The 271,110-nt window shown below is 42.3% G+C and overlaps 3 protein-coding genes and 1 pseudogene across 11 annotated transcripts; 3 read left to right on the top strand and 1 right to left on the bottom strand.

Annotated features, from left to right (window-relative positions):
• The first annotated feature begins 84,797 nt into the window (after positions 1-84,797).
• On the top strand, positions 84,798-87,611 carry LOC308256698 (protein FAM204A-like; annotated as a pseudogene). The gene is made up of 3 exons: positions 84,798-84,940; positions 86,153-86,398; positions 87,193-87,611. The product of its transcript is annotated as a protein FAM204A-like (transcript).
• Positions 87,612-104,907: 17,296 nt separating this feature from the next.
• LOC308256024 (RNA-binding protein with serine-rich domain 1-like) lies at positions 104,908-106,097 on the top strand. Its single transcript, XM_080683930.1, is given in 3 exon segments — positions 104,908-105,155; positions 105,158-105,702; positions 105,704-106,097. Coding segments are annotated over 3 exon segments (915 nt in total). The 5' UTR covers positions 104,908-104,977; the 3' UTR covers positions 105,896-106,097.
• Positions 106,098-109,612: 3,515 nt separating this feature from the next.
• MSH6 (mutS homolog 6) lies at positions 109,613-130,247 on the top strand. 5 transcript variants are annotated; one of them, XM_080683254.1, is made up of 11 exons: positions 109,617-109,997; positions 116,398-116,597; positions 120,457-120,623; positions 123,069-124,749; positions 125,164-125,613; positions 127,271-127,539; positions 128,701-128,818; positions 129,069-129,158; positions 129,499-129,653; positions 129,753-129,952; positions 130,075-130,247. In XM_080683254.1, the coding sequence occupies exons 1-11, from the start codon at positions 109,753-109,755 to the stop codon at positions 130,154-130,156; spliced, it is 3,657 nt and encodes a 1,218-aa protein (XP_080539380.1). In that variant the 5' UTR covers positions 109,617-109,752; the 3' UTR covers positions 130,157-130,247. The 5 variants fall into 5 exon arrangements, with proteins under 5 accessions (XP_080539377.1, XP_080539379.1, XP_080539380.1 ...); XM_080683251.1 differs by having other exon boundaries at positions 109,613-109,997; positions 123,069-125,613; XM_080683252.1 differs by having other exon boundaries at positions 109,677-109,997; positions 116,418-116,597; positions 123,069-125,613.
• FBXO11 (F-box protein 11) lies at positions 130,214-222,083 on the bottom strand. 4 transcript variants are annotated; one of them, XM_080683257.1, is made up of 23 exons: positions 221,073-222,083; positions 160,602-160,729; positions 160,383-160,464; positions 158,338-158,482; positions 156,637-156,766; positions 155,372-155,455; positions 155,163-155,295; positions 153,407-153,513; positions 153,213-153,324; positions 153,022-153,128; positions 152,801-152,938; positions 142,326-142,543; positions 139,712-139,797; positions 138,756-138,850; positions 137,599-137,721; positions 137,426-137,511; positions 136,438-136,514; positions 136,204-136,347; positions 133,738-133,848; positions 132,638-132,745; positions 132,227-132,335; positions 131,662-131,760; positions 130,214-131,545 (listed from the first exon to the last, which is right to left on the bottom strand). In XM_080683257.1, exons 1-23 carry the CDS (start codon positions 221,302-221,304, stop codon positions 131,416-131,418), a joined length of 2,784 nt encoding a protein of 927 aa, XP_080539383.1. In that variant the 5' UTR covers positions 221,305-222,083; the 3' UTR covers positions 130,214-131,415. The 4 variants fall into 4 exon arrangements, with proteins under 4 accessions (XP_080539383.1, XP_080539382.1, XP_080539384.1 ...); XM_080683256.1 differs by having other exon boundaries at positions 158,338-158,479; positions 221,073-221,920; XM_080683258.1 differs by having other exon boundaries at positions 160,602-160,711; positions 221,073-221,920.
• Positions 222,084-271,110: the final 49,027 nt, after the last annotated feature.

Raw genomic sequence — 271,110 nt, 5'->3', positions numbered from 1 at the left:
AGCTGCTGCCAAACTTTGCTCAATTTGATGATGCCCTGCGGTCTCGGGCTGGGGGCCCCAAGACACGAGTCTCCTCATACCGCGTCTCTCGGGCTCCAGTCCGAAGTTTAAGTTTCTTCTCGCTTGCTTCTCCTTCCTGGATCCATACGCAGTGCCAGGTCTCGGAGGGTTCCTTTGGGGGAAATGATCCGGTTTGGGGAGGAGTCGGGGCGACCGAGGAATGAGGACATCTCCTCCCTCTCTCCACTGAGCGGGGCGGCCCGCGTCAGCACCGCGGACAGCGCATCGGTGCCGCAGCCGCGGGGCGGTGGCTCCAGGGCTGCAGAGACCCACGGTGCCGGGAGAGGCCAGTCACCTTGCTGCCCTGTGTTCCCCAAACGCTCTCGCTTCCTTTCTACCTCTTATCTCTCCCCAATCGGGAGCAGGTGCAGTCACTGAAGCAGCGTGCTGACAGTGCGGGGATGCTGAGGAATAGAGACAGGGTTGGAGTCCAACACGAATAGGGGCCCCAAGGGCCACGGGAGGAGGAAGCGTCCAGGCCCACCCTGTTGCTTGGACCCAACAGCCCGGGGTCGAGAGCCTGGATAAGAACCTGGCTGCGGCAGGGTGTTAGAGGAGGTGTACAGAGAACTCATTGACTGCCCCCCCTCACCCTGTGCCTGCAGGTGAGGGGTGTACTCTTGAGGCGGGAGGAGGGATGGGAGCATCATCGCTCCCTCTGCCCTGCGGCTACTAGAGAAACGAGGGCACTCTTTGCTATTATTGCAAGAGTTCTCTGCCGGTGGGTTGCAGGCTGGGTCACAAAGTTCTGTGGTGAGGAACACCCCTTTTCTGTCCATTCTCCTTCCACAAGAGAGGGAGACCCTGATGATGATGAAACGACACAGATGACAGAAGATAAAAGATAATAATGGTGCCCTAGCTGGTTTGGCTCAGTGGATAGAGCTCGCCCGCGGACTGAAGGGTCCTGGGTTCCATTCTGGTCAAGGTCAGGAACCTCGGTTGCAGGCTCTATCTCTGGCTCTGGTTGGGGCTCATATGGGAGGCAACCAATGGATGTGTCTCTCTCACATTGATGTTTCTCTCTCTGTCTCTCCCCCTTCCTTCCACTCTCTCTAAAAATCAATTGAGGATTAACAAAAACAAAAAGATAATAATGGTGACTGCTTAGATACCCTAGGTCAGTGGTCAGCACACTGCGGCTCTTTGGCCCCTTGAGTGTGGCTCTTCCACAAAATACCACGGCCTGGGCGAGTCTATTTTGAAGAAGTGGCATTAGAAGAAGTTTAAGTTTAAAAAATTTGGCTCTCAAAAGAAATTTCAATCGTTGTACTGTTGATATTTGGCTCTGTTGACTAATGAGTTTGCCGACCACTGCCCTAGGTAGGTGAACTGTGGCAAAATGCAAACCTGGCCTACCACTCCAAATACCTGGCTGTCTGGTCTCCATCCTAAAAAACACTCAAGCTAAGGTCGACCCAGACTGGCAACAGTGTCAGTCCCCTAAGGATCAGGGTGCTCACAGTGGTACCACCACTCACTGGGCCCTCTGACCCTATGTCCCAAGTGGATACGGGGGGCTGGGGGCGCGGGTAGAAGGAGGAGGAGCTGTCTGAAAGCTGAAAGGCATCTGACTTGGAACATTGATTTTTTTCAAACCAGGACACGCTGGAGTTTTGGATCATCCTAGAAATGTTTCCAGTGTGTAGATGGAGCCAACTGCTTCTGTGTTAGGGAGGGGACCGATAGGGAAAGACTTCACCACCACCGTAGTCAGAACCAGGCATCTTGGCACTGGGTGGCATGTGGCTAGTTTTGCAATGATTTTCTTAGAAAGGGGCAGAGGAACCTTTGTGTGAGGGGGGAGAACATCTCATCAGTGGTGGGAGCCTTATACAAGCACAAATTATTGCCACTGCAGCAGACTATTATTACTATTGGCAAAATGTACTTCAATCTTCAGTATCTATCTATCTATCTATCTATCTATCTATCTATCTATCATCTCTTCCCCAACCCAAGACTTTGGCTCCCCTAGGCTCTTCACTGGTATCATCCCAGCCAATTCCCCCATCCATGCATACCCCCATCTTTACAAGCTCCTTCAGGCAGGGAGGATGGCACAGACATGAACCTGAGGCCAGATTCCACTTGACTGGCCAAGCTCTGACAGAAGCCCTGAGAAATGTCACTCTAGAAGCTTGCCCTGGAGTCTCTGATGCAACTGAAAGACCTCCCAGACTCCCAGGACAGGGACAGAGTGCTTCCCTGCAGTGTTCTGTGCCTCTAGACCAGCTCCTTGCCCAGTTGGCAGGGGCCTGCCTCATTCCCCAGCTTGTTATTCTAGCCTGATTAGCGTCAAACCTCTGGCATCAATTTCCACTCTGAATGACCTAATCCATTTTTATAATAGCAAAATGATGAGTTCCCTGCACATAAGCATAGGTCCTTTGGGGAACCAGCCCCATGATGAATGACACTTTTGCCCACTGAAGCAACATTTAAGTCACTAAATTCCAGCTGGCTATCCTAATGCTTTTGCTACAGCCCTGAATTGCTACTATAGCTTCCTAAGGATAGGGGCTAGCAACCTCAGGCCTCTCCCCACGTAGGTCCATCTTGCTTGCACCTGCCAGTCTTTGCTGTGATCATGCCCATTTGATCTGATTAAGTGACTGATGTCCCTAGACCACAGTCTCCAATGGCTCCCCCAAATCTATAAAAAATTTAGTCCTTTCACACTAGAGGTTATGATTCCCAACAAATCATTCCAGCTTCACCTTCTCCTACCTCCTACTTATCCCCCAGGTACTCCATACTCAGCCCAATCACCAGCCCTTTGCTTCTCTTATTGACCTTGACAGAATGCCATCTTCTTTCTCCTCCTCTTCAAGTATACTAGTACAGCTCCACTTAGGCTAGAACTTTCTGCCAATAAGCTTTTTCTTTGTGGGATATCTTGACCCAAACACATTGATACCCTAAGATCATTTAATTCTGCCATGCCCTCGAGAACTTTAGGCAAGATGTGAGTTCCCCCTTGGGGAGCATGCCCATGCCTTTCTCTTCCCCCTCTGCTTCCTCCACAGGCACACATCTCCTAAACTAAGGGACCTCCTGAGACTTGCAACCAGGGGAGCAATGGGCAGCGGCAGCTCTTTCCAGGCTAATCCCCTAAACCTGTTCCTAAGGCCCCCTTTTTTCTGACTCTCCAGTGAACCAACAGCAGCCCCACCTTGGCTCACTTCTTTCCCATAACATTTTTTTAAAATATATTTTATTGATTTTTTACAGAGAGGAAGGGAGAGGGATAGAGACTTAGAAACATCGATGAGAAAGAAACATCGATCAGCTGCCTCCTGCACACTCCCTACTGGGGATGTGCCTGCAACCAAGGTTCATACCCTTGACCGGAATCGAACGTGGGACCCTTGAGTCTGCAGGCCGACGCTCTATCCACTGAGCCAAACCGGTTAGGGCCCCATAACATTTCTAGGAAGCCAAAGCAGCCCTGCCTAGTCTCTCTCTCCTGCTGCTTCTTCTCTCATCTCCAAGGCCCTTCCTTGTTTCACTGTCTTCAGCTTTAATAAACATATCCCCCCCCCCAAAAAAAAAAATAACTTCAGACAAGACACCTAAATTATAGCCTCTCTCTCTCTCTCATAAAAGAAAATACAATGGCAGAAGTCTTAACCAGGAAAACAGTAAGATCAAATGCATTCAACTGGCAATTTTACTCCTAGATATATACCCAACATAAATCAAAATATACATCACACAAAAATTTATACATGTATGTTCATTGCAACATTTTCATAGCTAGAGGCCCGGTGCATGGATTCATACAGCAGTGGGGTCCCTCGCACCCATGCAAGATTGGGGCTAGGGAGGGACCGCAGGAGGGCTCCAGGGCGTGTCTGGCCCATCTTGCCCAGTCCCAATCGGCCGGATCCCAGCAGCAAGCTAACCTACTGGTAGGAGCATCTGTTCCCTGGTGGTCAGTGTGTGTCATAGCAACCGGTCAAACGGTTGGACACTTAGCATATTAGGCTTTTATTATATAGGATTGCCCCAAAGTGGAAGCAATCATATGTCCATGATGAATGGATAAGTACAATGTGATATAACAGCGATTTTCAACCAGTGTGCCACAAGAATTTTTAAAACTTGCAACTATTAGTCAGGAGCACTGACCTCTTTTTCCGTTAGACTGTCAAATAAAAAAATTAAAACAGCCAACACAACAATAGCCATCCAGTGTGAATAAATCAAAATTATACCTATTTTCTTTGGTCAGATCAGCAAAAAAGGTAACATGTATATGTGTGTGTGTGTGTGTGTGTCTATTTATTTTTAATGTTTTTTATTGACTTTTTCTTTTAAGGGAGAGAAATATCTATGATCAAGAGAGAAACATCAGTTGGCTGCCTCCTGCATGCCCCCCAATGGAGATCTAGCCCACAGCCTGGCATGTGTCCTGACAGAGAATTGAACGGCCAACCTCTCAGTACATGGGATGATGTTCAAACAATTGAGCCACACTGTCCAGGGCAAAAAATGTCATATAATTTTTGGTGTGCCACAGAATTTTAGTAATTAGTTTATATGTGCCATGAGATGAAAAATGTTGAAAATTGCTGTGATATAACCATACAATAAAATATTCAGCAATAAAAAGGAATGAAGTACTGATACATGCTACAACATGAGTGACTCTTGAAAGCATTATACTAAGTGAAATAAGCCAGTCACAAAAGATGACATATTATATGTTTCATTTGTATGCGATGTCCAGAATAAGAAAATCCATAAAAACAGAAGTAACTTAGTAATTGCTAAGGGCTGGAGAGTTGAGAAAGAATGGGAGTGACTATTAATAGGTATGAGGTTTCTTTTGAGGGTGATAAAAATATTCTAAAATTGATTGTGGTGATGATTGCACAGCTCTGTGAATATGTTAAAAAGCATCAAATTGTATTGCTAAATGGATGAATTGTATGGCTTGTGAATGATATATCAATGAAGCTGTTAAAAAAACAAATACAAATATGAGCAAATCTTTTCTGAAAAAAAAAAAAAGAAAATAGAAAATAATTTATCCCAAAGAAAATGCTTTCTTTAAAATAGAAACATAGAAACAATTTAATTGTGCTAAAGAGAACATTGATAATGAAACTAAAGGACTTTGCTCCAGAAACTACTTTCTCTTAAAAATTAATCTGTGTTGGTAAAATTTTGATGGAAAATTATGCATTCCAGGTAGCAGATGCAAAATGTCCTGGGTGCTTCTAAAGTCTTTGATCTTCCATATGTCAGAACTTCACTAATATTCATTGTCTGCATTACTTATTAACAGTTAGTTGTGTAACAAGATATAATAGTTTATATAAATGTCATATATATATATATATATGTATATATATATATATATATAAAATAAAAGTATAATATGCTAATTAACCAGATAGCCAAACAACCTTCCAGACGTCATTCCGGATGTCCTTCCCGACAAAACCGCAGCGGTGGGGGCCAAGGCAGAGGTGGTTAGGGGTGATCAGGCAGGCAGGCGAGCAGTTAGAGACGATCAGGCAGGCAGGCAGAGTGGTTAGGGGTGATCAGGCAGGCAGGCAGGTGAGCGGTTAGGAACCAGTGGTCCCGGATTAAGAGAGGGATGTCCGACTGCCGGTTGGACTGGCAGTCGGACATCCCCCGAGGGGTCCCAGGTTGTGAGAGGGTGCAGGCTGGGCTGAGGGACACCCCCCACCATGCACGAATTTCATGCACTGGGCCTCGTGTGTGTGTGTGTGTGTGTGTGTGTGTGTGTGTGTGTGTGTGTGTGTATTGGAGAATTTGATCATTTCTATTCTGTGTAGGGTCGCTTGAGTTGCCTTCTTAGTTGTGCAAATGCACAAATCCTCCTTTTTCCATTCTCCTGAAATCAGGGTTTCATAAGACCTTTTATGTCTTCTGTGATTTGGCAAAAATTTCCTCACATCATGTTTTACAGAGCTGAGAGCTGGTGGCTGAGGAGGAGTGAACCAGCTTTTCCTAGGGCCTTCTGGGACGGAAGGAAAAGATGTCTGATCTGTCTTCCTTGAATTCAAATTGGTGCATATGTTTTTTTGAGGTCAGAGCGGTTAGCTGAGGAAAGATACGGGCAGTGTCTAACGGCAGCCCCGGAGCTGGAAGAAAAGTTCCTTGAAAAGAAATTATTGAAGAAGGGGAGTCTGACTCAAAGCGAGGCTCAGACAAGGGTCTACATGCTTTGGTGGCAAAGGATGTAACTGATGCTGGGTGGCCCATAGGTCCATCTCCCTGGCACTGTGTGGGATTCGAAAACAAGAGCTGAGCCTAGACTTCTGACCTGAGAGCAGAGCTTCTGTGGTGCCTAAGGTTGCCCTTCATGGAAAAGTGCATCTGAACAGCCACAGACAAGCAATGGCACAAACAGTGCAGAGGCGCTTACTACAGCAAGGGTGGCCTGGCTCCTTCTCTCTCCAATTGACATTTGGAGGAGGCAGTTCCTTCTGGACTGAGTATAACTCTACTCCCTTATCTTCTATCTAGATGTTCTATACATTATTAAAAGTGGGTATGAAAGTCTCCAATTATTATTGTGAAACTGTCTATATCTCCCTTCAAATCTCTCAGGGTTGATTAATATATATATATATTTTTTTTTTAAAAAAGACATTTTTTTTTTATTTCAGAGAGGAAGGGAGAGATAGAAACATCAATGATGAGAGACTCATTGATTGGCCGCCTCCTGCATGCCCCCAACTGGGGATCAAGCCTGCAACCTGGGCATGTACCCTGACTGGGAACTGAACCGTGACCTCCTGGTTCATAGGTCAATGCTCAACCGCTGAGCCACACTGGTCGGGCAATTAATATATGTCGGGGCTCTGTTATTTGGTGCATATGTTTTTATAATCATGAGGTGACTGTGAGGATAGAAGCCACATTGATGAAATGAGCTTGCATAACAGAGGAAAGCCCACCTCTAGTCTTCTTTTACAGGAGAAAATGAACCTTTATGTATTTAACCCATTGTTGCCACTAGTATCCCAAATATTCAGAAGTCCCAGCTTGAAATCAGTTTGCTGTAAGAATTTAGACCTTCAGATGTGGTGAAACAGGCCTGACTCCTTCATCTGTTTCCTTTTTCCCCTCCCATTCCCGAATATCCCCTCTTCTCTCAGCTTTCTTATGCCTTGTGGTCTCTTTATGGCTGACTTTCCTATCAGGTCGATTCTTCCATGTTCTTGCAATTGAGAGAACTGAAATGTCAGCAGCTATTCTAATTCAAAAACACTAGGTTATCAGAAATAAAAGCAAAAACAAAGCAGAGAAGGAGGGCACGAGGAGAAAGATGCTTTGGGATTGCCACAGCTAATGTCTCATTGTTCCCATGAGTCAGAGGTCTAAGAATATTGAACTGATCTTTTGAGATGAGAGCATTTGTTTCAGCGAGGCCACTCTAAGAAAGAGGACTGAGCCCAAGAGGAAAGCGGAATGGAAGGCGGCATTGGAAACCAGGCAGTTTTTGGAAGCAATTGTTCTCATAACCAAACTATTCTTCCTATTATTAACTTGTCTGCAGGTTGCAAAACACAGGCAAAGACAAGGGATTTGTTCATTAGACATCAATTAAAACTCCTGGGCTGAAGATGGGTCCCAAAACAGGTCACACTCCGCTTAAAGCACTGACAGGGAAATGTGTTAACTCTTTCCCTTGCTGTGGCCCAGAGATGAGCCTTGGTTGGTAGGGATATTAGAGGGTGGGGGGAGTGAGGGTGGTGTCCAGAAAAATAGGATTAATAAAAACAGGTGTGGGGATGGGGTGGGGAGAAGAGTCTTGGGGACCCCTTTCAGGTATTACATAAGTAAATGGGGTTCAGGGGAAACAGTGTTACCTGTGGAGATAAATTCTTCTCTACAGATAAACATGAGAATGTGGTCAGCCTGCTTTGATTTCTCCCTCTCTCCCTCCTTCCCTTTCCTCCTTTCTTTCTTCCTTGCTTCATTCCATCTATGCAACAAATAGTTCTAAACATTTATTCGGTGCCAGGCAATATGCTATTAAAGATCCTGACTCATTACAAATTGCCTTTATTTTAGGATGGGGCAGGAAGGAGGGCGGGAGCGCATTGAGGGCAGTTAGAATCGCAGATAAGGAAGCGTAGGCCCTTCAGAGAGGCAGTCAGCGCTGCTCACATCCTCAGTGCATTTGCAATCTTTTTTCTTTTTTTTTTGCATTTGCCATTGTCACCAACCCAAATGCCCACTGGGCTGGCTGGGCTTGAAGTAGACTGTATTCTACCTCCACGTGGTCATAGGCCTTCTACATCCAACATCTGGGCACTGAGCCTGGGAACTTGCAGGCTCACCCGACTTCCCAGGTGAGTCTCCTGCACCATGGCATTTGTGGGCTTGGGCCCTTGGATCAGTTGAAATGGCCCTTATAGGGTTAGAGTCTGAAAAAATACTTGGCCATTTTCCTGTGTTGTGAGGAAGGTAAATGAAATGGAAAGCGAGGTCCAGGGCCAGTTTTACCACTCTCTTGCTATGTGACCTTGGCTAGTCTCCCTCCACCCTCCCTTCCTTCATGCCACCTATGGGTTATTGCTTGAGCCAGATGTACCAATAAATATCACCTTCTTTGCTGCAGAATCATAATTATGACCAAGTAACCTGGATGCTCAGCTCAGGGGCAACAGGGGGGATGTCATTAAAACCTTTCTTATGACTAACTCAATGAGACACCTCTTCAGAGTTTGAAGAAAACATCATTTTTATCCCAGACTCTCCTGACCTGCTGTCAGGGGGGTTCCTGGAGGCCACGGAACCTGGGATTTTGGCTCTCCCAGGAGTATAGCCATGAGTATGCATTTGCATCAGCTCCAGGGCCCCTGAGGAGGGCGGCCTGCAGCCCCAGGGAGTGGTAGTTTCCAGACTCTTCTGCTCAGCATTTAGCTCACTGCCTTGTAATAGAACAATTGAGATTTGAGAGATAAGGGAGAATGAAAAAGGGGAAGGAAGGGACCAGCCCTAGAAAGGTTTGCCAGAAAGTTCCAGTCTCTTCCCCGCTTGTTGAACAGGGAGAAACATGCTGAGTAAATGCCATCTTGCAGGTTGGTTACAATCTGGGAGGTGTTTTCTCATTATACAAGTCCTCATTGTGTTATATGTAAAAAGCATAATATACTATAGCCTGAGAGTAAAAGGCCAGCGAAGCACTGGCTGGATTCACCTTGGGAACTGTGGCTGCCCTTGACATTTCTCATGAGCAGATTTTATCAGGAGTAAAGCCCAGATGGGGGCTGGGGAGGCCCCATGAAAATGCCAAGATTCCTGTGACTCTCTCCTCTTCTCCCTGCCCTGCACAGAAACGATATTTCGAAGGGCTCATTTGCTCATTTCTTTTCCCAACAAGTATTATGGGACACCAATCACATGCTAGGTGCTGGCTATAAGAGTCAAATTGTTCCTGCCTTCACAGAGCTTTGGGCCACTGGGGAATAAAAAAATCACATATAAATGAAAAACAAACATGTGACAATAGCTATGAGGGAGAACTGCATAGTTCTGTGAAAATGCAGATAGGGGAGTTGGGCAGGGCCAAGATGTGCAGGCACTGAGCAGGAGGAGGGTGTGTGAGTTCCAGAGAGAAGCTTTCTAGCCCTGGTGTGTCATCTTTAACACAGCCATCATCCGCCTTGCTAAAGACCAAACTTGGACTGCTAGCAATAAGAAAAGTCATCATGTCCTAGCTGGTTTGGCTCAGTGGATAGAGCGTCAGCCTGCGGACTGATGGGTCTCGGGTTCGATTCCGGTCAAGGACACATGCTTGGGTTGTGGGCTCAGTCCCCAGTGGGGGTTGTGCAGGAGACAGCTGATCAATGATTCTCTCTCATCATTGATGTTTCTCTCTTTCTCTCTCCCTTCCTCTCTGAAATCATTAAAAATATATATTTAAAAATAAATAAAAGTCATCATTAGGATTGTTTGTAGTTACACTATGACTAAAATAAATCTTCAAACCTTTTCATGGACACAGGCTCACTGGTTCATCATAAAAACCTTCTGGGGAGGGGCTTCCTTTTGGTGGAGAGAGAAATGTGCCCTGCCCGGCTGGTGAGTGGCCTAGGGGACTGAGCTGTTGGTCATTTCCGCTGGTGAGGGAGAGGGAATGGGCTGAACATTTTTAAAAATGTGCGGGTTATATTTGTTTTTCTTGTACTTGTTACTTAGATTGTTCCTGTTACTCTTTTTTTTTTTTTTAATATATTTTATTGATATTTTACAGAGAGGAAGGGAGAGGGATAGAGAGTTAGAAACATCGATCAGCTGCCTCCTGCACACTCCCCACTGGGGATGTGCCCGCAACCAAGGTACGTGCCCTTGACCGGAATCAAACCTGGGACCTTTCAGTCCACAGGCTGACGCTCTATCCACTGAGCCAAACCGGTTTTGGCTGTTCCTGTTACTCTTGAGTAGAGTGGCCCGGCCCTGCGAACATCAGAGCCACTGAAGACTTCACTGTGGCCATTTCAGCAGAGAATAACAAAGACAATTAATGGAGTTGCTTATGTTGACTGCACTTCAAACAACTGACTCAAACTCTCATCTTCAGCCCCAAGAGACCCGTATGACACACTATTATGTGGAAATTACAGCAACCTCCTTCACCCCAAGAGGTGACAAACATCCTTGTAATCAGAGAATTCTCAGCTGAGAAACTTAGATGTGCTTTGCAAAAATGGATTGGGGAACCAGTTAGTCTATGAAAAGTTCTGTAAATATTTCCCCTGGATGAATAAGGAAATCCCCACTCACTCATATTACAAAAGAGAATTTCAACCGCATTGCAGACAAATTATGTGAATAATTTTGTATTAGCTAACATTCTCTTAGAACAGTGGTCGGCAAACTGTGGCTCGCGAGCCACATGCGGCTCGCGAGCCGAGGTTTGCCGCTCTGTTGACTAATGAGTTTGCTGACCACTGTCTTAGAACATACTATATTGCTGGCACTATCCTAAATGCTTTAGGTAGATTAATGCATTTAGTCCTTATAATAACCCTATGAGATGGATATTCCTGTTGCCCAGATTTTATAGATGAGGAAATTAAGGCACAGAGAGGTTAGGCAATTTGCCCAACATTACACAACTAGCAAATGGCTGAGCTAGAACTCGAGTCCATCCAACAAATGGGGCCCATGGGGCTGTGATTAGTGGACAGGCAATCAATGGGAACATGTGATTTTGGCTGAAACATTCCCAGTGGGGGACACAGCACACAGAAGAAAATGTGCCCTTAAGAGGATCTCACAGGAAATTAATTTGTGATTGTGAAAGGCTTTCTGTTGTGCAGTTGCATTTTCCCCTCAGAGAGGAGATAGTCTGCATGGATTATTTTCATACATTTGTGAACTGACCAGGTGGGCCAGGTTAAGGGTTGGGAGCTGGTGGGGAATGGAGTGAAGCTTAGCGGGCTGGGCAGAGTGAAGGTACAGGCATTGAAGCCATCACACTGGAGTCAACATAAGCGCCTTCACTAACTGGGGCTTGTCTTTGTTGTTCTCTGCTGAAATGGCCACAGTATTGTCTTCAATGCCTGTACCTTCTAGTGTTTTCATTAGTCAACTCCCACCAGCCCCCATGCAACTATAGTCTTCATCTGCCTCCTGCCCTTCCCACCAGCACACTAGACAGATTCCTCTCACATTACAGAACGACTGCAAATCACCTCCCTTGTCCTCTAGAGAGAAGTGCCCTGTTTCTTAGGCAAAGAGCTAGACAGTGATGGTTAATTAAATTTTCAAGTAAGTAGACAGTGGCTTCCTTGGTTCCTGATGCGGGGAGAGGGGGTGTCAGCACTAATTATTTAAAAAGAGCACCGTAGAGACTCAGCAAGCAAGTTGGATGCTTGCCTGGCTTGGGCCCAGACAAAGGCTTGGTACCCACATACTCCTTGCCCCAGCCCTATTCCCACATCCTTACTTCCTCAGAAGCTCAGAAGAAGGGCACTAGAACTCCTGCCCTTTACATACTGTTGATGTTGGCCAGGGGATGAGGGGATGGGGGCAGAGGGTTGACTACCTGACCCCCAGGCAGTTCCACACCCCAAGATTCTGTGAGAAAAGCTCTTTTTCTTCCTTCCTTCCTTTCTTTTTTTTTTAAATTTAAATTCTTTATTGTTTAAAGTATTACATAACTTTCCTTTTCCCCCCTTTGACCTCTCCCCGCAGCCCCCATCCCCCAGCACATGCCCTCACGCCCCCCCCCACCCCACATACACAATTTGTGTCCATTGGTTATGCTCATATGAATGCATACAAGTCCTTTGTTTGATCTGAAAAGCTCTTTAGGCCCAGCCAGTGTGGCTCAGTAGTTGAGCTTTGACTTATGAACCAGGAGGTCACAGTTTGATTCCCGGTCAGGGCATATGCCCAGGTTGCAGGCTTGATCCCCAATAGCGGGTGTGCAGAAGGCAGCTGATCAATTATTCTCTCACATCATTGATGTTTCTACCTCTGTCTCCCTTTCTGAAATCAATAAAAATATATTTAAAAAAAAAAAACACACAGAAGAAGAAAAGCTCTTTAGGACCGCAGGCCCCGAGGGTTTTGTGCCATGTGGCTTCCCCTGCCCTGGGAGACACTCGGGCTCTCATCTCTAAAGCCATCTGTATCTCCCCACAGATGTGCCCTTCCCTACAGAAGGTGGGCCACAGCAGGCACACAGCCTCTACAAAGAGGACTCCCTTTTGATTGGTTCATTGATTGTGTGTGTCAGTATCAGGAGTGGGCAGGTGTGCAGCAGACCCCTGTCCCAGCATTATTCTTATCCCTCTGGCTTCCAAACACTCTGCCAGGTGCAGGGCAGGATAAAGACCTAGAGAAGGTGGATTTCCGTGTGTGTGTGTGTGTGTGTGTGTGTGTGTGTGTGTGTTGGGGAAGAGGGGCTGGGGACATCCATCCATCAATCCAGTAAGACCCGCGCAGCCTCCTCTCTGGCCCCTCACTGCTCTCTGTCCCTCAGGCCAGGGGTATGAACGGACAAGGGCCAGTCTGTACGAAGGGGAAAGAGAGAGCAGAGTCCATCAGAACCTTCCTTCACACTCTGCAGGGAGTCAGGGGTCTCTGCCCGTGAAAGACCCTCCCATCATGCCGACCAGGAGTCGATGTTGCCCTTCTGCAGAGGCAAAGCAGATGGCTGCCTATGCGGTATTCATTAAGGCTTAGTAAAGGGTCCAGAGCCACCCTCAGTCTATGCCTCTTTTGTGCCTGATATCCCATCATTAGCAGTTCTCACCTTTGGGTTTTAATGGTTTAGATGTTTATGGAAAGAGGAGAGTGTAACACTTGAAGACGCCTGTCTTCTGGCATTGTGTTTCTCCTGGAGGAGAAAGGCCCTGGGAGGCACACAGCTCCCCTCCCAGGCCTGTAGCAGAGGGGAGTGGAGGCCCCTCGATCGACTGGGGCAGGTCTGTAGGAGACTAACTTATTTTGCTGTGAGTGGCACAGCAGTGCATGAGGAGCAGAGAGGCAGGGAAAAGCAGTAGGCTTGTTGTGAGTGGCTGCTGTGAATTTTAATTCAATTCCGTTTAGCTGGCTTATTGAATCAATGTTGGGGAAACACAGTGCTCTCCTGGGAGGAGAGGTGTTTGTTATAAATAGAAGGTATTATCTCTGCCAGGCAGTGGGGGGACGTCCTGTCACTCAGCAGAGCTCAAGGCAGTCTGGAGCCCAGCCGTGGGCTGCAGGGCTGCGAGTTACTGCTTTCATTTGCTTGTCCCAAGACAAAGAGCCCTTCCTCCATTCAGGGCTCACCATCAGGGACCTGGGCAAGCCCAGCACCCTCTCTGGGCCCTTAGCCCCTTCTCTGCTGGGCACATTGTGCCACCTGCATTCTCGGGGGCACTTGATAGGGTCCTAACCCTGCCAGTGAACTGACAGGAATCAGAGATTAGCACTCTCCACTCAAACCCTGAACAAGAGTGCCTCCCCTGACATGCCACCGTGTTCTATATTTATTTAGTTAGTTAGTTTTAATATATTTTTACTGATTTCAGAGAGGAAGGGAGAGGGAGAGAGAGATAGAAACATCAATGATGGGAGAGAATAATTGATTGGCTGCCTCCTGAACACCCCCTGCTGGGGATCGAGCCCACAACCCGGACATGTGCCCTTGACCGGAATCAAACCCGGGACCCTTCAGTCCGCAGGCCGATGCTCTATCCACGGAGCCAAAGCAGCTAGGGCCATGTTCTAGATTTTAAATAGCTTTATTGAGATATAATCTACAAAGCATACAACTCACCCATTTAAGTTTATGATTTGATGTCTTTTAGTGTATTCACAGATACATGCAACCATCATCACAATTTTAAAACGTTTTATCACCCCCCAAAAAACCATTGTACCTTTTAGATTTTACCTGCCACCCACTCCCACCCCCCACCTCCCCTGCACTATCTCTGTAGATTTGTCTAATACGGGCATTTTGTGTGAATGGAATTGTATAATATGTGGTCTTTGTGCCTGGCTTCCTTCACCTGCAATACGTTTTCAAGGTTCATCTATGGGGTAGCATGTGTCAGTGCTTCGTTCCTTCTTACGGCCAAATAATATTCCATTGCCGGATACACTACATTTTGTTTAATTTGTCACTTGATGGACATTTAGGTTGTCTCTACCTTTTGGCTATTACGAACAATTTTTTTTGTGTGTGTGTGCGTGAACATGTTTTTATTTTTCTTGGCAATATATCCAGGTGTGCAATTACTGTGTCAGGTGGCAACTTTATGTTCAATTGTTTGGGGAACCCCACCTTGTTCTTAACAACTGTTGTCAATGGTTAAATGAGGGCCTGCTAAGCAATCATTCAAGAAATACTTATTTGGCTTTTTCTATGTTCCGAGCACTGTTCTGGAAGCTGGGGAAACAGCCCTGAGCAGAGGTCAGTGGCAGCTTTGCCATATAGAGAACTTGGAGCTTTTTCCCCAAAAATGTTATATTGAGGTGTAATTTACAAACAAACAACTGTACATATATAAAGTGTACAACGTCACGACATCTAACATGTGTGTGTATCCATGACATGATCACCGCAGATAGTGAACATCATCCCCCGAAGTTTCCTGGTGTCCCTTGGTAATTCCTCCCTCCTTCCCCTTCCTCCCCACCTATCCTCAGGCAACCACTGATCAAACTACAAATTACCAGGGGTGGGCAAACTTTTTGACTCGAGGGCCACAATGGGTTCTTAAACTGAACCGGAGGGCCAGAACAAAAGCATGGATGGAGTGTTTGTGTGAACTAATATAAATTCAAAGTAAAGGAGTGGAGGGGAGAGCAAGAGAACCGGATAGAACAGCCGGATCCGGCCCGCGGGCCGTAGTTTGCCCACGGCTGAATTAGACACATTTTCTAGAATGAAACAGTGTGCTCTTTAGTGTGGCTTCTTTCACTTAGCATAATTATTTTGAGGTTAACTTTTATTGTTGCTTGTCCTAATAGTTTATTCCTTTTTTATTGCTGGGTATATATGGCTTGTCCATTGAATGGATGTATGACAATTTGTTTATCCATCCCCAGTTGATGGACATTTGGGGTATTTCTAGTTTGGAGCTATTATAAATAAGGCTGCTATGAATATATGTGCACAAAATAAGGCTGCTATGAACATATGAATATTTGTGTGTGTGTGTGTGCACAAGTCTTTGAATAGACATATGCTTTGGTTTCTCTGGAGTAAACACCCAGAAGTGGACTGGATTTTATGGTTTAACTTACCAGAAACTAACAAGCAGTTTTCTAAAGTGATTGTACCATTCCCTACACCCCCACCAGCAGCGTATGAGGGGTCCAATCACTTCACATCCTTTCCAACACTTGGGATGGTCAGTCTCTTTAATTTTACCCATTCTAGTAGAGATGTAATGATAGCTCATAGTGGTTTTAATTTGTATTTCTCAAAGGTTATTGATATTGAGCATCTTTTTATGTGTTTATTTGCCATCTGTGTCTTCTTTGGAGAAGTGTCTGTTCAAATCTTTTTTTAAAATTTTTTATTCCTGCCCTAACTGGTTTGGCTTAGTGGATAGAGCGTCGGCCTGCAGACTGAAGGGTCCCAGGTTCAATTCCGGTCAAGGGCATGTACCTTGGTTGCGGGCACGTCCCCAGTAGGAGGTGTGCAGGAGGCAGCTGATCAGTGTTTCTCTCTCATCAATGTTTCTAACTCTCTATCCCTCTCCCTTCCTCTCTGTAAAAAAGCAATAAAATATATATATATATATATTTTTTTTTAAAAATATATTTTATTATTTTTTTACAGAGAGGAAGAGAGAGGAGAGGGATAGAGAGCTAGAAACATCGATCAGCTGCCTCCTGCACACCCCCTACTGGGGATGTGCCCGCAACCAAGGTACGTGCCCTTGACCGGAATCGAACCTGGGACCTTTCAGTCCGCAGGCCGACGCTCTATCCACTGAGCCAAACCGGTTTCGGCTAAAATATATTTTTTAAAAAAATTTTATTCCTCACCTGAGGATATTTTTCCATTGATTTTTAGAGAGAGTGGCAGGGAGGGAGAGGGTAGAGGATTGAGCCTACAACTGAGGTATGGGCCCTTGAGCAGAATTGAACCAAGGACACTTCAGTCCACAGGCCGAAGCTCTATCTACTGAGCCAAACAGGCCAGGGCTGTTCAAATCTTTTGCCAATTAAACAAAACAAAAAAAAATGGGTTGCTTGTTTTCTTACTATTGAGTTTGGAGAGTTCATTATATATACCAGATATAAGGCTTTTATCAGGTATATGATTTATAAATATTTTCTCCCAATCTGTGGCTTATCTTTTCATTCTTTTACATGTCTTTCAAACAGGAAAATTTTAATTTTGATGAAATCTAATTCTTTTGTTTCTTTCTTTTTTGAGTCATGTTTTTGGTGTTACAGAAAACTGCCTAACCCAAGGCACGAGATTTTCTCCTGTTTTCTTCTACAAAGTCTCTAGTTTTAGACTTACATTTAAGTCTGATCAACTTTGAGTTAGTTGGTGTGTTTTTTACATGGTCAGAGGTATGGAGTGAAGTTCATTCTTTTGCGCCATTTGTTGAAAAGACTGTTCTTTCTCCTCTGCATTACCTTGGCACCTTTGTTAAAAATCACTCATCCATATACATTTATTTCTGGACTTTCTATTCTGTGCCATTGATCTATTTGTCTATCTTTATGCCCATACCACCCTCTCCAGATTAACTTTATAGTGAACTTGAAGTCAAGCAGCTTTCCTCCAACTTTCTCAAAGCTGGTTATTCCATGTAAATTTTAGAATTAGCTTGTCTATTTCTACAAAAGAACCTCCTAGGATTTTGATTGGAATTTCATTGACTCTGTAGAAAAATTTGGGAGAATTTACATCTTAGCAATACTGAGTCCTGTGAGCCATGAACACAGTATATCCCTCCATTTGTTTGGATCTTTGATTGCTCTCAGCCATGTTTTGTAGTTTTCAATGTGCAGGTCTCTGCAGGGTATCTGTGCTCTCACATATCTTAACATGGAATGGTTACCGACTAGGTAAGCTGCAGGTCTGTAGCAATAGTTATTCTGGCTGACTGATAGAGCAGAACACCTTCTGGGGCCACTTGCTGGGAGTAAACATGTGATATCAGCAACTGCCCATTTTCCTTGCCAGAGAGAGCCCTGGGGCTGCCACGTGGGGATTGATGAGCCCTTCTGGCTGCCATCCTGCAGAACTGCAAGATCAGCCTAAATTCCTTGGAGCTTCATACCCAACCCAAGCCTGGCACTCGGATCCGCAGAAACAGGGCTGAGCCTGTCTTGCAGAAAGCCTGCGCCTTCCTCACAGTCAGCTTTGGGAACATCTTTCCTGACACGGCTCGTCACCTCAGATCTGCATGTGTCCACTGAGTCATTTTCTTGGAGACTACTCTGAGTTTTTCCAGGAAAACACCCACAGATGAGAGATAGCCAGATCAGTGCCGTTGATGCCAAAAACCAAGAAGTAGTGGTGTCAGAGTAAGTCTGGGACCCAGAAGAACTTCTGGGGATTCTTCCACCGAATGTTTCTAAGATTAATTAGTTCCCCTCACCCAGGCCCCATCAACTCATGCTGGGTTAAAGCCATAGATGCCAGGCTGGCCTCTTTGCCTCTAGATTCTCAACTGCAAATAATTTCTTCATGAAGTGGGCTAGTTTTATCCTTATACTTCACTATCTGCATCAAATTGATCTTCAGCTCAAGAACCATCTGTGACTCCCCAGGACCCTCAGGGTGAGGTCCAAACTTCTTGGCTTGATAGTCAAGGAAGCCAAACAGCTGGTCCTTCCCTATATGCCCCAAATACTCTATTCTAGCTAGACCAGTGTTCTCACTGGCCCCGGCATGCTCCCACCTCTAAGCCTTTGCTCATGTGTGCTCTGTCCTGCCTGTGCCTACACACAACTGCCCAAATCTCATCTTTCCTTAAAGATCAGCAGGCAGGGCTCCGGGCTGCTGCTATCGCCCAGCCGCAGACCCTGCTCAGCCTTCTGCAGGTCACGCCATATGCAGGCTCTGTGGGGGTTGGGCTTGCACCCTCTCCAAGGTTGTACTGCCTGGACTGGGGTTTTCCCCAAGTGTGAAGCTGCAAGAAGCTGCTTGAATTTTCCTCCTTCTCTCTTTTGATTCCTCAACTTACATGCGAAAAGTGTCAGTCATAGGTGTGAAGGCTGATTAAGTCTGGGGCTGGTGCTGATACAGACACAGCGGCAGGATACTGGATTAAATGAGTGCTGCAGTCCTCTGCCGACTCGACACCCGGAGGAGCAGGTGACACCATCGGGTGTTCGGGAGAGCACTGCCCGCCCAGGTGTAAGCTCTTCTTTTAGCTTTCCTACCTGGAAAGCAATCCCCAGCCATTCTTGCCAACCTATTCACTCACTAAGCCAGAGAACATATTTTGTTATGAGGGATTTGAGCATGGTTTTCTGCTCTCAAAGGGCCTCCCACATCAAGTCCAATAACTCTATCACCTGAACCCCACCATACGAGGGTAGAGGGTCTTTTTGGTAGAGTAAGGCACTGCCCTCTATATGCTCCTGGTCTAAGTGCCTACTGGTAGCTGTGAGAGTGGTGAGTTATAATCTCCATCCTCATATATATATAAAAACCCAGGGTCCGTAATGACCGAAGGCTCGACTGGACACCGGAAGTCAGTCCTGCAGCCAGTGCTGAGTTGCCATGGCGGTCCAGCACTGACTGCCAATGGGGCTGCGGATCAGGCCTAGAGAGAGGCCCAGAGAGAGAGACAGGGTCTAATCCACAGCCTCTGTGACAGCTGTTGATCAGCCCTTGCCTCTCTCTTTCTCTCTGGGCTTCATCAGTAGCCATGCCTCTCTTTCTCTCCCGGCCTGTGCAGGGACTGCTGATCAGCCCTGCCTCTCTGATCAGGCCCAGAGATAGGCCCAGAGACACTGACTGGCATAGAAACCAACAAATCAGAACCAAATCTGGGTGAACTGCGAGGAGGCAATGGCTGCCTAGGAGGTGGAGCTTCTGATGCTGACTGGCATAGAAACCGACCAATCAGAACCTAATCTGGGTTAACTGTGAAGGCAGAACCTAAGGTGGGGGCTGAGGAGGGGTTTTAAGGGCAACAGCTGTTTGGTGTAAGGTGTAAGAAAGTGGTTCAATTTTTTAATGACCAGTTTGACAGTATGGTACATATGGCTGGCTCTCAGTCCAGATATAGGGATTATGTATTTTTGTCTGCCAAGAGCATCTCCTCCTGCTGAAAAAGGCTTTCCCCCCCAATTAAGCAATCCTATCCTATATAATCTATCTATACTAATAAAAGCGTAATATGCTGCCCTAGCTGGTTTGGCTCAGTGGATAGAGCGTCGGCCCGAGGACTGAAGGGTCCTGGGTTCAATTCTGGTCAAGGGCATATGCCTGGGTTTCTGGCTCAATCCCCAGTAGGGGGCATGCAAGAGGCAGCCAATCAATGATTCTCTCTCATCATTGATGTTTCTCTCTCTCTCTCTCTCCCCACCCCCTGCCTTCCTCTCTGAAGTCAATTAAAATATTTTTTTAAAAAAGGGTAATATGCTAATTAGACCTGATCGACCGGCCATTTTTCCAGACATCCAACTTCCTTCCGGACAAAGCCATGGTGGTGGGGGCCGAGGCAGACGCAGTTAGAGGTGATCAGGCTGGCAGGGGAGGGCAGTTGGGGGTGATATCAGGCCAGCAGGGGCGGGCAGTTGGGTGCAAGATCAGGCTGGCAGGGGAGGGCCTTTGGGGGCGAGATCAGGGTGGCAGGGGAAGGCAGTTAGGGGTGAGATCAGGCCGGCAGGGGAGGGCCTTTGGGGGCGAGATCAGGGCAGCTGGGGAAGGCAGTTGGGGGCAACCAGGCTGGCAAGGAAGGACAGTTGCGGGAGAGATCAGGCCAGCAGGGGAGGGCAGGTGGGGGCAAGATCAGGCCAGCAGGGGAGAGCAGTTAAGGGCGAGATCAGGTCAGCAGGGGAGAGCAGTTGGGGGTAAGATCAGGCTGGCAGGGGAGGGCCTTTGGGGACGAGATCAGGCCAGCAGGGGAGGGCGGTTAGGGGTGATCAGGCAGGCAGAGGCAGTTGGGGGCAAGATCAGGCTGGCAGGGGAGGGCAGTTAAGGGCAATCAGGTAGGCAGGCAGAGAGGTTAGGGGCAATCAGGCAGGCAGGCAGGCAGAGGGGTTAGGGGAAATCAGGCAGGCAGGCAGAGGCCGTTAGGGGTGATCAGGCAGGTAGGCAGGTGAGCGGTTAGGAGCCAGCGGTCCCAGATTGTGAGAGGGTGTAGGCTGGGCTGAGGGGACTTGCCCCCCCCCCCACACACGTGCATGAATTTCATGCACTAGGCCACTAGTTTACAAATAAAAACACTGACACAGCTCCACCCAAGTCCACCAGCTTCCTCTTCAACCAGATGGCTCTTCCTAAGCCCTTCTATGTAGATATCCCTGAGCCACCTCCAAACCTCAGTATACATGAGTTTATCTGGCCTTTCCCTGGGTGGGAGACAGGTTACAGGCCTGTTCTAGTTGGTGGGTTTCTGCATCTCAAGTTCTGGGCACAGAGGTGATGTTAAGTTCGTCACCTATGTCCTGTGCCTCAGTGTACCTGTGAGCAGGTGTGCAATGAACAGATGCAGGCCACTGCTGTTTGCCCCTCTTGGGCATCTGGTAGACTTTGCATCATGCATCTGGCACTGGCTTAAGGAGCTGTGTGGGTGGTAGATGCCAAGTGCTGCATTTGGCTTGAGGTCTCCCGGCCTGGAAGAGCTACTGGCATGCTTCCTCCCTGCTGCCTCGCCCTGAGTGTGACCTGAGAGTCAAGTGTCTTTACTGGGCATTTCATTTGTTTCCAATTCTTACACCATTATTATAAATGAGCAGCAAGTAGCATCTTTGTGCATTCTGTCTGTCTTTGAAATGGCCTCAGTGGGAGCCAGACAAAGACAGGAGGGATGTTAGAATCCAACTGAATTTAAATATATTCAAGAGGTGTGGCCCTGCCAGTTTGGAAGAGCATGAAAAGAATTCAAAATAGCATTAGAGGAGTTTCAGTGGAATGAAGAAGGAATGGGGGTGGGGGTTCAAACCGAACTTGATAATTAGGGAAGGTATAATCCAGGGCCCACAAGCTGAGACCACCCCATTAGGAGAGTGTGAACTGGGAATCACAGAGTTTCAGCACAGCTACTGTATAATTGGGCTCAAATTGTCCCTATTGTCATGAGAAAAATCTCCATAGGAGTCTATAGCTCCAGATCTCATGTCCCAGCCCCAAATGTGGTCTAGGGGTAACCTCAGCCTAGCAAGAAAGCCATCCCAGTTTTCATGGAATAGTAAAATCATTGTTCCCTTAGTGAGTTAGAGTTTTTAACCCAGGAAATTCTTAGAATTAAGTATGACCGTGAAAAAAGCAAATCAAAATCATGTATTAGTAAGCTTCTTTTATTATAAAGATTAGACATATCCTATATATATTTGTGTTTTTTTTGTTTATTTTGTTTGTTTTTACTATATTTTAATTGATATCAGAGAGGAAGGGAGAGGGAAAAATAGAAACATCAATAATGAGAATTATTAATCAGCTGCCTCCTGCGCACCCACCCCCCCCCCCCCCAACTGGGGATTGAGCCCAAAACCTGGGCATATGCCCCCGACCAGAATCGAACCGGGACCCTTCAGTCCGCAGGCCAACGCTCTACCCACTGAGCAAACGGGCTAGGGCTGTATATTTGTTTTTTAAAGTGTTTGCTTAGATACTGACAGATTAGCCCAGGATCCCTCTTTCCCTGCCCCTCCCCTGCAGTAGCTTTAAAACAGTGACAGTGTTAATGTTGCCCTGTTCCATCAGGCAAACTGGGGCCTGCTCATTTCAAGGGGAGGCGTGCATGGGACTGGAAGCACTGTTGTGGGCCGCCAGGGCCACCCAGCTTGCCCTGACAGTCCCTTTGAAGCTATTTAGGTTTTTATTAGCCATTTCCTCCAGTTCCTTCCAGCCTCCATCCACCCCCCCCCAGTGCCAAAGTCCCATTTTTAGGCTTTATTATATAGCACCTTTCACGCAGGCACCTTAATCTATATCAGGTAGCTATTGCTGCACAGTAAACTATCTGTAAACATAGTTGTTTAAAGCAATGACCACATATTTTTCTCATGAGTCTTTAATCTAGGCAGGACTTGGAGGAACAGCACATCTCCTCTGCACTTTGTTTTAGCTGAAGGCTGACATGAAACCCCCTGGAGTCTTACTCTCATGTCTGGCAATGCATCCCATCCCAGCTGCAATGCATCCCAACTAATTCACCCATACATTCTCCCTGTGGCCTCGGTGGCCGAGTTCCAAGGCTACTGAACAGAGAGGCAGATGGAAGCAACATTGTCTTTCCTGGCCTACCCTCATCCATCATACAGCGTCACTTTCTCCACATTCTTTGATGAGTCCTCACAGAGGCCCACACAATTTCAAAGGCAGGGCAGGGGAAATGGACTCTAGCTCTCAGACTAGCCATACGGTTCCCGAAGACCATGTGGGACCAGAGATATTGCTATAACTGTTTTTGGAAACTATGATCTTACCCATTTCTGCACAGGTCTGTCATTGGCTATGGGCTACCCCGGGGGATGCAAACTGTCAGCTGGGAAAAGTAATGACCAGGGCTGTCTGCCTAAGAGAGTCACTGGTGGGCTGTTCAAATAAAGGCACATGAAAGTTGGGGAAGGGGTGCACAGAAACTCCTAAGAGTAGGTCTAGGAACTCTGAGAAGCGCTATTTCAGGATAACAATACAAACAACTGATGAGTCAGAAGTCAAGGTGAATTATATCCCTATCCCTTATCTCATGTGTCCACAGGCATCTCAGTCTCTTAAGAAACACTAAGTGACAGAAAATGTGAACCCAAGATCAGCTAGAGACTCATTTGTAACCAAGAGCTGGCCTGACCTGGCCTGTCTATCTCTCAAATCCCATGGTCTCTGACCACTGAAGGGATGGACCAGTGGCCTTCCATTAAATCATGCTGTTACTCACACATGACTCCTTTTGATCCGACGTAAGCTAAAAATCAACCACTTTTTTTTTTTTTTAACTCATGGTCTTATATGCAAGCAAAATGAAGTCTTTGTCCACTGAACATGTTGTTTCAATAAGGTTTTGATAATAGCTAACAAGATACAGATATGTTTTCTTATGTTGATCTCACAATAACTAACATGTAGAGTGGGTCTTACCCCCATTGTACAGATGAGGAAACTGGGGCCCAGCAAACAGTTTGTCTAAAGTCAGTCAGCCAGTAGCAGACACAGCTGGGACTGAAAGCCAGATTGGACTGGCCCAAAAGCTGTGAGGATCCAAGGCAGAGGAGAGAAGGGGGCCAATAGTGTCAGAGGGAGGCTGGGAGGACTCAGACAGCAGGTGTAACATCATTAGGCTGTGAGCATCTTAATGCGCAGCCCCAGGATTTGACAGAGAAGCTCTCCAATTTACCCTCCAGGCCTCATGTGTGCTGCACAGTGGTTGGTGCTCTGTAAACAGAAGGGGGAAAATCTAGAGCAGTGATTCTCCATCTTGGGTGTGCCTCAAGGGCTTGTTGAAGCACAGGTTGCAGGGCCCCATCCCCACAGTTTCTGACTCAGTAGGTTTGGGCTGAGGCTGAGATTTGTAATTAAAACAAGTTCCCAGCTGCTGCTGCTGCTGCTGCTGCTGCTGATGATGATGATGATGATGATGCTGGTCTGTGGACCGCACTTTGCAAACCACTGACCTACTGTGTGTCTCGGGACAGGATATGCACCTGTAAATGAGCATAGAGAGCTTTGTTAGATGGGGTAAGAAGAGGCTGCTGTGGTAAAGAGACCCAAGGAGAAATCAATGGCTTCAAGAACATAGACATTTCTCCCATAGTGATGGCTGCAGTGGGTGCTGTGGGGCACCCAATCTCCCCTCCAGGACTGAGGCGCCATTTCCCCAGTTTCCTGAGGAGGCGTTGATTGTTGAGGGCTCATAGCTGAGTCCCTCTCTGGGAACTGCCCTTGGTCAAAGGAAGCTGCCTCATACAAGCTACACCTCTTGCAGGGGCAGCTTGCATGTAAGAAGGACTACTGGTAGATATGGAGGACAGAGTCCCCCCCACCTGTCCCAATCTAGGACAGCTCTGAAGGGCCATCTAGCTCCAGAGTTCCCTGCTGGGCCAGCTGAGTCTCTCATCTCACTTCACTGCCGTTCAGCTTCTGCTCTGCCACTGGCTGGTGCTGTTCCTGACAGTGCGTTCCCGTGACCTCCAGGGCAGAATCTGTTCCTGAGACATTGTCCAAGGTGAGCATTCCTGGTTGGCAGGTTCTTTCCTTCTTGTTTCTTTACCATCCCCTTGGCTTTGCCATTGGCTGAAGCCAGGCTGCAGGCTTCTCCATGCTCCAGTTTGTAGGAACTGGAAAGAGAACATAGAGGAGGAGGCTCTGTTTGCCTTCCACCACCAGCCTAGAAGTGGCATGCCTCACGTCCACCATCCACTAAGTCTCTTAAACTTAGTCATATGGCTACACACCACCCCAGTGAGAACCTGAATTAAGATGTTGGCATTGTGAGTGGAAAAGGAGGCAGAGTTTTCAGTTTCCAGGGATGCTGGGAAGTAGCATGCAGCTGGGCAGCCACACCAGGCTGTAACTCCTACTTTGGAAGAAGCGGAAAAGAGATAGTGGTGGACAGTCAGAAGTCTCCATGACAACCTCTAATTATGAATGTGTGTGGCCCTAACTCCATGCCCCACACAACTCGGCAGCAGGAGCAGCAAACATGAGTCAGTTACCAGGCACAAAGGCCCCTAAAGCATTGCCATTCACAAGGACAAAAGCCCCAGCGTCACTTGGATGTCGCTCAGGGCGAGCTCTGCCTGCAAAGCTACACTGCAGATTTTGTGCACTATCTGGAGTGCTGGCTGTAACTCCAGTCATTTCTCTTCCGTTCAAGAAAGCTTAGCCGAATGTAAGTGAGATAAAGTGACCTGATAGGGATAACCTCCAATAGGCTCGATGAAAGGAAATTTATTCCCAAGCTTCAATCTTTCATTATTAGCCACAAATGACTTGTAAAAGTCTTCCCTGTGATCACGACACACAGTTGCCTGCTTTCGCCTGTCCCCTTCCCCCTCCAGGAAGCGGGTAGAGAGGGTGGCCTTGACAGTGCTCAGGTGAGGAACTGGCTTATTGCACTTGGATGGGGAAGACGGTCCTCAGTGGTCCCAGCAAGTCTCACCAGTAGGCCTAGGGCACAGGGTCACGTCATACTAATGCTGCCATTCCTTCTGCCCCCGCCCCTACTCGGCCTAGAGTCCATGGCCCATTTTATTATGCTTAGGTTGCAAGTACCCTTAACTTCCTTGCCTCCCTCCCCCTGTGCTGGAGAGGCCGAATGCTGCTGGGAAAGATCATACACTGGGGCTGACTGTGCTGCCTCTTTCTGTTTATGATCCCAATCTCACATGTGCACTCACCGCCATCAGGCAGCCTGTCCACCTTCCTCAGGAATCCCTGTCCTGCCCGCCCACACAGTGTGCCACCCCTCCCTCTGCTCACATCCCTGTTCCCTCTCCTCCCCAGTCATCAGAGGTACTCTGTCTTCACAGAGGAAGCAAACCTTTAGAGGGAACTCCTCCACAGACCCAATGCCACCAGCGCCCATCTGCCCCCATCTGCCACAATTGGAAGAACTATCCCTGTTCCTATCTGAATAACAGCTTACCCTCAAACTTAGCAGCTTAAAACAGCAAACATGTGTCACTTTACACTGTGTGGATAGGTAGGTATTTGGAAGCAGTTGGTCTGGATGGCCTGGCTCTGGGTCTCTCAGGAGGTTGTCAACATGTGGCTGAGGCTGCATCATCTGAAGGCTTGACTGGGGCAGGGAGACCCACTTCCATGATGTCTGCCTCACTTGCCTGCCATTAGTACAGGCTGTTGCCTAGTAGCTTCAGTTCATCACCACGTGAACCTTTTCATAGGGCTGCTGAAGTGTCCTGACCCTTAACCTGGCAGCTAAAGTCCTCCAGAGCAGGCAATCCAAGAGAGTACAAACCAGAAGTCCCAATGTCTTCTATGACCTTGCCTGGGGATTCACACTATGTCATTTCTGTCCCATCCTAGTGGTTACACAGGTCAGCTCTACCTATGGAGGAAGACTAATGGGGGAACAAGTACCAGGAGGTTAGGATCATTGGGGGCCATTGGAGAGGCCAGCTACCAAGGGCTGAAGTCTAGTGCCCTGTATGTACATGTGAACCCAGAGAAGGGGTGAATAGGATTGGTTTTATGGGAGAGGCTGACTTGCTCTGTATCCTGAAGAATGACTAGACATGGGAGAGTTGTCGATGAGTGGAGGGAAGGCAGGCCAGGTGGGAGCACAGCATGAACCCAAGGCCCCGAGGCAGGACCTGGGCATCATGAACTTGTTGATCAAAGAGCGGAGTGGTCTGGCTGGGGCAGAGAGTGCACATAGTGAAGTAGATGTCTGACAGTGCAGTTGGGGGATATTGAATTAAAGAGAGCTTTGGGAGCCAGGCAGTGGCATTCGTTTTGTTAGTAAGGAACAATGATGAGTGCTCTGATGACCGACTATGATGAACTTGAAGAAGTCTAATCGAGGGGCAGTGTGTTGGATGGCTTGGTCTGTGGAGAGACTAAAGGCAGTGACAAGAGCCTTGGCCCAGTGAGAACCTGAATTAAGATGTTGGCGTTATGAGTGGAAAAGGAGGCAGAGTTTTCAGTGTTGTTACAAGAAGAATCAACACTACCCCAAACGCCCGGGAAATAGAGGATGAGGCAAAGAGATGGGTCTGAACCTCACTTTTCATGTACAAAGGGAGGGTTAGCATCTGTCCCCTCCGTCCCCAGGACTGAGTTGAGCATCATGTGATATGGTGGATATGAAACCACTTTGATAGAAGAGAAGTTGTAGATGCTGAAAATATTACTATTGTAAGAACAATTCACTTGGTGGGAGCAGTGTTTATTTTAGGACAGAAGGAGGTAAGGTTGGGAAAAGAATAGAGACTATTTAGGGACATGTCTGTCCAACTCTCCACCCTGATAGATCTAAACCCCAGAACATCTCTCTTCCCCTCTCTTTGTCTGTGCCCCACTGTTCTCCCAGTTACCCAGCTACCATCTGGGCCTTTGACTCCATGTGTCCTAGGGTACTGAAATCTTCCTTCCCCTTCCCCTCTACCACACAGCAGTCCGTAGACTGTGCCAGGGGAGCATGGCCCTGGCCAGCCCAGCCAGCTACTATTATTGGCTGAACAGCCTGAGAAACTGGGTCTCGTGGAGCCTGAAGCTGTACCCAAAGTGGCCTGCTCAGAGGAGAGGCTGACCCAGACAGCCGACTCTGACCTGCAGCATCTTAGCCTCCACATCTGCCTCATCTCTCCTGGCCCACTTAGCTCCTTGCCCCAAATTCATTTGCAGAGAAAACCAAGCTATTTCCTCCTTGCTGTGCTCATTGCACAGAGTCCTGTGGTTACTTATTCTCATGTTAATAATAATGAGATTCTGGATTTGTATTGTCCCTTTCATTTCCAACTACTTTCACAAACATTGACACTAAGGGGCATATAACAAAGGATAGCACCTTCGTGTATTAAGTGCCAGCTTCACAACTTACCAACTGGTTACTTTTGTCCTGTAGGCCTCAGTGTCCCCATCTGTGAAATGGGAGAGCAGCAGAACCTACTTCATGGAGTGACTGTGAAAACTGAATGAGGCTGGGGTGACTGACAGGTCATGGCCGTGGGGCAGAGCTCCCTTTCAAAGTGCCTACAGGCTGCTTGGAGAGACATGTGCAAAGGAAAAAGTCTGCTTCTGGGGGCTGCCTAGGCTTTTGTTAATAAATTTCCATCAGGACGTTTCCGCCACTTGCCTTTTTTTAGAGACAAGAAGAGAAGAGGAGAATTGAAAACATTTCCTATGCTGAAATGAAAGGTACTATTTAATCTTGTCACCATCTGCCTTCACTCCAGGCTGGAAGCCCATAGGCCCTTGCCTGTTTCCTAGCGACAGGGCAGGCACACCTTCCCCTTAGAGAAAAACACCCACTTTGGAAATGGTCTTGCCCCAGGCAATTGAGAGACTCTCCAGATCAGGGGGGCGGGCCTGCCTTCCCTGGATGTGTGTCTTTAAACAGGCCACCCTGTTCCTCCTTCCCAGGGTCACCCTGCAGCAGGGCCAACCCTTCATTTGCACCCTGAGGTACACCTCGGTGCCCTAAGCGCCCGCTCCCGCCCCCTTCCTCAGCAAAACTCACAGGCTCTCTTCCTTCCCTAGGCTTCCATAACAAAATACCACAGATGGGTGGGTTGCAACAACAGAACTTTATTTTCTCACAGTTCTGCAGGTCACAGGTCCAAAATGAAGGTATTGGCAGGGCTGCTCCCTTCCCGAGACTGAGGGAGAGCCCGCTCCATGCTCCTGTCTAGTTCTAGTGGCTCTGGCACCCCTGACGTTCCTTGGCTTGTCGATGGCATCACTCTCGACCTCCATCCCCCTCTGTGCATCCTGTCTCTTTTATAAGGACACTGGTCTTTGGATTTAGGGCCCATCCTAATCCAGGATGATCTCATTTTGTGATCCTTACCTTAGTATATCTGCAGAGACCCACTTTCCAAAAAAATAAGATTGCATTCTGAGGTTCCAGGTGGACAAATCCTTTTATGGGGGGTGGGGCCGTTAGTCAACCTCCTGCGGAGGTGATCATGTCACCAGGCTCCTCCTGTCTGGTGTGATAAACTACAGTTAGGAACAGCATATGGGATGCCTCTCAATCCACAGCCGGGGGGTGTATATTTTGAAAGTGGAGCTCAGGACAGGGTGACCCCTTAACCAAAGAGGACGTGGCCCCCAAGGCTGCATATCTGATGCAGCGATCCTCCAGGGAAATGCTCTCCCACCAGGTATCTTCCTGGTGACTCTGTTTAATCCAGCCCCAGGCAGCGCCCCTGCCTGTGCAGCTGTGCAAACAGGAGTCACACCTGCACTGTCCTGGCAGGAGGGGCTCCTGCACCACCTCCCACTTCCTGCTGGGCTGTAGGAGCCCTTCTTCCTGGGGGGCTGGGGGCTGGGAAGTAAAGACCAGGGCAGTGCCCCCCAGTGGTTCTGGCCCACGGGGAAGGGGGTCCCCTCCCCAGGCTCTTTAGCTCCCACTCTAAAACAAGACAGCCACCTGCAGATCTGGGAGGGTTTCCAGTTCCCCAAATATCCCCCTGACTGATGGCTGAAACCTGACCACCTGAAATCTATTCCTTTTAGTTCTTATTTTTATTTTTTTCAAAACATCATATGCAACAACAAAAAACTATCACAGGCATTTTTATAGGTGATATATTCTCATAGTTCCAGATTCCAGAGGAACAAAAGGATATTCTGTGAGAATTGTCCCTCCCACTCCCGCCTCCCATCCACCCTGTTCACCTCTCCAGAAGCCACTGACGTTTCAGTCTCACATATTCTCCAGAAATACATATAGTCATAGATCTTCTTTTTCCCTCCTTTCTGCATTTTTAAAACATCTATATTTTTTATTGATTTCAGAGAGGAAGGGAGAGGGAGAGAGAGATAGGAACATCACTGATTAGAGAGAGATAGAAACATCAAATGATTGGCTGCCTCCTGCACGCCCCCGATTGGGGACGAAGCCTGCAACCTGGGCATGTACCCTAACTGGGAATCCACCCGTGACCTCCTGGTAATAGGTCGACACTCAACCACGCCGACAGTGCTTTTCTGCATTTTTTTAAAGTGGCTGAAGTATCCACAATATGGAAGTACCATAACACATTAACCCTGTTGAGGGACATGAGCTGCTGCCTCTGCTTCCTGCTACTATAAACAAGGCCATAGCGAATAACCTTGTGTATGCATCATGTCACGTGTGTGGGAACACATTTCTAAGAGAAATTGCTTGAAGTAGCATTGCTGGGCTTCCCGTGCCTTTGCCATAAACCTTCCAGGCTCTCCAGCCCTGGACTGAGTAGCACAGTCTCCAGAGCCTGGCAGGTTTATTTTAAGATAGTGCATGCTCTGCAGGGGAACGTGAAGCCTGCCTGGGTGGAGTTACCGATGCAGCATATTAATTTGGGTGCGTGAAGACCATAGAATTTTTAAACTGCTGTTGAACCTGCCGCAAGTTCTTGAAGCTTTCCTCCTTGCACAGCCTGTGTAGAGGACTGGGAGCGCAGGTCTGGGGCCTGGCTCTGCTCCATGTGACCTGGGCAAGTCACACCCCCTCTCTGAGACTGTGGGTACCTCAATCCCTGTCACTCCTTCTTTCCCAGACTTGAGAATGGGTAGCCATCAGTCAAGGGGATATTTTCCAGAGCTCATCAGTCAGGGAGATATTTTCCAGAGCTCACTGCAAGCCATACCCCAACAGCAACCACACCCTGTTTATTAATAATAATCATCTATATAATAAAAGCCTAAGTGACCATTATGGCAGAACGACCAGAAAGAACAATTGGTTGCTATAATGCTCACTGACCACCAGGGGGCAGACGCTCAATGCCGGAGCTGCCCCCTGGTGGTTAGTGTGCTCCCACAGGGGGAGCGCTGCTCAGCCAGAAGCCAGGCTCATGGCTGGTGAGCGCAGCGGTGGTGGCGGGAGCCTCTCCCGCCTCCACTGCAGTGCTAAAGAGCAGCAAGCCAAGCGGTAAGGAGCAGCGAGCGGGCAGGTGGTAAGGAGCGAGGGCTCTCGGACTGCAAGAGGGATGTCTGACTGCCGGCATAGGCCCGCTTCCATGGGGAGTGGGCCTAAGCTGGCAGGTGGACATCCCCCAAGCGGTCCCGGACTGTGAGAGGGAGCAGGCAGGCTGAGGGATCCTTCCCCCCACCCCTCCAGTGCACGAATTTCGTGCACCAGGCCTCTAGTATCATATCTAATAAAAGAGTAATATGCAAATTAGAGTTGCTACACCCACAAGCCACACCAATCAGTCAATCAGGAACGAGTATGCAAATTAACCCAACCAAGATGGCTGCGGCCACAGAACGAGCAGGAGGCTTGGGTTTCCTCGGCAAAGGAGGAAGCCAAGCTTTCCGCACACCCTGGTGGGCCCAGGCCTCCACTCAAGGCTACAAAGTTTCAATTATAGAAGATAAATAAATCCCAACCAAAATGGCAGCAGCCACAGAGTTGGAGAGAGTAGGAGGCTTGGGTTGTCCCTGGTGATGGAGGAAGCCAAGCTCCCACAGCCCTGGCCTGCCTTGGCCTCCACTACAAAGTTTCAATTATAAAAGATAAATAAATCCCAACAAAAATGGCTGCGGCCACAGAGCAAGCAGGAGGCTTGGCTCCGCTCAAGGCTACAAAGTTTCAATTATAGAAGATAAATAAATCCCAGATACCAGGACCTCCACTTGGGTCACCGGGGGGCATGGCCGGCCTGCAAACCACCACAGGCCCCTCGCCCAGGCCCACCATGCCTCAAGGGAATCCCCACCCTGATCCGGGACACCCTTCAGGGCAAACCAGCTGGCCCCCACCCATGCACCAGGCTTCTATCCTATCTAATAAAAGAGTAATATGCGAATTGACCATCACTCCAACACACAAGATGGCTGCCCCCATGTGGATACAAGATGGCTGCCACAAGATAGCCAGCAGGGGAGGGCAGTTAGGAGGGACCGGGCCTGCAAGGGAGGGCAGTTGGGGGCGACCGGGCCTGCAGGGGAGGGAAGTTAGGGGCAATCAGGCTGGCAGGGGAGCAGTTAGGCATCAATCAGGCTGGCAGGGGAGTGGTTAGGGGGTGAACAGGCTGGCAGGCAGAAGCGGTTAGGTGCAATCAGGAAGGCAGGCAGGCAAGCAGTTGGGAGCCAGCAGTCCTGGATTGTGAGAGGGATGTCCGACTGCCTGTTTAGGCCCGATCTAAATGGGCAGTCAGACACCCTCTCCCTCAAGGGCTCCCAGATTGGAGAGGGTGCAGGCTGGGCTGAGGGACACACACCCCCACCCCCCATGCATGAATTTCATGCACCGGGCCTCTTGTTTAATAATAATGGCCATGAAATAGAATGAACCCCACTTCAGCCTTCCACTGTGTATTTATTTCCAATTTTAGGTCCTTGGCTCTCTGAAAGGAAGATGTGGTTGAGGGAACATCTTCCATTCTGGGATTACCTGGCCTGCCAGGGCAGTGCAGACTCAGGCGGGCAGATCTGTGAGGCCCGGCCCTGCAGACTGTGAGGGGTGGAAGAGGGTTGTGTGGGAACTGCAAGGGCAGGTGAGGGTTGGGGCATCTGTGAGAGAATTTGCTACCTGGAGGCCTTGAATATTGACAACTAACATTTTCCTGGTACTTTACGAAGTGCTTTCTCATACACTTTCTCAGTTAATGCATGATTCAGTCAGATTCTTAGTAACAGCCAGTTTAAGCAGACAAAGAATCTAGTGACTATTTTTAGGGGCAGCTCAGAAATCAGGCGGGAACTCATGGAAGACAAAGCAGCCAGAAGCTCAAATCACTCGCCAGGAATGAAGAGGGGAGGACCCCACAGCCTCAGACACTAGCTGTAATTACAGGCAGCAAGGCCACTCCAGGCTGGACACAGGACCCCAGAGGCTGAGGGGAGCTGCCACCACAGACTGTCATCGCCATTACCCACCTCAGCCACCCATGCCAACTCTTTTAAGTCACTGACCCCAGAATCAACACCCCTTCTTCCCAGAATGCCTGGAGTGAAGCCTGGGTCACAGCCCCCAGCCTGATCACCCGAGCTGGAAGAAAGTGGGTGGTCTTTTCAGCTTCTTGAGTGGGAAGCCAGCCAGCTGCCATAAAGGTTTGTGGAGGGGGACCCCTCCATCCTAAGGAGGGGAGTCAGACATAGGGCAGCAGAAGGCCACTATTCACAGCCGTCTGCACTATCCTGGGGTTGGGCGAGCACATCCTACTGGTTGAGGGATGCTAGGGATGGGGGCTTTACCTGATGCATGACTATCAGGATCTCGATATCAAGAGCTCTGTGTAGTTCTGTCCTGGAATTGTAGTTTATTGCTCACAATCAACATGCCATGAGGGGGTTATTGGTTGATGCCCCATCTTTTCACCATCCTTTCCAATGTTGCTAATGATGGTGGAGCCTGGAGCACAACCCACATCCATTTGAAACTTACACCCCTTAAACTGTCATAATAACCCCCTTTAAGCAGGAAAATGATGCTAGGTTTGTTTGTCCTTTGCAAAATATTGGCTGGGAAACAAAGACCTTCAGTAGAAAAACAGGACGTTAGAGACCCGGGAGAAGCAGCTGAGGGACATCTGGCACACTGCTGCCTGGGGCTCAGCCACTGAGGGGCGGGGTGGTCACTCTTCCAGGCTCAGCTTCGGCACCACCTGGAATCAGCTCTGTAGGAACAGCATGAGGAAGGGTGCCTGCGCTTCACTGTGCCGATGAAAGGACACAGCTCTGTCTGCACTTCATGGGCCCCAAAAAGAGCAGGTGGCAGGGGCTTCTGAGGGTTAAGATGGGTAGAGCCTGCCTAAGAGGGAGACAAGGAAGGAGGCAGGTGGGGAACTGTGGAGCAATGGTGGGGAGGCAGCAAACACTTTGTGTATTCAGGGCTTAGTGATTTGATTGAAGGTGCCAGTTTGTGGGGGCCAGGAGGGGAGGGCATGGTGGGAGTTAGCTTGGGGCTGCCTTCTGGAGGTATTTCAATGCCAGGCTAAGGGGTGTCTCCTTGGATCTTTGGGCTTGAGGAGACACTTCACCATGAAGGTGTGTGAGGTTGTCCGTGTTTTAGATTTTACCAGGCCTGCCTGCCTCCCTACCTCTCCTTCCTTTTATTGACTCTTCCCCACTGAGAACACCTACTGAAAATCAGTCTTGATAGAGGTTGCAAAAATCACATTGAGACCCAGACCCACATTCTAGGAGCCCACATCTGGCTGGAGAGATCATAGGCAATAAACACCCTTTAATGAGGTCTAATGGGAGCATAGGACAAATCTGGGAGCACAGAGGAGGGAACCCCCAAATTAGCCAGGCTTCTCAGAGCTGGGGTCACTTGGACTGAGTCTTGAAGAATGAGTAGTTATCCCAAGCAATGAAAGAACTAGAAAACATGTCTGATGAAGGGAAGGGTCATTGTCAGGGTTTCTGAGACCCTGTGGTGTGTGCTTGTGGACGGGGTGGGTGAGACAGTAGAGATCAGACTAGAAGTACAGAGCAACACCAGATGGTAAAGGGCCTTGACTGCATCACAAGGGACTCTGCCCTTATTTGTAACCCATCAAGGTCAAATACACACCTTTTCCCTTCTGCCCTTCACCAACTTCTCAATTCTTTGTCTCCTGAATGATTAGCTAAGATTAGAACTGTTTGTCCCCCTGACATTATCTAGAGAGGGATAAACACTGCCTGTTCAGCTGAGACTTCTGCTGATTGCACAGCTCCAACTATAAATCACCTGTAACTTGTTCACTCCTCCCTATAAAAGTCTAAACCACTGAGACACTCTGATCTTTGCATCCCGGGTGCTCTATTATGCTACAATAGCCTAAATAAAATTAATCTCCTTACTTGTCTGCTTTTTTATCCCTGAGGTATGCTTTTTGCAATGTCCTATCATTTTACCTTCACTCCTGGGAGCTTCTGAAAGGGCTCCTGAGAGATGATGAGATCTGGGCTTCATTTTTTACAAGTGCCAGCAGACTCATGAGGTTTAGTAACATATCCAAGATCACACAGCAAGACAGGTCTTCCATAGAACAGGCGTGAGCAGTGGGATTGAGGAAGACACCTCTAGAAGAGATGTGACCCCTGACCTTGCAAATTACCTCCCAGCCTCTGGATCAGCCACTAGGACACAACTTTGTTTTGGCCCCGCCCAATCCATTCCTACCAACCTGTTTTCAGGGTTTGGAGGAAACTCTTTCTTCTAGTTGGCTAGTTCAGCCCACTCACATAAGCTACCTGGCATCTCCCAGCCCCACAACTGCAAAATGGGTTCTACCTATACACATACCCCTCAAGACAAAGGGCCGAGGGACACTCTTTGTCTCTCGAGCATGCCGGAGCCTTTCCCCTTCTTCCCCCAGGCGTGTTACCTCTGCTTTCTTTCTCCTGAGTTCCAAGGGCCCTTCTTTAGCCTCTGTAACTTGTTTCCTGAGCCCATGCAGCTCAGCTGGCTCACTTCTTTCATGGCTCATGTCTACCTCTGTGACTTTCTAAATAAACTTTTGCTTGTATTTGAGTCTTGGCTCTGAATTCTTTCTTAGCCAGAACTCAAGTACTGAGGTTGCTGAACCAAGGCCCAATCACCGGTAACATTCTGGTGCCATTTTACTGCTAACAGTTTCATCACTTGCCTAAGATCACACAGCTGGTGAATTAGCACCTCAGCCCAGGGAGTCTTACTCCAAAATCCCTGTTCTTAACCACTGAGCCTGTGCCACCTAACACCCCCCTACTACTGTGAGATTATAAACTCTGCCTCTCTCCTCCCTCAAGAATATAGAGAAGCCCTGGGCAGGACCAGCTGTGGAATGGGAGTTCAAAGCCATCATAAGATGACTCCTTAGGGGAGAGAGTGACCTCAGTTCACACCTGGCCTGTACATTGTCCCGTGCCCTTTCCCCAACCAGGCACAATGTGGCTTTGCTAAATAATACTACACCCGAGCCCTGGCTGTGTGGCTTAGTTGATTGGAACGTTGTCCCATCCACCCAAATGTCTCAGGCTCAACTCCTGGTCAGGGCACATATCTGGGTTGTGGTTTTGATCCCCAGTTGGGGCACATAATAGGAAACAACCAATCAATGTCTCTTCTCTCTCTCTCTCTCTGTCTGTCTGTCTCTCTCTCTCAAATAAATGAAACATATCCTTGTAACGGAGCGCGTCCCCCGGAGATAGACCACCGAGACCAATTGAATCAAACAGGGAAAAGTTTATTGCAGATTCGAATCTGGGCCCCGCCGTAGCTGACGCAGCAGCAGGCAAGTGCCGCAGGCAAGTGCCTTGGCGAGAGCGCCGTTGAAAGGGGCAGTCCCTTCCTTTATACCCCTTCCCTCTATAACCGTTGGCCTGGCATTCCCTGATTGGCCCTTTTGAATGACCCGCGAATGTGGGACCCCTTTGTCCTGGACTTTTCCTAATATGGTTCGCTCGCGCAGTGAGGAAGTTCTACACCGGACCTTTCCCTATATGGGTTGTTTGTTACAGAGACAGCCCTGTAATGCCTCTGGCAGGTAGGGGAGTGGTGGTCAGGCAGAAACTATTTCTTTTATTTATGGAACGGGGAGTTCTATAGTGCCTGCGGTGGGGGGGGGGGGGGGGGTGACCTTTCCAAGTGGTTGTTTTAAATTTTTCTACTCTGACTCTAGACCCCGAGGTCTAGTCCCTTCCTGCCCTCCACAATCCTCAGATTAGGATAAAAAAAAATAACAATAATACTATACTCGACATTTGTAGAGGGCTCCATACTTTCTCTGTGTATTTTCTCATGTACAACCTAATTTAATCTACATAGTTGTCCAGGAAGTAGACAGAAATCATTGCCTCCTTTATGGATGAGGAAATTGGAACTCACAGAGCCTGTGGCTTGCATGGGTCACCTAGCTCCGTGGTTGGCAAACTGTGGCTCGCGAGCCACATGCGGCTCTTTGGCCCCTTGAGTGTGGCTCTTCCACAAAATACCACGGCCCGGGCAAGTCTATTTTGAAGAAGTGGCGTTAGAAGAAGTTTAAGTTTAAAAAATTTGGCTCTCAAAAGAAATTTCAATCGTTGTACTGTTGATATTTGGCTCTGTTGACTAATGAGTTTGCCGACCACTGACCTAGCTGGTAAGCGGCAGAATTCTGAACTGGAACATAAGATTTGTTTTCTTTCTACCCCACCTTTCAAGCTAACTACTTTAAAAAAGCAGTACCACCACCCCCTCAAAAAAGAGCTCACTCTAATTTTCTTTCCACGTTGAAAGCACAGGCCCATTTGCAAACAGCCGTGAGCTGGAAATAGCACAGTATCGGGGTAATCTCATCGCGTTCCAGGGCAGGGCTCCTCTGCTCAGGCATTAACCACTACATAATCTTGGATTTGTCCTTCCGGAAAAAGGACTCTGGTCTGGGTAATTGTTGCATATTCATCCCCAAGGTCCTTTATATATAAATACAGAGTCAAAGGCCAAGCTCTCACTGTTCTTATTAACACTGTTCCTTGCAAAAAAAGAAAACAGCCTTGGATTAGTTTATTCGAAAAGGCGAGTGCAATCAAAAACCACTTCAGCTACAGAAGAAACAGATGGAACAGAGCAGTGAATCTCCCTGATCCTAACTGACTTCTTTTCAATTTCTCTTTTACTCAAGACCCTCTTCCTTGCAAGTCACTGATTGATGTCACTGCCTTGTATCCTGGGACTTTCTCAGCACCTGCATCCAAAGCTCAGAGGTGAAGGGTATCCGTCCGTCTCTCACAAGGGGTGCTGCTTCTCCCATAAAACGTGAATTGAGCACTTACTGGTTCCCATGCTAGGGGAGGCCAAGACATGGTCCTGCCAGCAAGGAACTCACAGGCAAGTATGCGGGGATTGAGCTGAATCCGTGCACCTCCCCCGAGGGGTCCTGGATTGTGAATCTGTGCACCGGATCTCTAGTTCCTTAATAATGGTTAAACCACCCATCTCAACCTGCCCATCTGATTCTCTAAATGTGTGACTGTCATCCCCAAAGTCCAACTCCTAGACCAGAATGAATGAGCCGGCCGGGGTGGGAAGCCCATCTCTTCCCTCAGCATCCACCAGAGCCTGGCCTGCTGGGCTCTCACTTGCCTAACAGCTCCAGCCTCCCTCCCTCTGAGCCATCTCCTAGACCAGGGGTGGGCAAACTTTTTGACTCGAGGGCCACAATGGGTTCTTAAACTGGACCGGAGGGCCGGAACAAAAGCATGGATGGAGTGTTTGTGTGAACTAATATACAGTAAAGGAGCGGAGGGGAGAGCAAGAGAATCCTCCGCTCTTTCAGCTCTGCGGGCCGGATAGAACAGCCAAATGGGCCGGATCCGGCCCACAGACCGTAGTTTGCCCACAGCTGTCCTAGACTCTCCCAGAGGAGCCAGGCACCAAGCACAAGAGCCTCTGGCAGCTCAGAGCCAGGTTTGAAAAATGACAGAACTGCCCAAAGGGCCTTCTCCTTCCTGCTTCCCAGAAAGCTCCCTGAGATCAATGATCTGACATGCAGGACAGTAAGCCACCAGAACACCCAGTCCAAGAGTCCAGAGAACAGCATAGCTCTCCTGAGAGGCCCAGGTTCCCAAGGCCAGCTGCGCAGGATTCTGCACCGGGCGGTGCAAAACAAGCGTTCTTGTTTTCATGTGAACTACATCACCTCTCTGTGTTGGCTTTGGAGGGGTATTGCTGGAACAGAAAGAGCATTTAACCTGAAGTCAATCGATGCACCTTGATCACAGGCCAAGGGCACCTGGGTGCTAGTTCTGTTCACTGGGGAGAAGGTAGAAGACAGAGAGGAAGGAAGGAGGGTAATACAGGGAACTGCCCTCCCACCAGAACCTGCAATTCCTGTGATTCCTGTGATCTTCCACCAAGGATGCCTCTCTAGAAGGCAAATTGGATTTTTTTTCCCTAATATTTCATTTGCTTCCAAGTTTTAATTACCCAGTCCAAGCTTCTGGTGAATATGAGATGAGCAAGACAGTCACACAGGCAATGTCATTCCAGCAAGAATTAAGAAACTGGAGCTTTAATTAGCAGTAGAGCCTCATCTCAGAGCAATTCAAGCTTCCACTTAGGCTTTTTCAAATATTGTATAAGTGGGGCCAGTAACACCCGCCACCATGTTCACGCCAGCTCTTGCCCAGGGCCCAGTTTGAGAATCAGTGTCTTAACTCTGAGAAGTGCTGCTTGTACTGCAGCCCTTTTGTTTCAGGCGGAACAAGGAGACCTTGGTTCTTGTCTTCTTGAAGGAACGATTTCAATCCAGAGACAAAGTGTAGAAAAGCAAGAAAGAATTTATTGACCGCAGCGAAAATTTACTTAGGACAGTGAAACAAGGAAGGGCCTAGAAGAAGCAACAGCAGAGCTTGGGCTGGGCTGCTTTGGCTCACTGGGAAGTCAGAGCAAAAGGGGGCTTGGAAACAGGTTCAAGGAGTTAGCCCGGGACGAGCTGCCACTGCCCATGGCTTCCCTGGTTGCAAGTCTCATGGGGTCCCTTATAGGTTAAGAGATAAGTGCCTGTGGGGGAAGGAGAGGGGAAGGGAATGGCAGGGGTGTGCTCCCCGGAGGGGGAGCACTCTGGCACCTTCATTTTCAGGGGTTTTAAAGGCTGGGCATTTAGGGGAGGTCTTAGGGGCAGATTAATATAATATTTATCAGCTTTATGCTGATGTAACAAATGAGATTTATTCTCTTAATTTGTCTGACCTTGGGTATGGCTGGCAAATGGCACTTGATTGGATTTCTGTATCTGTTTCCTGAGAGGGTGATTTAAGCTATCCACCCTCTGGTTGGGGAGGTGTGCAAATCATTTACTCTGACGTGTCCTTGGTTTAGGGAAGACAGGATTTACCAGGTGGCTGCACACTGCTGTTTAACTATTTGTCTTAGTTTCCCTATTCCATTTGCCCTGGAATTTTCCCAGCTTCTTACTATGCTAGAACACTTTGAATGTTCACGGTGTCCTAGGGTCCTCCAACCACCTGTCTCAGGTTGAGTCTTGATCTGGTGTGTCCCATTCCTATAAATTCCAGCAGGTTCCTCATACCGCCCACCCCCCCCCCCAAGGATGCTGGTAATGGGAAGGTGTGTGTGCAGTTGAGGGGCTCAGGTTTCTTGATAAAGTTAATTTTATGACTAATCAAATCCAAAAAGATGTGGAAAATCCTAGCACTGATTTGCAACACTCTTTACAATACTCCTCACACCTTCGGGTCACCCAGAGTGTTGTTTTTATAGGAAGAGGAGCAAAGCAGGCTGGAGATTTTCTCCAGTGAGAGGGAGTGAGGATGCTTGGGTTTCAAGTTCCTGCCCCTCCTTTATTTACTGTGTGACCTTGGGTACATCACTCAACCTCTCTCAGAGCCCCATTTCCTTACCTGAAAAACTGTGTTGTTTTGAAAATCAAAGGAACATTTCATGTAAAGCATTTAATCTCTCAAGCAATATTAGCCATTACTGTATGTTTATTACATACTAGAGGCCCAGTACACGAAATTTGTGCATGGGTAGGGTCCCTAGACCTGACTGGTGATAACAGCCAATCGGGGCCTTCCTTCCCCCAGCTGCCGGCTGCCAGCCAGGGCCTTCCTTCATTCCGCGCTACCCCCTGGTGGTCAGTGCACGTCATAGCGAGCGGTTGAACTCCTGGTAGGTCGAACTCCCGAGGGGACAATTTACATATTAACCTTTTATTATATAGGACAATGTTCTTTACCTTCCCCCTTGGACCAGGGTTCCTGCAGAGCTGAGGAGATGTCCTCTCCTTCTTTACTGTCAATCATACTCGCTCCTTCCCTCAGGCCCAGTGCCAGACTCAGTGTGATGATGAAGGGGTTCAGACTATGCCACTGTAGGGGCAGAAAAATAATTTTCCCTCTACTCATGAGTTCTTGGCTGAGACCTGTGAAATAAAAGACAAATGAACAAGAGAGAAACAAACAGAAGTTTATTAACATGCATACCTCATGTATAAATGGGAGATATGCAGGAGAAAATGAGTAACTACCTGAGGTGGCTTAGAATTTAGGTATATACCATCTTTGTAGAGAAAGGGCAGAGGGAAAGTAGGCCTCTTGGGGGAGAGTAAATGATTTTAAGGGAAGATGAATGGGCCCTTAGAAGACTAGATGGGCAGTAGGATCGTTTGTGACAGTTGTCTGGGTGTGGTGTCCACCTCTAGTCTTCTCTCCTGTGATGAGAGTCAGTCTTCCCTGGTTGGTGAAACTCCCAGAGTGGAGATCTAGGACATAAATTGAGTTCCTTCTGGAGGATGACTTAAGTAGATAAGGGAGTTCAGATAAAGCCTCTCCTTGTCTTTGCTGGTTTTCAAGTGCCTATAGCTCAGAATAATCAACATCCCAGAGCAAGATATTTGGGGGATAGTGTGTTCTGCTACCCTTCACCATAGTGGCATGAGGATTATTTTGAGTGAAGACATTTGAGAATGAACAGCTTCAGAAGGAAGCTTTTTCTGAACTTCCTTTATCTTCCTAAAAACAGTCTCCCAAAAGAATTCAGCTGTCACAAATCCCCTCCTCAGGACTTTTATAACAGGGAAGATTGACTTTGATCACTAAAGGGAAGAAGTCAGCACAAGTCAGCACCTGGATAAGAAATCACCTAAACAGACAATGTGATAAAACTATCACAGTTCCCATCTAGTCTCCTGAGGGCATATTTATTTCTTCTAACAGTCATTTGTTCTCCCAGCAGTGTCCCTCTGCCCCTCCCTCTACCCTATTAAGATGGTATACAAGCCCCAGATTCTAACCACCTCCTCGAGTCACATTTTTCGGTGAACTCCCTTATATAGGTAAGTGAATAAAAATCTATTTTTTAATGAGGGAAGAAGTGAGATGGTAAAGCTGATAAAAGAGCATTCTAGGGATCAGGGCAGGTAAGGTAGAGAGGGAAGGGGGAGGTAGGTGTGGCAATAAAAAAGCAAGAGGAAGGATTTTTATGGTGATGGATTTGTTCTGCACCATGACTGTATCAGTGTCAATATCCTGGTTGTGACAGAGCACTATAGTTTAAAAGATATTACCATTGGGGGAAACTGGATAAAGAGCACATGGAATCACTACTATTTCTTACAGTAGCATGTGAATTTACATATAGTGATCTCAAAACATAAAGTTGGATGTTTATAGACAATTTAATAAAGAAATGTTAGAATAAGAATGCTGAGTTATACATAAAAGTTGGTTAATGTCCTATGAGGCAATAAACAATAACATTTGAGGTTATTTTTTCTCCTATATGTAAATCATACACATTTCTATTGGACCCAAATCTTCAGGTTAGTATGCAACTTCACAGAATATGAGCCCTTAATTAATAGTAAATAGCAAAGCCAAATAATGGTATATTTTCTTTAAAACTTAATCTTTAGTCCTGGCCAGTGTGCTCAATTGGTTGAGCACCATCCCATGCACTGAAAGGTCGCCAATTCTATTCCCAGTCAGGACACATGCCCGAGTTGCAGGCTCAATCCCCGTTTGGGGTGTGTGCGGGAGGCAGCCAGTTGATGTTTCTCTCTTACATCAATGTTTCTCTCTATCCTCCCCACTTCCTCTCTCTCTCTCTCTCTCTCTCTCTCTCTCTCTCTCTCTCAAGTCAATAAAAACATGGTTTTTTAAAAAACAAAACATCCTTTAAAAGAACATGCTATCATCAGGGAGGAAAATCTTTTCCTCCACTCTCTTAGGATCACTCTTTAGGGGCCTGTGAATTAAACTGGCAAGTGGCATATTAGAAAGAAAGACATTTTTATTCATGTATGTATCTGGGAGTTCATAGAAAAATGTGACTCAGAAGGTTAGAGTTGGGGCTTATATACCATCTTAATAGGGGAAGTGGATGAGAAAAAAAGGGTCCTTACGGGAAAACAAATGACTTTTAGGAAAGGTGAATAGGTCATCAAGAGAATAGACAGGAGATATGAAAGCTTTGTGACAATGTCTGTGTCGGTGATTTTTTATCCCTGATCACAGAGCTCCTAGAGGAGGAAATTTATAACAGCTGAATTCTTTGGGAGGCTCTGCTTTTAGGAAGATAAGGGAGTTCAGGAAAAATAACCTCACAGTAATGTATTCTAGATCCTTTCCCAGTCATCTTCTTGGCCTTATACAAGTTTAAAATATAGTATATGCCTGGCCAGTATGGCTCAGTGGTTGAGCATCGACCTATGAACCAGGAGGTCAGGGCACATGCCCGGGTGACAGGCTCAATCCCCAGCAGGGGGCATGCAGGAGGCAGTCGATTTCAATGATTCTCTCTCATGATTGATGTTTCTATCTCTCTCTCCCTTCTTCTCTGAAATCCATAAAAACATATTCTTTAAAATTATACACACACAACACACACAGCAGTCCCCTTATCCATGGTTTCAGTTACTCAAAAATATTAAATAGAAAATTCCAGAATTAACCTGTAAGTTTTAAATTGTGTGCCATTTTGAGTAGCCTTATGAAATCTTATGCCATCCTCTTATCCCTCTGTCCAACATATCCACAGTGTATACTAGCCCCACCCAGTAGCCACTTGGTAGCTATCATGGTATCTTAGTTTTCAGATCATGACTATCAAGGTACTGCAGGGCTTGTGTTCAAGTAACTCTTATTTTACTTACTAGTGGCCCCAAAGTGCAAGAATGGCAATGCTGGCAATTTGGACATGTCGAAAAGAAGCCGTAAAGTGTATGGGTGTATAGGAAACAACGTAGTACATATGAGTAGGGTTCAGTACTATCTGCAGTTCTAGGTGGGTCCGCTGGAGGTGTTGGAACACACCCTTCCCAGATAAGGGTAATACTGTGTGTGTCTGTGTGTGTGCAGGTGCACGCATTTTTCAAAACACCAAGTCCTGAAATTCCAGCTTTGAGGACTGCCCACCTCCCACACACTTAGTGATTACAGGCCCAGCCCTGGCCCCCACCGGCCAGCACTCCCTCCCACCTGCGCTCATCACAGCCCTATTATGTTCACCCACAGGTAACCCTCCTCAGTTGAAGTCTGTCTGGTGGGGCTGGGTACCAATAGTCCTTCTCTCTGCACACACCTTGTATGCTCAGGAAAGAGAAACTGAAACCCTTTTCACTAAGTCTCTCAAAACAAAGGTGATACCAATCCAGCAAGACACGCATTGCCCAACTTCCATGGGGAAGATTACTACACAGAAATCATTCCCTCATTCCACCCCTCCCTCTCTTCCTCCCTTCCCCCTCACCCCCCGCCCTTTCAGGAAAGCCCACTGGATTCTCTGTCCTGCCCGGGTGACCCTGGGCACCCTCATCACTTCTTCCCAGACTTGCCCACACTGTCGGCTCTCCCCAGTGTCCAGATCAGCGTCGGCTCACTGGCCTCTGGGCATCCCAGCCTTGAAATCAAAGAGAATCTGTTAGAAAAATTAATGTGTCCAATAACTGCTGCCTGTATTTTTATTAGAACAAACTTGCTCAGGAGTGGGGAAGCTGTCCCTGCAGGCAGCTTTTCCCGACAAGTATACTGTCTCCATCTTACTTCTGAGATTAAAGCGGCCTCTTTATTAGAAAGAGGTGATTCCAGTAGAGGTTTTTCTTCCTCAGGCACTGCTCATGTCCAAAAGGTCCCAGTTACCCCGCGTCTGCTCCTCTCAGACTTCCGAAGGGGAAAGGATGTGGAAGCTCAAGGGCGGGCCTCCTGCTGGGTGGTGCCTCCGGAGCCCCTGGCCTGCCTTCTGTGCACCCAGGGGCACTGCGTCCTCCCTGGATCTTGCTCAGGGCCTGGAAACATAGGCACTCACCAGGCAATGATATTCAGACTTATCTGATCTGTTGTACCCAGTCCATTCCTGGATTCGCTCCCCGACCCAGGTCTCTCAGATCCACCCTCAGTGCGGATAAATAAACGACACTTCTCTTTTGGGGGATTCTATTGCTGGTATAGGGAAATGTATGGGGTGATGTATACATTCATTACTTTGTTTATGATGGTGGTGTAGGGGAGGAAAAAGATTCCCTCGAATATCCTTAGGGTCCCTGGCTGGGTCTGAAAATTTAACTGACAAAGACAGATTCACTGGAGAAAAGCATACACGTTTATGTCTATAAGTTTTATGTGACATAGGAGCCTTCATGAGGAAATGACAACTCAAAGAAACAGTTAGACCTGAGTGTCTTTATTGGAGAGGGGCAGTCAAGGCATTCGCTAGCCAGCTTCGCAGGAATATGGTATGTCAAGGTATGACGTCAGGATAGGAAACCCGGGGACACGGAGCGAGGGTTTTCCGTGTTCTTGTGTCTTAGGAGACAGGATGCTCCTTCCCTCCAGGACAGGAGGGCACCCCTCACACCAGGATTTTACCTGTTTCAGGAAGAAGAGTGCCATTTTCACAAACTACTTCAGCTTAAAATATTCAGTATGCCAGGGTGCCATATTTAGGGGTAGCGTGTCCTGAACCGCATCAGTGGCTTCAGGGGCATATACAGGTAAGAATGATCAATCTGAACACTTTAAATATATGTCAATTATACCTCAACAAAGATGTTTTTTCAAAAAGTAAGTATCGCCCTGGCCTGTGTGGCTCAGTTGGTTGGAGCATCGTCCCGTTCAGTTCCCAGTCAGGGCACTCATGCCATATGAAAATGGCTCTACTGTATCCCTTGAAAAACAATGTATGTGCTTACAACTTTGATAACCTGCTTTTTAGGATAGAGGGGTAGGAATGAGAGAACGAGTCTGCATTGAACAGATTTGCCTTTTCAAGAAGCAGCTTTCTAATCTTCATCTTGTAGCCTTTGGCCCCAGTTTATCCTGTGCAGGCAGCTCATTTAAATGCCACCACCCCCCCGCCCCCACTTCACTTCTCTACCAGAAATAATAGAAGTTAATCACTGAGATTACTGAAGACCTTTATCAGCCTGGAAAAGGCCCTAGAGGAGCTGACATAATAAATTTTACTAACTAGCCTTTATCTTCCATTAGTTCCCCCATTTATTTACCTTTCCAAAATTTGCCAGCCCTAGAAACTCAAAGTCCTTTGTCTTTGTCTTGTCACTTCTCTAGAAATGTATTGTTCTTTTGTTAAGATGCTGCATAAGCCCAAGTTCTAACCACTCCTTTGAGTTACTCATCACTAAGTTTCCTCCCACACGATGTGCATTGTACGTGTTATTAAATCGCTTGCTTTTCTCTTGTTAATCTATATTTTGTCAGTCTCATTTACAAGGCCACAGCCAATGAACCTAAGGGGGGTGGAGGAAAAAGAGGTTTTTTTTTTTTTTTTTCTCCTTGACATCACTGACTTCCTTTGGGACTAGGGCAAGTCCCTTGAGCTCTCTGGACCCTACCTTCCCTACTTCCCAAATGACAGCCTGGGTGAGATCCATGCAAAGGTCCCTAATAGGGGTTCTATTTGCCTGAGAACATAAGGAAAGAAAGGGGCTTATATTATATTGTTATTATTTTGTGATCTCATCTCCTTCACTTAAAAGAGCAACCACAGCAGATACACCAGGCCAGAATCCTGACTTTTCAAACTTGCTGATTCCATCCCAGATAGGTTGGTCCTCCTACTATATTTTTTGCCCACATTATAGCTTCTCTCTCCATTAATATTAATTTAACCAACGTATACTGAGTGCCTAATACGTGCCAGGCACTGGGATACAAAGATGAGGACTCTCAGGTCTGCTTCAGAATTCATTCATGGGACATGACCCATCTATGCACAGACAGCTGCAATGCAAGGTGAACAAGTTGGTGAGAGATCTCTGCTTGGGTAATGGAGCAGCAGAGACCAAGCATGGGCTGGGGGGTCAGGGAAGGGATCCGGGTCCACTTCCTGGTTCATTTTCCTAGCCTCCCCCTTCCTCCTTCCTGGGTCAGTGAAAGTGCTAATTCCTTGACGGGGGACCTGAAGCAGCCTCTTTTGGACTTCAGCCTCTGTTCTCTGGCTGAATTTTCTGCCTCCCACCCCCACCTTCAAGTCATCAGCTGTGACTCACCTGTGGGCTCCTGAACGTTGCAAGCTTCCATGGTGAGGCAGGAAATGAGTTCTGAGTAACTGGGAATAGTCCCCAGCTCTGGGATTTGGGTCAGGAAGCATCCATTCTGTCTGATCGTTGCTTCCTCTAGACTGGTAAGTTATTCTAGCAAACTCCAGATGCTCTGCAGTGAGATGTTCCAAATAATTAGTATTTTTTCAGAAATTACCTTTTAAAAGTATATGTGCCTTTACTGGCTTTTTTTGTGGCAATTTCCTCCCCCAGCAGGAGCCATGTATAATTTTAGATGAAAGTAGAAAGAAAATTATGATTCCATAATCATAAGTCTAGTTTTAGCAATGGACCTACTTCGGAGAATCTCAGCCTCCCTGAAGCAGGCCCCGGGTGCACAGAGCAAAGCCGCTGAGTGCAGGCAGGATTTGGGCAGGATACACACACAATTCTGGAAGGTGCCCGTCTCAGGCCTGAGACATGATCCACTGCTTGGAAAAGGAGAGCTGTGGACAGATCTGCTGATTTTGAAAGTCTACAGACAGATGGGGCACAACTAGCATAACCACTCAGATATTATTAGTCCACTAGAGGCCCGGTGCACAACATTCATGCACTGGGGGAGCCGGGGGAATGTCCCTTAGCCCACCCTGCGCCCTCTCACAGTCTGGGACCCCTCGGGGGATGTCCGCCTGCTGGACCTCCCCCGAGGGGTCCTCAGCACTGCTATGGAGGCAGGAGAGGCTCCCACCACCACCGCTGCGCTCACCAGCCATGAGCCCGGCTTCTGGCTGAGCAGCACTCCCCCTATGGGAGCGCACTGACCACCAGGGGGCAGCTCCTGCCTTGAGCGTCTGCCCCCTGGTGGTCAGTGTGTGTCAGAGAGACCAGTCGTTCCGCCATTCTGTCAATTTGTATATTAGCCTTTTATTATATAGGAAGATCATTCCATTTTCTGTGGCAACTCACTGCCCTTCTGGGTTTCCTCTCACCTGAGAGCCTGTTGCAGCCACTGTCAAGGCCTCACTATGTCCAGAAATCACAACACCATCAGTACTCACAGAAACCAGCTGGCGGCTTCCTCCCCATTGGTGGCTTCCCATTGCCAATCAAGGGAGGGACCCAACAACTATTCTCATGCCCACAGATTGACTTTCAGGCGTTTTTGTTGTTGTTATTTGTCATTATTATTCCCTTTGCCCAAGGGGAAAGAAAAAGGACCGACTATGTACTGAATGTGTCCTTCCCCCAAATTCCTATGTTGAAGCACTAACCCCCAATGTGACTGTATTGTGTAGACAGAGCCTTTACAAGGTAATTAAGGTTCAATGAGGTCGTAAGTGTGGACCCTAATCCAATAGGGCTGTATTCCCTTATAAGAAGAGAAAAAAGACACCAGAGTGCTTTCTCTCCACCAGGTGAGGACCCAGCGAGAAGGAGGCCATCTGCAAGACAGGAGGAGGCTCTCACTAGGAAACAAACCAGCCAGTTTCTTGATCTTGGGCTCCCAGTCTCCAGAACTGTGAGAAAATTACGTTGCTTAAGCCAGCTAGCCTATTATTATGGCAGCCTGAGTAAAGGAATACAGGGCCATTTATTCTTTCATTCTCTATTTATTGAGCATCTTTTTTGAGGCAGTATGAGGTCTAGCCTTGCAATTGACAGATCTGGATTGAGTCCTGTAGGACAGGAAAAAACGTTTTCTCCACCCTCCTAGGTTCTGTGGCTGGAGGCCTAAAAATCAAACTGACAAAAGACAGTTAAAACAGGAGGAAAACAGAGTTGATTAATGCAAACAGTATGCATATACTTGGGAGAAACTCAGTGACTAGGAGTGACACAGAGAAGTGGTTAGAACTTGGGCCTTATATAGCAATTTAACAATGTTGTAGAGAAGTGACAAGACAAAAGAAAAGATGTTTAGGCTTTTAGAGATGGCAAACTGTGGGAAGGTAAATATATGGGAGGAAACTAATGGAAAATGAGGGCTATTTGAGTACGATTTCTTATGCAGATTACCTTTAATGCCATCTCTGGGCTGATAAGAGTCTAGAATTGTCTCTGGTGATTAAGAGAAGTTGTTCTCCTCTTCTGGTATGGAAAAGAGAGACACCTTTACAAATGGAAATGAATATCCTGCTTTTAGCCAGTTAGGAGGAGGGCAGAGAGTTTTTTTCTCCCTGTATCTGCTGTTTCTTAATTGCCTTCAACTCACAATAATCCTTATACCAAAGTGACATATTTCTAGCTCCCTTCGTTCCTGACTCCACCAGCTAAGTGATCTTCTCCAATTTGGCCTATCTGAGCCCCGGACAGGTTTATAAAATGGATTAAATTAGAGTATTTTCTTCACAGAGCTGTGATGAGGAGTAAATGAAATGTTGCATGGACACTTTAGAACAGAGCCTAACATAATTTGCTATTTTGAGAGGAAGGATGGTACAGACGTTAACATGGCTTGACCCTCAGCTCTGTCACCATGTGACCTTGGGCAGATTACTTTTCCTCTCCAGGCCTCAGTTTCTTCATCTGTAAAATAGGAAATATACTTCATAGGGTGTTGAGTTATGTAAAAAGTGAATAGATGAGCCCAACCGACATGGCTCAGTGGTTGAGTGTCGACCTATGAATCAGGAGGTCATGATTCCTTTCCTGGTCAGGGCACATGCCTGGGTTGTGGGTTCGATCCTCAGTGTGGAGTATGCAAGAGGCAGCCAATCAATGGTTCTCTCTCAGCATTGATGTTTCTATCTCTCTCTCCCTCTCCCTTCCTCTCTGAAATCAATAAAAATATTTTTAAAAAAAGATCTTTCTTTTTAAACAATTAACTAATTAATTAATTAAAAAGTGAATATATGTAAAACACTTGAAACAGGACCTGGAGTACAGAAAGTTCTGTGTAAGCTTTAGCTGGTCCCATCATCCAGGGCTCAGGGGAGGGGAAGTCAGCCAGCAGCACCAGCAGGTGGACCTTTCTGGCTGAGGTCAGCAGAGGGGACAGCGCCCCCTGCTGTGAGTCAGGACCCCTCAGTGAGTGTTCCCACCTGCCACCCAGGGTGTAACCTTGGTCAGTCAGTCCCTGGTCTCATTTCGCCTTCTGTGAAATGTGGGGACTGGTTGAGAGGGTCTCAGAAATGGGGCTCTCATCTATATATATAAAAGCCTAAGCAACTGTTCGACCATTCGACCGGTACCTATGACCTGCACTGACCACCAGGGTGCAGATGCTCAACACACAGTCATGGAAACATGGAACAGACTGATGACTCTCAGAGGGAAGGAGAGAGGGGGAGGGCGAGAAGAGATTAATCAAAGATCTTATATGCATACTAGAGGCCTGGTACATGGATTTGTGCACCAGTGAGGTCCCTCCACCTGGCCTGCGGGGATCGGGCCGAAACCAGCAGTCTGACATCCCCCAAGGGGTCCCAGATTGCGAGAGGGCACAGGCCAGGCCGAGGGACCCCGCCGGTGCACGAATTTGTGCACCAGGCCTCTGGTATTCAATGATGGGACAGAAGCAGAGACAGGGTCTAAAATGACAAAGCAGAAATCCGAGTGACGTTTTGGAGCACCCAAAGGTGGACCAGTGAGCAGGAATGACTGCTGGCCTGGTGACAGCCACCCACTCACGTTGCTGGGGAAGGTTGGGTGCTCCAGTGAGGGGTCTCATTTCTGCATCGGACTGAAAGAGATGAGATGCCCCATCCTCTCCCACCACCTCCACATCCCAGCTCTTTGCCAGCACGCAGCTGTGTGGCACAGATACTCCTTCCCTGCTGTAAAGATCTAGTTCCCTGCAGGAGCGTAAAATATTCATGCTGTGAAAGGCCTGGGAAGCGGTAGTAAATGCCTCCCAGGGGGTTATTTGTGCCAGGGGCTTGAGTTTGGGGGTGTGAGGGCAGGGGGAATAAACTGCCTCTTCCTCTGGGAAATAATGCTAGGAGAAGCAGGACAAAACTCTCAAGAGGACCCAAGGCCCAAGACAACCCTGAGCAGTGGCTCCCTAAGGAAGGGCCCAGAAAAAGCCAGCTGAGGGCCACAGGGATGGGCTGTGAGAAGTCTTCTGAGATCACACTTCACGGTAACCTGGAGGACCCAGGAGATAGTGGGAGGTGGCTGCCTCTGAAGGGGTTAACCTGCCAGCTGAACCAGGAGGAGGCAAGAAGTAATAAATTAAATTAAAGCTGGGGAGATCCTCCCCTGGAGAAGGAGCAACCTGGAGGACTAGAATCCAGTTCATTGCTTTTACAAGGACAGAGCCAGTTGCTGGATATACAACCAAAAATAAAATGCAGCCCTTGTCCTCCCCGGTTAGATTAAAAACACAGTCCCAGACATACAATTAAAATACAACTCAGCCCGGTGGCAAAAGACAGCACCGAACTAAATGTCCAGGAAGAGAGGACTGAAGTAATAACCTCTGTGCACCCACCCAGAGGAACACCAAGCAGTTATTGAAAAGAATGAGGTGTCATATCTGCAAAGATGTACAAGGCCCATGAAGTGGACAAAGCAAAGGATGTAATGATTTGTAGAGCAAGGTCCCATTATGGAAAAACAAAGAGAACATGTGTGTGGGGGTGTGTGCTATGTGGTGTGTGTGTGTGTGCACATGCACATACATAGCTAGGCATATAATATTTCTTAGAAAAATCACTAGAAAATTAAAATGGTTATCACTAAATGGCACCAGGTTGCCTAGGGAAGAACACTATAATTTCTTATTTGTACCTTCCTTCATTGCATGAATGTTTTAATCACCAACAAATTGTGTTCATCTATTCAAGCTCCTATAAGAGAATATCATAGACTAGATGGCCTATAAACAACAGAAATTTATTTCTTACTGTTCTGGAGACCGGGAAGTCCAAGGTCAAGGTACCAACAGATTTAATGTCTGGTGAGAACCTGCTTCCTGGTTTGCACATGGCTACCTTCTTGCTGTGCCCTCACATGGTGGAAGGGATAGGAGAGCTCTCCGGGGTCTCTTTTACAAGGACATTAACCTCATTCATGGCCTCATCATCTCCCAAAGGTCCCACCACCTAATACCATCACCTTGGGGGACAGGGGTAGGATTTCAACTTATGGATTTTGGGGAGACACAAACACTCAGACCATAACACATATATCACTTTAATAATTTTAAAATAATTCAAAAGATTAAAGTAATGTGATAAATGCAATGACAGTAATGTACACAGAACACTTTTGGGGAGTACAGAAGTGGGAAGTAGAGGGGCTGGAGTCTGTAAAAGAATTTTTCTATGAAATTGAAGAAGTTGGGTAAGAGCTTAAAGTGAGGAAGTTTTGTCTTCTTTTTCCCCTGGTGTTAAAGAGGTTGGGCAGGCAATAATGTGTGGAGAAGCCAGGGGACAGGGCATGGAAAGGTTACCAACTTTTTCAGGTAAAGGAGTTTTTGAAGACCCAAAGACACCCTGGGCCAGGGTCGCAGATACCTGTAAGAGCATCAGGATGCAGATTATAGTCAGGACCAGGAATGCTTAGGGCTTTCTATTTTAATTCTCTTAGCAACCTTTAGAGATAAGCAGTATCTTTGTTCATCAAACGATATCATTAAGAAAACGAAAAGGCAGCCCAGCTGGGGTAGCTCAGTGGTTGAGCATCAACCTATGAGCCAGGAGTTCTTGGTTAGATTCCTGGTCAGGGAACATGCCCAGGTTGCAGGCTCATCCCCAGAAGGGGCTGTGCAAGAGGCAGCCAATCAATGATTCTCTCTCATCATTGATGTTTCTCTCTCTCTCCCTCTCCCTTCCTCTCTGAAATCAATAAAAATATACTTTTTTAAAAAAGAAAGAAAATGAGCCCTAACCGGTTTGGCTCAGTGGATAGAGCGTTGGCCTGCAGACTGAAAGGTCCCAGGTTCGATTCCGGTCAAGGGCATGTACCTTGGTTGCGGGCACATCCCCAGTGGGGAGTGTGCAGGAGGCAGCTGATTGATGTTTCTCTCTCATCAATGTTTCTCGCTCTCTGTCCCTCTTCCTTCCTCTCTGTAAAAAATCAATAAAATATATTTAAAAAAAAAAAGAAAGAAAAAGAAAATGAAAAGGCAAGTCATGGACTAGGATATGTCTGTATCCTACTCCATATTTGTAGCTCACATTCCGACGAAGGATTTATATCCTGATTATATAAAGAATTAACTCATACATCAATTTAAAAAAACACACAGTAAAAATAGTGAAAACACTTAGACATTTCCAAAAGATATGCAAAGGGCCAATAAGCATTAGTATATATGCAGTGGTCGGCAAACTCATTAGTCAACAGAGCCAAATATCAACAGTACAACGATTGAAATTTCTTTTGAGAGCCAAATTTTTAAACTTAAACTTCTTCTAATGCCACTTCTTCAAAATAGACTTGCCCAGGCCGTGGTATTTTGTGGAAGAGCCACACTCAAGGGGCCAAAGAGCCGCATGTGGCTCGCAAGCCGCAGTTTGCCGACCACTGGTATACAGCATCATTAGTTATCAGAGAAACACCAATTAAAACCATTTTACACTCACTCAAATTATTAAAACTCAGACTGACAATAACAAGTGTTAGCAAAGATGTAGAACAACAGGAATTCTCATAATGGCTCATGGGAGTGTAAAAATGATATAACACTTTGCAATTTCCTATAAAGTGAAACATACCTACTCTATGATCCAGCAATCCCACTCCTGGCCCTTACCCAAGATAAATAAAACTATCCCATTATTAAAAAATTATGGCCAAAAGTTCATAGCGACCTCATTCCTACTAGCCTAAACCTGGAAACAACCGCTGCCCTTCAACAGGTAAATGGAGAAACAGTGTGGTATATCTATACAATGAAATACTAAACATCCAAAAGGAACAAAATGTTAACATATGCAACAACATGGAGACACCTAAAAAACATGTTGAGTGAAAGCAGATAGAGATGAAAGAGAGCATAGTGTATGAATCTATTTCTATAAAATTCTAGAAGAGACAAAAGTGAATCAGATGATTGAAATCTCATCAGTAGGTGCCTGGAAGGGGGAGAGGGGTGACATAGATTAACCACAAAGAGTCAGGAAGTAAATTTCTAGGGAAAGTTCTGTATCTTGACTGGGGGTAGTGTGAACGACATGGGAGTATGCATTTGTCAAAATACAATGAGTATACAGTATACTCTAAATGTTCATGTTATTGTTTGGAAATTATACGTGAATAAGTTTGATTTTTAAAAAGATGTATTGAGCATCTACTTGATACCAGGTTTGTTAGCTGTGAAGAAAGAATGAACAACGAGGAACTAGTGAAGACATACAAAAGAAATAACTGACAGGGTTCCCACAGAAATGAGAAGGCAGGAGACCCATAGCCCAGATGGAGGAGTTGGGCACGGCCAGTGCAGTAGACAGAGAGGCAGAGTCATGGAAGAGAGAGCTGACAAGAACAGGTAAAAGTCCCTGGCCCATTTGGCTCAGTGACTAGAGCGTTGACCAGGAGTGGAACCCGCAACCCTTTTGGTTCTCAGACCAAAGGGTTGTGGGTTCCATTCCTGGTCAAGGGCACATTCCTGGGTTGTGGATTTGTTCCCTGCCCCAGCTATGGATGTGTGCAGGAGGCAACAACTCAATGTGCCTCTCACATCGATGTTTCTCTCTCTCTCTCTTTCCTCCCTCCTTCCCTCCCCTCCCCTCTACTGTCTCTGAAAAAGCAATGGAAAAAATATCCTCTGGTGAGGATGAACAACAACAAGAGAAACAGATAAAAGGATTGTCAGGCCATGCCATGCACCCAGCTGAGCCTGGCTACCTGCCATCTGTGATCTCCCCAAGGAGGGGCTTCCCCAACATTGGCCCGTAACCTGAAGGAAGGAGCAGGGAGAGGGTACAGGTTGGGATCTGTAGAGCAGGTGGCTTGGAGAGGAAAACTGGTCAGGGTTGAGGGCAGTAGTTGAAATGATACACAGGGGCTCACCTGGAAGGAGAAGGAAGTGAAGCCCGGAGGGCAGCAGATTGAGAAGATGGAGGCCGAAGGGGCAGGGGGAACAGGGGAGTGGACTGAGGCGGGAGGCTGTGGTCGGGCTGGATTGGAAGGGAAGATGTCTGATCTGCTCCTCTTTCGCTTACAGACAATTAACGATTTCTTTGACACTGTTCACTTCAGTGAACTCCCCACATTTCTTGAAAGCCTATTGTATAGTAATCCAAACTGTCTTGTAAAGGGAAGTGTGTGTAGGCTGCCTCCACCTAGCAGAAAATAAATTCTCACGAGGCTGTATTCATACAGCTATCTGCCCACCTTGGCAGCAGCTTTACGCTGCATTTTTAAATGGAGAACATAAATACCCACCCCAAATTCAAGTTCTCATGCCCTTTTGCAGCAATTTCACTTCTAAGAATTTTTCCTTACTGGTGTGCTTGCACATGTGTGCATGCCCTTCTGGACAAGGCTATTCGTGCTGATGCGTTTGTTATGGCGACTGTAGAAGGGATAACTCCACCTGGAGGCAGGTTAAATAAGCAACGGTCCTCCCATGCGTGAATTACCTCTGCATCCATAATAAGGACAGGAAAATTATTTAAGTACTGATATAAACTGATTTCAAAGGTGTAATGTTTAAAGTAAATATGAAAATAAGTGGCATTTTACCATTTGTGTAAAAGTTTAAAAAGCATGTGCGTGTAGAAATTAGAAATTAGTTACTCCTGGGGCAGGTCTGTGCATGAAGAACGGAGGAAGACTTGTTTTTTCCTGTGTACTCTTGTATAGCTTTTCTTTTTTGGTACATTGTTTTTACATTTATGATCTTGTGTCACTTTATTCTTAACATTTTGAGAAAATGGGAGAGAGAGAGAGAGAGAGAGAGAGAGGGAGAGAGAGAGAGAGGGAGAGAGAGAGAGAGAATAATGAAGCCCTTGTTAATGTCTGGAGGAGAGGGGGAACTTCAGCCTAAGGAATGAAGCTCTAATGGTGGAATTTTAGGACTTGACCCTCCCAGGTCCCCTCAGTGGTAACTGTGCTGCTGTTGACCTTTAACTTTCTCCTGGAATGAATGCAGGACATGTCCCCAGTTCTAATTAACTGGACAGCAGAAGGCTAGCCTGTGGAAATGGAGCCCACAACTTATCTCTGTACAGATACCTAACCTACCCAGTACTCAGCTGCTTGGCAATGTCACTACTCAGAACTCAGGTAAGCCCAGGCCCGTGTGGCTCAGTTGGTTGAGCGTCACCCTGTGTACCAAAATGCTGTGGGTTCCATTCCCAGTTAAGGCACATGCCCAGGTTGTGGGTTCAGTCCCTGGCATCACCACAGATGTCACTAAAGCTCAGGCATTTCTCCGATCCTCACCCAGAGCCCATTTCCCCTAGTGGGGACCCACTTGACCCCTCTCTAGAGCTGGTATGAAGATTATTTTAAACGTAAGACAATGGAGATAGAGCAGGTGCAGAAAGAAGCCTTTCTGGGGCTTCTCTGTCTGACCAAACGGCAGAACCTTTGGAGAATGAAGCTCCCTAAGTCCCCTCCCTGTGGGAGCTCTACTCCGAGGACCCACCACTCTCACTGATGAGAAACTGCACCAATAAACATCTTCACAGATTGTCAGACCTCCCACCTTTTCCCCTAAAAGTCCATTTGTCTTCCCTAAAAAAACATATAACCCTTTGTTCCTCCCCTAGAAGCCCTTTCTCCCCCTCCCCTCCCCTATGAAGTTGGTCTGTAAGCCCCTATTTCTAATGTCCAATGAGCCGCTTCATCTGAATGCTTGTGGGTAACCCTTGTTCTCTTTTCTCCCGTTACTCTGTCTACGGTCAGGTCACTTGCAGGCCCCTGACCTCTGGACCTCAGTCAGCAGAGGGAAAGTTTTCTCCCAACACCTTCCTTGCGGGGTTTTCACCAAGCTTGCGTAACAGGTCTCCAAGCCCAGAGTGGGAAAGAGTCAGCAAACTACAAGGGGAGAGGGATGTTACCTCAGACAGAGAGAGGCCTTCCTTCAGCTTAGCTTCACAAAATGACAGTGGACAGCCTAACTGTTGAGGAGACAAAATTATCTATTAAAAAATAAAATAACCTCTAAGAAGTCCAGGTCATTGAACACTCCTCCACACATCTTCTTGGATGTCACGAGGCCACTGGTGTCTGTAACCAAGGTTCTCATTTTAGCACAAAGAGCTACACTCTCCTCGGGGTTCTCTGATGGAGGAGACAGGCAAGAGCAGTGAGTGCACTTCAGAAGGTCTCTGTACAAACCTTTAAAGCTGTCTGAGGCTTAAGGGATAAACTGCATTGCCTAGAAGTCTTGGATTTTACAGAATGACTTATTTCCCCAAGATTTTGCATCAGATAAATGGGAGGGGGCAGGAAGGCATGTTCAGTGCTTAGAGATAAAATCACAGAAGGAGCAGCAGCAGCAGCCGCTTGCCTCTGTGGGGTCTGCCAAACAGCCCGGCCAGGGAGACCATCCTGCCCAAGCAGCTGGAAGACGGGGTCCAAATTCCTGCTCAGCAACAACCCCGAGATATCAGCCACTTAACTCTCTGGGCCTCTGTTTATCTTCTGTGCCATGGGAATAACAACCTGTAAGCGTCCAGTGTTGCCAAATCATTGTCATAATTTAATTCAACTCAACTCATTTTAACAAACATATGTTGAGAATCTACAGTGTGCCCTGCAAGCGGCTAGGCAAGCCTTGTAGGGAACAGAAAAATGAATAAAACACCGTCTTTAACCTCAAAGGGCTCATAATCTGGCGGGACCAAATTAACAGGTGGGAAAGTGATTTAGAGAGGAAACCCTTCTCTACAAAAGAGAAGTGTCAGTACTTTTTTTGGATGCTTAGAGTTTGTAGTGATATGATTATCAAAGGAGCAGCACAGCTTAAGCGGCATTCAGCATATTAAAGCCCCTGCACCTAATTGGCTCACAAATTGTTCTTCGCCCATTCATACTGTCTGCGGCTGCTTTCACATTCTAACAGCAGAAATGAATATTTAGCACAGAGACTGTATGGCCCTAAAAGCCAAAAATATTTTCTATCTGGCCCTTTACAGTGGGTCAGCTGCCATCACTGTCATTGGCAGAGACTCAAAGGTGGGCAGAGGAAGCAGAAAGCTTCCTGGTGGAGGAGGGGAGTCTACAGGTGTGCTCGAATTAGAGCTTGTTGCCATGGGGAGGCTGAGGATGAGCTAATGAGAAGTGGCAACCTATGTGATTGGTTAGGGACCCATATTTGGCTTTCTATGGTTGGTCGTCAATTGGAAGCAGGGACAAAAATTAGGGAAGCTGTCGATTATGAATCCATCTTTGCTGTGTGGGGTCGTTGTTGCTGGATGATTGTTTGGTGGGTAGAGATAGTGGTGTAACTTCCTACTCGTCTGACTTATTGATAGCAAGCTGGCTTCCTGGGCTGGTTACTGTAGATAAGGAGTTGGTTTCCTGGGCTGGAGGCTGCAGATAATGGGCGGGAGGTCTACTTTTATACATGGTCTAGCCATTGTCTATTTGTATATTTAGTCTCTCAACAGAAAATATTCGCCTACTTCTGGAGTTCAGGATAAGTACTTAAGTGAGTGGGTTCTGGATACTTGAGTAAGTTACTTAGGTCTCTGTGCCTGAGTTTCCTCCTCTAAAAACTGGGGGTCATCGCAGTTCCTACCTCACAGGGTTTTAGAAAGATCAAGTCCACATACAATGCTGAGTGCCTGATGCATAGTGAGTCTCAGAGAATGTTTTTCACTGTATTATATCATCTCACAAAACTTAGAGCTCCCTCAAGGCAAGGTCTATGGCTTTTGTTCCAATAGGCCCGGTAGAGGGTTGGCACATAGTAGTTGTTCAATAAGTATTTGATGAGTGAATGAATGAAACATGGGAAACGAAGGCTGGAGGGGACATTGGTAGCCCATCTCAGAGAACAATCTCTCTGATTACTTTTAAAAATTACTAGGCTTGGGTCTCCCATTTCCACCCTGAAATCCAGGCCACAGCCCTGTCCGGAAGCTCAGGGGAATCGGCTCCCCACCCACTCCACCGAGGAGGCCCGGTGAGTAGACAGTCTCTGACTCTCCGTGGTAGCGACTTTACTAAATTATTCAGGTGTTCTCTTAATTACCAAAGGCCTTAAACTGCCTCTCTGTGTCTTGGGAGCCTTCCCACTCCTGCATTTGGTACTGTGGAAATTGGTATTAATATCTGCAATCTGACTCAAAGCCGATATGATCCTTCAAATTAACAAGAAACAGCAGCCAGGCAAGATGTCTCTTTGACCTACATCTTTGACCTTGACAGAGCCTGTCTGGTAGGGAAGTGGGGCCTTGAAATTCAGCAGCTGCCGCAGGACTCTCTCCAAACCTCCCTCTGCCTGGGAGCAGCACCCCATCCAAGCCCACCACCCAAGAGTCCATCTTTCTTGTAAACCTTCCCAAGAAGGAGCTGCAACTCCACCCTCCAAAACCAAAGACTACTTGCTCCTGCCGATTCTATCCTCTTAAAGCCTCAGGAATCAGTCCCCTCCTCACCAGCCCTCTGCCTTTGCCATATTTCAGATCCTTATAACTTCTCCCTCGGGCTATAGGGATGTCCTATCTTCAGTCTTCCTCTGCTCCATCCAGGTCCTGGTCCAGGTCACTTTTCAGCCCTCCAAAGACTTCCCATCGCCGACAGGTTCAAGTCCAACACCCTTAAAATGGCCTCTACAGCCCTTTGCTGAGCTCTCCTAGCCTGCTTAACCCCTTTTCCCTCCCTGCCTCGCAGGTACTCTCTAGAGCTGCTACGCTGTCCAATATGGTAGCCACCAGCGCATGCGGCCTTTAAATGTTAATTAAAATAAAATCAAATTTTAAATTTAGCTTCTCAGTTGCACTCTTTACATTTCAAGTACTGAATAGCTACAGGGTGCGTAATGGACAACATAAATAGGACATTTTTCATCGACGCGGAGAGTTTCACTGGACAGCACCCCTCTAGAAAAACCCAAAGGTTTGTGTTTCTCTGTGCACATCATGCTGTTCCACTCTGCTAGACCTTTGCTTATGCCCCTGCGCAAAAGACCACCTTCTCACCTGGGTGATGCTTCAAGACTCAGCTCAGCTGTCACGGTCCCTGCCCTGGAGGAACTGACATTTTCATAGAGGAGACAGATGTGTCAGCTGCCTCAGGCTAGGAAAGTGCTGACACATCTGTCTCCTCTACAAAATTGTGAGTTCCTCCAGGGCAGGGACCGTGTCTTCATGGGCCCTGTGCCCTCCGTGCCTGGCCCAAAGCAGGTGTCCATGTCTATTGGCTGAACTTCCCTGAACAGAACTCGCAGTGCATGACCACGGGGAGTATTTAACTATGACAGTGAAGACTCAGGTAAAGGGAAACTAGCCAACAGGAAAGGTTACTTAATGGTTTGGTAATTGGGGAGTTCAGAAGTGGTTCTTGCTTTCTGCAAAATTGGAGCCAGGGGCTCAGAGTATGTTATCAGGGCCCTGGCCCCTCCCCATATCTCAGGATTACCCTCTCTCGGCAAGATGACCACAAGTTGCCTTGGTTCTAAATATCCCCAATTTTGCTCAGCCAGTGTGGCTCAGTAGTTTAGCATCGACCTATGAACCAGGAGGTCACAGTTTGATTCCCAGTCAGGGCCCATGCCCATGTTGAGGGCTCAATCCCCAGTGTGAAGTGTGCAGGAGGCAACCAATCAATGATTCTCTCTCATCATTGATGTTTCTATCTCTCCCTTCCTCTCTGAAATCAGTCTATATTTGTATGCCCAATTTTACAACCTCTGTGAAGGGAGAAATTCTCTCTCCCAACTTCTATCTAGCAGTCTCCAGGAACATGCTGTCTGGCTTTGTTTGGGTGATGCACCCTCCCTGAATGAGTCAGGGTGGCCTGCAGAAAGGAGTAGATGCTTAGTTCCATCATCCTGGCTCCATGTGTGTTCCGGGGGTGGGGATGGGATGCCGTACAAGGTCATCATGACTGAAAACTCCCCAAGCCACTTGGAGAAGGAAGGAGTCACTCAGAGGAATCAGAGAAATGCTGGGAGACAGGAGGGTCAGCCAGCCTGGCTGCTCGCCCTGAGAGCTGGACTCCTGTGTGCTCTCTGTTGCCCTTAGCACTTTCCCCATGTAAACCAGAGCCTCAGGGGAGTCCAGCAACCCTCAGGTTTCAAGCCACCAATTTGTAGTCAGCAAACTGAAAAATCCTCTGCCCTGAAAATACAGTTGATGGACCTTCTGAGGACACTGGCTGGACTCTGGAGAGATCCCTAGAATTTACCAACTGTGGTCAGTGCCACAAAAGCTGCTGAACCTACGTTTTTGTTGTTTCTTTCATTTTAAGAATTAAGGTATAATTTATATATAGTAAAATTCACCCCTTTTAGTGTCTAGTAATGTGAGTTGTTTTTGTTTTGTTTTTTTAAGAAAGCTCTTGGCTTTTTCTTTAAAATACTAGAGGCCTGGTGCATGAAATTCGTGCATGGGGGTGTGTGTCCCTCAGCCCAGCCTGCACCCTCTCCATCCCTCTCATAATCCAGGACTGCTGGCTCCAAACCACTTGCCTGCCTGCCAACCTGATCACCCCCTAACCATTCCCCTGCCAGCCTGATTGATGCCTAACTGCTCCCCTACCAGCCCAATGCCCCTAACTGCCCTCCCTTGCCGGCCTGGTCACCTCTAATTGCTCTCCCCTGCAGGCCTGGTCCCCCCCAACTGCCCTCCCCTGCAGGCCTGGGTCCCCCACAACTGCCCTCCCTTGCAGGCCTGGTCCCTCCCAACTGCCCTCTCCTGCTGGCCTGATCACCCACAACTGCCCTCCCCTGCCAGCCATCTTGTGGTGGCCATCTTGTGTCCACATGGGGGTGGCCATCTTGTGTGTTGGAGTGATGGTCAATTTGCATATTACCTCTTTATTATATAGGCTATTTTTATTGATTTAAGAGAAAAAGGGAGAGAGCTAGAGAGACAGAAACATCAATGATGAAAGAGAATCATTGATTGGCTGCCTCCCGCATGTCCCCCACTGGAAGGGATCGAGCCCACAACCCAGGCATGTGCCCTTGGCCAAAATTGAACCCAGGATCCTTCAGTCTGTGGGCCAACGTTCTAACCACTGAGCCAAACCAGACAGAGTATAATGTGAGCTTTGACTATAGCCTTTTACCACAGCAAAGTATAGAATAGTTTCATTTAACCACAAAAAAATTTGCTGTGTCCCTTTGTAGTAAACCTTCCCCCCAATCCAGTACCTGGCAACCACTGATCTGTTTTCTGTCCTATAGTTTTGCTTTTTCCCAAATGTTACATAAATGAAAGCATACCCGTATGTAGCCTTAAATCTGGCTTCTTTCACCTAGCCCAGTGGTCGGCAAACTGCAGATCGTGAGCCACATGCGGCTCGCGAGCCGCAGTTTGCCACTCTGTTGACTAATGAGTTTGCCGACCACTGGCCTAGACTAAATGTTACCATGTAGTTGGAAGCTGTGAGGATTAGGCAATTGTGGCATATTGTGTGCAAAGAGGTAAAGGGTACTATATAACAGTGGTCAGCAAACTCATTAGTCAACAGAGCAGCAAACCACATGTGGCTCGCGAGCCGCAGTTTGCCGACCACTGACCTAGCCTAAGGCAATCGAGATTCATCCAAGGTGTTCTGTACATCAATAGTTCATTCCTGGCACAACAATATAAAAACTACAACTAAAAGACAAAACGGACACCATCCAGAACCAAAGGAAAGCTGGCTGAGTGGAAATTCTACAACTAGAAAAAAAGAGGAAAGCACATTGAGACTCAGAGGAGCTGCAAAAGGCTGAGGTACAGAGACTCACACGTGGAGAGGACAGGCAACTGTGTGCACAGGTGGCTGAGAGCGCGGCTGGCTTTCTAAAGCGGAAGGGAGAAGGAAGCTCCCGACTGCACTGAACTCCAGTCCCGGGCGAGACGCTGGGAAACCAGACTCACTTGGGGGAAAACTGGACTGTCAGAAAAAGAGAAAGCACACTGAGACTCGGGAGCTGCGGAAGGCAGAGGTCCGGAGGCGCGAGCGCGCGCAGAGAGGACTGACTGCTGAATGCACGGGAGGCTGAGTGCGCGGCTGGCTTTCTAAAGCGGGAGGGAGACGGAAACTCCCGACTGCACTGAACTCCAGTTCCAGGCAAGTTTCTGGGAACCCCGACTCATTCGGGGAGAAACTGGACTGTCTGGCAGCAGGCGAAACTCGAGGGCGCCTTCCTCTCAGAGGTGCTTGCAGCGAATACCGAGGGTCACTGAGACCCAGGGGCCTCATAGGGCAGGGCTGACAGGAAACCAAGGCTGTCTACTCTGCCCTGAAACTCCACCCCATCCAACCTGAGCACAGAGGCTTTTGCAATTTTGCAAGTCTTGTCTCATAAGAGTGTCTCCAGCACAGAAGTTCTCCCATCGTAGACACAGCTGATCCTCACAGCCAATTGGCCTGGAGGTCAATTCCTACCAGTGATACCAACAACAATCAAGACTTAACTACAACAAGGCTGAGCACACAGTCCACAAAGGGGTACACCAAGAGTGTCGACCTCAGGTAACTGGGGAGGCTGAGCCACTGTGCCCTTGAGGACACCTAGCACACAAAGCCACTCTACCAACTCAGGGAAGCAGCGAAAATGCAGAGACAAAGAAACAGATCACAAATGAAAGAAATGGAGGAAAGCAAATGACTGGATATATAGTTCAAAACCACGGTTATAAGGTTTTTCAAGAATTTTCTAGAAAAGGCTGATAAATTTCGCGAGACCCTCGAGGATATGAAAAAGGACCAACTAGAAATTAAGCATACACTGACTGAAATAAAAAATATTATACAGAGACCTAACAGCAGACTAGAGGACTGCAAGAATAAAGTTAAAGAGTTGAAATGCAAAGAAACAAAAAACATTCAGCCAGAAAAGCAAAAAGAAAAAAGAATCCAAAAACTTGAAGATAGTGTAAGGAGCCTCTGGGACAACCTCAAGCGTACCAACATCAGAATTATGGGGGTGCCAGAAGAAGAGAGAGAGCAAGATACTGAAAACCTATTTGAAGAAATAATGACCGAAAACTTCCCCCACCTGGTGAAAGAAATAGACTTACAAGTCCAGAAAGTGCACAGAACCCCAAACAAAAGGAATCTAAAGAGGACCACACCAAGACACATCATAATTAAAATGCCAAGAGCAAAAGACAAAGAGAGAATATTAAAAGCAGCAAGAGAAAAACAGTTAATTACCTACAAGGGAGCACCCATACGATTTTCAGCTGATTTCTCAACAGAAACTATGCAGGCCAGATGGGAGTGGCAAGAAATATTCAAAGTGATGAATAGCAAGAACCTACAACCAAGATTACTCTACCAGCAAAGCTATCATTCAGAATTGAAGGTCAGATAAAGAGCTTCACAGATAAGAAAAAGCTAAAGGAGTTCATCAACATCAAACCAATATTATATGAAATGCTGAAAGGTACTCTTTAAGAAGAGGAAGAAGAAGAAAAAGGTAAAGATAAAAATTATGAACAACAAATACATGTCTATCAACAAGTGAATCTAAAAATCAAGTGAATAAAAAATCTGATGAACAGAATAAACTGGTGAATAAATAGAATCAGGGGCATAGAAAGGGAGTGGACTGACAATTCTCGGGGGGAAAGGGGTGTGGGGGGTGTGGAAAGAGACTGGACAAAAAGCATACACCTATGGATTAGGACAGTGTGGGGGGTAGGTAAGGGCAGAGGGTGGGGTGGGAACCGGGTGGAGGGGAGCTAGGGGGGAAAAAAGAGGAACAATTGTAATAATCTGAACAATAAAGATTTATTAAATTAAAAAAAAATAGTTCATTCCTTTTTATTGCTGAACTAGAGTCCTAATGCATGAAATTCGTGCTGGCTGGGGCCTTCCTTCATTCTGCGCCACCCCCTGGTGGTCAGCACACATCGTAGCAAGTGATTGAACTCCTGGTCAGTGGAACGCCAGAGGGGACACTTTGCACATTAGGCTTTTATATATATAGATAACGTTTCATTGTATGGATGCACCGCATTTTATTTATCTATGCTCTGCTTGAGAGGCACTGGGTTGTTTCTAGTTTCTGGCAATTATGAATAAAGCTGCTATAAACAGATTTTCATTTCTCTTGGGATTTTCGGGTGTTATAGTAAAATGTTTAACTTTATACAAAACTGCCAAACTGTTTTCTGATGAGGCTGTATTATTTTGCATGCCTACTAGCAACACAGGAGCATTCCAGCCACTTTGCATCCTCACCGGAACTTGGGTTTGTTAGGCTTTTAATTTTAGCCATTCTAGTAGGTGTAGTGGGTCTCATTGTGGTTTGAATTTGCATTTCCCTAATGACTAATTATGTTGAACATTTTTGCATGTGCTTTTTTGCCACCAGCATATCTTTGGGGAAGTGTCTGTTCAAACATTTTACCCATTTTTAAAAGTTGAGTTGACTGGGTATTTTTACTATTGAGTTTTATGAGGTCTTTATATAACTGGATTCAAGTGTTTTATCAGATACATGTTTGCACACATTCTCTCCCGGCTGTGGCTTGTCTTTTCATTCTTTTAACAGTGTCTTTTGAAGAACAAAAGTTCTTAATTTTGATGAAATCTAGAGTTAATAATATTTTTTATAGATTATGCTTTTAGTGTTATATGTTAAACATCTCATCCTAACTCAAGGTTTTCTCTTAGTTTTACATTTATGTCTAGATCCATTTTGAGTTCAGTTTTTATGGGGTATGAAGTATGGATTGAAGTTTGTTTGTTTGTTTTGTTTCCTTTTTTTGGCATATGCCTATCTAATTGTTCCAGCACCAGCATCTTTGCCTCTTTGTCAAAAATCAATAGACTGTGTATATGAGGATCGACTGCTGGACTCCCCAGGCTGTTACAAGGTATGTCTCTCCTCTCTCCACTACCACCTTGTCTTGACTACTGTTGCTTCTGATAAATCTGGAAATCAGGTAGTGTGAGTTCTCCAACATTGTTCTTTTTCAAAATGGTTTTGGCTATCCCAGTCATTTTGCCTTTCCATATAAATTTTAGAATCAGCTGGCAGGCACCAGAGGAACCCGGAGTCTCACAGGGGCTGTCTGACCAGGATCCACTCCACTGTTCATGATTCATCAAGACGTGGTTCCAGCCCTAACCGGTTTGGCTCAGTGGATAGAGCGTTGGCCTGGGGACTGAAGGGTCCCGGGTTCGATTCCGGTCAAGAGCATGTACCTTGGTTGCGGGCACATCCCCAGTAGGGGGTGTGCAGGAGGCAGCTGATTGATGTTTCTCTTTCATCGATGTTTCTAACTCTCTCTCCCTCTCCCTTCCTCTCTGCAAAAAATCAATAAAATATATTTAAAAAAAGAAGACGTGGTTCCAGTGTAGGGTGCTAGTTGGTACAAGACTCTGGAACCAGAATGCTCGGACTCCAATCCTAGCTCCAATTCTTACTAGAACGTAGGAAGGCTACTTGACATCTCTGTGCCTCAATTTCCTCTCCTGTAAAATGAAGAAAGTGGTAATGCTTATTTCATAGGATTTTTTTGTGTGGGGCCTGTACTAACACGTGGAAAACAGCACAGTACCCAGCAGGTAAGTCTTGATAAGTCTTAGCTATTATTTACATTGTGGCTACTTATCCCAGTCTTTCCCCTCCCCTCCCCACTCCCGCTAACGTTGCACAAACAACGAACTACTGATGTTTCTTCCACGGGCACTTGGCATGTTCTCAAGCCTTTTGATAGCCAGCTTATCACATTGCCATGGCCCTTCTGCAAGTCAGTGTACAGAGCTTCTTGGCTGTTTCACCTTAGCTGTTCCCCCTCATTGTGACAATTTGTAGGTCATCTGCTTTGTGAGCCATACACTCTGGCTGGTAGTAAAAGGCCAGGCTGAGCTCTGCCAACTGTGTCCCATGCTACCCAGGCTAAAGGGCAAGGCACAGTTAGGGTCCCCACCACTGCTGGCCAGCAAGGCCTGTGCCTCCCCTGTCAGACTGGCTCCATTCTTCCTCCATCAGCTTGGCATATCCCCACGGGCAAGAACGTGTCTGTTTGGCCCCATCAGGGACTTCTCAGCAGTGACCAGGAGGTTGAGAGAAAAAGTCCCAGTGTCCCTGGTCTACCACAGATCCCCAGCGGGGTATTAGACCTTTCCCACTGGAATGGGATGGCTGAAGGTTGAGGGCTATACCTACTCCTATGCTGAATACATTTTTTTACTAAATATTTTAATGATTTTTACAATCATAGTTGTGAAAGGGATTGCTTTTTTACTGCCTTCTTTAAAAGAACTCATGGGGCCCTAGCCGGTTTGGCGAGATGGATAGATCCTCAGCCTGCGCACTAAATGGTCCTGGCTTCTATTCCAGTCAAGGGCACATGGCTGGATTATGGGCTCCATCCCCAGCATAGGGCGTGTAGAAGGCAGCTGATCAATGATTCTCTCTCAACATTGAGTTTCTCTCTCTCCCTCTCCCTGAAATCAATAAAAATATGTTTTTAAATATTTTTAAAATAAAAAATAAATTTAAAAAATAAGCCCAGCCAGTTTGGCTCAGTCATTGAGCATTGACCCAGGAGCAAAGACATCACCGGGTTCGATTCCAGTCAGTGTGCATGACCAGGTTGCAGGCTTCATCGATTAACCGCCTCTCTCCCTCTCCCTTCCTCTCTCTCTAAAATCAGTAAAAACATATTTAACAAAATAATAAAATAACTCACTGGGTATCATTTAACTTTTTTTTTTTCGGTAGAAGAAAATGGTTTAATGTGTACTCTGTGTTCACCTGTACGCCCACACAGTGTGAAACGTGACTTGGATATTCCGTGTGGAGGAAAGGGCCTGGAAGGGAACGGTACCCAGGTCCCACGGCAGCCGGAATGCGGCCCTGCCAGCGCATCCCCCAAGTAGCACAGTGACCTGCAGAAACCTGGAAATGTCTGGGTTGTTTGTCTCTTTCTTCAAGGGTTTCAGTCTCCCAGCACCGATTTCCCAGGTGAGGTTTGAAGTTCGGAGCAGCTGGGGCCCCTTTGGTTCCTCCACATCCACGCCCGGCTGGGAGGCCCCGGGACCATCTGTGCCCAGGAGATCTCCCTCTTCCAGGCGGAACTCAGTCTTGGCTCCCTCCGCCACGTGAGGCGCTTACAAGCAGCGCTGGGTTGGCAAGTCCCAGAGTCGCTACCACATTTCTCTCGGGCCAGCGGTTCTCTCTGCTCTGGATGGGCTAGTACTCGCCAAGGCCCAGGGAATCCCGAAGACACTGGGGTTGTAAGAACATGGACTTAGTGCTGTGTAACTAGGAATTGAGCCTCAGATAGTGGGGCACATACGGTGGAAAAAGAAAGTGTACCCTGCATCCCACAATCCAGGACCTCCTGTTTCTCCAGCTCACGGATTTGTCCCATCTGTGCCGAAGACCTCCACCAGGGGCGCACATTCCACACAACCACTCCCTATCCACAGGGCACCGGCGCTGCGCGGTGGCGTGGCTGTGGCCTGCGGAGAGGGTCCTGGGCCGTGCTGTACTCTGCAGAGGCTTGCCCTGCTCTGGGTGGCGTGGCTCCGCTGTGCGATGCCAGCTCCCCGGGCACTTCTCTCAGCAGAGAAGCCACCGGCTCCTGGACTGTGAAAGCAGAAGGCAAAGCAGACACTCTCAGTACCAAAGCCCAAGGAGAGATTCTGCCCTGGGTGGTAGGCAGCGTTCTGGGGAGGAGAAGGAGGCGGAGGTGGGCAGAGGGAGGAGGGGCCTCTTGGCAGGTCCCACCTGCAGCCCCTTTGGAGGCAGATGCCGCCCTACAGTCGCCCCGTGTGGAAGTGGCAGGAGTGAGCCTCAAGTTGCTGCTGGGCCCAGTCCCGGGCGAGCCAGAGCCTCTTTCTGGGGGCGTCCGGCCTCCCGTTGGCCCTGCCCGCCTTGTGCCAATAGGTCCCACAGACGCTCCGTTGTCTGGGCCCGCGGCTCAACAGCTCTGTGGAAAGGCCAGCCCACGTGTTCCTGCTGGAGAGCTGCTCCCAGCGCCATGAGCATAGCAGGCTGCATGGAGGTGGAGGGGGTGCCCTGTAGTGGAGTAAAATTGTACCACATGCGTTTAAAAGAGCACGTTAATCAATTGCATCCGAAAGGTAACCACGGCTGCCTCGTTTGCCCGAAGCTGCCTCAATTGCCGAAGGTGCCTTGATTAACGACCATTTAACTTCTTGATGATTCAAAGCCCTAAGCATGTGCACCAGTGGCTGTGCAGTGATGTCATGATGGGCCATTTAAGGAACTCGGGCTGTTTACAGAACAATGTCTACCAACAGAAATTGCCCTCACGTCCTGCATAGGTCCCTATAGATTACGTGCATGGGCTTCCTCCTCTGTCTATGCTTACTTGTTCCAGGGCCCACCCCTTTGTGTCTCCAAGCTGAGAAATGAACCTGAACACTAGCAGGATTCCATTATGAACGGCAATAACAATGAGAAAGAAACAGCCCCTGAGAGTGGGGCGCTGGTCTGAGCTGGGCGCGGGAGGTCTGCTGTTGAACATAAATAAATACTCTCACAGAATATTTATTCTGCCCAGACCTCCTTGTGAGCCAGGTGAGAGCTTGACAACACACAAGACTGCTCACCTGGCATCATGGCTAAGCACGCCCCAAACAAGAATATGGTCCAAACCACAAAAACATCCTTCCTAATCGTCTAATGCGAGTGACTGCTACTTCTGTATCAATTACAGCTTTTGCTTCATTTCATTCCTCCCATTGTCCAGGTAGGAAATATTAAGATTCCCAGTGACAGAATTACCTCTACTTTGACCCTATCTTATTCAGAGCAAACCCCGCTTCTTTGAATAGTCCCCAAAAATCACTTAATACAAATCCTTAATAAGCCCTTAGGATACAGTTCTGCGAGGTGTGAGATACACTGCCTTAATCCAAAGAGGAGGCCCATCTGGTGTGGCTCAGTGGTTGAGCATCAATCTATGAACCAGGAGGTCATGGTTCAATTCCCAGCCAGGACACATGCCCAGGTAGCAGGCTCAGTCTCCAGGAGGGGGCATGCAGGAAGCAGCCGAAAAACGTTCTCTCTCATCATTGATGTCTCTCTCTTCCTCCCTCTCCCTTCCTGTCTGAAATCAATAAAAATATGTTTTTAATTCAAAGAGGAGGATCCCAGTGGAATTACAAGAATGACAGCAGGGCCCTAACCAGTGTGTCTCAGTGTCAGCCCGCACTCCGAAGGGTGGTGGCTTTGATTCCCAGTCAAGGGCACATACCTGGGTTGCAGGTTTGATCCCTTGCTCCAGTAGGGGCACGTGTGTGAGGCAACCAATTGATGTGTCTTTCTCACATCAATGTCTCTCTCTTTCTCTCTCTCTCTCCTCCCCCCCGCCCCTCCCTCTTTCTTCATTTCCTTCCACTCTCTCTAAAAATCAATGCATAAAATATCCTCGGGGGAGGATAACAACAACAACAAACAAAAATGACAACTGGGCCATTGGGAAGCTTTCCGTGTCTCTCAGGTCTCAAAACTTCGTAGAGACCTGGTTATTTGTGTACCTGTATACATTTTGGATCAATACAAAATCCAATTGGGAACATGAACTCTCCCTCTTGCACCCTTCCCCCGCCCCCGCTCCAGCATTATCCTGAGAGGGATGTGCTCAATTCTATTGCATTAAGAAGAAGAAAAAAATTAACTTCTCAAAAAATTATTGTTAGAACAATGTCTACCAACAGAAATTGCTTCAATAATGGAGCCCAAAATAGAATGAACAAATAAAGCTGTGAGACGTCTATGGGTTTAGTTTCAGCAAGTGTTCCCCACTACTTAGAAGACATAAAAATGATCTTTGCAATGAGCGGGTAGTGTTTTATTTCCGTAAGGGAAGTATTTATCATTTAACCCATTTTATTTCCTTTATGAAACAGGAAGTAAACGTCTCACTCTTTCAGAGGGTGGTAGCCATATAAAAATGCATTTGAGTGTAAATGTGAGGCTATTCTGTTCATTATAGTCAAAAGTTTGAAATCTGAGCTAATGTTTTAAATGTAAGAAAAGAGAATTGAGCCCTGGCCACTGTGGTTCCAGTTGGTTGGGCGTTGTCCCCATGAGCCCTGCAGGTTCCATTCAGGGGACATGCCCAGGTGGGAGGCATGCAGGAGGCAGCTGATGGATATTCTGCTCTTGCACAATTTCTCTCTCTGTCCCTCTCCCTTCCTTTCTCTCTAGAAATCAATAGGAATATTAAAAAAAAAAAAAAAAAAAAAAAAAGGAAAGAGAATTGATAGTACAGACAATTGCTTCAAATCAGTCCTCTGTTCTGAGGTCGTCCAGAATGTATTTAGGGCCTTTTCAGCACAAAGGAAGTTTGCATTTCATCACTAGTTGGAGCTGGGAGCCAGCTAGGACCCCAGCCAGGGTGTTACTCACTCTTCTCTTACTATCTCAGGACCTAGTGGATCAGGAAGAAACCCAGACTGTAAGCCCCTGGTAATTTTCCATTCTCCTGCAGACTGCATTCCCAGCTGCTACGCCTCTAATGCCTAGTATCTGCCTACGAACAGGAGGAAATCATTATTTTCTCCTATATGGCAATGTTTTCCTTTTCATTCCTTATTGAGCTATCAAGTCCTGGTATTTTCTGGGGAAATCACTTTAATCTCTTTGGGGATGTCTTGCAAGCCCCTGGAGGTGATTAAAGTACACCCAGGCAATATTTCACTACGGAATCAGGATGAGCTGTTAGGAAAACTCATTTGCTGTTTCACTTGAATCTCTCTCTCCAGCGGCCCTCGGCTGCATGGCCTGGCTGACAGGCGCAGCCTCCTGCTGCCTCTGCACAGTGGCCTTCCCTTTTGTGCTTCCACGGGCTGACTCCTAATCCCTGCTACTGTTTCACTGCTGGTGGCCGAGGCTCTGGAGCACCGCCGTGGAGCACGACACCCCTTTCGGGGGTTTCTGCAATTAAAGACACAAGAAAATCCTGCCAGAATCAAAGTGGGAAAATACCTTTTACTTTCTGCCCTTCTAGGTTCTCTGCTGGGTCTCTGTAACAAAAGACAGATTAACAAAAGAAAAGCACACACATTTATGTCGTGTAAGTTTTAAGAGACGAGGGAGTCTTCCGAAGGCAATGAAGACCCAAAGAAGCCATCAACATCGATCTATTGGCCACTTCTCCAACGCCCGGCTGGAGATCGGCAGGCATATGCATCGACCAGCAGCCCTTCCGAGCCAGGATGACAAGGCACAACCAGCTGACCCACCCAGCCAGGGCTCAATTATATTTAAATGAGCCAGGGCAGGGAGTTGGAACTTCCTGGGTGAACAATGGGAGCCATTCCTGGCCTCCCTGTCGTCAGAGTGCCCTCTGCCCCCGCACCCCGACTTTGTATGTCAGTGCAGGGGTCTTCGTCTGCAGGCATGGGCTCAGGGAGACCTGCTAGGGAGCTCCCCATGAGTTAACTGGAAAGTCAGAGGTAAAAAAACAGAACCCAAGGCTCTCTCCTGTTGTTCACTCTGGATTTTGGTGGGTCTGCACAGTCTGAACACCTGGGCAGACCCAGGGATAGAAGGGAGGCTGTGGTGATGGGTTCTGCCCATTCTGGGGGTCGGTCTGAGCCTGCCTGGAGGCCTGGGCTTGGTCCCTTTTCTCCTCACCCCCTCATGCAGGAATGGAGACCCAGGAGCAGCCAACCTTACAACCAGGGAGGTAGGAAAGGTGCCTGTGGAACACTGGCTCCTTGAAATGAGCGCCAAAACGATCTTGAAGACCAAATTAAGTTTGTTCTCACTGTGTTGAGGCAGAACACTACCGGAGTCTCAGGAGCATCTTGGAGGAGGAAGGGCAAAGGCTGGTTGAGGTGGGTATTTTCATGTGGGGACTTGATTAGAACTGAGTGAGGAGGAGAAACCAAGATGGCGGCATAAACACCTGAACTTGCCGCCTTGCACAACAATTTCAAAACTACAACTAAAAGACAAAACGGACATCATCCAGAATCACAGGAAGACTGGCTGAGTGGAAATTCTACAACTAGAAGGGAAGAGAAAAGCACACTGAGACTCAGAGGAGCTGTGGAAGGCAGAGGTACGGAGGCATGCACACTGGCAACTGAGTGCGCGGCTGGCTTTCTCAAGCGGTAGGGAGACACAAGCTCCTAACTGCTCCAAATTCCAGTTCTGGGCGAGACTCTGGGGACCCAGACTCATACAGGGAGAAACTGTACTGTCTGGCAGCGGGTGGAACTCGAGGGCAGCTTTCTCTCAGAGGTGCTTGCAGCTATTACTGAGGGACACTGTGACCTGGGGGCCTCTTAGGGCAGGGCTGATGGGAAGCCATTGCTGTTTGCTCCACCCTGAGACTCCGCCCCATCCAAGCTGTGGCAGAAGCTTTTGCATATGAATGGTCTGGTCCTTTGAAATATAAACTTACCTAACAAACTGCAGCTCAGTCAGAGAGACCCAGAACATCCAAAAGAAGGCCCAAGGCCCCGCAGCAGCTTGCATTGCTTCACAGCTGGGCCTCATCTGGGCACTTCCAAAACCCAAACAAAGAAGAGGAATCTGCAGATCTCTCCATAGCTCCTGCTGGGTGGCCTCAGGCAGAGGCTAAATTAGCACCTCCTTGGAGATCCAAGAGCCAGTGTACCCAGGGGTCAGAGTAGGACCATCCAGATTACAACTCCTCAGATCCATAAGGGACACACTCAGGGGGGCAGACTTAGTGAGCACCAAAGCCCCACTGAAGCAAGTCTTGCCTCTTAAGTGTGTCTCCAGCACAGAAGTTCTCCCATCATAGACACAGCTGATCCTCACAGCCAATTGGCCTGGAGGTCAATTCCTCCCAGTGATACCAACAACAATCAAGGCTTAACTGCAACAAGACTGTGCTCACAGCCCACAAAGGGGTGCACCAAGAGTATCCACCTCAGGTAACTGGGGAGGCTGAGCCACTGGGCCCTATAGGACACCTAGCACACAAAGCCACTCTATCAACTCAGGGAAGCAGCCAAAATGCGGAGACAAAGAAACAGGTCACAAATGAAAGAAATGGAGGAAATATACTGGATACAACTGGATATATAGTTCAAAACCACAGTTATAAAGTTTTTCAAGAATTTTCTAGAAAAGGCCGATAAATTTAGTGAGATCCTCGAGGATATGAAAAAGGACCAACTAGAAATTAGGCATACACTGACTGAAATAAAAAATAATATACAGAGATCCAACAGCAGACTAGAGGAACACAAGAATCAAGTCAAAGATTTGAAATACAAAGAAGCAAAAAACACTCAACCAGAAAAGAAAAAAGAATCCAAAAAGTTGAAGATAGTGTAAGGATCCTCTGGGACAACTTCAAGCGTACCAACATCAGAATTATGGGGGTGCCAGAAGAAGAGAGAGAGCAAGATACTGAAAACCTATTTGAAGAAATAATGACTGAAAACTTCCCTCACCTGGTGAAAGAAATAGACTTACTAGTCCAGGAAGCGCACAGAACCCCAAACAAAAGGAATCCAAAGAGGACCACACCAAGACACATCATAACTAAAATGCCAAGAGCAAAAGACAAAGAGAGAATATTAAAAGCAGTAAGAGAAAAACAGTTCGTTACCTACAAGGGAGCACCCATACAACTGTCAGCTGATTTCTCAACAGAAACTATGCAGGCCAGAAGGGAGTGGCAAGAAATATTCAAAGTGATGAACAGCAAGAACCTACAACCAAGATTACTCTACCCAGCAAAGCTATCATTCAGAATTGAAGGTCAGATAAAGAGCTTCACAGATAAGAAAAAGCTAAAGGAGTTCATCACCGCCAAACCAATATTATATGAAATTCTGAAAGGTATTCTGTAAGAAGAGGAAGAAGAAGAAAAGGGTAAAGATAAAAATTATGAGCAACAAATATATGTCTATCAACAAGCGAATCTAAAAATCAAGTGAATAAAAAATCTGAGAAACAGAATAATCTGGTGAATATAATAGAATCAGGGGCATAGAAAGGGAGTGGACTGACAATTCTCAGGGGGAACGGGGTGTGGGGGGTGCGGAAAGAGACTAGACAAAAATCATACACCTATGGATCAGGACATTGAGGGGAGGAGGTAAGGGCAGAGGGTGGGGTGGGAACCGGGTAGAGGGGAGTTATGGGGGGAAAAAAAGAGGAACAACTGTAATAATCTGAACAATAAAGATTTTTTAAAAAAAGATAACTACAAAAAAAAAAAAAAAAAAGAATTGAGTGAGGATCATGTTGTAATGGTTGAGAACTGATGAACCCAGCAAGGCTAGGGTTTTAAGGCAACGATTTTGAAGAGTCTTGGGGAGTAAACGGTCTCTTGAGGTTTCAAACTGTTAAAAAGTAAAATGAAGCATGTTAAAATTTAAAAATTTACTTGAATAAAATGGATTTGATTGGGCAGTGCCAAACCGGAAGTGGTTAGAAGCCTTCCACTGCTGGGAGCTGGAGGAAAATTTTTACAGGAAAAGTGGAAGCAGACTAAGGAAATTATTGATTGGCTAGTTTGTGATTGCTGTTCTTAGGTTTCATTTCACAACCTGAGGCATTTCCTGGCTTCGATTTCGCTCTGCTTATTCAGGACTCCTCAGCATGCGCGCCACCTCAGTCTACTGGCCTCCTCGTTTATTTATTTGACTTCTCACTATTGAAGAGTTGAACAGTTTGACATCCATTTAAATCAGAGTTTCTCAACTTCCACACTTTGGACTTTTGGGGCTGGCCTGTGCCCTGAAGGATATTTAACATAATTCCGGGCCTCTAGCTTCTAGATGCCAGTAGCCCTTCCCACCCATAGTCATAAAAACCAAAACTGTCTCTTGCATTGCCAAATGTCTCCTTGGGGATATGTAAAGTTAAATGGACCTTTCAGGAAGCTCCTAGCATTGACAATAAAGTTATTTGTAACTTTTATCCTCCTTGGCAACCCCTAGCCTCCAGGCTCTGGCAGCCTCCTTTATGGTCAGCTTTTAGCTAGAAGTTACCGCATCTGTCAAATCAAGCTTCAGTGGCATCTAAGGAATGAAAAGAAAACATGCTAAGGTTTATGGAGCCCATACATGAACACAATAGACTTTCTATTACCCCATGAAGAAGTGCCATGGCCCATTTTACAGACTGAAAAACTGAGGCTCAGAAAAGTGAAGAGGATTGCTCCAGCGGCTTAGTGAATGGCGATGTTGGAATCTGATTGCTTGGGTCTGCCTCCAGATTGGGTCGCCAGATTTAGCTAAACTTTGTGTGGGACGTATTTATGCACAAAAAGTACTCAGAGTGTATCTGAAATTCGAATTTAATTACGTTTTCTTGTATTTTACCTGATAATTCTACTTCAATACCCCTTCTCTGATCCCACAGCATCGAGGCAAGGAGTGTGGGGGTGCTGGCAGCTGAATTGTTGGGTGGGGGGCAGGCCGGGGAGCCCAGGAAGCGTTGGCGAGAGCGGAGGTGGGGTGAAGCCCGGCCGCGTGGTCTCTGGTTTGAGCGCCTGGAGAGGAGTGACCCCTGGTGGCCGCGCGGCGCCCTGCAGCCACAGCCAGCCCAGGCTCTGCACTGGGAGAGGGCTTCGGGGCGGACACCTGTTCTGTTTCTAACCTCTACCCCAGAGCGGAGGTCCTCCCAGGGACTATGGGAAGGAAGCCAGGAAGGCGGGCCCCACTAAGAGCCACCTTGGTGCTTTTTCCAAGCCAAGCAGTTGGACTGGAGGTCCATTCCCGGACTGAGCCCGCCTCTCTGTCGCCCCCAGGCGGCTGGTCTGCAAAGAGCAGACCCTCAAGCCCCTAAAACTTTAAGGACCAAATGAAGGACTGCTGAAATCTATGCCTCCCTACAGAGCGCTCTGCCCACTCCAACGTGTGGAGAGTCAAATCCCAACTGAGGGCGGCACTGGAGGGGAATTCTTTATTAAACTCAGCGGGAGCCGGGGCTACGGTGGAGTCCTATAGTTACCTTTGTGTAAATCTGCTTTTTAGTAGATAGATGTGTTTATTGCCATACAGGCTCCACATGTCCCCTTGTGGGGACTCATTCCTATCCCAGACTTTCCCTGTGCCAGGATATGTCCAAGTGCTGAGGGTCGCAAACATGATCCACGGTGGCCTGCTTTCTCGGCTGTGAGGAGACAGACCTGAGCGCAGTCACACGACAGGGGGGCCTCCCAGCCAGGCCCTTCCCTCTGAGAGCTGCAGAGGCCAGAATCACTTGGGAAAGTGATGGGGGTGTCTCCCCAGGAGCCCCTCCTCTGCCTGGACCCGCGGACCTTTTGCACTCTTTGTTTATGTATTTGGCCAAAGGCCTCAGGGCAGTGCCAGCTTGGCCAGGATGCATCCTGCTGTGTATGGCCCAGGCTCTGCAGGACTTTGGAGGGCCCACACTCAGTGCTGATGCTGCTCCTTCTCCTTCCCTCCACATTCCCTCTCATCCTGCTCTGTGCAGGAGGCTGACGCCTCCCTCCTCCTCTGAATGCAGATTGGGTTCAGCCTGAGGGGTAAGAGGGTTGCGCCCCCCCCCCCCCCCTTCTCACTGCTGGTCTGAGGGTTGTCAGTGGCTGCGTTTCTCTACCTGAGGCCACAGCTTTGTGGATGACCTCCCCTGCCTCCCCCATTTCTGGTAAGGACTCTTTTCCTTGCCCTTTCAGAGATACGGGGTAAAGAAAGGAGAGGGTGCTTAGTTAATCAGTAACCGGGAGAGAACAATGAGCCTTTCTAAAATCTAAGACAAGCCATGGGTACAGTCAGGTCTGTGTTCCACAGCTTCAACACCAAAGATCAATGACCACAGAAAACAGTGCCTGTTCTGAAAGCATCCTGATAAAAATCACCTCAAAGAGTTTTGAAGTGATTTAATTATTCCTAAGCCCTGTCCCCAGTCTCCCTGATGCCAGGGGGCACAAGGGCCCAACCTTCCCTTCCCCATACATTCCTTGCATTTGATGTAAAAGTGTTCATCTTTGAACCATATGTACCTTAATTGGTTCACACCAGATGTACTTTTGGCTTCCTCCTCTGCCCATGTAAGCACCCCAACATTTTCAAAGTTGGAGCCACTATTTCAAGGTTTCTTGAAACTCTGCTCTTGGGCTATGGTTCTCAGTTGGCCCAAATAAAAACATTCTAATATTTTAAGAGATTCGGATTCTTTTCCTTGATACGGGTAGTGGCTTGAGAAGAAACATTTCCTCTATACTCTCTTAGGTTAAGTTCCTGAAGGCTTGCAAATTAATTTTTTTTAAAGATAGGAAAACAGTCACACAAGTTTTATTAATATTTATATGCACAGGAGTTCACAGAAAAGAAACATGGGGGGGGGGGCAGTTTCAGAAGAAGCCACCCAAAGCTGTGCTTCTGTGGTTCTAACATAAGAAACATTCAGCTCTAGCCGATTTGGCTTAGTAGATAAAGTGTTGGCCTGCGGACTGAAGGGTCCCAGGTTCGATTCCAGTCAAGGGCACATGCCCAGGTTGTGGGCTTGATCCCCAGTGGGGGGCATGCAGGAGGCAGCCAATCAATGATTCTCTCTCCTCATTGTTGTTTCTATCTCTCTCCCTTCCTGTCAGAAATCAATAAAACTATATTTTAAAAATTAAAAAAAAAGTAGAGCCCTGACCGGTTTGGCTCAGTGGATAGAGCGTTGGCCTGCGGACTCAAGGGTCCCGGGTTCGATTCCGGTCGGGGGCATGTGCCTTGGTTGCGGGCACATACCCAGTGGGAGGTGTGCAGGAGGCAGCTGATCGATGTTTCTCTCTCATCGATGTTTCTGACTCTCTGTCCCTCTCCCTTCCTCTCTGTAAAAAATCAATAAAATATATTTTTTTAAAAAAAGTAGAAACATTCAAACCTGTAAAGAAATTTTTGTGAGTTTATTTGAGCCAAACTGTCAACAATTGCTGGGAAGCAGAATCTCAACACATTGTGGCAAGGCTCCAGAGAATGGAAGTTTTTCATCTTGTTTAATACATTACAATCAGCCTTGGCTGGTTTGGCTCAGTGGATAGAGCATCAGCCTGCAGACTGAAGGGTCCCATGTTCGATTCTGGTCCAAGGGTATATGTCTGAGTTGCGGGCTCGATACCCAGTAGGGGGACGTGCAAAAGGCAGCCAATCAGTGATTCTCTCTCATCAATTGATGTTTTTGTCTCTCCTTTCCCTTCCTCTCTGAAATCATTAAAAATATGTATTTTTAAAAAAACTTACAATCAAAGGAGGAGATGTAAGTGGGTTACAAGAAATCCATTAGTGTTAGATTAGGGAGGTGGGGGTGGGGGGAAAGCATGGGGGGAGACAAGGTAGGGGAGTACCTCTGGGACTGGATAAAAAGTAAAATGATAGATAAATACTTCTTTTATGTAAGTGGGCATAGTATAGTTAACAGTCAGCAATTAACATGATAACAATAACAATGAGGGAATTTGTGGTCTTAGCCCTGGTGCCATTTGTTGTGCCCTGAGGGGTCCGGAAACAGGGAAGTTACAAGTTACCCTGACATTCCACAGGTATGTTATCTTCAATGCAAAAAGACAATAGTCTCAGTAAAGATCGAAGTTGATTTTTGTTAGGGAAGATACGGGCCTAGGACATGACTACCCACTACAAACTGCTTTTTTAATGAAAAGGTTTCCATTTCAGACTGTCCTTTGTGGTTACTGTAGGTCTCTGAGTTTGCAAGCCCCTCACTCAGGCCTCTCCAGCTAGTCAGGTTAGCACGTGGCCCCTTTCTATCCACAGTGGCAAGTGGATTGTTTTGAGCTAAGAGCAATTTTAGTTTCAGGCTCAAGAGAAACTTCTGCCCCTCCCTTTAATTACCTAGAACAGTGGTAGGCAAACTCATTAGTCAACAGAGCCAAATATCAACAGTACAACGATTGAAATTTCTTTTGAGAGCCAAATTTTTTAAACTTAAACTTCTTCTAACGCCACTTCTTCAAAATAGACTCGCCCAGGCCGTGGTATTTTGTGGAAGAGCCACACTCAAGGGGCCAAAGAGCCGCATGTGGCTCGCGAGCTGCGGTTTGCCGACCACTTACCTAGAAGACTTGAATTAGGGTCCTTGTCCATAATAAGGGATGATCAGAGATAACCTTTTTGACCCACCTTATATGACAGGGAGGAGGTTTATTTACTAAACATCTGCTCTCTTATCCTGCAATGACCCTTTGCAGGCCCCAAAGCACCTTCCCTCTTCCCTAGCTCAGGGTGTCTTACAGACAGTGTTCTCTTTCTGTCTCTGAACCTCTCATGTATGTGGGGTTCCCATGTATATGTATTAAATTTGGTTATTTATCTTGCTAATCTGTCACGTGTTAGACCAACCAAAATAATCTGGAAGGTAGAGGAACGTTTGTTTCTCCCCCACAAGGGAAACTCAAAGAAGTGGTTAGACTCTGGGGTTATATACCATTTTAACAAAGGAATGAAGAGGGTTTGGGCTTGAAGGGATGATAAATTGTGGGGAAATGACAGGAAATATCTGAGGGAAACCAGTGGACTATAAGGTGGCATATTAGTAAGTTTTGTTTGTGCAGATTCGTCTCAGTGCTGATTCTGTCTCTGGTGATGAGTCAGTCTTTTCCTGGGAGAGGGGATACCTTCACAAGGGAAATGTATGGCCTTTTAGGCGAGAAGAGGAGGGCAGGGAACTTCCTGCGCCTGTTGATTCTCAATTGCCTTCAGCTCAAAACATCCTTATGCTAAAGTGGAGTGTTTTGGGATAGCATGTCCTGATCCCCTTCCCTTTTTTTCCCTTCTTGTTTTATTTTGAGAGTACTTTCATTAAAGCTGGGGACAGAGAGACAAGGAAGGGCCTAGGAGAGAAGAAGCAACAGGAGAGAGCGCAGGTGGGGGCTGCTTGGGCTCCCTGGAAATGTTACGGGAAAGAAGTGGGCCACTGGAGAGTCACAGAAAAAGGGGGCCTTGGGGACAGGTTCAGGGGGTTAGCCCAGGACAAACTGCCACTGCCCGCCGCGCCCCTGGTTGCAAGTCTCCTGGGGTCCCTTAGAGGTTAGGAGATGCGTGCCTGTGGGGGAAGAAGATGTGTAATGTGTGTGTGTGTTGGGGAGGGGTTCAGCCATGCCCATTCTCCCACCTTCCAATGCTGTAGAGGTGAGTTTCTTCTCCCACCTTTGTTCTCTGGGGGCCAGCAAAAGGAGTCCCTTCTGTCTTAGGGTCTGAGCAGACCTAAGAGGCTGCCCTCACGAGGCTGTGGCTGGTTTCCAGTCTAGGCCAGGCTGGCTGCCTGCAGGAAAGAATGGCTTCCAGAGAATGCTGAGGTGGAAGCCAGGGGCTTGCTCAGGCCCACCCTCAGCTTTGCAAATCCCACGGATGCCTTCTGTCCTCTTCTCCTCCCAACATGGTGAAATCCTTTCAGAGGCTCATGGAGAGCAGCTTAGAAAGGGAAAGGGAGACTGCGAGAGTGTGGGAGGAAGGCAGCGAGAGATCCGCTCCTCCTTTTTTCCTCCTTGCTGGAGGCAGGGCCCTGGACTGACTCAGGGGAGTGTGTCTCACACCCAGTGTTATTTCCCCCATGAGTATGAGCAGAACCTGTGACTATGAGGGAATATCACTCCTGTGTTAGGTCGCTACTCCACTGACCTTGAATTAACCGGAAGGAAGACCATCCGTCATGGGCATGTCCTGATCAGGTGAGCCCTTTTAAAGAAGGCGAGGCATCAGAGAGAGCCTCTCTCGCTGCCTCGGGAAGGAAGCAAGCCACCGTGTTGTGAGGGGGCCTCTGGAGGGGGCATGTGGCCAGGCCCTGGGGCAGCCTCTAGGAGCTAAGAGTGACCCCTGGCCAACAGCCAATGAGAAAGCAGGGACTTGCCCTAACTGGTTTGGCTCAGTGGCTAGAGTGTCGGCCTGCGGACTCAAGGGTCCCAGGTTCGATTCTGGTCAAGGGCATGTACCTTGGTTGCGGGCACATCCCCAGTAGGGGGTGTGCAGGAGGCAGCTGACTGATGTTTCTCTCTCATTGATGTTTCTAATTCTCCCTCTCCCTTCCTCTCTGTAAAAAATCAATAAAATATATTTAAAAAAAGAAAAGAAAGAAAGCAGAGACTTTAGTCCTGCAACTGTGGGCAACTGAATTCCACCAATAACACGAGCCTGGAAGAGGGCCTTGAAACGGGTGAGATCACAGCCCTGGCTGACAGAGACCTTGATTTCAGTGGGTGAGACCGCCAAAGGGCAAGGGCGCCGCACAGAAACTGTGAGATAATAGGTTTGTGTTGTTTTAAGCTGCTAAGTGTGTGGAAATTTGTTATGCAGCAACAGGAAATTAATACAGGCAGTGTCCATGGGCCTTACTCTCATCCTGGGTACCTCCATTTCAGAACATTCCCACTAACGCCTGGCTTTCTTCCTAGCCAGAAAGAGCAAGAGAGCTAACAACCTACAGAAAGTCCCCGCCCACCCCACCCCCAACATGGGATGTGCTAAAAGGAAGGTCCCCTCAGCCCAAAGGAATCTGCCATATCTCCTGCCTGGCTCTAGTGTCTAAAACTCACCAGTACTCACGTGGCCAACAATTATTCATTGAGTGCTGTAGCAGTTATCTATCTTCACAGCAATGCTGTATAATAAATGACACAAACACATGGTGAGCTAAACGTATAATTAGTGTTATCTGTAGGTCTGTAGGCTGGCTTTTTGGGTTTTGTGGTCTCAGATGGCTCCCTTATGAGCCTGAAGTCCGCTGTGGGTCAGGCTCTGCTCCTCTTGACTGGCTCCCTGGCATATCTGGGAGTCAGCTGGCCATGGATGGCCTCCTCTGGGCTGACTCAGCTCTGCTCTACATTCCTCTCACATCCTCTCAGCAGATCAGCAGGGTATATTGTCAAGAAAAATAAGCCCAATTGTTCAGGAGGACAAGTGGGAGTGCATATGTGCTTTCCAAACCTCTGCTTGCAGTCATGTTTGCTAACATCCTATTGGCCAAAGCGGGCACACATTGACCCCAGACACAAAGTGCCAGGGGCCTATACAATTACGGGAGGAAAAGGAGGCCAGTGATGCAATCAACATGCCACAAAGGCTAAATATACACAGGCATTGTTCTGGGCTCTGAAAGGGAAAGGCTCTGAGCGTAGCTGGCAAGGCTCTGTACAGTGAGCGAGGACAGTGATGGCATGAAAGGACCAGTGACAGGATATTTGGATTGTTTTCCAAGTGTAATGGGAATCCACTAGAAAGTTGTAATGGGGGTGGGGTGACCATGTGATCTGATTGTGCTTTTCCCTTTGGCTGTTACATTGAGACTGGATGAATGTTAGGGAGACAAGAGCAAAGGCAAGGAGATGAGTTAGCAGAGGGATACTAGACGTGGTGGAGAAGGGATGGGACGGTTTTGTGCTGTGTTTGGAGGTGGAGCTGGTAGAAATTACTGAGGCTTTGGATGTGGAGATTAAGGGAGGAGAAAGAATCAAAGTTTCTGGCTTGAGCAACTGGGTGACCAGAGAGGTGCCACTTACAAAGACAGAGTAGAAGCACAGGACAGGTTGGGAGGAGGGATCAAGAGTGCAGCGTTGAATGTACAGTCATGCACAGCCTAACGACCTCTCAGTCTACAGCAGACAGCATATGACAGTGGTCTCATAAGATTATAAGGAAGCTAAAAAATTCCTGTCACGTGTTTATGGTGATGCTGGTGTAAACGAACCTGTCATGCGGTCAGTTGTATAAAAGTACAGCTCATACAATTATGTTCAGTGCATAATACCAGTGATAATGATAATAAACGACTATGTTACTGATTTATGTATTTACTATACCATCCCTTTTATCATTATTTTAGCGAGTACTCTGTCTGCTTATTAAAAAATTGTTTGTGCCCTAACTGGTTTGGCTCAGTGGATAGAGCGTCGGCCTGCGGACTGAAGGGTCCCGGGTTCGATTCCAGTCAAGGGCATGTACCTTGGTTGCAGGCACATCCCCAGTAGGAGGTGTGCAAGAGGCAGCTGATCGATGTTTCTCTCCCATCGATGTTTCTAACTAACTATCCCTCTTCCTTCCTCTCTGTAACAAATCAATAAAATATATATTTAAAAAAAATTGTTTGTTGTAAAACATTATCCTGTGCTATGCAGGCACCATCCTCAGATATTTCACATTTACCACGTCTCTCTTTTTATTGATTGATTTGAGAGAGGGAGAAACATCGATTTGTTGTTCCACTTATTGATGCATTCACTGGTTGATTCTTGTATGTGCTCTGACCAGGGATGGAACCCACAAGCTTGGAGTATCGGGACAGTGCTCTAACCGAGCTACCTGGTCAGGGCTACCATGTCTCTTGATTGCATCATTTTCTCTTGTGCTTGATTTAATCTTGGTTGTTTTATACAGATGCTGTATGGGCTTGTAGCCTAGGAGCAAGAGGCTGTATCATATTGCCTACGTATGTAGCAGGCTATACCATCTAGGTTTGTGTAAGTGTATGGTGTGATGTCCGCACAATGATGAAATTACCAAGTGATGCATTTCCTTAGAACATATCCCAGTTGCTAAGCAACAGGTGACTGTACTAAGTGGGAGGTGCTCGTGAGACAACCCAGCCTTTGGACATAATGGGTCTAGGACTGCAGAAAGAAGACTTGCCGAGAGGTTGGGTCTTGCAAGACAGAAAACGAGTTGGGTCGGGCAGAATCTATGACTTAATAGATTGGTGGATCCTGGAGGCAAGGGTAGTGAAAGTCTTGATGAGCAAGCTGTAATCTCTCTCTCTCTCTCTCTCTCACTGCTTTTAGAGGCAGAGAGAGAGAGAGAGAGAGAGAGAGAGAGAGAGAGAGAGAGAGAGAAACATCGATGTGAGAGAGATATATTGATTGATTGCCTCCCTCAAAGGTCCCAACTGGGGATTGAACCCTCAACCTAGGTATGTGCCCTGACCAGGAATCAAACCCTTGACCTTCCAATGCATAGATGACATTCCAACCAACTGAGCCACACTGGCCAGGGCAAGCAAGCTGTAATCTTGACAAATCAACTGCTTAGTTAGTTTAGAACCTTATCTTTTTTAGGAGCTGATATTTCCTGAAGCAAGCAGCCGAATTATTTTTGCTTGGTCCTAGTATTATTTAACACAGGGACAGGAAAGTGTGTTCATTCAGTTCTCATTAAGTAATGGAGTATCCTCAGGCAAGTGCCTTTTTAAAAAAAATAAAACTATTATATTGTGTTTATTCTGCTGGGCAGTTCTCAGTCCTTTATGGATATTAACTCATTTAATTTTTACAACAACTGAGTGAAATGGCCACTGTTATTTGCCCCATGTTGTAGATGTTCCCCTTCAAACACAAATTAAGTAGCCTGTTTGAGGTCACACAACTGGTAAATGGCAATAAATCTGGGCCCCAGTGTCCAAACTCTTAATCTTTCCCTTGTTTAGCTGCTTCGCTTCTCAGTTTTTCCTCATATAAAATGAGGGGGTTGGCCCAGATGATAATGGCTGGGAATTGGGGGGAAGGGGAGGTATAAAGAAAGAATCACTCATGACACTTGTGAAAGTTGGTAAGGCAGACTTTATTCAAGATGGGCTATTACAATGGCGTTTTGTAGTAGGGGAAAGATCCTGCTCAACCTTGAACACGATAAGGAAAAGTAGAGATTTATCGCCTATGTGTGTGTGGGAGGGTGGGATCAGTGGGTAGACAATTACTAAGAGGCAGGGTCTTTCTTTGCTTAAATGACGGGATTTTTGTTGAAGGCAGGCCATAGCGAAAATATATCAAGGTGGTCAGACAACAATGGGGGGATTCACTAAACCGACTCAGCAGGATCCTTGATAAAAGTGGACAATGCAAAGATGAACTGGAAACCCAAAAGTCAGGGCCTAGTTGAGAAGAGACTTCAGAGGAGAGTTTGGTCAAGGAAAGAATCTCTGTTAGGAGGAAAAAGGTTTCCTCTTTCATCTTATGTTAAGAGACCGGGGCCTGCAGCTGCCAGAAGAAAAGATATGGAGTGGGCTGCTACCTCCTGGCTTAAACGAAAGTGGTGTTGAGTTGAATTCTGAAGATGAAGACACATTAGACTCTGGACTTCACTTACAGGAAGATGGGACCATTACAAAAGCAGAGATCTCAGATTTCCCTACAGATGGACTACAAACTAAAGCAGAAGCACATGCAAATGCCTATAAAGAGTGTTCTTCTGGAATTCCCTTACTTATGTGGAATAAATTTCTTTTTTTTTTTTTTTTTAAATATATTTTATTGACTTTTTACAGAGAGGAAGGGAGAGGGACAGAGAGTTAGAAACATCGATGAGAGAGAAACATCGATCAGCTGCCTCCTGCACACCTCCTACTGGGGATGTGCCCGCAACCAAGGTACATGCCCTTGACCGGAATCGAACCTGGGACCCCTGAGTCTGCAGGCCAACGCTCTATCCACTGAGCCAAACCGGTCAGGGCTATGTGGAATAAATTTCAAGAATTGCATAAAAACACTGTGAACTTTAAGACTCAGAAGGAAAAAAAGAAAATGCTTGTTGTGGAGCGAACACGAGTAAACGACCACTGGGGTCCAGACCAAATTAAAATGTAAGGAGCCTTTAAATAACCGGCCGGCTGACTGCTCTCTCCACGCAGCCAGTCCAGAGAGCAGCCCCGACCCTTTGTGTCTGACCGTCTTTAAACCCATTCACTACATCCTGTTTTTGCAGAGCAAACAGTCTAAAACAATTTAAAACAAAGCAGTTCTATCCAATTAAAAAATACACCTGGCATGGCATTGAGGTTATGGGCATATCTGGTCTCTGGCCTACAAGGTCAGACAGCTAAGTTTATCTTCCTCATTATTCAAGCAGGCTAAAGCAGGCTAGAAAGCGAAGTTAATTTTAGAATAAGAGTCCGTCTAAAAAAAAACAGTAGAGAATTTCAAACAGTAGTTTTACAAAATAGGGGTTAGTCTTCTCACTAGGAGGAAGCATGCTCAAAAATTCCCACTCTCCAACATGCTCTAGGAAAGGAAAATTGAAGAATGAAAAAGAATCTGATAGTGAACAGTCCTCAAGTGAAACCCAGTGAAAGGAACTTAGTATTTTAGAGTCAATGACAGGTTTTACCTGTTAAAAAGGAAAATATTGAGAAGTCGGGCCTTGAAAAGAGCATAAACCAGGCTATGGAAGAGTAAAATATAGAGAAGGCTGAGGAACTCAGCCACCAACTATATACCCAAGAGCTTGAATGTAAAATTGCCAAAGTGATTGCCTGCCACAACTTTGTAAAAGCCCAAAAGGAAGCTGAAAATTCAAAGATTGCTGGGGAAAAAAAGAAGAAACTTGCATGGGGATTTGAAGCAAAGAAGAGATGAGAAACCAAAAGCAACATGGGATATATGTCACTTGCCAGAGTTCTTAAAGACACTTGCATCTTTATCTGAATTTTAACTTGAGTCTTCAATTGGTCAATTTACTGAAAAGGTTTTACTGCTTATGTTACATATGTCAGGAAATTGATAGAAGTGGGAAAATTAAGCATAAAATGTGAGAGTTAATTATCAAATCTTTTCAATCTTTTTCTAAAGAGTTCATTCTAGCCCTGGGTAGTTTGGCTCAGTGGATGGAGTGTTGGCCTGTGGACTAAAGGGTCCCGGGTTCAATTCTGGTTAAGGGCACATGCCCGGATTGCGGGCTCGATTCCCAGTGGGGGACATGCAGGAGGCAACCAGTCAATGATTCTCTCTCATCATTGATGTTTCTATCTCTCTTTCTTCCTTTCTCTCTGAAATCAATAAAAATATATTTTTTTTAAAAAGAGTTCGTTCTATTGAAGTGAATGGAATGGAGTGTTCTGTTATTTGTACAAGGAATCTAAGTACACATAAAGGGAAAAAATAGGATTTTATTTAGTTAGTTATTTATACGGTGTGGGGCAAAAGTAGGTTTACAGTTGTTCATATGGCAAATAATACAATAATAAACACTATAAGAATAAACTCTGTTTTGTGTACTGACCTACAGTATAAAATCAATTTTACTTTCCATCCATTTGGTATAGCATAGTCAATGAGCTTAGGTACTTTCTTTTTTTAAAAAAAATATATATTTTATTGATTTTTTACAGAGAGGAAGGGAGAGGGAAAGAGTTAGAAACATCAAGGAGAGAGAAACACTGATCAGCTGACTCCTGAACACCACCTACTGGGGATGTGCCTGCAACAAAGGTACATGCCCTTGACCAGAATCGAACCTGGGACGCTCTATCCACTGAGCCAAACCGCTTAGGGCTTAGGTACTTTCTTATCTATACTCAGTGTAACTGCACTTATTTAGGAATTGTGTTTTTAAGATTGGAATTTGTTTATAATGGATTAATCACAGTGCAAGAAGGTCTCAACTGATATTATCTTTACAAGTGACTATTTTAATGTTACAAAAGTAATCTTTGGTTTTTTATTGGATGAAGTAGAGTCAATACTTCACAGTCACATAATAAAAGCAATTGATTAATTTTTGTGTACCTTCAGAGAGAATGTTGAGAGAGAGAGAAAGAGAGAGAGAGAGAGAGAGAGAGAGAGAGAGAGAGAATGGGCAGTTTATTTATGGATGGATCGAATTCCCATGGGCGTGCTCTGTGAATGACTCAAAGTGTTGCAGAAGACCAAAGAAAAACCAAGCAATGCTTTAAAGAAGAGGAGGGACACTGTTTAATACACCGGCAGACTCAGGGAATAGCTTTCCAAATCTGAGTGCAGAAACATGCATGGAGTTTCTTTTTATATCTCCCTGTGGTCTTTGTCCCACAAATATGGATTATGCTTCCGGTCCTTTTCACAGGCCTTGCAAGAAGGCCCACAGGTGTTGGGGGGGGGTCTCCAGGCCATATCTGATGGTCTGGCCTGGCGCCAGCGTTAATAACCCTCCCTCCGGGGCAGTGCACTGTTCACAGTAACAGGTTCTGCAAGACCAGTATCTGGGAAGGAGGTAGTGACTTAATTATAGGTTATCAAGAATGTACACTGAGCTTGCTGGCATGGATTCAGATCACTATCCCCCAAATATCATGGTTACATTGGAATTATCCTTTTTTAGCCTTCTCAAAAGGAGTGGTTAGAACTTGGGGCTCATCTAACTTAGTTGGGAAAAGTGATGGGGAGAAAAGGCTCCTATGGGGAGAACAAATAGGTTTCTTTAGGAAAGACAAGTGGGTTTTGGGGAGAACAAAGGGAGATAAGAATGTTTGCTTCTGTAGGTGCATGTGGTCTCTCTGTCTTCAGAGCCATAAAATATCCCTGGAGAGGGGATTTATGGTACATTTGCTCTTGTTCTTTCTCCTGGGAACAGACGCACCCCAAGGAAGGAATTTATGGCAGTCCTCACTTCTCAGAAGTTTTTGCTTAGTTCGATAAGAGAAGTTTTGAGAAGGCTTCTATCTGCTTCTGTTGAATCTCAAATGTCTTCAGCTTAAAATAATCTTTATATCAACTCTGGGGTTCCAAGTGGGTCCCCATAGGGCTTATCCAGTTCCATCTTTCTTTGGTTCACCGTGAAATGGCAAATGACAACCTGAGATATATCGCAGAACCAAATGCATGCCATAGCTGCTGGGGCCACAGCTTGGGGAGGGGGGTGGGATTTGGGACCTGAAGAGGCTGTTCTTTGAAACTGACACTCTCCTTATGGGAGGTGAGTGTGTGTTCAGAGGAGGGGCTGGGCTGGGCAGGAACTTCAGTTGAGCTCTCAGAGGCTTTTTGGATTTGGATTGGTGAAGGGAAGTGGGCAAGAGCATTGCAGGGGCAGAAACAGCACCAGGAGGGAAGGGATTTACACTTATTGGGCACACATTTTATGCTTGGTAGCCATCTATACTTCATCTCATTCTATCCTCCCAATAATCCTGTTGCCGGTTCAAAGTCCATGAGCCCCACACTTCAAAAGGCCAAAACTCAAAATGTCAGAATTTGAGTAAGGAAATGTTTGTTATCAAGAAGGCACCAACAGAGAAGACAGGATCTCTGATCCTCAAGTCCATCTTTTAAAAGTATGGAGTTTAGCCAAAACCGGTTTGGCTCGGTGGATAGAGCGTCAGCCTGCGGACTGAAGGGTCCCAGGTTCGATTCCGGTCAAGGGCATGTACCTTGGTTGCAGGCACATCCCCAGTGGGAGGTGTGCAAGAGGCAGCTGATCGATGTTTCTCTCTCATCGATGTTTCTGACTATCTATCACTCTTCCTTCCTCTCTGTAAAAAATCAATAAAATATATTTTTAAAAAATATTTAAAAAAAATAAAAGTATGGAGTTTAGGGATCTTTTATATCAAGGGCAGGGAAAATGGGAAAGGCTATTTTTATAAAAACCCAAACCTGAAAAAACAAAAACCCCAAGCCTGAAGCAGGATTCCTTTGATGATTAGCACGTCTAAAGAAGGAGCTATTATGCCCTGGGCAGTTTTGCTAAGTGGTTAGAGTGGTTCGGCTCTGGGACAGAAGGGTCAAAAGTTTGATTCCCCATCCAGGGCACATACTTTGTCACATGAGGCACTTTCTTGCACTTCATTTTGCTCTGCTTGGGGCTCTCACCCCTCCAGGTGATTATGCTGTTATTCTCATTACAGGTCTCATGATTAACTGCCTTTGGGTTCCAGTAAACCACCTCGCCCAGTTTCCACTGGCCCCCACCTGCACCTGGTCTGACCGGTTACTCTGACTGACCCTTACAAGAGATATAAATATCCCGCTCCCCCTACTCTGCCTGCTGATGCCATTTAGGTCTCAGCCCTTCTGCTAGTGCAGTGGTCGGCAAACTCATTAGTCAACAGAGCCAAATATCAACAACAGTACAACGATTAAAATTTCTTTTGAGAGCCAAATTTTTTAAACTTCAACTTCTTCTAACGCCAGTGCTAGTGTAACTGGACAATCAATGGGTTCACAACTGCCTGTCACTGCTTAAGCCAATTAAGCAGGGACAGGGTTGAATCATGTATGAGTGTTTATTCCAATACTGCTGGCAGTATAGGAGAGCAGTAGGTCATCCACAAAAGTCTGCTCTGCACCGCACCATAAGCCAGCTGCTTATATTGAGTAGAAGGACAAAGATTACATGAGGAAGGAGGCAAAAGGGTATGCCAAATGGGCAGCTTACAGATATGGGGATTTGCAAAGTCCTGCAGGTATGCAAAGGCTGGGGGTCCTCAAAGGGCTGGTGGCTCTGGTTTCTCCAACAAGGTTGTTAATCTTTCCATGATAACAAACAGCTCCCGGATGGAGAGGATGGGCCGAATTTCCAGGTGAGCTCCCAGGTCCCAGGTATAACTTCCAGTCAGGTTAGAATGTGCCTTCTTTAATCAGAACAAAACAATCACGCTTAATAGAGCATGGTTAATATTTCTTACAGTTATAGCTGGTCTCCAATATTCTATTTCTGCCCCTATTACTAGCAGATGTAATAGTACACTTAGAATTCTTTACCCCCTTTTGGCCTCGTGTATTCCTCCTTCAGCGACCCTAACACGTCAGTTGCAGGTTCCCCAGCCTTAGTGCGGGCAGGTGAGGGAGGCAGCCAATTGATGTGTCTCTCTCACTTCCATGTTTCTCTCTCTCTCTTTTCCTTTCACTCTCTGGAAATCAATGGAAAAAATATCCTTCGGTGAGGATTAAAAAAAAGGGGGAGGGGGCGCTATTATGAAGGCCCTGGGAACAAAGAAGGCTTGAATAAGATGGAGCCAGAGAGAGACTGAGCATTTCATTCTGTTAACAACCCTATAAGGTAGACATTAGTTAATTCCCATTTATCAGATTTGGTAACCAAGGCACAATTTACCCAGGTTGCCAGAATTAGTAGGTGAGGTCAGCAGGATTGAAACCAGGTCTGTATGGCTTCAAGGTGGGGATTATCCCAGAACAGTGAAGACAACGGGCAGGGATGCAGAGAGCTGGGAAGGGAGACTGTGGCCGGACCTTGGAGATCAGAGGCTGAGACCATATTCAATGTCAAAGCGCCACTCTAGTAATTAGAAAAGCACCTGGCAATTCCACCCAGGGTGTCTCGAGAGCCAGAGACAGGCTGGTGCTAGTTGTCCCAATACAGGTGTTCACTGTGGTCTGAGATAACATGGAAGTTCCCGAGAAAGCTAGCCACAAGCCAGAGAAGAAGGCGGGGAGTGGGGGAGGGAGTGCCTCCAGGCTGTGAAAGCCCTCTGCCTGTCTTTCCTCTCTCCAGGTGATCTAGGCCCTGCCCATCCCCAGCTGGTCACTCAGAGCACACAGCACACCACGGGCACTAGGGAACACAGGCCCCTTTGCTTTCTGCCTCCCTGCTGCTGGAAAGGCAGGCTGCCGTTGACATCGCCTTCTACCTGGCTGCCACAAAGTTCCTCCCCAGCTGCCACAAAGTTCCTCCCCTCCTTATTTCTCGGAATGAGAAAATGAAAATTAATAAGAAACGAGAAGTTAAAAATATGCCCTGCTATTCATTGGGCTGGGATAACAAAGAAAAGGCCAGCTACAATGTAAAACAGGAAACACTATTTTCTCCCAAGGACAAGCTGCAGCTGCAAAGTGTCTTGAGAACTACTTATTTCTTTTTTTTTTTTAATTGTAATTGAATTTATTGGGGTGACATTGGTTAATAGATTATATCTTTTGTTAATGTAAAAAAACCCATTGAAACCTGTAAAGAACTTTTGTGAGTTTATTTGAGCCAAACTATCGACATATGCCGGGAAGCAGAACCTCAAGGAACTGAGATAACGCTCCGGAGAATGGTGGGTTACATTTGTATTTATACATTGCAATCAAAGGAGGGACGTAGGTGGGTTACATGAAATCCATTGGTGTTGATTAAGGAGGTGGGATAAAGCAAAGTGGGGAAACCCCTGGGATTGGTTAAAAAGTAAAATGATGGACACATACTTAGGTGGGTGCAGGAACAATTAACATGATAATGAAGGAATTTGTGATATCTGTCCTGGCATCCAGCACATTAGGTTGTGCCCCAAGGGGTCCAGAAAAAGGGAAGTTACAAGTTACCCAGACATTTCAAGGGTATGTTATCATAGATGCAAAAAGACAGATAAGCTCAGTTAAGGTAAAGGTTGACCTTGTCAGTGAAGATACCGGCCTAGGACGTAACTGCCCACCATAACTGCTTTTAGTTAAAGTTTAATTTCAGCCCATCCTTTGTGGTTACTTTAGGTCTCTGAGTTTGCAAGAATGCCATACAGGCCTTCCCTGCGCTTGTCAGGTCAGCATGTGGCCCCTTTCGTCCACAGTTTCCAGTGTACAATTCTATAATACATCATCTGTATATTGTCTTGTGTTTTCACCACCCACTGCTTTCTTTACTCACTGAGAAATCTTGCTCTCTAAAATCACAGACAAACAGAAACTTCGCTGTTTATAACTGTATTAGAGGCCCAGTGCACGAAATTCGTGCGGGGGGGGGGGGGGTGTCCCTCAGCCCAGCCTGCACCCTCTCCAATCTGGGACCCCTCAAGGGATGTCCGACTGCCCGTCTAAACGGGCAGTCGGACATCCCTCTCACAATCCAGGACTGCTGGCTCCCAACTGCTCGCCTGCCTGCCTTCCTGATTGCCCCTAACCACTTCTGCCTGCCAGCCTGATCATCCCCTAACCACTCCCCTGCCAGCCTGATTGATGCCTAACTGCTCCCCTGCCAGCCTGTTTGCCCCTAACTGCCTTCCCCTGCAGGCCTGGTCCCCCCAACTGCTCTCCCCTGCAAGCCTGGGTCCCCCCCACTGCCCTTCCCTGCAGACCCAGTTATTCCCAACTTCCCTCCTCTGCCGGCCGGGTCACCCCTAACTGCCCTCCCTAGCAGGCTTGATCGCCCCCAACTGCCCTCCCTTGCAGGCCTGGTTCCTCCCAACTGCCCTCCCCTGCTGGCCATCTTGTGTCCACATGGAGGCAGGATCTTTGACCACATGGGGGCAGCCATCTTGTGTGTTGGAGTGATGGTCAATCTGCATACTACTCTTTTATTAGATAGGATAGAGGCCTGGTGCATGGGTGGGGGCCAGCTGGTTTGCCCTGAAGGGTGTCCCAGATCAGGGTGGGGTTCCCTTGGGGTGTGGGGTGGCCTGGGTGAGGGGCCTGTGGTGGTTTGCAGGCTGGCCACGCCCCCTGGCGACCCAAGCAGAGGCCCTGGGATCTGGGATTCATTTATCTTCTACAATTGAAACTTTGTAGCCTGGAGCGGAGCCAAGCCTTCTGCTCCCTCTGTGGTGGCAGTCATTTCTGTTGGGATTTATGTATCTTCTATAATTGAAACTTTGTAGCCTTAAGCGGAGGCCAAAGCAGGCCAGGGCTACAGAAGCTTGGCTTCCTCCATCGCCGCGGGCAACCCTGCTCTCTCCAGCTCCATGGCTGCCGCCATTTCTTTTGGGATTTATCTTCTATAATTGAAACTTTGTAGCATTGAGTGGAGGCCTGGGGCAGCAAGGGCAGGCGGAAAGCTTGGCTTCCTCCATTGCCAGGGAAACCCAAGCCTCCCTCCTGCTCTCTGTGGCTGCAGCCATCTTGGTTGGGTTTATTTGCATATTCCCTCCTGATTGGCTGGTGGGCATGGCTTGTGGGTGTAGTGGAGGTACGGTCAATTTGCATATTACTCTTTTATTATATAGGATTAGTGAAACATCCCACTCTTTCCTGGAGCCCCTAATCCACTTTGACCCAGAGAAGCAGCTTCGAATTACAACCCAGGTAGACAACATTAGATATGAGATTTTTGGACACTCCATTCCACATCTATCTTAACGTTGTAGTTGCTAAAGAAATGGGACCTCAGATCCACTTTGCAATCTAGATTTGACTACACACAGCTTTGCTTTGAGTCTACTCCACCCTGTCCCAAAGCACACCACTTTTTCTTCTGTTTTCCTTTGTTTGGTCAGATGCCCCATGGTTCCTCACTGTGCTATAGAGTGTCCTTTGCAACTGACCAAAACAACCTGCCTTTGTCAGACTATAGGCTTCTCCCTGGTGACTAAGGGCTGACTGGGCTAGGACAGGACCCTCACACAATGCCTGTTTCCAGATTTGACTTTATCTCCCAAGTGAAAGAATGAGAGAGAGAGGCTGAAAAACCAGGACTACAGGCTTCATTAGAGGAGAAGGACCCTGCCGGGCTGTCTCGCAAGGGGAGAACAGGCACACGTGCAGAGGTGAACATGCCTTTTGAGGGGAGGAATGGGAAGGGTTGGGGCTTAGGGTACTTAGCACGTGCTGATTGGTGATTTCATATAAGGCAATGATTAGGCACTTAGGTACTTAGGAATCAAAAGCTTAGCTAGTTGGCAGGTGCTGATTGGTGGTTTAATGTACAGTCCATATAAGGTGCCTGGTTAGGTGCTCAGGAATGTCCAGGCCGCAGGTGCAGGTTACATCATACTCCGTCCATCAGTTGGAGGAAGGGAGGGTCTATCACCAAGGCCCAAGGAAAAAGATTGTTAGGTCAGCCTGTTCCTTGGACGGGTGGAGAAGGAATGCAGAATACTGCATTCTTTTGGAAACCCACAGAGTTTTCTTTATATAATTCTCTCCCATTTATCTGGTGTTCATAGTGGGGCAGGCATTGGGCTGAGGGCTTTAACAATGCCATTTCACTCAACCCTCATCACGACTAGGTGAAGGAACTGAGGCACAGGGAGAGGTTAGAAAACTTGCCCATCAGTCATGCAGTTAGTAAGCAGCTCAGCTAGGATTTGAACACATGAAGTTTGGATATAGAGCTTGAGGACAGAATTTGAATATACCACTCTTAACCACTAGGCCCGAAGTTCCTAAACCTAAACCTCTGGTGCTCTTAATATCTCAGTACTTTCCCCACTAAACTCCCAGGCCACAAGAAGTACTTAATAGTTTCATTTATTAAGTGTTAAGTTCATATAACTTAATAAGCACTTACAATAAGTTAGTAGCTGTTTGAAAAAATACATATAAACTAAAATATATTTTTATTTCATCCTTAAGTAACCCATACATAGTGTCAACCAATGGTCATCGATTCCAATTCAGCATCAGCAGGAATCCCCAATTTGGGATGCAGCAAAGAAGAAAATTTGATTAAGTGTGAATAGCTCAATTGTGATATAGCATAGCTACAGAACAGCTCAATAGTGTTACAGCTCAGTTATGAAGCTACATGGCTGTGGAACAGCACAGTTGTGAAGTTGCCCCTGGGCAAGGTGGCCCTACCCTGCTCTGCTCTGCCCTCCTCTGTTCCACATTGGTCTGCACCTCTCCGCTCTGGTCCAGTGAGGCTTCTTTGTCCTTTCAGCTCCAGGAGAAGAAACGTGGTCTTTCGGTGTGTACTCCCAGAGCCAGGGGGCAGCTGATTTAAATAGATAGAAGTCCCTAATCCTTGAAGTGTGATGAGTCCAAAAAGCACTCTCCTGACTGAGCAGAATGAAGCAGTCCTGATTGGTTGGTGAAGATGCTGATGCGGGGGTAGGGGGTGGGCGGGGGTGGGAGGGAGGGAATATAGCTGCACAACTCTGATTGGATGGGGAAAGTCTCGGTCCTACTGGTTTAAATACAGTTCCAGAAACTCCTTTAGAAGGGCTGGCTGAGATGGCAGGAACATAGTACATAGTACAGGAAGGCAGTTCCATGCAGGATTCAGAAGGCAGGCTTCTGTTTGGAAATGACTGCGAGGCTCTTTTTAAATTTGAGCCCAGTTAACCACCAGGAGCCCTTCTTGGTAGGTAACTTCTTTCCCAGTGTCCATAATAGTAATGGGATATGTGTGCTGCTTGGGCACGGCACAATTTCTCAAAGTTTGGAATGAGATTTGGATACCACACCCTCATTCCATATTAATTTTTCTCATGGTGCTTGCTTTTAAAAAAAATTATCTTTATTGTTGAAAGTATTATAGATATCACCTTATTTTTTTGGTTTTTATCCCATTGACCCCCTCCACGCTGCACCCACCCCTCCCAGGCCTTGCCAGCCCTATTGTCTGTGTCCATGGGCTATGCATATATGCATATAAATTCCCCAGGTTAATCATTCCTCATTTCCCTCACCTCTACCTTCTCTCTGAAACTAGCTTTTTATCACAGAAACACCAAAAGCTCAGCTTCACAAAGGTATCATGTTAAGCAGACCCATTCAGAACACTAGATTTGTATAAAGATTATTTTAAACTGAAGACATTTGAGATTCAACAGAGCTTCCTTTATCTGAGTAAAAGCAGCAACTTCTGAGAAATGAGGACCATAAATCCCAGAGGAGTTTCATGGCCACAAAGAAGACAGAAAGACCACTCACACCAGCATAAACAATTATCACACACTTTTTTGTCGTCAGTTTGTCCCCCTTAAAGCCCACTTGTCTTTCCTAAAGAAACCTACAGGGCACAGCCAGTGTGACTCAGAGGTTGAGCATTGGTCCATGAACCAAGAAGTCACTGGTTCAATTCCCAGTCAGGGCACATGCCCAGATTTCCGGCTTGATCCCCAGTGGGGGAGAGTGCAAGAGGCAGCTGATTGATGATGTTTCTCTCTTTCCATCCCTCTCACTTCCTCTCTCTCTAAAGATCAAAAAAGGAGAAACCAAGATGGCGGCATAGGTAAACACCTAAACTGCTGCCTCGCACAACAATTTCAAAACTACAACTAAAAGACAGAACGGACACCATCCAGAACCACAGGAAAGCTGGCTGAGTGAAAATTCTACAGCTAGAAGGAAAGAGGAAAGCTCACAGAGAATTGCAGGTACGGCAAAGGGGCTTTGTGCGCGCAGAGAGGAAGGGCGGCTGAGAGCCTGGCTGACTTTCTCTGGCGGAAGGGGGAAGGAAGCCTCCGACCGCACTGAACCCCAGTTCTGACTGCACTGAACCCCAGTTCCGGGCGAGCCCCTGGGGACCCACGCTCTTACGGGGGGAGTCTGGACTCTCGGGCGGAGACTCGAGCTGGGAAAGGCAGAAGTCTGAAGGCGCACGCGGGCCAGTGCGCACAAAGGCTGTGGAGGTTGCCACAGGCTTTCCCTAGTGGAAGGGAGTCAGAGGATCCTGACTGCACTGAGCCCCAGTTCTGACTGCAGTGAACCCCAGTTCCAGGCGAGCCCCTGGGGACCCACGCTCTTGTGGGGGGAGTCTGGACTCTCGGGCGGAGACTCGGGAGCCGGGGAAGGCGGAGGACTGAAAGTGCGCACGCGCGCGCGTGCCAGTGTGCACAAAGGCTGCGGAGGTTGCCACAGGCTTTCCCTAGTGGAAGGGAGTCAGAGGCTCCTGACGGCACTGAGCCCCAGTTCTGACTGCAGTGAACCCCAGTTCCAGGCGAGCCCCTGGGGACCCACGCTCTTGTGGGGGGAGTCTGGACTCTCAGGCGGAGACTTGAGCTGGGGAAGGCGGAGGACTGAAAGCGTGCATGCGCGCAAGGGCAAGGCTGACAGGAAGCCAAGACTGAGACTCTACCCCATCCAAGCTGAGCACAGAGGCTATTGCAATTTGGCAAGTCTAATCCTATAAGGCTGTCTCCAGCACCGAACTTCTCCCAGCATAGACACAGCTGATCCTTACAGCCAACTGGCCCGGAGGTCAATTCTTCCCAGTGATACCAACAACAATAAAGACTTAATTACAACAAGGCTGTACACACAGTCCACAAAGGGGTGCACCAAGAGTGTCCACCTCAGGTTAACTGGGGAAGCAGACCCACTGGGCCATATTGGAAACCTAGCACAATTATCTACCTTACCAACTCAGGGAATCAGTGAAAATGCGGGGTCAAAGAATCAGATCACAAACGAAAGAAATGGAGGAAAACAAACGACTGGATATAGAATTCAAAACCACCGTTATAAGACTTTTTAAGAATATCCTAGAAAAGGCCGATAAATATAACGAGACCCTCGAAGATATGAAAAAGGACCAACTAGAAATTAAACATACACTGACTGAAATAAAAAATATTATACAGAGACCCAGAAACAGAATAGAGGAACACAAGAATCAAGTCAAAGAATTGAAATACAAAGAAGCAAAAAACACTCAACCGAAAAAGCAAAAAGCAAAAAAAAAAATCCAAAAAGTTGAAGATAATGTAAGAAGACTCTGGGACAACTTCAAGCGTACCAACATCAGAATTATGGGGGTGCCAGAAGAAGAGAGAGAGCAAGATACTGAAAACCTATTTGAAGAAATAATGACCGAAAACTTCCCCCACCTGATGAAAGAAATAGACTTACAAGTCCAGGAAGCCCACAGAACCCCAAACAAAAGGAATCCAAAGAGGACCACACCAAGACACATCATCATTAAAATGCCAAGAGCAAAAGACAAAGAGAGAATATTAAAAGCAGCAAGAGAAAAACAGTTAATTACCTACAAGGGAGCACCCATACGACTGTCAGCTGACTTCTCAACAGAAACTATGCAGGCCAGACGGGAGTGGCAAGAAATTTTCAATGTGATGAATAGCAAGAACCTACAACCAAGAGTACTCTACCCAGCAAAGCTATCATTCAGAATTGAAGGGCAGATAAAGAGCTTCACAGATAAGAAAAAGCTGAAGGAGTTCATCACCACCAAACCAGTATTATATGAAATGCTGAAAGGTATTCTTTTTTTTTTTTTTTTTTAATATATATATATTTTTATTGATATTTTACAGAGAGGAAGGGAGAGGGATAGAGAGCTAGAAACATCGATGAGAGAGAAACATCGATCAGCTGCCTCCTGCACACCTCCCACTGGGGATGTGCCCGCAACCAAGGTACATGCCCTTGACCGGAATCGAACCCGGGACCCTTCAGTCCGCAGGCCGACGCTCTATCCACTGAGCCAAACTGGTTTCGGCGCTGAAAGGTATTCTTAAAGAAGAGGAAGAAGAAAAAAGTAAAGAGAAAAATTATGAACAACAAATACATATCTATCAACAAGCGAACCTAAAAATCAAGTGAATTAAAAACCTGAGGAACAGAATAATCTGGTGAATATAATAGAATCAGGGGCATAGAAAGGGAGTGGACTGATCATTCTCAGGGGGAAAGGGGTATGGGGGGTTCATGAAGAGACTGGACAAAAATCATACACCTATGGATGAGGACAGTTGGGGGGAGGTAAGGGCAGAAGGTGGGGTGGGAAATGGGTGGAGGGGAGCTATGGGGGAGAAAAGGAGAAATAATTGTAATAATCTGAATAAAGATTTATTTAAAAAACTAATAAATAAAAAAATAAGAAATAAATAAAAATATACCATATTTGACAAAAAAAAGATCAAAAAAACTTTTTTAAAAAAAATGAAACCTACAAGGTGTCCCCCCACCAAAATGTATATACTCTTTTTAATCTACCTATCTATCTATCTATCTTATTGATTTCAGAGAGGAAGGGAGGAGAGACGGAAACATCAATCATAAGAGAGAATCATTGATCGGCTGCCTCCTGCATGCCCCCTACTGGGGATCGAGCCCACAACCCGGGCATGTGGGTCAAAATCGAACATAGGACCCTTTAGTCCGCAGGCCAACCAATGCTCTCTCTCTATAGATACTCTTTAACAGTTAATAGCTCAATTTTGAAAATGAAATGTATTTTAATAAAGTCTTTATAATTATTCGAAGTGTATGTATACATTTTTGGGGGGACACCTTATATTTGTCCTTCCTATAGAAGCCTTTCCTTCCCCTCTCTTTCCTGTAATAAGCCCCGAATTCTAGCCACCTCTTTGAGTTACTCATCACTGAGCATTCCTGCATGTATTGGTGTTACATTCAAAAATAAACTTTATTTTCTTTTGTCAGTTTAATTTGCAGATTCCCCAAACTGAACCCAAGAGGGGAGAAGACATGTTTTTTTTTCCTCCCCAACAATGTCATCAAAAGCAATGGTCAACTACATGAAGTCAGTAGTTTTCTGCAGTGCCTCACAAATGTCAAGGAGTTTCCCTTGAGATTTAAATATACTGTACTCGAAGGTGTCCCTGTGAATTTACTCTTGTTCACTGGGGTGCCTTGGTGCTCAGTTTGGGAACCATAGTACTATCCTAAATCCTTATCAAAGTAAGCTAACATAATCTATGAGCTCGCTGCGACTGCCAAGCTGTAACTGCTTGTTTCTCAGCAGTCTCCATCTTCTCTGGGTGTGTCTGTCTGGCTCATGGCTCTCTCCCCTGTGCCCACATCAGTGCCTGGCACAGCTAAGAACTCAGTTGAAGGAGGTGTCACATGAGCTTGGGGAGCACAGGTGCAGATCACACACTGTTAACTCTTGAGAGATGTTTCACCCTCCCAACTCATGAGTCATCCCAGAGTAAGTGTGTCCAGACTTTTGGATATAAATACTACTAACTCCTGCTCTTCTGGCTCCTTTCCCTCCAGACTTTATGGAGACCATATTCTCCCTATTTCCACACTCTTTTTTTTTTTTATGTAGAGAACAACACAGCTGAATTAGGTCACTGTTTATTATACTGCAGCCTATTCTCAACACAGCAGTCCGCGTCAGATTAGGTCACACATCTGCTCAAAACTTGCACCGGCTCCCCAGTTTACTCGGAGTCAAAGCTAAAAGTCCCGTAAGGACTTGGATGAGCTGCCCTTGACTTTCTTCCCTCAATTCATGTCCTGCTGCTCCCCCGGCTCATTGTCTTTCAGCTATTTGGGCCTTTTTGCAGTTCCCAAACTCAGGATGTTTCCTCTACACTTAGGAGTTGTTTTCTCTGCCTGGGAGGCTCTTCACTCAGACATGTGGAAATAGTTAAGACCACCCCAATGGGAACAAGCAAAGGCTGTTTCTTCAAAGCATGCTACAGCAAGGGAGTCAGCGACCATCATTTGTGTTTGGCAGTGACTCAAAGGCATTGCCACAGGGGTTGTTGTTTGGCTCCCTAGACCGGTTGCTACAGATATGGCTGACTTCCTGAGCTAGTTGCTGCAGGCTGAAGCCGAACCACCTCTGTGCAACCAGTCCAGGAATCACTCGTCAATGACTGGTCAGCTTCTTTATATTTTGTTCCCAAACCAGTCACAGAGCATACTCCCCTTTTAGTTAGCCCACCTGCAGCCATGCCAACTACCTCCAATTAGGGCACATCTGAAGCCTTCTCTGTGTTCACTAGGAAACTTTCCTGCTCTCTGCCTGCCTTCGAGTCTCTGCCAAATGCAAGTGATAGTAGCTGACTTTCTTGCTGTGGCAAGCTCTGAATAAGTATCTTGTTCTGTTCATTTTTATTTGGGTGCTGTTTATATCTATACACAGTATATACCTCTGGAGTTGGCTGGGTGATCTTGCCTATTAAGGGATTGTGTGTTTGAGCCTTATCAGAGCAGAGGTTCAGGCTATAATAAAGAACAAAAGGCATTTATTTGAGCAAAAAGATTGGCATTTACTAGTATTTGAGCAACCTAATCTGCGTTCTGGAGAGGACAAAGAAAGGCAGGGTATATAAAGCCAAAACCCACAAAATGTAATTCTTCCAAATAAATGAAGGATTGCAGGCCAATATGCAAATAGAGGGGGGCTGCAACTGCAAGAAAGAAAATAAAGTCCACATATGTCCATGAACAGTTGTTGTGCCAGGATGTTTATGGCTCCAGGATGTTTATGGAGTCGAGTTTAGCAAGTTAATCGTGGCTCTGAGAACTGAGGCTCAAGGTGTGCCTAGGCCCCTAATAGCTTCCTATTTTAAGTGACTCTCTTAAAGATTTTTAAAAATTGATTTTATTTTATACTAGAGGCCTGTTGCACGAAGATTCGTGCAAGAATAGGCCTTCCTTCCCCTGGGTTCACTCCCGACCACCAGGAGCCTGCAAGTCCTCGCTCCCGGCTGGAGCACCACTCCTGTAGCTCCCTCCGCACTCCTCCTCCCTGTCAGAGCAGGCGTCCCACCCCGCCATTCCGTGCCTGCGTATGCAAATTATCCTGCCATCTTTGTCAGGTTAATTTGCATACTCACTCCTGATTGGCTGTGGGTGTAGCGGAGGTACAACCAATTTACATGTTTGTCGATTAATATTATTTTTAGAGAGAGTGGAAGGGAAGGAGGGGGTGGGGAGAGAGAAATATCTATGTGAGACACATTGATTGGTTGCCTCCAGCATGTGCCCCACCTGGGACCTGCAACCTGAGTACTGGTATGTGCCCTGACTGGGAATTGAATCCGCCAGTACAAGAGGAAGCTTCAACCAACTGAGCCACATTGGCCAGGGCCTTTAAGTGACTCTCTTAGCAATTTTTATTCCATTTTATTTTCTGCATTATCAGATGATTCTAAGATACATAACTTCTTGTCTAACTCTTTAATAAAATTCGTGGGCAGCATCTTTCAACTTAAGAAATGTCCAAACCTGTAGGAATTTTTTTTTAAACATTTCTTTTTTTAAAATATATTTTATTGATTTTTTACAGAGAGGAAGGGAGAGTGATAGAGAGTTAGAAACATCGATGAGAGAGAAACATCGATCAGCCACCTCCTGCACACCCCCTACTGGGGATGTGCCCGCAACCCAGGTACATGCTCTTGACCGGAATCGAACCTGGGACCCTTCAGTCCGCAGGCTGACGCTCTATCCACTGAGCCAAACCGGTTTCGGCAGGAATTTTTTTTTTTTAAATATATTTTTACTGATTTTAGAGAGGAAGGGAGAAGGGAGAGACAGAAACATCAATGATGAGAGAGAACCACTAGGGACCGAGCCCACAAGGCATGTGCCCTTGACCGGAATCAAACCCAGGACCCTTCAGTCCGCAGGCCGAGCTCTATCCACTGAACCAAACCGGCTAGGGCCTGTAAGAATTTTTATGAGTTTATTTGAGTCAAACAATTTCCAGGAAGCAAAATCTCAATGGATTAAGAAAATGCTCCAGAGAATGGCAGTTTGCACCTTATTTTGTACATTACAAGACTATCATATTAAGTTGAACCAAATGAAATAGGATTTTTATACTTCAAAAAAGGTTAGATATTGACAATTTCATACAGTTCACCCTAATTCAAAGTTGTTGTGAGGCTTAAAGAAATAGTGTGTTGGGAGCCATCCACTGCACAGAAAGGTTGCCGGTTGGATTCCTAGTCAGGGCTTATGCCTGGGTCCCTGCTGGATCCCCAGAAGAGGGTGTGCAGGAGGCAGCTGATAGATGCTTTGTTCTCACATCAATGACTCTCTCGCCCTTCCTCTCTCAAAAATTAATTAAAAATCTTACAATTATGTTAAGTATAAGATCTATAATAATAACAGCATAATATGTTAATTAGACCGGACGGCCAAACGACCTTCTGGACGAAGCCAGGGCTGGGAGAGCCAAGCCCCATGCGCGAGTTTCATGCATTGGGCCTCTAGTTTGTTAGTAACAGGACTTCAGGAACAGCTTCACAGGATTTAAATCCCCACTCCATCACTTTCTAGCTGATCTTGGGCAAATGACTTGAGCCATCTGTGCCTTAGTTTCTTCAGTCATAAAATGGAGATATAGCCTGGCTGGTGTGGGTCAGTGGTTGAGCATTGACCTATGAACCAGGAGGTCACAGTTTGATTCCCTGTCAGGGCACATGTCTGGGTTACATGCTTGATCCCCAGTGTGGGGTGTGCAGGGGGCAGCTGATCAGTGATTCTCATCATTCCTCTCTGAAATCAATTAAAAAATGTATATTAAAAAAAAAAAAAAGGAGGCCGACCTCAGCGGCTGAGGAGAGCGGGACGAAGTCGCGGTGGCGGGAAGATGCTGCGCTTTGGCGTAAATTGCAATCGATTAGGGATCGGATCGTTTCTCTGACTCAAGTTAGAAGTGAGAGTTCAGATAAGTGAGGCCGCCATTGCTGCTTTGAACACCTCAGAAGGGGAGAATGGATTTATCAGGAGTGAAAAAGAAGAGCTTGCTAGGAGTCAAAGAAAATAATAAAAAGTCCAGCACTAGGGCTCCTTCTCCTGCCAAACGCAAAGACCGTTCTGATGAGAAGTCCAAGGATCGCTCTAAAGATAAAGGGGCCACTAAGGAGTCAAGTGAGAAGGATCGTGGCAGGGATAAACTCGAAAGAGGCGCAGCGCTTCCAGCGGTAGCAGCAGCACCAGGCCTCGGTCCAGCTCTACCTCCAGCTCTGGCTCCAGTACTAGCACTGGCTCAAGCAGTGGCTCTAGCTCTTCATCAGCATCAAGCCGCTCAGGAAGTTCCAGCACATCCCGAAGCTCCAGTTCCAGCAGCTCCTCCGGCTCTCCGAGTCCTTCTCGGCGCAGACATGATAACAGGCGGCGGTCCCGCTCCAAATCCAAACCACCCAAAAGAGATGAAAAGGAAAGGAAAAGGCGGAGCCCTTCCCCTAAACCCACCAAAGTACACATTGGTAGGCTCACCAGGAATGTGACCAAGGGTCACATCATGGAGATATTCTCTACCTATGGGAAAATTAAAATGATTGACATGCCTGTAGAAAGGATGCACCCCCATCTATCTAAAGGCTATGCATACGTGGAGTTTGAGAATCCAGATGAAGCGGAGAAGGCGCTGAAGCACATGGATGGAGGACAAATTGATGGCCAGGAAATCACCGCCACTGCTGTGCTGGCCCCCTGGCCCTAGGCCACCCCCCAGGCGATTCAGCCCTCTCAGGAGAATGCTACCACCACCTCCCATGTGGCGTCGGTCACCCCCACGAATGAGGAAAAGGTCACGCTCCCCGCGGCGCAGGTCCCCCGTGCGTCTGCGATCCCGCTCCCCCGGCCGCCGCCGCCACAGAAGCCGCTCCAGCTCCAATTCCTCCCGATAAGCAAGCCACCGAAGCTCTGCCCCAAAACTTATATCCCATCCAACTCAGTTCTGTCACTTTTCTAGCTGAAGGACAGTCAGTAGGAAACAAATCCTCACTCAGGGGCAGGCTTCCAAAGGAGCATTGAGACGTTTCCTCTGAAGGCCAAGTTTGGCTACAGAAGTGTTGTTGATTTGGGGTTGTGCCTATGAAGATGCTCTCCAGTTTCATGGCTATAAAGTTCCCACGTTTCCAGTCTCTGAGAGTCAGTTTAGTGGCAGAGTCAACAGGAACAGAGCAGGGTTCCAGGTGGCAGTGCCGCCCCGCCTGGGAGCACATGTTTCCATTCCATAGATGACCTAGGGCCTGTCTAGTAGCCTGAGGATCCTTCAGGAAAGGGCATGCTTTTGTGCAGCTGCTGTTCCTATTAACCTGGCTGTGCTCCCCTGCTTGAGTTCTGACCTCTAGAGAAACATCCCATGTTAGCTGCTGTAAATGGTTGTTTTCACATGTACTCATGTACATACATCCATATGGCACATCTCCTTTTTCTCTAAAATTGGTGAGCAAATTGAGAGCTCTGCAAGGTCATCACAGACCTTCTCCCCCTTCGTGGTGGTTTTTGGGGTTACCTTGACAATGTGTACATTTCTTTTTCAGCTATTATTGTACAGTCAGTACTATGAATTTTCTGTTTTGAATTTTTTTGTAACTTTGTAGCATTTTAGATAAAGTGTTTATACTTTGTTGTGTAGAGTAAAAGAATTGTGTTGAATAAATCTAGGATTAGAATGCAAAAAAAAAAAAAAAAAAAAAAAAGGAGATATAAAGTAGGTCCACAATCCCTTACCTATATAATTCAGAAACACCAAAACCTCTGAAAACCAAAAGTTTTGTGGCAAACCCCTTTGGTAGCAAACTTTGATGTTAGCTGACCTGAGGCCATTTATACCTATACTAGTGGCCTGGTGCATGAAATTTGTGCATGGGGGAGGGTGGTCCCTCAGCCCAGCCTGCACCCTCTCCAATCTGGGACCCCTCAGGGGATGTCCGACTGCCGGTTTAGTCCACAGGGATCTGGCCTAAACAGGCAGTCAGACATCCCTCTCACAATCCGGCCCCTCTGGCTCCTAACAGCTCACCTGCCTGCCTGCCTGATGGCCCCTAATCACGCTGCCTGCTGGCCTGCCCCCCTGTCGGCCTTCTTGCCCCCAACTGCCCCCCCACCAGCCTGCTCGCCCCCAACTGCCCCCCCTGCTGGCCTGCTCGCTCCCAACTGCCCTCCCCTCCCCACCTGGCCTGATCGCCCCTAACCGCCTCTGTCTCAGCCCTGCCACCATGGCTTTGTCTGGAAGGACGTCGGTCTAATTAGCATATTACCTTTTTATTAGTATAGATGGTTAAAAAGAAACAACCCTAGACAGTTGCTCAGTGGTTAGAGCGTTGAGGACCAGAAGGTCACGGGTTTGATTCCCAATCAAGGGCATGTAGGTACCTTGGTTGCAGGCTCAATCCTGGTCTAGTGGGAGCACGTGTGAGAGGCAACCAATCCATGTGAGAGTCTCACATGGGTATTTCTCTCTCTCTCTCTCTCTTCCCTTTCTCCCTCCTAGCTCCATTGGCTCGGTAGATAGAGCATCGGCCTGCAGACCAAAGGGTCCTGGGTTCCATTCCGGGCAAGGGCACGTACCTCAGTTGTACGCTCCTCCCCAGCTCTGGTCGGGGCTCATGCAGGAGGCAACCAATCAATGTGTTTCTCTCACATTGACATTTCTGTCTTTCCCTTTCTCTAAAAATCAATGGGAAAATATCCTTGGGTGAGGATTTAAAATAATAGCTCTAGCCAGTTTGTCTCAGTGGATAGAGTGCTGGCCTCTGGACTGAAGGGTCCCAGATTCGATTCCAGTCAAGGGCACATGCCTGGCTTGCAGGCTTGATCCCCAGTAGGGGTTGTGCAGGAGGCAGCCGATCCATGATTCTCTCTCATCATTGATGTTTGTTATCTCTCCCCCCCGTTTCCTCTCTGAAATCAATACAAATATATTAAAAAATAATAATAAATTAAAATTAAAAATAAAAAAATCAATGGAAAAAATTTCCTCGGGTGAGAATTAAAAAAAAAGAAAAAGAAAAGAAACAATAGGCCCAAAATGCAATCACTTGTGTTAAGCTCCACTTTGGCAAACCAAGGCTTACTGCTTAACAACCTAATTGCAATTTCAGTCTTCCCCAGGAATGTAATCTTAACAAAGCAGTCTGAAATTGCCTGGTCAGTAGAATGATGTGATCCTCCTAATAGACCCGATTGTCCCCCAAAGAAGATGAATAATCCTTTTTAATTTATGACATCCTTTTCTCCATTCCCTGGCTGTTAAAAACCTTTCCCTTTCTGTAGCTCTCTTGAGCTTTGTACTTGCTAGATGGAATGCTGCCCAATTTAGGAATCATTCAATAAAGCAAATGAAATCTTTAAAATTTACTGGGTTGAATTTTTAATATATTTTTTCCATTACCATTTATCCCCCCATACCCTTTTCCACCTCCACCAGTTCCCCTTCCCCCTCTCCCCTATCACCACACTAGGTTTAATTTTTGTTAAAAATATTTATCTCACTTAGTGTGGGTCAGCATGTTTTGCTGCAGAAATGTTTGATTTCAGGGCGTTGCCCAATCTCTCTGGGGGTGTCACATACCTATGCATGGAGGGGAGAGTACCTCTCAAATGTATCTGAAACAAACCTGATTTTATTATTTGCTTAGCAAAAAAACCAACCAAACAAAATAACGTGTGGCAGAGCACAGCTTCCCCTAACAAAGCAAAGAGGTGATTTTACATAGGCTTTTTTTTTTTTTTTTTTTTATAAAAATACAGCTGTTGCTGATTGCGTTTTCCTGAATTCTGGGTTCCATAGTTATTAACTTACAACTTGGGATTGTCAGTCTTCTAAATTCTTTCTCGAATTTGGAGGTTAGGAACTTTTTATTCACGCCCTGTTACTTTTCTAAAACCTGAAAAAAAATCTTGCATTCTGAGACACACATGGCCACAAGGTTCGGATAAAGGACTGTGGACCTGAAGTATTTAGCTCCTAGGTTGAGAGGATTATGTTCCCAGAAGAAAGCTAGCTGGCAGGTTTTATCATAAACACGTAAAGGACCTGCTACTTGGGATTCATTTAACAAATATTTACCAAGTGCCTACTATGTGCAAAGGTTTGCGAATACAACGTGAACAGATTTGATATATTGCTTACAAAAGTCTGAGTCTTATTTTCCGGTTCCAAGCGCAGGATTTTTCAATCAGGCGCTGGTTGGAAGGCATTTCCCTGCAAGGGTCTCTTTCCGGGCCCTTCGGTTTGCCCCCAAGACCTCACTCTTGCCTTCAGGCGGTGAGAACAGGAGGCACACGCGAGCCAGCCCCCAGCTCGCAGCCCCCACGACCATCGCTCTCCTGGCAGAGAGGAAAGGCTTTTCGCGACCCGTAGCCCCGTAGCTGCGCCCTGCTTCCGGCCGAGGTGTTCCAGTCCAGACCAGCCCCCCGCGTCTGCGCGCCAGGCTCAAGGCCGTTCCCATCTCGGGGGCTGGAGCGGGGATGGGGTCCGGGGTTGGGGGTGGGGGACACGCGGGTAACGGCGCACGGCGCAGCGCGCCGGCCCCTCCCCTCCCCACGTCGCCTTGAGGGGGCGAGGCGGGCGCGCGTCACCGTGACGCCACCCGCGCACACCGAGGCGCCAGCCGATTGGCGGCTGCGGCCAGAGTTCCTCCAGCGCAGCGCGCTCCTCCCTCCCAGATTTCCCGCCAGCAGGCGCCGCGCGGTTGATGCTGTCCCTCTGGTCGCTCGCTCCGATAAGAGCGGTTGGGCCTCGCCGTCTGTCGCCATGTCGCGACAGAGCACGCTGTACAGCTTCTTCCCCAAGTCTCCAGCGGGGCTGAGTAATGCCAACAAGGCCCCAGTCAAGGCCTCAGGTGAAGGCGCCGCCGCCGCTGCCACCGGGGCCTCCCCTTCCCCCAGCGAGGATGTGGCCTGGAGCGAGGTCGGGCCTGGGCGATCCGCGTCGCCGCCCGAGGCGAGGAACCTCAACGGAGGGCTGCGGAGGTCGACAACTCCTGCGGTTTCCTCCAGGTAGCGGGGTGGGGTTGGGGCCGAAGGCGGGGGCTCGGCAGCAAGACCACGGAGCTCAGGGAAGGGAGGCTCGCTTTGGGGACCTGGGGGGTGTGCGGCCCGGCCCTGGGCTCGGAGGAGGTGGGGCTGCTCACTCGGCTTGAAAGCACGTCGGGGCTGAGTTTGTAGCATTGGGAGTGTAGATTGTAAACAAGGTCGGAGGAAATGGGCTGCAGGAGGAAGAGGGGGAGGGGAGACGGCCGAGTTGGAAGGAAGAGGTTGGGGGTCTGGGTGGAGGAGAGCAGTGCTAGCTGCTCGAGATACGGGGAGAATGGAGAGATGGGAACACTGGGGGCTGATCCAAGAGGGGAGGAGCTTTGCATGTTCCTTTTTGGGGTGCATACCCAACACGAGGCCGGAGGTGGTGCTTGCCCGTGGCCGGGGAGGCGTGACGCAGAAAAAGGAGTGCCTGCGGGAGGGTGAACGCTAGCATTCTGGAGGGTGTGCGTGCGCGGCGTCCAGTTCCCCTTTAGAAACTGGGATAGTGAATTGGGGCTCCAGTAGACGTTCGGGGAACTCAACTTGATGTTTGGGTATGAGACTCCGATGCCAAGACGCTATGGGGGCGATGGACCCTCGGCCTGGTTTTTGAGTTTTTGTGTTGTGCGAGAGTTCGGAGTTGGGTGGACCTCTAGCTGAGAGCGTCGGAGGTGTGTCACACCGCAAAACCAGGGGGCCTGATTGGTCCCAGTGAGTTGTAGGGACTGGATTGGGGGAGCAGAAAGTGCTGGGATCCGCCTGGGTTATCCCGTAGGCAGGTAGCATGTACACCAAAACAAGTGAAAAATTGAGAATCTATTAATTAAAAAGCTTTTTAATCCTCACCTTAGGATATTTTGTAATTGTTTTACAGGAGGGAGGAAGCGAGCGAGGGAGGGAGGGAGGGAGGGAGGGAGAGAAACAAACATCTGTGTGAGAAAGAGAGACGCTGGCTGGTTGCCTCCTGCACGCACCCTAACCAGGGCGGGAGCGAATCTGCAACCCAGGTACCTGCCTGAGACCAGGAATCAAACCCTTGACCTTTGGGTGCGCAGGCAGATGTCTGACCACTGAACAACATTGGCGAGGGTGAGAATCTTTTTTTTTTTTTTTTTAAGATATATTTTTATTGATTTCAGAGAGGAAGGGAGAGATAGAAACATCAATGATGTGAGAGAATCATTGATAGGCTGCCTCCTGCCCGCCCCCTACTGGGGATCGAGCCCACAACCGGGACATGTGCCCTGACTGGGAATTGAACTGTGACCTCCTGGTTCATAGGTCGATGCTCAACCACTGGGACACACTGGCCGGGCTAATTTTTATTAATTTCATTTTCCCTCCATCACTATTTATCTCCCCTGTACTACCTTCTCCACCTCCAACCACCTGATAATCTATTTTGACACACGGGATGTATGGTCAAGTTGAAGAAAATGTTATTTTATAAAATAGTGCATTATTTGTTGACGGTTCTATGGGAGGATGGGATACCATAATTTTTTTGGAGTTGAGTGAGTCCGTAAATACTTGATCTGGCCCTGGGCAGCCATGTACCAACGGGATTGTAGGGGAAGCCTGCCTGGAAGTGTCCTGTTTTCTGGGCAGTTCAGTGCTATTCCAGGGTTTGGCTGCCCTTTTGTCAGAGTAGAGGGTGATATTTTGAAAAGCTCACATTTACTGTATCCCAGGTGTTGTTTTAGGCATAAAGTGTAATGGTAGCTATTTGAAAGTATGAAGAAACAGAGGTTCAGGGGATATAAAGTGTCAACATAAACATTCAAACCTGTAGATAATTCTTGTGAGTTTATTTGAGCCAAACTATCCACAATTGCCAGGAAGCAAAATCTCAACTGATTGAGATAATGCTCCAGAGAAGGGCAATTTTGCACCTTATTTTATACATTGCAATTAAGAGAAGCACATGGGTTACATGAAATCCATTGGTGAAAAATTAGGGAGATGGGAGAAAGCAAAGTGGGGAAACCTGGGTATGGATAAAAAGCAAAATGACAGACACCAACTTCTTTTACATAGGTAGGTATAGAATAGTTAACAGTCAACAATTAACTCAAGCCTGGCCGGTGTGGCTCAGTAGTTGAGTGTCGACCATGCAACAAGAGGTCATTGGTTAGATTCCCAGTGGATTTTGGGCTCCATCCCAAGCAGGGGATGTGCAGAAGGCAGCCAATCGATGATCATGTTTTTCTCATTGATGTTTCTCTCCCTCTCCCTTCCTTTCTCTCTAAAATCAATAAAAACATATTAAAAAACAGAAAAAACACACAGACAATTAACTCAATAACAATGAGGGTTTGTGGTCTCCACAGAATGGTGCCTGTGTTTTGATTGGTCTGGAAAAAGAAAATTACTTTGACATTCCAAAGATACGTTGTTATTGTAGATGAAAAAAACACACCCCACAATTGAAGACTCAGTTAAGCTAAAGATTGACCTTTATCGGGAAGATACAGGCCTAGGACATGACTATCCACCATAAACTGCTTTTAGTTAAAAAATTCTAATTTCAGATCATCCTTTGTGGTTACATGAGGTCTCTGAGTTTGCAAGACTGCCACACAGGCCTTCCCTGAGGTTAGCATATGGCCTTTTTTCCTCCATCAAAGAACTCCAAAATCCACGAGTTGATTAGTGGTTCTGAGTAGTTGATTTGAAATGTCCTCTAAGTTTTTGATGTTCTACAGCTTTTTCCATAGTCCAAGTATAATTATGGTGTTGACGTCATTTAAGCAACTCTTTTGAAAGTTTATATAGTTGTGTGAAGAGTAGCAGGATGTGCCTTCTCAGAATATGCATCTTTAGCATAAGAATTTTGACCTGATTATTTTTGAGAAATAGCAGACATAAGAAAAACTAGAAGTTACTCATCTGTACAGGAAATTTACATTTATAAAGGAAATCTCCATTTGTAAGGATATTCCCCTCTGTGTACCAGTAAGAAGGATGACTAAATTGTAAGACTGTTACTGGAGAAGGCACCGACTTAAATCTGCATAACAACCTTACCCTTGTTAACTGTTCTTTTCTTGGTAACCTTCCTTAATTAACTGCCTCTCCATCTTTCTTTTGTCTGTAACTGTAGGTGATATTAAGGTGGTGACTTGGGCTGTCCCTGGGAGTTACTGAGTTTTCCTTAGTATCTCCCATGAATACAGGAGGTCTTCATGTTAATAGTCTTTTGTTTGCCTTTCTCTTGTTGATCTTTTATTACAGAAGATTTCAGCCAAGAACTCAGAAGGGTAGAAGGGAAAAATATTTTTTCCTTCTCTACAAATGCACCCTCCTTAACAGACAGTTTACTTGAACATGACTAGATTATTCCTGCATCCATGTTAAACAGACACATTTATTGTATGGTTGTGCTTTATGTATTGTGTAGGGAGCATATGCTATTTTTTCTTCAAATTATAGGAAAGTTTATTTAGAAAGTTATAGAGATAGTAGAAGTGAGCCACCTGTGCTGCATAGGCAGAAGAAGGGCCCTTGAAGCTTAGAGAGAGAAAGGCAAGGGGAAGGAGAGGGTAAAGGGAAAGTTAGAAGAGAGGGAGAGCCTATTTGTTTTTTGAGGTCTGACCTCAAATGTTAGTAAGGACCTCAGGAGACCTTTAAAAGCATAAACAATGTAAAAGCATAGCATTATTTACACTTGACCTTCTACTATAGGGACCATTTCCACAGTATTTAAGAAAGATGGGTATTTGATACTAGATTTAAAAAAAATTGTTTTTTAAATATTGATTTTAGAGAGAAAGGGGAAAAAAACATGGATTTGTTGTTCCGCTTATTTATGCAATCATTGGTTGATTGTAGTATGTGACCTGACTGGGGATCCAACCCAAAACCTTGGTGTATTGGGATGATGATCTCACTGCTGAGCTACCTGGCCAGGGCAGCTTGTGCTTTTCTGTGTAATAGGCTTTGTGGTTAAGTGGCTCTCTGCCGAAGTGAAGGGAAAGCCTGTTTGACTGTGGGGAGGCCTGTAAACAAACCATTCCTCACAGTGATGCACAGTGATAAGGGTCTTTGTCTCATGTTAATTAATAGATATATTAGTAAGGAAGAAGCTATGATAAGAACTTTGAATTGTGCAGACAGAGCTTCCTGGTTGAAGATGACCCATGTGATTAGCTGGTGGCAATATTTATAAACTACTAGAGGCCCGGTGCACAAAATTTGTGCACGGGGAAGGGGGGGTGTTCCTCAGCCCAGCCTTCACCCTCTCCAATCTGGGACCCCTCGAGGGATGTCCAACTGCCCATTTAGGCCCGATCTTAGGATATCCCTCTCACAATCCAGGACTGCTGGCTCCCAACTGCTTGCCTGCCTGCCTTCCTGATTGCCCCTAACTGCTTCTGCCTGCCAGCCTGATCACCCCCTAACCACTCCCCTGCCAGCCTGATTGATGCCTAACTGCTCCCCTGCCAGCCTGTTTGACCCTAACTGCCCTCCCCTGCAGGCCTGGTCCCCCCCAACTGCTCTCCCCTGTAGGCCTGGTCCCCCCCAACTGCTCTCCCCTGCAAGCCTGGGTCCCTCCCAACTGCCTTTCCCTGCAGGCCTGGTCGCCCCCAACTTCCTTCCTCGGCTGGCTTGGTCACCCCTAACTGCCCTCCCCTGCAGGCTTGATCGCCCCCAACTGCCCTCCCTTGCAGGCCTGGTCCCTCCCAACTGCCCTCCCCTGCTGGCCATGTTGTGGTGGGCATCTTGTGTCCACATGGGGGCAGGATCTTTGACCACATGGGGGCAGCATCTTGTGTGTTGGAGTGATGGTCAATCTGCATATTACTCTTTTATTAGATAGGATAGAGGCCTGGTGCACGGGTTGGGGCCACCTGCTTTGCCCTGAAGGGCGTTCCAGATTAGGGTGGGGGTTCCCTTGGGGCATGAGGTGGCCTGGGCGAGGGGCCCGTGGTGGTTTGCAGGCCGGCCACGCCCCCTGGCTACCCAAGCGGAGGCCCTGGTATCTGGGGTTTATTTATCTTCTACAATTGAAACTTTGTAGCCTGGAGTGGAGCCAAGCCTTCTGCTTGCTCCGTGGCAGCAGCCAATTTTTGGGGGGATTTATGTATCGTCTATAATTGAAACTTTGTAGCCTTAAGCAGAGGCCTGAGCCAGCCAGGGTGTGCGGAAAGCTTGGCTTCCTCAATCACCGGGGGCAACCCTAGCCTCCTGCTCTTTCCAGCTCTGTGGCTGCCGCCATTTCTGTTTGAATTTATGTATCTTCTACCATTGAAACTTTGTAACCTTGAGTGGAGGCCTGGGCCTGCAAGGGCAGGTGGAAAGCTTGGCTTCCTCCATTGCCGGGGAAACCCAAGCCTCCCTCATGCTCTCTGTGGCTGCAGCCATCTTGGTTGGGTTTATTTGCATATTTGCTCTTGATTGGCTGGTGGGCGTGACTTGTGGGTGTGGCTTATGGGGCAATCAGGCTGGCAGGGGGTGCAGTTGGGGGTGAGCAGGCTGGCGGGGGGAGGGCCAGTTGGGAGCAAGCAGGCTGGCGGCGGGGGGCAGTTGGGGGTGATCATGCCAGCAGGGGCAGAGCAGTTAGGAGCGAGAAGGCCGGTGGGGGGCATTTGGGGGTGAGCAGGCCAGCATGTGTGGGGGGGCAGTTGGGGGTGATCATGCCGGTAAGGGGGGGCAGTTGGGGGCGAGAAGGCTGGTGGAGGGGGGGCATTTGGGGGCGAGCAGGCCGGCAGGCAGAGTGGTTAGGGGTGATCAGCAGGCAGGCAGGTGAGAAGTTAGGAGCCAGCAGTGCCGGATTGTGAGAGGGATGTTCGACTGCCCGTTTAGGCCCGATCCCTGTGGACTAAACCAGCAATCAGACATCCCCCCGAGGGGTCCCAGATTGGAGAGGGTGCAGGCTGCTGGGCTGAGGGACCCCCCTCCTCCATGCACAAATTTCGTGCACTGGGCCACTGGTAGTTAATATAATTAGCAGATTACATAGTGGGCAAGTTTGGTATTTTATTAATAAATACTGTGGCTGCTTCCTGACATATACCATATTGGAGTAAGTATAGGTATGATTTGTAATTTGGAGAGCAATATGTACATCGAGTCTATACCTTTTTCTTGTCATCAACATTCTACCAAAGATTCTGAGAAAGTTTTTCATCTTAATAGCAAAATTCATTATACTTATGTTTGGCTTATGTCTTCTGTATTATGATACTTGCTTATTGTTTAAAAAAATAACTTGATTATTTGATTTTGAAAAATCATTAAGTCTAGAATGTCTATACTTGAATGTTAATGCCAGAAGACTTCAGAGGAGTCTTAATACCTTCCTTGGAATTAATTATTCATGAACAATTTAATGAAATTTAACCAAATATTAACCAAGTTATGTATTTCCTTTTGGCAACAGTTCTTGTGACTTCTCACCAGGTGATTTGGTTTGGGCCAAGATGGAGGGTTATCCCTGGTGGCCTTGCCTGGTTTACAACCACCCTTTTGATGGAACATTCATCCGTGAGAAAGGGAAGTCCGCCCGAGTTCATGTACAGTTTTTTGATGACAGCCCAACAAGGGGATGGGTTAGCAGAAGGCTATTAAAGCCATATACAGGTAAGAGAGTCACTTTGAAGAGTGAGAGAGTGTGTGTGTGTATATAAGTATGAGAATGACAGAGCCCACACATGGGAAGTGTCAGCATCTCCCATACAGTGAATGAAGTTAAGTATATTTTACTAAAACGAGTTGTAGCAGTGGTGGGGCAAAGGTTTTAGCATGGGAAAAGGATTAAGATGCATCTGGTCTTCAACTAGTTGGTGTGTGGAATGGAATATTTGTGTTCTTTAAGTGACTTACAGCAATATCATCCCCCCCCTTTTAAATATATTATTGATTTCAGAGGGGGAAACATCAATGATGAGAATTATTTATTTTTTTAAAATATATTTTATTGATTTTTTTACAGAGAGGAAGGGAGAGGGATAGAGAGTTAGAAACATCGATGAGAGAGAAACATCGATCAGCTGCCTCTTGCATGCCCCCTACTGGGGATGTGCCCACAATAAAGGTACATGCCCTTGACCGGAATCGAACCTGGGACCCTTCCGTCCTCAGGCCGACGGTCTATCCACTGAGCCAAACCGGTCAGGGCAATGATGAGAATTACTAATGGGCTGCTTCCTGCACATCCCCTACTGCCCTGACTGGGGATAGAACTGTGATCTCCTGGTTCATAGGTCAGCACTCAACCACTGAGCCACACTGGCTGGGCATATCATGCCCTTAAAGGAAAGATGATATAATCGGATCTTAAGATTTGGACCAAAATATCAAATTCAGACATGAAAAGGGTAAATTAAACAATATCTTAAAGTATGAAAAAGAAAGGCAATGCAATCAGGATACATAGCATATAGATGAACGGCATTCTTTAGGACAAATGGAGATGTATGCTTACCTGGCCTTCAAAATCCTTACTTATGCCCTGGCTGGGTAGCTCAGTTGGTTAGACCAGTGGTTGGCAAACCGCGGCTTGCGAGCCACATGTGGCTCTTGGGCCACTTGAGTGTGGCTCTTCCACAAAATACCATGTGCGGGTGCGCACGTACAGTGCGATTGAAACTTCGTGGCCCATGCGCAGAAGTCGGTTTTTAGCTCTCAAAAGAAATTTCAATCGTTGTACTGTTGATATTTGGCTCTGTTGACTAATGAGTTTGCCGACCACTGGGTTAGACCATGGTCCTGATACACCAAAGTTGCTGGTTCGATCCCCGGTCAGGGCACATACAAGAAATAACCAATGAATGCATATATATGTGGAACAACAAATCAATGTCCCTCTCTCTCTCTCCCTCTCTCTCTCCCTCTCCCTCTCTCTCTCTCTCTTTCTCTCTCTCTCTCTCTCTCTCTCTCTTTCTCTCTCTTCCTCTCCCTCCCTCCCTCCCTCCCCTCTCCTTCCTTTCTTCCTCCACTTCCTCTGTCTCAATTAAAAAAAAAAAAAGGTTAAAAAAAATCCTCACCAGTGAGCACATCTGAGTTCACTTTTCATATCAAACTTCTGGAATTTGAACTTTCTCTTCTCAGGTCCAGCCATATTTCACAGGTACCAGCAGACTTACAGGTGTGTAGCTTCACTTGGGTTAGTTTTGTGCACCCTGTCAAATCTCTTGAATTATATAGTGCATGCATAGTATGATTGTGTAACACAGTGACTGTACACTCACGCATCGAACCTGAACAAGTGTTTATCCTCAGATTTTCCAAGTTAGGACTTTTTTTTTAAGAGAGAGGAAGGGAGAGAGACAGAGAAACATTGATGTGAGAGAGACATCAATCAGTTGCTTGCACATGCCCCAACCGGGGATTGAACCTGCAACCTGGGTATGTACCCCAATTGGGAATTGAACTCACCTTTGGTGTACGGGACGATACTCCAACCAACTGAATCATACTGGCTGTGGCCAGCCTAGGACATTTTTGAACTCATTGTTTTGGAATCAGAAGAGACAAAATTAAATAAGGCCCAACAATTTGGGCAGCTTGTGAGTTGCAAGACCATATCTTCCCTAACCAAGGACACTTGAGAGCAAATGGTTTGTTTGTACCCTCCTTTCTAACCAGAAAATACATAGCTTAAATCATCCTGGTTTGGGAAAATAGAGAACAAAGACTCAAGGCCATTTGTGTCAGCTAAACCCAAGGACAGATGAAGTTGGGGAATAAATAACAAAACCCCCATTAAAGCCAGAGAGATCTAAGATAAAGTAAAACAGTAAAATAGACCAAACTATTATCCAAAACACCCCAATATACTCATTTTGATGCATTAGCACATTAAAAATGCATCTGGAAAGCTGATGAATAGTCTACTGAAAGTCTTCCCTAAGATTTCTTGCCCTTGCCTGCAGAAAAAAAAAGAAAAAGATAAAAAGCCTTCAGGACAAAGACTCAATGTGGGCTCACACAAGAGCCCACCTGTGGCCCTTCCCAGGCATGAACTTTTTATTTCTAAGGGTCCCCATGAGACACGTAGCCAGGGGAGCAGTGGGCAGCGGCAGCTTGACTTGGGGCTCACCCCCTGATCCTGTCTTGAAGACCTCCTTTTCTCTGACTTTTTCCCAGTTAGCTAAAGCAGGAAATTTAGTCTGTTCCACTAATTTGCTGTACCATCTCGGTCAACAAGGTAATTTCTTAAAAAAAATTTTTTTAATTGACTTTTAGAGAAAGGAAGGGAGAGAGAAAGAAACATCAATGTCAGAGAGAAACAGCAATCAGTTGCCTCCCGAATGCACCTGAACCTGAAACCTTGGGTATATGCCCTGACCTGGAATCAAGCCTGCCATCTTTTGGTATATGGGAGACGATGCTCCAACCAACTGAGCCACAGTGGCCAAGGCCAAAGTAATTTATTTCTGATACTGTTTACTCACATAAAATGAGTGAGTTGGACCTTACGTTGAATGAGGTTTTTTCCAGGAGTAATTTTGAGATTCTAAACACAGCTTTGGCAAATGAATTTAGATAGGTGAGGGGTCAGTACAACTGCAATAGGCACATTGAGGAAAGTTGAGAGCCTCTCTACAAATGAATTTGATTGTTGCAATTTGTAGCTTTGGTTCAGCTTTTTAGAGAAATGGGAAACCAGCTTTATTTTAGGCAGCCCATAAAAGTTGCTAAATCCATGAAAATTTAGGATGTCCTATTAGTTTTGGTATACAGAAAGCGGTAAATAATGTGAAGTTTGGATCTCTTAAATTTAGATTCAGGTTTGTTTTTAAATTATAGTTATATTTGGGCAGAAGAAAACAGACATTTCTAGTTATGATTCTTAGAAAAGAACCAAGTAATTTTGTACCATTAACTTTTTTGCTCAGTTAATATTACAGCTTTAAAAATTAAAGTTTTTATTGATTTCAGAGAGGTAGGGAGAGGGAGAAGATGGAAACATCAATGATGAGAGAGAATCACTGATAGGCTGCCTCCTGCATGCCCCCACACTGCAACCTGGGCATGTGCCCTGATCGGGAATTGAAGCATGACCTCCTGGTTCATAGGTTGATGGTCAATCACTGAGCCATGCCGGCTGGGCAGGGTAAACTTATTTTTAATTATCATAACTTAATTTAACAGTGTGTGTAGTCTTTGCCTTCCTGAAGTAATTTTTTTTTTAAAAAGGGTCTCATAACAAATCCCTTTACATCTCATGCCTCACCTGAAGAGGTATATCTTACCTGTTTGTTTAGGCAATAGTCCCAGGTCATTAGAAGAGCGACTACGTGGTCCTGGGTGATACAAGTGCAAGGAAGTAAAATAGGTAATTTCAGTTTCACTGGTAGTTTTACCCTGAATAGTAAAAATAATGGTATAGTAAAAGTTATACTTGATTGTTGTTATTCTTGTTCATTTGGGTAGGTGGTGTAGGTTGAACCAATTATCTAGCCAACAATTCTTATTTATAAATATATATTTTTAGGTTCAAAATCAAAGGAAGCCCAGAAAGGAGGTCATTTTTACAGTGCAAAGCCTGAAATACTCAGAGCAATGCAGCGTGCAGATGAAGCCTTGAATAAAGATAAGATTAAGAGGCTTGAATTGGCAGTGTGTGATGAGCCCTCAGAACCAGAGGAGGAAGAAATGGAGGTGAGACATTGCAAACAGTTATTTCTGCTAGTAGAACGATGGAAAAGGGGTGGCATATTAAAGTGACATTCTCTTGTCTTACTTCTGCATATACTTTAGTACTCATGCACACATACTTCTATACTTTCCTGGATTGTAGGGTAAGTTAGATTACATAGTCTCTGCAGCCTAGCACCCCATTTTATTAATGTCCTCAAGCCTGCTGGAAGACACATGCTATAAGAGGTGGTAATAAGTAGAGAGCTAGGTCCGGTAAGGACATAGTGATAAAAATTGGTCATGGTGTCCGATAATAAGCTTAGGAAATTCGTTATCCATTTATATGCTCTAATACTTTTTGTTGTATAAGGATAGAGGTTGAGTAACCTTGAAGTACAACCTTGGTTTCAAATGATAATGGTCACTATTTGATGGAATTAAATCCTGTTAAGAAAATGAACAAGTGATTTGTTCATTTAAAACATTTTCTAATTTAGTAAATTAATGACGTATGTGTTTCAAAGAGATGCATCTATAAGCTTGATTTTTGTTTTATTCTGTTTTATAGATGAGGGAGTATGTGAGTTAACATAATGAGTATTTTAAGAGAAATGAAAGAAAAGTTTAATTTTGAGGTTGAGACCAGGGGTTCATAACATTAATCAGGTTTAGAACTGGATGGATAGTAACTACAGAGATCACATAGCCTTATGCATGTGATAGAGATCCGTAAGTAGATGTGCCTTGCCTAAGAAGATACTGTTGGTTTGTGGAAGATCAAGGGGCCTAGAATCAGTGTAGATTACTTATTGCTTTATTATACTAAAAAATATATAAAAGGGGCCCAGTTGGTTGGAGTGTCGTCCTGTACACCAGAAGATTGTGGGTTCAATTCTCAGTTGGTACATACCTAGGTAGTGTTTTTTTTTTCTTTTGTAAATATATTTTTATTGACTTCAGAGAGGGAGAGAGAGAAGTAACAATGATGAGAGAGAATCATTAATTGGCTGTCTCCTGCACGCTCCCTAGTGGGGATTGAGCCCACTACCTGGGCATGTGCTCTGACTGGGTATTGAACCATGATCTCCTGGTTCATAGGTTGATGCTCAATCACTGAGTAATACTGGCTGGCTAGGTTCTACGTTTGATTCCTGGTTGGGGTGTATAAGGGAGGCAAATTGATAGATGTTTCTCTCCCCCTTATCTGGATATATCCTTGGGTGAGGATTGAAAAAAAAAATTGGTATATAAAATGGTAAACAAACTACATAATACGTTTATCTGTAGAAGAGGTAACCCTGGAAGATAAACAGAGGGAGACTTTTAAAGATTTTATTTCTATAGCTATGACTAATGAATACATCAATTACTAGAAGCCCAATGCACGAAGATTCATGCAAGAATGGGCCTTCCTTCCCCTGGCTGCCGGCACTGCCTTCGCTCAGGCTGGAGCCACCTTTCTGCTTGGGCCTGGAGCTGCCTTTCCGCCTTCCGACGCTGCCCAGAGGCCCGGAGTGGCTGGGGTGGTGCGGAACACCTGCCTCACCGCCCTGCCGCCACACCCCCCCCCTTGCCCCCGCCGCCGCTGTGGCACCTGTGTATGCAAATTAACCTGCCATCTTTGTCATGTTAATTTGCATAGTCACTCCTGATTGGCTGGTGGGCATTGCGAAGGTATGGTCAATTAGCATGTTACTCTTTTATTAGGTAGATTGGCATTTGTGATATATATGGTCATGCTTCATCACTATTGTGTAGGATAGAACTGTCATGACAGAATTGCTTAATCTTGTAGTGTGATACCTGTTTTAATGTTAGGTAAAACAAATTGATATTCCTTGAGAAAGAGAATTGTTTCTCATTTTTTAAGGTTGGCTTTTGTGGAGAGTGGCTAGCATTTGGACAGGTTCAGGCCTCAGACTGATGAGAGGGCATGGTCCTCTTGTGGCAAAGTCACATATAAGTCCCAGCTTGGAGGGCAAAGCCCTGCCATCCCAGCACAGTTATAGCCAAAGGCTATGGTTGTAAGCTTGACCTTATGGTCCGACCCTGTGATCCTAGGTGGCTGAGGGATGTGGGCTGTGGGAGGTGCAGCAAGTGCTGCCAAAACAAAGTTTTTTATGAGTTCAGAGAAGTGCAACAATAGGAAAGAAGAACATTGTAAACATCTTGACCACTCCCTTGTTTTGCTTTGTGTGATCTGACTATAAAATGCTTACAGGCTTGTGTCACTGTTTCCTCATCCAGGCACAGTGATCCACCTGGCCCCAACTATATTCTCTTGTCTGTTTTCTTTAATCCTTCACTGCCCCCCTCTCAGGTTCACCACTGACCATGCTGGATGTGGTTCATGTGGCGCCTGGCTTTGCCACAGGTTTTTCTCTTGGTATATGAGAGGTATTCACAGCAGTATTGTACTTTTCCAATTATTGCTTTGTTTTTACATGCTCTTTCCTTGCCTGCCAGGTAGGTGCAACTTATGCATCAGATAAGAATGAAGAAGATAATGAAATTGAGAGCGAAGAGGAAGTGCAGCCTAAGGTGCAAGGATCTAGGCGAAGTAGCCGCCAAATTAAAAAACGGAGAGTCATATCAGACTCTGAGAGCGACATCGGTGGCTCCGATGTGGAATTCAAGCCAGATGCTAAGGAGGAAGGAAGCAGTGATGAAATAAGCAGTGGAGTGGGGGATAGTGACAGCGAAGGCCTGCATAGCTTTGTCAAAGTTGCTCCAAAGCGGAAGAGAATGGTGACTGGAAACTGCTCTCTCAAAAGGAAAACTTCAAGGAAGGAAATGCCCCCTGTCAGTAAACGAGCAACTGGCATTTCCTCAGAAACCAGGAATACCTTGTGTGCTTTCTCTGCCCCTCAAAATTCTGAATCCCCAGCCCACATTAGTGGAAAATGTGATGATAGTAGTCGCCCAGCTGTTTGGTATCATGAAACTTTAGAGTGGCTTAAGGAGGAAAAGAGAAGAGATGTGTACAGGAGGCGACCCGATCATCCAGATTTTGATGCATCTACACTCTACGTTCCTGAGGATTTCCTTAATTCCTGTACTCCCGGGATGAAGAAGTGGTGGCAGATTAAGTCTCAGAACTTTGATCTTGTCATATTTTATAAGGTGGGGAAGTTTTATGAGCTGTACCACATGGATGCTCTTACTGGAGTCAGTGAACTAGGGCTGGTATTCATGAAAGGCAACTGGGCCCATTCTGGTTTCCCTGAAATTGCATTTGGCCGATACTCAGATTCTCTGGTTCAGAAGGGCTATAAAGTAGCACGGGTGGAACAGACTGAGACCCCAGAAATGATGGAGGCAAGATGCCGAAAGATGGCACACATATCTAAGCATGATAGAGTGGTGAGAAGGGAGATTTGTAGGATCATTACTAAGGGTACACAGACATACAGTGTGCTGGAAGGTGACCCCTCTGAGAACTACAGTAAGTATCTTCTTAGCCTTAAAGAAAAAGAGGAAGATACTTCTGGCCACACTCGAGTATATGGTGTATGCTTTGTTGATGCCTCACTGGGAAAGTTTTTCATAGGTCAGTTTTCAGATGATCGCCATTGCTCAAGGTTTAGGACTCTCGTGGCACATTATCCTCCAGTACAAGTCTTGTTTGAGAGAGGAAATCTCTCAACAGAAACCAAGATGATTCTGAAGGGTTCATTGTCCTCTTCTCTTCAGGAAGGTCTGATACCAGGCTCCCAGTTTTGGGATGCAGCCAAAACTTTGAGAACTCTTCTTGAAGAAGGATATTTTAAAGAAAAGTTAAATGAGGACAGTGGGGTGGTGTTACCCCCTGTGCTTAAAGGTATGACTTCAGAGTCTGATTCTATTGGGTTGACACCAGGAGAAAAGAGTGAATTGGCCCTCTCTGCTCTAGGTGGCTGTGTCTTCTACCTCAAAAAATGCCTTATTGATCAGGAGCTTTTATCAATGGCTAATTTTGAAGAATATATTCCCTTGGATTCTGACATGGTCAGTGCTACAAGACCTGGTGCTGTTTTTTCTAAAGCCAATCAACGAATGGTGCTAGATTCTGTGACATTAAACAACTTGGAGATTTTTCTGAATGGAACAAATGGTTCTACCGAAGGTACCCTACTAGAGAAGATTGATACTTGCCATACTCCTTTTGGTAAGCGGCTTCTAAAGCAGTGGCTGTGTGCCCCACTGTGTAACCCTTTTGCTATCAATGATCGTTTAGATGCTATTGAAGACCTAATGTTTGTGCCTGACAAAATCACTGAGGTTGTAGATCTTTTAAAGAAGCTTCCAGACCTTGAGAGGCTATTGAGTAAAATTCATAATGTTGGGTCTCCCTTGAAGAGCCAGAACCACCCAGATAGCAGGGCTATAATGTATGAAGAAACTACATACAGCAAAAAAAAGATTATTGATTTCCTTTCTGCTCTGGAAGGATTCAAAGTAATATGTAAAATTATAGGGACTATGGAAGAAGTCATTGATGACTTTAAGTCTAAAATTCTTAAGCAGGTCATTACTCTGCAGACGAAAAATGCTGAAGGTCATTTTCCCGATTTAACTGTAGAACTGAACCGATGGGATACAGCCTTTGACCATGAAAAGGCTAGAAAGACTGGAGTGATTACTCCCAAAGTAGGATTTGACTCTGATTATGACCAAGCTCTTGCTGACATAAAAGAAAATGAGCAGAGCCTCTTGGAATACTTGGAGAAACAGCGCAGTCGAATTGGCTGTAGAACTATCGTCTATTGGGGAATTGGTAGGAACCGTTACCAGTTGGAAATTCCTGAGAATTTCATCACTCATAATTTGCCAGAAGAATATGAGTTGAAATCCACCAAGAAGGGCTGTAAACGATACTGGACCAAAACTATTGAGAAGAAGTTGGCTAATCTGATAAATGCGGAAGAACGGAGAGACGTATCATTGAAGGACTGCATGCGACGACTATTCTATAACTTTGATAAAAATTACAAGAATTGGCAGGCTGCTGTAGAATGCATCGCAGTGTTGGGTAAGATTTTCAACAAGCTTGCTTTCTAAGGCTTTGGTTAGTAAAGTCCTGTGTTCCAGTTGTGCATTAAAATTTTTAAGTCCATTGGAGAGTCCCCATTGATGCATATCCCTAAAACACAGTAAGGTTATTTATATTTTGACAACTATAAAATATACTTGCCTCCTCACTAGACAAAATGAGTAGGTTGGCCATAGTCATGTAAGTTGGTCACTGGAAACTTAATAGTAGCCTTCTGGCCTTCAGTCTTAAAAAGTTTTTTTTGTGTGTGTGTGTGTGTTAATCCTCATCTGAGGATATTTTTCCACTGATTTTTAGAGAGAATGGGAGGGAGGGAGAGAGGGAGGGACAGAGGGAGGGACGGAAGGAAACAGATTTGAGAGAGACACATTGATTGGTTGGCTACCACACATGCCCTGACTGGGAATCGGAACCCAGGCCATTCTGGTGCACAGGCCAAAGCTCTAACCCTTGAGCAACACTGGCCAGGGTTGAGACAATTTACATTGAATTTTTAGTTTTTCATGAATACCGTTTTTAATCTATTTTTTGTTGTGTTAATTTAAAACTATCCCTTAACCCAGGGGTCCACAAACTACGGCCCGCAGGCCATATGCGGCCCGCTGAGGTCCCGCTGGGTGCAGCTGCCTGTCCTGCTTAGCAGCCGACTTGTCCCAGGCCCGCAGTGCGCATAGGAATTTGTTTATAATTTTTTTTTTTAAACTATAGTCCAGCCCTCCAGCGGTCTAAGGGACAGTGAACTGGCCCCCTGTTTAAAAACTTTGAGGACCCCTGCTTAACCCATCACGTAATTTTTTTCATGACTTTTGCATTTTTTGTATTTCAATGAATCCTGACGTGCCTTTTCAAAAGATTTTAATCTTCCCTTTTTCTTAGCCTGAATTGTCACTTTCTTTCCTACAGTTGATTTCTAAAAGCACTAATACATGTATTTGTAATTTTGTAATCTTTTAGCTTCATAAAATTTTCTTTGTATTTCATGGCCAACTTATTTGGAGCCCTACTGTTTTAGTTTAGGGTTTTTTTTGTGTGTGTTGTGATCTGAACCCAACTGTCAGGAATAGAATAGTATATTTTTGTATTTTGTGTGCCACATTTTTTCCTTAAGCCAATACAGTTTCAAAGTTTGGTGGATATATTAAAATCCTTCCTTTCCCTAGCCGGTGTGGTTCAGCTGGTTGCAGTGTTGTCCTGTGCACTGAAGGATCATGGATGGGAGGCAATCTATTAATGTTTCTCTTTTTCTCCCTCTCCCTTCCTCTCTTTAAAATCAACTGAAAGAAAAATCCTCCCTCAGCACAGGTGTTCAAAATTGGTGAATTAATTTTCCTCTTACAATTGTACCTATGTCAGAATGTTCTGCTTCTCCCCAAAAGTGATAATTTCGCTTCAGAATTATAAAGTCCATAATGAAACCACATACTGTAACACTTAGGCTAATGACTCATGGACAGTTAATGAAAGCACTGTATTGTGCAGTTAGTGATGTCACTACTGTTTGTCTAAACTGGAAGGAAGTAGAACACACCACCCTCACTGAAAAAGCATTTTTGGAAGACATTTTATAGAAGTTGGCTCTCTGATTATCAAGAAACCTCAAAAATGATGAACCTCACTCTGACTCTTTCTTTAACAGATGTCTTATTGTGCTTGGCTAACTATAGTCGAGGGGGTGATGGTCCTATGTGTCGTCCAGTAGTTCTGTTACCAAAAGAAGACACTCCTGTCTTCTTAGACCTTAAAGGGTCCCGCCATCCCTGCATTACGAAGACTTTTTTTGGAGATGACTTTATTCCTAATGACATTCTAATAGGCTGTGAGGAGAAAGAGGAAGAAAATGGCAAAGCTTCTTGTGTGCTTGTTACTGGACCTAACATGGGAGGCAAGTCTACACTCATGAGACAGGTAAACTGACTTCAGGTTTTGCTACAGAAAGTTACTTGTAACAGTTTAAGAATGAATGTATTACATATTTAGGCCATCCTTTTCCAAATAGCACATGAATTACATAGTATTCAATCAGTGACTTAAGGAATCAAAGGGAAACTCATTTTGTTACAAAATTGAGAATTGTCTTTTTCTCATGAATCACATATCGCTATCTGCCTGATGTTAAGGGAAGAATATATTAAAAAGGCAAGGGAGATTTTAGGTCATGATTTCTTTATAAGATTTTTGATTTGAATTAATTTCCCCTGAAGGTTAGATGCATATAATGAATGAAAATTATGCAAATGTTTCAGGAAAGCCCTTCAATTAGACTTACAGGAATTCTTACAAAAGAACCACGACAGACTTATTCAGATAGAAAACCAAATAAAATTTGTGACCTAGTAACTGTTGGAAACTGCTTTTAGGGGAGACAAATATATTTTTGTCTTTATACCCGGGATTGGCCTATGTGATAATTTACATTTTTAATGGGTTGTAGAAAAAATGAATATGTAAACAAAGACACTGAGCCCTTGACAGAAATGTTTGTGGACCCTCCTGCTCTTCTGTACTATATTATACTTAACGTTCACCAGATTTGCTAACTAGAGAGAGACATACAGTGTTGTATAGTGATTTTCAACCTTAAAAAAATGTGGACAATTTGCATACCCATGCTAATATATTGTTTTGATTTTAGTGTCTGTTGCCAAAACACTTTATTTTTAATAAAAATAATCAAGTCACAAGAGTTGAACCAAAATGTACAGGGAGGATTCCATCATCTGAAATGAATTCATTTGGTTTGGAATTGGTTCTAGGCGTCGGTATTTTAAAGAGCTCCCAAATGATTCTATCGTATAGCCAGAGTTGAGACTCAACTAGTGTTGTGGGTTGATATACAAAAGCTCTGAGATTTTAAAGTTAGGCCCCTAAAGCCTTTTGCCCTCTAAGCGGCACTTTTCCTACTTAGGATTTTGAAGATTTTTCTTTTTTTATAGTGTTGGACTCTTCCTACATGTTTCTTAGGAAAGATTGTTTAGTTTGGCTTATTGTCTGTTTCTCTATATGCCTATCTATCTTATGATATTCTTTAAACCAGTTATAAAATACCTTTTCCTCCCTCATTCACAGGCTGGCCTATTAGCTGTAATTGCCCAGATGGGTTGTTATGTACCTGCTGAAGTGTGTAGGCTTACACCAATTGATAGAGTGTTTACTAGACTTGGTGCCTCAGACAGAATAATGTCAGGTGAGGTTTTTTTTTTGTTTTTTTTTTATTCTGTATAAGGCTTTGTTATTTGATGTTTTATTTTATATTTTTTGGTGTTATGTGAAGCAGAATGCTTTCAGGCTATTCAATTAGTAAATTGCTCTAATTTCTTGAGATTTACCTGGACAGCTCATGATAACATTCGAATAATATGAATCTAAAAGATGAATTACTGTTGCAGTAGGATTCTTAAAATGATCACCCATTTGTGACTTTTTTCCCCCCCAAGGTGAAAGTACATTTTTTGTTGAATTGAGTGAAACTGCCAGTATACTTACACATGCAACAGCACATTCTCTGGTGCTGGTGGATGAATTAGGTAAGACATTAAAATTTCCATTTGAAGGCTATCTTTAAAACAAATTATTTTTAAAAAGAGTATTAATGGACTCACCTTTGTACCATAGACCCACAACTGAAGATGAGATATCCCTCAAGTCTGATAAATTTCTTAATCCTATCCAAATTTAGTTGCTGTAATACGGGGATAATGAGGCTATTTAAGGAGAACAGGAAGTTTCTGAAGACCTGTGATACTTGAGCAGTATCACTCCAAGGGCTAAGCTACCTATTTGGCTAAACAGGGCCTAAATACGAAAACTATCCTGATTTTTTTTTTTGGCATTACTTTGTAATTTATGCTTATTTTACTTTCACAGGAAGAGGTACTGCAACGTTTGATGGGACAGCGATAGCAAGTGCAGTTGTTAAAGAACTTGCTGAGAATATAAAGTGTCGTACATTGTTTTCTACCCACTATCATTCATTAGTTGAAGATTATTCTCAAAACGTTGCAGTGCGCTTAGGACACATGGTATGTGCAAACTGCTTATTCAGAAGTTGATTAGGTTTCTGAGAATCCAATTGGATACTTCCATTGCTAGCATGTGAATGTAATATTTCTCATTTTTAGGCATGCATGGTAGAAAATGAATGTGAAGATCCAAGTCAAGAGACTATTACCTTCCTTTATAAATTCATTAAGGGAGCTTGTCCTAAAAGCTATGGCTTTAATGCAGCAAGGCTTGCTAATCTTCCAGAGGAGGTTATTCAAAAGGGACATAGAAAAGCAAGAGAATTTGAGAAGACGACTCATTCACTGAGATTATTTCGGTAATTATAATTGGATATAATTTTGCCATGCAGCTGACCTTATTAAAACAAAGAGGGATATGGGTGATGCCGTGTGGAAAATGTGAACTAAACCCCCCCCCCCTTTTTTTTTTAATTTTAAGGGAAGTTTGCCTGGCTAGTGAAAGGTCAACTATAGATGCTGAAGCTGTCCATAAGTTGCTGACTTTGATTGAGGAATTATAGACTACATCAGAAGCTTTGAGTTGGCTTTTTTGACAAAGGTGGTAAATTCAGACAACATTATGATCTAATAAACTTTATTTTTTAAAAATGACCATTTTTCCATTTTCTTTCTAGGAAATTAAACCCTTTTAATTCTTACCTACCTTCTACATAATGGTTATTGAATACTTCACAATATATTAAGTCTAGATGTTATGGTACATGCATACACTTTCAGGCTGTTTATACCCACTGTCACCAATACACATAAATGGGGGAGGGAAGCTATGAAACTGTATAGGGCTGTATATATACTTGTCTCAGCTTAATGCAGGAAATTGTTTTAATTTCCAGCCGTTTGTCTAAACTGTTCAAAAAGAAAAAAAAACTATGAACAGAGTTCAAATACAGGACTGTTTTGAAGAGACTTTCTAAAGTGTACTTTAAAACATAGTAGTTTTTACCTTTCACAAAACTGAGTTACAAGAATACTTTTGTTTTACAGTGCATCCCTTCCTAGGAAGTCTCATTAAAACACTCACTTTTCTAGGGGTGATTTTGAATGCTGCACAGGGAAGGGAAGGAAATAATAGTCTTAACTTTTCTTAAAGGATACCAGAAACATTGCTGGATATAATTTAAGATTAGTGTTTTCTCTTTCATAGAAAGAACGTACATACTGGGACATGAGTACAGTTACAGCAAGTCTAGGTGTGCTAACAAAACAGGGCACATTCAAGTACAATAAGATTTTGCTTGAAATTAAAAAACAAACTACATGAGATTAAAGCATTAAAATCATATTTCTCAATCTGAATACATGTTAAAAAAAAATCAAAAGTAACGCAGAAGTGCTAGCTCACATTTTTTACCATATTACAAAAAGCAATTGGTACCCATGTCCATAAAGGCAGCAACAAAGCTGCTTGTCTATTGAAGAGAGTACTACTGCAAATTGGACTGCATTCAATGCTAGTTGTAAAAACACCAGCTTTTTTTCAGAAGTTGGTATCTGTACAAAATTGCAGTTTTTTTTTTTTTTTTTCACTTCTGTCCCTTCAAATGTCTTTACACAGTAATGCTAAAACACCCAGCTTTGAGATCCTGAGTCAATATATTGCCACTTTCTTTTTGGTAGCTTGAGCTTCATAGTGTCAACTGACCTCATGTATCCATTTTTAATACAGTCTCTTCCTGTAGCATGGGCAAGTACTAAATCTTCTTCCAAAAATGTTTTAAGTTATGTTAGAATGGCAGAACTTTTTCTTTAAGGAAGGAATTCAGTTGTGCTGCAATGTATTAGATTCTATAGGTGGAGCAGAGTCATATAGTGTATCTGTATCATGTGTAGGCTCACCAGCTAATGTACAAGGATTAGACAGTGTTCCAGCACCACAGTCACAGAAAAACCTAAAGCAAAATGAAAACCAAAAAATTAGGAAGGGGGGATAATTGGGTAACAGAATAGGCAAGAGGGGGAGGGGGGGCATAATTGGGTGATAAGAACAGGCAAGTATGCTACATACCTATCATGTCTAATAAATTCTACATCATGTCCCTGATGGCACTTCTTAATGCAGTTCACACATATGGCATTTCGATCTGTGGTGTTACAAGTGTGACATCTAAAAAATAAAAACATTTTTCTTAAACGTGTTATTCAAAATAACTATATTTTGTTTGTATATATTACCCTATGAGCTTTGGCTTACAAAAGAGACTAAAAATTTTTGTGGCTCTAGCCCATAGTTCTGTAGAGACTAAAATTAATTAAATGGATTTTCTGCTGAGGAAAACAATTATAGAAAGGCCGTTGAAACTTGCCTATTCAGCACTACTGAAACAATTTTGGGGAGAGGAATCAACATCCACTCCACACTTAAATGGACTTGTGCTTTTTCTGATATTTATGGTCTCAAACAGGATCATCCAATAGACCATAGAACTCAATGTGGACAGTTAAGTTATATTGTCTTTCCACTGGCAAATAACCAATTTACTCTTTCCTTTACTCACACATTTAACGGGGTGGGGGGAGGGGAATCACCATCTTCCTCCTTTTCTGGACTAACAAGTAATTTAGAAATATACCTGTAGAAGTCATGCATGGGATAGCTGGTATAACTTGATATTTTATATAAACATTGGCCTCTACTAACAGCCTTTTCTATGGCATCTTGATTGTTCATTATTTTGTTATCTGTAATAAAAGAAAAAAAGTGAAATTCTAGAGGACAGATTTAATCTTAAAAATATAGATTATAGGATTATTTTAATAAGTCAAAAGGTAACTAATGAATAAGCAAAGAAATGGATTTTCCTTGTACAAGACATTCTAACTAGAATTAAGTCAAAACTTTTTTCTATGAAAATAGTTTGAGCTGTTGCTAACTTTGTAGAGTGACAGAAGGAATTGAGTTATCGAAGCACACTGGCTTTTGAATATTATCTTTTCATGGCATAGTGCATGTATTTATAAGCAGAATGTAGACTCCAACATACCTTTCATTGTCACATTAACACCAGATGCTAAAAATAAGCCTCCAAACCGGTTGTTAAAAATCTGATTGCCTTCTAATGTTGCAGTTGCATGATTTGTAATTTCAATACCTGAAGTAAAATTTAAACAGCAGATGCATCACTATCTAGTTTCTTAAAAGGAACTTAATTCTTAACTAGGGAATAAAGTACAAATGTACTACTTTTAATAATGACATTTTAAAATTTCTTTGCAAACTAAGAGAACAGTGCCTAGGAATATGATTAGGTAGCAGCTGGTTTATATGCTGAAAAGGAACTAGATGGTTATTTGGATTATTAAAAGTAAATGCACTAGCAAAAAGTTGAAATATATATGCACTAGAGGCCTGGTGCATGAATTTGTGCACCAGGGGGTCCCTTGGCCTGGCCTGCAGGATTGGGCCGAAACTGGCTCTCGGACATCCCCTGAGGGGTCCTGGATTGCGAGAGGGCGCAGGCCAGGCCAAGGGACCCCATTGGTGCATGATTAGGGCCAGGGAGGGACGCAGGAAGTTGGCCGGCCAGAGGGACTGCAGGAGGGCTCCAGGGTGTGTCCGGCCTGTCTCAGTCCTGGTCAGCCGGACCCCAGCAGCAAGCTAACCTACCAGTGGGAGCGTCTGCCCCCTGGGGTCAGTGCATATCATAGCGAGCAGTTGAGCAGCCTTAGCATATCATTAGCATATTACTCTTCAGTTGAATGTATGACTGGACATTTAGCATATTAGGCTTTTATTATATAGGATAATACTTGGATTTAATTTACCAAGATGTAAAAATAATGTGTTTGTGAGGTCAGAGGGCTAGAATTTTTCTGTATTCCTAATAGCAGTACAAAGGTTGCATTTATTCTATTCCAATTAATGTTTCATAATTACTACTGAACAGCAAAGAGCAATATTTCTTACAGTTTGTGGAAGAATCCAGAACTTGGATTAGGTACTCTCATTGTTAACGGACAGGCATTCTGCCACTTTGGCAGCACACTTGGCACACCTTTAGTTATTAGGCAAAAAATACTAAAAACCAACCATTTTTAATGTATAGAAAAAAACAAGCTACAGGTAACAGAAGAAAATACAAACCTGCAGCAAATCCATCAAATATTCTGTTCTTCCGTAAGACTGGATGACTATTAGTGCTGATGAGAACACCTGCTTGAGCATTCCTGAAAATATCATTTTCTTCAAGGAGACCTATAATAAAATATTTTCTCAGATTAAAGCTAATGCATATAACAAATTTTAGTAGCCTTTTTGGTGGCATTTAGGTTTTTTTTTTTTTTTTTAAGTTTCTTATTTAACTGCATTGTAAAATTCACAGGATTAATTTTCCAGCCAAAAAGAAAGTTCATTAGTAATTCAGCATTTAAGGCAAGGTTTAGGCAAAAAATTGCAGGTATACATTCTAACTAATAAACTTCAAATTCCATGGTTGCAGGGACCATGTCTAGTTTACTCACCACTGCATCGTCTGTGCCTGGCACATAGATGATTCTCACTGAATGCTGCTGAATTACAATTAATTCCTTTGAAATATTTTTAGAACCTCTGTACCCTCGTTTCAGTTCAAGTTCTGATTATTTCTGGCCATTATTACTATGATTCTTTGATCAATTTCCTTTACTCCAGTCTCAGCTGCTGCTGTATTTTCCCAGGTTCCTACAACTCTTTTATCATGTCCCTTTCTCTGCTTAAAAAAAACCTTTCATAATAAAGTATGAAATTAACTTGCCATTTAAAGCCTTTGAAAATATTCCCCCCCAAGCTACTTATCTCATTTACCTATGTTCTGAATATTTAAATCCTTAATACCTTGGGTTTATATTATTTCCTCTTCTGGAATGTCCTGTACTCTATCTTGCTAATGTCACTTCCTCTGGAAAGTTTTCAGTTTTCTTTAATCAAATTATTAATTCTCTTGGCAGTTTAACAATTGCTAAGAGTCAGCCAGGAATCAGACTTCAGGTCTTCAAATATTGATTCCACCACTTAACTAGCTCTGAGTGGGCAAATAACTTACTTCTCATGGTCTCAGTTTCCTTTAAAATGGGCACAATATCACCACATACAATTATTATGAGGATTAAATTAATACATATAGAAATACATTGCACTAAATATTAGCTAGTATTGCTCCTATAAAACCTACTTATGTACAGTGAATTGTAGTTAGTTGTGAACTAGTGTTTCTCTGCTCCCTAAAGATGTGAAACATGGTCTTATTTTTATAGATATCTGACCCACCTGGTACTGACCTCTGAATTCCTTTTCCCCTGAAAAGAGTGTCCCAAGTTCCTGCCTCTATTCTTACACATGTCCACTAACCTCAAGTGCCATTGCATTGCTAAGATGTCCTAACTCCATACTGCATATACAAAGCCTTTTATGATTTGGGCCTAGTCCCCTTTCTCCAGCCTTAACTTCCAGTACCTCTTGTCTTACTAAATAAACCAGTTTTATTTAGACATTTGTTTACAATGTGCTACTCCATTAGACTGTAAACTTTCTGGATGTAGTACTGTTTTATTCACCATTATATCTTTAGTATCTGTATCACAGTGGTTGGTACAGAGGTGTTCAATTAGGAATAAAAAAATGAAAGAGTGAAAGAATGTTTTCTAAACCTGGAATGGCCTGCTTCCCACACGCCCTCCCACCATTTTCCTGTGAAGACTCAATTTTCAAGAGACATTTCAAGAATGATTTTACTCCATGAATCTTTCTCAGCACCTTGCAAATAAAACCACCATTCTGTAGTTTCCTCATTATATCTTTTAAAGACTCCTAACAGAGATATGTTACTTTATTGATTTACTAGATTATAAACTCCTGGAGAGAGTATGTCTTTAAGAAAATCATCCTTGCTTGGTTGCAGTAAATTTTGTTGATTAAATCTTGGTATGTCATAATAACTAGCTATCTTTCCACATAAGGTGAGCACACAATGTCGGGTCATTGATATTTCAGGAATGGTGATAAATTTGCATTAGACATTCTTTCCCAGTCTTTCTTCATGAACATGAATTTTCAAAGGGCAGGGACTGTGCAACTTTTGCCTCAATACAAAGTGAGTTGGCCTTTATGGATACCAAACCCGGCACACCTTAGCTTCATTAATTCCATTATCCAACAAACATCATTGTAAAATAGATACAAAGCAATACTTATCTATTACAGACATTTTCATATATTTACAGACCAATTAAGTCCTCAAACCTAGTTCTATAACTTGACTCTCAAGTTTATTATAATTATATCACTCTTCTGAATAATAAAAAGTCCACAGAGGCTGTGAACAAATTCTGCTACCTTAAAAAAGCCTTACTAACTAACAAACTGACATACTTATGGTGGTACAGAAAGAAAAGAAAAATACTGTAAACATCTGTTTCCTTTAACTCTAGGCACTAATCTCCTAAACCATCTCAAGACTTGATAAGAAAAAAAATTGAGATTCATGTTAACTGGCAATGCCATTGATGGTTAAAGATATAAAAGAAGAATAACTGAAAATTGGGGTTTTTACTAATGCAAAATTAACAACAATACCTCGACCCCCATTAAATATACAGATGCCACCATCTCTTCCATCATGGATTTTATTTCTTCTTAGTGTAGGGTTACTATCTGTCTTAATCCAGACTCCAGCCATTGCATTGTCAAATATTTCATTGTCTTCTATACAGCCGAGACCTATAAATGCAAAAATTTAGGTTATGTTACTTAGAAAGTATATTCCTGAAGACTATTAGCACTGCGAAACAGATGAAAGATTATACGTACCGGAGTTATAAACTAGAATTCCACCATTCTGTCCTCCCCAGATTTTGTTGCGCCTAATTTTGGGATTGCTTCCAGTCCTATGAATAGAATAGAAAACAATGCCATTTTAATTGCTTCTGTTCCTATATGCCATGAGGTAACAGTGAAAAAATACACATTAATCATAGATTTAACTATAGCCTGGCTGGTATGGGTCAGTGGTTGAGGTTGAGCGTCAACCTGTGGACCAGGTGGCCATGGTTTGATTCCTGGTCAGGGCACATACCTGGATTGCAGGCTATAGCCCCAGTGTGGGGCGTGCAGGAGGCAGCCAATCAATAGTTCTTTCTCATCATTGATGTTTCCATCTCTCTCTCCCTTCCTCTCTGAAATAAATAAAACTATACTTAAATAAATAAAAAAAAAAAGAATTAACTATACAATGGAATCCTTCGAAATGCTCTGAAAGTCTGCCAAAGAAATTCATTTAATTTAGCTTAATTTTATTTCCCACAGAACACACTTAACTATACTTTATGTTATTACTATAGTTTCTTATCATGTAAACTAAATGGAGGGGGTAAAAATAAATTATTATTATGTACTCCCCCTTATGTAAAATGAAGGGTTCAATTATATGATTAGGACTACTATAGTTCCAAAAACTGTTACAATATAGGGAAGAGGGGTTTAAAAGACTATTAATTTTATACAAACAGCATAAAAACAAAAGCTTCCATTTACGAATGCCTACAACATGTCAGGCATAGTTCACAAGTATTTTATATAGTCTTCCATAGTATCCAAGTTTGATAGAGTACATTGAATGCTGGCCTCAACTAGTCCAAGAAAAGTTATAATCTGACAATTTAAGGCAAGAGTATGGCAGAGTGTGAATTACAGACACACAAAGGTATAAAGACTGAGCAATGAATAAGAAAATTTCTTCTACATACTCCACGTATTTCTCATTCCCTCCCCAAAAAAAGCCAAATGTGAAAACATTTACCTTATCTGAACCCCTGAATACATATGATTATAGATATCATTGTCTTCTAGCACTCCATGTCCATTGTCATAAAAATAAACACCAACCTAAAATTAAAAAAAAAAATTAATTCATATGACAAAAGTGTTTAATAAAACAATGATTTCTCATACAGGAATCCAAGATAATCTTACCTGCTTGCCACTGTGTATCCTGTTTCTTCTCAGTACTGGAGTGCTGCCAGTTGTCACCCAGACTCCAGCCAGAGTATTACTATAGACTTCATTCTCTTCTATTACACCTTGTCCTTTCTCATGCTAAATAAAAGATACACTCATTACAATATCCATTTTGTATCAGCAAAATATAGTTTATAGTGTATTCCTCTCTTTAAAGACAGTTTTAACAAACTTAAAAAATTTTGTTATCAAGGTAAGGAGGCAATGATAACATTTTTATGTAGCCTCTAAGTTTAGGCCTCTAAAATGTTTATACTGTTCTTTATGTGGTTATGTACTTTTAAATCTATCATAAGAGCAGTAGCATGCAATTTTTTTTTTAGCAAAATCATTTATTTCATTCTAAGATATAGAGCAAACTGAAGATCTCTCATTTTGTAAGTTAACAGTTATTTCACATTATCACTGGTAAAGTTACTTCAAAATGATAAGGTTTCAGGGTTGCTAAAATTTTTATTTTTAGCAGATTAGAGACACGAATATTTCTAGAACTGTAAATAAAAATAAGTCACAAAAAACTTTCACAAAAATCTTTCAGAAATTAGGATCCTATTATTTTCTTACTTGAATCAGTTGTAACAGTTTCAGATACCATGGTGACCAGAGGACATACACAGGTTTTAAAATTTTGGGAGATGCTCAATTATATTGCAACATAAATTCAAAAGAAAATTGGCCTTTCAGAAGATAAAAATATTCAAGTCTAGTATTATTAGTATTTTCAGTGTTATTACTTTTGGAAAATTTCAGAGATTCATACAGTAGTCACACTGGCAAAATTCCAGTGCAACAAATATAACTCAAGACTGACAATCAGTTGTTACTTCATATTGCCAATTATAATAAAAATCTTTAATATAAAGGTGTATTTCCTATGCCTAAATTTAGTCAGTTAATTAAATTTTATAGAACACTACACACACTATAAAATTAAGTCTTTCATATATACTGGCAGGGAGAAAAGAATCTTATTCGTTGTCTAAATATTAAAGACAGTTACAGATTCATACTCTAAAAGTTGGACTATCTTAAGCTAAACATAATTCTGCCCCCTCCTCCCTACTCCTCTGGTTTTGATGTATGAAATTCTAGAACTCTATTCATTAACTTACCACATAAATCCCACCATGCTGGCCATCATGAATTTTGTTATGTCGAACAATTGGACAACTATTTGTCCTAATCTGAATTCCTGCTAATGCATTTCCTATTTAAAAATAAAAGTTACAGTATCAACATATGGAGCCTAGCGAAACATAGTAAAAGTCTTACATTCTGTAGTAATTTCACAACTCTGTGAAATATGTAATATGTAATATTCAGAAAGATACTTATGGCCCATGAGTAATACAAGACAAAACTGAAGGAACTAAGTGTAAAAAAATAAATGCAAAGGATTGTAGGCATTATAAGTATAGTGGTTAAGGGTAGAGACAATCGGTTAGGCTGCATAGTTTTAAATCCCAGGAATTCTGTCTACTTCCTATGTGATTTTGAATAAGTCATTTACCATCTCTGTACCTTTGTTTCTTGATCACTAAATGTAGCTATTTAATAGTATTTACTTCACAGGGTTGATGTGAATATTCTATGACTTAATTTAGATAAGGTGCTCAGAATAGTGCCTGACACTGAGTAAACTTTATGTATTATCAGGTGTTAGCAAAGGAGAAAGTCCAGGAACATATCAGTGTCTAGCACATAGACATCAGTAGTTTGCTAAGTTTTAATGAGGATTATTTTCCCTTCCTAGTAGTACCAAAGTAACAAACTACCATAGCAATAATTTATTAATTATCAAACAATGGAATAATTTAAGGAAACTGTAGATACTCCTTGAATCTATCTACCTTATTTCTATTTTGATCCCTGGTATCTGGCATAGTGCCAGGTACATAGTAGGTATTTAGTAAATGTTTGTAGGTGAATAAATATCACAGAAAATCTTTAATGAGAATTTAAAAAATTGGATCAGTTCTACTTGGATAGTGTCAAACTGTTCCATTTTGCTACTGTGAGGTAGAGAAGTCAAACTCTAAAATTTTATAGACCAAAGCCACATGCTTACCATAAATGTCATTTCCTTCAATAAGGCCTCGTCCATCACCAAAGATGTAAACTCCCCCTTGATTTCCATTAAATATAGAATTCCCCCTATAATTACATGAAATAATAAAAATAAGAATCTATTCAGCAAACTTACTTGTTTTATACAATTAATTGTAAGGTCACTCATGGTCATGTGACCTTGGAAAATTATTTAACTTCTATGATCCTCAGTTTCCTAATCCATCAAATGAGGTACTCAGACTAGATGATTTCTAAATTCCTTTCTAGTTCTAAGACCTAAAGCTTTGGAAAAGTCATCTAATATCTGAGACAAAAGAGCATTCTTGAAAATTCTCCTTAGAACAACTAACTCATTCAAAATAATTTTTATAAAACTGCTCTAGACGCATTTGTTGAATACTAACAAGATGGAAATTCCATATTATACTTTCTATGAAAACCAGTGGAAAATAAAATTTGACAAAAATACGTCATGGTCTTTTTTTAAAAAAATATATATTTTATTGATTTTTTACAGAGAGGAAGGGAGAGGGATAGAGAGTTAGAAACATCAATGAGAGAGAAACATGGATCAGCTGCCTCCTGCACACCCCCTACTGGGGATGTGCCTGCAACCAAGGTACATGCCCTTGACCAGAATCGAACATGGAACCCTTCAGTCCGCAGGCCGACGCTCTATCCACTGAGCCAAACCCAGGGCACGTCATGGTCTTTAATTAAATTATAATAGCTCTGTACAACAGTCTTAACCAATGCCGTTAAGACTGGATCTATTGCCCTAGCCCAGTGGTTGGCAAACTGCGGCTCGCGAGCCACATGCGGCTCTTTGGCCCTTTGAGTGTGGCTCTTCCACAAAATACCACGTGTGGGCGCGCACATACAGTGCAATTGAAACTTCGTGGCCCATGCGCAGAAGTCGGTTTTCGGCTCTCAAAAGAAATTTCAATCGTTGTACTGTTGATATTTGGCTCTGTTGACTAATGAGTTTGCCGACCACTGCCCTAGCCGGTTTGGCTCAGTGGTTGGAGTATTGGCCCATGGACTGAAGGGTCCCAGTTTCAATTCTGGTGGTCAAAAGCACTTACTTTGGTTGCAGGCTCCATCCCTGGCCCCAGTCGGGGCATGTGCAGGAGGCAACCAATCGATGTTTCTCTCTCCCCCGCCTTCCTTCCACTCTATCTAAAAAATCAATGGAAAAAATATCTTCGGGTGAGGATTAACAAAAAAATAAAAAAGACTGGATCTATTTGTTTCCTTACTGTGGCCAGAGGGAGTGGCAGAAACTATTAAAGAAAAGTGACAGGCCTGGCTGGCGTGGCTCAGTGGTTGAGTGTCAATATATGAACCAGGAGTTTCACAGTTTGATTCCCGATCAGGATATATGCCCAGGTTGTGGGCTCAATCCAAAGCAGGAGGCAGTCGATCAATGATTCTCTCTCATCATTGATGTTTCTATTGCTCTCTCCCTCTCTGAAATCAATAAAAAAAGAAATAAACACACATCAGGTTTAAGTTTTTACTTTTTATTATTCTTAGTCGCTCTGATCAAAATCTTTGAGACAGTTTCCTGAGTTATTCTATTGGCGGACTCTTAAGAAAAACCCACCAACCAAAAAAAAAAAAAAAGCCCTGGCTGCTGTAGCTCTCAGTTGGTTGGGTGTCGTCCCATGCACAAGGAGGTTGCTGGCTCAATCTCTGGTAGGGGGCATGCAAGAGGCAGTTGATTCATGTTGAGCTCTCACATCAATGTTTCTCTCTCTCTCTCTCTCTCTCTCCCTTTCTTTTTTAAAAAAAATATATTTTATTGATTTTTTACAGAGAGAGGAAGGGAGAGGGAGAAAGAGTTAGAAACATCGATGAGAGAGAAACAGAAACATAGATGAGAGAGAAACATCAATCAGCTGCCTCCTGCACACCCCCCACTGGGGATGTGCCTGCAACCAAGGTACATGCCCTTGACCGGAACTGAACCTGGGACCCTTGAGTCCGCAGGCCGACATTCTATCCACTGAGCCAAACTGGTTAGGGCTCCCCTTTCTTTAAAAAATCAATAAACTATTCTTTAAAAAAGAGACAGGTCATTCTGGTTCTAAGAGAAGGCCACAGCCCTTTTTTTCTCATCTACAATGCATTGTGATGAATTTAAAGTTAAAATCACAGCATTTAGAATTGTTCAGGAAGTAATATCGTACACAGCTTAGATCACTGATAAAAACTGAACAGGACACACACAAAAAATAAATGCAATAGCTATGCTCATTCAGATGTACAGGCTTTTACTAGGAAAAGTTATTTTATAGTGGTCGAGTATCTAGGGAAACATTAAGAGCTAAAGCTAAGTATCTTAACTTTTCTTTTTTCTTAATATATTTTTATTGATTTCAGAGAGAAAGGGAGAGGGAGAGAGAGAGAGAAATATCAATGATGAGAGAGAATCATTGATCAGTTGCCTCCTGCATGCCCCACACTGGGGATTGAGCCTGCAACCCAGGTATGGACCCTTCAGTCCACAGGCCGACGCTCTATCCACTGAGCCAAACCGGCTAGGGCTCTTGACTTTTCTTACAAAACAAAGTAAAAAAGTAATTTCCACTCATAATACTTATAAATACCTTATCGTTGGGTCACTATTTGAGGTAATCCATACACCTGCAAAGTTGTTTGCATAGATTTTATTCTCTATGAACTGTCCTCTTCCTTTTTCGTGGACATATATTCCTCCAGTCTGCCCATGATGAATTTCACATCGAACCACTGTGGGGTTAGCATAGGCTTTTACTTCAAAGCCTGCTATCCTGTTTCTGTGTATGTTGCAACTTTCAAAGTAACCCTGAAGAAATACAGAAATTAAACCTGTAGGTAAGGCTAGTTTCCTAGAAGAAACATAAAAAAAACTCACATTTTTAAATGTACACGTCAAAATTAAGTATCAGAGATGTTCAAGAGTAGGAATAAAACAAAGATATTTACTAAATTTCAAATGATAAACATGGAAGGAAATATTTTAATTTCAGTACAACAAAACTACAAATACTCTAATTAGTCTGAATATATTCAACACCAGGAAAGAAAAATAGTTAAGTATGCATTTCCTTCAACAAAAGATTTATAAGTATTAAAGACACTAAGTCCTTGTAGCCTTAAAACTGTCCCAAGAAATTAACTTCTAAAAAGTTGACATAAGGATATAAGCAGAGCCTACAGAAAAAGACACACAAAATAACTTTCATCCTAGCCACATAATAGTGAACTAGCTAAATAAAATGTTTTTGAAGACTTATGCTCAAGGTATACACACTATCATGTTAAATGAAAAGAACAGTATATTCTTCAAGGTAGTATACATTAAATATGACCTAAATTTTACTAAAGAAAAACAACCTGAAGGATTAAACAAAAACATGAAGGTATGACCATTTGAGTAGTGATATTTATTTGTATCCTTTATAACCTCTCTGAATTTCTTAAATTTTCTACAATGGATGTTTTACTTACTTTTGTAATGAGGATGAAAGTACTCTAACACTGCCCTGGCCTGTTTGGTTCAGTGGATAGTACATCAGTCTGTGGACCAAAGGGTCCTGGGTTCGATTCTGGTCAAGGGCACAAACCTCGCAGGCTCCTCCCCAGCCGGGCTCTGGTCAGGGCATGTGCAGGAGGCAACCAATCAATGTGTTTCTCTCACATCGATGTTTCTCTCTTCTACTTCCCTTTCTCTTCTACCTCTCTAAAACCAATGGAAAAATATCCTCGGGTGAAGATTTAAGGAAAAAAAAAGTACTCCAATACTAATATCTTAAATTCTAAGACTCAATCAATATTGAATATTAAGAGAAAAAATAAGACTTATAAGATGGCATTTCTAAAAAACCATTTTATTTCCTTTGTCTATCCCTTCAACGGAATGTGTTTGAGCTTGTTTTGGCAGCACATATATTAAAACTAGAATACAGAGATTAGCATGGCTCCTGAACAATGATTATACACAAACTAGAGGCCCGATGCATGAAGATTCATGCAAGAATGGGCCTTCCTGCCGAAACCGGTTTGGCTCAGTGGATAGAGCATCGGCCTGTGGACTGAAGGGTTTGATTCCGGTCAAGGGCATGTACCTTGGTTGCGGGCACATCCCCAGTGGGAGGTGTGCAGGAGGCAGCTGATCGATGTTTCCCTCTCATCGATGTTTCTAGCTCTCTATCCCTCTCCCTTCCTCTCCATAAAATACCAAAAAATTAAAAAAAAAAAAAAAAAAGGGCCTTCCTTCCCCTGGATGCTGGCACCGCCTTTGCTCCAGCCCGAACTGCCTTTCTGCCTTCCCATGCTGCCCAGAGGCCTAGAGCTGCTGGGGCTATGTGGAACACCTGTATCGTCGCCATGGCGATGACACAAGTGTCCCACCCTGCCCCACCCCCAGCCACTTGGTGCCTGTGTATGCAAATTAACCCACCATCTTTGTTGGGTTAATTTGCATACCCACTCCTGATTGGCTGGTGGGCGTCGCAAAGGTACGGCCAATTTGCATCTTTCTTATTAGTGTAGATTTGTTAAATGTTCCATATTTTGTGCAGTGCCCCGACATCCTCACACCCTTTGATTAGCTCAGAAGAAATATGTGGCACTCAATAGCAAAATTGTGACTTTTCACCACACACATAGACTAAACGTGCTCCCTTTAACACTATGTATTTTCTTATGCTACCTTCCATGTGTTGGCCTGTACTATTTCTATATTTTGTCATATCCATTTGCACCTGATCATAAGCTCCTGAAGAGAACTATTCAACTATACAAACTTTACACACACACAACAAGCACTCAAGTAGGATGTGACAAACTTGCCACAGAAATCTAGAAGAGTTTAAAACAGGATGTAATTTTGACTACTACTGTAGTACAATACATATTTAATGCTTTAAAAACATGGACCTCTGAGCATAACATTCAGAAGTAGTTTTCAGGTTTCATTTTACAGAGATAAAGTGTAAATTATTTCTAATTTACCACTTTACATATGGATTATAATTTTTTTTAAAATTGAGGGTTACATAAAAAATAGCTTCTTTAAATATGAAAAATTTTTTTCTTCTTTGATTTTATACCTAATAAATGTTCACTGGGTGAAGATACAGACTATTATGGCAAAACTGAACATCAAAGAAACAAAAACAAATTAAAAAACAGGATAAACTAAAAGAACTTAATGTTCTATTGAAACAAACATTTTTCTGATGTTTTTATCACTAAGAAGGGAGCTCAATTAGTCTCTCAGTCTCTCTCTGCCTAGAGTTAAATGACTTACCTGATTAGTAAACCTGGGAAAGAATAAACTGGGTATGCTCAATTCAGCTTCACCCTTTTCCTCATGGAAGAGAGAAGATAGTATGCCTTCTGCTACAACTCACAAACACTGCCTATGACTAAGTGGGCAAGCCTATTTAATTTTGGGGTTCAGTTAAACAGACCCAATTTGGTTTTCATTCTAAGCTGTATCTTCCAACTTTAAGAGCAATAAAGATAATATTTCAGCCTACTCTTGTTACTTTATGGCTTTATTTCTTAATTTGTTAATGCAGCGAGGAAAGGTATGCTACTTAAAAAAAAACCACGTATTTTCATTGATTTGAGAGAGGAAGGGAGAGGGAGAGAGAGAAACATCAATGACAGAAAATCATTGATTGGCTACTTCCTGCAGGCCCCACACTGGGGATCAAGCCCACAACCCAGGCATGTGCCCTGACCGGGAATCAAACTGTGACCTCCTGGTTCATAGGTCAACGCTCAACTACTGAGGCATGCCGGCCAGGCAGGGAAAGGTTTGCTATTTATTGGGCTTCCATGAAGATTCCAGTAGCAGGCTACTGTTATGTACTGGCTATCCAAGTTAAACATATAGTAATACTACAAGTATGCTTTGCTGTATATTTACTAAAAATTATTCAAATGTGGGAAAGCTCTTTCTCTGTTTTCTTTAGGCTTTAATTTTGTACAATGGGAGTCAACTAGATTCACAAGTTTATTTAGGCAAAGAGCAAACCACTCTCTTTATTTTCCCTCAGCCAGAGGCCCATACTTTAAATTCTTTCAGCTACCTCCATTTTTTTTGGTTAATCCTCATCCGAGGTTATTTTTCCATTTATGTTTAGGCAGAGTGGAAGAGAGAGGGGGAGACAAAGAGAAACATCGACGTGAGAGAAACACATCGATTGGTTGCTTCCTGCATGGCCCCAACCAGGCAGGGCCTAGGCCGGGGAGGAGCCTGCAACCGAGGTACGAACCCTTGATGGGACTTGAACCTGGGACCCTTGGTCTGCACGCTGACGCTCTATCCACTGAGCCAAACCGGCTAGTGCAATCTAGCATTATATTTTTAAGTAAAGATTTGTATTGCTGTATCTTGAGTTTTCAGTATTAGGTATTATTTACTGACTTCCTATTATGGAAGATGAGAATTTAACTTTCCTACATTTCTATTCCTCATCACAAACATTCATATGCTCTTCCAATGTAGTTACATCATAATGTGGTTAGATTAGTGTGCTAGTCAGAGCTGAGCTGTCAAGTATAACTATATATTCTTTGCTGCACAATTTTTTATTTTCCCTGTAGTAGTTATTTTGTCCTTCTCCTTTGCTTAAATCTCTAGTGATAATCTATTCTAAACTTGCTACCAGTTGTTTAAATTACCTAACATATTTACATTCCACATTAGTTTTACCAATTTATCTTCCTAAATACAAGCAGGTTTTATAACCTGCTCTAATGTGGACTGGTTACCCTGGTCATAGGCACAGGTCACTTACCATATTTATTTTTATTTATTGATGAGAGAGAGAGAGAGAGAGAGAGAGAGAGAGAGAGAGAGAGAGATGGATTTGTTGTTCCACTCATTTATGCATTCATTGGTTGATTCTTTTTTAAAAAAATATATTTTATTGATTTTTTACAGAGGAAGGGAGAGAGATAGGGAGTTAGAAACATTGATGAGAGAGAAACATTGATCAGCTGCCTCCTGCACACCCCCTACTGGGGATGTGCTTGCAGCCAAGGAATATTCCCTTGACCAGAATTAAACCTGGGACCCTTCAGTCTGCAGGCTAATGCTCTATCCACCAAGCCAAACCGGCTAGGGCTGGTTGATGGTTGATTCTTGTATGTGCCCTGACCTAGGATCAAACCCGCAACCTTGGTATATCAGGACTATGCTCTACCAATTGAGCTACCCAGTCAGGGCCATATTTAATTTAGATTATGGTTAAAAATGTTCCCTACATCTACCAACAATGCAGTTTGTAATCTCTATCTATTGTTTTAGAGTAACTTTCAAGAAGAGAAAGCAACAAAAAAGTTTTTTCATGTCTTAAAACCATAGGCCTCTGCTATAACTGTGACTTTATTACATTCATAAAGAACCACTGGTTGACTTATAGTTTTATAATTTTACAAGGAAACCTATTTCATTATTATTCTGGGTTAAAGGGCTCTAGTTAATGTAATTATGCTTTAAAATACATTTTAATGAAATGCATGTGTTTTGTTGAGATGCCTTTAGCGCAAAATGGTAGAATTTAAATGCAATACAGACTGTAGGTAGAATTTAAATGCAAATCACAAAAGCTCCAATAGCCCTAAGTGGTTTGGCTCAGTGGATAGAGCGTCGGCCTGTGGACTGAGGGATCCCAGGTTTGGTTCCGGTCAAGGGCATGTACCTTGGTTGTGGGCACATCCCCAGTGGGAGGTGTGCAGGAGGCAGCTGATCAATGTTTCTCTCTCAACGATGTTTCTGACTCTCTCTCCCTCTCTGTAAAAAATCAATAAAATATATTAAAAAAAAAAAGTTCCAATATTTATGCAAAACTCCAAAGGCATGAACATTTTACCCCATTTATAATGTGATTTACTGCCCTACCAGAAGATACAAGATTGCTAATAGTTTATTCTATATTTAAAATAAAAGCTCATAAAGTTATAGGCAAAAGCATTTCTAAGTTTCTGCCAGACACATTACTGCAAATTATTACTCTATCAATTTAAAAACTTAACATTGATATAAAAGTAAAAGATGAGACTAAACACTTTTTATTTAAAAATTTCTGAAATGAAATATTCTTTATTAAATATAAAGGCACTCAATTATTTCTCTTAAAACTCTCCAAACCCACTGCCCAAAAGAACAAAAAGGAGAAAAAAATATGCTATTTTCATTGAAATAAACTTCCATAACTTCAAACTATAATCTATAAAATACCTGCTAAATTCTATGAAATCTGGATAAGGAAAACAGGGTGCTGAGAGCACAAATGTTACCTTAAACATTCAGCCAGATAGTTTCTTCTAAGTCACTGAAGATTCTAATAAGCCTACCCAGTGACCTACTAAAGTGATGAATAGAACACAGGAGAAGAGGAAACAGAGTAATATTTTCATAGAAATAACTTCAGGCATAAGAAGTAAATCTGAAGAAAACACTACATTATGTGTAATTTCTGTCATATAAAACTTAAGTTTCCTATCTAAGGAAGAATATCCAAAGCAAAGTGAGAGAAGAGAAAGGATGGCTAGATTTCAACACAGAGAATCTGTCATGACTTAAATTCATAAACTTAGAATAAATGTCTCAAAAACTCTATTTTATTATTATTTTTATTGATTTCAGAGAGGAAGGGAGAGGGAGAGATAGAAACATCAATGATGAGAGAGAATCATTGATCGGCGTTCTCTGCATGCCCCCTACTGGGGATCAAGCCCGCAACCCAGGCATGTGCCCTGACTGGGAATTGAACTGTGACCTCCTGGTTCATAGGTTGACACTCAACCACTGAGCCACGCTTGACCAGGCTGTCTCAAAAAATTTATATCAATTTGGCATCATTATGGCATTTTAATTTTATTGAACAAAAATAACACTCTTCAATGGAGTTAATATTAAACAAAGATAATTGGGGAACTGAACATTATTTTTAGCAGTGAGATTGACATTGTGGTTATGTGAGACAGAAAAAAGAAAGAATCCCTAGTTTTAAAGATACATGCGGAAATATTTACAGATGGGATAATGATGTCAGGATTTGCGTAAAAAAAAAAAAAAAAAAAAAAAAAAAAAGACCAACAAAAAACAGAGAATAAAGAAGAGAGTAAGGAGTGAGCAAAGAGGTATAGATTAAACAGAGTTGGCCATGAATTGATAGTTGTTGAAGGTGGAGGTGGGTATATGGGGATTAATTATACCGTTCTCTCGAGTTTTACCTATGTCAGAAAGAGTCCATAAAATAAAAATACATTAAAAATTAGAGATAAAAACCAACTGAAAACAAAACAGAAAAGGAGACAAAATTATGGAGATAATAAAGAACATAGATTTGAAGAAATCACACAAAACTTTAAGTAAAAGAACACAGTAATATAGATAATAGAAGATAGCCAAGTTTCTAAAGGAAAGAATAAACATATGAACAGAGAAGCAAATCTCCACCAGAAAGGGATCCCCCGCTCTGTGCCAAAAAAACCCAAAAAAAACCAACCCACAAAAAACCTTGGACTTATCTTAAAAATGACTACAAAATTCAGAGGGAAAGAAAGTACCGGTATAATAAAAACTAAACACTCAACCAAGTTTAAAGTTAATGGATAGGCCACTTTCAAGTGGCAAGAATTTAAGGCTACAATACCAGAAACCATTAAAAAAAAATAAAAAACGTCTAGCTCTAGCTGATTTGCTAAGTGGATAGAGCGTCGCCCTGCAGACTTGAAGGGTCCTGGGTTGGATTCCAGTCAAGGGCACATGCCCGGGTTTTGGGCTCAATCCCCAGTACGGGGCATGCAGGAGGCAGCCTATCAATGATTCTCTCTCAGCATTGATATTTCTCTCTCCCTCTCCTTTCCTCTCTAAAATCAATAAAAACATATTAAAAAATAAAATAAAATAAAAAACACCTAGATGACAAAGCTCAGCCATTCCAAGAATAAATCAAAATAAAAAATTCAGCAAAGGCCCTGACCAGTTTGGCTCAGTGGATAGAGCGACGGCCTGCGGAATGAAGGGTCCCAGGTTCGATTCCGGTCAAGGGCATGTACCTTGGCTGCACGCACATCCCCAATAGGAGGTGTGCAGGAGGCAGCTGATTGATGTTTCTCTTTCATCGATGTTTCTGACTCTCTATCCCTCTTCCTTCCTCTCTGTAAAAATTCAATAAAATATATTAAAAAAAAAAATTCAGGAATGGAGAAACTCTGATTAAAGGTCTGAAGATAAATAAATATAGAGTAGCCTAACCACTTTGGCTTGGTGGATAGAGCGTCGGCCTGTGGACTGAGGGGTCCCAGGTTCGGTTCCGGTCAAGGGCATGTACCTTGGTTGTGGGCACATCCCCAGTGGGAGGTGTGCAGGAGGCGGCTGATCAGTGTTTCTCTCTCATCGATGTTTCTGACTCTCTCTCCCTCTCCCTTCCTCTCTGTAAAAAATCAATAAAATATATTTAAAAAAATATAGAGTAAACATAGAGCGATAACTATAAATGTTATAAACCTTTACAGAAGACAAATGAGAATATAAATAATGGGGTAGAGATAGGTTAAAAAATCTTTTATGATTCATTCTTATAAGTACAGAAATTTAAATCCTAAGTATGTAATAGATAAAAACCATTTCAGAGAATAAAAATATAAATATAATTAAATAACATAAAGATAGAGGACAACACAAAAATTAGTTTAAATATTTATTCTGATGTTCCTTGAAGTTCTATAGAAACCATGTCAAATTTTAAAAAGGTTATTTTTAGTGATGCCCTACCAATCATGGGGTGCAACGCAAAGAAGACAGCCAAAAGAATAGAGTTAAGTCCTTACTACAATTTTAAGCAAGATGACATATAAAGAAACTAATTTAACCACTGGCTGACATAAGCAAGAGTTAAGTTTCTACAACGTATTTCTGGTTACAAAAACATGACCAAATTTCTAAATTAAGACACAAAACACTTACTTTAGACACTGAAGTAAATGTGAGCTATACATACATCTAAGAAAGATTAATAAAAATAAGATGATTATTTCCAACCTGCTTATTCCAGTTTAGGGTCACAGGTGGCCAGAGCCTACCTGTAGCTCATAGAGCAAGGAAGAACCAAACCTGGACAGGATGCCCTTCCATCTCAGGGCACACTCACGATTTAGACACCAATTAACCTAATATGCACATCTTTGCGACATGGAAAACCAGAGCACTAGGAGAAAACTCATGCAAATTTGGAAAGAACATGCAAACTCCACACAGACAGTGGCCCCAGCCTGGAATCTCCCCTTCCCCCTCATCAACATTACAACAAAACAACATTATGCGAGGGCCTGCCATATCCTTGGAATAGAAGAACATTCTACCAAAGGATTTTAAAAGATTGTATCGCAATACTAAAACACACAACAGACCCAACATATACTTTATTTTGACTCTTCCCTTACAAATCTATATTATCTTAATAAATCTCTTCATTAATCCTTAATGGGAATATTTATCTGTAGCACTGCCTAGAGTTGTTTAAAAAAAGTTATAAAAATTTCAAACCCAAATTTATAAAAAATAAACTGTATGGAGTGTGTGATGAGGAATAAATGATGACGATGAACTTTAGTAAGTAAACATCATCATAGGTCTTTTAAAAATGAGGGAATTTACCCAGGTTAAAATTATCTTGGTACCTCAAATCATTTGTGAATGAGACCAGGGGCATGCATAAATATGGTACTTGAATAGTACGTTAACTCTGGGGCAGTCTAAGGCAACACAGGCAAATAAATACTAGCATAGTATAGTTCCATTACAAAGTAAGACACCATTTAGGAACTATAACCAATGCAGGCCTCTAAGGGAGGGCAGAATCTCAAGATTCTTATGTTTTGACATCCTCCAAACCTTTGCTCAAATTCCCCAATTCCCACCTCCTTGGAGAAAGCAGTACAATTTGCAACAAAATGTCAGTTTCTTTATTCTAGCTGGAAAGGGCAAATGGTCATCTCCACTCTGCTTTTTTATCAACAGGTCTATGCTACAACCCAAGTTGTAAGTGAACGGTTTCTCTCAGGTTACAGTTACCCCACAAATGATGAAGACTGAATGGTCTGAAACCATTTACCAGTAGTTCGAATCAGAACTTGATAAAAGGGTAACTCCTCATAGTCTCGTTCAGTTTTAAAAAGAGTTCTGCATTAGAGTTTTAGGTACAAATGCTGAAAATAAAAAATTTCCTTCATTAACTGATTAATTTGTGTAAGTGCCTCCAATGTTCCCAAGTTGCTTGACTAATACTACATAATAGAAACAAAACTTCACCATAATCCTATGTACCACCATGTCACCACCCCCTCCTCTCCCATTTCATAAAAAACGTTGCCAATGCTGTAAGTAGGACTTGAAAATTACCTCAATGAAAATTAGACATTAAATGAAAAGTATAACAGACAACCAAGAACATTATTTTGAGTTCGTAGCCTAAGAGAGCTCAAAAAGGCTGTTCCTAGAAAATTGTGTAAAACGACATAGTATTATTTAAAACATATCATCCATAGAGATGCCTAATTAACTGCTGCATAACAATATTATAGCTGATATTTTATTATCACTGTATCTCTTACTAACGTTCTGCCAGTTAAAAAAATTTTTTTTTCAGGAGTAAAATGGAAGTCAAATTAATAATGTAACCATTAGTTCTCAAAGTGTAGTTGATAAACAACCTGTATTAAACTCACATATGATGCTTATTAAAAATGCATATCCTGGGTCTGATCCTTGAAAATTCTGATTTATAATATATGGATTTTTCTGCACACTTACATTTCAGAACTACTGGATTAGACATGAATTCCTCTCAAATGTCACATCAATTCCCTAAGGACTCCATCTTTTCTACATTATTATAGTGTGAGAACCATGAATTTATAGAATATTGCATACTGATTTAAAAATATAATGCTGAAATCGCTTTTAAACCTATACCATATAATAGAAACAAATAATTTGGTGGTTATAAAATCTTGAAACCTATTTGAAATCTAACTAATATGAGGTCAGCTTTTCTATTAAAAATGTTCTTACCATGCCATGATCAAATGTGAACACACCAACATCACGTCCATGATGAATATGATTCCGTCTAATAATTGGGTTTCCATGATTTTTAACCCATATCCCAGCCAAAGCATTATTGGAAATTTCATTATCTTCATATATTCCCTACAACAAATAATCAGAAATAAACATTAGTAAAACTTGAAAAAATATTTTAAAAGAATAAAACAACAAAGTTAAAGAAATACCTGTGCATGATCTGTTATATAAAGTCCAACATTTTCACAGTCGCTGATATTACAGTGCTTGATAGTGGGACATGCTCCTTGACCACTAACACATACTGCAGAGCCAACTGTAAGGAAAATACTTTATTTAAGAACTTATTGGGCCACAACACAGAGACTCATTTTATAACAAAATATAAAGAAACACTAACCTGTACATGTACTTCTGATGATACAGTGATCAATAATAGGACTACAATTTACTGTAATCTCTAAGCAGTGGTGTGCATTGTGGTGTTGAGCAGATTTGTCATCAGGGTTAAACTGAAAAGTAGAAATTTTGTTAAATAAACAACCACTGCTTTAATGATTTCAACATATTATTTTAAATCTTAAAATTTCTTACCCTTATTGTCATATATCCAACATAAGCATCCTCAGAACCTTCCATAAAAACAAAGGTTGAATCTCTAGTGTTTTCAATTATAACTTTGTCTGCTACTTTTCCAGGTGCTGTGGAGAAGATATTTAAAGCATATTACCTTTATCAGACAGATGAAATGGAAATTTAAAAGTAACTTTAAAAAATACACTTTAAAAATACAGTAATACTTTGCCATAAAACTAGTAATGTAGAACTTTTTTATTGTTTTAAGTTGGGTATTTTTCAGAGGGCGAACTTTTAAAAGTTATTACTTTTAAATAATGAGAGGACTAATACTCATTTAATTGATAACTATATTTCACTTGCCGTCATATTTAATGTAGATATTATTTGAGTATCATATTGAAATCCATGTATAATACTTCTAAGAAGGTTCAATTGCAAATAGTACTTATTATCCAAAAGAGACCTATTTATTTACATTTATTACCAAAATTGGCCTTAATTTGGAAAGTAATAAAAATCTATAGGCAGAAATTTTCTACACTCTCCCTCCTCACTTTTCTTCATGATGGAAATGGGGGAGGAAAGCAGAAAGGGCAGTAAATGCAAACTTTATTAACAAGTAATAATTATTAGCCATCTTAAAATGGTCTATGTACTATATCCTTAAAAAATCAGAGGGAGCCCAGCTGGTGTGGCTCAGTGGTTGAACATTGACCTATGAACCAAGAGGTCACGGTTTGATTCCTGGTCAGGTCACATGCCCAGGTTGTGGGCTTGATCCCTGGTGTGGCGTGTGCAGGAGGCAGCCGGTCAATGGTTCTCTCTCATCATTGATGTCTCTCTGCCTCTCTCTCTCTCTCTTTCCCCCTCTCCCTCCCTCCTGTCCTATTCTTCCTCTCTTAAAAAAAAAATCATAGCATATGATTTGACTGATCAGTGCTCAATAAATATTTTATTACATTTACTCTTAGAAACTTGAGCATAAAAGCAGCTTTTTTAAAAAAAATATATTTTATTGATATTTTACAGAGAGGAAGGGAGAGGGATAGAGAGCTATAAACATCGATGAGAGAGAAACATCGATCAGCTGCCTCCTGCACACCACCCACTGGGGATGTGCCCGCAACCAAGGTACATGCCCTTGACCGGAATCGAACCCGGGACCCTTCAGTCCGCAGGCCGACGCTCTATCCACTGAGCCAAACCGGTTTTGGCATAAAAGCAGCTTTTATATAGTCCAAAAATATTTTAAGATAAAGCTAACAAACATTTTTCTTTCCTTAATGATTAACTAAGGCAGCTGGACAAAGTAGTGACCAAGAAACATTTACATTTAAAAAGAAAATATTTTTATTGATTTCAGAGAGGGAGGGAGAGGGAGAGAGATTGAAACATCAATGATGAAAGAGAATTACTGATTGGCTGCCTCCTACATGCCCCACACTGGGGATCAAGCCTGCAACCCAGGCATATGCCCTGAATGGGAATCAAACTGTGACCTCCTGGGGTTCATAGGTCGATGCTCAACCACTGAGCCATGCCAGCTGGGCGAGAAATACATACATCTTAAAAAGAAGTAAGACATATCTGCAATTTCTGAACTCTCATGTTTTCATTTCTATCACATAAAATATGCATGATATTTAATTCTTATTCTTTCCTACCATTAAGGTGTTAACCAAGTTACCTAAATTTTAAGTCACTAGCATTTTATAAACCCATCATGTAAATAAAATTGGTAAAATTCTAATAAAAATGCATTTCAAAATACCTGCACCAATCATGGTGATTGGAGATTCAATATATATCCATTCATCAGTATATATTCCAGAATGAACAAAGATAAGTCCATCAAAATGAGCTTCTTGTACCCCGCCAAGGGCATCTTCAATTGTATCATAATACTAGAAAAAAATAAGTGTCAATATAGAACTGAAAAATTACCATTTTAAATCCTATAAAAATACAGATCAAACATACCAACATATTTTCTCTTCCTTTATATCTTGCAGGGTTACTGTAGAAATGTTCAGCAAATCCTGGCTTTACATGTGCACCTTTATACTTAGTGTCCAAAAAAAAAAAAAAAGAAAAGAAAAGGACATTACATTTTAAACTAATTTTGTACTGTATATTTTAAATAAAATATATAAAAAAATCCATTATTTCAACTAATTTTCTGTTGCATAGTGCAATGTAAAAGGTGTTCCAGATTTTATATTATTTAGTACTATTCAGTAAGAAAGGACAAGGATTCTCAATCTCAGCACTACTAATACTTTGGAACAGACAGTTCCTTTGTTGTGGGGGCTGTCTTGTGCATTGTAGAATGCTTAGCAGCATTCTTGGTCTCTACCCAGTAGCTACCAGTAGCATCTTCTTCTCCAGTTGCGATAACTAAAAACGTCTCCAGAAGTTGTCAAATGTCCCCCGTGGAGCAAAATCATCCTAGTTGGGAGCCATTTGTAAAGGACTACATAAAAATTATGCTAAAAGTAAAAATTTAAATTTAAAAATTTAAATTTATTGAACACCAATAATTTAAACAAAAGTTCAAACAGACCCATAGAAAGTATAACTGCTTCTAGGCTACTGATGTTTACTGTCAATGTTTAGATTATTATGTCAGCAGTGAAATTGTTGAGTATTTTGTTGGCTGATAAATGTGCACTGGCTTGAAACCTATTCTTGAAATTAATTAAAAAACACACACCAACAAACTTAATTAGCTCAACTGGCATGGCTCAGTGGTTGAGCGTCGACCTATGAACCAGGAAGGAGGTCATGGTTCGATTCCCAGTCAGGACAGACACATGCCTGGGTGTTGGGCTTGATCCACAGTGGGGGGTGTGCAGGAGGCAGCCAATCAATGATTCTCTCTCATTGTTGATATTTCTCTCTCTCTCTTTTTTCTCCCTCTCTGAAATCAATAAGAAAAACAAAAACCCTTAATTATTTTATTTGATGTCAGGTTAAATGTCTGTGTTTGCTCAGTGATAAATATTCCTTTGTAGTATCTATTACTTCATCAGGGTCATTACACCTGTCATCATGAGTGCAGCAAAATGTCTCTCTCAGTAAGTCATGGAATACCTGGAACATTCCCCCTTTTCATAAGGTTCACAAGATAGGTTTGTATGACAATATAAATATCTCCGTGCATGAGTTTAACTTTTTTAGAAAGGAAATTTTATCTCCAAATATATAATATACATAAGGCAATATTTTCTATTTCTACTTCATACCAACTGCTGGAAACTCTCTTTCCAAGGATTTGGATGTTCATATTCTTCTGGATTAATCTGGTAGAATTTGCCAGGTTCAGGATGCATCATAGGACGGGTATATTCAAATACTTCCATATATAATCGTTTCCTGAAGGTGGGAAAGGAATTAAAGAGTTATTCATAAGTAGCCTTTTAAATAACTACAAAAAGTTATTTGAGGACTAAAGTAGTTTACCTTTAGCACCATACAAACTATTGCAAAACATAGAAAAGTACAAAGAAAGGAGATAACCTATACTTTCAATACATTATTATTAACAGTTTACTATATTTCCTTTCAGTCATTTTTATCTACAGTTAGTTTCATTTGTTATAGTTTTGATTTATATAGCATACAAAACCAAAATATTGTATCCTGCTCTTTTCACTTTTTATGTATTGGTTTTAGAGAAAGAGAGGAGAGAGAAAGAAAAGAAGGAGGGGGAGGGAGAGAGAGAGAGAGAAAAAGAAACACTGATTTGCTGCTCTACCCATTAATGCATTCATTGGTTGGTTCATATATGTGACTGACTGGGGATTGAACCTGCAATCTTGATATATAGGAACAACACTCTCATCAACTGAACTACCCAGCCAGGGCACTTTTTACAACATAGCATTTTCTCATGCTATTAAAAACTGTAAAAATCACTTTTCGTGACTATACCCCAACCCTCCAAGCAGACATTATATTGTGTTCACTTAAGTCCATTTCCTTACTGCTAGATCTAATTTCTAATTCCCCACCACCATTAACTATGACATTATGAAAAATTTGTACATAAAGCAAAAAACTTTCAGAAGTGGAATTACTGGGTCAAAGGGCATGCATATTTCAAGGTCATAAATATAACTATCCAAGTATTTTCCAAAAGTGATATATAAAATTCACATTCTCACTAAACTATCAAATTTAATTAGTTAGCTGTTTTAAATTAGACTTAGTTTTGTGTTTTTTAAAAATATATATATTTTTATTGATTTCAGAGAGAAAGGAAAGAGGGAAAGAGAGAGAAACATCAACAATGAGAGAAAATCACCGATTAGCTGCCTCCTGTACGCCCCCTACTGGGGATCGAGCCTGCAACCTGGGCACGTGCCCCTGACCGGAATGAAACCTGGGACTCTTTAGTCCACAGGCCGACACTCTATCCACCGAGCCAAACCGGCCAGGAGCCTTAGTTCTGTGTTTGTAAAAAAATATATATTGATTTCAGAGAAGAAGGGAGAGGAAGAGACAGAAAACATCAATGATGAGAGAGAATCATTGATCGGCTGCCTCCTGCATGCCTTATACTGGGGATCAAGCTTACATCCTGGGCATATGCCCAGACAAGGGAATTGAATCGTGACCTCCTGGTTTATAGGTTTGATGCTCAACCATTGAGCCTCAACGGCCGGGCTTAGTTCTGTTTTTTAAAAGCAATTAAATGAAAAACATTTTACACACTCAGTTGCTATTAACTGATAAATAGCAGAGAAAGTACTTCATTTATTGTTTTATAAATATCACCTCAAGTGACAACTCACATTTGTGATAAACAGGTAACTTAAAATTTACAAGCAACCTAATTTTAATCTTATTTAATTATAATCAACACTTCAACCTCCCTACCATTTCAAGCATTTTGGGCACCAAATAATATATCTCAAGATAGTAAGAAATAAAATTTAACTTACCACAAAATTGGATCATTAGCAAGCTCACTGAAGCGTTTACACACACAAGCTGCTCTACAAAGATCCTGTTCCAGCAAGTAAGAGAAGATTTTTAGAACCACTTCATCTGGCAGTTTCTCCTGAAGATACTGTTCAGCAGGTGCTGCTATACAGAGATTAACAAATAAAATATAAACAACTTATTTATCGTGTTAGTAATGACTTCCCCATTACTTAAAAAGCATAATTTTCGCTCTGGTCAGTCAGTGTAGCTCGGTTGGAGCACTGTCCTGTGCACAGAAGGGTGGTGGGCTTGATTCTAGGTTAGGACACATACAGGAAACAGCCAAACAATGTTTTTCTCTGTTTCTTTCCTTTCCCCGCTCTCTAAAATCAATAAAAACATATCCTTGGGTGAGGATTAAAAGTAAAATAAATAAAAACCATAATTTTCATTTTATCTAATAGCTTTTACTTTGTGATGACAAATCTTTTTTTTTAATATATCTTTACTGATTTCAGAGAGGAATGTAGAAGGAGAGAGAGAAACATCAATGATGAGAGAAAATCAATGATTGGCTGCCTCCTGCAACCCCCACACTGGGAATTGAGCCTGCAACCCAGGCATGTGCCCTTGACTGGAATCAAACCTGGGACCCTCCAGTCCACAAGCGGACGCTCCTTCCACTGAACAAAACTGGCTAGGGCGACAATCATTTTATAAACATTTTCTTTCATAGATGACACATTTATTTTTTTTATCTTGACATTAAGTATTCTCATTAGCTATTATGTACCATTTCAGAAACTGGTGAAAATATACAAAAGGTTTTTTATTTTTGGGTTAATTCTCACCTGAGGATATTTTATTTCCAATGATTTTTTTTTTCCCTTAGAGAGAGTAGAAGGTAGGGAAGGAGGGAGAGAAACATCAATGTGAAAGAGATACACTGATTGGTTGCCTCTCATACAACCCCGATGGGATTGAACCTACAACCCAAGTATGTGCACCCTTGACTGGGAATCCAATCCTTTCGTGGGCAGGCCAACGCTCTAACCACATTACAACACTGGCCAGGGCACAAGGCATATTTTATTTTTTTAAAACATATTTTTATTGATTTCAGAGAGGAAGGGAGAGGGAGAGAGAGATAGAAATATCAATGATGACAGAGTCATTGATTGGCTGCCTTCTACATACCCCCTACTGGGGATCAAACCTGCAACCCGGGGAAAAGGCCCTTGACCAAAATAGAACCTGGGACCCTTTAGTCCACAGGCAGATGCTCTATCCACTGAGCCAAACTGTCTGGACCACAAGGTGTTTTTATTTTTTAAATATATTTTTATTGATTTCAGATAGGAAGGGAGAGGGAGAGAGAGATAGAAACATCAGTGATGAGAGGGAACCACTGATCAGCTGCCTCCTGCATGTCCTCCACTGGGGATTGAGCCTGCAACCTGAGCATGTGCCCTTGACTGGAATTAAACCTGGGACCCTTCAGTCTGCAGGCTGATTCTCTGTCCACTGAGCCAAACCAGCTAGGGCAACACAAGGTGTTTTTATATAACAAACTCAAAGAGGGAGAGGTCAGAGTTGTCATGTTTATCTATATATATAAAAGCCTAAGTGACCAAATGACCAAAGCTGCCCCCTGGTGGTCAGTGCACTCCCACAGTGGGAGCATCGCTCAGCTGACTGACGGATGCCAGAAGCAGGGTTCATGGCTGGCAAGTGCTGCTGTGGCAGCGCGAGCCTCTCCCAATCGGGACTGACTGGACTCAAGCCCATGGTGGCAGGCACAGTGGGGCTGGGATGAGCGGGAACGGCAGGCAGGAGTGGCAGGCGGCGTTGGACTGCGGGTTTCGGCCCAATGCCCACAGGCCACGCTGAGGGACCCCACCAGTGCATGAATCCATATATCGGGCCTCTAGTTCTATAATAATCACTTTCTCAATCCCAAATGAAATACTAAAGTACATTTAATTTAATTTTAATATTTTGGTATCAAACAAAATAAAAAAAGTTACTTGACCCTGTCCCTTAGTTTTCCCATAGGAAATACCTGCCAGATCTTGTGATTTTCCAGATACTCTTGCACGTTTTGCACGATGACCAAAGTTTTCTGTCGTTGAAGTAGAGGCACCCTTCAAAAACAAAATTAAAACTAATTAAGCAAATATTTTTATTTACTTCTAAAAAATGATGACATTCCCTTTCCTTTTTTGTTTGTTTCCTAATAATTCTTTCATTACAAAAAGAAAAGCAGTGACACTTAATTTACCTCCATACTGCTCTTTGTAGGACACGCTGTTCTTTTCGGCAAAAGAGTTTTTCTACGAAGCTGGTAAGGACTGTTTTGTGCACCAGGACCTGATTCTTCTGCAACCATATCTGCAGGTACATCATCATCTGTTATAAACAAAAGCAATATGAAAAATGATATCTATTAAAAAAAAGAGCTCTTATGGATGCAGTAAACTTTTTTATTTTTAAATATATTTTTATTGATTTCAGAGAGGAGAGAGATAGAAACATAAATGAGAGAGAATCATTTGGATCAGTTGCTTCCTGCATACTTCCTACTGGGGATTGAGCACGCAACCCGGGCATGTACCCTTGACCGGAATCGAACCTGGGACCTTTCAGTCCGCAGGCTGACGCTCTATCCACTGAGCCAAACCGGCTAGGGCTGCAGTTAACTTTTTAAAAACTTCCTAAACATTTTTTTGTGGTGGTGGTGGTGGTAAATACAACTTTTATATAAAATTCCAGCTAACTAGATGATAACCATCTGAATGAAATGTTGGCTTTTTATTTTATTTACTTCAAAATAAATTCCAAAATACACCATATATTTAAATACAAAAAAGGAAACAAAATCACTACAAGAAAATAGAAAAAAATATTTTTTTATTACATTAGAGAAGTTCTTTCAAGGTTATGACATAAAACTTGGAAGGCATAAAAAACAAACAAAAACAGGCATTAAAAAAAACAAAAACAAAAAAAACAGGTTCACTTGATGAGGGGCTTGAGAGAAGGGGAGTGAGTCATGGTTAGAACCCAAGAGGGATGGGAAGGGCAACCAGGCAAGGGGTGTCAGAGTCAAAGTCAGGTGAGTGAGGACAATGCTGACAGAGGGACAGCTTGGTATAAAATACCAGATACCAAGAAGGATGAAAAGAGCATCCACATAGAGAGTGGTCTGGCACAGGGTGTTCGAGTTCAAGAGGGGAAAAGAGAAGTCTGCATTGAGGGTAGGGTGGCCCTGGAATGAAGAGTCAGAAAGAGCAGGGAGAAAAGGGTGTCACATAGCAGTGGGGATGGTAGACCTGGAAGACTGTTATACACAATACAGGAACTAAGCAAATAAATAAGATAATGGAAGCTAGATATCTTTTGTCAGAGAGGAGAGTTAAAATATAAAAAGAGAGAAAACTAGAATAAACTCTATGTTGTTAGAGTAGAATGGAAGGTATCAACATAGAACTAATGATTTTTAATAGATATAGAAATGATTTTAGATGTGTGTACGTATATATATTCCCTAGCTCTGTCCACTGAGAGAGAGAGAAAGAGAGAGAGCTAGAAGCAGTGACACTCCAATACCAATGAGCGTGAGTAGCATTTGGAGCTTGGCTTCTGAATAACATTTTCTTCTTCTTTTTTTTTAAAATTTATTTTTATTGATTTCAGAGAGGAAGAGGCAGATACAAACATCAATGATGAGAGAGAATCATTGATCGGCTGCCTATTGGGGATCGAGGCCACAACCTGGGCATGTGCCCTTGACTGGAATCGAACCTAGGACACCCTTCAGTCCGGAGGTCAATGCTCAATCTACTGAGCCAAACCGGTTAGGGCTTCTTCTTTTTTTAATCCTCACCCAAGGATATTTTTCCATTGATTTATTTTTTAGAGAGAGTGGAAGAGAGAGGGAAAGACAGAGAGAAATATCGATGAGAGAGAAACACATCGATTGGTTGCCTCCTGCATGAGCCCCAACCAGGAACCGGGCCGGGAAAGAGCCTGAAACTCAGGTACGTGCCCTTGACCAAAATCGAACCTGGGAGCCTTCGGTCCACAGGCCGACACTCTATCCACTGAGTCAAACCGGACAGGGCTGAATAACATTTTCTATAAAAGAAATAAAGGTTCTTTGGAGAAATGGCAGATTCCAGATTGGGGAAAATACAAGATGAGCCTGAAATACCTTGTGGTAGAAATAATGATGAGGACATGTCAAAAGGACACAAAAGTCAGCCTGAATACTCACCCACTAACAAAATTATGTTGAGCATCAAAATTCATGATAGTAAAGGAATTATAACCCACATTTATGAACAGCAACCCATAAATTCATACTGCTATAAATAAATGAATAAATGGAAATTTGATAAAGAATGAGATGTTTAAAAAAAACTTTAGAAAGGGGAAGACAGTAACTCTATAGTAGAGATGTCAATCAGATAGTACCTTAATCAAGTGATCAAAGTAAATATCATCATTAGTAGGACAAACTGAAACAGTGTGACACCCAATAGCAGCTATATTCTACAGCATAACCTAAACCGAATTGTGAGGAAACATTCGACAAACCAAATTTGTTCTAATTTGTTTTGAGTCATCTTCAGAACTGTCAAAGTTCTGAAAGTCAAGGAAAGTCTGAAGAACAGTTCCCGACTGAAGGATACTAAAGAGATACGGCAACTAAATGCAATGTGTGGTTCTGAACTAGATCCTTTTGCTGAAATGTGGCTATTAGGACCAATAGTGAAACTTAAATGTGGGGTCTAAAGATTAGAAGACAATAATGTGTCAATGATAACTTTCTGACTTTTATAGCTATAGCATGTTTATTTAAAATAATATCCTTGTTTGTAAGAAATACAGACTAAAAATTAGGAGGTGACAGGACAATAGGTTGGCACTTATTCTGGAAAGAAATCAGGGGGGAAAAACTAATTCTAAGTTAGATTGTTTTTAAATAAATAATACATTTGAGTAATACATAAAACACTAGAGGCCTGATGCACAAAGATTTGAGCAAGAATGGGCCTTCCTTCCCCTGGCTGCCAGCACTGCCTTCGCTCCCGCCCAGAGCTGCCTTTCCACCTTCCCATGTTGCCCAGAGGCCCGGAGCTGCTGGGGCAGTGCGGAATGCCTGCGCTGTCGACATGGCAATGACGCAAGCGTCCCGCCTGCCCCCTCGGGGGCCTGCGTATGCAAATTAACCCAGCATCTTTGTTGGGTTAATTTGCATACACACTACTGATTGGCTGGTGGGCGTTGCAAAGGTACAATTTGCATCTTTCTCTTTTGTTAGTGTAGATTAAAAATTCTGCTTGGAAAATTAACACCATAAACAGTTAAAAGAAGCAACACAATTAGGAAAAAACCTGCAACAAATGTCACACAAATGGGTAATAATTTCCTTGTCTACAAATAAATAGGGAAAAGATCAATAATTCAATAGAAAATTGGGCCAAGGCAAGGACATGGGCAGATAATTCAGAATTAAGAAACTAGAAATGAAATGCTAATAGAAATGAAAATGAGATATTTTTCACATAACAAATTATGAAAGATAAAGTTTGGTCACATATTAGTATTATGAAAGGATAATGTGAAGGAAAAAGAGTTCTTAATTGCTCTAAGAAGAGCAATTTGGCAATAGCTATTATTACTTAGCAATTCCATTTCTAGGAATTGATTCTGCAGCTATATTCACACATATGGGCAATGTAGTATGGACCAAGATTTTTATTGCATACTGTTTCCAATACTAAAAGGTAACAAATGTTCATCAATAAGGGTTTATTAAATAAATGATGGCCTAGCTATACAATAAACTATTAAGTGGTAATTACAAGATATAAGCAGTTCTATATAGACTAATAAGGAACTATCTTTAATATACAGTAAGTTTAAAAACCAAAATATACAGTGTTTTGTGTGTGTGGTTTAAGGTTATACATACATATTCTTACATGTGTATATGTTTACTAAAATATAAACTCCATGATGTAGGGAGCCACCCACTGGCCAAAGATGAGACAATATGAGTATCATCCTAGCTAATAAAGAGGGAATATGCTAATTGACCCTCACACCGTGGCAGAGGCGGCACCCACAGCCAATAAGGAGGGGATATGCTAATTGCTGCCACGCCCTCAAAGATGGCAGCACCCACAGCCACAAGATGGTGGTGCTCAGTCCCCTCAGCACCGCTGGGGCAGCAGGCGTGTGGCAAGGCCTGTTGGTATTACAATACCAATCTCAGTAATAATTCTAAACTTTAATAATAATTCTTTTTTTGTGAAATTTCTCTACCTAGCTATATTTTACAATAATAGAGGTGTTTTGAAAAGATGAGGGGTTGTAACAGTGTAATATTAAAAAACAGAGGTTTTTCCAACAGCAGACCTTGGGCAAAATAACATTTTTAAGTCTAAATTTTTTCAATTATTAAAGACGAGAACGGTATCTTGTAATTCCCAGGACTACTGGGCTACTGAAAGGATGTAAATAGAGTAACATATGCAAAACACTCAGCAGTATGTCTGGCTCACATAAAGAGTTCAATAAATGTTTTAGCTATTATTTCATTTAAATATTATTCTATTAACATCACTTTTAAACAAAACTTGGAAAATCAAGTAAGTTTTCTATATACTGCATGCAATGTAGTAAAAAATATAGCCAGTAAGATATAACTGGATATTTGTGGAGTCATCCATTGTAGTTTAATATATGGTTAGTTTCTATAAATGTTTCATGTCTGCTTGAAAAGAACATCTACATTCTATTTTTTAGAGTAAAGTTTAAATATATCTAAAATATCCAGTCTATTAATGCTTGTTCAAATATTCTATACCTTTAGTTTTGTTGTTGTTGTTGGCAGTGGTAGTTTCACTGTCTATTGTCTTTTGAAGAAAATTTCCTATAAAACTTCCTGCTCTATCTGTAGATAATCCATTTAATTTTAGTATGTAAATCTTGCTTTATATACTTTGATGTTATTTGGAAATACAGGGACAAGATTATTATTTCTTCCTGGTGAATTACTCCTTTCATCATTATTCTTAATAATGCCTTTTGCCTTAGAAATCTATTTTGGGCTGATAATATTTTCCTAACAGCTTTTAGCTTTGTTTTATATAAGTACTTTTTTTAAACCTGTATATATATTTTTTGTCATCTGTTGTGAATATTATTTCCTAGTTTGTTGCTTGACTCTTGCTTATTAGTATTTGATAAGAAACATTCATTGTTTTTTGGTTTCTTTGTTTTAATTTAGCAAGGCCTTTGCCTCCTCAATATCATATAAATATTTTATATTATTCTTCTCATTCTTTTTTTAAAAATTTTTATTGATTTTTTACAGAGAGGAAGGGAGAGGGATAGAGAGTTAGAAACATCGATGAGAGAGAAACACTGATCAGCTGCCTCCTGCACACCCCCTACTGGGGATACGCCTGCAACAAAGGTACATGCCCCTGACTGGAATCAAACCCGGCATCCTTCAGTGCACAGACCGATGCTCTAGCCACTGAGCCAAACCAGTCAGGGCTAAACCTGTATTTTCAATGTTTACTTTTGGGTCCTTACATTCACTCATTCATTCATTCATTCATTCATTCATTCATTCATTTATTATTTTTATATATATATATATATTTTTTTTAAATTTTATTTTATTGATTTTAGAGAGGAAGGGAGAGGGAGAGATAGAAACATCAATGATGAGAGAGAATCACTGATAGGCTGCCTCCTGCATGCCCCCTACTGAGGATCGAGCCCAAATGTCAGGCATGTGCCCTTGATGGGAATTAAACCTGGGACCCTTCAGTCCGTAGACTGACGCTTTATCCACTGAGCCAAACCAGCTAGGGCTGGATCATTACTTTTAAAAAATATATATTTCATTGATTTTTTTACAGAGAGGAAGGGAGAGGGAGAGTTAGAAACATCGATGAGAGCCCTAACCGGTTTTGCTCAGTGGATAGAGCGTCCGTCGGTGGACTGAAGGGTCCCAAGTTTGATTCCGGTCAAGAGCATGTACCTTGGTTGCAGGCACATCCCCAGTAGGGGGTGTGCAAGAGGCAGCTGATCGATGTTTCTGATCGATGTTTCTCATCGATGTTTCTAACTCTCTATCCCTCTCCCTTCCTCTCTGTAAAAAAAATCAATAAAATATATTTAAAAAAAAAAAAGAAACATTGACGAGAGAGAAACATTGATCAGCTACCTCCTGCACACCTTCTACTGAGGATATGCCCACAACCAAGGTATATGCCCTTGACCGGAATCGAACCTGGGACCTTTCAGTCCACAGGCCAACGCTCTATCTGCTGAGCCAAATCAGTTAGGGCAGTGGTCGGCAAACTCATTAGTCAACAGAGCCAAATATCAACAGTACAACGATTGAAATTTCTTTTGAGAGCCAAATGTTTTAAACTTAAACTTCTAATGCCACTTCTTCAAAACAGACTCGCCCAGGCCGTGGTATTTTGTGGAACAGCCACACTCAAGGGGCCAAAGAGCCACATGTGGCTCATGAGCCGCGGTTTGCCGACCACCGAGTTAGGGCATGGATCATTACATTATAAATTCAGTTCTTCTTAATCATTTATTGCTAGCCAACGCTCTATCCACTGTGCCAAACCAGTTAGGGTATAGATCATTACATTTTAAATTCAGTTCTTCTTAATCATTTATTGCTAGATTTTCTTTTCCTTTTCAGCCCAAGCAAGAATATCTGTCTAATCTGCTATATAATCCACCTGATGCCAATTTCTATGATTATATTTTTAATTTCAAAAGTTGCTTTGGCCCTAGCCGGGTTGGTTCAGTGGATAGAGCATTGACCTGCGGACTGAAGGGTCCCGGGTTCGATTCCAGTTAAGGGCACATGCCCCGGTTGCTGGCTTGATCCTGGTGGGGGACATGCAGGAGGCTGCCGATCAATGATTCTCTCATCATTGATGTTTCTGTCTCTCTCCCTCTCCCTTCCTCTCTGAAATCAATAAAAATATGTTTTAAAAAAAGTTGCTTTGGTTTTCCTTTTTTAGGCTTATTGTTTCTTTTTCATACTGGTCTGTTACTTCACCATACTTCCTTTTAAAATTTAAAAAATTTTTAATTTAATTTTTATTTTTTTAATTCTCTTAATCATTTCACAAACTCATTTAAATTCTCTTGTAGATTGTTTTATCACTGGACACTTTTTAAAGTCCAAACACAATCAGAGAAGTTGTTTCAGGTTTTAGGCTGCACACCTTGGTCATAGTGCTAGCTGTATTCAGAACAGGCCCAAGACCGCATTTCCTATCCCTATATGTATACTAAAATTCCACCAGAGACCCAGTAGGACAGCGGTTGCCAATTAGTGGTATGCAGATCACTGGTGGTCCGTGAGGTCCGAAAGGTTGGCGACCGCTGCATTAGGACATATATCCAAGACCAAAAGGTCCTGTGCTATTTTATATAGCAGTACCACCTCCCTCTTACTGCTTTGATTTGATATCCTTCATTTCTACACCTGGGAACTTCATTCACTTTTTCCTTTCTTAGGGTTTAGCTATGCATGTGAGAATGATATCAGCTTAGTTTATCGTGCTGTGAGTTATCAGTCAGTGAGCCAGTCAGTTTCATTCTCAAATTTTTCACTCCATACAACCCTCTCTCTCACCCCACTCCAACTTCTGTTTAAAACTGGTAATTATTATTAGTTCCCACAAATATCTGAAGCTACAGTAACCTCAATTTCCCATTCATAATCAGTCCTATTCTAAAGCATTCCAAGTTGTTTTATAAAGCATTGTATTGAACTCTTATTTGTGCTGTGGTAAAGAATCTGTACTAAATTTCTATACAATTCTCATAATTAATTACTTCTGAGCCCTGGCCGGTGTGGCTCAGTTAGTTGAGTGCTGCCCTGTTCACCAAAAGGTCACTGGTTTGATTCTCGGTCAGGGCACATACCCAGGTTGCAGGTTTGATCCCTGGTCTTGGGTGTGTATGGGAGGCAATTGATAGATGTTTCTCTCTTGCACTGATATTTATTTTTCTCTCCCTCCCTCGCCATTCCTCTCTAAAATAAAAACATATAAAAATACAAAAATACATTACCATTCACTGACTATAAGGTACAGTGCCAGAAGGTATTTACAAAGGGGTCATTCTATTTTTTTTTCTAATTAAAATAAAAAGATTGATTTTAGAGAAAGATAGGAAGGGAGAAAGGAACACTGATTTGTTGTTCCACTTATTTATGCATTCACTGGTTGATTCTTGTATGTACACTGACTGGGTTTTCGAACCTTCAACCTCAATGTATCTGGACGATGCTCTAATCAACTGAGCTACTGGCGAGGGCAGGGGTCATTCTGAGAAAATCACTTGGTCACTATTGTAAGCAAGAGAAAAAGTTAAAAAACAATCTCTACTCATTAGTGTCTTCATCTTTGGAACTTCTGTAGTACTGTATATATGCCATATATTCTTTCCATATCATATCATAGCGGCCTTGTGTTATTGTTTACTTTTTTGGCATATGCCTTACTTTCCTAACAAAATTATAAGCTCTTAGGGTTAAGGCCCCTCCCTCTTTTATATTCTTCTTCAGTGTTACGGTGCCCAATAAATATTTATTAAATGTTGGTTCTCATCTATGGAGACCTTTTAATTTTACTCAGTTCAAGTAATTTTTCCAAGAAACCATCACTACTGGTGGGCTATGATGACTTACATACTACTTTATAGAAAATAAAAACCCGACAGGTACTGTTTCACTTCTTCCTACCTCTGAACTCATTTACATGTACATCCATTATTTTTTGTTTATTTCTAAAATTATGGAGGAGTATTCCCCAGAACTGATTTAGCACATCTGAAGCAAACAAAATATTTGTTAAATAATCCATGGTAGCTTATCTGGCTCCTAACCAAAAACCAAGAAATCATGAAGGATTGGTTATGGTTTGTCCCAACAACGAAGTCTAAAAACAAGTCCTCAACATAATATTTTGTCAAAAATTTTTTTACTTTTATAGCTTTCACTTTTACCAGGTGTACCAGTTAATAATGTGGATTTTTTTAAATAGATGTTGATATATATGTGATTTGATATGTATTCTATTTTGTTGTATTGACAGCAAGCTTCAAAACTTCATGTCAAGCCGAAATCGGTTTGGCTCAGTGGATACAGTGTCGGCCTGCAGACTGAAGGGTCCCGGGTTCGATTCCGGTCAAGGGCATGTGCCTTGGTTGCGGGCACATCCCCAGTGGGGGGTGTGCAGGGGGCAGCTGATCAATGTTTCTCTCTCATCGATGTTTCTAGCTCTCTATCCCTCTCTCTTCCTCTCTGTAAAAAATCAATAAAATATATTTTAAAAAACAAACAAAAAACTTCATGTCAAATTTTCTGAAGGCGTTAACATCATAGATATTTTTATGCTTAAAAATGTCAAATTTTGTGCCAAAAAAAGAGCATTTGCAGTAAGTTTTTATTCAACTTTTTTTTTTTTAAATATATTTTATTGATTTTTTACAGAGAGGAAGGGAGAGGAATAGAGAGTTAGAAACATCGATCAGCTGCCTCCTGCACACCTCCTACAGGGGATGTGCCCGCAACCAAGGTACATGCCCTTGACCAGAATCGAACCTGGGACCTTTCAGTCCACAGGCCAACGCTCTATCCACTGAGCCAAACCGGTTAGGGCTCAACTTTATTTTTTAAAAATATATTTTATTGATTTTTTACAGAGAGGAAGGGAGAGGGATAGAGAGTTAGAAACATCGATCAGCTGCCTCCTGCACACTCCCTACTGGGTATGTGCTGGCAACCAAGGTACATGCCCTTGACCGGAATCGAACCTGCGACCCTTAAGTCTGTAGGCCGACGCTCTATCCACTGAGCCAAACCGGTTAGGGCTCATTACTTTATTTTGAAGGAAAGTGCTGCTGATAGTTATTGTATACTTTGGGAAGTTTATGGTGAACATGCACCATCTTAAGATACTTATGAACGCTGGTTTAAATGCTTTAAAAGTGATGATTTTGATGTGAAAGACGAAGAATGTCCAGGTCAACCGAAACAGTTTGAAGACCAACAATTATAAGCATTATTGGATGAAGATGCATGTCAAACTCAAAAACAACTTGCAGAAAGATTAAATGTTGCTCAGCAAACAATTTCTGATAGTTTATAAGCAATGGGAAAGATTTTTAAGTAAGGAAAATGGGCGCCACATCAACTGAACGAAAGACAAATGGAAAGCCGAAAAGTCATCAGTAAAATGTTGCTTCAATGGCATGAAAGAGAGCCTTTTTTGCATTGAATTGTGACTGACGATGAAAAGTGGATTTACTTTGAGAATCCCAAACACACAAAATCATGGGTTGATCCAGGTCAACCATCAACATCGATTGCAAGGCCAAATAGCTTCAGAAAGAAGACAATGCTCTGTGTTTGGTGGGATCAGGAAGGCGTGGTGTATTATGAGCTTCTAAAACCAGGTGAAACCGTTAATACTGATCACTACCGACAACACATAATCAATCCGAACCACGCTTTGATCGTAAAACCACCAGAATGGGCCAGAAGACATGGTGAAGTAATTTTGCTTCATGATAACGCACCATCACACACTTCAAAACTAGTTAAAGACACATTGGAAGATCTTGCCTGCGAAGTGTTATTAACCCACCCGCCATATTCACCAGACCTTGCTCCTTCAGATTACCACTTGTTTCAATAGATGGCACGCGCACTTTCTGAGCAGCTCTTCAAAACGTACGAAGAAGTGGAAAATTGGGTTTCTGAATGGTTTGCCTCAAAACAAGAAAAGTTCTATTGGGATGGTATCCACAAATTACCTGAAAGATGGGGGAAATGTGTAGCTAACAATGGACATTACTTTGAATAAAGCACTTTTGATGTTTCTCTTGAAATAATCATGTTTTCTTTGATTACAAAATCTGCATGATTAACCGATAAACCTGGTACACATAATATTAGAATGCTAATATTTAGATGTTAAGCTGTAATATAAGACTAATAAAAATAAACTCAACATTCAATTTCAACCATAACTTATAGAAAATTTAATTTTCAGTTAAAAATGTTCTTGAACCCAATATCTCCAATAGAAACAGAATGTGATCCATATTTTGTAATTTTTAATTTTTAGTAGCTAAATAAATTTTAATATAATTTAACCCACTATTTATATAAACTTTATCATTTCAACATGTAATATAAAATTGAGATATTTTACATTCTTTTATCTTCCTATTAAATCTTTAAAGTAACTATGTACTTTTAACACAAGCATGCCTCAAATTCAGACAAACCACATTTTAAGTGCTCAATAACCACGTGGTGGCTAATTTAAATGGACGGACACGGACACACACACACACACACACACACACACCCCTTTACTAAATTCTTATTGGTCCTCTTAAATAATAAAAAGAACCATGCAATTTAAATGGATTTTATACTATATATATCAAAATTTATTTTCAATTTTTTTAGGTTTGAACATAAATCCTGTAAAAATATACTAGAGTCTTCACTATTACTATGAACCACAGCGGAAAAGCAAAGGCTTCTGGAGAGTAAGTATTTTTTCTTTACTAAAAAATAATATTTGAAATCTGATATTAAATAACATTGAAAAATTACATTAGGATTCATTTCAACAAAATAAGCTACTTAATTCTATATATTCTTATTTTTGGTGTATAGGACAATGGCTCCAACCAACTGAGCCATCCAGCCAGGCTAATTCTATACATTCTGAAGCTAATACTAGTAGAATACCTTAATTTTTACATACCTTTATAACTATCTCAAAGATTTACAAAATACTGTACTTGTGGCTGGGGATTAAAGTCTATACATTTTAGGACTTAGAGGATGGTTTATAGATTTTAATTTACAGAGGTTCCCGCCCCCCCAAATATTATACATATTCCACATTACTTACGCATAGCCACAGATCAAATTGGAAACTTAGGCAAATCTGTGCTAGTAACTGTGCTTAGAAACAGCTCCCAGTCTCACGGTGTAAAACACCACACTTGGCAACTGTTTCTAACACAGTTGGGAACTACCACAACTTTTTTCTAACTACTAAAAAAAATCCAAAAATAAATTGAAATCAAGTTTATTTTAAATGCTTTTCAAGTATTTTACTTAAGGCTTAAATATTTTACTTTAAAAATTTACTTAAAGATTTTAAGGTGGGGAGTCCAGTAGTAAAGTCATTGTAAAAATCTGCTTTATAAAAGTTTGACTTGCTATGAACAGATGTTTCTAATTGTGTTATAGTTACAAACTTTAAAAAATCTAATTATTGAGAAGATTGTTCTACACTTCCCTTAATGTATTCAGTTATTACTCACACACACACTCTTCTGCTCAATTTTCACCACAACATGAACTATAGAAATTATCTAAGACTGGTCTAAGAAAATATATTTACATTTCGGCCACTGAATAATCTTCAGAAGCTAAATTTCTGATATTATAAAAATCAAACAAATTCATTCTAAATTGTCTTAAAGTGTGTTTAAGACAATTTTTAATATTTTCTCAGTGAGTGAAGAATAAATGTACTGTGCACACTGTATGAGGTACTGGTGAAACCGAACCAAACAGAATGTTTATTTACCCTCCAAGAGGTTATGTGAGATGTAGACAATAAATAATAAAACAGTATGCCACATGTTATAAGAAGGATAAGCAGAAGATACTATGGGAACACACAAGAACATCTAATCATATCTTAGATGATATTGACATATGAGTAAAGGTTTCTTGAAAAAAGTCCAAGCTGAGGTGAATGACAACTGGGAATCAGTCTAGGAGGAGTAGTGTGTGAAAATCTGAAGGTACTCATCTCCAGCACAGGTCTCAAGGAACTGCAAATGCAAGTTGCTCTGTATGCCTGAATCATGTAGTGGGGCCAGATTATGAAGGGTACCTACTATAAACACTTTAAAGAATTTAAATTTTATCTTGAAGGCCAAGGATAGTCTAGAAGAGTGACAAGTTTTGTGTTTTAGGGAGATTACCTGAACAATGTAAAAACAATTGAAAGTGGATGGTGGTGGGAGACCACTTAGGAGGCTATGGCAATATATAACTGAGAGATAAACATGGCTTGAACTATGGTAATAAGTTGGAAGAATGGATTAGATTTGAAGTATAGTCACAAGATAAATTAATTAAACTTGGTGACTGAATTCCACGTATGTGGGTCGGGGAAGAGAATAGGATAGAGCCAGGAATAATATTAATTTGGGCAATCCAATGGATGGTGGTGCCATGCATTAAGGCAGGGACCTTTGTGGGGGAAGGAGAGAAAAAAATAAGATAAGTTCATGTTTGGATTTTGAGTTTTGAGATACCTGTGGACATTCATGTGGAGATTCTCAGCAAAACTAAATATATGGATCTTAAGGTCTAGTGAGTGAGTGATTTGAGTTGAAGATAATCAGAGAATTTTATCACTCTGAAAATACACTATATTAGGAGTGGCGAGATAGTCAGAAAGTGTAATTAGCTATCATCATTTACATATGGCACAATTATTTATTGATGTGTCATTGTAGAGGTGCCATCCAATTCTTGAGAAACAGCCATATAATGTAAAGATAATTGTTATCTATTGATGTCAAAACTATCAATATATAGAAGCCTAAGCGACTGAACCGAATATATATAGAAGCAACCGAACGACCAGTCGACTGGTCACTATGATGTGCACTGACCACCAGGTATGATGTGGCAGACGCTCAATGCAGGATCTGTCCCCTGGTGGTCAGTGTGCTCCCATAGGAGGAGTGCCGCTCAGCTGACTGACCCTTCCGAGTGGCTCACCAGCCCAGTGGCAGCCACTCACTCCCTCAAGTAATCCTGCAGGTCCAATCTCTGGAAAATGGGCCTGGCACTGATGACTGGTGCCGCCAGCACTGCCAGCCTCCTGGAAGTCAGCCTCGGGCACTGCGGCCGCGTCCCATCCCTAGATGCTTCATAAGGAAGAAATGATATAAAAGTGGCACAAACATCAGCGGGATGGATCCAGATCCCTGTCTGGCAAGGGCATCCTATCGCCCGCCGATCTCGTCCCGCCTCCCCACCTCGGGATGGGCACCAGACGCAGGGCTCACAGCTGGTAAGTGCAGCTGCGGTGATGTGAGTCTGTGGCAGGCGCAGGGGGGCCAGGATGAGCGGAAGTGGCAGGCGGTGTCAGACTGCGGGTTTTGGCCCAATCCCTGCAGGCCACCCCGAGGGACCCCCACCCATGCACAAATTCGTGCACTGGGCCTCTAGTACTGTATATAAAAATGTCTGTAAGGTGCCAGAATTGACAAGAATTCATAACTCTTGCTTGATGAGAAATAAAAGAAAATCAACCAACTACTAATTCAAGGATTAACATCCTTTGGGAATAGCTTAGCTTTGTTTTCATTCTTTCCTGCTACATATCATATTCTATTCTAAGACATCCCCCTGCCCATTGCTTTCAGGGAAGAGTATAAAATAACTTCACCCCCAAATGAAACATTTTAAAATTCTTTCTTCTAGTCTCATATTTTTACTTCCAGTTTTTCATTTTTAGTATTCCCTAAAGTGAGAAAATTCACAAAATAATACAATTATTTTCCCTGCTTTATCAAACAAGAAAAAATTATTTTTAAAGTTAGTAGCTTTCATAAATTTTTAAGTTCAATTGAGCAACACTGTAACTCAAAAGTAGCATTACACCCAAAGTAGGAGCTAATATGACCAGAGTATCAAGTGCATCATTAATTCAAGATAATAACTATGGCCACAAATCAACAATTATGACAAACCTAATTCTAGTCTAACCTGAGATTCATATAAGTCATTTGCTAGTCAATATAAACATCTGCCACTGAGGGACCTGATCTAGTAGGGAAGCTAGATATGTAACAAATAAATGAAGCAATACAATCTGTGCTATTACTAAAGACACCCACAAGGTGTTAGGAAAGTATAAAATAGGACACACAAATGAACATATGCACAAGGCTTAAGAGAACACAATTTAGCCTGCCCCTAATTTTATTTTCACATGAAATTCAGAAATTTTTAAAAAATGCCTTTTATTAGTTCAGTTTTATGGGGAAGGAATAGGAAGGTAGAGCATGAAGATCAAAATGAGAATGAAGCCCTGACTGGTTTGGCTCAGTGGATAGAGCGTTGGCCTGCGGACTGAAGGGTCCTGGGTTTGATTCCAGTTAAGGGCATGTACCTTGGTTGCGGGCACATCCCCGGTAGGGGGTGTGCAGGAGGCAGCTGATCGATGTTTCTCTCTCATTGATGTTTCTAGCTCTCTATCCCTCTCCCTTCCTCTCTGTAAAAAAATCAATAAAATATTTTAAAAAATGAGAATGAAGCTATTATACTTTTACAAACATTAAATGCTTAATCTTTGATGTTAATTTATCTCAGAAACTTTTTTTTGGAAAGGTTTTTATTGATTTTTTTAGAGAGAAAGAGAGATAGAGAGAGATAGAAACATCGATGAAAACATCCTGGATACACTGCACGCCCCCTACTGTGGATCAAGCCCACAACCTGGGCATATGCCCCAACCAGGAATCAAACCAGTGGTCCTCTTGGTGCCTGGGTTGATGCTCAACCACTGAGCCACACTGGCGAGGCCCATAAACTATGCTTTGAGGGAAGGAAAATGGACAGAGGTAGGGAGGAAGGAGAGAGGGAGTGGGGAGGCTGAGCATTATCAGTTCTCTTTCTTTCTCGTTCCATAGACCATGAATTCTGGGACTGCATGATTCCTAGTAATATTTTACAGATCAAGAGATCGCCTGATAAGAAAAATATTATTAACCTGTTTTACTGAGGCCCATTAAAGTTCAGTGAAATGCTAAAGGTTAGAAAGCTAGTAAGTGGTAGCAAAAGAATTTTTAGGTCAAGGGACTCCAAATACATTTTATTTATTTTTAACCAAAGTAATCTAGATGCCACCCCCCCCCCAAAAGTTTATTATATAAGAAATAGAAACAATGATGATAACAATGATAGTAACTGGAATAAGAGTAGTAGTACTAGTACCTAAAGACTGAAAACTTAAAAGTGCCGGCACTAGCCGAAACCGGTTTGGCTCAGTGGATAGAGCGTCGGCCTGCGGACTGAAAGGACCCGGGTTCGATTCCGGTCAGGGGCATGTACCTTGGTTGCGGGCACATCCTCAGTGGGAGGTGTGCAGGAGGCAGCTGATCGATGTTTCTCTCTCATCGATGTTTCTAGCTCTCTATCCCTCTCTCTTCCTCTCTGTAAAAAATCAATAAAATATATTAAAAAAAAAAAAAGTGCCGGCACTAGTGTTTCAAGTGTTTTATATATGTATTAACTCATTGAATCCTTGTATCAACTCTATGAGAACACATTATTATTCCTATTTTATAGATGAGGAAACTAAGCAAAGAGGTTAAGCATCTTGCCCAAGGTTACACAGTATTAAGTAGCAGAGGCAGTCTAATTCCAGAGCACCACACTTTTAACCACTGTGCTATCTAAATACCAATTGGTCTTGCTAAATACTACTGGATATACTTATTACTAGAAGTATCTATAATAATAAAAGCATAATATGCTAATTAGACCGGACGTCCTTCCAGACAAAGCCAGGGCTGCAAGGGAAGCCTGGGTCCCGAGTGACCTGAGGGAAGCCAGTGCCAGTAGCTGGGGGAAGAAAGCCTATTCTTGTACGAATTTCGGGCTGCTAGTATTAGTATTAGTATAAAAACGAAGAACCATGAAATGGAACATATACGACTTTTGGAAATGTTTAAAAAATTAAAAAAATATTTAATCATACTTTACCATGTCTTATTTTATTCAAAATGTTAATGAGTTAACATTTTATACAAAACCACCACAACGCAAACATTAGACCCTTTGTATTTTCATAATGGGTATCTCCTTAGATATTTCTGTATTGTAAATATCAATAATACTTGGAGACAGGATACAAAAAGAAGCAAAATTGAGGAAGCTACTGCCTAATAAAGCATGTTGGAGGCTACAAAAGAAAAGGGAGCCATCAAGTTCCCTTAAAACCTCAAAGAAGCTTTGAACTTTGAAAATAAGTACAATGAAAAATAACAGTAATATGTGGATCTGAAAACAATGTTCATTGTAGATCAATAAAAGGAAATCTTTTTATGATCAGTGCAAATAAAGAAATTTCTAGACATGCAGACTTACAAAGTTATCTCCCTATATAACCTTTCTTAGAAAGTTACTTGAGGACATCATTTCAACTAGGGAGTAAATATAGAAAAAGGAAGACTTAGAATGTAGTAATTAATAAAATCATCACAGAAAAACAATAAAGGGAAGTAATTCCAAGATAAAGGGTGTGAAGCAGGTCCATAGATTGGAACCAGGCTCCAGAGCAGTAGGAATAAAATTTCCTGGACAAAAAGAGAAATCAATAGGTTAAACAGCAGGGAGCTTAGAAAAACTTGAGGACATGATAAAGGCAATACATTAAATATATAAAATAACCTATCAGAACAATTAGGAATAATCTCTTTTGAGTCACCTAGAAATATTAGGTAGTAGAAAGAACTAGAATCTAGTACATACTTGGCTCTATAGAAAAGATATCTCCATATTAATAATAACACAAACACTGTTATTATTTTCAACATCTAGAATCAACCTAATACAAATCACTCAAGAAAATACTTCATTAGCAATATAAATGTTATTAACCTTGATAATGAAAATGTAGTACTGAAACACCTTAGTGGTGGAAAGGCAAGAACCATGGTATCATCATCTTATACATATTATTCATAGTTGAGGAAATATAAAATTAAGCTTTAAGTATGTGGTTTAAAATTATATTGGGATGAGGTGGGTGGAGGGAATGTTATAAGTAAAGCATCACAGCAGAAACCAAGAAATCAACAATTTTCAAATTTGATAGAGAAATAGGAGGCTAAGTTTTGAGCAGCCAAATAGACATCACGCTATTTATGCACAGCAATTCATCCACTTTACTCAAAGTTCACCACTCACGATTCATTTATCTTTACTCTGTACACAATTCTTCTAATTAGGGCATCAGATTTCCAGGTCTTCATACCTGATTGTGTATGCAAATTTATTATCTAAACATTACAAAATCAGTATATAAATTCTACCAGTCAACAAAGAACATGCCATTTGTTTAGAGAGAAAAGACATACATGATAATTAAGGAGAAAAACATGCTATTTATCTATCTACCTACCTACCTACCTACCTACCTACCTACCTACCTATCTATATCACTATGCTGAAGTACCAGATCATGTGAGACAATTAGAGACTATTAATAGTGTATATTCATATATATTTTATACTCACACATTTTATTAAGATGTTGACTCTGTGCAAATAATTTATATAAATGAAACTATAGAAAAGCAATAAAAGTAAATGTAGTTCAGAATCATAGGGGAAGATTTCACAGAATGAACAGAAATGGGGCTTGAGGATAACGTATGAGCAGACTATGAAAGATGAAACATTAGGTGTTCAGAAAGAAGAAAGGACATAAAAAATAACAAGAAAACTAAAGAATCTATCTTATTCAGGAGCTTTTATGGGAAGACAAAAGAAGCTAGAGAAGGAAGTGTTCAGGAACTCAGAGGCATTGAATGAAAAATATATTTTGCCATCAAAATTACAAGATAGCCTTGGCAGTTACAAGTACAAGAAACATAAGGCTTCTCCAGCAGACTATTTAAAAAGTCCCATTATTGTACTTTATATGAGTGAAGAGAAAATATATATATTTGAAATCTATCTACAACAAGCATGTCAAACTCAAAGGCTCATGGGCCAAATAAACAAGGTTTAAGTTTATGTGGGCTGCAAAAAAACCCAAAAGCTTCAATTTTCATAGAAATGTAGGTTTATTTCGATAAAGACATGCTGAATACAAAGGGCTGAAATAAATGAGTAATCGTTAATGTAATAGAACATTTAAAAAAAAATTAGTATTTTTTCTGAACATCAACTTTCCAGACACTGAATAACTGCACAGATTAATAAGCGTAACGCAAATAAACCTATTTTTCTTGTTCTCCAAAAGGGAAATATTTCCTGTTGTGCACACCAAACAAGTCAGTCCAGGACTAATGATGTGGCAACCGGCTGCTAAAATATTGGCTTGCTAGTATTAGTGGAGAGAAATGGTGCGTCTATGTGTAAAGCACATAAGGGAAATGAATGCAGCGTGATTTATAGTAATCAGTCATAAGCAAACGTTGTAGTTCGTTATTAATAACTAGAGGCCCGTTGCAGGAAGATTCCTGCAAGAATAGGGCTTCCTACAGCCTTCTCCACCGCCCCACCTGCTTCCCTCCCTTCGCCACTTCCCCGCTTGCTTCTCCTCAGCTTCGCTCCCTTCTGCAGCGCTTGGCTTCCTTCTACACTGTCTTCAGTCTTGGCTCTGCATCTGGATATGCAAATTAACCACCATCTTGGTTGGGTTAATTTGCATACTCCATCCTGATTGGCTGATGGGCGTGGCTTGTGGGTATAGCAGAGGTACAATTGATTTGCATGTTTCTCTTTTATTATATAGGATTATGTATAACAGGATACTGTAAAAATTAAGTTACAAAACTTTTATTAAGACATTTCTTACATACCGTTATATTGGCTGGGCTGCAAAAATATTCTTTGTGGGCCGCATGTGGCCAAGAATTTGACATGCTTGATCTACAAGCTTTATTGAAGTAAATAAAATATCACATTAAAGAACAGCAGATGGCGCCAAAATATGTTTTTCCACATTGCCTTGGGTCACATAAATGATTAACTGAAATCAAAAGGAAAAACTCTTCATATTAGAACCGAAGAGTATAAAAACATTTACTGATGTCAATAACAATGATCTAGAGCACGAATACTTACTGAAAAATACAAGGATACATCAAATACAAAAAACAACTATTGAAAAGTACTTTTGGTTTTACTAAAAATGTAACTATACTTCTTACAAAAGAGCTACTACTCTAGAAAAAGTACTAATTATCTACAAAATTAAAGGTACTGATATCAACACTTACATAATAAACTCTTAATTAATGACACTAATGAAACTGATCAGTAATTTGGGTAATTAAAACTACCCTTCACAGAAATGTATTTCCCTTCTTGATTCTAAGATGTGTAAGGGGGAACAATACCTCAATAAAATATAAGCGCTGATCTCAAGTTCATCTAGGGTTCAAAATATTAAAATGTAAAATTTTTTTAAAAAGGGGGACTTGGGGAATATTCTATCAACATCAATGGTTTACTTTTTAAAAAATAATTCTGTATGGTGTACTCTCTTTTTTACTGAATTTATTGGGGTGGCATTAATAAAATTATACAGGTTTCAAGTGTTCAATTCTGTAATACATCATCTGTATATTGTATTTTGTATTCACCACCCCAAGTCAAGTCTCCTTCCATCACCATATATCCTCTCTGTAACCTCTTCTATCTCCCCCTACGCCCCTTTCTTTCTGGTAATCACCATATTGTTTGTTGTGTCTATGAGTTTTATTTTGCTTAATCCCTTCACCTTTTTCACCCAGCCCTACAAACCTCCCTCGCTTCTGAAGCTGTCAGTCTCTTCTCTATAAGACTGTTTCTATTTTGTTAGTTTATTTTGTTCATTAGATTTCATATATGAGTGACATCATACGGCACTTGTCTTTTTCTAACTAGCTCATTTCACTTAGCATAATGCTCTCCAGGTCCATCTTTGCTGTTGCAAAGGATAAGATTTCCTTCTTTGTGTGTGGCTGAGTAGTATTCTATTGTGTAAATGTACCACAACTTTTTAATCCACTCATCTACTGATGGACACTTGGGCTGCTTCCAAATCTTGGCTATTGTAAATAACACTGCAATAAAAAAGGGGTTGCATATATTCTTTTGAATCAGTCCAGATTAGGTTAAGATCAAAGTAATTTGCACTGAAGTGGTGGAGAGGGAGAAAACTTGGCAATATTTAAAAGTGATAGGTACTAGATGATTTACACAGAGGAAAAAAACAGTACATTTTCATAAATTAATCAACAACAGGACCTCAAGAAAGATTCTGGTCCAATTCCTTGTGTACAAATAGCTAAAGCTTACTGTGTCTTTCATATCTGTAAACCTCAAAGTGTTTTCACAGTGACTTTTTCAGGATAGCTGAAGATTTTACATTCATTTTAAGCACCCAAAACATAATTTTAATTATTCTAATTGAAAATATTTTTTTTTTGAAATATGTTTTTATTGATTTCAAAAAGTAAGTAAGAGAGGATAGAAACATCAATGATGAGAGAGAATCATTAACTGGCTGCCTCCTATACACCCCACACTGGGGACTGAGCCCGCAATCTGGGCACGTGTCCCGGCCAGGAATTAAACCCTGACCTCCTGGTTCATAGGTGAGCCACGCCACCGGGTTTGAAAATACTTCTAAAGTAAATTTAGCCTTTAAAAGAATATCCCAAAAAATATATATAAAAATAAAGGAATATCATTAAATAATGTAACCCTTTCTTGATGATCCTATATAATAAAGAACTAATATGCTAATTAGACTGGATGGCCGAATGGTTGTCCGGACAACCTTCCAGATGAAGCTGAGGCTGCTGCAAGGGCCGAGCCCCCTGCACGAATTTCCTGCATTGGACCTCTAGTCTACACTAATAAAAGAGAAAGATGCAAATTGACCATACCTTCGTGACACCCACCAGCCAGCCAATCAGGAGTGCGTATGCAAATTAACTCAACAAAGCTGGCGAGTTAATTTGCATACGCAGGTGCCGAGCGGCCAGGGGCGGGGCGGGACGCAGGCGTTCTGCACCACCCCAGCAGCTCAGGGCCTCTGGGCAGCGTGGGAAGGCAGAAAGGTGGCTCCGGCCAGAGCGAAGGCAGTGCCGGCAGCCAGGGGAAGGAAGGCCCATTCTTGCACAAATCTTCATGCACCGGGCCTCTAGTAAGATAATAATTAGGATCATGAAATTAATCTATTGTTTTGTAATATGATGAGACCCTGGGGGCTCATTTATAAGTACAAAGCGATTTTTGGGAATAAGTTGTCCTAAACTGCTGGGTTTCTTGTGTTACTTCTGCAGCTTATAGAATTTTTCCCTCCCCTCTTGCTGTCATCTTGTTAGCTGTCATTTCCAGCTGTCCATGAGACTAAACTATAGACTCCTCTTTTCTCTGACAAACCAAAGAAATAGCACACCAGGTATATCTGTTTTAAATGTAAGGGTAAACAGGCACCAAGTAGGAACTTAGGAGACTTTTTCAAGAATAAAGTAGATAGGTTTTAGAACTATGTAATGCTGCTCAGAAGTCTTTATGCTGCTTAAGAAGGCTGCTTCTTAGCATTAAGATAAATTAGATTGCTAGACAACTTTATTCCAAATAGTTTAAACACTTCTTTTTAATGTTGTGCCCTGAGTGGTTAACTCATTTGCCAGATAGCACAAAACTAAAGGATCCCTGACAGCAGCCACTGCATTAGAAATTGGCTATATTTCACGACTGGTTAATAAATTTTAATGACATTTATGGATGTAAATTTTTAATCCTTATCCTTAATTAACATTTTTTTTACCCTGGAGCCTCAACCATGGTTAACCAAAACTGCAGCCCCTTGCCCAGCTGGTGTGGCTCAGTGGTGGAGTGTCGACCTATGAATCAGGAGGTCACAGTTCGATTCCTGGTAAAGGCATATGCCCGGGTTGTGGGCTCAATCCCAGGTGTGGGTTGTGCAGAAGGGGCCAATCAATGATTCTCTCTCATCATTGATGTTACTATCTCTCTCTCCCTCTTCCTCTTTGAAATCAATAAAAACATATGAAAAAACACCTCACTAGTTAACTTTATAGGTATTCTGCTTTAAAGACCAATAAAGAACAGAATTAAATAAAAACATTTTTTAATTTCTGTAAGTGTTCTTAAATAGCTTATTTATTATTTTTTAGTTACAGAAAACTTAAGTCAAACCTATAATCAAATAAGGCATTAATTTAATAAATTGTTCAAAACAAAGGGTCTATAAACAGCCCCTACGTCACGAATTGCCTTAAGTTATAACTTTATTTCAAAAGTTTCACACATTTTTTCATTACACTTAGTATTTTTGGGGTGGCACAAAAATTTTCAAAGATACTGGCTGACTTTGAAAAAATAGAGCATCTTCTATTATTGCATAAAGATATTGTAAACCTAAATTTATAATTTTATTCTACTATTTTTGCAAACTGGCATATTTGCTATAATTTTACATCCATTTAAATTAAAAGTTGGTAATTTGGTCATGTTTACAAAGGCATGTGACTGTGCTGATTTTCAGTTTTTAAGACTACTACCATAACTAAATAAATGAGCCTATTCATTAAATATAAAAAAACTTTTATTAAGGACTGATATTTTTTCATGGGAAGCCATATAAAGATAGTGAAACATAGGAAATACCTTTGAATAACTCATAATTAAAGATAATAACAGTATAAATATTAAGTATCTGGATTTAATAAATTATTTATGTAATGTATAAGCAACAGTGTCTTTTGTCAAGATGAATATAAGTCCTTACAGAGGTCAGGTATATCACTAACTCATATGTACTAGGGAAATGATATGCCTATCAATTAGGTATTCTATCCAACAAATGGTGGAAATAAAAAAAAAGGAGGCAAAGCCTTGATGTTTAATTCTACTTTTTAGATTCCCAAATGAATTCACATATATTATTATTAATCATACTCTATTTGCTATGTGAGATAGGAATACTCTTTTCTCATTTTTTGCCAACAATATTTTATTTATTTCAAAGAGGAAGGGAGAGGGAGAGAGATAGAAACATTAATGATGCAAGAGAATCATTGATTGGCTGCCTCCTGCACGCACCCCATTGGGGATCAAGCCCGCAACCCCGGCAGGTGCCCTTGACTGGAATCGAACCTGGAACCCTTCAGTCTGCAGGCTGATGCTCTATCTATCCACTGAGCCAAACCAGCTAGGGCGCCAACAATATTTTTAAGTAAAGTATTAACCTAACACTTTCAGTGTGTGATACCATTAAGAGTCCAACAAATACTTGTGAATAAACTATTGTTTTTAAATCCTCACCTGAGGATATTTTTCCATTGATTTTTAGAGAGAATGGAAGAGGGAAAAGACAGAGAGAAATATTGATGTGAGAGGAACATATGGATTGGTTGCCTCCTGTACAAGCCCCGACCAGGGCCTGGGCTGGGAAGGAGCCTACAACCGAGGTACGTGCCCTTGACCGGAATCGAACCCGGGACCCTTCAGTCTGCAGGCTGATGCTCTATATACTGAGCCAAAACAGCTAGGGCTGAATAAATAATTTGAAACAAAAATTACATCGCTGTGACAGAAACTGTTATTACCCCAAATCTATTCACCTCTTCTGTTGCCAGACCCTAGACTTTCAGTTGAGCAGATGACCATACAGTCCACATTTCTCAGCTGCCCCTATTGTTGTGCCGGCCACCTGACTATGTTTTGGCCAAAGGGATATAAGCAGAAGTTTCCTGGTGTCACTTCTGGGATAGGTTTAAAGAGAAGGAAGAGAACTCTTCTTCACCCTTTCTGCTTCCTGCTAGGTAGAACGTTGGAAAAGGAGCACATATTTTGAGTCATAAAATCAAAAGCATATGTTTAAGGATAATGGACTAATAAAAAAGGAGCGTAGGTCCCTTATATCCTGCATGGTAGAGCCTTTGAACCAACCTTATATGCTTACCTCTAGACTTCTATCACAATAGAGATGAATAAATTTAATTTTTAAAAATATTTTTATTTTTATTGATTTTAGAGAAGAAATGGGAGGGAGAGAGAGAGATAGAAACATCAATGATAAGAGATAATCATTCATCAGCTGCCTCCTGCACTCCCCCCACTGGGGATCGAGCCCGCAACCCAGGCACGTGCCCTGGACCGGAACTGAACCCAGGACCCTTCAGTCCGCAGGCCGACGCTCCATCCACTGAGCCAAACCAGCTAGGGCAAGATGAATAAATTTTTAAATAACTTTTGCTTTGGGTTTCTTGTCACAATGACAAAAACCTAACTTGAACTAATAATCACACAAAACAAAAATTCTCTGCATTTGTGGGAATTTTAAATGCATTTAAGATATTAGTGGAAACAACACGGGCTATTAGAGTCAATAGAACTTGTTCATATCCCGGCTCTGCTTACTTAGCTGTATGACCTTGGGCAGATTACTTTGCCTCACTCACCACAGCTGTAAAAGGGCAGAAAAATATCTGCTTCTTAGAATTATTATGAGGATTAAATATAATGAATAAGGGGGCAAATGAAGAAGCAAAAGAAAAACACACGTCAACAAAGAGAGCTAAGAAAAGTATTAGGTGGGAAAGGGAAAGCAAAATGGTATTTTAGCCCTGGCTGGTGTTGTTCAGTGATTAGAGTGTCGGCCTGAGCACCAAAGGGTCTTGAATTAGATTTCTGGTCAAGGGACAAGTACCTAGGTTGCAGGCTTGCTCCTACCCCCCACCCCCCCCGCTCCTTTACACCCCCAGTTAGGGCATGTGCAGGAGGCAACCAATAGATGTCTCTCTCTCTCTCACCCCCCCTTCCTCCCTCCCTCCCTTTCATTCTCTCTGAAAAAGCAATGAAAAAATATCCTAAAAAAGGGTATTTTAAAACCTCTAAGTAATGTACACAGTAGGTAATTCCAGCATGTTCTTTATTTCATCATATATAATAAAAGGCTAATATGCAAATTGTCCCCTTGGGAGTTTGACTGGGAGTTCAACTGCTCGCTATGACATGCACTGACCACCAGGGGGCAGCGCAGAACGAAAGAAGGCCCCAGCCAGCAGCTGACAGCTGGGGGAAGGAAGGCCCTGATTGGTCCTAATTGCCAGCCAGGCCTAGGGATCCTACCCATGCACTAATTTTGTGCACCGGGCCTCTAGTTTTCTATAACATAACATCTATAAGTGTACTGTATTACATGATATCTAAGGACTCTCCACATTCAACATTACCTCATAAAACTGTGTTATGTCACAAATATCTATTATCTCTCTAGCAAGGCTGCCTAAAAACGTCAGCTCCAAGCCACTTGAGAAAAACACACACACACACACTCACCCCTTTGATAACAAGCAGAATTCTCCATAAGGCTTGAAAGAGGGAGGGAGAGAGAGAAAGATTGATTGGTTGCCTCCCATATGTGCCCCAATGACAGAGAATCAATCTACAACCCAGGTATGTGCCCTGACCAGGAATTGAACCCACAACCTTCTGGTGTATGGTACGATGCTCCAACCAACTGAGCCACCCGACCATGGCTCTTCTGATTATTTTTATGTACTCTGCAAAGTGTTCCATGATCTGATGTGTCTTATGTATATTCTCAGAGTAGCAATTTCTAAGAATTGATGACACAACTTATTAAGAGTTACCCTAAAGACTTAAAACAATCTTCTAGTAGCTTACAGATTACACATTGTTTAACATAACTGCCTTTAATTAATTGCTTCAATTAATTGGTTAATCACATCATTCTTCACTTTATTGGTATTTTGTAGTATCAATCAGATAGGCTAGATTAAGTTGCAGTAAGAAGCAACTCAAAAATCTCTACTTTAAAACAATAAAGATTTACTTCTTGCCCATTCACTGTCCCTGGCTGGTGAATAGCTTTGCTCTGTAAAACTGTTCTCTGGAATTCAGACTAGGAAGCAACTACTCTCTGAAATACTGTTAGTGGCAGCAGAAGAAAAGAGGGGTCTGGGAGGTCTCATACTAGCAAATTAAATGATTGGCCTGGAAGTGACACGTTCACTTTCATCTACAACTATTTAGTCAGAACTATTTACATGGCCCAGTGACAGAACGGTCAGGAAGAACCAGATAGAAGAGAGCCAAACATATTTAGTAAGTATAAATGAATGTCCCAAGTGCCCATCATAATATCACCGAAAGATGCTAAGTAAACATTTTTTCAGCAATATAGATTTGAGAAATCATTAATTCTTACAGTCATATCATCACTTAACAAAATTAGGACCTTAAAAAACACTGAATTTATCAACATTCTTCTTATAGAAACTACTAGACTCCAGGAGAATCCACATTAAATGCTTTGAGCCCTGGCAGGCTTGGCTCAGTGGAGAGAACGTCCGCCCTTGGAGTGAAAGGGTCCAGGGTTTGATTCTGGTCAAGGGCATGTGTCTTGCTTGCAAACTAGATCACAGACCCTGGTAGGGGCACGTGGGGGAGGCAACCAGTCAATGTGTGTCTCTCAAATCCATGTTTCTCTGTCTCTCCCCCTTCCTTCAGTCTAACAAAAAAACAAACAAAAAAATCAATGGAAAAACAACCTCCGGTGAGGGAAAAAAAAAGAAAGTGAAACAGTAAGAAATGGTGGAGGATGCAGAGAACAGGAGAATTTATGGCTCATACAACCTTTACACAATGTTAAACCCTGGCCAACTGTTGCCATGTTGAAATTCAAGCTAGTGATATCAGATGATCTGAAATGTTAAAGGAACCTGGGAATCAAGATTATGTACTACTAAAATTTCACATTTAAAATGTTGGGAACCAAGTGAATTTTTTACAAACACTATGTAGAACTAATAAAACAGTATACTGACCACATCAGTCAACTGGATACAAATCTGAAATCTTGGGCTAGGCAAAATCAAAGACCTTTTGTGCACACATCTTTTGGGAAGCTGTCCAATTTTGAGTTGACTCAGAGGCATCTTAGAAAAATAAACCCTTACTTTAAGGCAAGGGGTGGGGGGAGGATATTGAGGTAAACTAGGACTCTGACAGAACAGACCAATTTTATACAATTCTGATTTTAAAGTTATTTAAAATACACTAATATAAAAATTACTATAAGAAAAAATTTTAGCAGAAGCTCCTAGTTAAGTACTATTTTAATGAAGTAAAAGTATGAGAGTCTAGTTCTTTTGCAGGAATTAAATAAAGGTAATTTATATTCAAATAGATATCCCCAAATCCAATTAAAGAGTTCAGATTTTTCTGAAGTAAGTATTGTCCTTCAAATATAGTCCTATACTACGGAATCCTAATAGGCATGGCTCAGGGCTATTTTTGGGGGGTGGTTGGGGTAAAGCTGTAGGTATTCTACAGTTCACGTTAATAATGATGCTAAGGATGTATTTGAGAGCTTGTTTACCCAGAATTAAGAATAAGGTTTTCCTATATGAAATTAATTTACATGACTTTTGCTTCATTTAGCACTGTGTTCAAATTAAAAACTCCCAGAAATACACTCATCATAACTTTAGAACTATACTAAAGATACTGTGCTACAAAATTTAATTAACTAGGGAAACAGCTTATTTTTTCCTTTAATCCTTCTATGAGAGATAAAAGTAAAATTGCTCTATGCAAACAAATAAATTATATAGGGGAGTCTTTGAATTTCATGCTTTATTAAGAAACACAACTTCCATACATTTGTATTTATTCTATACATTTATGTATACAAGTGGTTATATTAATTATAAATATGTCATGCATTATAAGTATATTTATATTCCATACATTTATATTACCACCCTCAGACACAACTTTCAAACTTAAACTTCAACCAATAAAAACTGAGTTATTACAAGATTTTGCTGGCCAGTAAGTCAATTTTAGCAATTGTCATCATATTTTCTGTACAGGAATATTAAAATATCAGATTATTTTATAGTAGAGTTCTAATTGTGCTTAGGGAAATGTAAATGCCAAAGAGACTGAAGTAGAACAGAGATGAAAAGAGGAGACTGAGGGTCTATATTTAATGTATGAATAATAATTATTAGTAATTATTACTGTCCTCTTTACCTGATTTTTGTTTCTTCATAGCAGTTATCATTTATCTTACACTACACTGTAAACTCCATGAAAACAGAACTCTGGTTTATACACACACACACACGTGTGTGTGTTTTGTTTTTTGTTTTGTTAACCCTCACCCAAGGATATTTTTCCAATGATTTTTAGGGAGAGTGGAAGAGAAGGAAAGACAGAGAGAAACATTGGTGTGAGAGAAACACATCAATTGGTTGCCTCCTACACGCACCCTGACAAGGGCCTGAGCCAGGGAGGAGCCTGCAACAAGGTACGTGCCCTTGACTAGAATCAAACCCAGGACTCTTTGGACCACAGGCCGACACTCTGTCCACGGAGCCAAAGCAGCTAGGGCTACCCACTGCTATATTATTAATGTCTACTTCCTGGTAGATGGTGGATACTTAGTATTTACTCAATGAATATATTAAATGCTTTCTTCCCCTTAATTTGTTGCAAGTGACAGGTCACATTAAGAGGTTTTCTGGTATTATACCAACTTTGTATTTCTGAAATTAATACCAATTGATTGTGATGTATTCTTTCATTAACATAAGCTGGGTTTAACTTGCTAATATTTAAAAATTTTGGCATCCCTATTTAGAAGACCTTTTCCTATACTGCTATTGGTTGTTTTGGGCATCAAATATTGTATTATTTCACAAATGTATATAGTATAAATGCTCTACAAATACTTGTTGAATGATTAGTCTTTTAAAATAGACAATTCTTGCCCAGCAGGTGTGGCTAAATGGTTGAGCATCAACCTATGAACCAGGAGGTCACGGTTTGATTCCTGGTTAGGGCATATGCCTGGGTTGTGGGCTTGATCTCCAGTAGGGGATGTGCAGGAGACAGCTGATTGATGATTCTCTCTCATCATTGATGTTTCTCTCTCTCTCCCACTCCCTTCCTCTTTAAAATCAATAAAAATATATTTTTAAAAATAAAATAGACAACTCTTCTTTTTCTCTTTTTCTGTAACTATAAAATTTTGGGGTTTGGTGTACTTTTGGTGGGGAAGGTAGTACAGGATAATTTGTTTTGGTTTTCAGCTTAGCATTTACTGGTGATTATTAGTATTACCAATTGCTAAAGTCAATTTTGACAAATTACATTTTTCTAAAGAATTGTTCATATTCTTTAATTTATTGGCATAAAGTATGCATAGAATTATTTTAGGATTCTTAAAATTCTTACTCTGTGATTATATTTTTTATTTTAATACTAGAGGCCCGGTGCATGAAAATTGATGCACTGGAGGGGGGATCCCTCAGGGGCAGGAGGAGACTGGGCGATCAGGGGAAGGTGATGCCCCCATCACACCTCTGCTGCTGCCACTGCTGACAGCGCAAGCCTCGGCCAGCCCTGGTTACCTGAGCCTTGGGTGGCCCTGGGCAGCTGGGCAGCCACCATCTGAGGCTTGCCTGCACCTCGGGCTGGCCCTGGGCAGCTGGGGGGCTTAGGGGGCTGGGGGACTCCAGAGGCAGGTGCATGGCAAGGCCTGGGCATGCCACGTGCCTGCCATGCCAGCGGGGCTGAGGGGACTGGGCGTGCCATCTTTGAGGGCATCACAGTCAATTAGCATATTCCCTCCTTATTGGCTGTGGGTGCCACAATCTTTGCAACAGCATGAGGGTCAATTAGCATATTCCCTCTTTATTATTAGGAGGCGGGGCTGGGGGGTGTCGTCCCTCAGCCGGGCCTGCACCCTCTCGCAGCCCAGGAGCCCTTGGGGTATGTCCGACTGACGGCTAGGCCTGCTCCCCGCAGGGAGGCAGGCCAAGTGGACCTAACCTGTCAGACATCCTTAGCACTGCTGTGGAGATGGGAGAGGATCCTGCCACTGCAGCAGCGCTGGCTGGCCGTGAATCCAGCTTCTGGTTGAGTGGCACTCCCCCTGTGAGAGTGCACTGATGAACAGGGAGCAGCTCCTGCATTGAGCATCTGCCCCCTGGTGGTCAGTACACGTCATAGTGACTGGTCATTCAGCTATTTGGTTGATTTGCATATTAGCCTTTCATTATATAGGACTGCTTATTTATATGTTTTTCCTTCGTTGCTCTTGTTAGAGGTTTGTCTATTAGTCTGTATATTGATCTAATTATTTCATTAATTTCTACTTTGTTTTTATTGTTTCTTTTGTCTTTAGCTTTCTTTTGTTTTCTAGCTCTAAGAGTTGAAGACTTAATCAGTTTATATTCAATCTATTACAAATCAGTATTTTAAGGCATTAACTGTCTACATACCACATTAGTTACAATTCATAAGTTCTGATGTGTAATGTTTATATGTCAAAATATTTGTAATTTCTAAAGTGATTTTCTCTTATCTCATAAGTTGTCTACATAGTTTTAAAATGTAATTTTAAAACCCATTGCTAACAGCCCTGGATGATGTTGCTCATTGTTAGAACATCATCCTGTGCACTGAAGCATTGCAGGTTCCATTCCTAGTTAGGGCATGACCAGGCACATAACCAGGCTGTGAGTTCGATCCCTGGTCTGGGCACGTGCATGAGGCAACTGGTTGGTTTCTCTCTCACATCAATGTTTCTCTCTCTCTCTCTCTCTCTCTCTCTCTCTCTCTCTCTCTCATCTCTCTCTCTCTCTCTCTCTCCCCCCTTTCCTCTCTTTCTAGAATCAATGAAAAACATATCCTTGAATGAGGATTAAAAAACAAAACAAAAATCCAACCGATTGCTGCTTATTTCTCATTTAAGTTGAACTGAGGTCCAAGAATATGCTCTCAACAGCAATTGCCAACCTTTCGGACCTCATGGACCACCAGTGGTCTGTGGACCACTTGTTGGAGACTACTGCTCTAAATGATATTGATTCCATGGAATCCGATGATATTTCCACTCTGACTTAATACCAATTTAACTTTTGTAACTTGAATTTTGTACGCTTGGAAGTAATGTATATGCTCTACTTGTATGTATATGTATGAGTACATATCTTTTAAACTAAGTCTTTCAATTGTACTGTTTAATCTTCTATACTGTAAGTTTGTGAGGTATGACTACGACTGTGGACTTGTCCAATTTTCGGTACTTTTTGGCTTCATAGTTCATATATTTCAAGGGTATTATACTTTATTCTACTTCATACATTGTTGACAGTATGCCTAAGTAATGAATTGTAAGGTAGAAATAATTTTTACTCATAAATGTGCATTGCTCAAGTGTCTTTCAGGTTTGCTTTTGAGAAGTTCTATGATATTTTGACTCCAGATCATTGGTATGACTTTTCTCCCCTCTCTCTAAGAACCATTTAGGTTTTCTGCTTTATCCCTGGATGTCCTAAAATTTCATCGTATCCACAATGTAAATATTTATTATTCACTGTCACCAATGCTCAGTGGGCCTTTCCAATTTGCAAATTCATATCCTTTAGTTTTAAGAAATTTTCTTGAAATATCTGTTTAAATTACTTCCTCTTTATTTTTCTGGAGCTCCTTGTATTTGAGAGCTAGACCTCTCAGACTGACAATTCTCTACTTTTCCTACCCAAATTCCATATTGTTGGTCTTTTGATTCTAGTTTCTTGGAAATGTCCTCAATTTTAATGATTTTAATTGTATAAATTCTTGTATTTATTGTCCATTTTTAATCTCCTTATACAAAGACAACTATTATAGAAATTATGAATCTTTGGACAGGGATTTCCACTTTCACCACTATTATTCAACATAGTACTGGAAGTCCTAGCCACAGCTATCAGATAAGAATAAAAGGCATCCAAATTGGAAAGGAGGAAGAAAAACTCTCATCACTTGTAGATGACATATTATACATAGAAAACCCTAAAGACTCCACCAAAAAACTACTAGATTTAATAAATGAATTTGGCAATATAGCAGGATACAAAATCAACACCGAAAAAACAATGGCTTTTTTATACACTAAAAATGAATTCTAAGAGAAACTAAATAAACAATCCCATTTACCACAGCAACAAAAAAATTAAGATACTTGGGAATAAACTTAAGCAAGAACATAAAAGACTTGTACTTGGAAAACAACAGGACTTTGTTCATGGACTGGCTGAATCAACATCATTAAAATGTCCATATTACCCAAGGCAGTCTACAGATTCAATACAATCCCTATTAAAACACCAATAGTATATTTCACAGACCTAGATATATAGTATATTTCACAGAACAAATACTCCAAACATTTATATGGAACCCAAAAAGACCCTGAATAGCTGCAGCGAACTTGAGAAAGAAGAACAAAGTTGGAGGAATCACAATGCCAGATATCAAGTTATACTACAAAGCCACAGTAATCAAAACAACCTGGTACTGGCACAAGAACAGACATATAGAGCAATGGAACAGAACAGAGGACCCAGAAATCAACCCAAGCCATTACGTTCAACTAATTTGACAAAAGAGGCAAGAGCATACAATAGAGTCAAGAGAATCTCTTCAATAAACGGTGTTGGGATAATTGGACAGATATATGCAAAAAAATGAAACTAGACCACCAACTTACACCTTACACAAAAATAAACTCAAAATGGATAAGACTCAAATGTAAGTTGGGAAACCATAAAAATTGTAGAAGAAACCATAGGCAGCAAAATCTCAGACATCTCTCATAGCAATATGTTTATGGATACATCTAAGGCAAAGGAAATAAGGAGAAAATAAACGAACGGGACTACATCAAAATAAAAAGCTTCTGCACAACAAAAGAAATCAACAAAATGAAAAGGGAGCCCATGGTATGGGAGAACATATTTGGCAATGATACATCTGATAAAGGGTTAATATCCAAAATATATAAAAAACTCATAAACTTAATAAAAGAAAGGAAAATAATCCAATTTAAAAATGGGCAAATAGACATTTCTCCAAAGTGGACATACTGATGGCCAAGAGGCATATGAATAAACTAGAGGCCTAGTGCACAAATTCATGCACGGCGGCGAGGAGGGGTCGCGTGCGGTTGGCCGGCTGGCCTTGCCCCTTGGTCGAACTTCTGGTCGAGGGGATAATTTGCATATTAGCCTTTTATTATATAGGATTATTATATAGGATGCTCAAAGTCACTGATCATCAAGAGATGCAAATTAAAACAACGAGGTATCACCTCACACCTGTCAAAATAGCTACCATCAACAAATGACAAGTGCTGGCAAGGATATAGAGAAAAGGGAACCCTAGTACACTGCTGGTGGGAATGCAGGCTGGTGCAGCCATTATGGAAAACAGTATGAAGTTTCCTCAAAAAATTAAATATGGAACTGCCATTGATCCCACTTCTAAGAATATACCCTAAGAAACCCTAAACACCAATCAGTTCAAATTGTTCATATATGTTCATAGCAGCACAATTTACAATAGCTAAGACCTAGAAACAGCCCAAGTACCCATCAGTAGATGAGTGGATAAAAAAGCTGTGGTACATCTATACCATGGAATACTATGCAGAAGTAAAAAAGTAGAAATCTCTTACCCTTTGAGATAGCATGGAGGGACCCGGAGAGTATCATGCTAACTGAAATAGGTCAGTCAGAGAAAGACAGTATCACATGATCTCACTCACATGTGGAATCTAATTAACAAAATAAACTGATGAATGGAGTGGATTCAGAGACATGGAAGCATGGAACAAAGTGTGGAATCTCGGAGGGAAGGCGGGGAAGGGTGGGTGAGAGGGAGGTAATCAACCAAAGACCTTGTATGCATATATGCATAACCCATGGACGCAGACAGTGAGGTGATGAGGGCCTGGGGCAGAGGGCAGGGATGAGCTCAATGGGGGAAAAAGAGGACATATGTAATACTTTCAACAATGAATATTTAAAAAAAAAATCATGAATCTTTATCATAAAATGAACATTTGTTTGTACTTATGGTTGGATGAAAGATTTTGATTGCCTTACCCTTTCACAAGATATCACACTGGTCCATTATACTGACTGGACCTAGTGAGCAAGTAATACCAACTACCCTCGACTTATTGGTTAAACATGTATGTGCCAGGAGGTAGGAAATAAATCCGACAATTCAGAGGCTGTTTAACTTCATTGAAATTTCTACGGGTTCAGTGGTGCAAGGATGTTGACATATCCCTTCTAAGGTAAAAATATAAATTTTTCATCTGGTCCCTCTTAGTTGGCCTCTTTGGATTTTGGAGGCAACATATTCTTCATTTGGGTGTGTTACTCTGGCATACTTACTAAATAAATCCAAAAGCTGCTGGTTTTGAGTGGAACCCCAAATAAGAGAAGGATCCGAAGTAGGTCCAATCTACTGTGTAAGCTGCTCTGACATGGGCCATATGATCCAGCAGATTCAACGGTGCTTGAAGTGGCAGACAGGGATGCTGTTTGGAACTTTTTACAGGCCCCTACAGGAGAATTGCAGCACAGGCCTTTAGGCATTTGGAGTGAAACCCTGACTTCCTTTGTAGATAACTACTCTCCATTTAAGAAACAGCTCTTGGCCAGCTAGTGGGCCTTAGAGACTGAACACTTAACCATGCGTCAAGTTACCATGCAATGTGAGCTGCTCATCATTAACTGGGTGTTATCTGACCCACCAAGCTATAACACTGGGTGTATGTAGCAGCATTCCATCATCAAATGAAGTGGTATTTATGAGATTGGTCCCGAGCAGGTCCTGAAGACACAAGTTACATGAAGATGTGGCCCAAATGTCCATGGTGCCTATCCCTGCCACACTATTTTCTCTGCAAGCCTGCACTTATAGCCTCATTTGGGGGGCGGGGGGAGGGGGTCCCCTACAACCAGTTGACAGAGGAAGAAAAAACTCAGGCCTGGTTTACAGATGGTTCTGCATGATATGCAGGTACCACCTGAGAGTGGACAGCTGTGGCACTACAGCTTCTTTCTGGGACATCTCTAAAGGACAGTGTTGAAGAAAAATTTTCTCTGTGGGTAGAACTTCAAGCAGTACACCAGGTTAATTCTGCTTGGAAGGAGAAATTGCCAGACATGCAATTATCTACCAATTCACTGGCTGTGGTCACTAGTTTAACTAGATTGATCAGAGGTTTTCAACCCATGTGTTGCAAAAATTTTTGTAACATGCAATACCTGACTATTTATTTAGGGGCACTGACCTCTTTTCCCTTAGACTGTCAAATAAAAAAATGACAGACCAGCTAGCATGGCTCTCAGTGGTTGAGCATCGACTTATGAACCAGGTCATGGTTTGATTCCCGGTCAGGGCACATGCTTGGGTTGCGGGCTCGATCCTCAGTGTGGGGCATGCAGGATGCAGCCGATCAATGATTCTCTCTCACCACTGATGTTTCTCTCTCTCTCTTCCTCTCTGAAATCAATAAAAATATTTTAAAAAATGACAACAGCCAACGGAACAATAGCCACCCAGTGTGCATAAATAAAAATTATAGCTATTTTTTTTGTAAAATTGGCAAAAAATAATACATTTTTTTTGTGTGCTTTAAAATTTTAATAATTAGTTTATGTGTGCCATGGGATGCAAAAGGTTGAATATCACTGGGCTAGATGGTCAGGGACATTGGAAAATTGGTGACAAGGAAGCCTGAGGGACAGGTATGTGGAGAGACATCTCTGAATGGGTGAAAAACATTAAGATATTTATGTCCTGTCTCAATGCCCACCAAAAGGTGATCTCAGCAGAGAAAGATCTGAATAATCAAGTGGACAGGATGAGTATTCTGAGGGTATCAGTCAGCCTCTTTTTCCAGCCACCTCTATCAGCCCAATGGTTCATAAACAACATGGCCATGATGGCAAGGATGAGGTTATACATGGGTTCAGCAACATGGACTTACATTTACCAAAGCCAGCTTGGCTACAGCCATTGTTAACTGCCCAATCTGCTAGTAGCAGAGACCAACACCGAGTCCCCTATATGGTACCATTCTGCAGGGTGATCAGCCTGGTAGGTAGCAGGTTGATTCCATTGGACCCGCTTTCTTCATAGAAGGGGCAGCATTTGTTCTTACTGAAATACACTTACTCTGAGTAGGGATTTGCCATGCCTGCATACAATGCTTTTGCTAAAACTGCCATCTGTGGACTTGCATTATCCACCCTCATCGTATTCACACAGTTACTTTTGATCAAGGGAGTTCATTTCACACAAATGAAATGCAGCAATGGACCCATGCCCATGGAATTCACTTGTACCAAGTGCCCTACTGTCCCAAAGCAGCTTGCTTGACAGAATGGTGGAATGGCCTTTTTTTTAAAAAATATATTTTATTGATATTTCACAGAGAGGAAGGGAGAGGGATAGAGAGCTAGAAACATCGATGAGAGAGAAACATCGATCAGCTGCCTCCTGCACACCTCCCACTGAGGATGTGCCAGCAACCAAGGTACATGCCCTTGACCGGAATCGAACCCGGGACCTTTCAGTCCGCAGGCCGACGCTCTATCCACTGAGCCAAACCGGTTTCGGCTTTTTTTTTTTTTTTTTAAAATACATTTTATTGATATTTTTACAGAGAGGAAGGGAGAGAGATAGAGAGCTAGAAACATCGATGAGAGAGAAACATCGATCAGCTGCCTCCTGCACACCTCCCACTGGGGATGTGCCCGCAACCAAGGCACATGCCCTTGACCGGAACCAAACCCGGGACCCTTCAGTCCGCAGGCCGACGCTCTATCCACTGAGCCAAACCGGTTTCGGCTGGAATGGCCTTTTGAAGACTCAGTTACAGCACCAGCTAGGTGGCAATACCTTATAGGGCTGGGGCAAGGTTCTCCAGGAGGCTGTAGATGCTCTGAATCAGCATCCAATATATGTTGCTATTTCTCCCATAGCCTGGATTCACAAATCCAGGAATCAAGGGGTGGAAGTTAAAGTGGCAGCCCTCACTATCACCCATAGTAATCCATTAGAAAAATTTTTGCTTCCTGTCCCATGACTTTATGCTCTACTAGAGGTCCGATGCATGAAATTTGTGCAAGAGTAGGCCTTCTTTCTTCTGGCTGCCAGCACCAGCTTCCCTCCAGCACCCAGACCCGGGCTTCCCTCTGGCCACCGGCAGGCACCCGGCACCCAGGCTTTCCTTGCAGCCCCGGCTTCATCTGGAAGGTCGTCCAGAAGGATATCCGGCCTAATTAGCATATTACGCTTTTATTATTATAGATTGGCTTAAAGGTTTTAGTTCCTTTGGAACTATCAGGAGACATAACAATGATTTCACTAACCTGGAAGTTAAAACTGCCACCCAGACATTTTGGACTCTTCATGCCTCTGAATTAACAGATAAAAGGAGTTACTGAGTGAACCAATGGGAAGGTGGACTATAACTCCACAATGAAGGTAAAGAGGAGTATATCTAAAATACAGAGGATCCTCAAGGGCACCTCTTGTATTACCATGCCCTGGTATTAAAATTATTGAAAAACTACAACAACTCAGGCAGGACTACTTAATGGCCCAAACCCTTCAGGAATTAAAGTTTTGGTCACTGTACCAAGTAAAGAATGATGATCAGCTGAGTTGCTTGAGTTGAATGGCAAGATAATGCAGAATGGGTAATGGATGGTCTTGGCTGGTGTGGCTCAGTTGGTTGGAACATCATCCTGTACACTGAAAGATCGCAGGTTCAATTCCCAGTCAGGGTGTGTATGAAAGGCAACCAATCAATGTTGCTCTCTCACATCGATGCCCTCCTCCTCTCTCTCTAAAAAAAAAAAAAATCAATGCCAAAGTTCTTGAATGAGGATTAGAAAAAAAGAATGGATAGTGTATGAAAGTAGTTATGAATACCAAGTTACAGAAATCAGGACTATAACTGTCATGAGTTATTTATTTTGTTATGAATATGTCTATGTTGCATAAAGTAAATATCTTTGTTTTTCTTCCCTTTCTTAGACTCTTACCACTTAACGTAAGATGTACTGACTTGCCCTAACTGGTTTGGCTCAGTGGATAGAGTGTCGGCCTGCAGACTGAAGGGTCCCAGGTTTGATTCCGGTCAAGGGCATGTACCTTGGTTGCGGGCACATACCCAGTAGGGAGTGTGCAGGAGGCAGCTGATCGATGTTTCTCTCTCATCGATGTTTCTAGCTCTCTATCCCTTTCCCTTCCTCTCTGTATAAAATCAATAAAATATTAAAAAAAAAGATGTACTGATTTTATACCATAGTATATAAGCTATATATGTGTCAGAATATTTAAGTTATGGGGATATCAAGAAGAGTTAAACATCATATAAGGACTTTGCATTTTCCTCTGGGGAAAGGGTTTGTGTGTTTTTGGTTGTACAAAAGATAGTTGTATTATGTTAGGTAGAAGTATGACCTTGTTATTGTCTTTATTTGGAGACTAAGTATGATTTAAGGAGATGTTTATGGTGTCAGTTTGACAAGAGGTGAACTTGTGATGGTTTTGTGTGTCAAGTTGAAGGGTGTTTTGGACAAGATTAAAACAGTAAACTTTGAGTAATCCATAATGTGGCAAGTGGCCTACCATATTGGACAGCTCAGGTCTACAGTGCTAATTTTTTCTTTGCATTTATTTTCTGATCTGTATGTCTCTAATCCTCTTTTATACCATTTCAAAGGATGATGCAATACTTGACAAATACAATTTAAAAACTGAAAAATGACTATTTCACTATTGCAACTTCCTTCTAGGATATCCCACCATTCTTTTTTTTTTTTAATTAAGTATTTATTTTTTAAATCCTCACCCAAGGATATTTTTCCATTGATTTTTTAGAGTGGAAGAGAGAGGGAAAGACAGAGAGAAATATCAATGTGAAAGAAACACACTGATTGGTGTGAGGAGCCTGCAACCGAGGTATGTGCCCTTGACCGGAATCGTACCAGGGACCCCTAGGTCTGCAGACCAATGCTCTGTCCACTGAGTCAAACTGGCTAGGGCCCACCATTCTTACTTTATTACTTTAGTCTTTTATTTTATTTTATTTTATTTTATTTTATTTTATTTTATTTTATTTTATTTTCGCATAGCAGGAATTGGAGGTAATGATACAATTCCTAAAATTAAATAGCAAAATATTTGAAGATATAAGAAAAGTAAGATCACTAAGACCCTATTAATGCACCTTAGATTTACAGAAAGGGTCTGATGAACTCATATGGTAATTGCAAAATAGAATAATTTTTTTTAAAAAGTAAAATTTTCCTGTTCTTTGGACGATTTCTATGAAAGAATAAGTCTTAAAAATACCAACCTTGATAAGCAGTTAGAAATGCTCAAAAAGGGAAATAAAAAACTAAAATTAGTCTAATCCTGATGGTTAAGCTTTTTTCAATTTTTAATTTTAGTTCTGCTGGACTGGAAGCCATTGATTTTATTTCTATTCTTTTTGTGGTTATCCTTAAGTTAAAAAATAAAAAAATAAGCAGCAAATATATATCGAATGCCTATATATTTTTTTCTAATGGCTTTATATGTATTTCACTTAATCCTCACAACACTATGAGGAGATATTATCAGCCCCATTTATAGATAAGGAAATTCACGTACAAGAAGGTGAGATTACTGTAATGTTACACAGCTAGTAAGGGCTAAACTAGGATTCCATTGAGATAGTCTGACTGCAGAGCCAAAAACAGTATTTATTTTTGTAAGATGCCCTAAAGTTAGTCAGTATTTCTTTCTGTACTCACTTCTCGTGAACAACAGAATTAACTCAATGTAATCATTCCCTCCTTCCAACTTTTGTTATTCTCTAATATTTTAGTTCTACTTTAAAAAATATATACATATTTACAATAAATAATAAACCTGATTTAGTAACATTTTAAAAACCAATTATTTTCTCATGATGTATTCTTTTAAACCCAATTATTTCTCTAGTTTACTATTCTTCCTACTCAAGCACACCCTTTGATTCTTGCATAAGTTTTTATAAATGATGTGTCTATCTTTATTTTAGGTCTCATTCTAGCTGATAGTTTAAACAGGTATAGAATTGAGGGAAAAGTTATATTCCTTCTACGTATTGAGGAAAAAGTATCCCCTTATCTTCTGGAAATTATTGTTCTGGTAACTATATTGTTAGTATAACTGGTATTTTGGTGTAGGCATTCTGCCTTTTTGTCATTTTAACGAACTATTTTTTATGTTCTGCAATTTCATTATTAAGCATTTAGAATACTATTTATTTATTTATCCTAAGCAATTGTTCAGTAATGCACACTTTCAAAATGGAAACATAGCCGAAACTGGTTTGGCTCAGTGGATAGAGCGTCGGCCTGCGGACTGAAGGGTCCCGGGTTCGATTCCGGTCAAGGGCATGTACCTTGGTTGCGGGCACATCACCAGTGGGAAGTGTGCAGGAGGCAGCTGATCGATGTTTCTCTCTCATCGATGTTTCTAGCTCTCTATCCCTCTCCCTTCCTCTCTGTAAAATATCAATAAAATATATTTTTTTTAAAAAAAACCAAACCAAAAAAAACCAAAATGGAAACATAAGTTTCACTTTAGTTCTGAAAAACTTACTCATTGTCTCATTAAATACTGTTTCTGTACTACTCTAATCTGCTCCTAAAATTTCTTTTGGACATTTCTGCATTTCTCAATCTACTTATTTTCTTATCTTTCACTTCTCTTTTGCTACATTCTGTGTGAACTCAATATTATGTTCCAAATCACTAAATTTTTATTGACTGTGTTCAGTCTAGTATGTCTCACCTGAGTTCAGTAAATGATTTGTGTTCTCTTTGAATATCCATTTGTTAATTAACATCTACTTAATTTTGGTTTCCTTCCTTTTTTTTTGTTAATCCTCACCCGAGGTTATTTTTTCCATTGATTTTTATTTTTATCTTATTTTTCTCTTTTTTTAAAAACTAAGGAGTCTGCTCTGTGGGAGTGATGGCTTGGTATCCTTCAGAGAGTACCATTTGGAGCTGTATGGCTGCTATACGAGAAGAAATTAATTGTTTTTGTTGTTGCTGTTTTAAAAAATAAATTATTTTTTATTGATGTTAGAGAGGAAGGGAGAGGGAGAGAGAGAGAAAAACATCAATTATGAGAGAGAATCACTGAACGTCTGCCTCCTGCACACCTCACACTGGGAATGGAGCCTGCAACCCGGGCATGTGCCCTGACTGGGAATTGAATCCGAGACCTTTCTGTGTCCAGATGATGCTCCAACTAACTGAGCCTCACGGGCCAGGGCAATTTTGGTTTCTTTTATGGCTATTATTCCTTCCTTTATCTAGTTTTAAAACTACTTTGTAAATTACCTCAATAAGAAGTTACAATGTTATTCTTCATATCCAGAAAACATGGTATGTCTTTTCATTTGTTCAAGGCTTGTTGCAATTAAATATTTCTTACTAATGACGTTTCCATTTTTCCTCTTTCTGTAAATTTTGGCTTAGCCTAGGTTGCTGCTATTGATATACAGACACAGCTGTTGAACTTACATTAAACTCTTTAAGAAATAAGTACCTTCTTTTTAGTGTGAAATCCATCTTGTACATTAAAATCATGATACCCTAACCCTAACCCTAGCCAGTTTGGCTCAGTGGATAGAGTGTGAGCCTGCGGACTGAAGGGTCACAGGTTTAATTCCAGTCAAGGACACATGCCCGGGATGGGGCTCTGTTCCCAGTGTGGGGTATGCAGGAGGCAGCTGTTCAATGATTCTCTCTCATCACTGATGTTTCTATTTCTTTCTTCCTCTCCCATCCTCTCTGAAATCAATAAAAATATATTTAAAAGATAGGCAAAGTGAACAGAATTTAGGGTATCATTACCTTTTTTATAAAATATATTTTTATTGATTTCAGAGAGGAAGGGAGAAAGAGATAGAAACATCAATGATGAGAGAGAATCACTGAACGACTGCCTCATGCACACCCCACTGGGGATCGAACCTGCAACCTAGGCATGTGCCCTGACCGGGAATCAAACCATGACCTCTGGTTCATAGGTTGATACTCAATCACTGAACCACACAAGCCAGGCACTTTGCCCATCATTTAAAATGTTAACCTTTCACAATCATTTTGTTGTAGGTGTACATCCTACATAAGCCTTCAATCTTTAAACGTGACTTAGGCCTATTTATATATCTTTTTATATGAAAAATATGTTTGGCCTTATTATTGCCATGTTTTGTTACATGTATGCCTGTCAGTATTCTTTTACCAAATGATGTTTTCTTTTTGACTGGTTTATAGTTCTTTCTATAATTTAGTAAGATTTATACTTTTGTTCTTATAATTATAACTTAGCAGAATTCCCCTAGATTTCCACCTCTTTAGATGACTATTAGTTCCTTATTATGAACAATGCCAAAATTAACATGTTTCCTTTTCCTCCCTCCACCCGATTTAATCAATAGTGTTATCTTACCCTAACCCAGTGGTCGGCAAACTGCGGCTGGCGAGCCACATGCGGCTCTTTGGCCCCTTGAGTGTGGCTCTTCCACAAAATACCACATGTGGGTGCACACATACAGTGCAATTGAAACTTCGTGGCCCATGCGCAGAAGTTGGTTTTTGCTCTCAAAAGAAATTTCCATCATTGTACTGTTGATATTTGGCTCTGTTAACTAATGAGTTTGCCGACCACTGCCCTAACCGGTTTGGCTCAGTGGATAGAGCGTCGGCCTGCGGACCGAAAGGTCCCAGGTTCAATTCCTGTCAAGGACATGTACCTGGGTTGCCAGCACATACCCAGTAGGAGGTGTGCAGGAGGCAACTGATTGATGTTTCTCTCTCATCGATGTTTCTAACTCTCTATCCCTCTTCCTTCCTCTCTGTAAAAAATCAATAAAATATATTTTTAAAAAAGTGTTATCTTTAGGGCTTCCTTTGAAGTGGTAAATATGTTTATACTTCTATTACTTGATTTGTGATCTTTACTAGTACATATCTTTTTTACTACCAGTAATTATAATGTATAATCCACAAATTTCCTTCTCTCAAATTTTATTAGGTTTTATCAGTTCTATAACACCAGGGTCTATAACATTATGTCCTGTCATCATGATCTCTACATTTGTTTTAGACCTCAGGACTATTTTATATGTATGTACATATGTATATGTGTATGTGTGTATTCAATGCTTACTACCAATCCTTCCCTCAGATGTCTCTTGGTTGGCTGAAGTTTATCCTTTAGTAGTTTCCTCCAGAAGTGTTCATGTAAACAATATTCCCTGAGTTCTGTTTGTTATCTTTTATACTTGAAGAATGGCATGACTGGATATGAAATATCTGGCTCCCACTTGAATTCTTTATCTTACAAACATTGCTCTACTGATTTCTGGTATTGAATGTTGTGGCAAAATATGAGGCCAGCCTGATATCAACCCCTTATAAAGGATTTTGTGCAGGGGATGAGGAAGATGTTTGGTTGCCCATAGGAATCTTTATCTTTATGACCATTCTGATTAGTTTTCTCTGGCACAGGTGCCCTTTCAATATATAAATTTCAGTTCTGTGACATTTTCATTGTACTTATAGCAATTTGTTGTTGCACTGAATTTCTATTACATGGGTTTCACTTTTAAGTGTGTTGGATCTATATCCTTTTGTATCATTTTCTAAAATCCTCATCTCCATTTCATTTTGTCCATCTTTCTTATTTTAGCCTTATGTCCTTTATTGTGCTTTCCTCGGGTCTAGTCTGCTCCTTGGGCTCCTTCCAATTTCATCTGCATTTGCTAGTGTTTGCTCTTCAATTTCTTTTAAAAATTCTCTCATATTTCATTTTTTCCTGTTACCTTGTCATCTCTTCCCAGAGTTCCTGCATTTCTGCTTCATGTTCTCCTTTTGTAGAAAACATTTAAAAGTTTTCCTCAACTCTAAGTGTATGGTAAAATGTTGGGTCACAATTTTCATCTGCTCTGTAGTGACATTTTTCTAATGAGTGTCCTTTGGAAGTTTTGCTGTTGTGTCATTTTCCTGAACCAGCTATTTACTCATGTGGAGTGAAGGAAGGACAGGCTTCACAGTCCAAGGACTCCTCCTTTGATGCTATATAGAGAATACAAAGAAAAGTTGGTTCTTATACACATGGCTCTGTATGCATGTAGCTCTACCTTTTCAAACCAGGTATTTCTGTCACCAATCCTGCCATTATAAATAAGAGATTTAGCTTTTGAACTTCAAGTTGAACACCTTACCTTCAGTAAGTATATTTAAGCTCACAACTTCTGCCCCTTCTCAGATGCTTTTGACAGCCCTTAAATAAAATTTAGAAACTACATATAATGTCTTTCAGTTCACTGAAAATGGGAAGTTGAAACATTTTCCTTCTTACTTTTTTAAATGAGTTCTAAGAGGGGAGAGATGCAGACTTATGCAGCTATATTCATGCTGAAAGTCTGATTATCAATTGTGTGTGCTTGTTTAATCATAATTGTTTTGGAGAGATGGGGAACCTCAATGCTGGAACTCATACCACCCATCCTAATTACTTCTCCTTATAGTGCAGTGTATAATAGAGAAAATTTAGAGGTAACATCCTTGTCAGTCAATGGGAAAATGATAAAATGAACTCAAGTACATACATGAAATATATTACGTAGCCAATGAGAATCATTTAAAAAGAATATATACATTTATGCATATGTATTTCTAGTGGGAAAACAATATATGTTAACAAGGGGAAAATATAAAATGACATACAGCATGATTCCAATGAAAATATTATATGTAATTTTGCATATGTTTCTACATATTATTTTTATAGCAAAAGAAATGCCTATTTTCTCTAGTTTGGTTTATTGCTAATTTTCAATTTCTTTTTATGCTTTTCTGAATTTTGAAAATTTTCTTGGGAAACATATAATTTACTACTCCTGCCTTCTAAAAGCAGGTAATTGTAGTGCAATTGGCACTCATTTTCATGCATCAAATATTTCCCCAAATTATGTATTTAAAAAAGCTTGTACATGGGAGATAACGATACTGAATACATGGATTCTAACCCTACAGTTGCCATTTACTAGCTCATTACTTAAATTCTCTATAAACTTCTGTTTTCTCATATGTGAAATGGGTATATTATCTATATATGGGAGCTTCTGTAAGTATAAAATGAGCATTTAGTGTCTACCTAGAACAGAGTAATCAATAAATTTGACTATAAATATTACAACTACTAAGTAGTAATTATAATTATTTTTTTAAAATATATTTTTATTGATTTCAGAGAGGAAGGGAGAGGGAGTGATAGAAACATTAATGATGAGAGAGAATCATTGATCGCTGCCTCCTGCACGTCCCCTACTGGGGATCGAGCCCACATTCCAGGCACGTGCCCTTGACTGGAATTGAACCCGGGATCTTTTAGTCCGCAGGCCTACCCTCAATCCACTGAGCCAAACCGGGTAGGGCAGAAATTAAAATTATTACAGAAATTCCTTGTGTTGCTTTTCCATGGATATCAAGATAGCTTAATTGGTACTTAAAAGCTTACAAAAATATTTTCTCCTTGTTATGCTTAATATATAAATTATACATCATTTCTATTGCATATTACAAGTCCATACACCTATAGTAGATAGCTATTAATAAGAAAAACATATTCTGATGAGTTTTCAGAAACTTAATTGCCAAACAGTATTATAAACAAAACATTTGGAATATAGAAGAACTTACTATATAAAATATTATCAAATATTTACTGATAATCCTTCACACATTAAGCATAAATGGACCTACCAACAACTGCAAATGATAGCAAGCACCTGAGGTTGGGATGTGGGTAGCTATCAAGAAGGCACGGGGGCACAAAAGGAAGCGACCAAATAATGAGGTCAAGCAACAACTACATGCAAAATTTTACACCAGAGTAAAAAAAAAAAGCACACACATGTAATAGCAATGTGTATGGTTCATTCAAGAACAATATATAGATTAGTCTGTCAAAATAAAAATCATGTAAAATAAAACGGGAAGCCAAAGTATAGAAGACTTTGAATTGGGGCTAAAGAATTTACATTATTCCACAATTGGTAAAGCCTTGAAGACAGAAGAGTGCCTAAATTCAACTATAATTTCCTTTTTGGAAAAGAAACACCAACATAAAGTGAACTGAGAAATGAACAGAGCATGATGACAGAGTAAAAATTCTGCTCTGGTAACTCTTCCAATGCCCTTTGGCTGTCCCATTTCCTCTTACTAAGAATACACCCCCCCTTCCCCGCCACCCCATTCCTCATGCCATCTGTGACATACTCATTCTTCAAGATCTAAGTTATCCATTTTCTCTGGGAAGTCTTTCTAAACCGTTTCAGCCCTTAGACTAGTTTCCCCTGTATTCTTTTTTATTTTATTTTATCTTATTGATTTCAGACAGGAAGGAAGAGGGATAGAGAGACAGAAACATCAATGATGAGAGAGGATCATTGATTGGCTGCTTTCTGCATGCCCCCAACTGGGCATGTGCCCTTGACTGGAATTGAACGCGGGACCCTTCAGCCCACAGGCTGACCGCTCTATCCACTGAGTCAAACCAGGTAGGGCAGAAGGTACTTCTTTAGAGAGAGTAAAGTTTAGCTCAATAATTAATATTTTATCTTTAAAATGTTCATGAAAACTCATGCATTATGTTAATCATTTGTATGTTTGATGAGGTGCAATTTTTTCTTCCAGCCTGCCATTTGCCTTAACTTTATTAGCACCTAATAAGTCAATTTCTTGATCACTCTTTAATGATTTTTAACTTTCTTTTTATCTTGCTTAGGAAAAAGTACTTTCATCTAATTCTATTATGATTTTTAAAAACTGTTGAGTTGTTACTTGGAAAACATTATGCTAAGTATACAAAAAAATAAATACCACATGATTCTACTTATATGAGATAATCTAAAATAGTGAAATTTATAGAGGTAGGGTAGAATGGTGGTTGCCAGGGGCTGGGGGAAGGAGAAATGGGGGGTTGATATTCAATGGGCATAAAGATTCAGTTATGCAAGATGAGTAAGTTCTTGAGACCTGATTTACAATACTTCACCTATAGTTATCAATACTACTAGTATATTATACTAAAAAATTTGTTAAAAGAGAACATGTTAAATGTTCTTACTACAACAAAAAACTAAAAATTTTTTAGCTCTTGAATCATTTGCAATATATTTCTTGGTACTGAACAAAGTAGGAAACTGAATGTTTTTGTAAATGAATAACCAATTTGCAATTATCTTTTTTTTTTTTTTTTTTTTGGCTAATCCTCACCCAAAGATATTTTTTTCTATTGATTTTTAGGGAAAGTGGAAGTGAGGGAGAGAGGGGGAGAGAAAGCCTTAACTGTGAGAGAGAGACATAGATTGGTTGCCTCCAGCACTTGCTCAGACCGGAAATGAACCCATAACCCTTTTGGTGTACAGAATGACACTCCAACCAACTGAACCACCAGCTACAGCTAGCTTGTCCCTCTTTAGGATAACACATTTTTCCTAATAGGCATATTTTCCCATCCATTTTAACATTTTACAAGTCTTATTGCTATGATATAGTATATGTATTTACATGGGCACACACACTTTAGGATGATCCATTTAACTATAGTCCATATCTTTTGCTGCAATATTTAGTTCTGGCTAAACATTTCTAAGTGACTGCTCTTTTCTTTTGCTGTTATTTCTACAAAGATTAAAGCACATTTGCTTTTTTGTTTTATTTTAAAAAACACGCTATTCAAAGTAATTTGATTTTGATACTATTTTTAAAAATTACTGCCCATGATCTTAGTTTTCCAGGCACTTAACTTCATACTATTTTTAAAAATCTATGGAAGTTAATATGATTAATAACAAATTAGTAATTATATGAACAAATCTGGATACACAGAAGTTGAAGGGAAACAAAAACAACTATTTATTAAATGTCTATTTGCAAATGGGTAGCCCTGTTTTTATAAGTTGTAGTTTCCACATAACACAACTTTAAAATTTTTTTGCCAACTGTCACAACAGCAAGATGACTGCTTCCAAAAAAAAAATAAAAACTTTATTTACATCTGGCATATGTTGCTCTTGTTCCCTGTTCAGCTACCAAAAAGTCACTGTTTCAGAAAAATACTTTAAATACATTTGTAATCAGCTCTTCATAAAGCTATGTTATTACTATCTAGAATTATCTGGACTACTTCTATCTAGAATTACTATCAAATCAGTGACTGATTTGCCCTAAACCATATCAGTAGTCCCTATTTTAAAAACAAAGTAAAAAACCACAGTTCACCTCTTTTAATAAAGGTTTTTAATGTATTTTCTAATAGAAAAATGCTTGTTTTCACTTGGTTTAGGTTTATAGTCTATAAGTAAGACGATCAGAAGACTAGTTGAGTGTGAGATAAATTAATTGCAAATCTGATAACTAAATTTAAGCTTCAAAAGCCCACTTTTAAATAATCATTGTTATGTTCTTATTTATTCCCAAACACATTAGGTCCCACAATCCAAAATGTTTTAGAATATAAATACAGTATATTAGAAAGTAAAGAGTGACTCTTTTAAATTGATAATGACAAAGCAATTTCCCTTAGCAATTTGTTTCAACTTAATATAGTCATTACATTCTTTACAGCTAATTCCAGTTTTATGAAAAGAAAATATTCCCACATATTACCAAATAGATCTGAGTCCATACCATACCAAGATAAAAAAGAAATAGCCACCTGTTGTGATCAAGTAAATTTCTCTTTTCTAATTATCCAATTGTATGCACAATAAACTTCCATTTTTCATCATTCAGTCAGGCATGCAATTAAAATACTATTTGTACTTACTACCATAATCTACAGTCACAAACTTATCCTAGAAAGACAGAATCACTGGCTCAAAGTTCAAATGTAAAATTTTGTTTTAATTCTAAATTCTGACTTTTTGATCACCAATTATCCTCATCACCTATAAGTAATAGCATCAACTATTATCCTAAAGTTACTGTGAATACAAAATTAAGAATTTTCTTAATAACCACTTAAAACACAATAGCATTGAAAAACTGAAAGTTTTAAACTTTTATTCAAACTTAAAATGACCTATGTGGAGAATATGTCATCAAACCAAGCAATAATATAAGTTCACATCACAATCAGAACTATTAAATTCTTTTAAAAAATACAAACCTCCCTTCTTCCACATTCCATATAGTATTTGAAAAACAAAACAAAAAAATGTAGAAATACGAACAAAAAATCACCTTACCTCCACCATCACAAGGCACTACTGTTAATATTTCACCAAAATTTTTTAGACACTTTACAAAATCAAGAGTGCATATTCCATTTCTCTCTCTCCGTGTGTGTGTGTGTGTGTGTGTGTGTGTGTGTGTGTGTGTGTGTGTGTGTGTGTTATCAATGCATGTCAATGATTGGTAGTTGACACTTCTCTAGACCTCTAAAATCACACAACTTTGCAGACCCTGTACAAACTCATTACATCCAGATCTTCCAGCTCAGTTTTTCAGCTTTAAAGATTTTAGCTAAGGGGTTCTCAAATCAAATGACTCAGAAATAAAGAACAGGTTCCCTGTTAGATGTAGCAATAAAGATACTAAAACAGAATTAGAAATATTCATAAAGGTACCCTGAGAGTTATAATTACTTGGTATGTAGGTTTACAGATGCTATGAAGAACCTTAAAAGTGTTGTTTTATCTCTGCAACTGAGGAGTTTAGATTCTAGCAACATGTAATCTAACTTTAATCTCTCCTCCCTACTTTGTTTCTGGATGTAAGGGCAAAACAATGACTATAATGAAGAAGGATGATATTATGAAAACAAGATGAATGACCCCAACTCTGCAGGTAAATTCCTTTACTAGACACGTTTCTTTCTTAATCACTTATATAAGCATGCTATAACTTAGCTTAATCTTTGGGCTAAAACAAGTTTCTAAGCGTGACATAAAGGTAATTCAATGAACAATTAAAGGGTAGAACATACCAGACAGCAGGGAGTTTAAACAAACCATCTTAATAGTGTTTCACAGAAAACTCTCTAACAGACTAAGGAAAAGGTTACAACAAATGAATATCTATCTCTTTCTCTCTCTCTCATCAGAAGACAATGAAAACAATACCAACACACTTATTTGCAATTCATCTTGCTCTTCAAAGTTATTTAAATGCAGTCTCTACCTCAAGTATAAGTTCCAAAAGGCAAGAACGCCGAAACCGGTTTGGCTCAGTGGATAGAGCGTCAGCCTGCGGACTGAAGGGTCCCGGGTTCGATTCCGGTCAAGGGCATGTACCTTGGTTGCAGGCACATCCTCAGTGGGAGGTGTGCAGGAGGCAGCTGATCGATGTTTCTCTCTCATCCATGTTTCTAACTCTCTGTCCCTCTCCCTTCCTCTCTGTGAAATATCAATAAAATATATTTTAAAAAAAACACACAAAAAACAAAAGGCAAGAACGATGTCTACAAAATCAGATCTCACTGATTTATACTCATAACTCAAATAGCACTATTCCTGACAGCCATATAGGAAAACAACTCTATCTGTAGAAAGAGATTTAGAGCAACTCAGTTTCCACCTTATTCAAAATCCCCTAATTTAGAAATGAGATTAAGATACCACTCTAGAAGAAAATTAAAAAGCAACTACGAAAAAGCTTTGGCTCCTTATGCTCAAACTTTACAGCAACATTTGCTGAACATGGCTACGTTAAAAAAAAAAAAAAAAGACAGAAAAGAAGGTGGCAGTCTCTTCCACGCTACTTCTCATGGACAAGAAAGAACTGCTTGCACTAACACTGGACTGCTTAGTGCTGAAAGAGCATACATAAAATATTGAAATCTTACTCTTTTGGTATCTAAGGCTACCATATCATCAGTTTCAAGCAAGTAGTTCCTTAAGAACAGAGTTCCAGCTGTCATTCTCAGGGGATACAAGCTTATAAGCCACTAGCACTTAAGCACAAGCTTTCACTTGAGGAAGAACTTATGATGCTGCCAGTGGCACTCTTACACATTCTTCCTATACACAGATAACTGACAGATCTGGTCAAGGAATAGAAAAACAATTTTGACAGCAAAATGTACTCCAATTTTTTCTGTGAAAATTTTATAATTTTAAAATAAACTGAATGTAACATAATAAAAATAACCAAGGTATGCAGAAAAAGAGAAATAAAATAACCAACCAAACAATAGCAAAGTATTTTCATAGGAGTTAAAAGGATAAGCTTAAATGTAGTAAGCAACAAGGCTCCAAATTGAAATGAAGGAACGAAAATATTTATGGCAGCAGCAAAAAGAAACAAGTTTCTTTTTTTTTTTTTTAAATGAAGGCTCAGAATCACATATTAAAGGCCACAGTGTTTTTAAAAATTCCGTAGTATAATAAGAAATGTCCTCCTTCCTCAAAATAACCCAAACCATGATCTCTGGGAAAAAATAAAGTATATTAAGCTGATGGGTCAACTTCCTAACTAACACTGAACTGTTAAAGGATGCAAATGGACATACCAAAAGACTTAAAAAAAACCCAACACATTAATATCTGAAATAAAATCACCAATTGTTTCAGCAACATAATCATGAGAAGCCATATTTATATCTGTCTTAGAGCTATTTCATCTTCCATTTCTTGTAAAGTAAATGAAAGTTTTGCCTTTGGGAAAACATAAGCAATAGTAGGGAATGAGTGCATGTGTGCACCAAAAGATTTATATAAAATGGTCATAGTAGCACTATTCCTGACAGCCAAATAGGAAAACAACTCTGTAGAATGGATAAATTGTAATATATTCATACAATGTAACATTATACAGTAACAAGAATGAACAAACTATTGCTACAAGCAACAACATGAATGGAACTCACCAATACTAGTGAAAGAAGTCAGACACATAGGAATACATATTGGGTGATTACATTTACGTAAGGTTCAAAACCAGGGAAAACTAATCCAAGCTGTTAGAAAGACGAGTTGGGGGTAGTGACTAGGAAGGGTGGGGCATATGCTTATAGTGTTTTATCCGCCCCCCTTTTTTGTTAATCCTCACCCCAGGATATTTTTTCCATTCATCTTTTAGAGAGAATAGAAGGGAGTTGGAGAGACAGAGAGAAACATAGATGTGAGAGAGGTATATTGACTGGTTGCCTCCCACAAGCCCTCCCCCGTTCCCACCAAGACCTGCAACTAAGGTATGTGTCCTTGACTGGGATAGAACCCTTTGGTTGGAAGTCCAATGCTCTAACCACTGAACCAAACAAACTAGGGCATTCTTTCTTTTTTTATTTTATTTTATTGATTTTTCACAGAGAGGAAGGGAGAGGGACAGAGAGTTAGAAACATGGATGAGAGAGAAACATCGATCAGCTGCCTCTTGCACACCCCACACTGGGGATATGCCCACAACCAAGGTACATGCCCTTGACTGGAATCGAACCTGGGACCCTTCAGTCCGCAGGCTGACACTCTATCCACTGAGCCAAACCAGTTAAGGCAGGGCATTATTTCTTAATCTAGGTTTTATTGGTTACATTGGTTTTATTGTGAAAAAGTTCTAAAGTTGAGTATACCAATTTGCGCACATGTATACTTTCATTACAACCTTTAAAAAGACCAAATTTATTTCCATTATTTAAATAACTATATACTTATATATATATATACACATAAATATAGAAATAATTATATGTAGACTATTTCTAATTCAAATGACCACTGCTAATTTAAATGACCCCTAATACTGGCACTCCTAACTGATCTAATTCTTTCTCTTCTCTCTATCCCAACCCTTACCCAAAATTATACTTTTGGAAAAAAGAAGAGTGAAACTTTAAGAAAAATTTTAGTTTCAGAAGTAGATAAGGAAAAACAAATGTGTAAGGTAATTCTTGCAAGAATTTTCTACTTTCTCCCTCCTTGACATGCTTTTTTTGCCTCTGAGGAAGTACTCCTCCCAAAACGTCTTTATCCAAATCACTAGTTTCTCTTATCTGTTACTGGTCCTAAAATACCAAAATGTGACTAAGCAATCAGTTTCTGAAAAATGCAAATGCAATTCAAATGATTATGAAGGTATCAGTCATTTGTACACAACTGTGAATTACTTCTGTGGCTACTTTCTTCACCCATCGCCATTTCTTTCAAACAAGTCATCTTTCTTCTCTGCCTAACTTGGAAGACTCCTACTTTTCATTTGTTAAATTGTACTAACTTCTAATTTTCCTTAAAGCTTGTTTTTATTTTTTAAACAAGGTATGATCAATAGTGTGTGAAGGAACAAATACCAATGACATTCTTACGTACCGTATACCAACCCTGCCCATCTCAAAATATAACAGGTGAATAAAAAATAGTTATATGTTCTTCCTCTTCCCCACTCCCTTCCTCTGAAGTGTTAGATTCTCATAAAGCCACATCTTATATTTTATATACTATGTTATAGACCATGTGTGCAAAATCATACTTGAACGTAAAAAAGAATTCTCAGATCTAAACCCAAACAGAGTTGGCAAGCTAGCAAAGGCTAAACTGATTCAAGTCAGTTATCAATACCTGATACTAAAGAAACCAATACCATAGGTTGAACCCACTTAATAGCCAATTAATTTCATACTAATGAAAAAGTTTCAAGTCAAAGATTTTGACACAACCCAACTCAACCGTCTGGAAAATGAGTGTTGTGGTACACTAAGGGAAAATAGTGAAACCAAGATTATCACTGTTACTAGAAAAATAATTTTAAAATATGGACTGCTACTCCATTTCTATCACTAAATAATTTTTGAGTTTTGAGGAAATAGAAAAGTAGGCTCTCTTCAAAAAATAGATGAATGACACCTCATCTCTCATGAGATGTGGAAGTATTCTTTAATGTTTCTTCAGGCTTAGCCACCAGTTGATAGAATAGCATTATTTTTTTCTCTTTTAAACAGTCACACCATTTTCAATTTGTTCGAAGGGCAGAACATTTGACAATTGTATTTTTAGAAATTGGGAGAGTAAGCAACTAACATACAGAACTTACATTTGCTTTATACATGCTATCTTATTTTGGGTGTTGTAAAATGAAAAAAAAATACACAATGCATTCATTTTCAAAGTAAAGTAAATATTTTTGATATTTGCCTTCAACTAAAATAAATTATGTAAAGGAAGTTAGTTGGTTTCATTTCCCTATTTTCTAAGGATTAAGTTTAAGTACATATCTTGTATTAACCACACATATACAAAATCCCAACCTATGCATGTAAAAACACCAAACTATAGTGAGGAAAGGATTAATTCATCCACAAACCTATCAAAATTACTGCTGAAGTCTAATTTAACTCACATTTTTTCCTTTCTGAAACAGTCCAGTCTACAACTATGAGCTAAAATGACCTAATACCCTTTATTCATAACTTATGAGCAATTCAAGGGAAATCTACCCTTCTTTGTACAATGAGTGCTTAGTGATCTCATCAACAAGCTAGAAAACATGCTGGCCAATCAGTGCAATCTCTTCAGGACATAAATTTACATGAGAGGTGAAATTATGATCAGAAGGTTAACTTAGAAAATGTGAAACCAGATGATTTAACAATAAGGGCATCAGATCAGTCTCCCATAGGATAGATGGGATAGGATAGGGGATAGATGTGCTCTCCAAGGGCTAGGTTATTTCCTCCTGAAAAGTGATGGAGACATTATGCCAAATGCATTTTGTTATCTCCCCTTGTTTATGGAAAAACCAGGTGACATAAATCAGTTTTGAAATTCTTCTCTTCTACATACTATGCATATTCACTGTTGTGCAATGTCCACCTTACGGAATTGTTAAGGGTTAAATGAGATAGTACGTAAGAAAGTCACTGGCACAGACTTTAGTACATAAGCAAAAACAGTCAATGTTTATCACTATTCTGTTTTTTCATTCTTTCTTCGAAGAATATTTCAATTCATTAGATGTAAGATTAATGATTTACAAGTCACCTGGATTGCATATTGGTGGATGTCAGAAACTCTTAGTGACTCATGCACATTTTATCTCCTGGATTTAGTTTTATATACAGTCCACTCCATTCTTTTACTATTAATATTTAAAAGAACTGCTATTTATTGAGCATCTACCATGTGCAGGGTACTTTACTATCTCTTATTCTCACAATTTCCCCATAAAGCAAGTGTTATCAGCCCCATTTAAAAGATAAGGAAGACTCCAATATATTGCTTGCTCCATGTCAAACAGCTCGTTAGTAGTGTAGCCAGAATTAGAACCCAGGTCTAGATAGGTCTAATTCTGAGCTCTTTCCATAATACCACCCAAATATCTCATCCCTTATATTTTATTTCTTTATAACTTTATTTTCAGAAGGTAGCAACCACAATTTGGGAGTATCTTGCTAGTAATCTCAGATTAACCAGAGTTCTCTGGAAGGCAAGAATGCAATTCAAAGGGCTAATAAACTAGTGAAATGAGAAGTCTAAGTCAGAATAACCCTTAAGAGACCCGTGGGACAAGACAGACACAAAATAACAGTAACCTTTTAGTAATAGATAGGGAACAATAAGATAACTCAAGTTCAATTAACTCATTATAGACCATTTATAAATTTTCAAATTTAAAACAAATAGAAAAAAAAAACCTACGAAAATCCTCACTAGCCTTGAATTCTGCCAAATCTAAGTCCAAGGGTCCTCACTAACAAGTCAGGATCTATTAGTGGTTCTTGCCTTACCTGGTGTCTCCAGGGTTGCTGGTCAGAATTTCCAGTAAAGAGAAAAGCAGTACATGTACAACCCTTAGGACTAATCAGCAGAACTTTGACATCAGCACTGTCATTATCCCATTGTATTCCTCAAATAATTTGTAAGTTTTGAGAAAACAGGCTACACACACACACACACCCCATATCACACCATTGGGCAGCATCTTTCCTCAAATGGGAAGTAAATATTTTGAAGGTTTAGCTACCAGATGGGAGAATAGTAACATTCAGTACTTAATTCCTAAACAGGAAAAATCATGTTCCTTACCCAGAAATCTATCTAGAAAGGTTGCAGAAGTTCCTTATTCTACAAGTAGTAAGAAAATCTGAAGGTAAATGATCATGGGCCAGAACAATCCCACAGAAAGTATAATTAGCATGCATGACTAGAACACTAAGGAGTTTCCTGGCTGCTGCATATTATAAATATGTAGCTCAATCTGGAATATTTCATGTAATACTATATTACTGAATTATTTCCAAAAATTCAGTTAAAAAAACACAACCTCTTTAATTTCAGAGTCATAGGTGATATTTTTATCCTACAAATACATATGGGATTGAGAGACTGATTAAGTTTTTACTCTCTACATTTATTTCAGACTAGACATTAATAGCAAAATCCATTTATATAATGTATTAAGTTTCTTGAACTATAAATGATTACAGTTAAAATTTCAGTACTTCAAAACAATCTTATGAATTTTCCAATAACTGGAACAAAAATCACACCCATTTTCAAAAACTTCCATATCAAGATTATTTTCAGATGCCAAATTTCATTTTTTATTAAAACATAATAAATAGAAACTAATAGTATTGATTCCGGGTAGCAGAATTCGGTAGCGGAGGGCAGGTATATGCTTTTATTACTTATTCAAAGTAATCAATTTTAACAACTAAAAACTACATAGCACTTCTGCAGACTTGTAAGCTTTCTTTTTACATCTAGAAAATCACTACCAACCAAATAGATATCAAGAGAAATTCAGCAGAATAAGTTGTAAACACTAAAATCCTTCTAGTATTTTAAAAGAAAAATATAAAATATTCAACCCCATATTACTTTCAGTTTCATTGACTCTGGAATATATTATTAAAGTGTCCCTATGTGGAACACAAATTATTTTCTATTAGCTTAAAGTGGTATGTGAAATCCTAAATTCAGGAATTTAAATTAAAAAATTAAAAGAACTAATGATTTGGTGGACTATTACTGTAAGAAATTCCCATGGAACACTTTGAAAAGTCCTCATAAGCTTTCACTCCATGAGGTTGTTTCTTCTTCAAACATTGGCGCGCGTGTGTGCATGCGTGTGTGCGCATGTGCGTGTGTGTGTGTAAGGATATGTCAAGAAAGTTTTCAGGCCAATTAACCTGTGGGCAAAGGAGCAACTAAAAACCAGTTCTGACATATTTTTGCTAGAAAAGTATATTATATCTTTTAACTATTTTATTACCGTTAAAGAGTCAAAAGCTCATCCTTTATGTAAAATAAATGATTTTATATACATTGAATTAACCTGTCTTAAAACAGTCTCACTTCTTCAATTCCCTTCCTGAAAAGTTGTCTGATCCACTATTAACTCCATCCAAGGCTCTTAATCAAGAGTTACATTTCCATTAAGAGCTAGTAAACACACACACACACACACACACACACACACACAGGCACACACCATGTTAGCTGTAGTTCCTTAATTGCCTTGTCAAAATTATGAAACCCAGCACATTCTTAAACAAAACCTCCTATCCAAACGAGGAATAGTGATACTTTGCATGTTCCATAAAACTTTTAAAATAAAAAGTATTCTTCTTGGTTAACTTCTGATCATTATGTGAACTGTACATTTTAAAAAATGTAAACAAAACACCATTTTTCAAAGAAATACATTTTTACATAAAGTTAGCAAAATATTATTTTTAGTCTTTTAATTCACCTTTGTTTTCTTCATTTTGAGGGCATTTATTTGCCCTCTAAAAGATCCATAGCATTTTCCCTGAAGACTAATCAGCAAGTTCTTTTCCCTTCTGTGCCAACATAGAATCTCCAGAACAATTTCTACTAGCTGCAGCAAAGCAACAATTCTACAGTGAATTTGATTTATCATTTGGTTAGATACATACTAAAATTTTGATTCATGAATATCTTAGTCAGCTTATGGACATTAATGAAAAGAAAACTGACACTCTGGCATGTGACTACCAACAACCCAGTCAACTTCAAAAGGAAACAGACTTTAGTAGCTAATAATTTCAAACAAATGAAAAGTGTCCAAGAGAAAAGTACCTCAGCTAAGTTTGACATTACAAATTATGAAAAGGAGATTCAGAACAAACATTTAAAAACTCATAATGGGACTAAATTAAGTTTGGCAGAAAGAATGTGACTCAGAGCTAATGTTATTAACAAATCGGTACATCCTGAAAAAGCTTTTCATCTAGCAATAGAGTATTATGCTCGGATTTCAACCCAGTGTCATTGTTTTCTCAATTCTATTATGGATAGTGCCAATTCTAGAAGGAGACTTGAATATTATTTGAATGGAACACAGGCGAACCCTAATATGCAAATGAGAAAGGAAATGATGAAACTACAAATATTTTTAACTTACAAAAAACTGGTAAATGTATCAAAGAATAATTAAAACATATTTACCAATAATGTTGCACAAAACCTCTACCTGGCTTGAAACATCACATTCTTTCAAGCAACATACAGCAAACTGCTTTCTAAAGGACTATCTGTAACAGTGACTAGTGAAAACCCTTTAAACTATTTTTCAGATTATCATCTCCCTTTCGTTTGTTAATTATTCCGATCAAGTACAACAATGAAACAGTTAAGGAAAGAATGTATAATTTTTTAAAAGCATTTAATCTCAATTCCCTTAATCCAAGGAGGTGTGACAACCAACGCATGTGAAATTAACCTTAATCTGCCAACGAAAACACGCAAAATGTCTCCTAACAATTCCCTCCTCCTAAAAACAACAACCGGGCACATAAATATGGTATTGACCTCCACCCCGCTGAGAGCAGCTAATTAATAAAGAGAATAGTTACGTTTAGAGACCAAGGTGTAACACCCAACCTCATAAACCTCCCAAAATAACCACACCGTCAAAGTAGAACTGAACATTATTTTTGCTAAAGCAAGAATCCAACCCCCGGGAGCCTCAGCCCTTAGACAATGGTGGTTACCAGACAGAGCTGCACAGTTGGGTCCAAATGACACATTTCACTAGGCCTTGGACACAACACACACACAACACACGCGCGCGCGCGCGTACACACACACACACACACACACACACACACGGCCAGTTCTATGGAAGGGGCGTTCAAACCCCACTAGGAGGTGGAGGGTAGTACGGCGGCGTGGGGTTCACTAAGGGAGAGCCGGCGAGAGGGGTGTCGACAGAACGTTAAGGGTAACTGCACTGCACGCGAGGGAGGGGGCTGGAAATGGCCGATGGATTCTATATTTATTTATTTAAAGGTCTTCATTTAACGGGTCCTGCCAGGGGTTCTGTAACTAAAGCCAAACTGCGCAGCAAACATTATGGGGTTGGGAGAGGAGTCGCTGCTCCCCCTACCCCGTGACTAGGGTGGCGGGGCGGGGGAAACAAGTTCCCCGGCCAACACCACGGACCACTCCGATTCCCCCTCTCCCCTCCTCCACAGGAAGGGGGAGGCTAGCAGAGAAAAGGGGGAAAACAAGTTCCCCAGCCAGCCCCGCCGCCCGAGCACTCCCAGTGCTTTCCCCCACCGCCCCTCAGAAAAGGGGAGACTGAAGCGGGGACAGCGGCAGAAAAGGGGGAAACCTCCACCTTCGCCTCCCCCACCCCCAACAGATTCCGGGGGTCCGTAAGGCAGCCTGGAAGCCACAGGGGAGGGTGGGGGTAGAGGGTGCCGAGCCCCGAAACCAAACAAAGCGCGGCCTGAGCGAGAGCCCGGGCGAGCGGGGAAGCCGCGGCTTTTCCTGCCGGCCGGGCCCTGGGCGGCTGACACTGCGGCACCGGGGACCCGCCTCCGGTCAGCCTCAGTTTCCCACCCCCGGGCGTCCCGGCCAACCCCGCTCGCCCGGCCTCCCTCCCCGCGGGTCCCCAACGGCTGGGCGCCCGAGCCGGCAGGCGGCGGGGAGGAGCGCGGCCTTACCCCTCTCGCCGGCGTTGTTCCGCTCCTGGGGCAGCGGCGGAGGCGGCGGCGGCGGCGGCGGCGGCGGCTGCTGTTGCTGCGGCGGCGGCGGAGGCTGCTGCTGCTGCTGCGGCGGCTGCTGCTGGGGCGGCTGCGGCGGCGGCTGCTGCGGGGGCTGCTGCTGCTGTTGCTGCACCGGGCGCGGCCGCGACACTCGCCTGGGTCTCCGGTTGGCGGCTCGGACGGAGTTCATTTGCCGGGCTGAGGTGGCGGCGTTGGCGGAGGGACACACACACGCACACGCACAGCGAGCTCCCGGGCCGGAGAAGGGGGTGGGGAGGAGGGGAGGAAGGAAAGGGAGCGAGGGGCAGGGGAGGTGGTGAGGGTGGAGGGGCCGAGCGAGCCCCCGAAGACAGAGAAAGGCCCGCGGAGACGAAGACCGAGCGAGGCCGGGCGGGCCTGACGCACGGGGAAGGCCGAGGCCGCCGGGCGGGGCGGCCGCGAGGGACAGAGACCGATAGACAGGCAGAGCGAGAGAAAGAAAGAAAGGGCGTCCGCCCGCCTGGGGCTCCGAGGCGAAGCGCGGCGTCGGCGGCTGAGGAGACAGACCCCGGGCCCGCCGACTCTCGAGCGGCGTCTTGAGCGGCGGGGGCAGTGGGCGGGCGGGTGAGGAAGGGAGAAGGCGAGGGAGAGGAGGGAGGGAGGGAGCAGGGGGCGCCCGGCTTTTTTCTCTCTTCCTCCCCCCACACCCCCTGAAAGAGATTTCTGAGAGGAATTTTTCTCTTTCTTCGGCCTCTTCTCTCTCCTCCCCCCTTCTCTCCTCAGCGAAGGGGAAATGAGTATGAAAGGAGGAGATAGGGGGAAAAAGAGGCGTCGTCGTTCCTCCTCCTTAAAGGAACCTTCCTCCTCCTTCTCAGCCCCGTCGCCGCGGCTTCTGCTGCTGCTCCGTGGCAGGAGGAGCCATTGACACCACCGGAGCCTCCACTCGCCCAGTCGGTCCCTCCCCGTCGCGGGGCTGGCCAGGTCCGCGGGGGAGGGCCACGGGCCGGCGGGGGGAGGGGCGAATGGGCGGGGAGGAGAGGGGCGGGGATTCCGGCCAAGGAGCCAATGGGATGCGCCCACACAACCTTCGGGCCAATGGGGCCGCCGCTCTTATCGCGAAGTCCCTTCCTTCAACGCCCAGCTTCCTCTCTCGGGTTTCCTCCCTCCCCTGCCAAGGAGGGGGAAGGAGGAAAGGGAGTGTGGCGGGGCGGGTGATAATGGGGAGGTATGGGGCATATAATAGAGCAGGGGGTGGGCGAAGGGAGCGCTAGTGCGTAGCGACGATTCTAGGAGAGGAGGTTCTCGGAGGAAAGGGCGGGGGCTGCTGATGTAATGGGGAGAAGTGATTAATCCTTGGGTTCGGCGTTTCAGCTTTTCCCCCAGCTCCCCACCTTCACCCGATTTTTTAAGCGGAAAAAAAAAGTGGAGCGAAGGAGCCGATCTTTGGTAACTTGGGTTTTCTGTGGTAGGTAGGTTCAAAGTCTGAGCTGTAGGGAGCGCTAGAGATTCTGTGCCCTTTAGCCGAGCTGAGGATAGTTACAAACCTTGGAGATCCAGTTCGAGCATGGTAACCGAAGTTTTGGAGATGGTTCCTAATCATAGCCTTAAGAGGAGTCATATGTGTCTTGAAAAGGTTTTGATTAACAGGCAGTAGACCTTTGGTCAATTTACTTTTTGGAAACGTGGTCTACGTAATGTTCGGGGGAATATGTGAGAAAGGTGTTTAGGTTATGTGTTGATGTGATTAAAAAATGTTTTGAGCCCACAAACTCAAAGGAAAATAAAAAAAAACCCCGAGGAATTATACTTTGTATTTGGTCCCCTCAGTATGATCTTTCCCCCCAAGGAAAACGCATTTTTATTTTCTAGTTGTTGTGATGACTGAAAAAGTACCCTTTCTCAATGATCTGTTCTCTCTTTTGTTTATCATTTTATGGATGTGGTAAAACCGGCAGTTTACCTGGCGCTGGTTTTCAGATCTTTGGGTGACTTCTCATTTGAATTTGATCAATTGATGTCTATGTTTGAGATAATTAAGCGGTTACAAAGTAAGATAATGTAAGGCTGAGAGGGAGAAAGTGTATTTTGGGAGGAAGGAGAAGGGCAAGGAAATGTGAATCAGTATTGTGTAGGGTGTTTGAATCCCTCATTTGATATGTGACTCTAGGCAAATTACTTTACCTAGGGATATTAGGGGGCCCCCACCTTTAATAAGGACTTATTTTGGACTATATAATCCTGTTTCTAATTTTTTAAAATTCTGTAATTTTTCAGATGATTTATCTTTGGTCCTGAAGATGGAGACCACTTAAATCTAAGTTTCCTTTTTTAAAAAAATATTTGAAGAGGAGGGCTGTTAGGAAACAACTGAAGCACTCTGGATTTTTATGGTTGTTAGCCAGGTACAAATGGATACAATTTTAGATTTGGTTCAAATAAATATAGGGGGGAAAGGAAGATTATACATATAAGTGAATTTGTAAAAATTATTTTTTTATTCAATAAGCACTTATTGGTTACTTCTGTGTATTACTATGTAAGGTGCTATGGGAAATACCAAAAAATAAAATAAAAGGCAAAATCTTTGTCATAAAGAGTTCATATTTTGGTATGACATTTACTTTATTCAGGTACAAAGAAAACAGTGTATTTTCTGTAATTTTTAACCTCAAGTCCTCACATTATATCTTTTTTTTTTTTTAACATAAATGCTGAGTCTTTTAGATTGTATTTTCCTACCTCCCTCTCATTCCAAGGTATGTATGGGATCAAAGGATGCTATATGAGGTATAGATGGAGTGTCTTTCACATCTCTGGCACCTTAGATTTCTAAGTTATTATGACACTTCTTTGGCATGCGGCAGTAAGATACCTTGTTCCAATAAAACCAATATATTAAGACAATTTTCTGATGGAAGTAAAGTGTCTTGAGAAAGGGAGTGCTTTTTTCTAATTCACACAATGACTAGTGGGTTGGTAGCAGACTTGAGGGATGGGAAAGCTTATATGGCATCAGGGAAGGGCCAGTCCTTGTGTTGTCCAGTGGTATGGAGTGATTGGTATGGTCTGAAAGCAAGACTGCTTGCCCCTAAGGTAAAACTAGTCATTTCTGTCCTTTACAGATGTCAGACTGGTTCTTTTGCCCTATACACTGCAACCTCTGTACTGACCACAGGTCTTGGCAGGTCCATTGATTTTTCACTGCACCATTCTCTCTTCCAGTGAGACATAGGGGAACTTCTGGATTCCCCAACAACACATGTAGTCCTTGATGAACCAGGAGCCTTGCCCTGGACTCCTATTGAGCCACCTTCCTCCACCAATGTTGCATCATCCTCCCTACATCATGCAGAGCATGCTGTCAAGCTGAAAGAGTTCATTGAGGACTCAGCCTTGCACAGGCATACCCAGGGAAGCAAACCACTATCCCCAGTGTTCTTAGAATTTCCCATTTCTATGTGAATACTTAAACTGTATACCTCCAATTCTAGTTTTCACCCTGAGAAAGGATAGAAAGTAAACACTGCCTCTGATACCTCTTCCCTGTCCCATTTTCTTCTTTCCAACATTCCTCAGGTCTACAAGAGATGGATTTTTCTCTTGTACTATATCAGGAGCATTCTTTATGTACCTTATCCTCTTCATTCTTGTGATGGCATCTGCTCTGCTCCCTTTCTTGGAGCCACACTGGTTTGATGGGGTACTTGAGAGACTAGTTTAACAATAATGGAACATCTATTGGGAAATATTAAATACTAGAGGCCCAGGGCACGAAATTTGTGCATGGGTAGGGTCCCTAGACCTGGCTGGTGATCAGGGCTGATCAGGGCCTTCTGGCTGTCGGCCAGGGCCTTCCTCCAGCTGCTGGCTGCTGGCTGGGGCCTTCTTTCATTCCACACTGCCCCCTGCTGGTCAGTGCATGTCATAGTGAGTGATCAAACTCCCGGTCTCCTGGTCTAATTCCCAAGGGGACAATTTGCATATTAGGCTTTTATATATATAGATTATCCTAACTTCATATAACTGGTTTCTACATATTCTTAATGTGTCTTATGAGATTAAATGTTAGAATCTTTTTTGTGCAAAAGTGTTCAAAGCCATATTAACTTAAAATTGTGGAACTTAGGAGTTGTTAGAACAGGCCTTGGAGATCATTCTGTATTGGCCAGACTAGGAAACTAAAATTCAAAGAGCTGAGGTGACAAAACCAAATCCCATAACTACCTGGTAGCAAAGTTAACTGCCTGCCAATCCAGTATCTTCTCTATTCACAAGTATTATAGACTCTTATTTTTTCTAGTGAAAACCCAAAATATTCCAGATGGTTTTATCCATCGCAGGTCCACCTGTGTTAGCAAATATTCCTGTCAATTAGCTGTCATAGAATTTATGTGTGAGAGAAAACAAAGGGGATTTTTCTTTGGGGTAGGAGTCTCCCAGAATGATTTCAGTATACACTTTGCATAATTTCAGAGGACTAAATTCCCTTAGGGTCTGCTCTCTCTTCAAGAACATTTGTGTTTGTTTTTCTCAACTAATTACTGGTGCTTAACAGGTTAGTGTACTTAAAATTATTTGTTTATAAAACCTATCACAATAGGAGTGTGGAAAAAAAAATAAGCCCTTTAATCATTTTAATACCTGGCAGGTGATATTTACTGTGGTTTTTAAATGATAATTTTTACTATTTCAAAGATTCAGCTTCCCTTTCTCTGTCATTCCATCATCTAGTCCCAAGCTGTCAGCACTCAGTTACATAAGACACCTCAAAGCTGCTCACTCCTTTTATGTCATTTAGGAAATTAGTTTGATCTGAATATGGTTTTCCTGAAGGAATAACCAGTTCGGTTTAAAATATCCTTGTTAGAGTATGAATGGCTTATCTCACTAAGCTGCAAAAATTCATTCTTTAGTACATGCTTGGATAATATTTTATCAGTTAGGCAGTGAAAATTAATGTGGAACTAAGGATTTAAATTTAATGTATATGTGGGGAAACCTGGTAAGCATACAGTCCAATGATACTCATAATAGAGGTTATCTTTAAAGAAGTATAGAATCGAACTTTAATACCGGTCCCTGTAGAATAATAGAGAGATAGCACTATTAAAATAAATTAATTATATTCAAGATATAAGATGGGCTATGATAGCTGTAAATCTTCATTTTTGCTTATTTATTTATTTTTTGTTAAACCTTACCCAAAGATATTTTTCCATTGATTTTTACAGAGAGTGGAAGGGACGGGGAGAGACACACAGAGAGAAACATTGATGTGAGAGAGACATTGACTGCCTCCCGCACACACCCAACAGGGCTGGGGTGGAGCCTGCAACCGAGGTACATGCTGAAGTATAAGCCCTTGACTGGAATTGAACCCGGACCACAGGTTGATGCTCTATCTACTGAGCCAAACCAGCTAGGGCTATTTTATTTATTTTTTAAACAGAACCCAATTTCCAAGCATTTTGAGGAGACTAGGCCAAACCAAAAAAAACTATGTTATATTGTGGAAAACTGGTAGGTGAACAGTAGTATGGGCAGATGTCAGAGTGGAGGACCAAAGGAATTCTGCCACTTATTGGCTGCCTGACTTTGAGCAAATTACATAATCTCTCTGTGCTTCAGTTTCTGTATCTATAAAATGAGGGTAATAATTTAATGGGATTTTTGTGACGATTAAGTAAATTAATACTTATAAAATGCTTAAAACAGTGCTTGGTGCATAGCAGGCACTCAGTAAACGGTTAGCCATTATTGTTATTGCTGTTGGTATTATTTCAGGCCTGACTTGATGATTAATAAGATCACACAGACATTATATGTAAGGAAGCAGGTATGGCTTTTGTTATAAGGAAATATGCCTATGAAATGGTATTGAAAAATTTTGAAAAGGTACAGGGAAGACAACCCTAAAGGAAAGATTCAGGCAGAACAATAGGTAGAGGTCAGGCATGGGCTGAAACTGATGGGAGAAGGCCTGTGCTCAAGCAATACAGGGTGGGCAAAAGTAGACTTACAGTTGTGAGTACACAAAACACAGTTTATTCTTATGTTATTATTAATTAATTAATTATTGTATTATTATTTGTCTTACTATTATTTTATATCCTTTCTCATGATTTATCTTTTTGGTAATGATGGCTGGTCATTTAACCAACGACCAATGAAAGTGGATACTTAAAACTTACTTTTGCTTACCTCTGTATTCGAACTGAAGATCTTGTGGCAGATGAAGAATACACTGATATTTTTTCCACTATGGAAAAGAGAGTCTAGGTCAGGAAACAAATATATAGGCTGAGGAAGAGAGAATGAGAAGGAAAGAAAGAAAAAAAAGGCATCTGTTGGAGGTTTATCTGTGATAGTGGAAGAATTAAGTGCATTTAAGTAGCAGGTTAAAATTTAAAAACTCACGTGGGTCTCCTTGAAAGAAATAGGAATGACAGAAAGAAGTAGAACAGGGGAGGATAAAGAAGTGGCAGAAAGTAATACACAAAGTAGCACAAATTACTCAAGCACTGAAGAATCTGAAATCTAAAGGCAGTGGGGTTTAGGGGAGGAGCACATGGAGGACATATTAGACCCATCTATGGTCCTGAGATTATGGCTTTTAGAAGCATTACTAGAAGCTTCAGATTCAGGAATCTGTTGAAAGTGATAATTCAGCTAAGATACACTTCAGGAAAGAGGATCTTGGAAGCAAGGTTAATAGACCTAAGGAGTTTTAGAGGAGGAAAGAGGGACAATAGCTTGTAAATCTAATGAACAAAATAAACGGACGAACAAAATACAAACAGAGGCATGGATACATGGAACAGACTGACAACAGTCCGAGGGGAGGAGAAGGGGAGACTGGATGAAAGAAGGTGAAGAGATTAACCAAAGAACATATATGTATAACCCATAGACACAGACAACAGTGTGGTGATGACCAAAGGGAAGGTGGGGCTGAGGCTGGGTGGAAGTGGGCAAAGGGGGATGGGGAATGGGGACATCTATAATAGTGTCAACAATAAAGTTTTTAAAAAGCACTTTCAGTAAACATTAAAAAGTAAAATATCTTTCTAGCTCTTTTTATTTTCTCTATCATTGTACAGATTGATCATATATTTGCCCTAGTTTTTCCAAAGTCTCTGATTGTCATCACATCATTTTTAAATTAAATCATTAAGATGTTAAAAAAAGTTTTCGGATTCTGCTGGAGATGGACAAATACCCAGAGAAGATCAGCTGCAAGGATATAAGCATGGGCTGAAGAGTTGCCTATTATAAATGTGGGGTGCTGTGTTCACACATGGAAAAGGGAGCTATATGACTTGACAGAGACCAGGCTCATTTTAACACTGGGCTGGCTTCCAGGCCAGAAACACCAGACTCAAAAGGGAAATGGAAATAGAAGTGTTCAAAACATGGGAAAGATACCAAGAGAAAGAAGGAAGATTTGGGTGTAATCTAGACTGGAGATACTACCACTGAAAACCCCCGCATGTCTCTTTGTACCTAATTGGGCCTTACACCCATTCTTAAATTAATCTCTGGCAAAAGTGAGGGGATTCCTCCTAGACCAATCAGAAATGCCTTTGTAGCTTCAGATGTGGTCAGCTGGACAGAGGAAATATGGGTCCCTAGAAAAAAATGAGTTTTTGGTGGGGGACAAGGAGGAAGATGTTTTGTAGGAAGTCAACTATGTCCTTATTAAAAGTTATGCCCATGGTTAGCCTCTTGATGGGAAATTTATCCCAACTGAATTTAAATTCACATAGTTGGAAAACATCTTATAATAGGCATCCTGGCAAGGCTGAAACAAACAGAAAAGATGTTTTCTCTTCACCTTTTCCCTGTGTATTATTCCCCTTGCCTCAGATAACACCAAGTCTGCTGCATGCTAATAGGAAACAGCAACCAGGGTCTATATACTGGGCTCTATGAATATAACTTTGTTTGCAAAATGCTGTTACTGCAGGAGTCATATTTGCTTCTACATTTATGATATAAGAGATTTAGGTGGATTACTTCAGTTTTGAAGGTACTGAAGTGCTGCACCCAATGTAATGGAAGAAGGCTCAAGGTGCAGTGGTTGCTGAAGGAACCCGAGCCACAAGGCATTTGAGGGAGAATCCTCCTACAGGGACTGACAAGGTCAGTAAATTAGGGAGAATAGTAATTGGACTTTAAGGTCTTTGGAGTTAAATGTATAGAAGGAAGAGAAATTCATTTTGGATGTGGGAAGGGCTTTAACAACAGGAAGGGCTTCACCTTGTTCCATTTTCAGCCATTCTGTGTTGTTTTATTTGGACTTTTTAAAGAGTAATCTCTGTTGACCAATTTTGGACAATATAACTAGGCATGCTTTCAGATGGGAAATAAACTAGGGAGTTTACTTCACTTTGGCCTAAGTTGCAGTGTGGCCTTGAAGTTAAGTTGATTAATGACCTGCTATGACGCATTACTGAAAGTCTTAGAGGACCACCTAAACTGTGCATCTAGTGGTCCCAGGAAGTTAGAGTGAGGAGCAGGATAATAACTGAGGGATTTGCTAACCTGTCCTAGTTGGACAACCTGGGCTGAACAATGTTTTGATTACTAAGCCCAGTTGTTAACAGAGAAAATAAATGATGGGGTATGTGGGGGTTGTTCAGCTTCTCTCCCTGCATTTCTGCTGGAGTTCATGAAGGAGGAAACATCCACCCAAGCTTCTGTCTATATATATTTACCTTCTTATTAGATTGTCCTCATAAAAGTGACTAGTCTGGTCAGAGACTCTGGGGACACTTCACTAGAGAGAGATCATGACATTGAAAGACACTCAATTTTCATTTCTTACAGGCTCATGAGTCTTGTTCTTATTTCCACTCTTCCTCTTCTCTCTTTTTGGCACACTTGAGAGGGTCACAGGATTTAGATTTGTGGCTGGAAAGTCAGAGGCCTCACTTAGACCTCCACCTAGCCTTCACTTTAGCTTTGGACATTTGCTTGCTTACTCATAAAATGGTACTGGGGTTCTCCAGTTGGGAGAAGGGCTGAGAGTAAGATTTGAGTTTGGAATTTTACTTCAAATTTCTAACATGTTTTTAAGGGACCTATGCTTATTTTCTACATTTTAAAGCCATGAGTGTCTCAAAAGAGGTTGTCTAGCTCAGATATTCCCAAAAGAAAAATGAAGAAAGAACAAGAACGTAAAAAAAAAAAAAGTTAGCACTGTTTTTGTCAGATATAAACTAGAAAAATACCTTATGAATATATTTGGAGTAAGATTTTGTAGCTGTAATTTACTTCTATGTTTGGTGACTAACTATTGCTATTCAAATTATAAGTGTTGTGAAAAATGTGAAATGAAAGACAGTCCTAAATAAGTGGAAATATTGTTATATTCAATGCATGTAATAAATTCTTTATTTTAACCATAAAGAGCTATACATTTTATATTAATAGGAAATGAATTTCTCTTTGCCCCCAGCTACTTAAAGAACATTGGTTTGAAGGGATGCCAGATTACTGCTTTTCCCAGGGGTCCTACATGACTTCAGCCAATCCTTTCTCAATTTTTCACTCTATTATTAAGCTAATGTTGCTTAATTTGTGCCATCCACCACACAGCTCTCAAATTCCATGGCTCCTTCTGAAAAGATAAGCTATTGCAAGGGGTGGTGGGTGTAGAGAGGAGGCCAAGGGTAAAACCCGATCAGATAAGGAGACGTACTAACACATCTATTAGAATGGCCAAAATTCAGAACACTGACACCACCAAACACTAGTGAGGATGTGGAGCAACAGGAACTCTCATTCATTGCTGGTGGGCATGTGAAATTGTACAGTCATTTTGAAAGACAGTTTGGAGATTTCTTACAAAACTAAACATATTCTTACTGTATAATCCAGCAATCACACTCCTTGGTATTTACCCAAAGGAGTTGAAAACTTATGTTCATGCAAAAACCTGCACACATATGTTTACATCAGCTTTATTCATTGCCAAAATCTGGAAGCTACCAAGATGTCCTTCAGTAGGCGAATGAGTAAATAAAGTGTGATACAATAAGTAAGTAATAATGGAATATTATTCAGCACTAAAAAGGTTTGAGCTATCAAGCCACAAAAAGACACAGACGAAATTTAAATGCATATTACTAAGTAAAAGCCAATCTGAAAAGGCTGAATACTGTATGAGTCCAACTATCTGACATTCTGGAAAAAGCAAAACTATGACAAGGATCAGTGGTTGCCAGGTATTAGGGAGGAAGGAGGAATGAATAGGATTTTTAGGGGAGTCACACTATACTGTCCAATGGTGGAGTCATGTCATGATACATTTGTCCAAACCCTTAGAATGTACAATATCAAGAGTGAACTCTAATGTATGTAAACTGTGGACTTGGGGTGATAATGATGTCAATGTAAGTTCATCAGTTGTAACAAATGTATCACTCTGGTGGGGAATGTTGATAATGAGGGAGGCTAGGCATGTAGAGGCACATATATGGGAAATATCTGTATTTTGTGCTCAATTTTGCTGTGAACCTAAAACTGCTCTAAAGAAAGTCTATTAAAACACACACACACACACACACACACACACACACACACACACAGCAAACGTGTTTTTAAGAAGAAAATATTTTCAGTTTTCTATATTTTATTTTCAAAAAAACTATATAGCCAACCATACTGTCCACACATATGATAGACATTCACTCCCCTTCAAGAGCAAGAAGGATGATAAACCTCATACATGTGTCAACCATGTCAAAAGACATTGGCTTTATGGAGCTCCTGCCCCTGACTTATTTCTATTCAATGTGTAATGAATCATTAAGGTCAGCACTTAGATTTATATATTCAAATTTGTTGAGAAAATATTAATATTTTCTTCACATTTGGAGAAAGGGCCTTCGTATGGAGGTCCAGATTTTGGGGTGTGAAAACAATGAGGAGTCTTAATCCATTCTCATAACTTCCCATCCTCTACTTCAAGACAGCCTCTGACACTGTAGAAATTCACTTACGGAAATTGAAAATTAGGGAACTGATCTTTTTGTGTAAGTAAAACCCTCCAAGCCACTACTTACCTAGGATTACAAATGAAAGGAGTCAGACTTTTTAAAACAAACAGATCAACAGATTAAACACCCTGTAGAGTTCTAATAGCCCTAGTTAAAAACCCTTAGTTAAAAAGTAAACAAGAGATACTCATCAAAAGTGGATAGCTTTTAGCATAGAAGCTTGTAATTTTTTTTTAGGGAACACTGCTTGGAATCCATCTTGTTCTAACACGAAGGCAAGAGAGTTTCCCAGTCATTAAAGACCTCATTTAAAGGACCAGGCCCCACCACAGGATGTCGCTCCCTCTTGATATGGATCAACTTTATTACGTGACTTATTTTAATGAATGCTTAACACAAAATTGAGGGTATTTTTGTTTTAAAATATAGTTTGCTATTAGTCTTCAGGCCAGAATCCTTTGGATAAATAAGTTGCCAGGGCAAGAACTGTTTGCCTACAATCCAGGGTAGGGTGTACAAATACAGCCAGATATTCTTGCAATCTCCACTGATGAGCCTCTTTCAAATCCTACTTCTTGAACCTAAGTGGTTTCCCTTATTCCTTTTGATTCCAATCTCTAGGGTCCTACCTTTGATGACTTGGATTCTGATCACTTTTTGTTCCTTGCCTGGTTTCCTGTTTGTTGGATCTGCACCCCCAAAGTCTTAATCTGGGCTGGTAATTTAACCAATATTTCCTGTTTCCTTGCTTGATAATTTAACTTGGCACTATAATAAAGTAGAAAAAACCTGGGCTTTACAATCAGATAGACTTGGGTTTAAATCTCACTAATTGGTGGTCTGATTTGGGTAATGTACCCTTCTGAAGATCAGTTTCCTTTTTGATAAAATGAGGATATTCATACCCATCTCAAAATATGGTTGTGATTAGAAATAGGTAATGGTAATGGTTGCACAACATTGTGCCACTGAATTTTACCCTTAAAATGTTAAAATAGGAAATTTTATATTAAGTATATTTTACCAAAATTAAAAAAGAAAAAAATATGGTTGTGAGAATTATTAGTCTTTGTAGAACACTCTTTACAATGCCTGGCACATAGTAGGCTCTCAATAAATAGTAGCTATATACCATAAAATAGTTTAAGTTGCAAGTAACAAATATAGCACAACTCAAACTGGTTTAAACACTAAGAGAATGTATTGGTTCATGACATTTAAAAGTTCAAGCCTGAGGTAGGGCAGGTTTTTGGTTAGTTTTATATCACTAAGGATTGTTTCTCTAAATCTTCAATCACTAAGGGTTCAGTTTCTTTCCATCTTTCCACTCTGCCTTCCGCAACACCAGCTTTATCCAAAAACACTGGCAACTCTCATGATCACAAGATGGCTGCCAAAAACTCCAAAAAGTACCTGTTCCCTCATCTACACCTAGAGAGAATGACTTGGTCCTACAGTCCAGCAAGTATCCTTATATTTATTTGCTTAAATCACATGTCTGTCCTGGAACCAAAAGCGCTGCATGAGAAGATGGAATGTGATGCTTGGCTTACACTAACCAGGCAGGAGGTCAGCTTCTCTGGGAGCACATGGTTGCATGGGGTGGGGTTGATTCCTCAAATGAAAATGAAGGTACTATGGAGAAGAGAAGACAGGACTAGGACGATGAGGAGACAACCAACCAAAGTCTATTTTCATAGCTATTATCATTATCATTGGCTTTCTTGGCCCTTAGCCCTGGGCTCTTAGCTATTTCTTTGGAAATCATTAAAAACAACAACAACTTAGTACTTATTTTGAGTAAGTGTATTCTTTCTAGCAAAGAAAGATCAATAAGTATAAAGCTAAGTTTAATTTAACTGCATGTTAGGCATCTGGAACAACAGCCAAACAAGCAGTAAAATGCACTAAATAAAGAGGTTTCACAGGAATGAATGTCAGGGATGGAGAGCGGGAAGGAAGCTAGAAAGATGGTGACTTGATAAAGAGTCAAACCCAGACAGATGAGGTTAGTTATTGGCCTGTCCTTTACTGAAGCCAAGTTAGAAGTTAGGACAAAGGGACTAATTAACAAGGAGAGGGGGCATTCCCCAAAGCAGAGTTGACAGAAGAAAGGTCTGAGTAAAACCTGATTTTGAGCCCTAGCCAGTTTGGTCAATGGATAGAGCTTCGGCCTGAGGATTGAAGGGTCCCGGGTTCGAATCCAGTCAAGGGCACATGCCTGGGTTTCAGGCTTGATCTCCAGTAGAGGGCATGCAGGAGGCAACCAATCAATGATTCTCTCTCAACATTGTTGTTTTGATCTCTCTCTCCCTCTCCCTTCCTTTCTGAAATCAATAAAAATATATTAAAAAAACAAACAAAAAAACAAAAAACTTGATCTTGAGCCCTGGCCTGTTTTGCTCAGACCCGCAGATTCCAGGTCAAGGGCAGGTACCTTGGTTGCAGGCTCAGTTCCCAGTGGGAGGCAACCAATAGATGTGTCTCTCTCACATCAATGTTTCTCTCTCTGTGTCTCTCCCCCTCCCTTCCACTCTCTCTGAAAATCAATGGAAAAATATCTTTGGGTGAGGTTTAACAAAAACAACCTCCCACCCCTCCCCCCATCTTGACTGCTCTGCCTGCTCCTTTGAAGTTTTTACCTGATCATCTATGATATTCCTGTTTCTCTTTTTGACTCAGCCCCTATCTAATGACTCACCAATTTCTGCCAGTTTTATTTCTGTCCTTTCTGCCAAAAAGTCTCTTCCGCATTCCTTTGCTGCACTTCAACTGGCTAATTCCTACTCATTGGTTAAGACTTTGAATTCTGCGTTTCCTTTCCAGGAAGGCCTTCCAGAACACCATTGTTGCACCACCTCCCACCCCAAGGCACATACCACAGGCTGACTTAAGTAATTCTGTTTGGTACTCCTTATCTGTAACCAATACCCAGTAGCCCAAGGATTTGTTTACTTGTCTGGTCCCGGTCCCTGATCCCCTTCTGAAGAGTAGGGACTAGACCTCAGTCATCTTTAGTTCTATGATGCCCAGCACAGTGCCTGGCACATAATAGGAGCTCAATGAATGAAGGAGGCAATTCCTTTGGCTACCATCTGCTATACTCTTACCCAGGGCTTAGGAAATAGAACAAGTAAAAACCAAAGTGTTCCCCTTACCTAGAAATTAGGAATGAGGAATAGAAACACAAATCAAATATGTTTTGTAGCAGTTTGTACCCACGTAGACTTCAGAAGTGCTAGAAGTGCTGAAGACAGAATCAGAACTGCCAAGAAGGCCCTGACTGCCTCTTTTTCTTTTCTAGTCTCTGTCTTCAAACACTGTTCCTAGTCCCAAATTGTTAGAGGATATTTATATTTATTTTCCCTATTGAGTCACATGGTTTTCACAATTTTTGTGTTGTTTTTTTCCAGTCAGAGAATCGGGATGCGATTATTGCTTGCAAGTGACCATTATAATAGTCCAGACTTACAAATGCTAGTTATTGGCATTTACAGAGTGAAGCAAATCACCTGAATTAAATACCAGTTGCTCAGTAAGTTACTATAATACTTCATTCCTCATTACAAAGAGCTCATATGACCTTTATGTAGGGAATTTATTTTCTGTTTAATTTATTTTCCCTTTCTGAAACAGACATTCTTCCAGTATAGGAAAGGAGCCAATTATTGGGTAAACACAGTAACACCTAATGACTCTACCCTCTGGTATTTTAGTCTCAAAACATTTTACATTTCTTCACAATTAAATTAAAAATACTTTAACATTACACTGAAATGCTATTAAATATAATCTTCAATGTTCCAGGAGGCACAACACTCAGCCTTGTTTCTCAAGAAGGCTGACTGAAAGGTCTTGTGCTTGGTCTGGTTGTTAAGGTGTTTTTTTTAAAAAAATGTATTTTTATTGACTTCAGAGAGGAAGGGAGAGGGAGAGAGAGATAGAAACATCAATGATGAGCGAGAATCATTAATTGGCTGCCTCCTGCACACCCTACATTGGGGATCGAGCCCACAACCTGGTCATGGGAATCGAACTGTGACCTCCTGGTTCATAGGTCAGCACTCAACTACTGAGCCATGCAATCTGGGCTGGTTGCTAGGTTTTGACACTAAACTAAGGGAAGAAGTTCTAGAAGTGAGGGCTCACCTTAATAACTTCTTATGGGTTTCTGGTTATTTAGGATTATTTGGAGGCACAGTCAGCTATAGGCAAGTTTCCTGATGTAATGTGTCTTTATGCTTCACTGCAGCATGACCTCTGACTGCTGCCAAGGCCCCTTCTCTCCACTCTTGGTGTCCTCCCTGCTAAGTCCTAATTTCTCATGCTGTGTCTTTATGACCAGAACTGAGGGCCACCATACTATTCCCACATAATTACTCACATGTACAACTTTTTCTGACTTCGTCATTCCCTCAGCATCCCATAAGAATGATAATAACTTCCTTAATTCTGAAGTATACTTTTAAAATGCTAATTTTAGGGTTTTCTTAATTCTAAGGCACACTCCCTCATCATACCCGCCCCCCCCACCCCCCCTTCAATGTTTCTGAGATTGGAATTAACTTGAGAATCTTTTTTTTTTTTTTCTAAAAAAGTGGTTACTATATTTTTAGTCAATCCTACAGTCAAAAGTGTCAGAATTGAAGAATGTGGTATGAATATACTTTACTGGAGATAAACTTTTTCAAGAGTCAGAAAATGTTGCTTCATGTGGAGATTTGAGCTAATACATAATTAATTCAAACAGACAAAGGACTTTGAGGTAGAAATATATGAATAGTTTAGACAAAACAATTGTTGAGGGAGTGGGGACTGGGTAGAGGTGGGCAAAGGGGGAGAAAATGGGGACATTTACAATGGTGTCAACTATAAAAAATTTAAATAAAAAAATAATTGTTAGTTGGTTATCTGGACTGTTGTCTAAATAATTATCTTAATTCCTTCACCCCTTTACATTTTCTTGTTTGGGGATTGGATGCAAAGAAAATATGAAGCTATATGTCCCCATCAGATAGAAGATAGGGGATCTTAAACTTTCTCTCTTCACAAATTGTCTTAAAGCCTAATATTTATATTGAATAAGAGAGGTTGGGGTTATAAACAGAATTCTCTACAGAACATCCTTGTTATGGATGACCAGTTATCTCAAAATACTCCTAAGGTCTTTTCTTTTTTTTTTTTTTTTTAAATATATTTTATTGATATTTCACAGAGAGGAAGGGAGAGGGATAGAGAGCTAGAAACATCGATGAGAGAGAAACATCGATCAGCTGCCTCCCGCACAACTCCCACTGAGGATGTGCCCGCAACCAAGGTACATGCCCTTGACCGGAATCGAACCCGGGACCTTTCAGTCCGCAGGCCGACGCTCTATCCACTGAGCCAAACTGGTTTTGGCCTAAGGTCTTTTCTGAAAGGGTTGTTACTTGATCTCATCTATTCTTGCTAAAGAGATGATGGCTTTTTTGGTCACTGGTCTGTGGAAGGGGCAGAGTCAACACAACCATGAACACATGTGGTTCCTGTCTTGGGTAAAATATTCAGATATGTGATGTTTAGCAAAATTACCCAATGCTTCCCTGGCCAGTGTGGCTCAGCAGTTAGAGCACTGGCCTGTGAACCAAAGGGTCTGGGGTTTGAGTCTCAGTCTAGGGTGTGTATCTGAGTTGCAGGTTTGATCCCTGTCCCATGTCAGGGTGTGTGTGGGAGGCAACCAATCTATGTGTCTCTTTCACATCAATATTTCTCTCTCTCCACTTCCACTCTCTCTGAAAAAAAAAAAAAAATCAATGGAAAAAATACCCTCACTCCTTGAGTGAGGATTAATTTTAAAAAATTATACAATGCTTTTCTAAAATGTAGCACCAAATAAAAAAATTATTTTCTACCATAGGCCACAATTCCTTATTTGAGGATCTTCTGTTGTTTCCTTTAACTATCCTAGTGCACCTCACTCTCATGTTTAAATTAAACTGCTCTAACATTATTTTGAATAGCATCTCCACTGTTAACCCAGAGTGGCTTGGGAGGTCAAATTTGATGTGTTTAATCTGAGTCAGATCCAGAAAATCAATCTATCTATCTATCTATCTATCTATCTATCTATCTATCAATCATCATCAGCATCTCCTATCTAATAAAGAGGGAATATGCTAATTGACCCTCATGCCATTGCAAAGATGGCAGTGCCCACAGCCAATAAGGAGGGAATATGCTAATTGACTGCCAGCCCTCAAAGATGGCAGCACCCACAGTCAATAAGGAGGGAATATGCTAATTGACTGCTACGCCCTCAAAGATGGTGGCGCCTACAGCCATGGCGCGCAGTCTCCTCAGCCCCATCGGGGCGGCAGGTGCTCAGCAAGGCCAGGCCTGCCCACCTCTGGAGTCCCCCAGTCTCCTCAGCCCCCAGCCACCCAGGGCTGGCTTGAGGTGCAGGCAAGCCTCAGATGGCGGCTGCCCAGGGCTGGCTGAGGCTTGTGCTGCTGGCAGTAGCAGCAGCAGAGGTGTGATGGGGCGTCGCCTTCCCCTGATTGCCTGGTTGCCTCCCGCCCCTGAGGGCTCCCGGGCTGTGAGAGGGGGCAGGCTGGGCTGAGGGACCCCCCACATCATGCACTGGGCCTCTAGTATATATATACAAGCCAAGCAACCGGAACGATGGAATGACTGGAACGACCAGTTGCTATGACACACACTGTGGCGGCCAACTGGCCTGATCGGGGCCCTGACCAGCCCCCACAACCTCCCGCAGCCCCTCCCCCCAGCTGGCCCCGCCCTCAATTGGCCCTCATCAGGGTGGGCCAGCCAGACCCCACCTGTGCACGAATTCATGCTCCGGGCCTCCAATATCCTATATAATAAAGAGATAATATGCAACTTAACCCTCATGCCTTCACAAGATGGCTGCCTACAACCAGGCCGGCAGGGGGGGTCTTAGTGAGGGACGACCAAATGACTGAACAACAGGCTGCGTGGGGCAACCAGGCCAGTGGGGGGGCCATGAGGGGCGACCAGGCCAGCAGGGAGGGCAGTAAGAGGCGACCAGGCCAGCAGGAGGTGCAGTTGGGGGCGACCAGGCTGGCAGGGAGGGCAGTTGGGGGTGACCAGGCCAGCAGGGAGGGGGCAGTTGGGGGCAACCTGGCTGGCAGCGGGGGGCAGTTAGGGGTGACCAGGCAGGCAGGCAGGTGAACAATTAGGAGCCAGCGGTCCAGGATTGTGAGAGGGATGTCCAGGGATCGGGCCTAAACTGGCAGTCAGACATCCCCCAAGGGGTCCTGGATTGGAGAGGGTGCAGGCTGGGCTGAGGGGACCCCCTCCGGTGCACGAAATTCATGCACCAGGCCTCTAGTTGTATATAATCTTTGAATCACTCCAAAGAATGTTGTTACTGTTGTCAGAATTGAGGGGATGTCTCTTAGGAACATGTTGGTAGATATTTAATAAATTTGTGTGCATTTGTGTTTGTGATATTCAGGGCCCTTTGAAGTACAGAGCTCAGGGGGAGGGCTCCTCTTGCCTGAATCTAAGAGAGGCATTGCAGACCAATAATAGATATATCTATCTATCTATATAAAGAGCCAGGGTCCATAATGTCCAAAACGACTGAATGAATGAATGAACACTGGAAGTCAGTCCTGCAGCCAGTGCTGGGTCGCCATGGCTGCAGGTGCAGTGACCTAGCACTGACTACCGAGGGGGCTGCAGATCAGGCCCGGAGAGAGGCCTGGAGAGAGAAGCAGGGTCTGATCCACAGCCTCCGTGGCAGCTGTTGATCAGCCCTTGCCTCTCTTTCTCTCCGGGTCTTGCCAGCAGCTGCGGGGGCTGTGATCAGCCCCACCTCTCTGAACAGGCCCGAAGATAGGCCCGGAGATCTGACTGGCATAGGAACCGACCAATCAGAACCAAATTTGGGTGAACTGCGAGGAGCCAATGGCTGCCTAGGAGGCGGAGCTTTTGATGCTGACTGGCATAGAAACCGACCAATCAGAACCTAATCTGGGTGAACTGCGAAGGCAGAACCTAAGGTGGGGGCTGAGAAGGGGTTTTAAGGGCAACAGCTGTTTGGTGTAAGGTATAAGAAACGGTTCAATTTTTTATTGACTGGTTTGCCAGTATAGTGCATATGGTTAGCTATTAGTCCAGATATAGGGATTATGTATTTTTGTCTGCCAAGAGCATCTCCTTCTGCTGAAAAAGGCTCCCCGCGATTCAAACAATCCTATCTTATATAATCTATATTACTAAAAGGGTAATATGCTAATTAGACTGGGTCGACCAGCCATCTTTTGGACGTCCGACTTACTTCCAGACAAAGCCATGGTGGTGGGAGCTGAGGCAGAGGCAGGGAGGAGCTATCAGGCTGGCAGGGGAGCACAGTTGGGGGCGAGATCAGGCCAGCAGGGGAGGGCAGTTGGGGGCAAGATCAGACCGGCAGGGGAGGGCAGTTAGGGACGATCAAGCAGGCAGGCAGAGGGGTTAGGGGTGATCAGGCAGGCAGGCAGGCAGGTGAGCAGTTAGGAGTCAGCAGTCTCAGATTGTGAGAGGGATATCCGACTGCCGGTTTAGGCCCGATCCCTGTGGGTGAACTTAGCCCAAGGGATCCCTGATTGGAGAGGGGGCGGGAACCCCCCTGGGCATGAATTTAGTGCACTGGCCACTAGTCTATCTATATAAAAGCCTAAGCGACCATCACAACCGAACGGACGACTGAACAGGCTGTGTGGAGTGACCAGGCTGGCAGAGGGGTTAGTGAGGGGCAACCAAACGACCAAGCAGCAGGCTGTGTGGGGTGACCAGGCTGGCAGGGGAGGCAGTGAGGGGCAACCAGGCCAGTGAGGGGGCAGTCAGGGGTGATCAGTCTGGCAGGCAGAGGCAGTTAGAGGTGATCAGGCTGGCGGGGGGGGGGGGGGGCAGTGAGGGGCGATCAGGTAGGCAGGCAGGTGAGCATTTAGAAGCCAGCGGTCCAGGATTGTGAGAGCGGTCCAGGATTGTGAGAGGGATTAGGCCAGATCCCCGGGATCAGGTCTAAACTGGCAGTTGGACATCCCCTGAGGGGTCCCAGGTTGGAGAGGGCACAGGCCAGGCTGAGGGACCCCACTGGTGCATGAATCCATGCACTGGGCCTCTAGTGTATTAATAATACCTTATAACATGCATGTGCTACATTTTTTAAAGTGCTTCTACTTTTATGATTTCTTTTCATCTTCACAATAACCCATGGACTACATAGAGCAATTAGAGATGAGAGAGGTCTAGAGAGGTTAAGTGATTTATCTAAAATTATACATCTAATTAGTGGTAGATCTAAGAGTAGCACCTAGGCCTCCATACACAGGTCTTCTTATTGAACTCTGTTCTACCATGCTGTCTCCTTAATGTTGCTAAAACAAAGAGACCCGACAGTTGGACAGATTGCATCCCAACCCTTTTTATACCTTAAAACACTTTGGATTTTAATTTTTAAAGGTGTTTAATTGATTTTTTAGAGAGAGAGGAAGGAGAGTAAGAGAAACATCAATTGGCCTCCTCCTGCATGCCCCCTATTGGGGATCGAGCCCACAACCTAGGAATGTGCCCTGACTGGGAATTGAACCAGCAACCTTTCTGTGCACAGGGGAGGGCTCAAGAAATTGAGCCACACAGACCAGGGCTAAAACGCTTTGGATTTTAGAAGAGGAAACAAATATGGGACAATGAATTTTTTAGAAAACCATATGTTCTTTCATATCTGTTAAGTCCATGTGGGACCAATATATATTTATTGACCAGTGTTTCAGAAACTGGAGATTTATCTTCTTCCAGGCAAAGGTTCACTTGAGTAATACAGAATAAATCTTCCAACGGGTGAGGATCATATTCCTAACCTAGGCATAAGGTACTAAGTATAACTCTGGGAACATAAACTTGGGGAGCATCTTTTAAGAACCAGGGATTTTTGGAATGCTTACATCTTAGAGCAATATAAGCACCGAGAAGTGCAAACATTAGTATGAAAATGAGTATAGTCCTCTTTTAATCATGCAAACCAGATTTTTTTTGGCCAATTCTCCTGTATGGTTCACTCAGGACTAGCTTGGTGCTTCTGCCCTCTGCTTAGATAGACCCAAGACGTCAAGTGCTTACTAAAATCCTCTTTTTCTTTCCACTTCTTAAAAAAAATATTTTTACATGTTTTTGTTGATTTCAGAGAGAGGAAGGGAGAGGGAGAGAGACAGAAACATCAATGATGAGAGAAAAGCATCATTGATAGCCTGCCTCCTATCAATGATGGGGATCAAGCCCACAACCCCGACATGTGCCCTGACCAGGAATCGAACTGTGGTCTCCTGGTTTGTGGGTAGACAGGCCAGGCAGGAAGTGTTATTTTTAAAAAGTGTCTCGCCCTAACCGTTTTGGCTCAAGGGATAGATAGAGTGTCGGCCTGCGGACTCAAGGGTCCCAGGTTCGATTCTGGTCAAGGGCATGTACCTTGGTTGCGGGCACATCCCCAGTAGGGGGTGTGCAGGAGGCAGCTGATTGATGTTTCTCTCTCATCAATGTTTCTAACTCTCTCTCTCCCTCTCCATTCCTCTCTGTAAAAAATCAATAAAATATATATTTTTAAAAAGTGTCTCTATATTCTTCCCTTAGGCGTATAGAGCTTTAGGCTTTCTGTTGTCAAATCTGTTGATCTACCTAAAAACTGTATAAGTAGGTAAAGAAAATCACTTCCCAACTTGCTGCTAAATTATATTACTGAGTCAGGCTGTGTGTAGGGGTAGTTTAAAATACTTTTTTTTTAGTACTTAAATTGGAAGGAAAAAACTGTCAATTAAAATCTGGTCTTTAAACTATGATGTTATGTTATTATAGAGGAATTCTCTTTGGGAGAGTGTTCTCAGTTCCTAAAGTTCCATGGTAGAAATTGAGCATGTTTTTTTTTTTAATAAGATCTAGTACATGAATAAAAATAAAAATATTTGGCAACTAATGGAATGGGAGAAAATATTTGCATATCTGACAAGCGATTAATATCTAGAATATATAAAGAACACCTACAACTGAAAAACAACAAAAAACTCAAACAACCCAATTAAAAAATGGGCAAAGGACTTGAATAGACTTTTCTCCAAAGAAGAAAACAGAAATCCAATAGGCACATGAAAGATGCTCAGCATCACTAATTGTTAAGAAAATGCAAATCAAAACCACAATGAGATACCATTTCACAACCATAGGGTAGCACATATATACATGTATATGTATATATATGAAAAATAAAATAAAATAAGTATTGGTGAGGATGTGGGAGAATTTAGAATCCTTGTGTTGATAGGAATATAAAATGACACAGCCTTTGTGGAAAGTAGTTTGGAAGTTCCTAAAAAAATTAAACATACAATTACCATATGATCCAGGAATTCCACTACTTGGTGTCTATCCAAAAGAATTGGCCCTAGCTTCTTTGGCTTAGTAGATAGAGCGTCGGCCTGTGGACTGAAGGGTCCCGGGTTCAATTCTGGTCAAGGGCACATGCTTGGGTTGCAGGCTTGGTCCCCAGTTGGGGGCATGCAGGAGGCAGTCGATCAATAATTCTCTCTCATCATTGATGTTTCTATCTTTCTCTCATTCTCCCTTCCTCTCTGAAATCAATAAAAATATATTTTTTAAAAAAGAATTGAAAGCAGGATTTCAAACAGATATTTGTACATCAGTGCTCATAGCAGTATTATTCACAATAGCCAAAAGGGGGAAACAACCCAAATGTCCCCTAACAGATGACTAGATAAACAAAATATATACAATGGAATATTTTCAGTATTAAAAAGAAAGGAGTTTCTGATACATGCTACAACATGGATAAACCTTGAAAATGTTATGCTAAATGAAATGAGCCAGACACAAAAGGATAAATATTGTATGATTCACTTATATGAGGTACTTAGAGTAGTCAAATTCATAAAGACAGAAAATAGAATGGTGGTTGCCAGAGGTTGGGGAGAGGGAGGAATGGGGAGTTATTGTTTAATGGTTAGAGTTTCAGTTTGTAGAGATGAATAAAATCTGGAGATAAATGGTGGTGATGATTGCACAACACTGTAAATGTACCTAATGCCACTTAACTGCACACTTAAAATGGTAAATTTTATATGTATATTTTAGCACAATTTTTAAAAATCGACATTTATTTAGTACCTTTTTAAAAAGCACTTTCACTCACAGTATTTTATGTGTTCTTCATGACAACCCTGAGCGACAGGCAGGGCAGTTATTATTATCCTCATTTTACAGTTAAGAAAATGAACGCTCATATGGTTTAAGTAAATAGCCAAAGCACACAAAACTAAGTGGTAGGGTCAGAATTAGGACCCAGAACCTTAGTACAGTGCTCTTTCTTCTGTACCAAACTGCCTTTCACCGAATGGTTCTGAACCCTGACAATTGACACTGACACTGAAGTCACTGGCAAATGCCCAGCTTTCACTTGAAGTGCACATATAAAGCCTGATTCCAAAGAACAGTCTGGAAAGGGCTTTCTGGAGAATGTGGGCAAAACAACAGGCGTAGAAATCATTAACAATGTGTAACTTTCCCCCATCACAACAATAATATTGTGAAGGGCAAGACAGAAATATGAGAACTGAAGCAACAGCCAGGAAATGCTCAATAGCCATGTGTTAATTTATTATCATAGCTCTAGTTCCTTTCTAAATAATTTTTAAGGGACTCCGTGTTAGACTGGACTTTTTATCATGTCAAATATTCCTTAAAGTTCATTTGTAGGCTGTAAGATGATTCTTGAGAATGTTTTTATTATGGCTTAAAAGGAGCTTTATAGTTGCCATGTAATACAATTTGATCTGTATCTAACAACCTCTTTGAAAAATAGTTATGATTTAAAAAAATATAGAGACATGAAGAATAACAAAACAGACTTTTGTCATACAACTACATGTATGCATTGTTAATTCAGTCTCATAAAATCTTTCCAGTAAATTAATTACAGCTAAGAATCAGAAGGGGCCATAAATCCAAAACTGCAGAGGAGTCACAGCCAGCTGTTCTTTAAAAATGGGACGCTGATTTTTATTTTTAAGTATTCAGCAAACAGTTCTGAAGCACATCCTCAAGAGTCTTAATCATATATTGTTGGTGGACTATGAAGTTTTGTTTTGTGTACTGAAGAGGAATTTCTGTCACATAATATTAATGTATTCTAGTGTTTTAAGGTTATTTTCATAGCAGGCTGAGAGTTGAAATTTTGAGATACTAAAAAGTATGGAAATTTACAATATAATAATAATTATACAAAGACAAAAATACTTCAAAATTTTATTTAAATCATTTTAAAATGTTTCCATTATGGTTGACATACAATATTACATTAATTTCTGACAGGTCCTTTTTCATGTCTTTGACATTCTTACTAAGATCCTTGAAAGTTTCACTAAGTGCCTTGAAGCACAATAAGTCCCTTGAAGCTCTCATTAAGACCCTTGAGTAACCTTATAATCATCGTTTTGAACTCTGTATTCAGTAGTTTGTTTGCTTACATTTCTTTCATTTGTGGCATGTTTCTTTGTCTCCTCATTTTGGCAACATCCCTGTGTTTGTTTCCATGTACTACTAAGTAGAGCTGCCACATTTCTTGGGCTTGGTAGAGTGGCCTAATGTAGTAGGTGTCCTGTAGGGTCCAGGGGCATAGCCTCCCAGTTCACCTTAGCTGGGCATTCCAGGTGTGCCCCCCTATGTGGGCTGTGTATACCCTCCTGTTGTGGTTGAGCCTTGATTGCTGTTGGCACATAAATGGGAGGGATGTATCCCTAGACTGATTTGCTGAAATGACTGGCTGCAACTGTGGAGGATCAGTTGTGCAGGAGCCCACCCCATGGAGCAGGATTCACTTCACCAGGGCTCTGGTGCCCACTGAGTCCACCTGTGGAGATGGTTGGGTGGTACTTTGATGTGGTCTGAAGCTGTCCACTGGGTGCACTGGCTTTGGGGCCTCCCGGGAGGTGCAGGACAAGGTCAGCCTCTGCTTGTGTTCTGCCTGTGGACACCTAGCATGAGCTATAAAGCATTCCACAGATGGCTGCTACTTGTGCTGGGCTTGGAGGTGCCCAGGAGAGGCTAAGCTGGGAACCAAGGCTGGCTGCCATTAGCGACAGGCCTGGGGCCACTTAGCAAGTGGCATAGGACATGCTGAGGCCAGATGCTACTTTTTTTGAGAGATTTTAGGCAAATCTAAAGTATAAGCCCAGACAGGCCATTTGTATGGAAAAGCCAATGGAAACAGTGTGGGTGAGCCTGCAAGTTGGTGGGGCCAGGTCTCAGGGAATCACCAGGGCAGGGGGACAATGTGAGCCTGGTTGACAGAGACTCAGATATGGCTCCTGCCTGCTAGCTCTGTCTTGATGTGTCTTTATATCCTTATATATCCTTAGCTGTAGGACTTCCATGCAGCTACTTCAGGTAGTTCTGAATGATGGTTGTTCTTTAGTGTACTTGATTTCATTTAAAAAAATGTTTTGATGAGAGAGAGAGAGAGAGAGAGAGAGAGAGGCATTGATTAGTTGCCTCCGGTATGTGCCCTGACTGGGGATTGAACCTGCAACCTAGGTATGTTCCCTGACCAGGAATCAAACCCACAATTTTTTTTGTGTCCTGGATGACACTCTAACCAACTGAGCCACCCTGCCAAGGCATTACTTCAAAATTTTAATAGTTATATTCTTGGGATTTGTCTACATCATATGACTATATTTCTCTTTTTCAGTATTTTGCATATTTTCTACAATGAGCTTATCTTACATCTACAATGTAATAGAATAAAATTTATTTTAAAATAATGGTAATTAGAGAATCTTGCATGCTAGGTCACTGGGGCAGTTATTTTATTTTATTTTATTAAAATGATACCTGAAAGGAACCAAAAGGTAAACAGTTTGTTATTAGTTCCATTTTATAGAAGAGAAGAGTGAGGCTTGGGCTAAGTTCATCCAGGTAGTAAGCAGCAGGAGAACAAGCAAACCTGACCTTCTGTCCTGCTAGTAGGAAGGTAGTTTGGTGGAGAAGACTGGCAGTTCACTTTACTACACAGCTTACATTCTGCCTGGTAATTCTGAGTGGGATGGGAGCACTTTAAGCTCAGACGTTGGTTTATCTCTGTTTGATAAACTTGCATATAATTAAAGAAGCTCTGATATCAGAGAAATATGGTTCATTTGCTCAGAAGCAATTTTTTTTATTAATGGTTTAAAGTCATAATTCATAGACTGCAAATAACTCATGCTGACAATGATTTTCCATATATTTTGTAAAATTTAAGTATCATTACATCTTGTTATCCATGTGTGCATTTCTGTAGTACCTATCATCAAGGCTGTTAAGGCCTCATTTATCCTCTTTCTTATCTTGGTTTAGCTATTGCTAAATCCTGTGATTGTAGGTCTTAGTTTTCATTATATATCTCACTTCCTTAAAGTTGTCTGCTGGTTCCCTTTAGAGGATTCATCAAATCAATAATGATTTCTACCGTTTATTGAGTGCATACCATATAACAGTCATTTTATACCTAATATTTCTAATCCATGACATAAACTCTGACTACTTCTACAATTTCATTTTCCATTGACTGTACCTTATATTCTATTTTTTTAAAAATATATTTTATTGATTTTTTTACAGAGCGGAAGAGAGAGGGATAGAGAGTTAGAAACATCGATGAGAGTTGATCAGCTGCCTCCAGCACACCTCCTACTGGGGATGTGCCCGCAACCAAGGTACGTGCCCTTGACTGGAATCGAACCTGGGACCCCTCAGTCCACAGGCCGACGCTCTATCCACTAGTCAAACCGGTTTCGGCTGTTGTTCATAATTTTTATCTTTACTTTTTTCTTCTTCCTCCTCTTCTTAAAGAATACCCTTCAGCATTTCATGTAATCCTGGTTTGGTGGTGATGAATTCCTTTAGCTTTTTCTTGTCTGTGAAGCTCTTTATCTGACCTTCAATTCTGAATGATAGCTTTGCTGGGTAGAGTAATCTTGGTTGTAGGTTCTTGCTATTCATCACTTTGAAAATTTCTTGCCACTCCCATCTGGCCTGCATAGTTTCTGTTGAGAAATCAGCTGACAATCGTATGGGTGCTCCCTTGTAGGTAATTAACTGTTTTTCTCTTGCTGCTTTTAATATTCTCTCTTTGTCTTTTGCTCTTGGCATTTTAATTATGATGTGTCTTGGTGTGGTTCTCTTTGGATTCCTTTTGTTTGGGGTTCTCTGCGCTTCCTGGACTTGTAAGTCTATTTCTTTCACCAGGTGGGGGAAGTTTTCAGTCATTATTTCTTCAAATAGGTTTTCAGTATCTTGCTCTCTCTCTTCTTCTGGCACCCCCATAATTCTGATGTTGGTACGCTTGAAGTTGTCCCAGAGGCTTCTTACACTATCTTCAACTTTTTGGATTTTTTTTTGCTTTTTGCTTTTTCAGTTGAGTGTTTTTTGCTTCTTTGTATTTCAGTTCTTTGACTTGATTCTTGTGTTCCTCTAGTCTGTTGTTGGGTCTCTGTGTAATATTTTTTATTTCAGTCAGTGTATGTTTAATTTCTAGTTGGTCCTTTTTCATATCTTCGAGGGTCTCGTTATATTTATCGGCCTTTTCTAGGATATTCTTGAAAAGCCTTATAACCGTGGTTTTGAATTCTATATCCAGTCATTTGTTTTCCTCCATTTCTTTCGTTTGTGATCTGTTTCTTTGACGCCGCATTTTCACTGCTTCCCTGAGTTGGTAGGGTAGATTTGTGTGCTAGGTTTCCTATATGGCCCAGTGGGTCGGCCTCCCCAGTTAACCTGAGGTGGACACTCTTGGTGCACCCCTTTGTGGACTGTGTGTACAGCCTTGTTGTAGTTAAGTCTTGATTGTTGTTGGTATCACTGGGAGGAATTGACCTTCAGGCCAGTTGGCTGTAAGGATCAGCTGTGTCTACGCTGGGAGAAGTTCGGTGCTGGAGACAGCCTTATAGGATTGACTTGCCAAATTGCAATAGCCTCTGTGCTCAGCTTGGATGGGGTGGAGTCTCAGGGCGGAGCAGACAGTCTTGGCTTCCAGTCAGCCTTGCCCTTGCGCGCATGCGCACCTTCAGACTTCTGCCTTCCCCGGCTCCCGAGTCTCCGCCCGAGAGTCCAGATTCCCCCCACAAGAGCATGGGTCCCCAGGGGCTCGCCTGGAACTGGGGTTCAGTGCAGTCAGGAGCTTCTGACTCCCTTCTGCTAGGGAAAACCTGTGGCAACCTCCGCAGCCTTTGTGCACACTGGCACGCCGGGGCTTCCCCGGGTCTCCCCCGAGTCTCCGAGTCTCCGGGTGCCTTTCTCTCTAACTGACAGACCAGACTCCCCCTGTATGAGCCTGGGCCACGGGGTTTCGCCCGGGACTGGGGTTCAGTGCAGTCAGAACTGGGGTTCAGTGTGGTCGGGGGCTTCCTTCCCCCTTCCGCCAGAGAAAGTCAGCCTGGCTCTCAGCCACCCTTCCTCTCTGCGCGCACAAAGACCCTTTGCCGTACCTCCAATTCTCTGTGAGCTTTTCTCTTTCCTTCTAGTTGTAGAATTTTCACTCAGCCAGCTTTCCTGTGGTTCTGAATGGTGTCCGTTCTGTCTTTTAGTTGTAGTTTTGAAATTGTTGTGCGAGGCAGCAGTTTAGGTGCTTACCTATGTCGCCATCTTGGTTTCTATTGTGCGCCTACTTTTTAATCCTCACCTGAGGATATGTTTTTCATTGATGTGTCTGTACCTTATATTCTAGCTCAGAAGTGGGCAAACAATAGCCTATGGGCTACTAGTAAATCTGGCCTGATGCTAGTTTTTGTATGGCTTGTGAGTTAAGATGGTTTTTGCATATTTAAATGGGTGAGAAGAATCAAAAGATGAATATTTGTGATATGTGAAAATTATGTTAAATTCAACTCCCAGTGTCCACAAATAAGTTTTCATTTGAACACAGCCACTCTCATTCATTTTAGTGTTGTCTATGGCTGCTCTCATGCTATGATGGCAGAATGAGTAGTTGCGACAGGGACAGTAAGATCCACAAAATCTAAAACATTTATCTGGCTTTTTACAGAAAAGTTTGCCAACTCCTGTTCTAGCTTAACTAATTTCTGTCCTTTCCTTCTTGTCATCACATATGTTTTCCCCTCTATCTGGAATACTTTTATTTTTTCTTTACTTTCTCTTTTATCCCCATTCTCTCTAAGTGCTGTTAAATTTAATCTATATATTGATGGTGCCCAAATTTATGTCTCCATTACTCTGCCCTTAACTCCAGATTTAATAGTACAACTGTCTATTTGATATCTCTCATTATATATCATAACAATCTCAAACCTAAGGTCTTCAAAGTTGAACTCTAGATCTATCCCCCTAAACTTCCAGTATGCCCCATAGCAGTTCATGGCAACTCTATCATTATAGTTGATGAGGCAAAAAAACAAACACCAAAAACACTTTGGTGCTTTTCTGATTTGTTTGGCTCACATTTCGCCTCCAGTCTGTCAGCAAATTATGTTGGCTCAACCTTCAAAATATACCCAGAATTTGACCGTTTCTCACCACGTTGGTCCAAAAGAACTATCTTTCATCTGGACCATGACAATGACTTCCCAAATGGTCTTGTTTACTCTTGCCTCTGTGAACCTATGATGCAGTGTCATCTTCTCAGATCATGTCACTCCTCGCTCAGAACCTTTCAATGACTTTCCAAAGTCTGCCCTCATCATCGAATTGCCTCTTCAACTCATTTACCAATACACTTCCTCTCACCCATTCTGCTCTGGGGGAACTGACCTTGCCCTTCCTCAAACACTCCACAGACTTGTCTACTTCAGAGCCTTTGTGCATGCTGTTACCTCTGCCTTATGGTCCCATTGTATCCCTGGGGGTTGTTCTCATACTTTCTTTAGATATTTAAAGTCACCTTCTCAGTGAGATCTCCATGACCTTCTCATCTACAATTTCAAATCTGCATTTATAGTTTAAGTTTTCTCCCTTAGTATAGCAGTTTTCACTAAGATAGATGTCATGTATTTACTTATCTTTATTATTTTCTATATAAGAATGTAAGGTCATGAGGACAGGGGATTTCACCTGTTTTGTTCACTACTGTATTCCCAGTACCTAAAACAATGCCTGCTACATAGAGAGTGCAGTATTTGTAGCACAAGTGCATGAATGAAAACATCAGCTCAAGGACCTCTTCCATAAAACCTTTCCTGCAGCACTTACCTGGGTGCCCTGAGTTCTCCTTCCTCTAGGCCAGCGAACATCTACGATTGCACTTACTACAGTGTGGAACAAGGACTTGTTTGATATATTTGTTTTCCCTACTAAACTGGGGAAATTGATTCATTTTTGTATACCAGTGCCTAGCACAGCTCCTCTCACATAACAAATACTCATGTAATGTTTCCTAAGTGAATGAATAATTGTTCAACATTAAAAAAAATACTCCTTACTTTTCAAGAAGATATTTATCAGAGATCTGTTTAAATAGTAAAAGATAGATACTTAATTTGAAATTGGATTTAAAAACCCACAGAAATATTTAGGATCATGCTTGCTTTAGAATCTGGAACCACTGGAGGCAAGCTGTGGGCTTAACTGAGGCTCTAGAGCCATATTACATCCTACAACAGAGCATGTTACCTAAGTGTCCTGGTGAGGAATAAAAAGTGCAATGCCTTGCCTGATGGTGTCCTGGCTACACAGCTTGTTTATGCCAAGTTAAGACTATTGGTGTGTGGAGGAAATCCTTACTTTTATTTGTTTGTTTTCAATCAAGACCTGTAAGACCTGCTAATTGGTGAAGTAGAAAGAATTAATGATCTTTAATCACTGTTAGAATGAAAAATGCCCTTATTGTTTTCCTGTCTCTAAATAACCTTTTCCCACTTGTGTCTAGGGAACAGTCACAAATCAGCTAAGTAAAAATCTTTCAGTTGTTCTTTAAAAACAAGTATTTACTGGGAGATCATTGACTTCAGTCTGGCTGCTGCATAAGGAGCTGGTGGTGGGGATTGAGTGAAGCTGTGGGTGATGTAGCAATGGATTTTTGCAGGAAGGTTGTGTATGGAAGGAAACATGTGAAGAAAGCCTGACCTCATCCTGAGATATCTAAACTGAATCACTTGTTCAATTAGATTGTAATTAAACATTGATCATTTTGCATTCTCTTTCTAGTGATTTCATGTACATTTTGTTAAACAAAAATTTTTAACTTTCAGTGCTGAAAGTCTCTCTTTTTATTTTTTAAACATTTTTTTATTGGTTCTTCAGAAAGATAGAGGAAGGGAGGGGGGGAGAGAGAGAGAGAGTGAAACATCCAGTGGCCACCTCCTGCATGCCCCCCACCGGTGACTGAGCCACAACACAGGCTTGTGCCAGGGATGGAATCCAATCAACAATCCTTCGGTGCATGGGATGACACCCAACCACCTGAGCCACACTAACCAGGGTGGAAAGTCTCTTTTTAAAAGAAAGGCTTTATTAAGCCATTGGTAGTATGAAAAGACCAAGTCCTGGGGCATGAATTCTGAACCACCAGCAGTATGGCTAGGTAGAAAGACAACATATTCACATCCTGGATTTGTTAAGCATTTTTATGCATCAAGTTGGGGGAGGGGGCAGGAGAGGGATGTAATCAGTTCTGAAATAATTTAACATGAGCCATTGACAAAGGGGGTGGGAGAAGCTGAAGTGGGGCCAGCTCTGGGATAGGTGCAAAGTCTGCAAGAAAGAAGTGTCCACTTCTGTGGATTAACTGTGGGCAGCAGATTGGAAAATTCAAGTGTAAAGAAGAAGTGGAGGCTCCTGGGGTCAGTATAATTGTGGCTTCTGGGCTTCAAGGGCACCTGGCTAGTCTCTCTTTAGGAAATAGCCACCTGGAAATTAATCCTAAATTCTAAAAGTTACACAAGAATGTGAGCAGCCTTTTGTAAGAGCTAGTCCACAGTTGCTAACAGGCTAACTGTTCTGTCTCTATCTGTTACTCTCCTGCCATGGTAATCCTATATAATAAAAGAGTAATATGCAAATCAACCATCACTCCACTACACCCACAAGCCACACCCACCAGCCAATCAGGAGCAAGTATGCAAATTAACCCAACCAAGATGGCTACAGCCACAGAGAGAGCAGGAAGAAGGCTTGGATTTCCCTGGCGATGGAGGAAGCCAAGCTTTCCGCACACCCTGGCCAGCCCAGGCCTCTGCTTAAGGCTACAAAGTTTCAATTATAGAAGATAAATAAATCCCAACAAAAATGGCGGCAGCCACGAGCTGGAGAAAGCAGGAGACTAGGGTTGCCCCTGGTGATGGAGGAAGCCAAGCTTCTGCAGCTCTGGCCTACTTTGGCCTCTGCTTAAGGCTACAAAGTTTCAATTGTAGAAGATAAATAAATCCCAGATACCAGGGCCTCTGCTTGGGTCGCCGGGGGGCATGGTCGGCCTGCAAACCACCACAGGCCCCTCACCCAGGCTGCCCCATGCCCCAAGGGAACCCCCCCTGATCCGGGACACCCTTCAGGGCAAACCAGCTGGCCCCCACCCATGCACCAGGCCTCTATCCTAGCTAATAAAAGAGTAATATGCAGATTGACCATCACTCCAACACACAAGATGGCTACCCCCATGTGGTCAAAGATCCTTTCCCCATGTGGACAAAAGATGGCCGCCACAAGATGGCCAGCAGGGGAGGGCAGTTGGGAGGGACCAGGCCTGCAAGGGAGGGCAGTTGGGGGTGATCAAGCCTGCAGAGGAGGGCAGTTAGGGGTGACTAGGCTGGCAGAGGTGGGAAGTTGGGTGCAAACAGGCTGGCAGGGGAGCAGTTAGACATCAATCAGGCTGGCAGGGGAGTGGTTAGGGGGTGATCAGGCTGGCAGGCAGAAGCAGTTAGGGGCAATCAGGAAGGCAGGCAGGCGAGCAGTTGGGAGCCAGCAGTCCTGTATTGTGAGAGGGTGCAGGCTGGGCTGAGGGACACCTCCCCACCCCCCCATGCACGGATTTCGTGCACCGGGCCTCTAGTTTAATTTAGAACATCTCAGAATTTTTTTCTTATAAATTTCCTTTTGAGTCTCACATGTGCATGCAAGGTAGTGAAGGCATTATCTCTGATTTACAATTTACAGGTGGAGAGTAAGAGGTGAAATGACTTGCATAAAGGCAGTAACTGATCAGGACAATAACTCAGATACCTGGTCAATGCTCTTTCTACTGGCCCTTTCTTCAAACTATCTGCTTGCTCATATATATATATATATATATATATATATATATATATATATATATATAATTTAAATTGCAAGTGCATAGGGAGAGAACTAGAAATGTTTTAGGTGGCAATGACATGGAGTGTCTGCTTTGTGTTCAGCAGTGAAGTAGATACAAAGAAATAGAAAATACTGTCTTTGTCCTTGAGAAATTTATAGCCTAGTTGGGGGAAAGAAAATTTAAGCCCCTCAGAGCACCCCCCTCAGTATTGTAAAGTGAAAAACATCAGGTTATAAAAGTGTGTATGCTAAAAATATTTATATGTTTTTACTTTTTTCATTTTACTAGAATCATAAGATCTAATGAGGATACTGCTTTCCTGAAAAGCAAGAGCATGTGGCCTCTTTCTTTCTTCTTTTACTTTCTACACACTCCCATCTTTCCAACTTAAGTTATCTCAGTGACCTCCAGATTAAATAGTCTCTAGTGATTTAACAGTCTATTTCGATTTCAAATGCTCTCTCACAGGTAAATATTAATCAATTCAAAGTTGAGTTTCCTACCAAGGCTGATTTCTCCCCCACCCTCCTCCTTCCCAAGGTAGTGTCTTATGCATGGGGATACTCACTGTCCTCATGGCATTGGGTGGGGGCGGGTTTCCACTGCAGGGCAGCTGGTCTGGTCAATGTATGCTAGCTGCTCCCCAACTAATGCTCGTCTAATTTTTGGATTTCCCCTGGAGGGGTTTCTTCTATGTCCCAGGGGAGCCAAGACTGGTTTGGGATTGCTGTTCTGCCTAGTCTATCTAGTCACATGCCACTATTGTTCTGCTATTGCTCAACACCCAACACATCTTAGGGTGGGATCTCCTCGAGCACCAGTCTCCTTCTAGGTCTCTTTTGGGAGGCAGGGTAAAGGCTCCTTTGCCTTCAGATTACCCCTCCAGCTATTCAGTATGCTTTGTCCTCTGGGAATTCAGTCCAGAGAGTAGTGGTTCAGAATACACCTGTCTGACCATCTGCTTCCCTTCCCCCTATTTCATTGTGGTTTCCCCCCCCCCCCCATAATCCTCTGAGTGAAAGTTCCCTCTCTTACCCCCAGCCCCATGCCCTCCTCAAGTACACTTCTCTCATCCTGTGACTTCTCTACTCCTGGCTTTTATCATAACTCTGTGATTTAGTTGACTGGCTCTATTACTTCTTGTGTTAATGAGAAATAAAGTCGTTGAAATATCTTTTTCTCTGTTTTCAAAGTTGGGCTTTCAAAACTCTTAATGTCTATTCAAAAATCTTATTTTAGGCCCAACTGGTGTGGCTCAGTGGTTGATCTTTGACCTATGAACCAGGAAGTCACAGTTGGATTCCTGCTCAGTGCACATGCCTGGGTGGCAGACTAGATCCTCTGTAGGGGGAGTGTGGGGGCAGCCGATTGATGATTCTCTCTCATCATTGATGTTTCTATCTCTCTTTCCCTCTCCCATACTCTCTCTGAAATCAATAAAAAAAAACATTTAAAGAAATAAAAAAAAAATCTTATTTTAGAAATAAAAACTGAATATTGGCTCTTTCCACTGTTTGTATTCCTGCTGTAAGAATGCTAAAGGTTTAAGAAAAAAGTATGCTTCATACAGAAAGAGGGGTAGTGACATACAAGGAAGTGTAAAAGAGGAAAACACATTAATATACTTTTAAAATATTTTCCCTGTTGGATATGCACAGGAAAATAATCTGGAAAAATATAGACCAAAATTTTAATAGTGATCCTCTTTGGGAGGTGTTTATTTTTTCATTTTATTTTTTTGATATTTTTATTGATTTCAGAGAGGAAGGGAGAGAGAGATTGAAACATCAATGATGAGAGAGAATCATTAATTAGCTGCCTTCTGCATGCCCCTTACTGGGGATTAAGCCTGGCATGTGCCCTTGATAGGAATCGAACCTGGACCCTTTAGTCTGCAGGCCGGCACTCTATCCACTGAGCCAAACTGGCTAGGGTGGGTGGTATTTATTCTTTATGTCCTTTTGTATTTTCAGAATTAAAAACCCCCACACATATGTATTGTTTTTGTAAAGTGGAAAAGCCAATAAAAAGATTTCTGTTGGAGTTGGGGACAGCTTAAATAGCATAGAACTATACATACAAAAAAAAAAAAAAATCTCATGACTATGCCCCAAAATTAATTGCCAAATAAGTTGTTTAGGCATAATCGTGATAAATCCTTTCTGAGTCAATTTTTTTCTTTTTCTTCTTTTGTTAATGGAGATTTAATTAATATATTATAAACTTACCCCTTTAAAACATACAACTCAGTAGTTTTTAGTACATTCACTAAGTTGTACAATTATCACCACTATCTAATTCCAAAACATTTTCATCACCCCAAAAAGAATCCCCATACCCATTTGCATTCACTCCCCAGTCCCCTTTCCTTAGCTACTGGCAACCATGAACGTATCTTCTGTTTCTATAGATTTGCCTACTCTTGACATTCATGCAAATAGAATCATGAAAAATGTGGCCTTTTGTGTTTGTTTCATCCACTTAACATGTTTTCAAGGTTCATTCATAATGAATCATATTTATCTCTATCTCCTTCTGTGAAAAGCTTTTCCCTCACTGCTGTAATAAAGCTTATACACGTCCTTTAACCTTTCCTGTATAGTCCATACAATGCGAAAAAGTCAGACTTCCCCCTGCTCCAAAGTTGCATTACCTGCTCTATAGGCTCAGCAGAATGGAGAATTAATCATAATTATCCACTAAAAATTATATTTGGCTTTGGAATACATTATAATATGGGAGTAGAGTGAGGTAAAGAGCAGGGATAGACTCAGTGACTTAGTTTCCTTGGAATCTAATGTTGATATTAGTAAAAGCTTATGGGAAAAGTAGCCCCAGTACATGCTAATGATTGTAAACAGATTTGAGTCTATATTTTTGTGTGGATAATAAACATTTTCAGGTGGACATGAACAAAATTAGATAAAGAAAATTGCCCTAACTGGTTTGGCTCAGTGGATAGAGCGTCAGCCTGCGGACTCAAGGGTCCCAGGTTTGATTCCAGTCAAGGGCATGTACCGTGGTTGCGGGCACATACCCAGTAGGGAGTGTGCAGGAGGCAGCTGATCGATGTTTCTCTCTCATTGATGTTTCTAACTCTCTATCTCTCTCCCTTCCTCTCTGTAAAAAAAAATCAATAAAATATATATTAAAAATAAAAAGAAAAAGTGTGTATACTTTTGAATCTTTTATTTCATCATATTTGTTAGTATTCCTAGATATTGGTCATGTCTTTAAGTAGGAATAAAGGGAAGATTGAGATTCCCCCATCCTGAAATTTCTTATATTTTTACAGCATAAGAACACAAGGGTCACTCCAAGTCAGTAGACTTTACTTGTTTTGGGGAGTCACATATTTAGTCCTTTGAATCTCTGATGAGAACTATGAACCCTTTTCTGAAAAATGTTATTATAATTTTCAAGAGTCCCTTGAAAAATCCAAGGTATCCACAGTGTCTTAGTCAACTTGTGCTGCTATTACAAAATACCATAGCCTGGGTGGCTTAAACAACATATTTATTTTTCACAGTTATGGATGGAGGCTGGAAAGTTCAAGATCAACAAGCCAGCAAATTTGGTGCATGGTAAGGGCCTTCTGCCTATTTTGAAGATGGCTGCCATATTTGTGTCCGTACATTGGGGAAAGAGAGCTCTCTTGTGTCTCTCTCTTTTTTTTTCTTGTTAATCCTTACCTGAGGATATTTTTCCCATTGATTTTTAGAGAGTGGAAGGGAGGAAGAGAGGGGGGAGAGAGAGAGAAACATGGATGTGAGAAAGACACATTGTTGGTTGCCTCCTGCATGTGCCCCAACTGGGACCAGAAATTGAACCTACAACCCAGGTGCATGCCTTTGACTGGGAATCAAACCCATGACCCTTTGGTGCGGGGCCCGATGCTTTAACCATGGAGTCACACCAATGAGGGCTGTTTCTTCTTTTAAGGGCACTAATCCCATCATGAAGGCTCCACTCTCATGACCTAATCTAATTCTAATTACCTACTAAAGGCTCCACCTCCAAATTCCATCACACAAAGGATTAAGACCGCAACATATGAATTTTGGAGGGACACAAGCATTTAGCCCACACCATAGAGATAGCCCCACAATGAACATCTACTTGGAAAATTCCCTTCTTTATTTTACCAACTAAGGTTTCAGCCTCAGGTTCCAATCTAGTTTCTTATTCTGATGAACTGGGTGGGGCAATATAGTTTTTAAAGACTTCTTGGCCCTCTAGAAAGGCCCATATGTCTTCTGAATCCTACTTTAGGAGTAAGAGGCACCCCTAGGTGCCTGTTTTGAGATATACCATCCAGATGATGTAAAGAAGAGTGAATAAGAAAGATGAGAATTTTGACATAACCCCTTTGTGTTCTACACATTATGTTCTACATGTATCCTTGATTTCATCCTTGCTCCTCATCATAGTTTCTGTCCCTTAGGAGTGGAGTGAGGTGGGGAAAAGCATTAGTTCCTTAGTGTGGGTTGGAGAAAGGCTCTTACTAAACAGTGAATACATCCAACAAAATTCATGAATAAATTGAGCACAGATTCAGGGTCAGCAAGTAGGAAGTGACTCTGGAAGATAAGAGAAAACATCTGGAAAGCGTGGACTTGAACCTGAGCAGCAGATCTTTCTCAATGAACAGCTCAAGTCTTTGAATTCCCTCTGTTTTGGGGTCTGGCCAAGCTCAATTTTTTTTTTAACCTTTAAAGCATAAGTTAAGCATTTGTTTGGTGTGGTTACAGTGAAGAGATAAAGGCATTTTCTCAATAAAAAAGAGAAAGAGCTCTGTTTTCTTAGTGACTGCATTGGTTTGTCCTATTTATATGTAGTCCTCTCTGCCTTACTTTGGCATGGCTCCTAGGAGTGGCTGAATGTGTTTATTATCCCATCTCCTTGGTAATCAGTTGAGAGTTTCCTTTTCCATTTTAGCTCAGAAAAGAATGTGCAGGTGCATATCATCTGCTGGAGAGTAAGGCTGGGTTCAAATCACCAACTGACCTTGTCCTGACTATTGAGTCATGGGTAATGCATGAGTAAGACTCAGCGGGATTGAAAACTTCGAATGGGCTCTGATGTCAAAACTACTAGACATTATTTTTTAATATGAATAAATATGATAGTGCCTATTGATGTAAAATCTCTCTTTAATCCACTGTAAGAAAAATTGTCAGGGAAAATAGTGATCTACATTTTGCTAAGTTCGATGATTTTTCTGCAGTCCTCACCTGACTTGAGCCAACACAGTTTATTATTACCATCTTCTTGAAGTACTTTTTGTACTCAACTTTGGGGATATTCCACTTGCCTGATTTCCTCCTATGCTATAGGCTGTTCCTTTTCTATTTCCTTTATGGTTTCTCCTTATCTCCACAAGTCTAGACACTTGATATATTTGTTAAAAATACTGGTGCCTAGTTCCTACCCCAAGAAATTCTCATTTCATTTGGTTGGAGCCCAGATATTTATTTTTATTTTTTTCAGATATATATTTTTATTTTTATTTTTTTTTTTTTAAAATATATTTTATTGATTTTTTACAGAGAGGAAGGGAGAGGGATAGAGAGTTAGAAACATCGATGGGAGAGAAACATCGATCAGCTGCCTCCTGCACACTCCCTATTGGGGACGTGCCCGCAACCAAGGTACATGCCCTTGACCGGAATCGAACCTGGGACCCTTGAGTCCGCAGGCCGACGCTCCATCCACTGAGCCAAACCAGCTAAGGCGAGATATATATTTTTAAAAGATGGTTAAGATGATAAATTTTGTTATGTTCATCTTACCACAATTAAAAATAATTTTTTTTAAAAAGTTCCTTAGGTGATTCTTACTAGCAGTCAGGATAGAAACTTCTGACTTACCTGTTAATATTATTCAAATTTATATCCTTATACCTCTCCCTTGAATGCCAGAATCATCTATCTAACTGACAGCTTGATATCTCTACTTGGATGTCTAACAAGTTTCTCAAATTTAGATGGACATAAAACAAATTTTTGAGTCCCTCATCCCACACGTGCTCTTTCCACAGTCCTCCCCCAAATCCTTGAAATCATTATTGACTCCTCTCTTCTTCTCACATTTCACACCCAAACCATCAACAAATCTTGTTGGCTATGTCTTCAAAATATATCCAGAATCTGACAATCTTTCACCACCTCCACTACTACTCACCTGGCCTAAATTATCATCAACTCCCACCTGGATTACTGCAGTAGCTTCCTAATTGGTCTCTCTGCCTCTGTTCTCACCCTTAAACAGTCTTTGTGAAATTTAAAACAGGTAACATTATTCCTCTGTGTCACATCATTCAATTGGCTTCTCTTCTCACTCAGAGCAAAACCCAAAGTCCTTAAGATCTGCCCCTCAATCATTACGTCTGTCCTCTCTTACCATGTTCTGACTGCTATCTGTGCTGCAGGTACTTTGGCCACCCTGCCCTGCCTAGCATGCTCCCATCTCAGGGCTTTTGTTCTTCCTGTAGCCTCCCAGGCTTTGAGTGGTAGTTTGTCCAAGGTAATACACCACGTAAGTGGCAGAGCTGGGATTCCAACCCACTTATTGTTCTAAATACAATGCTTTTATTTATTGTACCACATGGCCTCTCTACTGTACACAGTATTCATTCAATCATTCAAGAAGTGCTGTTCTAGGTGCCGAGGATACAGCCAATAAGAAAAAGTCCGTAATTGTGTGGAGCTCACATTCTAGCTGGGAGAGATAAAAAATTAAATACATTTACCACAAAACACAGTATATCAGATGGTGTTCAGTGTAATGGAGAAAAATAAAGCAAGGCAAAAGAGATATAAAATTCAGGGCAGGAGCTGCTATTTTATTAATCTATTGATGGTCAGGAAGGCTCCACAGTAAAACAGCATTTGAACACAGACCTGAGCAGAGAAGGAAGTCGGGGAATAAACCATAGAGACAGAAGAGGGGGAAGAATTCAAGTTAGAGGGAAGCCAAAGGAATTCACATTTTAAAATCTATTTTCTAGTTAACTAAGTAACTATAGCTCACCTGTGTTTTGAATATTTTTGAAAGTGGCATGGATGGATTATTCTTGCCCAGACATGCTTGTGACTAAGCAACTGATAGGAGTTCAATCTTACAGTGTAAACAAAGTCCCTTTGGCCTATAGAAGCAGTGGGCTCACATGTATGAAAACCCCAGCCTTACCATGTGGACTGTTGATATAATCTAGAACAATTTACTACCCTATCTTAAGCTGCAGTTCCAAAATCTGTAATGTAGGGGTAATCACTAGTTGTTTTTAACCAGTATATATCTATGCTTTGTTCTAATTGGTTGGCCATATCTGTTGTTAATTATTATATTGTTAGTATATTTTTAAATGTTATTTTTGTCTAAACTAAGGGTCAGCAAACTATGGCCTGCAGATCAAACTTAGGCCCCACCATCTTCATAATCTTTGTAAATAAATTTTTACTTGGAACACAGCCAGGCCCACTCATTTATATATTGTCTCCTATGGCTGTTTCTACATTACAAAGGCAAAGTTCATGGTCTAAACAGCTCTGATTTGTACCAAGATATTCACATTTTCAAGTAGTTTCTTATAGTTAAGAAAGGAGTTGTGCTCAGGACAAGTTGCTAGGGATTCCCTTGGAAGTGAAGGAACTTCCCTCCCAATTTCAAGATTAGGCTGTTGAGGAAAAGGGTCCCCAGTGAATTCTGAAATCACATTTCCAGAAATAAAAAGCCACATGTGGTCCCGTGACATTCAGGTATACAATGAGATGCATTGTAGATGCATTGCACAAAGTGTGCCCACTTTCTCTTTTCCCCTTGCTCTCTAGTATCTTATCCTGGTGTCGGCCCTTACTTTGCTGGATCAAGGCAGGGGACAGAGAAGTGTTTCCAGGGAAAGTATAGGGAGGAGATGTTTCCTTTGCCAACTTGAGTGGGGCTCTGGGTCAGATTTACTCTTCATAGCACTTGGGTCTTTCAAACAATTATTTGGGCCTTAGTTTTGATTTTGCCTCGTTGGAACTAATAAGTGCTTTAAGCATTTTAGTATTTTAAAAAAGAGTTAATTAATTTCATCTTAACTTCTTTAAAGAGTGGACATAATTCCAAACCTTCAAATAAATCTGGCGGAGCCCAGAGGAAATCAGGCAATGGTCACAAAATAATAGAAGTCAAAAACCAAAGCACAAGAAGTTCATTTACTCCTTCTTATTCTTCTTTAGTTTGATTTAACTCTTGTTAGAATTTGTGTCTCTGAGAAAGCTGAGAGGGTAACTGAGCTCTTGGCAATAGTCTCATTTTACTTCAAAAACATGCAGTAGAGTAAGAGGGAATGGAGTCAATAAGTGTGATTAATTGATCAATGCTGACTGCATACCTACTGTGCACAAAACATTGTGTTTGTCTAGGTATTTTATAGGGGCTCAAAGAGTTTTTAAACCTATGTGCAAAGCTGTACTGACTCTGTGTCCATAATTCAGCTTTTAAAAAATTATGACTTCAGTCTTTCGAAAAGAGAATCTCGAAATGCTTCTTAGTTAATATTTAGTGTTTGATCTCAGGAGAAAACCAAATGTATTTTCCTCTTATTTAGGATATGATTAACTAAACACCTTTATTCTTGTTTATAAACTTGTAATATTGTTTTCCTAGGAAAGCAGAGCAGTTGTTTCATAGAAGTTGAGAGACAGACAGAGATGTATGAAAACTCATCTCACAGTGGTGGAAGTGGTATGGGTGTGCCTTTGCCTAGATTGGAAGACAAAGAGTTGACAGGGCCCAGGAAAAGCTGAGCAGCTGAGGGCTGGGCCACGATGAGGTCTCAACACCATCTTTGGAAGCCTTTGGCTCTCTGCAGAGGCAGTACAAGATGACTTCTCAGTCTTGAAGGACCCTGAGTGTGTGTTCCTGCCAGGCTATACCTCCTTGTCAACTGTTTTCTCCCTAGTATTTCCCTTTCCAAAATATGGTTTTTAATCCTTACCCCAATTTTATCCTACTGTGTGAAAATTCACTTATCTGGTTGGAAGAAGGAAGAAGGCATAAAGCAAAGGTATATTTTTGAAGGGTATATACTATACAGTATTATGCCTATTTTCTGGTTATGTCAAAGGTTCTGTCCCTTCTCCCTGCTCCTTCCATCTTCCTTCTGAGCCCCCTCAGTTGAGACTGGATCCCAGCAGAGCATATAACTTCTTCCTGTTAAAAGTAGCCCTGGAGAGGAGGCCTGGTAAAGTCATTCATGCTAAGGTAACAATGATCAGTATGAACTTTTAAGAGAATTTGCATTTTATCTCAGGAAAACCTCAAGAAAAGGTGAAACTCCAGTTTTTTGGTGGTAGATGGGGAACTTAACTCCCCTGACCTGTTAAAATAAGCCTAGAAAGGCTGCAGTTTATTGTAGTTACTCTAAAATATGAGATTGTATGCAAATATATGAACATAATTTTAAGAAGGAAAAAAGCTGTTGCCATCTAAACTGGATTTTTCAAAAGCTAGAAATTTGGAGTAAAACAGTAGAGCCAAAGAAGATAATCATTTTTTAGTTTTTCAGAAGAAGATTTCAATCCCTTTTGGCTTTCCTCCAGGGATATCTGAACAGGACATTAAGTGGCTGAGAAGCCAAATTTTTCAATGATTCATAACTGCAATCAGTCCTATGCATTAATTTTGGGGAAGGGCTAAATGATAAAAGCTTTCACATTAAGGCAAGCAGCATTGTGGCTCTATGGATTTTTCTCTTCTCCTCCTCTATTTTTCTTTCTTTTTTTTTGTGGGAGGAGATGAGAAATTTTGTTTTAGTTAATGTTTTTGTTTTTGTTTTTAAAATGATGAAGAAGAAAATGCTTCACTGGCACAGAGCAAACTTTCCCATAAAACTCTCTTTGGCCATGACTAAGTACAACACACATAGTGCCAAGAGGGGTTTTATGGCTTCCCCTTGTTTCCCCTGCAAAGAAAAAAAAAAGGAGCACAGGATCAAAATAAAGCTAGAATGAAAACCACATTTCTGCCTCGGTTGGGCTTCCACTTTGACTAAATAATCACTACAAGGGTTTGGTTTTGTCAAAAAGAAATCAAATAATAATCTATCTTCTTTCTCCCTGTACTTTCAGAAGAGACATTAAACACAGGGAAGTGTGTGAGTTGAAACATCATTGCTATGTTGGTCAGGCATATTTATAAACCTCACTGATTTGGTCCATAGGTCCCAGGCAGCCTCCTGTGAACCACAGGGCAGAGGCAGTTCTTCTGAAGACCAGGATATTGCCTTATCTCAGCAACTCTTGATTACCTGAGTGCTGACCACTTGTGGGATCCTACATTGCTGTCAGCCTCAGTTCTGTTCCTTGAAACCCAGGCTCACTAAATCCTTCTGCAATTCACTCTGCTAATTGGGCAATCACCTGCTCAGAGAAATCAGATGAAACAAGGGGAACTCTTTTCCCCCCTTTTCTACCAAGGGTAACTGACCCATGAAGATGGGATTCAGGGATATAAATAAATATCTTCTCAGAATTCTCATTTTCCTAATTTTAAGCAAGACTGATTCCCCCTTGTCCTCCCTAAACCTCAACTTACTATTATAGTAAGTGAGGAGGGTTATTGATTATTTTATAGAAAAAGATATTTATTTGTATGTAGTTACACAGCCTCCAAATTGTGAATATAAATATTACATTTAAACTTAATGGAGATTGGGAAAAACTTTGTAAGATTAAAAATAGTGAGGGGGATCACAAAATATCAATAGACTTCACTTTTTTTTAACCCACTTATTTGTGTATGATTGACTTACAAAAAGCTATGTGTATTTAATGTATGCAACTTGAGTTTGTAGAGAAGTATACACCGTGAAACCGTCACCACAGTCTACAAACATCTTGTTTTAGCAACAAAATGTTAGAAATGGTCTCTTTAAAGTCAAGAACAAGAAAAGAAATGGGAAAAAAAGAGGGACATCTGTAATAGTTTCAACAATAAAGATAAATTTAAAATAAATAAATAATCCATGAGTAAGCCTTTTGAAGTGAACATTTTAAAAATGGATATTTGGAAATGTTTTCAGTGCTATGTGGTTTCTGTTGCCAAAATCTATAAATACTCACATAGCCATATAGTTTAAACTTAGAAGTAAAATGTCCTAATCTGCTTGAAATAAAGAAGAATAAGAAAAGAATATTTAATATCACTGCTCCTATTAAATACAGGGTTGGACAAAAGTAGGTTTACAGTTGTCAGTACACAAAACAGAGTTTATTCTTATGTTATTATTTATTAATTATTGTATTATTTTCCACACAAGCAACTGTTAACCTATCTTTGCCCCACCCCAAATTGTATTAAAAGTCTTAGCCAATGCAATTAGAAAGGAAAAAATAAGGTAAAAGGGTTAAAAAGAAAAAACCTGTCTGTATTAGTTTTTATGGTGGTGTTACAAATTACCAAAATTTAGAGTCTTGAAATATCACAAATATATTATCTTATAGTTCCACAGTTCAAAAGATCCCACTGAGCTAAATTCAGGTGTCTGCAGGGCAGCATTCCTCTCTGGAGGCCCTAGGGGAGAATCAGTGTCCTTGGCTTTTCTAGCTTCTAGTGGCTGCCTGCAGACTTGGCTCCTTCCTACATCATCAAAGCCAGGAACATCAGGCCAAGTCCTCTGATGGCCAAACCTAAACTGCACTTTTTAAGAATGTAATACTCCTCTATGGCAAGAGAAACTATAAATGCTATCAAAAGTCAAAGGACAAAAGGAAAGATATTTATAACGTAAGTGTTAAGGATTAATATGCTTTACTAATAAGGAATTCTTACGTAGCCATAAGAAAAAAATCCAAATATCTCATTATAAAAATGGTCAAATAAAATAATCTTGAGGAACAAGCTATAGTAACTAAGACATTGTGATATTGGTGCAAGAATACACAAACAGTGCTCACGTCAGCAGCACATGTACTAAAATTGAAATGATATGAGAAAGATTAGTATGGCCTCTGTACAAGGATGACACACAAACCGACCAACCAACCTATGGAAGAGAATGGAGAAAGAGGACCTCATATAGTTGCCTGATTAATGACAGAGGCAATACATATTGTAAAGCAAAGGGCAAAAGATGGTTTTTCTATTAAATGGTGTTGGGTGAATTGACTATCTGCAAGGAATAAAATGTTTCTGGATCTGCAATTCATACGATGCACAAAACTCAATTCCAGCCCAGCAGCATGGCTCAGTGGTTGAGTGTTGACCTAGGAACCAGGAGGTCATAGTTCGATTCCTGGTCAGGGTACATGCCCCGATTCCCAGTGTGGGGCGTGCAGAAGGCTGCCTTCTGCTTATCAATGACGCTCTCCCATCATTGATGTTTTTATCTCTCCCTCTCCCTTCCTCTCTGAAATAAATAAAAATGTATTTTAAAAAATCAATTCCAAATGGATTACAGATCTAAATATGAAAGAGAAAACAATAAAACTTTGGAGGAAAACATAGAACATTATTTTCATGGTCTTGGAGTGGGCAAAGATTATTTAGTCACAAAAAGCATTAACTGTAAAATTTTTTTTTGATAAATTTACCATATTAAAATAAAAAAAACCTTCTGCTTATCCAAAGATACCATTTAGATAGTGAAAAGGGAACATACAGGGTGGGAAAAGATATTTGCATACATATAATCAACTTACTGGATATAAAAAAGAGCAGAAATTTGAACAGGCACTTCACAAAGAAAAAACTAAATGGCCAATAAACAAAAAGAAACAATAGTCATTAGAAAATTTCAAATTAAAACTACAATGAAATACTGTTACACACCCATTAGAATGACTAAAATTAAAAAAGACTGACAATACCAACTGTTGACAAGGATGTGAGGCAACCATTACTCTCATACATTGTTGATGGGATGTAAATTGGTATGACCACTTTGGAAAATTGTTTGACATGAATCAATGTTTGCTGGAAAGTGTAGAATAGAAAATTATTTATACGAGCACACTCCCAGTTATAACCACATATATACTTTCTTTTGGACAATATTTCTATATCTGTATCTCTATTTCAGAAGAAAACATACTTTCTGATCATTTCTGTGACATGGACTTACAGAGCATTTACATTTTCTTCTTTTTAAATTTTTTCATGTTAGTCTCTGCCATAATCTTGAACTTACCCATCCTATCTAATAAAAGAGTAATATGCAAATTGACCGTACATCTGCTACACCCAAAAGCCACACCCACCAGCCAATCAGGAGCAAGTATGCAAATTAACACAACCAAGATGGCTACAGCCATGGAGAGAGCAGGAGGCTTGGGTTTCCCTGGCAATGGAGGAAGCCAAGCTTTCCGCACACCCTGGCCGGCCGTGGACTCCACTCAAGGCTACAAAGTTTCAATTATAGAAGATAAATAAATCCCAACAAAAATGGCTGCTGCCATGGAGCGAGCAGGAGGCTTGTCTCCGCTCAAGTTTACAAAGTTTCAATTATAGAAGGTAAATAAATCCCAGATACCAGGGCCTCTGCTTGGGTTGCCGGGGGGGGCGTGGTCACCGGGGGGGGGGAATGGTCGATCACCACAGGCCCCTCGCCCAGGCTGCCCCACGCCCCAAGGGAACCCCCACCCTGATCCGGGACACCCTTCAGGGCAAACCAGCTGGCCCCCACCCGTGCACCAGGCCTCTATCCTATCTAATAAAAGAGTGATATGCAAACTGACAATCACTCCAACACACAAGATGGCTGCCCCAATGTGGTCAAAGATGGCTGCCCCCATGTGGACACAAGATGGCCACCACAAGATGGCCAGCATGGAAGAGCAGTTGGGAGGGACCAGGCCTGCAAGGGAGGGCAGTTGTGGGCGATCAGGCCAGTAGGTGAGGGCAGTTGGGAGGGACCAAGCCTGCAAGGGAGGGCAGTTGGGGGTGATCAAGCTGCAGGGGAGGGCAGTTAGGGGTGACCAGGCCGGCAGAGGAGGGAAGTTGGGGGTGACCAGGCCTGCAGGGGAGAGCACTTGGGGGGGACCAGGCTTGCAGGGGAGGGTAGTTAGGGGTGACCAGGCCTGCAGGGGAGGGCAGTTAGGGGTGACCAAGCCTGCAGGGGAGGGCAGCTAGGGGCAGACAGGCTGGCAGGGGAGTGGATAGGGGGTGATCAGGCTGGCAGGCAGAAACAGTTAGGGGCAATCAGGAAGGCAGGCAGGCGAGCAGTTGGGAGCCAGCAGTCCTGGATTGTGAGAGGGATATTCGACTGCCCGTTTAGGCCCGATCCTACTGGGATCGGGCCTAAATGGGCAGTCGGACATTCATCGAGGGGTCCCAGATTGAAGAGGGTGCAGGCTGGGCTGAGGGACACACCCCCCCATGCATGAATTTCATGCATCGGGCCTCTAGTATATATATAAAAAGCCAGCAACCGGAACACTGTAATGACCAGAACGACTGTTTGCTATGATGCCCACTACGGCCAGCGAACCGGCCCGATCTGGGAGTGGGGCTGGCTGGCCAACCTTCTGTGGCTCCTCCCCCCGACTGGTCCCACCCCTGAATACCCCCTTCCCCAATAGGGGGTGGGGATGCTTGGCCAACCTCCTGCAGCCCTCCTCCAAGCAGACTCCACCCCCAATGGATCCCCACCACCCTGATTGGCCCGCAGCCCCTCCCCCAGGCCTGCCTCACTACTGATCACCACCCCCTACACCAATAAGGGGCAGGGCCGGCTGGCCAACCTCCTGCAGCCCCTCCCCCATCTGGCCCCACCCCAGATCAGCCCGGGCACACTGATCAGGGGCAGGGCCAGCCAGCCAACCTCCTGCAGTCCCACCCCTTGGCCAGCCTGCCCCTAATGGGCCCCCCACCCCGAATGGCCCGCAGCCCCTTCCCCGGCTCGCCCCACCCCTGATCGCCCCACCCCCACCCCAATAGGGGGCAGGGCTGGCCAGCCAACCTCCTGCAGCCTCTCCCCCTGGCTGGCCTGGCCCCCAATGGGCCCCCACCACACTGATTGGCCTGCAGCCCCTCCCCCCAGCCAGCTCTGTTCCCTCAGTCATCTCCCCAACACCAATCAGGGGCGGGCCAGCTGGCCAACCTACCACTGTCTCCTCCTCCCGACAGGCCCGGCCCCAATCCACCCTGATTGGGGTTGAGTCAGCTGGACTCCACCTGTACGTGAATTTGTGCACTGGGCCTCTAGTTATTAAATAAGACTCAATACCTTTTGTTCTCCTAGGAGGAGTCTATTAGGACCAAATGCTGATTTTTTTACTAAAGATTTTGCAGGAAAGACAGAAGAGAATTTTATACTGTACAGTTCATAGCACTTCATATACTTCCCTCAGATGTGCTTTGTGATGGTTAATTTTTTTAAAAAAATAAATCTTTATTGTTCAGATTATTACAGGTGTTCCTCTTTTTTTCCCCCCACAGCTCCCCTCTACCTGATTCCCCACCCCACCCCATTCCCTTACCCCCGCCCCTGTCTTCATCCATAGGTGTAAGATTTTTGTCCAATCTCTTTCTGCACCCCTCACGCCCGCTTCCCCCTGAGAATTGTCAGTCCACTCCCTTTCTATGTCCCTGATTCTATTATATTCATCAGTCCATTCTGTTCATCAGATTTTTTATTCACTTGATTTTTAGATTCACTTGTTGGTAGGTATGTATTTGTTGTCTTTTTGTTGTTCATAATTTTTATCTTTACCTTTTTTTTTTCTTCTTCCTCTTCTTAAAGAATACCCTTCAGCATTTCATATAATGCTAGTTTGGTGGTGATGAACTCCTTTAGCTTTTTCTTGTCTGTGAAGCTCTTTATCGGACCTTCAATTCTGAATGATAGCTTTGCTGGGCAGAGTAATCTTGGTTGTAGGTTCTTGCTATTCATCACTTTGAATATTTCTTGCCACTCCCATCTGGCCTGCATAGTTTCTGTTGAGAAATCAGCTGACAGTCGTATGGGTGCTCCCTTGTAGGTAACTAACTGTTTTTCTCTTGCTGCTTTTAATATTCTCTCTTTGTCTTTTGCTCTTGGCATTTTAATTATGATGTGTCTTGGTGTGGTCCTCTTTGGATTCCTCTTATTTGGGGTTCTCTGCATTTCCTGGACTTGTAAGTCTATTTCTTTCACCAGGTAGGGAAAGTTTTCAGTCATTATTCCTTCTAATAGGTTTTTAATATTTTGCTCTCTCTCTTTTTCTGGCACCCCAAAAATTCGGATGTTGGTACACTTCAAGTTGTCCCAGAGGCTCCTTACACTATCTTTATATTTTTGAATTCTTTTTGTTTTTCTGGTTGGGTGTTTTTTGTTTCCTCATATTTCAGATCTTTGGTTTGATTTGTGGGGTCCTTTGGTCTACAGTTGAATTTCTGTATATTCTTTATTTCAGACAGTGTATGCTTAATTTCTGACTGGTCCTTTTCCATTTTTTTGGCATTCTCATTAAGATCCTTAAAGGTCTCACTAAGTTCCTCAGAAGTTTTTAGAAGATTCTTGAGTAACCTTATAAATGTGGTTTTGAACTCTATGTCCAGTAGTTTGCTTTCCTCCATTTCTTTCATTCGTGACATGTTTCTTTGTCTCCGCATTTTGTTGCTTCCCTGTTGTTGATGGAGTGGTTTTCTGTGGCAGGTGACCAGTGGTTCAGCCTATCACCTGAGGTGGACACTCTTGGTGCACCCCTTTGTGGGTTGAGTGCAAAGTCTCGGTGTAGTTAAGCCTTGATTGCTG

Source organism: Plecotus auritus (assembly GCF_963455305.1).
Source record: "Plecotus auritus genome assembly, chromosome: 8".
Classification (NCBI taxonomy): Eukaryota; Metazoa; Chordata; class Mammalia; order Chiroptera; family Vespertilionidae; genus Plecotus; species Plecotus auritus.
The sequence above is the reverse complement of the archived record's forward strand: the minus strand, read 5'-3'. Positions and strand labels throughout refer to the sequence as shown.

Coding starts and splice junctions, on each gene's coding strand:
- MSH6 (XM_080683251.1), top strand. CDS start 109,753: ATGTCGCGACAGAGCACGCTGTACAGCTTCTTCCCCAAGTCTCCAGCG. Junction 129,654..129,752: donor CAGTGCGCTTAGGACACATG/GTATGTGCAAAC, acceptor TCTCATTTTTAG/GCATGCATGGTAGAAAATGA. Junction 129,953..130,074: donor CATTCACTGAGATTATTTCG/GTAATTATAATT, acceptor TTTAATTTTAAG/GGAAGTTTGCCTGGCTAGTG.
- FBXO11 (XM_080683257.1), bottom strand. CDS start 221,304: ATGAACTCCGTCCGAGCCGCCAACCGGAGACCCAGGCGAGTGTCGCGG. Junction 153,129..153,212: donor CATCAGAAGTACATGTACAG/GTTAGTGTTTCT, acceptor TTTTCCTTACAG/TTGGCTCTGCAGTATGTGTT. Junction 136,348..136,437: donor AATTCTAGTTTATAACTCCG/GTACGTATAATC, acceptor TTGCATTTATAG/GTCTCGGCTGTATAGAAGAC.